This window comes from Mobula birostris, chromosome 6 (assembly GCF_030028105.1).
Source record: "Mobula birostris isolate sMobBir1 chromosome 6, sMobBir1.hap1, whole genome shotgun sequence".
Lineage (NCBI taxonomy): Eukaryota > Metazoa > Chordata > Chondrichthyes > Myliobatiformes > Myliobatidae > Mobula > Mobula birostris.
In genome coordinates, this window is record NC_092375.1 from 187,264,398 (window position 1) to 187,477,608 (window position 213,211).

Here is a 213,211-nt window from a genome sequence, read left to right on the forward strand (position 1 = left end):
GATGATTTCACAGTAGCCATCGTACAAAGGATTGCTTAGTGAAAGAGGACATCACAGTGCATTTGTAACGCGCCCACTGTAATAGATAAATAACAATATTTTACACTAATCACCACTTTGATATTACTGTAATTTTATGTCTAGGCACTGCATTTCTTGGCTAATTTAGAGTTCTAATTACGATTGTCACATTGAGAAGTTCCTTAAGGTTGTCATAGCCAAGGCTGGTACTGGAGTTTCCACTACCTATTAAATGCTCCCAATAGCATACACCTCAAATAGCCTCTGACAACCCATTCCAGCTTCTGGCCTTCACGTGTGACTTAGTCACTAAGCCTGGTGGAACTATTGCTACTGACAGGAGGAGGGTCAGAGGTGGATTACTGGCACCTTATAATGTTTAATTTTAATATCAAAGCAAATCAAGTTTAATTATCATTCAGCCCATACATGGATACCATCGATTGAGATGGCATTCCTTTGGGGCCAAGGTGCACAACATATATTGAAAATATCGAGAAAAAAAACACATTGTTATGTCCAAGTCCCAGAGCGACATGCAAATTGGTGGTATAGATCCCAGCAATCCAGCCTGTCATTCCTGCATTCGGACACTGGAGAGCAGCACCAACGGGAGAGGCCAACTCAAAACCAAGCTCGGCCTTCACGCAACACCGCCTCCAGCGGCATTCATCTGGACTGCAGCCGCAGGCAAGCCCGCGACTTGAGGCCCAGTTCTTGCTACAGTTGAGGCCACGCTGCCTGTCTCACCACCAAACAAGAAAAACAGGCCTGAAGCATCTTACATTATCGATGTTGCCAGAGAGATGTCCAAGACAACCACTCAAGGTTACACTACACGCTGCTTTCACACACGCACAAACACTGATGCCCTTAGCAGGTCTGCACCCAGGTCAGTTCCTCTGAAACCCCTCTGGCCTATGCATCGATTTCTCCTCCAAACCAAGCACCGGCTTCCCCTTCTCTGACTCCTTTTCTGACTCGTCTGCTGGCTGCTTCAACTCCCTGGCCGGCTGCTCCGAACAACAAGCAGATCACTGATGCGGTAGACCTGCTCTAGCCGTTGTTCTTGGAGTCCAGTATAGCCTTATGATCGTAAAAAAACACATTTTAAAAAGAAATATGCATCTTTGGTTGAACCCAGAGAGACTGCTGCAATTGAACACGCCAACATCTTACCAGAATTTCACTGGCATATGTTTTGAAATTTGCTGTTATGTGGCACCATTGCATTGCAATAAAGTAAAGGCATCCGTTAGTCTTGCGAGACCATGGATCTGCGCCTGGAAAGTCTTCACTCTCCAGGGCACAGGCCTGGGCAAGGTTGTATGGAAGACCAGCAGTTGCCCATGCTGCAAGTCTCCCCTCTCCACGACACCGATGTTGTTCAAGGGAAGGGCATTAGGACCCATACAGCTTGGCACCAGTGTCGTCGCAGAGCATTGTGATTAAGTGCCTTGCTCAAGGACACAACACGTTCCCTTGGCTGGGGCTCGAACTCACGACCTTCAGGTCGCTAGTCCAATGCCTTAACCACTTGGCCACGTGTCCACATTGCAATACATAATAGTAAAGCTGTGAATTACAGGAGGAAGTATTTACAAATAGTACAAAAAGAGAGAAAAATACTAGTGAGGTAGTGTTCATTATTCAATGTCCATTCAGAGATCTGATGGCAGAGGGGAAGAAGCTGTTCCTGAACTGTTGAGTGTTTCTCTTTCCACAGATGCTGCCTGCGCTATCTGTATTTATTTCAGGTTGCTAAGATCTGCTGTTGTTTGATTTATGACGTTCAATGTTTTGAAATTAGCACAACTATGATGCACCCTTCAGTCCCATCTTCAACAAAGCAGTTGAAATACTGTTTCTTATTACCACACTGCTGGCTTTATAGTCGCCATCTTGTCTTTTGACTGTATCACTACACCATATTGTGAGCTGTTAACTGTAGGTTCAATCCCTTATCAGTTCTTCTGACTCTCTAAAAGTGGCTCCAAAAATAATGCTGGGAATTCACTAGTTGATAAGCATCATGAGTTGTTTTCATTAGCCAGTGAGCCAGTGTTAGTCACAGCAAAATATGGCCTTGTTCTTTGGCACTTGACCTGACCTTGATATGACTTGGTATGTCACCAGAGAAACTCTCAGATTTCTGTAGATGTATCGTGGACAGCAATCTAACTGGCTGCATCACTGTCTGGTGAGGGGTGGGGGGGAACAGGGTGTGGACTGCACAGGACTGAAATAAGCTGCAGAAGGTTGTGATCTCAGTCAGCTCCATCATGGGCACTAGCCGCCGTAGCATCCAGAACACCTTCAAGGAGTGATGCTTCAAAAAGGCAGCATCCGTCATTAAAGACCCCCATCACCCGGGACATGCCCTCTTCTCATGGTTACCATCTGAAGGAGGTACCGAAGCCTGAAGGCACACACTCAATGATTCAGGAACAGCTTCCTCCCCACATTGAACCCATCATTACAAATGTTGTTATTATGTATTGCATTGTACTGCTGCCGCGAAAGCGACAGATTTCACGGTGTACGCACCCTCTCACACCCGCACACTGAGCCTGCTCCGGCTGCTGCAGGATCCGGGTCTGTGAACTCAATTTGGCTCGGAATGCTGTTGCTTGCTTTTACTGTTTGCATAATTTGTGTTTTTATTCCTCTTTGCGGATTGTGCGATAGTCTTTTATTAAGCGGGTTCTTCCGGGTTTCTTGCTTTCTGGCTGCCTGTGAGCAGACAAATCTCAAGGTTGTATAATGTATATATTCATTGATAATACACATACTTTAAATCTTTTGTTCCTGATTCTGATTCCACTCTTTTGCCCCCATTACCATGAGCTAAAGCATACACCAAGTACAGAGCCAATGTGGAAGATATTTATCTGTCCAGATGGTAAATTGCTTACAGCAGAAGTGTCAAAGAACAAGGCTCACTGGCTAATGAAAACAACTCATGATGCTTATCAACTAGTGAATTCCCAGCATTATTTTTGGAGCCACTTTTAGAGAGTCAGAGGAACAGATAAGGCAGGGATTGAGCCACAGTTAACAACTCACAATATGGTCACAAACAAGAGAAAGTCTGAAGATGCTGGAAATCCGAGCAACACACACAAAATGCTGGAGGAACTCAGCAGGCCAGGCAGCATCTGTGGAAAAGAATACTGTTGATGATTTGGGCCAAGACCCTTCAGCAGGACAGCATCACAATGTGGTGTGCTGATACAGACAAGAGACGAGATGACGCCTATAAACCAGTAGTTTAGTAATAAATAATAGTATTTCAACTGTAATAATGCTTTGCTAATTATGGGACTTAAGGGTGCATCATAGATGTGCAACAGTCACTTAAGCTTTCTAATTCAAAAACTGCTTAAGAAGCATTGTGCAAATGTCCAGAGAAATGAGGTTAAAATACATCCAACCTGCTCCTCGTACAGACAGCGATTCTGTGTGTGACTTGTGCTTAAACCTGGGTATGTGAGCCTGAGGCTTCACTACGTGCTGAGGTTTCTTCAGGTGATAATTGCTGTGGAATGTTCCATTCATTTAGCCTGTTCCACTCCTCTTGTCCCTTGGAAAAAAAGTTTGTGCAGTGATGAACTTTGACTCAGGTAAAACAGGCATTCGTTTACACAGAATATCCTCATGGGTCTGAGGGAAAATGGGTCATTTCACTGAGTAAGCTTTCAAAGTCATTTCTCAGAAAGCTGTATAAACAGAGCTTTCAAACTATCAACCACACTTGGTTGGTGTAGAGATTTCTTTGGTACTTTAAGTGCCTTGTGCTGGTTGTCCATGCCTCGAAAATGGGAGAAGTTTGCTGCTGTTTTGAGGTCTAGGTCTTCAAACACTTTTCACACAATTGAAAAATATGCTTGCACAGTAGAAGCAATCAGGATTTTGCCATCAATGTCCAGCCTTGCTGAGTGGTGGCTCATTAGAAATTGGAAAAGATCAAGTCAAGTCAAGTCACTTTTTATTGTCATTTTGACCATAACTGCTGGTACGGTACACAGTAAAAACAAGACGTTTTTCAGGACAATGGTGCTACATGAAACAATACAAAAACTACACTGAACTATGTAAAACAACACAAAAACTACACTAGACTATAGACCTACCCAGGACTGCATAAAGTGCCCAAAACAGTGCAGGCATTACAATAAATAATAAACGAGACAATAGGCACAGTAGAGGGCAGTAATTTGATGTCAGTCCAGGCTCTGGGTATTGAGAGTCTGAAGGTCGGGGGAAGAAACTGTTACATAGTCTGGTCGTGACAGCCTGAATGCTTCGGTGCCTTTTGCTAGATGGCAGGAGGGAGAAGAGTTTGTATGAGGGGTGCGTGGGGTCCTTCATAATACTGTTTGCTTTACGGATGCAGCGTGTGGTGTAAATGTCTGTAATGGTGGGAAGAGAGACCCCGATGATCTTCTCAGCTGACCTCACGATTCGCTGCAGGGTCTCGCGATCTGTGATGGTGCAATTTCCGAACCAGGCAGTGATGCAGCTGCTCAAGATGCTCTCAATACAACCTCTGTAGAATGTGGTGAGGATGGAGGGTGGGAGATGGACTTTTCTCTGCCTTCGCAGAAAGTAGAGAGGCTGCTGGGCTTTCTTTGTTATGGAGCTGGTGTTGAGGGACTAGGTGAGATTCTCCACCAGGTGAACACCAAGAAATTTGGTACTCTTAATGATCTCTACGGCTGAGTCGTCGATGTTCAGCGGAGAGTGGTCGCTGTGTGTCCTCCTGAAGTCAACAACCGTCTCTTTTGTTTTGTTCACATTCAGAGACAGATTGTTAGCTCTGCACCGGTCGGTTAGCCGCTGCACCTCCTCTCTGTATGCTGACTCATCGTTCTTGCTGATGAGACCCACCATGGTCGTGTCATCAGCGAACTTGATGATGTGGTTTGAGCTGTATGTTGCAGCACAGTCGTGGATCAGCAGAGTGAACAGCAGTGGACTGAGCACACAGCCCTGGGGGGCCCCCGTGCTCAGTGTGATGGTGTTGGAGATGCTGCTCCCGATCCGGACTGACTGAGGTCTCCCAGTCAGGAAGTCTAGGATCCAGTTGCAGAGGGAGGTGTTCAGGCCCAGTAGATCTGTGTTAATCTGGGTTTTATCATGGATTTTGATTGTCCAAAAAGTGGCAGTGTTGTGCAGAAGTCTGTGGAATTCTGCATTGCTATCTCTTTCTCCACAGCTTCAAAGATTCAAAGTACATTTATTATCAAAGTATGTATACAGTATACAACCCTGAGATCTGTCTTCCCACAGACAGCCACAAAACGTCCTGTGATCATTCTTCTAGCTTTTTGCCTCTAGCTAACAGTCAGATCATTAACTATCACCCTGAAGTACAAAATTGTATTGTATTTAATATTTCAGAATTATTTGAGTAATCTTGTAAATATATTGTTTGATGAAGCATTTGTTGTTTGTTTACATAATTCATTTCGGGTGATATGTAAGAAGTATGTGAATGGCCTATGTCGTTATGCCTCCATGTCATACGTGAGTGCCTCACTAAAGAGAAACGAAGCATACATGGGTTTTCGTGTGCTCCTGTGTTTTTCTTTCAATTAGTTTCTGGAGTTACAAAACATTACAGAAATGTCCAATTGCATGTAACAAAATTAAAACCCTGTCTGCAGGGAATAGATTATTTGAAAAGAGAACTAACAGTGAATTTGTGAAGAGTAACTGAACATTAGCACTGTTGAAATGCATCACCGTAATTACTTCTGAAATGCATAAGATTCAAAAACACTGTCCAGCGAATAGTAATCCTAATGACCTGGAGCGTCACTTGAGGTCTGGAAAATCCCTTGTGAATCTTGTGATTTAAGCTAAAAATCTTAAGTGTCCAATTGACAACAGGCCCCGTTTCCAGCTTGGGCAAACTTACATGCTTCTTGAATTCTGAAGCCACCCTTAGCTCGATGAGGTGAAAGCATTTTCATATTTTTTTTTATCAGCCACAAAGGTTTTTGCGGTTCAGCAAGCCACAATAGTTAATTTTGCAAGACATGCCATCTGTTAATACTGCAGTGTCCCCTTGTCTCTCTGCTTCTTTTCCCAACAGGAATGGATTAAAATGTCTCCTCTAATAGGTCAGGCTTCTGTCATCTGCACTGTTATGTTTTCTAACTTCAAAACATTAAATGAATTCAAAGGAAGACACAGGAGTCTAAAATGTGGGTAGAACTTCATGTTTACTTTAAGTGAGACGCACATATCATGTGGCAGTGTGATGATGTATGCAATTCACATATTTATACATATAACCCTTAATGAATTATTGAATCAAATAAGAATGCTTAAACAAAACTATATATATATTTATTTATTGATTTATTGACTGACTGAGACATGTCACCCAGCAATCCCTTGATTTACTCTTAGCCTGATCATGGGACAATGTATAATGACCAATTAACCTATCAACTGGTATGTCTTTGGACTGTGGGAGGAAACTGGAGCACCCAGAGGAAACCCATGCAGTCACGGTGAGAACGTACAAACTCCTTACAGACAGCGGCGGGAATTGAACCCAGGTCTCTGGTACTGTAGAGCGTTGTGCTAACCACTACACTACCATGGCACCCCAAGGTTACAAGATTAGTGAAATATTAAATACATAACGTTGGCATGTTGGCGCATGGCCAAGTGGTTTAGGCATTGGTCTAGTGATTTGAAGGTCGCTAGTTCGAGCCTTAGCTGAAGCAGTGTGTGTGTCCTTGAGCAAGGCACTTAACCACACATTGCTCTGCAATGACACCCATGCCAAGCTGTATGGGTCATTATGCCCTTCCCTTGGACAACATCGGTGGCGTGGAGAGGGGAGACTTGCAGCATGGGCAACTGCTGGTCTTCCATACAACCTTGCCAAGGCCTGTGCCCTGGAAACCTTCCAAGGCGCAAATCCATGGTCTCATGAGACTAATGGATGCCTATATAAAAATACAAACGTACATAATGTGCACCTGTTCACATCCAGCAGATGTCACTGAAGAGAAGTATGAAAGATTAAACAATCCAGCGGTTGTGGCCAACATTTTCTCTAATTTGTTTTGCAGCTGTGTGGACCAACCATTGCTTTGAGCAGGAAATTATATAAAGGAAAATTCCAGCTGCACATCAATAAAGGCTATGTATGCGGGAGCGTTTCAGTTACTGTGTGGCTGCGCACACATGCAGCTCAGAGGGAAGAGTGGCAGTGGCATCTCTGAAACAGGCAGACTAGTTTTTGTTCTGAAGTCTAGTCTGTTGTTGATGCCTAACGTGTGGAATTCTTGGAGATGGCCTTCTTCAAAAGACAAGTGTAAGGTGAATTGTAACTGTACCTTAAACACGAAAGATTCTGCAGATGCTGAAAATTCAGATCAACACACATAAAATGCTGGAAGATCTCAGCAGGTCAGGCAGCATCTATGGAGATGAATAAACAGTAGATATTTTGGGCTGAGACCCTTCAAGGACTGCTTATTAATTTCAATAGGTGCTGCCTGACTTGCTGAATTCCTCCAGCATTTTGTGTATGTAACTGCACCAGCCATTTTTGTCTTCACAGAATGTAGCTCATATCTTCAGATCTAGGCCTGTCTTTGTAAAATCTAAAGAAATTCTAGCATTGAAGAAACTGCTTATTGCAAACACAATGAAGATTGTCACCAAAAGCTGTTTTGATGGCTGAATCACGGAAACAGTGGTGCAATGTAAGGAAGAGTTGTACTGCTGCCAATTGGCAGCAGAATCGATACGAGAACAGTGGAGATACAGATTTCCAAAATGCCTTTAGCCAGTAGAAATTGGCATACAGTAATAAACAAATGTTTAAAAGGGAACCAAAATGTCAATGACAAGTTAAAACAGTTCTGTTTATTTTCCTTTCTTGGTGAACAGAACTAATAGAATAACTAGTTGCAAAAACAGTAACTTCAACGTGGAACATATTGAATTTTTTGAAATTAACAGAATGAGATTCTCGCAACAAGTATAGCTGTATGCAAAATTTGGGAAATATTGTTTCACTGATTTTAAATCATTTTGGCTTTCAGACCAAATTTAGTGAGCCATATCATTCATTCATTCTTTAATCAGGCCCTTCGCTCCTCAGTAGAGCACAGGCCATTGGTGACCTGCTCTGAAGTCAGTGTTAGAGCTCATCAATGTTTCTATAGTCTGTTGCATCCACTGTACAGGGGATTGGTCTATACAGCTTCACCAGAGCCTGTTGGCCAGCCTTCCCCATTTCCAACTCTCACAATGGGACTTGGAGAGGTAGTAAGCCATATGCCAGAATGCATAAATAGTCCTACACAGCACCCATTTGCCATATCATTCTGGTATTCATGTATGTCAGTAAAACTCTGAATGTTTTTCCTTCTACTTAAGCAGGCATAATGATCAACCAGATATTTTTGATGTTCCCTTCACATTTGGTATTCCCTTCTCACATCCACTACAAAAAGTAGTGGATCTGGCCCGGTCCATCACGAGTAAACCCCGTCCCACCATTGAACACATCCGCCGAAACGCTGTTGCAGGAAAGCAGCATCCATCATCAGGGACCCCTACCACCCAGTGCATGCTCTCTGCTCACTGCTGCCATTAGGAAGAAAATACAGGATCCTCAGGACTCACACCACTAGGTTCAGCAACAGTTATTACACCTCTATCATCAGGCTCTTGAACCAGCGTGGATAACTTCACTCGCACCATCACTGAACTGTTCCCACAACCTGTGGACGCTCTTTCAAGGACTCGTCATCTCATTTTCTTGATACGCGTTGCTTATTTATTTATTATTTTTATTATTACTATTTCTTGCACAGTTCATTATTTTCTTTACTCTGATTGAATGCCCAAGTTGGAGCGGTCTTTCATTGATTCTGTTATTGTTATTATTCTATGGATATATTGAGTATGCCTACAAGAAAATGAATCTCAGGGTTGTATATGGTGACATATATGTACTTTGATAATAAAATTTACCTTGAACTTTGAAGTTATTAATTCAAGACATGATATGTACTGATGCATTTCTAGTAGATTGCCTTAATTATTCTTGTGTGTACTGCCTTAGACTTGGTAATTCCTTTCACAAATGAATGGATAATAACTAAATCTGACATTGCCCTACGTGGAAGTTGAGAAAGGGTCAGTTGCTGACAGGAAGGATGGGAACCTCTGGTTCTGAAACTAATTTTATTGCACCTGCTACAACTTCGTAGAGATCTCCTGAGAGTCTGGACTCTGTTTTCTTTCTTCTAGTGTGCGTTAACCAGAGCCATGGGGAAGGGTCGACATTTATCTGAACAAAAGCAGGTGTGCATTGGGAGAAGGGTAGCTAAACTGGTTAGCTAAAAGTCTAATCACATTTACCCATGGAATAAGCTCAAAACACTTGGCTTATTTTTATCTTTCTGGTTTGCATTATCAGATGTCCTCAAATATTATATAATTAATATGTTTAAATTAATGAAAAGTCAATTTAAAAGATTAAATAGCAATAAACATCTGAATTGATTTGATAGACAGGATGTTCAAAACAAAATTCAGTATATTTAATATACTGGGGAAATGGACAGATCAAATAGGTTTCTCATGATTTAACTATTCATATGAAAATATAAGAAAACATTATAAAATATTATTTTGACTGTCTCAGGTTTTGGCTATTGTCCTATTTTGCAAAAATAATTAAATCCATCAAACCAAAACTCTGAAGAACAGTTGGGCATAAAGCTGCTTTTGACTATGTAGATTTTTTTTTAAGTTCTGATCCATAACTTCCTGGCTCCTAAACGATACAAATTAAACTGAAGCAAAATACCACTTAAACCTTTGAACTTACTCCTTTGTTTGAATGAAGCACAGCTGCAGCCTTGCCTGCTGAGGTCATAATTATAGCTGTATGAGGAAGGACAGGAGCTGTTAGACTATATACACTGGCATAATTGATGGTTTGTATGATTGTAACTGGTGCAAGTTCTGATGTGTCTATGTAGAATGTTAGTGTCTGCAATGTTCATGGGACATGAACCATGTTGCTGACTTAGTATTTGCAATTACGTAAAGTACACCAGTTTAACAAAATTAGAAACAGTCAAATATACAAGGAGGTTTAATTCTTCTTTTAAAATTTTCTTAATAAAAGATAGATACAATATGATATCTTTCAACGTTTTAAACACTACAATGGTTTTACTTGCCTTGTTTAAAATTTTCAGCCTACTTAAAATACATTTTAATTTTCCACATAGCCATATCACATTTTCTTTTATATTTATTACTCTTTTCAAAGTGCTGTTAATGAGTCTCCGACACACTTTGTACCCTTCTCTCCGTATATCAGTTTCACTCTCGCACCTTGCTCAGTTCCTGAACGTTGTATAGTTAATTTCACAGTTCACTTATAGAATTTAAGCCTCGATACATAAAACCACCATCTTAGATTTTGATACGTCCATAATGTTGTGTCATTTTTTGAAGTGAAATTAAGTTCCATTTAATTCACATTTGTGTTAGCAACCATGCAGTTCAATGTTTCAATGGTTCCATTTATTATCAGAGGATGTATACAGTGTACAACCTAAAATTCTTACACTACACAGACATCCACAAAACAAGAGAACCCCACCCAAAGAATGAATGACAGAAAACCATTAAAACCCCCAAACCCCCTCCCTGCTACAATGTACAAGCAACAGCAAAAGGATCAAGCCTTTCCCACCTCACTTCCCTCACATGTTCCAGCAGGAAGTACCAATGCCCACCACCCACCAGGCAAGCAATAGCAAAGTCACCAAAGAGAGGCCATGATCTGCAGCCTCCCAACAATTCAACATGCCACAGGCTCTTCCTCACTAACAAGGGACAGAAAGGTGTCACCCACTCTTCCATAGTATGCTGTTGAGGTTTTATTTGGTGGGGAAAATATCCTGCTCTTGCTGATAATTTGAATGGTTAAAATAGAATTTTAAGATGTTCCAAAGGCTTCTGATTACATTGCTTATTTTTCACTTCCTCTGTACGTCTGTGAGATTTACAGCCTTTGTATTCCTGACCAGAGCTGTTGGGGAGGGGGGATTGGAACCGGAGTGGTAGGGCTTGTTTACAAGCAGAGGTAGTAGCACAGGAGAGCCATAACAAAGGACAGGCAGGTTAACGGAGGAGCAGGTGTAGCTCTGCTGGTAAAAAATCAAATCAAATCTTTAGAAAGAGGTGACATAGGACTGGAAGATGTACAATCCTTGTAAGCAGAGTGAAGAAACTGCAAGGGTCAGAAGACCTTGATAGCAGTTATTTACAAACCTCTAAACAGTAGCCAGAATGTGGGTTACAAATTACAACAGGAAATAGGAAAGGCTTGTCAAAGGGGAATTTTTACAATAGTCAAGAGGAATTTCAATATGCCGATAGATTGGGAAAATCTGTTGCCTGCTCTGCCATTCAATAAGATCATGGCTGATCTCGCCATGGACTCATCTCCACCTACCTGTCTTTTCCCCATAACCCTTAATTCCCTTACTATGCAAAAATCTATTGAACCTTATCTTAAATATATTTACTGAGGTAGCCTCCACTGCTTCATAGGCAGAGAATTGCTCAGATTGACCTCTCTCTGGGAAAAGCAGTTCCTCCTCATCTCCGTCCTAAATTTACTCCTCCAAATCTTGAGACTTACATCCCCTAGTTCTGGTCTCACCTATCAGTGGAAACAACTTTCTTGCCTCAATCTTATCTATCCCTTTCATAATTTTATGTTTCCAGAAGATCTCCTCTTATTCTTCTGAATTCCAGCGAATACGGTCCCAGGCGACTCAATCTTTGCTCATAGTCTAACCCCCTCATCTCTGGAATCAACCTAGTGAACCTCCTCTGCACCGCCTCCAAAGCCAGTATATCCTTCCTCAGGTAAGGAGACCTGAACTGCACACAGTACTCCAGGTGTGGCCTCACCAGTACCCTGTACAGTTGCAGCACATGATAAAATAGGCCTTAGTTGGCATGGTTTCCTCAAGGGAAAATCTTGCCTGACAAATCTGTTGGAATTCTTTGAATAACAAGTAGGACAGACAAAGGTCCACGGCATAAAAAAGTTGGGAACTCCTGATATAAAGGATTATAGGATAAGTTAAGAGATTCCAATGATGACAGAAATTTGTCTTCTTCTCAGACGTGAATGGCCAGCTCCTTGTTCTGGTTTCCTAGTTGCACGCCTTCTTGCTGATTGTGCTATCTGTGTTCACTCTTTTATATTAATTCTTCGGTGGGAGAAGTTGACTCTGATATTCTTCACAAAAACATTATCCATCTTGTAACCAGATATGCAGGCAGGAGAATTACTCTGAGTTCCTACACTCACACGTTAGCCCTTAAGAATTTGGCAGGGGGATGGGAACCAGAGTGATAGGGCTGAGGATGGGGCAGTTGGTTTACAAACAGAAGCAGTGAGACTGCTAGTAAGACGGGCTAATGATAGGGCAAAATTACAGTAAACAAGATGAGTTGTAATGTAAAAGGGGGACAACATCAAAAAGGTTGATAGTACAGGACTGAGGTGTTATATTTGAATGGACGCAGTATACAGAATGAAGTAGATGAACTTGTAGTACAGTTACGATTGGCAGGTATGATGTTGTAGGCATCACTAAAACATGGCTGGAAGATTATAGCTGGGAGCTTAGTATCCAAGGATACACATTGTATTGAAAGGACAGGCAAATAGCCGGAAGGGATGGGGTGATTCTGTCGGTAAAAAAAGAAATCAAATCCTTAAAAAGAGTTGACATAGGATGGAAGGTTTAGAATCATAGTGGGAAGAGCTAAGAAACTGCAAGGATAGGAAGACCCTGATGGGAGTTATATAATATATATAATATAGGCATCTGTTAGTCTCATGAAACCATGGATTTCTGCCTTGGGAGGTTTCCAGGGCGCAGGCCTGGGCAAGGTTGTATGGAAGACCAGCAGTTGCCTGTGCTGCAAGTCTCCCCTCTCCATGCCACCGATGTCCAGGGGAAGGGCATTACGACCCATACAGCTTGGCACCAGTGTTGTCTCAGAGTAATGTGTGGTTAAGTGCCTTGCTCAAGGACACACACACTGCCTCAGCCAAGGCTCGAACTAGCGACCTTCAGCTCACTAGACGAATGCCTTAACCACTTGGCCACGCGCAACACGCGGGAGTTATATACAGACCCCCAAAACAGTACAGTAAAGATGTGGTCTACAAATTATAACCGGAGATAGAAAAGGCATTTTGAAGGAGCAATGTTATGATGGGAATGGAGGATTCCAATATACAGGTAGAATGGGAAAATCAGGTCGGTGCTGGATCTCAAGAGAGATAACTTGTAGAATGCCTACAAGATGGCTTTTTAGAGTAGCTCGTGGTTGAGCCCAATAAGGCATCAGCTATTCTGGATTGGGTGTTGTGCAATGAACTGGAAATGATGAGAGAGCTTAAGACAAAGGAACCCTTGGGGGACTGTGATCATAATCTGATAGAATTCACCCTGCATTTTGAAAAGGAGAAGCTAAAGTCAGATGTAACAGTACTATAGTGGAGGAAAGGGAATTTCAGAGGCATGAGAGAGGAACTGATCAAAGCTGATTGGAAGCGGACATTAGCAGGGATGACAGCAGAGCAGCAATGGTTGGAGATTCTGGGGGGAGTTTCAGAGGTACAGGATAGATACATCCCAAAGAAGAAGTATTCTAAAGGCAGGATGACACAACTCTGGTTGACAAGGGAAGTCAAAGTCAAAGAAAGGGCAAAAGTTAGTGGGAAGTTAAAGGAATGGGAAGCTTTTAAAAACCAACAGAATGCAACTAAAAAAGTCCTAAAGAGCAGAAAGATGGAAGATGTAAGCTTGCCGATAATATTAGAGGATAGCAAAAGTTTCTTTAGATATATGAGGGGTAAATGAGAAGTGAGAGTAGATCTCAGACTGCTGGAAAATGACGCTGGAGAGGTAGTAATGGGGGACAAGGAAACAGTGGATGAACTGGTAAGTATTTTGCTCCACTCTTCATCGTGGAATACAATAACAGTATGTCAGACGTTTAAGAGTGTCGGGGGGTAGAAGTGAGTGAAGTTGCCATTACTCGGGAGATCGTGCTTATGAAACTTAAAGGTCTGAAGTAGATAAGTCACCTGGACCAGATGATGTACACCCCAGGGTCCTGAAGGAGTTTGCTGAAGAGATTGTGGAGGCATTAGTAATGATCTTTCAAGAATCAATAGATTGTGGAATGATTCCAGATGGCTGAAAAATTGCAAATATCACTCCAGTCTTCAAGAAGGGAGAGAGACAGAGAAAGGAAACTAGAAGCCTGTTAGCCTGACTTCAGTGGTTGGGAAGATGTTGGAGTCAATTGTTAAGGATGTGGTTTCAGGCTACTTGGGGGTACATGATAAAATAAGCTGTAATCAGCATGGCTTCCTTAAGGGAAAATCTTGCCTGACAGATTCGTTGGAATTCTTTGAAGGCATTCTTTGCCCGCTGCGGTGGTGCACGCCTCACTGAAACTGATCATATGTTGAAAGGCCTAGTTAGAATGGATGTGAAGAGGATGATTCCCTTTGTTGACTCCTCTCTTTGGTGGGGGGAGTCTAGGACCAGAGAGCACAGCCTCAGAAAAGAGGGACGTTCATTTAGAACAGTGATGAGGAGGGATTTCTTTAGCCAGAGGTTGGTGGATCTGTGTAATTTGTTGCCACAGGCGACTGTGAAGGCCAGGCCACTGAGTGTATTTAAGGCAGAGGTTGACAGGTTCTTGATTAGTCAGGGCATGAAAGGTTATGAGGAGAAGGTAGGAGACTGGGGTTGAGAGGGAAATGAATCAGCCATGATGAAATGGCGACATAGACTCAATGGGCCAAGTGGCCTAATTTTGCTCCTTATGTCTTATGGCCTTCTGGCTTTTGCTCTTCATTCTTGATCCAGCTGTGCAATTAACCCTTTAATAGAATAGATTGATATTGTAGAAACAGGGCTGGTTTATAAGTAGATAAATCATTACTCACTCATGGCTCTGTCTGTCTAAGTAGACAATGGGTGCGCCCGGTTATTCCGGGGGGCAGACTTGGTTGATGAATATGGAGATCTTGGGCTGCCCAGACTTCAAGATCCCCCTCTTGGCCTCGCGGATGTGGTCCAAAGGAATGCGAAGCAGTACATTTGGCATCAGCTTGGCTGCAGGAGCTGCTGGGAGGCAACGTAATACTTCATCCAACCACCTTAGGGGCTCCACTCCGGATTTGTATAGGGTTTACTCCTTAACCTTCTCTTCTCCTGAAGATACCCACAAGGCAGTGGAATCCATAACCCTGGATAGGGGCCCATACCGGGTACTGTCAGCCAGAGCCTGCTGAGCCCAGGAGTCATGTAAGGCAGGGTCGTCACGCCCTGTAGTAGTGACATATGGAGCCACTACCCACTACCCAAATCATTAACTACACAAATAAAACCCTGTGAGCTCTGGACAATATGGGCGTAGACAGAATATTTTCCATTGTGGAAGAATCCAGGCTTAGAGACTACTGTTTGAAGATAAGGCCACCCATTGAAGAGCAAGACAATGTGATTTTTTTTTTGTTCTCTGATGGTTATAAGTCTTTGGAATGCAATTCCATACAATGCACTGGAAACATAATTTTTGAATATTTTAAGGCAAAGGTAGATAGATACTTGTTTAAACAATAAGACAATATTTAGGTTTCCATTTGCAATTTACATGGAAATTGTCATCGCAAGATCCTCTAACCAATTAACCAGATGGGGGGAGGGGAGGTTCTCCTGGGTTCATGGCCTCTTATATTTATCTTGGGGCCATGCAGGATAGGTATTCCATTTCAGTGATGAAAGGCTAGAAGCTGAACTGAAAGTAAAATTGAACAGAGCAGAAGCAACCAAAACAGGGATTTCGGATGAGAAGGTGATTTGTTGTGCTAGCCATGGTCTACTGCTATTCAAACTTACGTGACGTTATTAAAGTAGTCACCTACAGCAAGTCCAGCGAGGTGATTGCTATTGCAAATGTCAATGGTTTTTGTTTTCAGTGACTGTGTCCAATATAAGTACATAATGTTGCAGCTCTATGAAATTTTGGTTAAGGTGCATTAGGATTGCATTTCCAGTTTCTCCATTACAAGAAGGATGTAGAGGCCCTTAAGAGGGTGCAGAATTTGTTCCCCAGGATTGTTTGTTCATTATGCATGTGTCGTATTATGTTGGTGATCACGTTCTTTCCATGACCATGATTATCCTTGGTAATTTTTTTTCCACAGAAGTCATTTGCCATTGCCTTCTTCTGGGCAGTGTCTTTATAAGATGGGTGACCCCAGCTGTTATCAGTGCCCTTCAGAGATCGTTTGCCTGGTATCAGTGGACACATAACCAGGACTTGTGATACGCACCAGCTGCTCATACGACCATCCACCACCCACCTGATGGCTTCTCATGACCCTGTTTGTGGGTTGCTAAGCAGGTGCTACACCTTGTCCAAAGGTGACGTGTATTAAAGCTGAAACTTTTAAGCGTAAACTTGAATACAATAACTTATGACAGCTGCAGAAATAGGACAAGTTACGGTGCAGTGATGATTTGCCCTATGTGGCTGCCAGTGAATCTTCACAATGTCATGTTGTCTCCCCCAGTGCTTGGTCACGGGTGTTTCAAAGCAGGGAGAACATTACGGTGACTTGGAGGGATCTGCCAATGAGACCATGGATACATCTTAGAAAAAAGAAAGGGGCAAGCACTTTGATAATATTATACTCTGGGCTTCCCCATAGTCAGCAGCAAATAAAACAGATGTGCAGGAAAATCATGGTCAGGTGCAAAAACAACAAGGTTGTAATGTGTTTTAATTTCTCAGTATTGACTGAGATTGCCTTGTGTAAGGAGATAGATAGGGTGGAATTCATAAAATGCTTTCAGTAAGTTTTTTCAAAGCAATATGTAGCGAGCCCAATTAGGGAAAGGGCTGTAATTGACCTTGGGAAATGAGGTGGGCCAATGGTGGAAGTGTGTGTGGAGAAGCCCTTCAGAAACTGTGATCATTGTCTGGTAAGTTTCATGGCAAAAAATAATGTTGGTCCCAGACTTAAATCCTTAAGTAGTGGGAGGGATGAATTCAACAGTATTTAAGTAGGGCCTGCCAAAAGTAGATCGGGAGTATCTGCTAAAGGGAAAGACAAGTGGGAGGCTTTTAGAAACAAGAGCTCAGAGTCAGTGTGTACCTGTAAGGAAAGAAGCAAAGGTTGTAACATTGGAAAATGTTGGTTAACAAAAGAAGATGAAGGTTTGATCAGAAATAAGAAACATAGAAACATAGAAAATAGGTGCAGGAGTAGGCTATTCGGCCCTTCAAGCCTGCACCGCCATTTATTATGATCATGGCTGATCATCCAACTCAGAACCCTGCACCAGCCTTCCCTCCATACCCCCTGATCCCCGTAGACACAAGGGCCATATCTAACTCCCTCTTAAATATAGCCAATGAATTGGCCTCAACTGTTTCCTGTGGCAGAGAGTTCCACAGATTCACCACTCTCTGTGTGAAGAAGTTTTTCCTAATCTCGGTCCTAAAAGGCTTCCCCTTTATCCTCAAACTGTGACCCCTTGTTCTGGACTTCCCCAACATCGGGAACAATCTTCCTGCATCTAGCCTGTCCAATCTCTTTAGGATCTTATACGTTTCAATCAGATCCCCCCTCAATCTTCTAAATTCCAACGGGTACAAGCCCAGTTCATCCAGTCTTTCTTCATATGAAAGTCCTGCCATCCCAGGAATCAATCTGGTGAACCTTCTTTGTACTCCCTCTATGGCAAGGATGTCTTTCCTCAGATTAGGGGACCAAAACTGCACACAATACTCCAGGTGTGGTCTCACCAAGGCCTTGTACAACTGCAGTAGTACCTCCCTGCTCCTGTACTCGAATCCTCTCGCTATAAATGCCAGCATACCATTCGCCTTTTTCACCGCCTGCTGTACCTGCATGCCCACTTTCAATGACTGGTGTATAATGACACTCAGGTCTCGTTGCACCTCCCCTTTTCCTAATTGGCCACCATTCAGATAATAATCTGTTTTCCTATTTTTGCCACCAAAGTGGATAACTTCACATTTATCCACATTAAATTGCATCTGCCATGAATTTGCCCACTCACCCAACCTATCCAAGTCACCCTGCATCCTCTTAGCATCCTCCTCACAGCTAACACTGCCACCCAGCTTCGTGTCATCCGCAAACTTGGAGATACTGCATTTAATTCCCTCATCCAAGTCATTAATATATATTGTAAACAACTGGGGTCCCAGCACTGAGCCTTGCGGTACCCCACTAGTCACTGCCTGCCATTCTGAAAAGGTCCCGTTTATTCCCACTCTTTGCTTCTTGTCTGCTAACCAATTCTCTATCCACATCAATACCTTACCCCCAATACCGTGTGCTTTAAGTTTGCGCACTAATCTCCTGTATGGGACCTTGTCAAAAGCCTTTTGAAAATCCAAATATACCACATCCACTGGTTCTCCCCTATCCACTCTACTAGTTACATCCTCAAAAAATTCTATGAGATTCGTCAGACATAATTTTCCTTTCACAAATCCATGCTGACTTTGTCCGATGATTTCACCGCTTTCCAAATGTGCTGCTATCACATCTTTGATAACTGACTCCAGCAGTTTCCCCACCACCGACGTTAGGCTAACCGGTCTATAATTCCCCGGTTTCTCTCTCCCTCCTTTTTTAAAAAGTGGGGTTACATTAGCCACCCTCCAATCCTCAGGAGCTAGTCCAGAACCTAACGAGTTTTGAAAAATTATCACTAATGCATCCACTATTTCTTGGGCTACTTCCTTAAGCACTCTGGGATGCAGACCATCTGGCTGTGGGGATTTATCTGCCTTTAATCCCTTCAATTTACCCAACACCACTTCCCTACTAACATGTATTTCGCTCAGTTCCTCCATCTCACTGGACCCTCTGTCCCCTACTATTTCTGGAAGGTTATTTATGTCCTCCTTAGTGAAGACAGAACCAAAGTAATTATTCAATTGGTCTACCATGTCCTTGCTCCCCATAATCAATTCACCTGTTTCTGTCTGTAGGGGACCTACATTTGTCTTTACCAGTCTCTTCCTTTTTACATATCTATAAAAGCTTTTACAGTCAGTTTTTATGTTCCCTGCCAGTTTTCTCTCATAATCTTTTTTCCCCTTCCTAATTAAGCCCTTTGCCCTCCTCTGCTGAACTCTGAATTTCTCCCAGTCCTCAGGTGAGCCACTTTTTCTGGCTAATTTGTATGCTTCTTCTTTGGAATTGATACTATCCCTAATTTCTCTTGTCAGCCACGGGTGCACTACCTTCCTTGATTTATTCTTTTGCCAAACTGGGATGAACAATTGTTGTAGTTCATCCATGCAATCCTTAAATGCTTGCCATTGCATATCCACCGTCAATCCTTTAAGTGTCATTTGCCAGCCTATCTTAGATAATTCACGTCTCATACCTTCAAAGTTACCCCTCTTTAAGTTCAGAACCTTTGAAGGATTTTTATTTCTTATAGGTAGAAGCATTTATTATTGTGTGAGTTCATTGAGGTTTATATGGAATGTAGGAGAGAAGAAAGAAATTAGGAGGGGAATAATAGGAAATGAAATGGCTTTGGCCATTTCAGGAGAATCCCAAAATTCCTTTTGGAATTAAATCAGAAGCTTGGGAAGGAGTACATAGAACATAGAACAATTCAACACAGTACAGGGTCTTTGGTCCACAATGTTATTCTGACTTTTAACCTACACCAAAATCAATCTAACCGGTCCCTTCCACATAGCCCTCCATTTTTCTTTCATCCACGTGCTTGCTTACCTAAGAGTCTGTTAAATGTCCCTGATGTATTTATTTCTACCACCACAGTGTGTTCAATACACTCCGTGTAAAAAAATATATATATCCTGGAAAAAAGGCACTCGCTGTTCACTGTGGCTATACCCTTCAAGTTCAGTAAATTTATTATCAAAGTACATATATATCACTTTCTTGTGGCTTACTCAATAAATCCATAATGGAATAATAACCATAACAGAATCAGTGAGAAACCATACCAACTTGGGCAACTTAACGTCTTATAGACCTTCAGCAAGTGACTTCTCATCCTCCTTTGCTCCAAAGAAAAAAGTCCTAGCTTGCCCACTCAGAATGCTTCCGAATGTTATCCATCAGGAAATGATAGGGGGAAATGATCCTGATAGTCTGGAATATGCTTGTGTCAGGAAGGACAAAGTGTTAGTGGTACTCACATTTCAGAAGAGTACATTCAGTATATGCCTGTGACAGGGATTTGTGACTCACAGCTAGGAATTATTCCTCACAGTAAGGAAAATAATTACATCTCTACCTTGATTGCCAAATGCTCAGATCAGTTGATTTGTCTGCTTGCCACAAGGTGGCTGACTTGATGACCATTTTCTGCGGATGCTTGGTATAACCTCCAAAAGTAATGGTTCCAGGCAAGACTCGGCAACCGAGCTGTGCCTGACCTTTAAGTGGATTCGAGGTGTGGATGCAGTCTCATCCATCTCCTTGCTGAACAATATTTCTTCTTGTCAGTTTAACTGTGCCACAGCCTGTAGATAGAGGCATTGCAGTGACTCCTTTCTGAATAACTAAGTTGTCAATCCACTTGCTCTGTCTTTTCTGTGTGTTTCCAGCACCTGCAGATTTTCTCGCGTTGAGTTAAGGAAGCATTTCAGTTAGCAATTTACATCATTTCTAGCCAGGCTAAGATTTAGTCCAAGGATAGGCAAAGAGAAGAGGCAATTTGCTTTATGAGGGTTGAACAAAATTGGATTCCTGTCGGAAATGATGCATCATGGTAATCACATTGAGTTAACACAGGCAGCAAGTAACAAAGGGTTTCATGGATAAGCCTGGCATACCTGACCACCTTGTTTCCCATTCATCAGCCAAAATGCTGAATGAATGCTTGAGTAAGATGTTGAGTCATGAGAATATTTTGCCGTGAAGCATTTAACAGCTGCTGTAATCATGCCAGCTGAGTTCCACCGCTGAAACGATGACATGTTCCAGAGAAATACATACTGTTTTGCTGAAGAGAAAGTCATTTTGGGATAGCTGAACATTAATCATGAATTAGTCCAGAATGCTACTGTGAACATTATGACCTACAGTATGTAAATATATTTATTTATTTTCAGAATTGTTTTTATACATGAATGGTAGGTTTTTGGCTTTGTTTCCTGAATGTAATAATGGATGTGTGAAAATTGATTCAGACTTCATGCTTGGCTACAGGGCCATGGGCACTACAATCCTGTTATTACGTTGCACAAATGACCCTTCTTCACCAATGAATCTAAAATTCAGCGTTGGCAAGTTATGCATTCTGACAAAACTCAGCTGGCGACTTCTGCTGGAATTTTTCTTAGATGAGTGGAGGATTAAGATGCATTTCCGAGATTCATTTGAGGGAAAGCCAAATTTGAATGCATTTAGAGGTTGGTCAATCCTAAAAGCTCAAAGCTACAACAGCGGATCATTTGTGAGGACAAGACTTAGTTAAAGAAGCATTTCAGTTAGCAATTCACTTCATCTCCAGCCCGTCTAAGATTTAATCCAAGGATAGGCAAAGAGAAGAGGCAATTTGCTTTATGAATGTTGAACACAATTGGATTCCTGTTGGGAATGATGCATCATGGGAATCACATTGAGTTAACACGGGCAGCAAATGGCAAAGGGTTTCATGGATAAGCCTGGCATACCTGACCACTTTGTTTCCCATTCGTCGGCCAAAATGCTGAGCGGTTGCATGACTAACATGTTGAGTCATCAGAATGTTGTGCCGTGAAGCATTTAACAGCTGCTGTAATCATACCAACTGTGACTGAGTACCGCCACTGAAATGATGACATTTTCCTGAGAAACACAGACGGTTGTGCTGAAGAGGCAGTAATTCTAGAAGAGCAGAATCTCTGCCATCTACGGGCAGACCTTACCACTTTATATATTGAAAATGGAGACTAATCCTCCATTTCTACAAAGAACATAACAAGAACAGCATTTGCCTATTTCAAACTGGGGCAAAGTCACACTTTGTAAGGAATAATTTCTTACACTTTGTCGAACACCTTCGGTTTGTACATCGCAAAATGCAGGCATGTCTAGTCTGGCATGTCTGTCTATGGCCTCCTCTACTGCCATGATGAAGCCATACTCGGGTTGGAGGAGCAGCCCTTATATATTGAGCAACACACAAAATGCTCAACAGTTCAGGCAGCAGCTATGAAGGAGAATAAACAGTTCAGACTGAGAACCTTCATCAGGATTGGAAAGGGGGAAGAAGCCTGAGTAAGAGATAGGGGGAGGGGAGGGAGTATAAGCTAACATGTGACAGGTGATCCTGGGAAGGGAGAAGGTAGATGGGTGAAGTAAGAAGCTGGGTGGTGTGGAGCACCTTCAATAACTCCAAAAGACTGTGGTTGGGTAAAATACTGAAAGACTTTTATTCGCTGTACAATACGACCTCCACAGTGAGTGTCTGCCCCCGGACTGAGGGGGAGGGGCAAGGCAAAGTACCTTTATACAGATACTGTGGGAGGAGCCACGGGGCAGTCAGCAGAGGGGCGTGTCCAGACAGTTAACCCAGTTACAACATATATATGGTTTAACACATTCACCCCTCCATTTTTTAAAAAAGAGTCCCACGGGGTGAAGTGACTGACAATATTTACAACAAGTATATTTACAGGTCAAGTCTATCAGGCGGTCGAGTCCGTCACTGTGATCTACGTAGCACCAGTGGTAATTGCATCGGCGACGGTAGTTGTGCTGGCTCCGGCCTGACTTGAGGAGCCAGCACGTTAGGCGTTGTTAATCCCTCGTGCATGTGCATCGCGCCTGGTACGGGAGTGTCGTGTGGTGTCTGGGTAGGGTTTGGAGTGGGCGGTGTCTCGTAGGTACATATATCGGTGGGTACGGGGTCAATAGTCACCACGGAGTGTTCAGGGTAGGGGCCCAGTGCTCCTGCAGGGGCCAGGTCGCGGATGGAGATCGTGTCCTCCCGCCCATCAGGTAAAACCAAGTAGGCATACTGGGGGTTCGCATGAAATAAGTGAACCCTCTCGACCATCGGAGAGTATTTATTGCTCCTCGCATGTTTCCGGAGCAGCACTGGCCCCGGGGACGTCAGCCAAGATGGTAGGGTGGTTCCAGTGGTCGATTTTCTGGGAAAAGAAAAGAGCCGCTCATGAGGGGTGGCATTGGTGGACGTGCATAACGGAGCGGGTGGAGTGGAGTGCCTCGGGAAGGACCTCCTGCCAGCGGGAGACCGGCAGTCCCTTTGACCTGAGGGTTAAAAGTGTGGCTTTCCACACCGTGCCATTCTCCTTCTCCACCTGTCCATTACCCTGGGGATTATAGCTCGTGGTCCTACTAGTTGCAATTCCCCTAGCCAGCAGGTATTGGCGCAGCTCGTCACTCATAAACGAGGATCCTCTGTCACTGTGGATTTAGCATGGGTATCCGAACAGAGTGAAGAGCTTGCGCAGGGCTTTTATAACTGACGTGGTAGTGGTGTCAGGGCAGGGGATGGCGAAGGGGAACCACGAGTACTCGTCGATAACGGTAAGAAAGTACACATTGCAGTCGGTGAAGAGAAGGGGGCCCTTAAAGTCAACACTCAGTCGCTCAAAAGGGCGGGTGGCCTTGATGAGTGGTGCCTTTTCGGGTCGGTAGAAGTGCGGTTTGCACTCTGCGCAGACTTGGCAGTCCCTGGTCATCGTCCTGATCTCCTCAAGGGAGTAAGGCAGGTTCCGGGCTTTCACGAAGTGGTAAAGCCGGGTGGCAAAGATCTATATGTAGGGCGTATAGCCGGTCGATCTGCGCGCTGGCGCACGTTCCCCGGGATAGGGCATCGGAGGGCTCGTTGAGCTTCCCAGGCCTGTACATGATGTCATAGTTGTAGGTGGAGAGTTCGATTCTCCACCTCAGAATTTTATCATTTTTGATTTTGCCCCGCTGTTGGTTACTAAACATGAATGCGACTGAGCACTGGTCAGTTAGCAGGGTGAACCTTTTGTCAGTGAGATAGTGCCTCCAGTGCCTTATAGCTTCCACTATGGCCTGGGCCTCTTTCTGTACCGCAGAGTGCCGAATTTCAGGGCCTTGAAGAGTACGGGAGAAGAACGCCACCGGTCTTCCCACCTGGTTGAGCGTAGCAGCCAGCGCAAAGTCGGAGGCTTCACTCTCTACTTGGAAGGGAATGGCCTTATCCACCGCATGCATTGCTGCTTTGGCAATGTCCCCTTTTATGCGGTTGAAGGCCACGCGGGCTTCGGCAGAGAGGGGGAATGTGGTGGACTTGACCGGGGTCGGGCCTTGTCTGTGTAGTTAGAGACCCATTGGGCGTAATATGAAAAGAAGCCCAGGCACCTTTTGAGGGCTCTGAGGGTGTTGGGAAGAGGGAGTTCCAACAGGGGGCGCATACGGTCGGGGTCAGGGCCAATGACTCCGTTCTCCACGACACACCCAAGGATAGCAAATCAGGTGGTCCCGAGTACACACTTGTCCTTGTTATAGGTGAGATTGAAAACTTTGGCTGCTTGGAGAAATTTTTGGAGGTTGTTGTCATGATCCTGCCGGTCGTGACCACAGATGGTGATGTTATCCAGATATGGGAACGTGGCCTTCAGTTGGCACTGGTCCACCATCCGGTCCATTGCCCTCTGGAAGACAGATACACCATTCGTGACACCGAAGGGGACGTGCAGGATTGATAAAGCCCGCCGTCCGCCTCGAAGGCGGTGTAAGGGCGGTCCTCCCGGCGGATGGGGAGCTGATGGTAAGCAGATTTTAGGTCTATGGTCGAGTACACCTTGTACTGTGCTATCTGATTGACCATATCCGCGATGCGGGATAGAGGGTATGCGTCGAGCTGCGTGAACCTATTGATGGTCTGGCTATAGTCCACGACCATCCTATTCTTCTCCCCGTTCCGAACAACGACCACCTGCGCCCTCCAAGGACTTGTGCTTGCCTCAATGACCCCCTCCCTGAGCAGCCGCTGCACCTCCGATGAAAGCTCTGTCCCCCACGCTGTACCTCCTGCTTTTAGTTGCCACGGGTTTACAGTCAGGGGTCAGGTTGGTGAACAGCGGTGGGGGAGGGATCCTGAGGGTGGAGAGGCCGCAAGTGGTGTCGGTAGTGTGGCAGTTGGCATGGTGTTGGGTGGGATGAGCGGGTCTGTGTGTGTGTGTGGTCAGTAGCGGGGTACATGACATATCTACAAAACTAGGGATTTACGACAGTAATTGGTGGGAGGGGCCAACTCCAAAAGACTGAGGTTTGGTAAAATACTGAAAGGCTTTTATTCGCTGTAGAATACGACCTCCATGGTGAGTGTCTGCCCCTGGACTGAGGGGGAGGGGCAAGGCGAAACACCTTTATACAGGAAACTGTGGGAGGAGCCGCAGGGGCAGACAGCAGAAGGGTGTGTCCAGACAGTTAACCCAGTTACACACATATATATGGTTTACCACATGGTGGAAGACAGAGAGTACTAACGAAGAAGGAGAGGACAGTATACCATGGGAGAAAGGGAAGCAAGAGAAGCCTCAGAGGGAGATGACAGGCAGGTCAGGTATGAGTGGAGCCAAAATGGAGAATGAATAAGAGAGAAGGGTAAGGGAGGAGAAATTACTGGAAGTTAGAGAAATATGGCTCCATGTTCCATCTGGGTAGCCTCCTACGTGATGGTGTTAACATTGATTTCTCAGTAATATCTTACCCATCCCCTCTTCTCTTTTTCTATTCCTCATTCTGGTCACTCTCTCACCACTTCTCCTCTTCTCACTTGCCCAACTTCCCTCTGGATCCCCCCTCCCTTGCTTCCATTGTCCACGGTCCTCTCCAATTAGATTCCCTCTTCAGCCTCTTATCTCATCTACCTACCACTTCCCAGTGTCTAACTTCACTTCACCCCTCCCCCAACCACTCACATCCCCCCTTACCGGATCTGGTCTGCCAGCTTGTACCCCACCTTCTAATTCTGGCTTCAGCCCCTTCCTCCCAGTTCTCTGACGGGTCTCGGCCTGAAAGGTCGACTTGCTTATTCCTTTCCATAGTTGCTGCCTGACTTGCTGAGTTCCTCTAGCATTTTGTGTGTGTTACTCAAGATTTTCAGCCAAAAACCTGGATGCTCCCATCAGTCTGATGCAAGGGACTACCCAGAGCAGAAGTGAGGCCTACTGGAGTTCTGTTCAGGAGCTATCAACGTCTATACAACTAGAATCAGGAACCTGGCAGAGTGGAGTAATTGAACTGCAGGCTTCTTGTGGTAGCATTCTATGGTCCAAAGTGCATTTAATCTTTTCTTTTCTCCTGGTTGTGAATATATATGGAATGTGTTCATTCAAGTTTCAGTAATATTGCTAAACCTGACATTAATAGACCAAATTTACCTTGAACTCTTTGGTAGGTTTCATTTGCTGAGGGATAGTTAAGTTACTGTGTTCTGCTAACAGATCTTGGGGCGAACAACGCAGAGGTCATAGAAAAAGATAACACCTGTTGAAAGTGAGTGCTTGAGAGATTGGACTCTACCTTATAATGACGACATGTTATATTGGAACGTTGTTTCTGTAATCTTTTGGATTTATTATTATTATATTCTTTGCCGCTCAATTTCAATACAACTCATTGCCTTCATCCTTCTAACTCAGGGGCTCCCAACCTTTTTAATGCCATGGACCCCAGGCTGAGAACCCCTGTAATCTAACTAGTAAATAACCCTAACCCTAACCCTAAATAAAGTGCACACTCGGCAACGGATTAATGATGGGATATCAGAATTGGCATACGTTGTGAAATTTGTCGACTTTGTGGCAGCAGTAAAATGCAGTACATGATAATACAGAAAAAGCTGAATTACTGTGTACATATAATTAAATAAGTAGTGCAAATTCAATGTCCTTTCAGAAATATAATGAGAGAGGGGAGGAAGCTGTTCCTGAATCGTTCCCTCCTTCCTGATGGTGACAATGAGAAGAGGGCATGTCTTGGGTGATGAGGGAGGGGGCGGGTTCCTTAATTATGGTCGCTGCCTTTTTGAGGCATCGCTCCTTGAAGATGTCATGAATACTATGGAGTCTAGTGCCGATGATGGAGCTGACTGAGTTTACAGCTCTTTGCAGCTTATTTCGATCCTGTGCAGTTCCCCCCCACCCCATAGCAGAAGGTGATTCAACCAATTAGGATGCTCTCCATGGTACATCTGTAGAAATTTGCGAGCACCTTTGGTGACCAACCAAATCTTCTCAAATGCCTAATGAAATATAACCACTGTCAGGCCTCCTTTGAAGCTGCATCGATATGTTGGCACCTGGTTAGGTCCTTAGAGATATTGACATCAGGAACTTGAAATTGCTCACTCTCTCCACTTCTTCTGATCCCCCTCTGAGGACTGGTGTATGTTCCCTCTTCATACCCTTTCAAACTGTGTCAAGGATGCTTTGGGATAAAGACGTATTATTGCTGGTAAGAAACTAAAATGATGGAATATTTCACTTTAACGACGTTTTACTTGGCCCATATCAGCAATCTGGTTTGCAGTAGAGTATTACCCCGGTGGTGCAGGAACTCGGTGTCTAAAATAGAAGTATATTATACAAACAAATATAAATTAAAATGGATAAAAAGTGGTTATTGTTATAGTGTGGGCACCATTGAAGAATGAAATACTGTATCTAATATTCCAATCAGTTAGTTCATTAGAAAACTGGAGAATAAGATGGGAATTGTTTTACCTGTTATTAATTGTTCTTAACCATTAAATTTCTTTGTGATCCTTCCCCAACAAGTAAATGATAAATTAATACCCCACATTCTTTCAGGGAACCTTGAAGGCAAAAAATACCTCAAATGCCAAGCAACACACATCAAAGTTGTTGGTGAACGCAGCAGGCCAGGCAGCATCTCTAGGAAGAGGTACAGTCGACGTTTCAGGCCGAGACCCTTCGTCAGGACTAAATGCCAACATGGCTTTTCTGGCAGATTGGCAAATCCCTTTAGGAACAGCACAAATAAGTAAAACGATTTTTAAACTGTTTGACTAGATTTCACACCAAAATTTTTGTTGGAGAGTCTCAAAAAATGCATGGAGGTTCTGGCCATTGAGTTTAAAAGGAAAAGTTTCCCATTTCCATGATGTCTCTAACAGCTTGAGGAACAGGAACTCTTGAACTTGACCATCAGTTGTACAGAATCTGCTAAGTTCAAACTTGATCAACAGCGAAATTCCAAATGTGCCTTTCGGACATTAAAAAATTCCTTGAATTAGCTTAGAATTCACAAAGCTGATTTCGATTCAAGAAAGATTAGGAATGGGAGTAAATAGAGTACATATAAATATCATCTTAAGACTGCAAACTTTTATTGTATTTTTCTAAACAACCAAAAGGATCTTAGCAGGAAATATTTATCCTGTAACTGATATTTATTAATAAGTTTGTCTATTTGTTAAATTAATTTACTTAATAATTTAACTATGAAACAAAGCATGAAATTGCAATGACCTGCTTCAAGTTGGGCACAGGACAGATATCTTGCAGACAATGCCAATGACCTAAAATAATTTATTTCACACCTTGCTGAATCTCATCACACAGCCAATTAATTAACATTAGTTATCATCATACTCTAGTAAGAGCAACAACCAATTTACACTCTGTTAAGTCCCAGAAACAGGAATGCAATAATAATTGAACTGATGAAGATGTCTCGGCCTGAAATGTTGGCTGTTTATTCATTTCCATAGATGCTTCCTGACCTCCTGAGTTCCTCCAACATTTTGTGTGTGTTGCTTTGGATTTCCAGCATCTGCAGAATCTTTTCTGTTAATAATTAAATGATCTGCTTTGCTAGGATACTAATCAGGTACAAATTCTATCAAGTGCATGATATTTTGCACTTCACAAGAAATATGTAGAAAATATCCTACCCACTTTTCAACATCTTCTATTTGTTTCTTTGTTTTTCTCTGCTAGATCATAAATATCAATGACTCTGTAGGGAATTTTCACATTTATCTACCCATAATGAGAATCACACACTTACATAGAACTCTTAGAAGGTTCCCAGGTATTCATTTCCAGATAACCTTCAGAAAATGGATATATTGAATTAATTTCATTCATATTTTCTAGACACTATTTTGACTCAGGTTCCTAAAAAGAATTGTATTGAAAGCTCTTGCCATGTTGACAGTACCTAAGTTTCAAGACTACTTCATTGGTTGTTGTACTTTGGGGTGGCCTGGCTCCCTGTGTTCCAGCATGTCTTGAATCGGTAGTAGAGATACTAATTCTAACTAAGATCTAAATTCAACATTTTTTGGAAGACTGGAACATTGCATATGTCACTCTACTCTTCAAGAAGGGAAACAGGCAGAAGAAAGGAAATCATAGGTCAGTTAGCCCGACGTTAGTGGATGGGAAGATGTTGGAGTCAATTATTAAGGATGAAGTCTCAGGCACATGATAAAATAGGCTATAATTCAGCATAGTTTCCTCAAGGGAAAATCTTGCCTGACAAATCTGTTGGAATTCTGTGAAGAAATTAAAAACAGGATAAACAAAGGAGAATCGGGGATGTTGTGTACTTGGATTTTCAGAAGGCCTTTGACAAGGTGCCACACATGAAGTGGCTTAACAAGTTCAGAGTCCATGGTATGTAATGTTGAAATTGTACAAGGCATTGGTAGGGCCAAATTTGGAGTATTGTGTACAGTTCTGGTCACCAAATTATAGGAAAGATGTCAACAAAATTGAGAGAGTACAGAAAAGATTTACTAGAATGTTACCTGGGTTTCATCTCCTAAGTTATTAGAGAAAGGTTGAACAAGTTGGATCTTTATTCTTTGGAGCGTAGAAGGTTGAAGGGGGACTTGATAGAGGGATTTAAAATTATGAGGGGGATAGATAGAGTTGACATGGATAGGCCTTTTTCCATTGAGAGTGGGGGAGATTCAAACAAGAGGACGTGAGTTGAGAGTTAAAGGGCAAAAGTTTAGGGGTAACATGAGGGGGAACTTCTTTACTCAGAGTGTGGTAGCTGTGTGGAATGAGCTTCCAGCAGAAGTGGTTGAGGCAGGTTCGATGTTGTCATTTAAAGTTAAATTGGACAGCTATATGGACAGGAAAGGAATGGAGGGTTATGGGCTGAGTGCAGGTCGGTGGGACTAGGTGAGAGTAAGAGTTCGGCATGGACTAGAAGGGCCAAGATGACCTGTTTCCATGCTGTAATTGTTATATGGTATTACAGGAAGGATTCTAGCACGGACAAAGCAGTGGCTGATTGGCAGGAAGAAAGAGTGGAAATAAAGGGAGCCTTTTCTGGTTGGCTGCCAGAACACCAGTGGTGTTCCACAGGATCTGTGTTGGGACCACATCTTTTTAACATTATGTCTATGACTTGGAGACAGAATTGATGGCTTTGTTGCAACGTTTGCAGATGATATGAAGATAGGTGCTGGGGGTAGATAGTTTTGAGGAAGTAGAGAGGCTGCAGAAGAAATTATGCAGATTAGAAGAAATGGGGAAAGAAGTGGCAGATGGAATACAGTGTCAGGAAGTGTATGGTCAAGCACTTTGGGTAGAAGAAATAAAAGAGTAGACTATTTTCTAAATGGAGATAAAATTCAAAAATCTGAGGCGATAAGGGACTTGGGAGTCCTTGTGCAGGATTCCCTAAATATTAGTGTGCGGGTTGAGTCTGTGGGGAGGAAGGCAAATGCAATGTTGGCATTCATTTCAAGAGGACTAGAATATAAAAGCAAGGATGTAATGTTGAGGTTTTATAAAGCACTGGTGAGAACTCACTTGGAGTATTGTGAGTAGTTTTGGGTCCCTTAACTAAGAAAGGATATGCTGACACTGGAGAGGATTCTTAGAAGGTTCACAAAAATTATTCTAGGATTAAACGGCTTGTCATATGAAGAGCGTTTGATGGCTCTGTGCCTGTGTTTACTAGAAGTCAGAAAAATGAGGGGTGATGTCATTGAAACCTATCGAATGGTGGAAGGTCTTCATAGAATGGAGAGGATGTTTCCTCTGGTGGGAGAGTCTAAGATCAGCCCCACAATAAAGGGTCGACCATAAGATATAGGAGCAGAGGTAGGCCATTCAGCCCATTGAGTCTGCTCCACCATTCAATCATGGGCTGATCCAATTCTTCCAGTCATCCTCACTCCCCTGCCTTCTCCCCATACCTTTTGATGCCCTGTCTAATCAAGAACATAGCTGTCTCTGCCTTAAATGCACCCAATGACTAGGCCTCTGACTTAAGTAATTTCTCTGCATCTCTGCTCTAAATGGACGTCCTTCAATCCGGAAGTTGTGTCCTTTTGTCCTGGACTCTCCTACCATGGGAAATAACTTTGCCATATTTAATCTGTTCAGGCCTCTTAGAAATTGAGGGGATGAGGAGGAATTCCTGAAGCCAGATGCTGGTGAATCTGTGGAATTCTTTGCCATAGGCAGCTGTGGAAGCCAAGTCTTTATGTATATTTAAGGCAGAGGTTGATAGGTTCTTAATTGGTAAGGGCATGAAGGGATACATGGAGAAGGCAGGGGATTGGGCCTAAGAGGAAAAAGGGATCAGCCATGATGAAATGGCGGAGCAGATTTGAAGGGCCAAATGGCCTAATTCTGCTCCTATATCTTAAGATCAGTCCTAGCCTGTAGCTAATTAATTTTGTAGATCAATTTTAGTGATCTCAGTAACAAACTTTCTGACTCATGAAGACCGAGGGGAAGCTACAGGCATGATGAAGAAAGCCCTGAACACTGCCAAAGATGGAGGACCTTCATCGCTACCCTAAACGCCAATGGTGTAACAGGCAGCTGGGATATGTGTAACAGTAATTAAACCTGCCTTCCAGAAGAGGCAAGAGAAAGGATTAATGAAATTTAATGAACAAAAATGTTAATTTTAAATTGTAAAAGTACTGAAAGTCACAGAGAAAATTCTTTACATGGACTTCTTTTTATTGCATAACTTCCAAAAGCAGTTTTGATTATTGTAAACATTTTCAGTAACTCTTATACTGCATGAAAGAGCTGTAAAGCAGATTTGACTGTAATTTCTAAAGAGAAAATAAAATAGATGTGCGAGGGGGAAGAATCTATATACCAAAGGGAAGCTATCACACTTTTTTCAAAGAACCAATACACAGTTAGTAAATGTCCTTCTCCCATACAAGGTAATTTCAACATCTTTTAAAACTTAAGAGTTTTAATTGAAGATAAAAGGACAATCTGTATAATTTTTTTTATCAGAATTTCTTCAAAGGAGCAAAAGTGGTATGACAGCTGAGGAGTTGAAAGTGGAAAAAAATACCCACTTTATAAATGAATATGGATTCTTCCAGCACTATTTCTAGTCGTATACACTCTGCATAACTATAAGAGCCTCAACCTCTCTTTGTTATTGTCCAGGGAAAGTACGTTTCCTTTACTAATCTTAAACCCTGAATGTCCATCAGATTTCTTATCCTTCCAACGTAAATAAAACGAGTAGCACCTTATTGGTGGTGAAGTTTCAGGAGATCTCTTCCAAAGTTTATTTTCCTTTCCTCACCCAATATCCTAAAGTTGTCAATTTTTTTCTGAATATAAGACATCAACATCAGGATTTTGGGGTGGGCCTAGATCTACTCTGTCATTGCTTAAGACAAAAAATATAGAAATGGAGCTCAAAGCGCAGGGCAGAGGATTGGGGCTGATTGTGCATCTCTCATTGGTGATACTAATCCCTCTCAAAATCCATTTTTTACTTAAGATTCATTTGCATTCTTTTAAATTCCTCTGAGCACAGGTCCAATTGATTCATTCTGTCCTGATAGATTATATCCGTAATCTCAAGAATTGATGCTGCATACCTCCTACAAAAAGTGCATCCCTATTTATGTAAAGCCCCAAGCTGCATGCATGTTGAGTGTAATAAGCTCAGTAACACAAAATGGGGAGCAAGCTCGAGAACATTGCGAACCAGTGCACTCGCTCTTTGCTATTCCACTGCCGAGTACGCCTGCCCTGCATGCGAAGGATCTACTCATGCTAAGAAGGTGGATGCCGTTCTGAATGCAAGCTGCCAATTTATCACAGGTTGTTTAAAACCAACAAACACCAACAGCCTATATATCCTGGCGGGTATCGCTCCCCATGATACAAGAAGAATGGTAGCCAGCAAGAAAGAATGACTCCGTCAAACATCAGATGAGAGGCACCCTCTACATGGTCATACACCTACACCCATCCGCCTAAAGTCAAGGAAGAGCTTCATGAACAGCGTTGTTCCATTACAATCAACCCTATCTGAAGCCCGCATCGCCTTGTGGAAAGACCGGCTTGCCAGTCTCAAACAACCCCCAATGATGGAGATTCCACCACAGGAAAGCATTCCCCCAGGAGCTAATTGCAACTGGGCAACCTGAAAGTGCCTTAACAGACTTAGGACTGGTGTAGGTCGTTCAAAGGGGTCACTAAGCAAATGGGGATATACAACCAGCCCGACAACTTGTAAATGTGGAAGTGAGCCACAAACTATGCAACATCTCCTGCAATGTCCTTCACTAGAGGAACCCTGTACTGTTGCAGATCTTGCCAAATTCAACAAGGCGCAAAAATGTGTCCAGTTCTGGCTGGTCTTCTTATCGTGTCCACGGACAGTACAGACTGTCTGTGGACACGATAAGAAGAAGACCAATCTTTATAAGTTATCCTCCATTTGCTATATTTTTGCTCTTTGCCTCTTTAAGAAAACTTTGCAAGCTCTTCACAATTCACTTTCCTACATATTTTGTATTGACAAAGTTTACATTCCTCTCTATCAGTTCATTTAAGTCATTATTTATGTACTTATTTGAGATACAGCACAGAACAGGCCCTTCTGGCCCTTTGAGCCACGCTGCCCAGCAATCACCCAACTTAACCCAAGCCAAATCATGGGACAATTTACAATGACCAATTAACCCACCAACTGGTAGGTCTTTGGACTGTGGGAGGAAACCGGATCAACTGGCGGAAACCCACATGGTCACAGGGAGAATGTACAATACCTCCTTACAGGCAGTGGTGGAATTTAAACTCTGGTCACTGGTACTGTAAACAAATGTAATTGGATAAGCCCCAAATATTAATTCCAGGAGCTTCTCCATAGTAAAACCTACCAGAAAGTGATCTTTTAATGTCTATCCATGCCAATATATTACCCTCAACCCCAGCCTTTGATGAGTGTTAGCTTATCAACTTCCTTTTAGAAGTACAGGTATAACATCTACTAATTCCCCCCCTTACCTACACTCATAGTTATATCCTTTAAAAACAATTAAGACCAACTTTCTTTTCATACAGTAAATACAGAAAATTCTGGGGATACTCCATGCAGTGGCAGCGTGGAGAAGCATCTCTAACAAAGGAGGTGTAAAGTGCTCCTTCTCTCCACTAGCCTGAGGTCACCCTTGGGCAAGGTGTAGCACCTGCTTAACCCCTCGATCAGGGTCATGTAAAACCATGGGAGCAGTTGGTGGATGGTCGTATGAGCAGCTGGTGCATATCACAAGTCCCGGTTATGTGACCATTTGACACCAGGCAGACAATCTCTGAAGAGTATTGATGATGGCTGGGGCCACCTGTCTAATAAAGACACTGCCCAGAAAAAGGCAATGGCAAACCACTTAAGTAGAAAAATTTGCCAAGAACAATCATGGTCATGGAAAGACCCTGATCACCCATATCATACAACACAGCACGTACGAGTGAAAATTCTCTGTGCAGAATACGCAGCAACTGGGAAAAAAAAGAGCTAATGGTTCTGATTGAGGGAAAATTATTTGAAACATAACTATTTCTCTCTTCACACCTGTTGCCCGACAATGACTATCCACATTGTTTTCTTTAATTTCAAATTTACAGCACCCAAGTTTTTAGTTTAATGAAAAGTAAAACAATAATGTCTAATATCTTTATAGTTGCCATGTTACCATGTTATTATTAATCAATTTCAACATTTTCATAACCGCTTGTGTTCCTCTCACTCCCTTACTAAATAAAATTCCTAAGATATATGTAGGTTAGCTTTTCCCCTTTGCTTTTATAATTTTAATTAGCTGTTCAAGTCTTCACAACTGCCTAAATATGTTAGAAAACATATTTTCTTAAGATAAGGATTAGCTAAAGATATTAATTCTATCCTCAGGCATTATCAGCCAAGTCTGGCCTTACAACTTTAAAACTTTATTTTCCTTAAAAATAAATCTGCTGATTCCTGCCATCCCAAAATTCTATTATACTTGTACCAGCACTTATACTCCAACCAATAAATAGCATCAGGTTATAAAAGAAACACTTTGAGAGATAATGTGTGTTATCACAAAAGAGTCAAACCTCCACATTAGTTGATTAACTGCAGTACTTTTGAAAGTGCAATTCTTGTGCTACAATGGCTTTACAAATACAAAATGCTCCATAACTATATTGGAAAAATGGTTCAGAAAGTCCAAGGCAGTTCACGTCAAGAAAATAGAACCTCTTCCAGGCTTCTATTTATATATATATTTTTTTTACTTCGCATGTGAAAGCTAAGTAACATTATCAAAATTATCATCTTTTGGGTTCAAATCTGCAACTTCCCAAAAATATTTATAGTTCAGTCTGTAGCAAGTACAAATGTTATATGGTATAAAACTGCATGTTGGTAATAACTTGAGTGCATTCTGAATGTGAAAGGGTCATTACATCAGCCGATCAGGCCCATCAAAATGAAAGGGAAAAGACGAGCACATGCAGACATCCCACTAGCAACAAACACTGCAATTTTAGTGTTCGGATTTGCCCCAATCCACAAGGTAGTTAGTTACTTAAAGTGAAAAATTGAGGCAAAAATTGGTGTTGTGGGGGGGGGGAGTGGGCTGTGGGGAAGTTAGGTTGATCAGAAGTAAGGTTGCAATAGCAGTGACTTGGGTCATTTTGCAGAGTATTAAAATAGCCTTTTCTCTTAGGCAGGCAACTGTGTCCATCCAAAGTGGAGGCAAAACACACTGGAAATAATCCAGGGATGCTAAACATCCCAATTCCATAGAGGTTTACTTCACAGTTTTTGTTTTCCTGCACCCAATGCCACCAAAGATCTGCCAATATTTCTTCAATATCAAATTTTCATTTGATCTACATCGTTCAGACAATATTTTACATTATCTTTAGACACTTCCCAGAAGGTGGCAATGGCAAACCACTTCTGCAGAAAATTTGCCCAGAACATTCATGGTCATGGACTGAGACAGATGAAAGACCATGATTGCCTACGTCACATGGTGATGATCTTTAAAAATGATTACAGTATAGGTTGGCTAAAATACCTGAACACCTGTTCAATTCTGGGGTAATATGCGAGCATTAATTACTTCTTTGTTATACTAAAAAATATTTATCATAGGATTAATGTAGCCCACTATCCTAAGAACCTCCCATAATGCACTCAAATTTATCAACTCTTGACAAAGCATATACTTTCATTTGAAAAAGTTATCCCCCCTGAATAAAGTTGCAACTTGAATCTTCAGCAACACATAACTAAACATCAAGTCCAATGAATTTGTTTCTTCATGAACATTAGTCCATAGTTCTAAATAAGAACTTGTGCATCATTTTCTCTGAGTTGTGGGCATTGTCATAATTCGAAGTGTATGACCTGGAGACGGGCTGCCCACCCATGATCGACTCCATTTCTCGCTGATTAAAACATTGAGGAAGATTGAAATCAACGAGGATGAGAGCAGAAGGTGAGCCTACGTTTGACTGGTCTCTCTCTCTCTCCCTCACATTTGCTGCTCCTGGAGGAAGGTGCCTGCCTTTGGCTGGAGTCTTGGATCTTGGTCAAGGTTTAATCAATTCGGTTTGTGGATCGGACTCCGTAGTTCACGTTATGATGTGTTTCTGGTTATTCCTTTTTTGTAGCTATTTTGTGCGATTTTGATCAGGACGGGTAGGCTCTGCAGCCTGAGGTCAGTGTACAATACAGTGCTAATTGGACTAAACTGAACTTTGCAATGCCTTGTGGTTTGATCTTTTACATTATGTGTTTTTCACTGTTTGTGCAATTTGTTCTTTTTTTGCACGTTGGGTGTTTGATGTTTTCTTTGAACAGGTTCCATGGTATTTTTGTGTTTTGTGTCAGTCAATGGGAGGACTAATCTCAGAGTTGTATACTGCATACATACTTCGATAATAAATGTACTTTGAATCTTATCCAAATTTAATTTCTGTATAGAATGGGGTTCCCAACCTGGGGTCCACAAACCCCTTGATGAATGGTATTGGTCCATGGCATAAAAAAAGGTTGGGAACTCCTGGTGTAGATGGTCATAATTTCAGTCACGTTCCTAGATGTTAGTCTGCCCGAGGAAGAATGGCAGTTTCCAGTTGCTAGATTCAATGATGCAATCCCAGTCAGGTACTAATTCATGGCACAGATACCAATGTATTCTTGCTCACAACTCAGTCAATTATTCCATTGTAAGATTTGTTATGCATTGTTGGAAGAATTTCCACAGAATGAGTGGTGATGGGTTGCCTGTACAGCGGGTTGGTTGCCTGCAAGGAAAGGGAAGATTTTAAAATGGGATAGTAAATTTTATTGCAGCAGTTTTTTTTTCTCCCCCACCAATACTGCTGCATCCATTAATAAAACCATTCTTGTTCAGTAGCATTTAGTCTACCTTCAGCAGCTCAGCATTCTATTCTACTCTTTTCTCCCTTGTTCTAACTACATTCATGCTATTTTGTCAAACTTTACTTAGGGTTGAGTATTCCCTGTACTTTCAGTCCTTGTGCCAATAAGACCTCTTGAATTTCCTAATAAATTCAATAGTGTCTTTCTTGTTCTTTTTGCTACCTGCTTGACCTCTATCAGGACAGCATCCAGATTGATCTCAAAATGCACATGGTCCAGCTTGTTCAGTCTTTCCTGATAGTTATAACCAGGTTTTGTCTTTGTGATTTTTTTTATTTTGCAACTACTTTAATGCCTTAAGGTAGTCATAGCTGGGGGGTGGGGGGTTAATGGGGACAAGTTCTCACTACCTATTAAATGCTCCAAATAGCCTCTGATAATCAAGTCCACCTCCTGGCCTTCACATGTGGCTACTAACCCTAGTGGAACTGTTTCTACTGACAGGAGAAAGGAGAAGGGACAAAGGCAGCTGACTGGTGCCTTAAAACCAGTCACCTTAGGCAGATGGGGCTCATCAGCCATGGGTGGCAGATCAGCTAGAAAAAGGAAAACCCCCATCTCAATTCTCTGCTGCCTTGTGGCTATACCCACTTAAGGGGAAGGCTTAGGGAGTAAACCTCAAGGAAAAATCCAAAGCTGGAGTCCCTAAGGCAGTCCTGCATTGAGTTCAACATTGACTGGCAACTCCTGTGATGCTGCAAACTGTACCAGTATCTGCCATCCCTTTGGATTCGTCTTCTGCGCGGAGAGAGGGAGCCTGCTGTACGGGCAACAGCTTGCTCCCCATATTGTACTGCCCAGACTTGACTGTCACGTAGCCATGACTGTCAACACCCATGGTCAACCCTGACCATGACTTGACTGTCACGTAGCCATGACTGTCAACACCCATGGTCGACCCTGACCAACAGGAGGGCCTCAGTTCCCCAGTATTTTATTGCAACTTTTCTGTACTAAATATTCCCCCTACCCCGCATTAACAACTTGATTTATGTCTGAAGCTGGCGTCAAACTTGTTAGGGTGTTTTTCGAGTTAGGACATATAGCAAATAACTTCAGCCACCAATCTTCAGATCTGAATACCGTCTGTAGATTAAATTTAAAACGCAGCTCTGGACAATGGGATACTAGAGCTGTAAAAACAGCAGTCAATTGAAAACAGACAATGTCGTTGAACATTGTCTGAAGTGTGGGTGTGAAGAGGTGGTGTGAGAGTTATGTGTAGTTCAACGAAAGCATTGTAAATATTGAATTGTCCTTTGATATTATGTAATGTTGGGTCGAGCAGGCCTCTTCTCCGAAAGGGCCTCAATGTTGTGCCTGTTGCATCTCATTTTGTCGAATAAAGAGTAGAGAGAGTACTTCGTATCTATCAGCTACCTCTCTCCAGTGACGCAAAAACAAAATTATTTAGCCCTAATTGTGATAACTAGTGGTCAAGACAAACAAACTTGCAGAGCTTCATTTCCCATTTGCCTTACTATCTTGGTAATTTCACCCTAATGTCTTGTTCATAACCAAAGAATGGAAGCAGTTCACAGAAGTGAAGAAAATAGAGAAGCAAGCATCCAATAAACAATGAGTTTTTTTTTAAAGAGTACACACTAATCGTAGGTGGCAGGACAGAGATACATCTCTACCAAAGGAGGTGTAAGGCTCTCTTTCCCTCCGCTAGCCCCATTCTCCTGATCAGGGTCTCGTGAAGCCACGGGAGCAGGTGGTGCATAATGCAAGTTCTTGTTCTGTGACCACTGACACCAGGCAGAAAATCTCTGAAGAGTATTGAGAATGGTTGGGGTCACCCAGGGGAAGGCAATGGCAGACCACTTATGTAGAAAAACTTGCCTGGCACAATCATGGTCATGAGACCATGATCGTCCACATCACACAACACAGCACATGATGACGATGATAATGATGACACAACTAATTAAAAGTCACTATCATAGAAACACTATCATAGACCCTATCGTATCCGTCTCCACCACCATTGCCGGCAGCCCATTCCACGCACTCACCACCCTCTGCGTAAAGAACTTACCCTTAACATCCCCTCTGTGCCTACTTCCAAGCACCTTAAAACTGTGCCCTCTTGTGATAGCCATTTCAGCCCTGGAAAAAACCTCTGACTATCCACATGATCAATGCCTCTGATCTTCTTATACACCTCTATAAGGTCACTTCTCATCCTCCATTGATCCAAAGATAAAAGGCCAAGTTCACTGAACCTATTCTCGTAAGGCATGCTCCTCAATCCAGACAACATCCTTGTAAATCTCCTCTGCACTCTTTCTATAGTTTCCACATCCTTCCTGTAGTGAGGTGACCAGAACTGAGCACAGTACTCCAAGTGGGGTCTGACCAGGGTCTTATACAGCTGTAACATTACCTCTTGGCTCTTAAACTCAATCCCACGATTGATGAAGGCTAATTGCACCATATGCCTTTTTAACCACAGAGTCAACCTGCGCAGACCCCAAGATCCCTCTGATCCTCCACACTACTAAGAATTGTAATACGTATTACACCAGAGCATAGTTTAAGTATAACGGACCAATGAACAAAGAAGTGTGATTAAAGGCACAACACCAATTAGAACTCCTTCATTGTAGGCATTGATTAGTATTTTAACCTCTGCTGGTAGAGTACTGGAGATGAAAATCAGTCTCACTCAGGCTTTGCTGATACTGAATGGAATCGGGATAAATTAGACAAAATAACGTCTTCATTACCAGCTTGAGTTACCACCCCCTTTACCACCACCTGTCTTCGTCTAGCTGTTTCTTTCACCTTACACAGACTTGGTAAATATTCATGATTTCATTTTCAGTGACGTAAGTTACATACCGAGGGAAATGAAAAAGATGAGCTGAATCAAGAAAAAGATGATGTTGAACGCAAAGGTGAGGGAGCTGTTACTAACTAATCCACGACAATGTTGCAATAATAAATTGCACGACACTTACATATCATACGGTAGACATCAATCATAGGTAACAAATAAACATAGTGACCAATTGTTACAGAGAGTGCTTGATAAACGCACTCCGTAGACATGCGCACGCACACACACACACACACACAAACATTGCCTTGCCATTCAGTCGTCATGCTGAGTGTGCACACTTCAATGTCTTCTCCCAGGTATATTCTTATAATGCGTTGGCTTTATGGTGCCTTTACCACCACACACAGTGGAATATTTAAATTGCTGGTGAACGCAGCAGGCCAGGCAGCATCTCTAGGAAGAGGTACAGTCGATGTTTCAGGCCGAGACTCTTCGTCAGGACTAACTGAAGGAAGAGTTAGTAAGAGATTTGAAAGTGGGAGGGGGAGGGGGAAATCCAAAATGATAGGAGAAGACAGGAGGAGGAGGGATGGAGCCAAGAGCTGGACAGGTGATTGGCAAAGGGGATATGAGAGGATCATGGGACAGGAGGTCCGGGGAGAAAGTCAAGGGGGGGGAACCAGAGGATGGGCAAGGGGTATAGTCAGAGGGACAGAGGGAGAAGAAGGAGAGTGAGAGAAAGAATGTGTGTATCAAAATAAATAACGGATGGGGTACGAGGGGGAGGTGGGGCATTAGCGGAAGTTAGAGAAGTCGATGTTCATGCCATCAGGTTGGAGGCTACCCAGACAGAATATAAGATGTTGTTCCTCCAACCTGAGTGTGGCTTCATCTTTACAGTAGAGGAGGCCGTGGATAGACATGTCAGAACGGGAATGGGATGTGGAATTAAAATGTGTGGCCACTGGGAGATCCTGCTTTCTCTGGCGGACAGAGCGTAGGTGTTCAGCAAAGCGGTCTCCCAGTCTGCGTCGGGTCTCGCCAATATATAGAAGGCCACATCGGGAGCACCGGACACAATATTATCACCCCAGCCGACTCACAGGTGAAGTGTCGCCTCACCTGGAAGGACTGTTTGGGGCCCTGAATGGTGGTAAGGGAGGAAGTGTAAGGGCATGTGTAGCACTTGTTCCGCTTACACGGATAAGTGCCAGGAGGGAGATCAGTGGGGAGGGATGGGGGGGACGAATGGACAAGGGAGGGGGACGGGGGGGGAGGGAAAGATGTGCCTCCGGGTCCAACATATTATTCTCCGTAACTCCCGCCACCTCCAACGGGATCCCACCACTAAGCACATCTTTCCCTCCCCACCTCTCTGCTTTCCGCAGGGATCGCTCTCTACGCGACTCCCTGGTCCATTAACAAGCCTTTAACAAGTTGCCGCACATGTGGCTGCTTCAGAAGCTAAGAGCCCATGGTATTACAGGAAAGATACTCGTGTGGATAAAACAGTGGTTGATTGGCAAGAGGGAAATAGTGGGAATAATGCCAGCTTTTTTCCGGTTGGCTGCCAGTGACCAGTGGTGTATAACTGGAGCATGTGTTGGGACAGCTTCTTTTTTATGTTATATATCTATGACTTGTATGACAGAATTGATGGCTTTGTGGCCAGGTTTGCAGATGATACATAGATACATTGAGGGGCAGCCTCCATGTCACCCTGCCCTCAAGAGAGGGCAGCTTATCCACTGATGTCTACTATAAGCCTACTGACTCTCACAGCTATCTGGACTACTCCTCTTCTCACCCTGTCTCTTGCAAAAACGCCAACCCCTTCTCGCAATTCCTCCGTCTCCGCCGCATCTGCTCTCAGGATGAGGCTTTTCATTCCAGGATGAGGGAGATGTCCTCCTTTTTTAAAGAAAGGGGCTTCCCTTCCTCCACTATCAACTCTGCTGTCAAACGCATCTCCCCCATTTCACGTACATCTGCTCTCACTCCATCCTCCCGCCACCCCACTAGGAATAGGGTTCCCCTGGTCCTCACTACCACCCCACCAGCCTCTGGGTCCAACATATTATTCTCCGTAACTTCCGCCACCTCCAACGGGATCCCACAACTAAGCACATCTTTCCCTGCCCCCCCCCTCTGCTTTCCGCAGGGATTGCTCCCTACACGACTCCCTTGTCCATTTGTCCCCCCCATCCCTCCCCACTGATCTCCCTCCTGGCACTTATCCGTGTAAGCGGAACAAGTGCTACACATGCCCTTACACTTCCTCCCTTACCACCATTCAGGGCCCCAAACAGTCCTTCCAGGTGAGGCGACACTTCACCTGTGAGTCGGCTAGGGTGATATACTGTGTCCGGTGCTCCCGATGTGGCCTTCTATATATTGGCGAGACCCAACGCAGACTGGGAGACCGCTTTGCTGAACACCTACACTCTGTCCGCCAAAGAAAGCAGGATCTCCCAGTGGCCACATATTTTAATTCCACATCCCATTCCCATTCTGACATGTCTATCCACGGCCTCGTCTACTGTAAAGATGAAGCCACACTCAGGTTGGAGGAACAACACCTTATATTCCGTCTGGGTAGCCTCCAACCTGATGGCATGAACATCGACTTCTCTAACTTCTGCTAATGCCCCACCTCCCCCTCGAACCCCATCCGTTATTTATTTTTATACACACATTCTTTCTCTCACTCTCCTTTTTCTCCCTCTGTCCCTCTGACTATACCCCTTGCCCATCCTCTGGTTCCCCCCCCCTTGTCTTTCTCCCCGGACCTCCTGTCCCATGATCCTCTCATATCCCCTTTGCCAATCACCTGTCCAGCTCTTGGCTCCATCCCTCCCCCTCCTGTCTTCTCCTATCATTTTGGATTTCCCCCTCCCCCTCCCACTTTCAAATCTCTTACTAACTCTTCCTTCAGTTAGTCCTGACGAAGGGTCTCGGCCTGAAACGTCGACTGTACCTCCTCCTAGAGATGCTGCCTGGCCTGCTGCGTTCACCAGCAACTTTGAAGTGTGTTGCTTGAATTTCCAGCATCTGCAGAATTCCTGTGGTTCAGTGGAATATTTAATTTATTTAGTAATGGAGATGTGTAAATGTGTATATATTGTTTGTATACTGTATTTAAGGTGGGTACTTCTGTTTATCTTGTAATATGATTGTAACTACATTGTGGGGTACATCACATTCTAATTCATGTGCTAATTCATGTGTTCATAAGTTAACTTTGTAGGTAATTAAAGATGGCATGTCCTGGTGCCTAAAGAAACAGGGCAGATCACTCTCAGTGCTAGAAGAGAGAGATTAAGCTGCCTGAAGTTCATACGGGAGAAAGTTTGGAGCTGTTAATGTGTTTTCTGGTAGATATCTTTTTGTAAATATTGGCAGCTTTTCCCCCACTATTTTCACTGGTTTTTGTAAGTTGATTTTTCTGACGCACTGAATAAACTCCCTTGCACAGAAGTACAAAGCGACTCCAGCCATTTTGCTTTCCTTTGCTCAAAGCCCACATATCGTAACACTAGTTGTATTGTTACATGTAGCACATGAGTCACATGCTAGGAGAAATGCCCACCTCACTACCACTGAAAGGATAATCATTGCTTTTCAATATTCATTCAAAAAAGCACAGCAAATTTCTGATTATCTACTATTTGGCTATTTGGAAATGATCCTGATGGATCACAAAGTAATGTATCTCATGTTCCCCTAAGACTTGCCTTTTCCGTGCATTACTTGGTGTTTAAAATTAAAATAATATTCAGCTTATTTGCCCTCATTGTACCAAAATATTAGGCAGATATATCTTATTTCAAATTCACTATTTCGGTCCTATCTGAATTCAACATTGGGCTCCAATTACAATCACTAAACTTGAGGATTAAATCTTAAAGTCAACCTCTACCAACAACCTTATTTTAAGGACTGAGTTAATTAGTCATATTTTAATGGTTCAAACACACACAATTCTGTTTACATAAAAACATTCCTGCATACACTATTCAGTACTGAACGAACTGGTAACTGGGGACTCTCCATGGCCTCCTGTTTTACTCTCAGGGTGGAGGAGCACCACCTCATATTCTGTCAGGGTAGCCTCCAACCTGATGGCATGAACATTGATTTCTCCTCCCCCCTTTCCTCTTCTTCTATTCCCCTTTCTGGTCTCTTATCTCTTCTCACCTGCCTATTACCTCCCTCCGTGTCCGCTCCTCCTTCCCTTTCCCCTAGGTCCACTCCCCTCTCCTATCCGGTTCCTTCCTCTCCAGCTCTTGCCCTTTGCCACCCACCCGACTTCATCAATCACCTTCCAGCCAGCCTTCTTCTCCTCCCCCCACTTTTCAGTCTGCCCTCTTTCCCCTTCCTTTCCAGTCCTGACGAAGGGTCTCATCTCGAAATGTTGGCTGTTCATTCATTTCCTTAGATGCTTCCTGACCTGCTGAGATCCTCCAGTATTTTGTGCATTGTTTTGGTTACTGGGGAGTTATCTACATCACAGACAGGCAGGTACAATACATCAGTTCCTTGATATCTACATGGATAATATGGGGATTACCATTACGTGGTAGAAATTCATCCAGAGTCTCCCTTTAATGTCTGTTTTAAAAATACTTTAAGGACAGACAGTAATTAAACTCATCAGCACCTTTCCCTGACCTGGTGATATACCTGAAACTGTTATGCGTCATGTTTGCTTTCATTTGGCCTCTAGTGTTTTGCCGGGATAAGATCCGGCTGCACAAATGGTACTAGAGCTACAAAGGCTTTCCCCTCTGGTTCTGGTCCCTAATACCATTTGCATCAATAATAGACAAGGTCCTTAACCAGGATATCTGAAGATGTTCAGCTACAAAAAAAAGTCAGTGGTTTTCAGGTAGACATAAACTAGAATTATGACAGAATTTTGTTTTGGGCTGTGCTGTGTATGTCATTTATGAGACACTAGACCCTTATCAAGGGAAGAAATGCTTTAGTTATACACACAATCTATTTTAAGTTGCACTAGGTATCTGAATGGACGTTGAAGCTCTTCATAGCATGGTACGAGTCTCTTTTGCTACAAGGATTTAAAACCTGATACATCTAATACAAAGCACCACGAATCAAAATGAAATGTGAATCAATTAGATACATATAGATTTTAGGTTCTGTGCTCAAAGCATATTAAGAACCTGCCAATGTTTCGTTTGTTCAGTTACTTTGGTAGCAATTATTTATTTGTTAATTATTTTAATGAGGCACAACAAAAAAAACTTACCATTTCATATCTTGCTCTCGATCGTTCATTTTGAAATTTGGCAAATTCTCTTCTGTCATGAATAGTCACAATCAGTTTCCAAATGGCAAGCAAAGCAATGCCCACTGCCAAAATACTACCAACCACTGCTATCAGTACTGTCACTGGATCGGTTTTACTTGCACAGTCTGTAAGAAGAGAGCAAGTCAGTAAATAAGATATTGGATGAAGAAGTGAATCTTATTCTGCAAATGCATATAATAAATTCGAGTATCATGTGAATAGTACCTTTTAATCTGCTAGTAACCTTTGCTGTGAAATATTATCATTAATATATAAAGTAGTTGTCGAGTAATAATGAAAGTAGTTGTCAAGATTAGTATAGAGAATGGATAGTAAATTATGGCAATGAGAGATGACAAGTACACAGTGCCAAACGGGTTAAATTTCCAGAAATTATTTTGTCGAAGGATAGAAGCCATTCTTAAATATGTTGAAATTAGAAAATTGTAAGTAAGAAGCTCAGATGGGCAGCCTAATGGAAGAAAATCAATAGAAGAATATTGTGAATTGCCATAGGAGATAGTGATAAAGAAAAGGCAGGATAATATAGTCACAGATGTCTATGGTGAATTTGATCTCAGCAATGTAAGCCTTTTATAAAATATGACAAATTTAGAGTTGATGAGGGAAAAGTTTTGAACATCATATTGGCAATAAGAGCAGTAAAAACATGTTGGAGATGGCACAGAAATGAAGAATGATAGAAATTGCTATATAAACTGCAAAGTTTAGGAGACGGGTAATGACAGGGACAGATAAAATATTTACAAACATAGGGATGAGAAAACACAATTGCTTGGTTAATCATTGACAAAGAAGACAAGGGAACAAAACGTGGATTTAATGATGAGTGAGTGAGTTAATGCACAACCAATAGCTGGCTCACGTTTCAGCAACTTAATTAGTACCTGTAGAAATCAATTATAATTCTACACAAAAGGAAACTGAACTCACACAGCTAACATTATGGATTGGGAATTTCAAACTAATTTGTTTTCGAGTGCTTATACAGGGATTTTTAGTTTCTTTTCACATGATAGACTAGGATGTCCATTAGCTGGGAAAGGCTGAGAACCTGCACTTAAATTTTATAACTTGTAACAGTAGTCAAAAAGTTCAAAAGCTAGATATACCGTAGGGTGACACGGTAGCGTTGTGTAGTACAATGCTTTACAGTGCCAGTAACCACGGTTCAATTCCCGCCACTGCCTATAAGGAGTTTGTACGTTCTGCCCGTGACCACAAGGGTTTCCTCTGGGTGCTACAGTTTCCTCCCTCAGTTTAAAGACATACCGGTTGATTGGTTAACTGGTAAATTGTCTTGTAATTAAGCTAGGATTAATAAATTGTCCCGTAATTAAGCTAGGATTAAATCAGGGGATTGCTGGGTGGTTTGGCTCAAAAGACCGATTCCGCGCTGTATCTCAATAAATAAATAAAATTTATTTAACCTTGCAAGGGCCCTGTATCTAAGAATGGATGTGCTGGTAATTGAGAAGGCCCAGAGGTAGTTTAAAGAATGATCCTGGAGTAAAAGGAGAAGTGTTTGAATTGTGGAGCAGACTTGGTGGGCTGAATTCTGATCTTAAGTCTTAAATGAACAAGTTAGGGAAAACAACTTGTAAAGCAGAACAATGAGAAGTGGAGAAATAAAATGAAGGAGCCCTGCACTGTGCTGCTGTCAGAGTCGAAGGAGCCGTACAGTCTAATAGTGAACAACTGTCTTGGTCACTTTTCTTGTGATTGCAAGGCCTCGTATCTGCATTGCCTGCTGGTGCTGTGATTTGCACCTCAGCCCTGAAGTAACACTGTTTCATTTGGCTGTATTCATGTACGATTCAATGACAATTAAACTTGAATTGAATTTTATTGAATCACTGCACAGTTACTGAATTCATGAATTTATTTCCACTTACTTCAGTTTTTATTCTACACGTATTTCAAAAATGTCTGCTATTATGTTAGCATAATTCAATTATACAAGAGATAAAAGTCAGTCAGAGAACGAGTGCGTGCATTAAAATATTAATGACCCGAGAGCAACTCACCTGGTTCCTTCAGAGCAGTAAGGACAGATTTTCCACTAATATGTTCCGAGTAGGTAAACCTCATGACACAATCATTTTCTGTTCTATACAGGCACAGAACTGCATCCTTATCATCAGTGTCTAGAGGACAAGAATGGAACATTATGTTCAGTCCTGTGAACGTATCACGGAGTAGATCGAGTAGGTTGAGGTAGAAGATCCGGCAAATAAAGAGTTACATAGTGGAGAAGGTTCAAGAGACCAGATGGCCTACTGCTGTGTTAGAATATATAAACAGTCAGTTCAAATGGCATATCATCAAGCAAACTAAATGTTGCCATTGTTTTCCCAAAAAGAATACTGCCTAAAGGCTGCAGTCATATCATAATATCTCAAAGAATGTTATTTTTAAAATTTTTTTTACATGCTGTTGGTACAATTACAGTTTCTTGCACAGTTTTGTCAATTTCACATGAAGCATACCTTCTAGACAAACATTTGTAATTTATTCGAATTTCACAACATTATTTTGAAATATCAAAGACTAACATTCAGAAACAAAGTCAACAATCGTCATCGATGCCATAAGTTAAGAGGATTTAAAAACAAAAATGCCAAATTTTAAATGCCTTAATCTTCAACCCAATTAAATGCTTTCAGCAAATAAACCAAAATCTAATACTCAGAAATGTAGACTTGGCCCAATTAAGATTAAATTTCAGTTTCTGAGCACAAAGTATTGTGATTCATTGTTACGTACCAACTAAATGATTTGAATTGAGTTACATTCATGACCTTGATGACGAGGACAGTGTTTACATCCGATACCACACCGATGGCAGCCTGTTCAACCTGAGGCGACTACAGTCCCACACCAAGACATTGGAGCAACTCATCCAAGAGCTACTCTTCGCCAATGATGCTGCCCTTGTTGCCCACACAGAGACAGCGTTGCAGTGTACAACATCCTGCTTCGCAGAGGCTGCCGAGCACTTTGGACTGGAAGCCAGCTTGAAGAAGACAGAAGTTCTTCATCAGCCCGTACCTCAGGAAGATTACCACCCTCCCCGCATCGCCATTGGTGAGGTAGAGCTGAAGACAATCCACCAGTTCAGCTACCTGGGGTGCACCATCTCGTCAGATGCCAAGATCGACAAAGAGATTGACAACAGACTGGCAAAGGCAAACAGCGCATTCAGCAGGCTGTACAAAAGAGCCTGGAACGACAAGCATTTGAAGAAAGGCACAAAGATCAGCATGTACTGAGCCGTTGTACTGACCACCCTCCTGTATGGCTCCGAGTCGTGGCTCACCTACCGTCAACCACCTACGACTCCTTGAGCGTTTCCACCAGCGCTGCCTCCGCACCATCCTCAACATCCACTGGAGTGACTTCGTCACCAACATCGAAGTCCTCGAACAGGCGGAGGTCACCAGCACCGAGGCCGTGCTGTTGAAGACGCAGCTGCGCTGGGCAGGGCACGTCTCCAGGATGGAAGATCATCGTCTGCCCAAGATTGTGCTGTATGGCAAACTCTCCACTGGCCACCGTGACAGAGGGGCACCGAAGAAGAGGTACAAGGACTCTCTGAAGAAATCCCTTGGTGCCTGTCACGTTGACCATCGCCAGTGGCCTAAACTAGCCTCCGATCGCAAGGACTGGCGACACACCATTCACCAGTCTGTCTCTTCCTTCGAGAACACACGCAGGGCTGGCATTGAGGACAAAGGGAGAAGGAGGAAGAACCGTGACACAGCAGCACCAAACCCAGAACAGAATTTCCCTTGCAGCCGCTGTGGCCGAACCTGCCTGTCCCGTATTGGCCTCGTCAGCCACCAGCGAGCCTGCAGCAGACGTGGGCAGCCCCCTTCCTAAATCTTCGTTCGCAAAGCCAAGCCATGAGACATTAGTACTTGTCTGCATTTACAAAGGAAGGCCAGTATCGTTGAGCTGATCATGAGAAATATTTTAATTCCCATTCCCATTCCAAAATGTTGGTCCATGGCCCCCTCCTGTGCCAAGATGAGGCCACACTCAGGATGGAGGAGCAACACCTTATAATATTCCGTCTGGGTTGCCTTCAACCTGATGCCGTGAAAAGCGATTTCTCCTTCTGGTTAAAAAAAGTTTCCTCCCCCCACACCTCTTCTTCTCCAATTCCCCACTCTGGCCTCTTACCCCTTCTCACCTGCCTGTCATCTCGACCAGGGTCCCTTCCTCCTTCCCTTTCTCCTGCGGCCCACTCTCCACTCCTATCAGATTCCTTACTATCCAGCCCTTTATCTTTCCCACACACCTGGTTTCACCTATTACCTTCCAGCAATCCTCCTTCCCCTTACCCCACCTTTTTATTCTATCATCTTTCCCCTTCATTTCCAGTCCTGAAGAAGGGTCTCTACCTGTCACCTCCCACTGGAGGTCCAATTTCAATAATAAGAGAACAGCTATACTCCAGATAAGCTGGAACCACCCCCTGCCAAGCAAAACTGAAATTGAACAATTTTGGAGGATCTGCAGTCCCACACAGTAACATGTGTGGAGAACAAAGGTAAAGAAATTAATACTCGGAGCTGGCTGGATGACCAGGAATAGTGAGAGTAAAACACAATACATGGCACAGTACAGGTGAAAACCATGTTGATTACAAAATATTCAAAGGGGCAGCAAAAAGAGTGCAAAGCAACGAGAGAGCATGATTGAAATCTGGCAGCGTAGAATGGAATTCCAACAAATGTAGCCCTGTGACAAGAAAAGGGCTATGAAGAGAAGTGTGAATGATCAAAGACCAAAAAGAAAATGTTCTCAAGGAGGAAAAGACTAGCTATTTTACATCAAGTTCTAATTGTGTACTTTACATCAATTGTTCTGTATTTATTATTTCAATAATATATCATTTAATTAATTATGGGTTATATGTAAAAATACGTTAATTGCATATGTTATCACATTACCACGTGACGCATCCGTGCCTCAGTTAAAAGTAAATTCGGAGTTAGACTTACATTTCTGACTCCCGTGTCCTCACTTGAATTCGTTTACTGTTTTGAAGTTACAAAACAGAACATCAATGTTTACTGAAGATGATGATGCTCCTGGAGACCCAGGAAAGGAAGCTACAGTTGTACTTAAGAAAGGATTAAGAGAATACTACAGTAAAGCTAGTCAAGTGTTAAGTGGACATACCGGCTGTCCGAGATGGGATGTATCCTAACTAAGGGGGCAAGTTGCAGAGCCCCTGGGGGTGGCACGGTAGTGCAGTGGTCAGCACAACGCTTTACGGCACAGGCGACCCGGGTACAATTCCTGCTGCTGTCCGTAAGGAGTTTGTACGTTCTCCCTGTGATCGCATGGGTGCTTCGATTTCCTGCCACAGCCCAAAGATGTACCGGTTGGTAGGGTAATTGGTCATTGTAAATTGTACCGTGATTAGACTGGGGTTAAATTGGGGGACTGCTGTGTGGCGTGGCTCGAAGGGCCTGTTTCGTGCTGTATCTCAATAATTTTTTTTAAATCTTTCAATTAGATCAGGGAGAGGTGCGAGAGGAGTGGAAGATTTCAAATGTTATGCCACTTGTCCAAAATAAAAGTACGTAGACTTGCCAGTGTGATTGCAGCGTACTGCTGGAACGGTCGCACAAAAAACTGATTCACCCTAGGTTGCTTGTGCTCAAGCTGTTATAGATCTGTGGCTGTGTACTGAACTTCCTTTTAAAAGCTCTGAATTGTAGAAGCTGGTTTGAACATTCAAAAGTTTGTGTAATGTTGAGGTATGGACTATAAACAGTGGATTTGGGTTTCATTATTTCCAAATGACTTTTATTTTTAGAAACAAGGATTCACTTACTGAGGACGTCGACTGTCAGGATCTCATCCTTGCAGAGTTTTTGACAAGTCTGATTGTCAGCCAGTCTTCCGGAGTTAAACAACCTGCACTCAATACACTCCCTGCAACAAACAGAGTAACAAAGAAATATTTGTTATGCTTTTCACAAGATTTGAAATACAGAATCCACCTTCATGAAATACTCGTATATTCGTTCGTTTGTTATGTGCTGTGCCATATGATGTGGGCAACCATGATCTATCCATGACCGTGATTATTTTTGGCAAATTTTTCTACAGAAGTAGTTTGCCATTACCTTCCTCTGGGCAGTGTCTTTACAGGACAGGTGACTCCAGCCATTGTCAATACTCTTCAGAGATTGTCTGCCTGGTGTCAGTGGTCACATAACCAGGACTTGTGATATGCACCAGCTGTTCATACGACCATCCACCACCAGCTCCCATGGCTTCATGTGACCCTGATCGGGGGCAGGGGGGAAGGTGGTGGGGGGGCTAAGCAAGCACTAAACTTTGCTCAAGGGTGACCTGCAGGAGGGCGGAGGGAAGGAGCACCTTACACCTCTTCAGCAGAGATGTATCTCTACCCACCACCCCAATGAAAGATGACTTTCTACCTTATAGTTTAAAATGAAAACAAGAGTAATTTTTGATTCCTTAGATTCCCTGTTTCATCTCCTTTGCTGCTGGAGCTCCTGTCTATCTCACTCTTGTTTCTAAACCATTACTCCAATACTTGCCATTCACCCTCATTCTGTGATCTATTAACGTGAAGCTTTTTTTTTACTTGGTAATAATATTTACAGTGCCTTGAAAAAGTCCCCACAACTATTTTTACATTTTACTGCAACACACATCAAAGTTGCTGGTGAACACAGCAGGCCAGGCAGCATCTCTAGGAAGAGGTACAGTCGACGTTTCAGGCTGAGACCCTTCGTCAGGACTAACTGAAGGAAGAGTGAGTAAGGGATTTGAAAGTTGGAGGGGGAGGGGGAGATCCAAAATGATAGGAGAAGACAGGAGGGGGAGGGATGGAGCCAAGAGCTGGACAGGTGATTGGCAAAAGGGATACGAGAGGATCATGGGACAGGAGGTCCGGGAAGAAAGACAAGGGGGGGGGACCCAGAGGATGGGCAAGAGGTATATTCAGAGGGACAGTGGGAGAAAAAGGAGAGTGAGAGAAAGAATGTGTGTATAAAAATAAGTAACAGATGGGGTACGAGGGGGAGGTGGGGCATTAGCTGAAGTTAGAGAAGTCGATTTTCATGCCATCAGGTTGGAGGCTACCCAGACGGAATATAAGGTGTTGTTCCTCCAACCTGAGTGTGGCTTCATCTTTACAGAGAGGAGGCCGTGGATAGACATGTCAGAATGGGAATGGGATGTGGAATTAAAATGTGCGGCCACTGGGAGATCCTGCTTTCTCTGGCAGACAGAGCATAGATGTTCAGCAAAGCGGTCTCCCAGTCTGCGTCGGGTCTCGCCAATATATAGAAGGCCACATCGGGAGCACCGGACGCAGTATATCACCCCAGCCGACTCACAGGTGAAGTGTCGCCTCACCTGGAAGGACTGTTTGGGGCCCTGAATGGTGGTAAGGGAGGAAGTGTAAGGGCATGTGTAGCACTTGTTCCGCTTACACGGATAAGTGCCAGGAGGGAGATCAGTGGGGAGGGATGGGGGGACGAATGGACAAGGGAGTTGCGTAGGGAGCGATCCCTGCGGAATGCAGAGAGATGGGGTGGAGGGAAAGATGTGCTTAGTGGTGGGATCCCGTTGGAGGTGGCTCTGCCAGAAAGCTTAAACTGGGAGTAAGTTTGTATTTCAGGAGGACAACAACCCAAAGCACACTGTCAGAGCAACCATAGAGTGGCTCCAGGTGAGGAAAATTGATGTCCGTGAGTGACCCAGTCAAGTCCTGACCATAACCCATTAGAACATCTCTGGCAAGACCTCAAGATTGCTGTCCACTGCCGCTCCTCAACTCACCTGTTATAGCTTGAGCAATTTTGCAAGTGGGAGTGGGCAAATCTTGCTCTGTCACATTGTGCAAAGCTAATAGAGACTTAGTAAAAAAGACGACTGCCTGAAATAGCTGCGAGAGGTCGTTCAACTAAATACTGAGCAAACAGGAATAGATACTTTTGAACTGCTGACATTTCAGTTTTTCAGGCTTGACAATTTTCCCTGTTTTTTGGGCTCTACTGTGAAAAAACGGAGCATGTGATTCACAACTAAAAATTCTCAGTTAAATCGATCAAGATATCTGGCTGTGATACTCATTTCTGCCGACCGGTGCTGTTGTGACATCTGCACCGGACTTCGAGGCGAGTGGCCCTGGGTTCGAATCTGGCCAGCTCCGTACAAGCTTTCCATCCATGCTGGCTTGCTCGTTGAGCTAGCAGCTCAACCTCATAAAAAACAAGACCAGATGCTAAAGAAAAGGCAAGGTTGCTGTCCGATTCGCCGTGAGGTGCGGAGAGGAACAACAACAAAACTCATTTATCTGAACAAAGGGTTGGGGGCTGAACACTTCCACAAGGCACTGTAAACGTATCCATGTATATCAAAATTTTAACGCATAACATTCAAGTAATGTGCTGTATGTACGCGTGGAATCTCAAATCAACCCCCTCCTTTCTGAAATGCCACTTAATTCACACCTTTTTGTGCCGCAGGCATCAGGGCACGTTGGGCACTTTTCGCAGGTGTCTCCAAAAGCTCCAGGTTCAGTGCACGAACACTGACCACATGCACAGTTGCCTCTCCCGCTGCAAATCTGCCCATCGTCGGACAGGCAGGACTCTAATTCTGTGGAGCAGTTACAGTTGTCTCCGATCCAGCCTGCATGACACTTGCACTCACCACAGTGACATTCTCCATGACCTGTGAACAGACGTAGTCTTGGGTAAGGTATTCCGTCAAAAAATATTAGAAGAAACACATGAAGTGAACTTCTGATAAAATTTGATGGATCTCATTGCAACTGGTGCAATCCATGGGTAATGGGTGTGTAAATACTCAAGGAGCATAAATTAATGATATTTCATACACAAACATGTTTATAGTTGAATCTTTGCAAGATGTACTTGAAAAGGATTGACAGGGATCCTGCTTAATTGAAGAAATTAATGAAAACATATATTAAAACATATTTATAATTAACCATTTGAAATCATCCTTCACATTTGGAACAATTTTTTTACATGATCACTGTATTGCTGATATTTCAGCAGCAATATATATCCTACATGAAGCAGCACAAATGGTTCCCATGAGGTAATCTTTGTCCATTACGTTTGGGATTCAGTCTTGTTGACGAGGACAAGAATGGAGGAGGGGCAGGTGTCTGCCTGCATTTGACCAATAATCCTCTCCCTCTAGCTAATGCTGCCAGAGGAAGGGTAGCTAAAAGGTGATAGGTGAAGCCAGGTGGGTGGGAAAGGTAAAGAGCTGGAGAAGAAGGAATCTGATAGAAGAGGTGAGTGGACCATAGGAGAAAGGGAAGGAGGAGGGGGCCCAGGGGGAGGTGATAGGCAGGTGAGAAGAACTGAAAGGTCAGTGTTGGGTATGGAGGAAGTGGGGTGGGGGGAAATTTGTTCACTGGAAGGAGAAATCGATATTCATACCATCAGATTGGAGGTTACCCATACGGTATAGAAGGTATTGCTCCTCCACCCTGATATTACTAAAGCAATGTCAATGATACTTTGTATACCAGTTGGTGTCACTGCATGTCCATGCACGAGAACATTACACACACACAGAGAGGGACTGACACCGCAGGGGGGGGAAGATGCCAGAATTAAAAGGTGGGGAGAGGGAAGGAGGATAGCTAGAAGGTGATAGGTGAAGCCAAGTAGGTGGGATAGGTAAAGCACTGGAAAGAAAAGAAATTCTAGTGCATCTTCAAAGTGCACTGGTGAGCTACATTGTACTATTCTGATTTTCAAACGAGGAAGGATATATTTGCTCTGGAGGCAGTACAGAGAAAGCTCATTAGATTGACACATCAGATGAAAGAGCTGACAAACAAAGAGAGATTGAGACAATATTCATTGAAGCTTTGAAGGACTGAACAAGACAAATGGCCTTTCATTCATTCTGTTATGGTTATTATTTTATTATGGATTTATTGAGTGTGCCCTGAAGAAAATGAATCTCAGGTTGTATGTGGTGACTTTACTTTGAACATTGAATGTTGACACCCTTGATCCGGGTTTTTACATGGGAAGATAACATGCAAAGATGGACTGCAGCAGAAGCTGTGATAACATGAAAATATTTTCTTCCCTGATCACCTGGAAACAATAAAGCTAATACACATTTTAGAGATTTTAGTCCTGTAGACTATTGTATCTACGCAGATTTCCCATGTGCCCTTAATCAAACAGTCGTGAATAGTTTGCGCTGTGGTGCGAATAAAACCTTACAACAAAAATTAGTTCAGAATCATTGGTGTCCTTACAAATTCAATTATATTTCAGATAGATTTTGACTACAAATTAAACAATGGGGAAACAAGCCATCGACAAATTTGACTTTTGGAGACCAATTCATAATGCTGAATTTTGAGGTTACACAGATAACATTCCTTCCTAAATAGACAATTTTACATACACAGCCAAGCCTTCAATTGATGTTCACCATCACATTAGTGACATTAAAAGAACTGCGAATTTGTACGATTACGACATTACCAATGGAAATCAGAACTGGAGATCAGTTTTAACCCCATCATTATTGACACAGTTTGTTATCTTCTGCACTGATTGAACAAAAGACAAATGGTCTTTCCTTGATTCTATTTAGTTAGTTATTGAGATACAACATGGAATGGGCCCGGTGAGCCACATTGCCCAACAATCCCCTCATTTAATCTGAACCTAATCAGGGGACCATTTACCAGACATCTCACCTCTCCCAGAAGTTCCAGGAGTCTCCCGCATATTAATAGTGGCTTCCCGATGCCCGCAAATTATATACAATATCATGGAAATCAGTTTTTTTTGAGAGCGAGCCAGAGAACGCAAGAGAGAGTGCGAGAGCGACCACGAGAGAGAGAGCGCGCGCGGAGAGCGAGCGAGCGAGAGCAAAAGCAAGCGACAGAAAGCGAGCGAGAGCGCGCCATGGCAGAGTGTTCCAAAAAATATATAAAACGTACGTCACCCCAGACTAGACTAAAGTGTATCCCTGCCTAACAGGGGTCAAAATAATGACAATGTTGCTCGTACTGCACTGTTTACAACAGTGACTTTTCTATTGCCCATGGTGGGTTAAGACTGTGAAAGACATGTTGAGGTGAGTTTAACAGGTGTCATTCGTTCATTAGCATACCTAACGTTATTTAAACTAGCTGGCCAGCTGCTAAGGAGCTACTCTATTGCAGACATCCCACCTCTCCCGGAAGTCTCCCGCAAATTGATGGTGCTACCTCCCTGAAATGAGTTTTTGCAGGTGGGATGTCTGATTTACAATCACCTACCAACCAATACATCTTTGGACTGTGGGAGTAAACTGGAGCACCTGGAAGAAAATCATGCAGTCGGGGAGAACGTAGAAATTCCTTACTGGCAGCAGTGGGAATTGAACCCTGGTCACCTGTATTGTAGAGCATTATGCTAGCCACTAAATGGTAGATGGACTTGCAAAATCACTGCTCCACAAGTTTAACTATGATATAGCAAGCTTTCCTATTGTGCTCTGCTCAGTATAAAAGATGAGAATTCATTGTGCACAGATGATAAGCAGACTGCATTGGCAGGCTGAAATTCTGAATACTTCTTGCCACTGATACAAGGAAAACAATACACAACACCATTCTGATTCATCTGCTGCTTCTCATAAGCTACAATCAATGTTTATGTTTTCAAATAGTCACTGAATATTTTCTTGGCCTCTCTTTCCAGAACACTTCTAATTGTACACTTGATAATTTTTGTTGATTATTGGAATTTACTTTTTACTACTTTAGTATTCTTATTATGAATTGCTGAACTTCTTAAACAAGAAAGCATTAGCTACAATAGAGAAAAAAAAGCAAAAAAATCACTTTCATTGGTCTACGTAATTCAATCTCAGCTAGAAATAATTAAAATGCTCATCTATTAATGGATTCTTTTACAAATTTGAACAAAATTGAGACAACTTTGACAGTTTTGATAATACCAACTGATAGAACGCTGATGAATGATAATGGTCACTAAGACACTCACATTCAGTAATATTTTAATCATTACTGATCTATACTTTTTCTCCTTTTTATTTCTCACTTTTAATCCAATCTGTCTCTTCCATTACATTTTCTGAAATTTATTTTGCAATAGATATTTATACTTGTTTAGACTTTATTCTTCAGTCTGAAAAAGAGATCTAGGTGCTTTATCAAGGCCATCATGCAAGAAAATATAATTTAAAATGTGCAAGATTTAACAAACTTTCCACTCTAACTTGGAGCTTGATCCAGGTGCAGAACTGTTTAAGGTGAGTATCCTCACCCAACTGAAAATGACAAACATTGCCCCACTTGTCCATCATATAGCAACATGATTACTGCCATTACCCCCCTCAATTTACCCTGACTACCAAGCCTATCAACACACACAAAATACTGGAGGAACTCAGCAGGCCAGGCAGCATCTATGGAAAAGAGTAAACAGTTGACATTTCTCCCAGCTACAAGCAAGTCTCTTCTCATCATTAAAATTGACACCCCTCCCCCCCCCATCAAGGCTATCACTGGACCAACATACATTCTTATCCACCCACTTTCCTCTTACCTTTACTGATCCACCACCCTGTCTCCACCAGTGATCCACGAGAAGATGGCTCCTATGCTTGTCTTAGCCCCCAACATTTGTTCCTGATCTCTGCATCTCACAACAACAGACATTCAAAATGAAAGCTTACAGGGTATGTGTCCTGTTCCTTAACAAGAACAATTTTCCAGTGGCAGGTCTATCCGAAACTGATTGAGTAATTGCCTTGAGACGCCAAATAATTTTAGATCAGCCTGGATCTGAATACTACTTCCAGCAGTTTTTTTGTTTTTATTTTTATCAAGTTTTGCTTTGAGCCAAACAAAATCAGTTCAGAAAATGTCAGCAGCAGAGCTCCAGCAACTTTACAGTCCACACTGAAATGTCAGAAAAAAAGCAGTACAAAAAAAACAGTGAAACCACCAACAGCAGAACAAAATATCAAACCTGCCCATTTCAGAGCAACTACGACAGCCTCTATTCTTGTAGCTGCAGCTGACTCATCATGAGGACAGGAGGCTAAACACAGTCACTGTTTCCGTAATTACCTAAAATTCCGTAAAGTTACTTGCTTCTAATTCCGGCTGTGGGTTTACTCATCCTCCAAGATATAAACATCCAACACTATCTGTATTTATCTTTGAGGCCCTCTGTAGGTCATGCATGTTGCAACCCAGCTCTCTCCATGATACACAAGACAGGACAGTACGATATGGTGAGTAAGCTGTTGCCCATGTAGCCGGCTCCCTCTCTTCATGCAGCTGATGAATCCAAAGGAACGGCAGAGACCGATACAGTTTGGCACCAGCGGCATCGCAGGAGTTACCAGTCAGCGTTGAACTTAACGTGGGACTGGCTTGGGAACTTCAGCTCCAGACTTTTCTTTGGGTTTACCCCTGAAGCCTGACCCATGAGTGGGTTTGGCCCCAAGGCAGCGGAGGTTAGAGAACCGAGTTTTCCCAGTAGATGGGCTACCAAACACGGCTAAAAAGCCCCATCTACCCAAAGCAACTGGTTTTAAGGTGCCAGTAACTCACCTTTGCCCCTTCTCCTGTCAATAGAAGCTGTTGCACTGGGTTTAGTAGCTAATCCACATGTGAAGGCCGGGAGCTAGACTTAGATGTCAGAGGCTATTTGAGATGCATGCCATTGGGAGCATTTAATAGGTAGTGGGAGCTTATCCCCACTACTCTCCTGGCTAAACAACCTTAAGGAACCTGTATTTTTGTAAATGTTAATAAGTTAAATATACTGAACATTGACCCAAACGTGAAGTACATCATGCTATAGAGGATTAAATATAATCCATGTGATTTACTTATCTTTTCAACTACACATTTAGGCATCATAAATAGTAATGGCCTTCTGTCTTTCTGGTGGACGTTTTCCCTTTTCATGGATCATATATTGATGTGGAAATTTTCCAACAGGAAAAGGCCCAACTTGATTCTCCAAATGATAGTCCATCACAATGAGCGTCCAGTTCAGAAAGTTATACAGTACTGCTCTGAGGAAGCAGATAAGCTCCTGTGTGACAGCTTTGAATCTGGTCCATGTTCAGAGACTCAGCCATCAGCTTAGATCAATATGTCACCACCATCACAAAGTTCACCAGCAAAACTAGGTGTTGCCAACTGGATAGCATGGATGATCTGGGAGATCCACTCCCAAATGAAGTTGAGGTCTGCAGCATTCAAACCAGGTGACCCTGACCTTCACATGGGACCTCACTGACACCAAAGTCAATGTTGCAGACTATCAGTGTCATTCTCTGATAGGATACCTTCACTTGGGTGTCAGGGTGGAGATACGTCTCTACCAAAGGAGGTGTAAGGAGCTCCTTCCCTCCGCTAGCCTGCAGGTCACCCTTAGGCAAGGTGTATCCCTGCTTAGCACCCTGATCAGGGTCATGTGAAGCCACGGGAACAGGTGGTGCACATCACAAGTCCTGGTTATGTGATCACAGATGCCAGGCAGACAATCTCTGAAGAATATTGATAATGGCTGGGGTCACCCATCTTGTACCTTCACTTCTAGTAGGTCCGTCCTTTCGCAAGACCATACTCGGAGGTGGTGATGGGTGATGAGTGCTCTAACCAGTTTTGTATGTTTATAGTAGGCTTGATTCTTTTTAGTATTAAGTCGATGGTTAACCAACTAAGAGTGTGGATCACAAAGAGGTCAGATTGGGGTGGAAAACTGATTTTTAGTCAACCACATAACCTTTTAAGGATTCTGGCAGGGTCAGTCATTGTTACTGATACTAGTGATTTAATTCCACATTTATTTAATGAACTGAATTTAAATTCCCCATTTTCTAACAGCCAGAATGTTATTATTTATGTCCAACAGTATTTCACAGTAAGGATTCAGTAATTCTGAGAATTGGGAAAACTAATGCTAAAGAAAAAACAAAAAGATTAAATGCTCAGAATACAAACATACACAGAGGTAGTATGTGTGAATCTGTCTCATTGTCTAAGCTTTCAGTTACAGATATTTTCAGAAACCATTAAGGTATGTAAGACTTAAATTACTTTGAAAATATACAAAATAGCTTTTGAAATAAAGAGAATTATATAATTACCTTATGGAAGCAATGGCTATTTTAGAGAATTGGCATTTCAAATTTATCTGAGACAAACTAGCGGATTTTCAACGTTCATTATGGCACTCTGAAGGGGTAAAAACAAATGCCTTGATAACCTAGTTTTGTTACCAAAATTTGATACCGAATGAACTTACAGCTGCTGTTTTTAAGAAACAATTAAGTCAGACTGAGTATAGGAAGTGGATGAGAACTTTCCCATATCAACAGCTCAAAGAAAGGAATTTTTGTTTCCTTCTGCATTCGACAACTTCAACTGAAACTTCAAGCAAAAGCAAGTTTTTAATTCACCGGAGACCTGGTCGTCACTCCTCATTGCCACAGTGTCAGCATTGTGTCTGATCTTAACATACACATTATTGTAAGAGTCAGCAGTAGTCTGCCTTTTTCTGAAAAATATTTGAATCCAAGTTTTATTTAATGCTTAAGAATTCCACAGGTCTTATTTTGACTATTAATTTAATTTTGTATAACATCTTCCAAGTAGTTTATAGAAAGTAAGTTTTCACAATGGTCTAGGAAACTTACTGATTTGACCTCCCAAAAACTATAAACAAGTAAAAATATATAAAACTGCAGTATGTGAAATTCATTTTCATTCCTATGAATTTCAGCAAATACAGGCCCAGAGCCATCAAACACTCTTCATATGACAAGCCATTTAATCCTAGAATAACCTTTGTGAACCTCCTATGAATACTCTCCAGTTTCAGCACATCTTTTCTTAAATAAGAGGCCCAAAACTGCTCACAATACTCCAAGTGAAGCCTTACCAGTGCTTCGTAAAATCTCAACATTACATCCTTGCTTTTATATTCTAGTCTTCTTGAAATGAATGCTAACATTGCATTTGCCTTCCTCACCACAGACTCAACCTGCAAATGAACCTTTAGGGAATCCTATACAAGGATGATAAAACTTATTCCAATCTGGGTCTCTATTGTGGACTGAGGGTGGGAAGGAGGAAGGGAGAGGGAGATCATGGTTGGGAGCACAAACACAAAATAATTTGTAGATGCTGGGGTCAAAGCAACACTCACAACAAGCCGGAGGAACTCAGCAGGTCGGGCAGCATCCCGGTTGGGAGAACTGGAAGGGAGAGGGGTGGGAGTGGGAAGCACCAGAGAAACATTCTGTAATGATCAATAAACCAATTACTTGGAGTCAAATGACCTTGCCTGGTGTCTCAGGGCTGGGTGTGTTTGCACCCATGTCAACCCCTCACCACTGGCACTCCTTCTCTAGTCACCTGTCCCAGACCCCTCCCTCAGCACACCACCCACACCATTCCCAACATCCTTTCTTCCTGCCAGACTTACAAGCTCACTCTCCGCTCCACGTTGACAAATATAATACTGTGCAAAAGTCTTAGGCCCCCTAGCTATATACGTATATGTGTCTAAGACTTTTGCACAGGACTGTAAATGCTTTGAACTGTTCGATAAAGTAACTTAGATGGAATCACTGAATCACTATAGAACAGATGTGCAACATTCATGGAACTGATTATTAATCTGCATTACATTACAAAGACACAATTGAAATTAATCAGACATACATCAAACTTTATGTAATTCCTGGTCCTCAATTGAGAGAATATATTTAGAAGGTAAATAATTTTGTAAACCATTTTTACTGTAATATAACTTGCTGGTACTGGCAATAGAATAGAAGTTCATTTCAGAAAGCAATAATTAAATGATATTCCACATGGATAGGACATAGCACATCGAGTTATAATTTCAGATTCTTAAAATATTAACCAATCTTCCAAAACAAGTCAGCAGCACAGGTAACACACACAAAATGCTGGTGGAACGCAGCAGGCCATCGAGTCTGCTCTGCCATTCCATCACAACTGATCCAGGATTCCACTCAACCCCATACGTCTGCCTCCCCACCATACCCTTTGATGCCGACTGATGAGGAAACTATCAATTTCTACCTTAAGTGTACCCATGGACCGCAGTCTGTGGCTGAGCATTCTATAGATTCACTACTCTCCGGTTAAAAAAAAAATTCCTCCTTACCTCTGATCTAAAAGGTTGCCCCTAAATTTTGATCTGTGTCCTCTAGTTCTGGACACCCACATCACAGGAAACATCTTCTGCAGATCCACCCTATCTAGTCCTTTCAACATTCAGTAGGTTTCAATGAGACCCCCCTACATTCTTCTGAATTTCAGTGAGTACAGCTGCCAAATGTTCCTTATATCTTAACCCCTTCATTCCCGGAATCATTCTCGTGAACCTCCTCTGGACTCTCTCCAATGACAAAACATCCTTTTCGAGATGTGGGGCCAAAATTGTTGACAACTCTCCAAATGCGGCCTGGCTAATGTCTTATAAAGGCTCAACATTATCTCCTTGCTTTTTATATTCTATTCCCCTTGAAGTAAATGCCAAAATTGCATTTGCCTTCTTTACTACAGACTCAACTTCTAAGTTAACCATCTTGGAATCTTGCATGAGGACCCCTGATGTTCAAACCTCCTCCCCATTTAGATAATAGTCTGCACTATTGTTCCTTTTACCAAAAATGCATCAGACATTTCCCAACACTGTATTCGATCTGCCACTTTTTTGCCCATTCTTCAAATTTGTCTAAGTCCTGCAGTAATCACATTGCTTCCGTAGCACTATCTACCCATCCACCTACCTTTGTATCATCTGCAAATTTTGTCACAAAGCCACTAATTCCATTATCTAAATCATTGGCAAACAATGTGAAAAGCAGCAGTCCCAACATTGACTCTTGAGGAACACCACTAGTCACTGGCAGCCAACCAGAAAAGGCCACCTTTACTCCCACTCGCTGCCTCCTGCCTGTCATAATACCATAGGATTTTGTTTTGTTAAGCAGCCTCATGTGTGGCACTTTATCAAAAGCTTTCTGAAATTCCAAGTAAATGACACCCACTGCCTCTCCTTTGTCCACACTGCTTGTTACTTCCTTAGTAAACTGCAACAAATTTGTCAGCCAAGATTTCCCTTGACAGAAACCATGCTGACTTTGACTTATTTTATCATTAGTATCCAAGTACCCTGCAACCTCATCCTTAATAATAGACTCCAACACTTTCCCAACCACTGAGGTTAGGTTAATTGGATTATACTTTCCTTTACCTTGCCTCCCTCTCTTCTTAAAGACATTTGCAATTTTCCAGTCCTCCGGGACCATGCCAGAATCCAGTGATTCTTGAATGATCATGACCAATGCATCCGTTATCTCTTCAGCAACTTCTCTCAGGACTCTGGGGTATAGTCCGTTTGACCCAGGTGACTTAGCCACCTAAAGACCCTTGAGTTTGCCCAACACTTTTTCCTTTGTAATAGCAATGGCACTCACTCCTGCTTTCCTGATACTCACTGACCTCTGGCACACTGCTAGTGTCTTCCACAGTGAAGACTAATACAAAGTACCCATTAAGTTCATCTGCCATTTCTTTGTCCCACATTACCACCTCACCAGCATTATCTTCCAGTGGTCTAATATCAACTCCTACCTTCCTTCTACTCTTTATATAACCGAAAAATCTTTTGGTATCCTGCTTTATATTACTGGCTCGTCTGCCGTCATATTTCAGCTTTTCCCTTCTTATAGCTTTTTTCATTGTCTTTTGTTGGATTTTATAAATCTTCCAAATCATCCAACTTCCCACATACTTTTGCTACCTTATACACCCTTTCCTTGGCTTTTATGCAGTCCTTTACCTCCCTTGTCAACCACGGTTGCCTACCCCTGCCATTTGAAAGCAAGTATACTTGCTCTCCATAGAATCATCGAGGAAGTCAGAAGAACAACCTACCAGCTGTGCTTACTTGCATCGATTTTCGCAAAGCTTTTCACTCCATTCACTGAGGTGAAATGCTGAAGATCCTGAAAGCTTACGGAATGCCAGACCATCTACTGAGAGCAATAGAGTCCAGCTATACCAAAACCATGGCAAAAGTTGTATCACCAGACGGAGAAACAGCAGTGTTCGAGCTCCTAGCTGGTGTGCTGCAAGGAGACACTCTGGCACCCGACATCTTTATAATCGTCCTTGATTATGCTCTGCGTCAAGCTACCAAAGATCATGACGAGCTTGGTTTTACCATAAAACCAGGAGAAACAAAAGGGTCAGACCAGTTACGCTCACAGATCTCGACTTTGCAGATGACATAGTCCTGCTCTCTGACCAGATAGAGGAAGCACAGCAGCTACTGACAAAAGTGTAAATTAAGTGCACCTAAATGCTAAAAAGACAGAGTACATGGCATTTAACTGCAACGAAGGTACTCTCAAGACCGTAAAGAATGATACCATTAAGAAAGTTTTTGACTTCAAGTACCTCTGGTCAAGAATGATGAGTTCAACGAAGAACATAAAGATACGGAAGGCGCTGGTGTGGAGGGCTATGAACGACATGAAGGAAATCTGGAAGTCGAACCTGACCAGAGGGCTTAAAAAGAGGATCTTCATAGCAGTCATTGAGTCCATTCTCACGTACGGATGTGAGACGTGGACACTCACCAAGACAATGCGAAAGTCTCTAGATGGTTGCTATACACGAATGCTCTGGATGGCTTTTGACATGAGTTGGTAAAAGCACATGACAAACGTTGAGCTCTATGACAACCTACCGATGCTCTCCACTAAAATCGAGGCGAGAAGACTGCAACTAGCGGGGCACTGTCTACACCACCCCGAGCTACTTGCCAGCCTAGTCATCATATGGGAGCCCAAGCATGGGCGCCCTCGCAAGACTATGGTCAAAATGCTCCTAGAAGACAGCGGCACGGCTAATGTAGCTGAACTTAACACATTGATGAGGGAGAGGGAGAAGTGGAGAGTCTGTCATCGTGCCTGATGCTGGCCCCCTCTGCCTGAGTCGATGTAGTAGTAGTAGTAGTAGTAGTAGTAGTAGCCGTAGCCATTTGAGAGCAACTTCTTCTGTGGGACATATCTCATGACATAGCCTCATGAACTATTCCCAGAAACTTCAGCCACCTCTGCTCTGCTGTCATCCCTGCCAGTATCGTCCTTCAATCCACCTGGGCAAGCTCCTCTCTCATGCCTCTGTAATTCTCTTTACTCTGTTACGATGCTGATACATGTGACTTACTGCTTCTCCTTCTCAAATCACTGTATGAATTCAATCCTATTATGATCACTGCCTCCTAAGGGTTCCTTTTCATTAAACTCACTAATAAGATCTGGGTTATTACTCAACACCCAATCTAAGATAGCTTTTCACCTAGTAGGCTCAAGCACAAGCTGCACTAAAAAGCCATCTCGTAGGCATTCAACAAATTCCCTCTCTTGCAATCCAACACCAACCTGATTTCCCCAATCCCCTTGCATATTGATGTTCCCCATTACAATTGTGTCATTACCCTTATTACATGCCTTTTCTAGCTCCCTTTGCAACCTCAACCCCACATCATGGCTACTATTTCCATAATGGTTTTTCTACCCTTGCAGTTTCTTAACTCCACCCACAAAATTCTACCTTCTCTGACCCTATGTCAGCTCTTACTAAAGATGTAATTCCATCTCTTACCAATAGAGCCACATCACCGCCTATGCCTTCCTGCCTGTCTTTTCAATACAACATCCTTTGATGTTAAACTCCCAATTACGGCCTTCTTTCACCCATGACTCAGTGATGCCCACAATGCCATACCGGCCAATCTCTAATTGCACCACGAGTTCGTTCACCTTATTCCAAATGACAGACAGGAGTTTCTGTGAGCCTGATAGAGATACCCGCATGGTGTGCTGCCTCCCAGGTGCCAGGGTACAGGATGTCTCGGATCGGGTCCAGAATGTTCTGAAGGGAGAGGGCAAGCAGCCAGTTGTCTTGGTACATGTTGGTACCAATGACATAGATAGGACAAAGGAGGAGGTCCTGAAGAGAGATTTCCAGGAGTTAGGAAGAAAGCTGAGAAACAGGACCTCCAGGGTAGTAATCTCGGGATTGCTACCTGTGCCACGTGCTAGCGAGGGCAAGAGTAGTCGGATCAGGCAGATGAATGCCTGGCTGAGAGACTGGTGCAGGGGGCAGGTCTTCAGATTCTTGGATAACTGGGATCTCTTCTGGGGAAAGTATGACCTGTTCAAAAAGGACAGGTTACACCTGAACCCTAAGGGGACCAATATCCTGGCGGGAAAGTTTAATAGAGCTGTTAGGGAAGGTTTAAATTAATTTGGCCAGGGGATGGGAACCGGAATGATAGAGCAGAGGAGGGGGAAAACAGAAATGAATCTACGATAGTGAGCAGTAAAGATGTCAGGAAGAACAGGCAGGTAATGGGGCAAATTTGCAGCCATTGGGATGAGTTGCAGTGCAATAAAGTTACAGTGAAATCAAAGCGAAAAGTACCAAATACTGGTCTTAAGGTGTTATACTTAAATGCACGCAGCATAAGGAATAAGGTGGATGATCTTGTCGTACAGCTACAGATTGGCAGGTATGATATTGTGGCCATCACTGAGACGTGGCTAAAGGATGCATGTCTCTGGGAGCTGAACGTCCAAGGATACACGGTGTATCGGAAGGATAGGAAGGTAGGCAGAGGGGGTGGCATGGCTTTATTGGTAAGAAATGATATTAAATCATTAGAAAGAGGTGACATAGGATTGGAAGATGCAGAATCTTTATGGGTTGAGCTCAGAAATCACAGGGGTAAAAGGACCCTGATGGCAGTTATATACAGGCCTCCTAACAGCTGCAGTGATGTGGACTACAAATCACAACAGGAAATAGAAAAGGCTTGTCAGAAGGGCAGTGTTATGATAATTGTGGGGGATTTTAACATGCGAGTAGATTGGAAAAATCAGGTCAGCACTGGATCTCAAGAGAGAGAATTTGTAGAATGTCTACGAGATGGCTTTTTAGAACAGCTTGTTGTTGAGCCCACTAGGGGATCGGCTGTACTGGATTGGGTATTGTGTAATGAACTGGAGGTGATTAGAGAGATTGGGGTGAAGGAACCCTTAGGAGGCAGTGATCATAACATGATTGAGTTCACTGTGAAATTTGAGAAAGAGAAGCCGAAATCCGATGTGTCAGTATTTCAGTGGAGTACAGGAAATTACAGTGACGTGAGAGAGGAACTGGCCAAAGTTGACTGGAAAGGGACACTAGCAGGACGGCGGCAGAGCAGCAGTGGCTGGAGTTTATGCGAGAAGTGAGGAAGGTGCAAGACAGATATATTCCAAAAAAGAAGAAATTTTCGAGTGGAAAAAGGATGCAACCGTGGCTGACAAGAGAAGTCAAAGCCAAAGTTAAAGCAAAGGAGAGGGCATACAAGGAAGCAAAAATTAGTGGGAAGACAGAGGACTGGGAAGTTTTTAAAAGCTTACAAAAGGAAACTAAGAAGGTCATTAAGAGGGAAAAGATTAACTATGAAAGGAAGCTAGCAAATAATATCAAAGAGGATACTAAAAGCTTTTTCAAGTATATAAAGAGTAAAAGACAGGTGAGAGTAGATATAGGACCGATAGAAAACGATGCTGGTGAAATTGTAATGGGAGATGGCGGAGGAACTGAACGAGTATTTTGCATCAGTCTTCACTGAGGAAGACATCAGCAGTATACCGGACACTCAAGGGTAGCAGGGAAGAGAAGTGTGCACAGTCACAATTACGACAGAGAAAGTACTCAGGAAGCTGAATAGTCTAAGGGTAGATAAATCTCCCGGACCCGATGGAATGCACCCTCGTTTTCTGAAGGAAGTAGCTGTGGAGATTGCGGAGGCATTAGCGATGATCTTTGAAAAGTCAATAGATTCTGGCATGGTTCCGGAGGACTGTAAGATTGCAAATGTCACTCTGCTATTTAAGAAGGGGGCAAGGAAGCAAAAAGGAAATTATAGACCTGTTAGCTTGACATCGGTGGTTGGGAAGTTGTTGGAGTCAATTGTCAAGGATGAGGTTACGGAGTACCTGGAGGCATATGACAAGATAGGCAGAACTCAGCATGGTTTCCTTAAAGGAAAATCCTGCTTGACAAACCTATTACAATTTTTTGAGGAAATTACAAGTAGGCTAGACAAGGGAGATGCAGTGGATGTTGTGTATTTGGATTTTCAGAAGGCCTCTGACAAGGTGCCGCACATGAGGCTGCTTAACAAGATAAGAGCCCACGGAATTATGGGAAAGTTACATACGTGGATAGAGCAACACACAGGCAGCATCTGTAGGAAGAAGTTCAGTCGACATTTCAGGCTGAGACCCTTCGTCAGGACCAACTGAAAGAAGAGCTAGTAAGAGATTTGAAAGTGGGAGGGGGAGGGGGAGATCAGAAATGATAGGAGAAGACAGGAGGGGGAGGGATGGAGCCAAGGGCTGGACAGTTGATTGGCAAAAGGGATATGAGAGAATCATGGGACAGGAGGCCTAGGGAGAAAGAAAAGGGGGAGGGGGGAAAACCAGAGGATGGGCAAGGGGTATAGTGAGGGGGACAGAGGAAAAAAAAGGAGAGAGAGAAAAAGAATGTGTATATAAATAAATAACAGATAGGGTACGAGGGGGAGGTGGGGCATTAGCGGAAGTTTGAGAAGTCAATACGTGGATAGAGCATTGGCTGATTGGCAGGAAACAGAGTGGGAATAAAAGGATCCCATTCTGGTTGGCTGCCGGTTACCAGTGGTGTTCCACAGGGGTCCGTGTTGGGGCTGCTTCTTTTTACATTGTACATCAACAATTTGGATTATGGAATAGATGGCTTTATGGCTAAGTTTGCTGATGATACAAAGATAGGTGGAAGGGCCAGTAGTGCTGAGGAAACAGAGAGTCTGCAGAGAGACTTGGATAGATTGGGAGAATGGGCAAAGAAGTGGCAAATGAAATACAATGTTGGAAGGTATATGGTTATGCACTTTGGTAGAAGAAATAAACGGGCAGACTATTATTTAAATGGGGAAAGAATTCAAAGTTCTGAGATGCAACGGGACTTGGGAGTCCTCGTACAGGATACCCTGAAGGTTAACGTCCAGGTTGAGTCGGTGGTGAAAAAGGCGAATGCAATGTTGGCATTCATTTCAAGAGGAATAATGTATAAGAGTAAGGAAGTGTTGATGAGGCTCTATGGGGCATTAGTGAGACCTCATTTGGAATACTGTGTGCAGTTTTGGGCCCCCATCTTAGAAAGGATGTACTGATGTTGGAGAGAGTTCAGAGAAGACTTACGAGGATGATTCCTGGAATGCAGGGGCTAACATATGAGGAGCGTTTGTCAGCTCTTGGATTGTATTCATTAGAGTATAGAAGAATGAGAGGGGATCTCATAGAAACATTTCGAATGTTGAAAGGGTTGGACAGAGTAGATGTGGAAAGGTTGTTTCCCTTGGTGGGTGAGTCCAGGACAAGAGGCCATAGTCTTAGAATTAGAGGGTACCCAGTTAAAACAGAGATGAGGAGAAATTTTTTTAGCCAGAGAGTCGTGGATTTGTGGAATTCGTTGCCACATACAGCTGTGGAGGCCCGATCATTAAGGGTGTTTAAGGAGGAGATTGACAGGTATCTAATTAGTCAGGGTATCAAGGGATATGGGGAAAAAGCAGGAAATTGGAACTAGATGGGTGAATAGTTTAGCTCATGGGGGAGCTGCAGAGCAGACTTGATGGGCTGAATGGCCTACTTCTGCTCCTTTGTCTTGTGATCTTGTGAATGTTGGCATTCATTTCTAGAGGAATAGAGTATAGGAGCCGGGATGTGATGTTGAGGCTCTATAAGGCACTGGTAAGACCTCACTTGGAGTAGTTTGTGCAGTTTTGGGCTCCTTATTTAAGAAAGGATGTGCTGACGTTGGAGAGGGTTTAGAGAAGATTCACTAGAATGATTCCGGGAATGAGAGGGTTAACATATGAAGAACATTTGACCGCTCTTGGACTGTATTCCTTGGAGTTTAGAAGAATTGGGGGGGTGGGGGGGTCCTCATAGAAACATTTTGAATGTTGAAAGGCATGGACAGAGTGGATGTGGCAAAGTTGTTTTTCATGGTGGGGGAGTCTAGTACAAGAGGGCATGTCTTAAGGATTGAATGACGCCCAGTCAGAACAGAGATGCGAAGAATTTTTTTTAGTCAGAGGGTGGTAAATCTGTGGAATCTGTTGCCATGAGCGGCAGTGAAGGTCAAGTCATTGGGTGTATTTAAGGCAGAGACTGATAGTTATCTGAGTAGCCAGGGCATCAAAGGTTATGGTGAAAAGGTGGGGGAGCGGGACTAAATGGGAGAATGGATCAGCTCATGATAAAATGTCGAAGCAGACTCGATGGGCCAAATGGCCAGCTTCTGCTCCTTTGTCTTATGGTCTTATGGAATGCAGTGTGCATTTGAATACAGCCTCTTCAGTCCTTTTGAATCTTGCTACTGTGGTACAATTCAACTCTTCACTCAGTCTGCACTTGTACCCAGTCATTGGCTTGTCCTTCCTTACATTCATACTACATATTACATCATCTACTTGTAAACCTGCTGGCTCATCCTCAGCTCTATCATATTGGTTCCCAACTTCCTACCATATTTAAAGTACTGCCAGCAGCTCTCATAACCCTACCCGCACAAATATTTGTCCCCCTCGGATTCAAGTGCAACACATCCCTTTTGTACATGTCCCACCTGCCTAGAAAAGGTCCCAATTATCCAGAAATCTGAATCCCTGCCCCCCCCTCCAATTCTTTAGCCACACATTTATCTGCAACCTCATTCTATCCTATCCTCACTGTCACCCGGCACAGGCAGCAATCCAGAGATTACTACCCTTGAGGTCCTGCTTCTCTGTTTATTAAGTTCAAAGGTATGGTTCTGATGAAAGGTGAACAGTTGACTCTGTTCATCTCTTAACCAATGCTGCCTCACCTTCGAAATATCTCCAACACTTTCTGGATTCTTTAGAACTATGTATCATGAATAGGTTTGCATTAGAAATTCAGAGGTGTAGAAGACAAACGTATTGGCTAGAAAGTAATTGACATTTGTTGCAAAAGGGTATCCTGAAGTATATTGACGTCCATGGATTTAGCAATGAGCCCACTGTTGTATTAATCTATATTAGCCACTTGAATTCAGGATCTCATTACAAACAGGTAAAGAAGGCATGAGCTAGATGAATGGGATAAGTGAAACACAATGAATGCAAATATTAAATATTGCATAGAGTTAAGAACTTTGAGCAACAACTGGAAGGCCATGAAACTGATTCAGAAGCTTAACTAAGCAGACACAGGCAACAGCACTGTATGCAGAATGCCATGGATTTAATACCTTGCAATATTGAGAATCTTATGACCTTAATTACACAAATAGAAACTGAGAGACAAGAGGCCTTCCCCCTTTTCCCTAAATATTAGTATATCGTAGTCTCCCATTTTAATTCTACTTCTCATTCTGTTATGTCCATGATCACCTCTACGGTCACAATGAGGTCATTCTCATGTTGGAGGAGCAACAGTTCATATCCTGTCTGGGTAGCCTCCAACCTGATGACACAAGTGTTAAACAACCCCCTCTCCACTGTCCATTTCCCAATATAGCTCTTATCCATTCTCTTCTCCTCACCTAACATCCCCTCTCTCAGGTGCCCCTTTCTCCAATCGTACATGTTTCTCTCCCATTAGGTTCCTCCTTCTTCAGCCCTTTACCTCTTCTATCACCTCTCACCTCCTCCCTCATTCACCCACCTTCACATTTCGATTTCCAACAATCGCTCTCCTTCACACGACACTTTTCTATATAACTGCGAGAGATTGAACATGTACCCTTTTAACTCCTCCCACATCATTCTCTACATAGCTAACCATTCCTTCCAGTAACGGATTACTTTTACTTCTTGGTAGTTATTGAACTACATCTGGTGCTTACTCACGTTGGAGAAAACAAGCAGTTTTGGTGGCCACTGTGCAGAACACCTCTATTCAATAACACAGGTGACTTTAAATTTCTAAACAAAAGTTACCTTAATCTTCCATCCACTCCCACTCTAACACCACTACTTCCTGCTCCAAGGACATCCAATGTAACCTTGAGAAACTATCCAGCCATGTAGAGTCAGAGGAAATAATAGCACAAAACAGACGCATCAGCTCATCCAGTCTGTGCCGAACCATTTAAGCGGCTTTGTCAATCCCAACCCACTGAACCCTAAACTGAAATAGACAATTAATAAGCAGCCATTTTTTGTGTGCATTTAAAAATAAAAAAGTTTCATTTTTTTCCCCTCTTCTATCTTCAACAGCTGGTATTTTCAATGCAAATGCTACCATGACAATTGTGGTCTAAACCTAGAGACATTATCTGTGTTATTTTCATCCCTGCCCCTCTCTGAAACATTACACATGCTTGCCTTTTCACATTTCCAATAAGGAAGAAGGGTCGTTGACTTGCAGTATCGACTTTGGTCCTCTCCCCATGATGCCTGACCTGCTAGGGGTTCCCAACCTGGGCTCCACGAACTCCTTGCTTAAAGGTATCGGTCCATGGCATAAAAAAAGTTGCAAACCCCAAGTACTTCCAACATTTACAGATTTCCAGCAACTACAGTTTTTGTTTTCTCTCCAATTTCTACAGTACTTGATAATTCTACTATCTCCACCCAGTTGAAGAATGATTCATAGTCCTCTGCATCCTTACAAATTGCATTTTAAAGTATCGTTACCACATGGATTGCAGGGGTTCAACCATAATTGAGGATAATTGGAAACTACTAATCTTTACAATAATGTCGCAATCCTTCCAACGAATCAGGAAGCATCCTGCTGTGTAGCTCTGGAAACTCACTCCAACTCTCAGAGGAACATAGCAGGTAGGAGGAACGGTAGGCCACTCAAGCCTGCTTCACATGATCATGGCTTACCATCCGCATCAGTACTCTGTTTCCCATCTTCTCACTGCACTCCTTGAACCTTTTCTCATTAAGAAATGCATTCACCTTCTTGATTAAATTAAATATTTTGTGTTTCACTGTCTTTTGTGGAGGAGATTTCTGCAGGTTTATCACCACAGAAGAGATTTATCCTAAACTGAGTTCTAAATGACATGTCCAATATTCGTTTAGGCCAGGGGTTCCCAAACCCATGGTCCATGCATAAAAAAGTTTGGGAACCCCTGAGATAGCCTGTGATTTCTACCTCGGCATTATCCAAACTCTGGGCCCATCTTTCCTGGATTTAGTCTGTGTAGTTTTATTTATAGGTTTCTATGAGATCATATCCTATTCTTCTAAACCACGGTAAATATAGGTCTAACTAATCCATTCTCTCAACCATGGTGCTCCATTCACACCTTTTGCACTCCCTCCACAGCAAAATCATCCTTCCTCAGATAACAAGACCAAAACAGCTTACAAAACCAGATGGGATCTCACCAAGGTCTCATATTTAACCTTTTAAGTCTATGTAGTTATAAATTCATAGAGCACAACAGCACAACAGAACCAGGCCCTTTGGTCATTCTATTCCATGAAAAACTATTATGCTGCCTTGTCCTATTGACCTGCACCTGGAGCAAGCCCTCCATATCCCTTCTACTCATGTTCTTATCCAAACTTATCTTAAGTGCTGAAATTGAACCCGCATCCACCACTTCCGCTGGCAGCTCATTCCACACTCTCACTAAACCTGAGTGAGGAAGCTCTCCCTTATTTTCTCCTTAGACATTTCACCTTTCACCCTTAACCCATGACCTCAAGTAACTGCCATTATGAAGAAAGCATGGTAGCACCTCTATTTTTTTCTGAAGTTTGCAAAGATTCGGCATGCCATCTAAAACTTCGACAAACTTCTATAGATGTGTGGTTTAGGGTATATTGACTGACTGCCTCACAGCCTGGTATGGAAGCACCAGTGCTCTTGAACAGAAAAATCTTACGAAAGGTAGGAGATACAGCCCAGTCCATCATTGGTAAAGCTCTCCCAAACATTGGGCACACCTACATGAAGCCTGTCAGAGGAAAGCAGCATCCATCATCATGGACCATCAGGTTTTTGGCCTATCTAGTCTGTACCAAACTAGATAAGCTGCATACTCCCACTGACCTACACCAGGAGCATAGCCCTCTCATCCATGTACCTATCCAAACCTCTCTTAAACATTGAAATTGAGCTTGCATGGACCACTTGTGCTGGCAGCTCGTTCCACACTCTCACCACCCTCTGAGTGAAGAGGTTTTTCCTCATGTTCCCCTGAAACTTTTCACCTTTCACCCTTAACCCATGACCTCTAGCTGTAGTCACATCCAACCTCAGTGGAAAAAGCCTGCTTGCATTTACCCTATCTACACCCTTCATAATTTTATTTACCTCTATCCAATCTCCTCTCAATCTTCTATGTTCCAAGGAGTAAAGTCCTATTCATTTATGAATTTAATACATAATCTATAAATTAATAATAAATTTACTTTAAACTTAATTTGAAGCAGTTGAAGAGTTAAATTCTCTTTCTTCAAAGCATTACTTAAACTGTTAACAAAAGGCACTGTCATAAAAAGAATCAGAACTGAAGAATGAACAAAGTGCTGCATTTACTGTACAAGTAACTGTGTTTTAATAGTTTAAATGAATTTGATTTCTGCTGGCGGCAATAAAAGAGACAGAACATAAAGCCACTTCTTTTTCCCTTCACAGCCTCTGTAACCCCACTTCCTGTTAGGATCAGTTCAATCTAGAGGTCAACATGCAGACGCTTAGGGTAGCCATTGTATGTCATACGAACTCAGAGATCAGCTGTATGGATCATTTTGCTGCAAGCACTAATGAAGCAGTAGAACCACATCTATTTTATCATTCATGTATCCAATAACCAGTCAAAATGAGTTCCGGTCAAAGCTTACAGATTAGAACTAACTTGGAGAGACAAGAGGCTGCAGATGCCAGAATTAGGTTTATTATCATTGGCATATGCCATGAAATGTATTGTTTTGCAGCAGCAGTACACTGAAAAACATAGTAATGAAAACTGTAAATTATAATATTATAAATATATAGTAAAAAGTTAAATTTAAATAAATAAAATTAGTTCATTAAACAAATGAAATGATATATGGGAACATTATGTGCCCACAACCAATGAGCTCACTTCCAAGGACTCTTCATAGAAACATAGAAAACCTACAGCACAATACAGGCCCTTCGGCTCACACTGCCGTGCCGAACATGTCCTTAATTCAGAAATTACCTAGGGTTATGCATAGCCCTCTGTTTTTCTAAGCCCCATGTACCATCTCATTTTCTTGATATTTGTTATTACTATTCATTTTATTTAACTTTTTAATATATTGTATTTGGTTATTATTATTATTTCTTTCTTCTTGTATTTTCACACTTTGTTGTCTTCTGCAGTCTGGCTGAAAGCCCAAATTGGTGCGGTCTATCACTGATTCTGTTATGGTTATTATTCTATAGATTTATTAAGTATGCCCACAAGAAAATGAATCTCAGGGTTGTATATGGTGACAAATATGCACTTTGATAATAGATTTACTTTGAACTTTATTTATTTCTAGATATAGTGCTGAACAGGTTCATCAGGCCCAATGAGCCACACCACCCAGCAATCCACCTGTTTAATCCTCGCCTAATCATGGGACAATTCACAGTAACCAATTAATCTACTAACCAGTAAGACTTTGGACTGTAGGAAGAAAGCGATGCAGTCATGGGGACAATGTACAAACTCCTTAAAGATGACTTTGTAATTCAACTCCGAACTCCAGAATGCCGTGTCACACAAACAGCTACGTTACTATGGCACTAGTGTACAATTGCAAAAAGAGAGAGAAAAAATAATAGATGTTTTGTTTATGGGTTCAATCTCCATTCAGAAATCAAATGGCAGAGGGGAAGAAGCTGTTCTTCAGGTTCCTGTACCTCCTCCTTGATGGTAGCAATGAGAAGAAGGTATGACCAGGGTGATGGATTTGTGGCCAATTTTCAAGACCTTACTAAAATAAATGGGGGGGGGAGCAAGTAGTATTGAGGAAGCAGGGAGTCTATGAAAGGACTTAGACAGATTAGCCCAGCGCGTCTGTAGTTGTGAGCTCCCCACTATTCAGGACATTTACAAAGACGGGTGTGTAAAAAGGGCCCATAGGATCACTGGGGACGAGAGCCACCCCAACCACAATCTATTCCAGCAGCTGCCATCCGGGAAGTTGTACTGCAGCATAAAAGCCAGGACCAACAGGCTCCAGGACAGCTTCTTCCACCAGGCCATCAGACTGATTAACTTACATTGATTTGAGTGTACTCTATGTTACATTGACTGTTCTATTCATTATAAATTACTATATTGCAGATTGTACATTTAGACGGAGATGTAATGTAAAGATTTTTATACCTTATGTATGTGAAGGATGTGAGAAATAAAGTCAGTTCAATCCAGTTCAATGCTTTGAGAGGTTGCTCATGACTAGACTGAACTCCTGCCTCAGCAAGGACCTGAACCCATTGCAATTTGTCTATTGCCACAATAGGTCAATGGCAGATGCAGTCTCAATGGTTGTCCATGAGGAGGCTTTTGACCGCTTGGACAATACAAACATCTATGTCAGGATGCTGTTCATCGACCATCATTCCCACAATCCTGATTGAGAAGTTGCAGAACCTGGGCCTCTGTACCTTCCTCGGCAATTGGATCCTCAATTTCCTAACTGGAAGACCACAATCTGTGCAGATTGGTGATAACATCTCCTCCTTTCTGATGATCAACACTGTGCACCTCAGGGGTGTGTGCTTAGCCCACTGCTCTACTCTCTACATACATACCCATGACCATGGCTAGGCATACTCAAATACCATCCATAAATTTGTTGACGATACAATGATTGTTGGTAGAATCTCAGATGGTGATGAGAGGGCGTACAGGAGTGAGATATGCCAACTAGTGGAGTGGTGCCACAGCAACAACCTGGCACTCAACGTCAGTAAGACGAAAGAGTTGATTGTGGACTTCCAGAAGGGTAAGACGAAGGAACACATACCTCCAGAGTGTCCAGTTTGACTCCTATAACAGAACCAGCCTTTCTAATCAGTTTATTGAACCTGTTGGCATCACCAGTATCGCCCCAGCACACCACTGCACAGAAGATTTTACGGGTGACAACAGACTGGTAGAACATATGAAAGAGAGGCCTGCATACTCCAAAGGACCCCAGTCTCCTCAAGAAGTAGAGGTGACACTGGCCCTTCTTGTACACAGCCTCTGTGTTGGTGCTCCACTCAAGTCTGTCATCCAGGTACACCCCAGGTACTTGTAGGTCCTCACCATCAATAGTCACAGGGAGCAGTGCAGGCTTAGCCTTCCAAAAGTTCATCACCATCTCCTTTGTCTTACTGAGCTACAGATGATTCACCTTGCACCATTTGACAAATCCTCCACCAGGGCCCTGTTTTCATCCTCCCATCCTCCCTTTATGCTCCCAACTATTGCTGAGTCATCAGAGAATTTCTGCAATTGACATGATCAGTGTTGCATCTGAAGTCCGAGGTATGCAGGGTAAATGGGAAGGGAATCAATACCGTCCCCTGTGGAGCCCTGGTGCTGCTTATAGGTATGTCTGACACACAGCTCTGAAGCCGCACAAACTGTGGTCTGCCAGGTAGTCCATTATCCAGGATACAGTGGAAGTGCATACCTGTATTGAATGGACCTTTTCCCCCAGCAATGAGGGCTGTATGGTATTGAAGGCACTCGAGATCAAAAAACATGATCCTCACAGTGCTGCCCTGCTTATCCAAATGGGAGTAGGCTCTGTTCAGCAGGTAGATGAAAGCATCTTCCCAATCACTGAAGTCAGGCTAACTAACCTAAAATTTACTTTTTTCTGCCTTCTTAAAGAATGGAATGAGATCCTCTGGAACCATTACAGAATCTAGTCATTCTTGAAAGATGACCACTGTTCTTCCATCATCCCTGCTGTTGTCATCTTCTACTCAACTTTGGCCAGCTCCTCTCTCATGCTTCTGTAATTCCCTTTACTTCACTAGAATACTGATACATCTGACTTTATCTTCTCCCTCTGAAATTGCAGGGTGAATTCTATCGTGTCATTGTCACTGACTCCTAAGGGTTCCTTTACCTTATGCTCCCTAATCATGACACAACACCCAATCCAGAACTGTCTTTTCTCTTGTGGGCTCAAGCAGAACCTGCTCTAATAAGCCATCTCGTTGGCATTTGACAAATTCCGTCTCTTGAGATCAGGCACCAACCATATTTTCACGATCCACCTGTATATTGAAATCCCCCCCTGACTATTATAACATTGCCCTTTTTATATGCTTTTTCTATTTCCCAATATCCGGTAAGATGGTGACCTGCACGTACGCAGTGGCCTCTCTGGGTCCAACCAAAGGTGTAATTGTTCATCTTTTACATCTTTTTCATGATGGAAAAACAATGTTATCAAGAACATCAAGTATGGCATGTCGGCCTCACTATCAAGCTTCTCGATAGTGATTGAGCTGGACTTGTGCGCTGTATTGCAGCCTGCTTCAGCCATCCAGGGAAGGAGGAGCCAGAAGCAGTGTGTGGTCTAATGTACGGTATGGGTGATTGTCTTAGATGCTATTGCTGTGATCGACAGACCCTATTAGACATAGGTACTGTAGGATACTGGGAGTCTGATTCACTGGTTCATTAGTAGGACCAATGTCAGGGGGCTGCATGGCATCATCAACCAACGAAGGGTCTCACTCATGGCAAAACAAGATTCAAACTGCTTCTCTGGACTGCATAAATCTAATGGGACAAACCCCTTTGCATGCATTTCTGTCACATGGGGGCTCACAGAGGAATCAAAAGAGGAAGAGAGAGAGATGAAGTGACAAATCTAAAAATAAGTGAGGATAAATATTACATCATGTCTGAAAAATTAAAATGACCGTCAAGTGCAAGTCAATTCAAAGTGAGCAGAAATTCTGAAATTAAAACCAATAGTTAAAACATTAGGAAAATCTCTAATAGAATCAGGAAGGTGGTAACTGATAGATTTTGTAAAGGAATTGAAATGAAATAGCCTTCTGATGGTAAAACTAAATGATCTGGAGAATGAAGCAGAGTTTAAAGATTTGAAAATAGATATTGAGGTCCAAGGAAATTCCCCTCTATCACAAAATATTGTGAATCTCCAGAAGGAACAATCAGCACACTGCTTCTAAAGTTTATATAGCAAATATTTGGAGCAACATTCTGGACTGGATACATTGCCAGACTTGTTACTAAACTGTGAAGCAGCTAGGCATAAATCTGAGTAAACTTTATCTGGGAAAGAAAAGAAGATTGAGAATGAATAGCATTTGAGTGAGTGAAAGACATATTTCAGAAATTACAGAATACTTGGCAGACAAAACAGTGTCTATGGAAGAAAAGCTTTGACTGTTACCAGACAGAGCTAGAAGCTTTCCAAAGGCAAGCAGCTGATCTCAGGGAACTGCAGGAGCATTCACCAGCTGTTTCAAATGAAAGGTTCCAAAAATGTGGTTTGGAACAGGAACAAGACATAACTTTGGAGCAGGAATTTAAAGAGAAATTTCAAAATTTTGGAAACATTGTGATTGAGATGGTCGTGTTTAAGACGACGATTCAACAGCTAACTTGAAGAAAACTGATGAAGAAGTACCCGGTGAAGAACTACACACACAGCCCATCTGAAATTTCCTCTTTTTTCCTCAGGAGACATGGCTTCCCCTCTATTATGACAGATGGAGCTCTCATTTGCATTTTTTCCCCATTTCCTATGCTTCTGCTCTCAAAATGCTCCCCACGCACAGTACAGAGATACAGAAAACTTAGTCCCTACCTGTCTATGGGCCTCCACATCCAACATCCTTTGTCATTTCTCCCAACCGCAATGGAATCCTACCACCAGTCACACCTTCCACTCCACACCCTTTTCTGCTCCCTTCACGGATCACTCCTTCCGTAACTCCCTAGCTAACCCAACCCGTGCCCTGGCACTTCCCTTTGCAACATTTGTACCCACACCAGCATCCAGAGCCCTAAAGAACCCTTCCGGGTAAGGCAGAGGTCGACATGCTGCTACGCTGACCTTGTCACTGCACTCTGCAATGATGGACATGGCCTCTGCTTCATCAGTGAGACTGAATGCAGACTAAGTGACCGGTTTGCAGAGCCCCTGCACTCTGTCTACGAGACCGCCCATCCCATGCTTCCAGCTGTAGGCCATTTCAGCTCCCCTTCACATTCCCACATTGACCTGTCCATCCTGCCAGAGGAAACTAGAATAACAACAGCTCATATTTCTGTCTGGCGATTCTACACCCCAATTAATGTCTGTCTGTCTAGGTACCAAATCCGATGCGGACTTTGGTGACCATGGCTTTCCATATAGATCTATCCTTCGTTTTTTGGATGACTTCCATTTCCTCGATGTGTAGCCACCCGGCTATGCTTTTGATGTACATAAGCCGAGGTCTTCCTCTAGGTTTGCTCCCCTCAATCTTTCCAGAGAGTATGAGTTTTTCTAGTTCATCTTTCCGCATGATGTGTCCTAGGAACCTGAGTTGTCTTTCTCTTATTGTTGGTATGAGTGATCGAACTGCTTGGGTTCTTCTGAGAACTTCTTCATTTGATGGGTCCATGATATTTTTAACATTCTCCTGTAGAACCATAATTCAGCTGCTTCTAGTCTCTTTTCCATTGCTGGAGAAATGGTCCAGTATTCACTTCCATAAGTCAGGATAGAATAAATGTAGCACTGCAGTGTTCTGTTTTTAGTGTACGTGCTCATCTTTCTGTCTGTTAATATGGTCTTCATTTTTTGGAAAACTTCTTTCGCCATTGCTATTCTGTATTTGATATCTGTGTCGCACCTGCCATTACTTGTTACTAAATTTCTAATTTCAAGAAACCCTGTGCATTTCCCCTAGACCACCCCCTTCTAACCCTATAACCCAGTTTTGTTACCCTCCCCTGCCTGATTCCATCTACTTATTACCCATGTGCTACACCTACTGGGTCTCCTATCTCTTCCCTCGAATGCCCATCATCCCCACCTTCAGCTGGTTTTACTTACTACCTTCGTACATGGGATTCCTGCATCTCCAGCAGAGGTTCCCAACCTGGGGTCCAAGGATGCCTTGCTTAATGGTATTGGTCCATGGCATAAAAAAGGTTGGGAAGCCCTGATCTACAACATCTCTTGTTGTCATTTATTACCTTCCAGCTTTTATCTCAAATTCCACCCTCCCCTTTTCTATCCTCTCACATTATCTCTCTCTGCCCATCACCCACCAGCCAGTGTCTCCCAACTTTGCCTCTCCCCCCTGCCCATTTGGCACTATCTGCCCATCAACTCCCTCCTCACTTGATTCCACCCATCGTCTGCCAGCCCCCACTACGCCCCTCCCTCTCATCATTTTCTAACAACTCTCTCTCCTTTACACTCTCAGTCCTGATGCAGGGCCTCAACCTAAAACACCTACTCTCCCTTTTCTCCCACAGAAGCAGCTTGCCCTGTTGAGTTTCCACATAAGTTGGTGTTGTTTTTAACCCCACCACATAATGTATCCTTGATGCTCAACGTCTAGCAAGTAACGCAATGTACCTCAGTTTGGAAATCCAAGTTCATAGCTCCTTGAAGGTGGATACACAGGTTGATAAGGTGGCTTTATGGAATGCTTGCATTTATTAGTCGAAGCATTGAGTTCAAAAGTCAGGAGGTTATGTTTCAGCTTTATAACGCTCCGGTTAGGCCACATCTGGAGTATTGTGTATAGTTCTGGTCATCCCTCTATAGGAAGGATGTTGAGGCTTTGGAGTGGGTGCAGAAGAGGTTTACCAGGATGATGCCTGGTTTAAAAGGCATGAGCTATCACGAGATTGGATAAACTTAGTTTATTTTCTCTGGAGCAACGGAGGCTGAGGGGAGATCTGATAGAGGTTTATAGGAGTATGAGAGGCATGGAAAAGTGGACAGAGATGATCTGTTTCCCAGCGTTGAAGTGTCTAATGCCCTCTGAATATGCCAAGCACACGGCCTAGAAGACTAGCACACTTTCAGGGTGCTGGATTGCTGTGGTTCTGGAAGTGGGTGGATTCAAGGCTGGTGCCGCTACTGCCACTGACTGATGTGTTGCAGGAGAACAAGGAAGATCGGAAGCAGCAGACACAGAGCTCAGAAAAGGCAACGCAACAGACTTTTAACACCATAAATCAGTGAGTTGTTTTGTTATGTCCTTCCTCTCGCTGTGAAATGGGGACACCCCTTTTTCCCTTATTAGGGAGAGGGAGCGCCCGTGGTATGTCGAACGAGTAGTCTTTGGGCTACTGCAAGTCTGTGTCTTTACTGATGCTTTGCTGCACGCTTGAATACTCGGTGGGGGGGGGGGAGTGCTGATGCTTTTTCACTGGTAGGGGGGTTGTTGCCTTACTGCTGCATGTACCTGAGAGGGGGGAGTTAGGGGAGGGCTTTGAATGACAATGAAATGTTAGAACCCCATTCTTTGGGGCATTCCTCTGTTTTCACGGATGCTTGCGCAGTAAAAGAATTTCAGGATGTATATCGTACACATTTCTCTGACATTAAACATACCTATTGAAACATTGCAGGTATCCACCACTCTCTGAATAAAAACCTTACCCCTAACGTCCCCTTTGAACCGACCCCCTCTCACCTTCACTGCATGCCCTCTGCTGTTAGACATTTCAACCCTGGGAAACAGATACTCCCTGACTACTCTGTCTATGCTTCTTATAACCTTTTAAGCCTCTATCAGATCTCCCCTCACCTCCACTGCCCTAAAGAAAATATCCTACCTTTGTCCAGCCTCTCGTGATAGTACATGTGCTCTAAACCAGGAAGCATTCTGGTAAACCTGCCTTGCACCCTCTCCAAAGCCTCAACATCCTTCTGCTATTGGGGCAACCGGAACTGTACATTAAAAACAGAAAATATTGTAAATACTTCATATGACTTTATAACAGCCATTGCTAGCACAGTAAGGTCTCACAGGCCAACAAAATAAACTCTCAGTTGATCCAGAACTCCAGTCTCAAATGCAGCTGCACTGATAGGCCAACTATCTTTCACTCCATTATCGCACATAGTAACATTTGAAATTTGTTTTTCACTCACTTTTACTTAAATTTTCATCTCAAAATTCGAAAGTTCAGAGTAAATTTCATTACCAAAGTACATACATGTCACCATATAAAACCCTGAGATTCATTTACTTGTGGGCATTCTCAGCAAATCTATAGAATAGTAACCATAACAGGATCAATGAAAGATCAACCAGAGTGCAGAAGACAGCAAACTGTGCAAATGCAAATATAAATAAATAGCAATAAATAATGAGAACATGAGATAATGAGATAAAGAATCCTTAAAGTGAGATGATTGGTCGTGGGAACATTTCAAACTTGACTGATTTTTTGAAAGTTAAAGAAAGCTAATTCAAACTTCCTGCCTGTTTCCTCCCCTCCTTAATATGTCTTTATTGAGCAATTATACAATTCTTTTTTAATACAACATAATCAAGAAAATTTTCCTAGGTCAAAAAGGCAGGCAAGAGGGCATAACTGAGGGAGGGGGGAAGGAACCATACTGATTTCATTCAAAGCCTCTGGGCAGCAACATTCTGCCATGCATAGTCACAAAGCATTGTGTACAACAGAATCAACCTTGTAAACAAATGCACTTACAGGTCCTAGACCATCAATGTGGACCCAGCAAAGGAAATAAGGCAGAATTCCGCCATTGCAGGATGAATATGGAGGAGGGAGAGATGGGCAGAAGAACCAGATAATATTGAAATACAGAACATTGTGGCATCAGATTATGGTCAGAAGGAGGTATGTTATGTGAGGACAACAGCCCTAAAACAATGTCAAAAAATGCAGTGAAAGTGACAATAAGTGAACAATAGCTGTGGGATTTGTGTGTCTTGGTGTCAACAGCTAGCGGATCATCTTTATCATCATCATCGTAGGCGATCATGGTCTTTCCAGGACCACGATTGCGCGTGGCAAATTTCTCTACATTAGTGGTTTGCCATTGCCTTCTTCTGGGCAGTGGCTTTAAAAGATGGGTGACCCCAGCCATTATCAACCTTGCTCAAGGGTGACTTCCAGGCTGTTAGAGGGAAGGGGCTCCTTACACCTCCCTTGGAAGAGACGTGTCTCCACCCCACCACCTGAAACCGCTAGAGACTAGGTCCTTTAATTGATAACAAAGCAGATCTCAAATATTCAACTAACATCTGCTTCTATGTGGCAGGCTCTCTATATATATGTTAAATATACACACAAATTTTGCACTGGTGGCATTATTGCACCTGTACGCATGTTGCAGTTGTTCCTCTCCACGGCTTGTGGTGCATCAGGCGGCATTTTTTGTCATTTCATTAGCATTTGTTCTTTTTTTTTGAGGCAGAGCTCAGCACTCAACCAGTACAGGTGGAAAGTCGGCCGGATTTGAACCAGGGACCACTCGCGTCGAGGCTCGGTGCTGATGCCACTACACCACTGGCTCGCTACCTGTACACGAGGCATGGAAAATCCAGAACAAATCTTTTTGAAAATATCTACATGAAATGTTGCTGTAGAAAGGCAGCATCCATCATCAAAGATCTTCACACCCAGACCATGCTCTTTTCTCGCTGCTGCCATCAGGTAGAAGGTACAGGTGCCTCAGGACTCGCACCACCAGGTTTAAGAACAGTTACAGCCCTCAAGCATCAGCCTCTTGAACAAAAGAGGACAACTACACTCATTTTATTTCTGATGTTCTGAAGGTTGCACTTCAGAACCAATGGCTTCACTTTAAGGACTGTTTATCTTGTTATGTCATACTCATTATTTATTGCTGTTTATTTACATTTGCATTTGCACAATTTGTTGTTCATTGATCCTGTTCACAGTTACTATTCTATAGATTTGCAAAGTATGCCTTCAGGAAAATGAATCTCAGTGTTGTATGTGGTGACATGTATGTACTCTGATAATAAATTTGACCTTGAACCTTGGTTAGAAGACCGGAAAAGTTTTCGAACCAAGAAACACCAGCGAAAAGAAAACAGAAGTGAAAAAAAGTTATGGGATTACGAAATGAAAAATTAAGCAAAAACTGCAGACGCTGGAAATCTAAAATTAAAACAGCAAATGCTGAAAATACTCAGCAGATTGGTCTCATCTGTCAGAATTATTTCCAGCATTTTCTGTTTGCATCATGAAATTATTAGCAATAAACAAAATTTTTAAAAAATCAAGACAGTAGGAGAACCAGAAATATATAAGACAAAACATTCAAAGAAGATTCCTTCTTCCTCAGCCCTTTCTCTTCCATCTATCAGCTCCCAGCTTCTCACTTCATTCCTCCCTTCCCCCACTCATCCACCCTTAGCTGGTCTCATCCATCACCTGCCAGCTTTATTTCTTCCCCTTCCTCCCACCTTCTTAATTGGGCTTCTACCCCCTTCCTTTCCAGTCCTGAAGAAGGGTCTCAGCCCAAAACATCGACCATCTATTCTGCTCTATAGATGCCACCTGACCTGCTGGGTTCCTCCAGCATTTTGCGTCCATTGCTTTGAACAGATTGTGTGTATTTGCCTTCATAGTGGATGAACTTGCACGACACACTCTTTCAAAATCCCATTTGGCAATTGAGAAGTAAAATAGTGAGTGCTAGAAACAGTCAACAATTAAGCATATTCTGCGAGAGGGAAGCAGGCTTAATATGTTTGGTCAACACCAGCCATCTGACCAGCTGAATACTTCAGCCATCTTCTGTTTTAATTTTGAATTACCAGTCTCTGCAATACCTTGTTTATGATTTTGCAGAAAGTGGACAGTAATTTGGTGTTCTTTTTCAATGAATATTTCTGTGGATTCAAATATTTTGCCCCTTCTGGGATTTCAACAGTCTAGCCAGCACATTTTTCTTAAATTACTTTTTAGCTGGGTGATGTTTCAACATTGTATTTAATGTTAATGCTTGTCAGACTGCCTTCGTATCTGCAATATCTCTTATCTCAGTTGTAGAGCCAAAGAAAAGGACAGCACAGAAAGGACAGCCCTTCGGCCCATCTAGTCCATGCCAAAGCTATTTAAACTTACTGCTCCCATTGACCCGCATCAGAACCATAGGCTTCCATACCCTGCCATCCATATGCCTATCCAAAATGTTGAAATCAAGCTCGCATGCTCTGCTTGTGCTGGTAACTCATTCCACACTCTCATGACTCTGAGTGAATAAATTTCCCCTCATGTTCCCCTTAAACTTTTCCCCTTTCACTCTTAACCCATGACCTCTGGTTATAGTCCCGAGCCAGCCTCAGTGGAAAAAGCCTGCTTGCATTTATCCTATCTATACCCATCATAATTCTGTATACCTCTATACCTCTCCCCATACCCTTTGATGCCCTGGCTAATCAAGAACCTATCTATCTCTATTTTGCATTACTCAAGACATTCAGCCAGGAGCAAGTCATATGACATACGATGCGATTTACAGAGTACGTTAGCATCGGATGATGTCATTCCGAGGGTAAGGCTGAGTTTGGAAAACTTGGATCAGTTGAGTCACAGTGTCTATTGTAGAAGTCTCCCAAAACAACCCAATTTGCGAGCACTGCACTGAACTGGAACCTAATTCACACAAGTCAATCGCCCATCTTTCTTTCAGAACCCTCACCCACCCTTCCACCCAGGTTGTAACAGTGTTGTCTCACATTTCTCCCCGTCATCTCAGTGGTTTCTCATTTCTATTCCAAGAGTGAACTCTCCATGATTTCACCTCTCCTCAAAAGTAGTCATTAGGGTTTGATGTGACCTAATTGCCAATCCCCTTCCTAACTTGGTTCAAGCTGCCTATAAAGCATATCACACCTACAGATTTCCGACTATCCAAAGACCCTTTCCCCAGCAAATCAGTGGAATCTTCCCACCCAACACAGTAGAGGCCTCATCAGGCTTGTGCCCACTACCCTGCCCAGGGAAGACAGAGGTGGGTTCAGGGGTGGCACGGTAGTGTAGTGGTTAGCACAACGCTTTACAGTACAGGTGACCCGGGTTCAATTCCCACTGCTGCCTGTAAGGAGTTTGTACATTCGCTCCATAACCAAGTGGGTTTCCTCCGGGTGCTCCGGTTTCGTCCCACAGTCCGAAGACGTACCGGTTGGTAGCTTAATTGGTCATTGTAAATTGTCCTATGAACAGTCTAGGGTTAAATCTGTTCAGCAGACAAGAGGGATAGAGGGGCTTCCATTTAAAACAGATGTGGTGAATTTGTGGAACTTGTTACCGCAGGCAGCTGTGGAGGCCATTTCATTGGGTGTATTTAAGGCAGAGATTGATAGGTTCTTGATTGGACACAGCATCTAAGGTTACAGGGAGAAGGCCGGGGAATGGGATTGAGGAGGGGAAAAAGGATCAGCCATGATTGAATGTGGAGCAGAGTCGAGGGGCCAAATGGCCTAATTCTGCTCCTATGTCTTCTGGTCTGGGATCGCAATCGGGGGATTGCTGGGCAGTGTGGCTTGCAGGGCCAGAAGGGCCTATTCTGAGCTGTATCTCAAAAAAATAAATAAACAAACATGCAGTGCCTGGTCCCTTGTCAGGGATAGAGATTCGTCTTATCCTTTAGGATGCCCAACTCTCTTCAATATTCCACCAATCACCATTTGAAGTATATCATTTAGTTATGCTTCATATACTGCAATCTTGGCAAAGCAAGAAGAATACATGTGATTCATCACACAGTCCGTCATAAAATAAAGGAGTAATAGATGAAAATCAGAAAACAAACAAAAACATTTAGCAATCACAACACAGCCAATTCAAGTTATTTGCTCCCATCTTGGGTGCCACGGTAGCATCGTGGTTAGCACAACGCTTATTACAGTTTGGGGTTCAATCCCAGCGTCTTCTGTTAAGGCATTTGTACATTCTCCTTGTGGAGTGCATGAGTTCCTCTCACAATCCAAAGATGTACCAGTTGGTAAGTTAATTGGTAGTTGTAAATTGTACCGTGATTAGGTTAGGGTTAAATAGGGGGTTGCTGGGCAGCGTGACAGCGAAGTGCTGGAAGGGCCTATTCCACACTCTATCTATAATAGAACATTTAAAAATACACCAACCTAGCATTTTATTTCTATTGGATGAGTTGTATCAGTATTTGTGGCTTTCATTCAGTCAGAATTAAATCTACTAGAGTCTTGGATTTCAAAACTTGGTGACTGAGATGTCACCAGGCATGGGAACTGCCAATTATGGACAAAACACTGTTGATGATGGAAGGCTAAAAATACATCTCACTAAAATCAGCAGATTGTTGACAAAAAATGCAAGCCTTGATAGCAAAGACATGTAAGGATATTGAAGGCTATATTGTCAAATGGATTTAGGATACCTTATACTTAAAAGTGAGAACTATGATTCTTGAATTCCCTTGTACAAATGGAAAATCCCACAAACAAATATCAACTTTCTTTCTTTAAAAGAGTGGCTTCACAATATCAGTTCTTCAGCTGGAAACTGCACATTCTCAAACTTCAAAAGCAAAATTGCAATTGATGTCCCCACGCAAGACTCCTAAGAAAACCATGCAGAAATTGGACAGTTTACCACAACATTGCTCGCAAGTCTGGGTGTGAATGTAGTTGACACACACCATGCTGACCCTGAACTCCTGGTGCACCACAAATTCAGACATAAAGCGTGGTACTTCATCCAGTTTATTTAAATAGACCTTAAATTGTGAAATGGCAAATCTAAATGTCCAGCGGGTATTTCCGGTCGCAAAGACCTCCTGGCATTATGACATGCTGTGCCCAAAATTTTTTTACAATTTAGAAGGTTTAACATTAAAATTACTAAATGATCAGTGTTCCACCCTTACTAGCTTTAAATTTGAAAAGTGCGGCATTAAAAACAAAATTTCCTGTCTGTACTCCTCTTGTTTATCCAGGACAGTAGGAAGAAAATAGATCAGCTGGTTGAGTGGTGTTGCTGCAATAACCTTGCACTCAATGTCAGTGAGACCAAGGAATTGATTGTGGACTTCAGAAAGGGGAAGTCGAGGGAACACACTCTAGTCCTCATCGAGGGATCAGCAGCAGAGAGGGTGAGCAGTTTCAAATTCCTCGGTATCAACATCTCTGCAATTACAAAGAAGGAAAGATAGTGGCCACATCTCATTAGGAGTCTGAGGCAAATTAGTACGTCACCATCCAAAACTCTTGCAATTTCTACAAATGTACCATGGAGGACAATCTAACTGGTTGCATAACAGACCGGTATGGAGGATCACAAAGGATCAGAAAAAGCTGCAGAAAGTTGTAAACTCACTCAGCTCCATCATGGGCATTAGTCTCCCCAGCGTCCAGGATACTTTCCTCAAAAAGGTGTCGTCCATCATTAAGGACCCTCATCACCCAGGACATGCCCTCTTCTCATTGCTACCATCACGGTGGAGGTACAGGAGCCTGAAGGCACAGACTCAATGATTGAGAAAATAAAGCTTAGGGTTTTATATAGTGAGTTACACTGTATATATTTTGATAATAAATTTACTTTGAACGTTTCAGGAACAGCTTCCTCTCCTCCATCAGATTTCTGAATGGCCAATGAACCCATGAGCACTTCCTCAGTACTTTCTCCGTCTCTTTTTGCACTATTTCATTTATTTTTTATATAATATTAATAATATTATTAGTATAATATTTATACTAATTCATAGCATTGATTGCTATGGACTGCAGTGTACTGCTGCCACAAAACAACACATTTCATAATATATACTTAAAAGTTGCTGGTGAACGCAGCAGGCCAGGCAGCATCTCTAGGAAGAGGTACAGTCGAAGTTTCAGGCCGAGACCCTTCGTCAGGACTAACTGAAGGAAGAGTGAGTAAGGGATTTGAAAGTTGGAGGGGGAGGGGGAGATCCAAAATGATAGGAGAAGACAGGAGGGGGAGGGATGGAGCCAAGAGCTGGACAGGTGATAGGCAAAAGGGATACGAGAGGATCATGGGACAGGAGGTCCGGGAAGAAAGACAAGGAGGGGGCAGGGGGACCCAGAGGATGGGCAAGGGGTATATTCAGAGGGACAGAGGGAGAAAAAGGAGAGTGAGAGGAAGAATGTGTGTATAAAAATAAGTAACAGATGGGGTACGAGGGGGAGGTGGGGCATTAGCAGAAGTTAGAGAAGTCGATGTTCATGCCATCAGGTTGGAGGCTACCCAGATGGAATATAAGGTGTTGTTCCTCCAACCTAAGTGTGGCTTCATCTTTGCAGTAGAGGAGGCCGTGGATAGACATGTCAGAATGGGAATGGGATGTGGAATTAAAATTTGTGGCCACTGGGAGATCCTGCTTTCTCTGGTGGACAGAGCGTAGATGTTCAGCAAAGTGGTCTCCCAGTCTGCGTTGGGTTCAGCAAAGCGGTCTTCACCTGTGAGTCGGCTGGGGTGATATACTGCCACTTCCTCCCTTACCACCATTCAGGGCCCCAGACAGTCCTTCCAGGTGAGGCAACACTTCACCTGTGAGTCGGCTGGGGTGATATACTGTGTCCGCTGCTCCCGATGTGGCCTTTTATATATTGGCGAGACCCGACGCAGACTGGGAGACCGCTTTGCTGAACATCTACGCTCTGTCCGCCAGAGAAAGCAGGATCTCCCAGTGGCCACACATTTTAATTCCACATCCCATTCCCATTCTGACATGTCTATCCACGGCCTCCTCTACTGTAAAGATGAAGCCACACTCAGGTTGGAGGAACAACACCTTATATTCCATCTGGGTAGCCTCCAACCTGATGGCATGAACATCGACTTCTCTAACTTCTGCTAATGCCCCACCTCCCCCTCGTACCCCATCTGTTACTTATTTTTATACACACATTCTTTCTCTCACTCTCCTTTTTCTCACTCTGTCCCTCTGAATATACCCCTTGCCCATCCTCTGGGTCCCCCCGACCCCTCCTTGTCTTTCTTCCCGGACCTCCTGTCCCATGATCCTCTCGTATCCCTTTTGCCTATCACCTGTCCAGCTCTTGGCTCCATCCCTCCCCTTCCTGTCTTCTCCTATCATTTTGGATCTTCCCCCTCCCCCTCCCCCTCCAACTTTCAAATCCCTTACTCACTCTTCCTTCAGTTAGTCCTGACGAAGGGTCTCGGCCTGAAACGTCGACTGCACCTCTTCCTAGAGATGCTGCCTGGCCTGCTGCATTCACCAGCAACTTTTATGTGTGTTGCTTGAATTTCCAGCATCTGCAGAATTCCTGTTGTTTGCTCATAATATATACTGGTGACTTTCAATCTGATTTTGATTCTGATCCTGGCAAAGTCAATTGCCGTGTGGTCTGGCTGAGTCAGTTGTTCTGGCCAGCCTAACATCCTCCTTCCCCATCAGCAATTCCACAGTCTACCAAATACCACTGAGACTAGTGATGACTCAGTCCATCTCCATCCCCAAAGAGGCTGCAGATGACTCATGTCTAAAAAGACGGTCTCAGAAAGTTTCACGCCACCACTGACCTAACAAATTTTTAATACATTCCTTTAAAATCACACGCATTAACAGCAGTGTGAATTACTTCATCACTGTGGCCTAACATAGTCATTCTGTCAGAAATCTCAAAGAAGGTGGTTGGGTCATAGTAGAACAGACAGTGCCTTGGAAAGACTGGATTGAGGTGGCGTTCGAGCGTGACAAAGCCAAACACCAGGAGCTGGTAGCGCAGTGCCAGAGACGGGAGGAGGGCCAATGCGAGCCTGTATGAGTCAGGGTGTAGAGGTTTTGCTGGCTGCTCAGTCTGCACAAGCTACTCTCTCCTTAGCATTACGGGAGCTACAAAGAAAAGAACCACCAGGACCATCACAGAGGCTGCTGCATGACCCTCCCGATGGCTATGGATCAAAAGGTGTGACCCATGGACCAATAAACCCAGGCCTGATCAACTCTGGCCAAGGGTGTCTGATGGTGAAAGACCTGAAACACCCAGTGACCCCAGTTTACATCACTTCTACAATGTCCCAGCTCATCCTGGGATGTATATCAGCACCATGTCACAGTTCTGTTGGATTGAATGAACAATCTAGACCATGGACTTGACCACCTATCACAATGAAGAACAGTACAAAGTATTCTGAAAGGAATAAAATGCATAAATAATATTAGGATTACCATTATACCCAACTATTATGCTATTAAAATGACTTTTCTATCATCTTCTTTAACCTCAATTGCCTGGAAAGTTATTCTTTTTCATTAGCACTTGTGAAATATGGATCTATTGACCTAAATGGGTCAAATTTCAGAAACAGAGCAAAACTGCTATAATATGGTACGTTTAACACAACTAACTGGATGTGAATTCTATAGCAAATATCTCCAATATTCAGAAAGCTGCACTAGTACTTTTACTCACACATTATCTTAGCATGTCAAAACATGTTGTCCATTCCTTGTGAGTGCCCTGTTCACTGACTTATATTCTTAACTTATCCCTGCTGCCTCTATTTTTAAAATTCTTGTCCTGACCTATGAAACTCAATCTCCTTTTCCATTTTACTCTGTCTGTACAGGTTATTCAGCCCTGGGTCCAACTTATACCATCTAGTTCACTAACTGCAGACTGATTTTGCTAAATAACTTTACTGTCCCTCTTTTAAGAGTGCCTTCAAGCTTCTTGATGGCAGCAATGTGAAGAGGGCATGCTCTGGGTGACTGGGGTCTTTAATGATGGATGCCACCTTTCTGAGGCATTGACTTTCCATTGCTGGGGAGGCTAGCACTCGTGATGGAGCAGACAGAGTTTACAATGTTCTGCAGCTTTTGCCAATCCTGTACAGTGGCCTCTCCATACCAGACAGTGATGCAACCAGTCAGAATACTCTCCATGTACATCAGTAAAAAATCATGAGTGCTGTGGCGACGTTCCAATTCTCCTCAAACTCCTAATGAAATATAGCCGCTGTCATGCGCTCTTTGTAATTGCAACAAGATGCTGTGTCCAGAATAGATCTTCAGAGATACTGACACCTCAGGAACTTGAAATGGCTCACCCTTTATATTGCCGATCTCTTGACAAGGCCTGGTGTGTGTTTCCCCAACTTCCCTTCCTGAAATCTACAATTAATTCCTTGGTCTTGCTGAAACTGAGTGCAAAGGTTGTTGTTGTGACACCACTCAACCAGCTGATCTATCTACCTCCCCAGCACCATCTGAAACTTTGACAACATTACTTTGAGTTATTGGCTACTTTACAGCTGGTGCTTGAGTTATGCTTAGCCGCAGTTGTGGGTGTACAGAGAGTAGAGGGCAGCGGCCTAAGCAGAGTATGAGCTCAATATTCAGCACTGTCTTATCTCCCCTCGTCATCCTTTACTCTTTGATCTTTTTGACTCTTTTGGGAGCATCCTTGAGGTGCGGCCAATGTTGATTGTTAGCACTGACTTCTCTGAATTCTACATGGACCATTTCTCACCCCTTACAAACAAAACTTTTTCCACTTTCGAGAACTGAATGAACCTCCAACAAATGCTTCTTATAGAGTAAAAAAAAGGTCAAAGAGTAAAAAAAAACAAAGAATAAAGGATGACGAGGGGAGATTGAAGCAGTGCTGAATATTAAACTCACATTTCTGAGACTCAATAAAGCAAAATGGAGAATAGCTTCCAATAAAATCTTATGCCATCAGTGCATAGGTGATATACAGAAAATGCGACAAGCCAATAGTAATGACAGTGTTGTTTCAGAGCCAAACCTCTTATATTTTAAACTCCCAAATACAGTAAAAACCTTGAGTCAGCATGAAAATCATTGTAAAAACAAGGACATATTGCCACTGAATCAGAAATGCTGGCAATGTGCCATCCAGTCATAAAGTGTACACCTAACACAAAATGAAAACATCTCTCACTGTTTCAAATGGGCTGTTTACCCATGGCCAAATTCTTCACCTCCCAACTCCACCCAAACCACCATTTAGCTTCTCACCAGATTAATCCTGCTGATTTGCATAAACAAAGATTCTAACTGAAGTAGAACTTCTCTAAAAGTTCAGGAATTTGCCAAGGCTTTGTGATGGCCTGTTGTTAATGCAAATACACATTGTGCCTGTAGATACACTTTGCTGAATTGAGATTCCCTTAAAGTAATCATATTAATCCTTTACGTCTTGACTTAGAAAACTCCCACTTACTAAGAGTTTGCCTTCACCAAAACGATCATCTTTCTTAATAAACAAAAAGCTTAAGCAATGCAAAGTGGAGCTAAACAAGGAAAATCCAAACTTACCTGAACATAGTATGCCCTTGTGCCTTGCACATGAGAAGTCATCACATTCACAGAATGTCCCATAAATCCTTCCAAACTCACTTTCATAGCAGACACATTGGTTGCAAATGCATTCACCTCTGCCACTGCAGACTGGCTTTTCCTCTGCTTCACGACAGAACATCTGGAATACATTACTTGTTTCTCCATCTTGACATTCACAGTTGGCTCCCAAAAAGCCTGGGTCGCATGTACAGATTCCACACTCATAACTTCCATTACCACTGCACTTGAAACTGTTGGCTTGCATCTCACTTGTACACTCACAGTTACAAATATAACCAACAGTTACACTGAGTAAATCTTTGAAACCAACTGGTTTAATTGTAAAAGTATTTCTGGTCCTGGATTCTGGGCAGCTCTTGGCTTCCAGAGAGACATCAAAGGATACCTGAATAGAAATAAGAACACAAGAACATGAGAGATCGGAACAGAGCAGCCCAGTGAGTTTACAGAGCTACTCATAACAGAACAGGGGACCTCCTGGATCCATCTTCCTGCTATACTAAATTACTCTCTATACCAAGTGTCAACCTAGAGTCCACAGATCCCATGCTTAATGGTATTGATCCATGGCATTAAAAAGGTTGGGAAACCCTGCTCCTAAAGGATTCTAGGATAAGTTAACAAATTCCACTGATCAAAGATATGTGCCTTCTTCTCAGGCATAAATTGCCAGCTCCTTATTCTGTTTTTTTTGTTAGATTATGAAGACACGTAGTCTCCTTTTATTGTCATTTAGTAATGCATGCATTAAGAAATGATACATTATTTTCTCCGGTGTGATATCACAAAACACAGGACAAACCAAGACTGAAAAAACTGACAAAACCACATAATTACAACATATAGTTACAAACAGTGTAACAATACCATAACTTGATGAAGAAAGTCTGTGAGCACAGTAAAGTTCAAAGTTTCTCAAATGTCCCACATCTCACGCAGACGGGAGAAGGAAGAAAAACTCTCCTTGCCATGCCGACCACAGTCCGACTCTGAGTCATCCGAAAACTTCGAGCTCTGATCAGCTCTCCGACAGCTAGTATTGAGTGGCATCTCTGCCGAACAATTCCACCTCCTTCTCGGTCACCAAAAGCAGGCAAGGCCGGGGATTTTGAGGCCTACCCTCCGAAAGATTCCCAACCACACAGTAACGACAGCAGTGAATGAGCGTTTCAGAAATTTCTCCAGATGTTCCTCTGTGCTTTCACATCTGTCTCCATCAAATCAGAATTGTCCACCGCCCCTATTTAACAGATATGATATCATTTTTCACCGGGGGACTGCGCATGTGCGGCGTGCTGCCATAGTTGCACACCTTTTTTGCTAATTGTGCTATCTATGCTCACTTTCTTTCATATTCATCCTTCTGTGTTGGGAGAAGTTGGCTCTGATGTGTGCTTTTTGAGCACTGTGTGTTTGATGTTTTCTTCGAAGAGATTCCATGGTGTTTCCTTGTTCCGTGGCTGTCCATGGGAAGACCAGTCTCAGGGTTGTTTACTTCTATATATACGTACATTGATAATAAATGTACTTTGAACTTTGATTTTCTTCACAAACATTGTTCCACCTTGTAACTAGATGTTGCAGGCAGCTAAACTATGTTCCTACACCCACATATTAGCTGTGAAGAAATTCATTTTTTAAAAAAAAAGGATTACCTATTATTCCTCTAGAATTCAGACACAGCATCCTGACTTTGAAAAAATAGTCACTGTTCCATCGCTGTCATTAGGTCTATAGCTTGGAACTCTCTACCATTTCACATTTTGAGTGTACCTTCACCACAAGGACTGCATGGCTTCAGGATAATATAACACCAAGACCATAAGACGTAGGAATTAGGCCTTTTGGCACAGTGTCTGCCCTGCGATTTAATCATGGCTGATGTAGATAGAACATAGCACATTAAAACAGGTCCTTTAGTCCACAAAGTTGTGCTGAACCAATTAAATTAGTAATCAAATAGTCAACTAAACTAACCTCTTTTGCCTACACAATGTCCACATCCTTTCATTTTCTACACATTCTATGTTTCTTTAAAGTCTATGTTTCTGGCTCTACCACCACCCCAGACAGTGCATTCCAGGCATCCACAACTCTATCAAAAGCCTGCCCCTCATATCTCCTTTGAAATTAACCCCGCTCACCTCAAATGCATGCCCTCTGATATTATACATTTCAACCCTTGGCAAAAAAACATTATCTATCTACTCTATCTCTGCCTCTCATCATCTTAAACCTCAGCCACTGCCGCTAGAGAGGACGTGAAGGTATTGGCCAAGGCCCTAGCAATCTCTTCTCTTACTACTCTCACTAACCTGGGGTATATCCCATCAGACCCTGGGGATGTACCCACCTTAATGCCTCTTTAAAAGACCCAACACAGCCTCCTCCTTTGCTTTAAAATGCCCTGGTATAGCAATACGCTCTACACTCATCTCCCTATCCCCCATATCCTTCTCTTTGGTAAATACTGATGTAAAGTACTCATTAAGGACATCATCCATATCCTCCACATCGAAACAAATGTTTCCTCGTTATCCATTAGAGGTCCTTCCCTCTCTCTAATGATCATCTTGCACTTGATATATGTATAGAATGCCTTAAGATTCTCTTTAATCCTACTTGCCAAGGACTTTTCATGGATTTATTTTCACTGCCTTCTCCCTGTAACCTTTGATGCCCTTACTAACCAAGAGCCTCTGCTTTAAATATACCCAATAACTTGGCCTGGACAATGATTTTCACAGATTAACCACCCCCAGTTTAGAGAAACTCTGTTTTAAGGGAACATTCTAATATTCCGAGGCTGACCCTCTGATCCTAGCCTCTCCCACTATTGGAAACATCCTCTTCATGTTCACTCAGTCTAAGCTTTCAATAGTTGTTTCAGTGAAATCCGTCCCCTCCCCCACCCCTCATTTTACTAAACAGTTCCGGAGCCATCAAACACTCCTCATACGTTAACCATTTCATTCCCAGGATCATCCACATAAACCTCCTCTGTTCCACTTCCGAAGCCAGCACATCTTTTAAGACAGGGGGCTCAAATCTGCTCATAATACTGCAAATTAACGTCTTATAAAGCCTCAGCATTACATCCTTGCTTTAATATTCTAGTCCTCTGGAAATGAATGTTAACATTGCATCTGTCTTCCTTACTACCGCTCAAACTGCAAGGTAACCTTTCAAGTCCCTTTGCAACTCAGATTTCTGAATTTGCTCCCCATTCCACCTGCCATGTCTTTGGTTGTTCTGCTCATCTGTCCAAGTATTTCTACAGACTTACTGCTTCTACAACATTACCTGCTCCTCCTTTATATCATCCGCAAACATGGCTACAAAGCCATTAATTCTATCATCCATATAATGTGAAAAGTAGTGGACCCAATACTGACCCCTGTGGGACACCACTAGTCACTGGCAGCTGACGAGAAAAGACCGTTTTATTCTCAATCCTTGCCTTCTGCCAGTTGGCCAATGTCCTGATCATGCTACCACCATTCCTGTAATATCACAGGTTCTTATCTTGTTAAGCAGCCTCATGTGCGACACCTTGTCAAAATCTTTCTGAAAATACAAGTAAACAACATCCGGTGATTCCCCATTGTCTATCCTGGCTGTCATTTTCTCAAAAAACTCCAACAGATTTTTCAGGCAAGATTTCCCTTTAAGGAAACAATGCTGACTTCATGCTATTTTATCAAATGCCTCCAAGTACCCCAAAACCTCATTCTTTGCAATAGCATTCAGAAATGAGCAATTATGTTTGCTACACACACACATTGCTGGAGGAACTCAGCAGGCCAGGCAGCATCTATGGAAATGAGTACAGTCAACGTTTCGGGCCGAGGTCCTTCAGCGAGATTCAAGAGTGTATAATGTCATTTTCAGTACATAAGTGTAAAGGAGAAAGAAATTGTTACTCCCGATCCTATATAGTACAAAATACTAAGAATTCAATAATAAAACCCAATCAATATAAATACATGAGACAGTTTACATACATAGATCGCTTGAATGTCCATAAAGTGACACTAGACACAGGAGTGTCTGTACATAAAGTGACTGGCAGGAAATGATAAAGTAGTGGTGGTTGGGCTGTGGGGGAGGGGGTGGTTTAGTGGGTGGAGGTGTTGGTCAGCCTTACTGCTTGGGGAAAGTTAAGGTTTTTTAAGTCTGGTGCTCCAGGTGTGGCTGCTATGTAATTTCCTCCCTAATGGGAGTGGAACAAACAGTCCATGGGCAGGGAACAAACCTTCATGACATCGCTGCCCTTTTTCCGGCACCCTTCTGTATACATGTCTTTGATGGTAGGTAGTCTGGTGCTGGTGATGCATTGGGCAGTTCTGATTACCTGTTGTAGAGTCTTGCTGTTCACTGCAGTGCAATTTCCACACTGGGTAGTGATACAGCTTGTTAGGATGCTCTCTACTGCACACCAGTAGAATGATGCAAGTATAGATGTGCATAGTCCTATTTTCATCAGATAGACTGGCAGCTAAATTCTCCTGCTTACCCATCCTTGGGTCAACCAGATCCTCCTGAATATATTTTTTATTCAGTGCCTGTAACCAGGGTGCTAAGCTGGTCACTAAAAATGGCAGGGTCACTAAGTATGTTAGTCAAGATTGAATGATATTATTGGACTCCAATCATAAACTTCATTCTGAGCAGAGAAGTCTTCTAACGATCCAGTAAATGAAGATGGATAAAGTTAGACGTTAAGAAATACTAAGGGTTAATAGTATTAAAATAACTGAAATATTATCATCCTTTATTTTACATTTCAATATTGATTAGGTTAGCATCCAACTTTTTAAAATATTTATATTAGCAAATAGTATACATTCATTCATAACCAAGATTAGTTTTACTAAATGTTTTAAGCTTAGGATTTTCAGATGCGTTTCCAAATATATTTTAGCATGACCGTCCTGCCTTCAGATCCATTATTTTTAACCAAGCTCTGTTCATTTGGATAGCAACCAATCAATTTATTGTACAGCCTTAAGCATCATTGCACTAAATCCTTTCTGACATTAATGCTGAATATGTAGCCAACCGAGAAAGAATTTTGATCTGTAGCAAGACTACATGCTCCAGTTACTGAATGCCTTTGTTAGTTTACTAACTAGCTGGAGGGTGAACTAAGAAAGGTCAACATTTCTAGCACACAACTTCTTTACTGTTTGATAGATTTGCTGAGTATACCCACAGGAAAATGAATCTCAGGGTTGTGTATGGTGACATTTAAGTACTTTGACAATAAATTTGCTTTGAACTTTGAAGACCATGAAATTTCTATTTTGCGAAATCCATCTGTCCATATAACGTGCCACTATTTCTCTCTGAAGTCCTCACACAAGTTACTTTCCTGTCAACGTCTTAGGCATCTGACTCTGCCAGAGAAATAGCGGGCAGACCCAGTCATAAATAAGTCCTTTGTAACTGTGACTGGGGGCTGCCTACCTCCACCAACAGCAGAACTCATCCTATTCTGCTCTAATAATTCTGTCCCATGGTCCAGTTCAGTAGGAATGGAATCACTTGTTTAACTCTTATTTATCCCTAACTTTTTAGGTAAACCCTGAAAACTGAGGGTGACTTTCTTCCACTCTGGTTTTGTGGGCTGACGTGGCTAATGCAACAGATGTGCAAATAACAGATGTTTTCACACATGGAGCATGTGATAACCACTGATACAGATAAATGGATGGCCTAGGAGATGTTCCACTCTTTCCCATCTCTTTTGCAGGGACTCCGCCTTCTCCTGTTTGGTTGTTTGTTTGTTATGAGCCGTGTTGTATGACGTGGGCAATCATGGTCTTTGCATGTTCTCGGTAAATTCTTTCCTCAGAAGCAGTTTGCAATTGCCTTCTTCTGGGCAGTGTCTCAACACTACTCCAAGTGCTCCTTCTCCATTTAAAGCTTGTCAATTTAATAAGGACCTAAGGATTTCCATTACTGAACACTACTCCCATCTACACTGTTGCATCACCTCCATTTCAGAGTTTATCTACTTGGAAAACCCTAAAGTTTGATGTAAAGTTCTACTCCCAACACAATATATATTTTGGACAAAGCAAGCAAAATAAATTCCAGCCCATCTTGTTTCAAGTTCCTCCCACATCCAGATTTTACAGAAAAGGACGGAGTGGGATACCAACCCACTCTCAGGATGCAATTTCCTCATTTACAAATTTAATGAGGCTGCATATCTCGAATTTTTTCGCTTTTCTAGACTTCATGGCAGATGGCCAAGATACTTTGGCTTTTGGGATACTAGCATCAAAAGGGAGGCTGCCATAAAGAAAATCTGCACTTCTGCAGTACTGACAGTGAGCTCGTAACTCAGGATTGCTCCCTAATGGCTCACAATCAACCTTGTTATTCTGACAGCGTTTGTAACCCCACTTACACTTCTTCCACTCCATTATTTTACAAGTTAATGGTTGAAAGCTATTCATGACAGGACACATCGTGTCATGTTTTGTCCTACTCATGGTATACAGGACTCACTTAACTACTACAAGGTCATAAGGTAGTACAGCATGGAAGTCCCTATAAAGGACTGCAAGAACAGCTGAGAGGATCATAGGGGTCTCCCTACCATCCATCAGGGATACTTATCAGGAGCGCTGCATACCCAGTGCCCTTAGTATTATGAAAGATCCCACTCATCCATCCAGCATCCTCTTCCTTTTCTACCATCAGGCAGGAGACTCCGATGCATACAGACAAGAAGGGTCAGGATGGGAATTGTCTTCTTCCCCCAGGCTATTAGGCTTCTGAATTCCCTGCCGCATCACATTTGAAGTGTCACGGGTTCATCTGTTTGGGACCTGACAATATTTAACTAATGCACTTTACTTTGTTTATCTATGTGTAATTCATTTGAAGATTTCACTCACAACACGCTGGAGGAACTCAGCAGGTCGGGCAGCATCAGCGGAAAAGATCGGTCGACGTTTTGGGCCGGAACCCTTCATCACCTCACAACAAGCTGGAGGAAGTCAGCAGATCGGGCAGCATCCGTGGAAAAGATCGGTCAACGTTTCGGGCCGGAGCCCTTCGTCGGGACTGACGAAGGGTTCCGGCCCGAAACGTCGACCAATCTTTTCCACAGATGCTGCCTGACCTGCTGAGTTCCTCCAACGTGTTGTGAGTGTTGCTTTGACCCCAGCATCTGCAGATTATTTTGTGTCATTTGAAGATTTAATTCTTACTTTCCTAAGTTATTGTTATGTCTACCACTGTGTTTTACACTCTGGTCCAGAGAACCATTGTCTTATTTGCCAGTATACATGTATATAGTTAAATGACAATAAACCTGACGACTGGATTTATCAGGATCAGAATCAGGTTTATATCACAGACATATGTCATGAGATTTGCTAATTTGGCAGCAGCAGTACAATGCAATACATAATAATAGAGAAAAATTATATATAAAGGTCCAACTCTGGTTTGACTTCACACTCACACAACACCTCACACTTATCTAGATTAATTGCCATTTTGCCTTGCCTTGGCCCAGTTACCAAGTTGATCAAATCCCTTTTAACTTTTGATTACCCTCTTCACTGTGTATGAATTTATTGATCTACAAACTTACTGATCGTGCCTTCAAATTTCTCATATGTAAATGACAAAATCAGTCATATAGTATGTTGCATATATAGCTTGTTCAAAGTGCAGCAGCAAGAATCTTAACCAAAAAAGAAAATCTGAACATTTATCAGCAGTTCTGGTGACATTACACGGGCTGCCTGTGTCCTTTAGGATCAATTTTAAAATGCTCTTAATTGTATTTAAGCCTCTGAATAATCTAGCCTTCTGTATATTTCGGAGAATCTCTGCCTTTACATCCCTAATCGTAATCTTAGATCTGTGAACACTGGTTTGCTTTGACCCAGACGTATAAGAACTGGTGATGTGACTCTTTGCTCTTATGCACCAAAACTCTGGAATACTCTCCTGACTGAGATTTGCCAGGCTAAATCTGTGAATTGTTTCAAAACATTTCTAAAAACCTACTTTGTTAATTTGGCCTACATATAGGATTACTTAATACCTGTTGAAGTTGATTACATTTGTATAATTTGGTATATTCGATTACATTTTATTCTGTATAATGTTTGTCTTTACTTACAGTATCAAGCAAAAGTCTTAGGCACATGTAAAAAAAATCTGTAAAGCAAAGATGCTTTCAAAAATAATGAAGTGTTTATAAACATCAAAAAAATGACTGTAAAGAGCAGAAAGCAATAAAAAAAAACTAGATAAAGTCAATATTTGGTGTGACCACCTTTTGCCATTAAAACCACATCAATTCTCTTAGGTTTTTTATAAGAAGATCGGCTGGTAAATAGTTCCAAGCGTCTTGGAGAACTTGCCACAGTTCTGCAGAATATGACTGTCTCACTTGCTTCTGCCTCTCTAGGTAATCCCAGACAGCCTCAATGATGTTAAGATGAGGGCTCATGGAGGCCATACCGTCTGAAACCATATATAAAAAAATCTAAGGTGCCCAAGACTATTGCACAGAACTGTATGATTTTTAATTTTGTCTCATTCTTATGACTATTGATTTATTCTTACAATCTATGCACTTCAAGCCTGCATCTTAATGTATAAAAGGTGTTATATAAATGTAGTTATTATTATACGTACGTTGAACTTTTGAACCAACAATGGGCCCAGCACAAATCGCTGTCACGGGCCTCCAGTCCATAAAATAACCTTTCGTCATCACCCTCTGCTTCCTACCATCACGTCAATCGTGTGGGCATTTAGCTGGCTGTCCTTGGGTTCCATGTGACCTACCGATCTAGACTAGCTTTCCATGTGGGAACTTGTCAAGGGCCTTGCTAAAGTCCATATACACAATGTCTACCATCCTGCCCTCATCAATCCTCTTGAGGAGTTCTTCAAAAAGTTTTCCAACAGATCTGTGAGACATAATGTTAGTGTTGTAGCTCTAGTGAAAATGTTTATCGAAAACAGCTAATTTGGAAGAACTCTTCAGGATTATAGCCATGATAGTGTCGTGGTGTACAGATTGTTCTGCATCCAGTGAACTCATTTCTGAACATAACTGCAAAAGGCCAATGTCTGTGATGATAGGGATCTTAGATGGAGGATATGACAGATCCTTGGCACTTGAGGGTGAAGATCTATATGAACCAAAGCCTTGTTTGATCCTACTTTCATTGAAGCCTACTAACCCAGATGGCTGTGGGATGCCTATACTTTAAGTTTCCAGTGTCTGCAGTTTTTTTAAAAAAAAGCACTTACGGTAATATTCTGACTAATTATACCTTCCAGTCATTCACATGCTCATGGATACACTCACGGCCACGTTATTAGGCATATCTGTACAACTGCACATTAATACAGATATCCAATCAGCCAATTATATGGCAGCAACTCAATGCATAAAAGCATGCAGTCATGGCCAACAGGTTCAGTTGCTGTTCAGAACAAATGTCAGAACAAGGAAGAAATGTGATCTGACTTTGACTGTGGAATGATTGTTGGTGCCAGACAGGGTGGTTTGAGTATTTCAGAAACTGCTGATCTCCTGGGATTTTCAAGCACAACAGTCTCTAGCATTTACAAAGAATGGTGTGCAAAAACAAAACAAAAATCCATTGAACAGTAGTTCTAAGAGTAAAAATGCCTTGTTAATGATAGGGGTCGAAAGAGAATGGCTGAAATGGCTCAAGCTGACAGGAAAGAAACAGTAACTCAAATAACCACGTGTTACAACAGTGAAGCATTTCTGAACGCACAACACATTGAACCTTAAAGTGGATGGTTTACAGCAGTAGAAGACCACGAATATAAATTCAGTGGCCACTTTAATAGGTACAGGAGTTATCTAATAAAAGTGACTACTGAGTGTATGTGCCCTGATGAGTTTGTCTCCAGGAACGGCAATAATGAACATAAATAACTATAGTCCTTGCCAGCTGGACAAAGATGAAAGGCCAATAAAGGAGAATTGTATGTCAAAAGGCAACAGACAGGTAGAGGATACTTATTAATTCTGTCTCAAAACACAGGAGATCATAAGTGGCTCTTAGTAACACAATCACCAAAAATCTTAGTAACACTATGCATAAACCATTAAAAAAAAACAACTAAGACTTGTAAACTAATGCAGATGCTTGGTTCTTGCTTTAAGTAGTTAGTTTCACTGACCAGAAACATGTTGAGATCAACTGAATTCACAATTTAAGAAAATAGTTTTAAAAATGCATAATGGATAACTCCTTATATCAACAGGAACAGTTCATCAACAAACAAAATGAAGACTAGCAAGTGACAGGTAATATTTCAAGATTTATCACAATATTTTTCATTTGAATAAATATTAAAAAGAGTTATTTCTGGCAACTTCAGTGCACTATGAAGCATGTCTGGAGTCAGCTGATGCAAATCTGGGAAGAGTCAGTTCACATTCGTTAGGATTTGTAAATATGGAAGTCACCTAAATTTTCAATTCCATTTCAATGCAACCTATTCTTAATTTACATCCATTTAATGAACTGAAAATGAGGAAATATTTCTGCTATATCAGTTACTGGAGTTTAATCTGACCTATGAGTTTAAATTATTATGAGCAACATTATGAATTGAAAGTCAGAAACTGGTGCACACTAAGGCTTGCAATGATTCTGTTGAAAGCACAGCTCCATTTTACAACACAAAACTGAAATAGCCTTTATTTCTCTTACTGCAACATGATCTTCTGGAGGGACAATCTCGACAACACATGCTATTGTGAGGCAAAAAAAAAGGCAGTGCAAATTCACTGCACATTTTAAAATTGACTTAAAAGATAAAGCAATGCAAATTGTCTTTCATCCAAATGTAACTAAATCCTGGCCACTTACTGTATCGCCAATTTTGAGCTCACCACATTTTCGAACTCCAGGACGTGAAACACCATCTTGACAGATAGCTGTGAGGGACAGGTCAAGGTCCTCTGGCTTATCCCATACCGTCAGCTCAACCTTTGATCGGATACTCTGGATTAAGAAAACACATTCTTTAATATCAATGCAACAAAAAGTACTCAAAGCCATAGGGTCAACAATTTCAGTTTAACATAGCAGTAACTGTAAATTAAAATCCAGTGCAGTCTTTCAGGCTTTCCTTGCTCCCTGTTTTGCTCTATCTCTGTTTCTGCCTTTTACCTGACCAGTACTGCAATACACCTCATAAATGACATTCCCCAACCCTTCAGTCCTATGCATCACTAAGAGGAATACACAGTCCTTGATCTCTCCCTGTCTCACTTTTAAAATCCTCCAATTTGGCAGACATCTCCTTACCTGCAAGCGGCCCCTCCCAATCAAAAACACAAGAGATTCTGCAGATGCTGGAAAACTAGAGTCACACAAGATGTCGGAGGAACTCAGCAGGTCAGGCAGCATCCAGGGAGAGAAATAAAGGGTCGATGTGTCGGGCTGAAGCCCCAATCAACCTCTGCCTGTCAAAACTTCCAAAACTTTAATTCATAGATCAGTCCTAACATTTTTCAGATCAGAGCTATTTCAGAACTAAAAGGATTATAGCCAGCAGTCCCAAGCTGACATGCTGTAGCTTGCCCTGCCTTATTTCCAACCGAGAGCTGAGTGTAGACATCTCTCTAATAGAACAACCTACATGCGGCTTGAGAAATCTCCATCTTATCCAATACTGCCCCACCTCAAAACAGGAATCTTTATATCATGAACGGTGATTCCAATTCTAGACAAGTCTGGCTGCTACCAGTTGCAGAGGTGGTAACACTGCCAAATCCCGGCTTGTCTCGGGTCCACTGGACTCCATGTGATTGCAACAATAGAGTGGATTGACAAATATGCTATAGATGTGTTGAAATTAGAAATAAAACACATTATAAGTATTCAGCAGGTCAGGCAGCATCTGTGGAGAGAAACAGAGCCCACATTTTTCATTCATGACCTTTCATCAGCACACAGAATATATTTAGGAAAACAAATATGACTGCAGATGACGGAATCTGAAACAAAATGGAAAATCTGGAATAATAGATGAGCTGATTGGAACCAGGGAATTGGAAACAGTCTACATGGAGAAGGGCATCAGGGATAATTTTCCAGTAACATCCGTAGATTCCTTTGGAAACACTGGCCAAACCTAACTCAATTTGGTTTATGATTAAAATAAAACTTGTTGAAACAAACTAAAAAATTAAAAGACTAGGTAGTATTTTGTGGCGTCCACCAGCTTGGTTAAAATTGTAAAGCTAGCTTCTGCTGCTCAGCCCCAAACAGAGAAGGCTTTAATTGTCTGGAAACTATCGCCTGGTAGCACTCACATCTACAGTGATGAAATGTTTTGAGAGATTGATTATGACATGACTGAATTCCTGCTTCAGCAAGGACACGGAGCCATTGCAATTTGCCTATCACCACAATAGGTCAACAGCAGACACAATCTCAATGGCTCTCCACACGGCTTCAGACCAGCTGAACAACACAAACACATACGTCAGGATGCTGTTCATCGACTATAGCTCAGCATTTAATACCATCATTCCCACAATCCTGATTGAGAAGTTGCAGAACCTGGGCCTCTGTACCTCCCTCTGCAATTGGATCCTCGGCTTCCTAACCGGAAGACCACATTCTGTGTGAATTGGTTATAACATTTCCTCCTCACTGACGATCAACACTGGCACACCTTGGAGGTGTGTGCTTAGCCTACTCTATAGTTACTCTCTACTCTTTAGTTCTACTGTATATGTGTGTGTGTATATATATATATATATATATATATATATATATACACACACACACAACTGTGTAGCTAGGCATAGCTCAAATACCATCTATAAATTTGTTGTTGATACAACCATTGTTGGTAGAATCTCAGGAGGTGACGAGAGGGCGTACAGGAGTGAGATATGCCAACTAGTGGAGTGGTGCTGCAGCAACAACCTGGCACTCAATATCAGTAATACGAAGGAGTTGATTGTAGACTTCAGGAAGGGTAAGACGAAGGGACACATACCAATCCTCATAGAGGGATTAGAAGTGGAGAGAGTGAGCAGCTTCAAGTTCCTGGGTGTCAAGATCTTTTAGGATCTAATCTGGTCCCAACAAATTGATGTAATTATTAAGAAGGCAAGACAGTGGCTATACTTTATTAGGAGTTTGAAGAGATTTGGCATGTCAACAAATACACTCAAAAACTTCTATAGTTGTACCCTGGAGAACATTCTGATAGGCTACATCACTGTCTGGTATGGAGGGGCTACTGCACAGGACCGAAGGAAGCTGCAGAAGGTTGTAAATCTAGTCAGCTCCATCTTGGGCACTAGCCTACAAAGTACCCAGGACATCTTTAGGGAGCGATGTCTCAGAAAGGCATCGTCCATTATTAACGACCTCCAGCACCCAGGGCATGCCCTTTTCTCACTGTTACCATCAGGCAGGAGATACAGAAGCCTGAAGGCACACACTCAGCGATTCAGAAACAGCTTCTTCTCCTCTGCCGTCCCTTTTCTAAATGGACATTGAAGTTTTGGACACTACCTCACTTTTTAAAAAAATAAACAGTATTTCTGTTTTTGCACGTTTTAAAAATCTATTCAATATACATAATTAATTTGATCGATTTAAGTGCCAGACCGAATTGGAAATGTCAGGTATGGGTGAATTGAGGTGCTGGGGACGGGCCTGGGCCTGAAAGCATATCGAAGAGGTATGGCCACAGCTTCAAAAGTTAATTAATATCAGGCTACCACTCAAATATTCATCCTGAATGTTTGCTCAGTTTGTTAGTATAGTCACAAATGCCAAACCCAAAAGTATAAAATTCATACAAGACATATCAAACTCCTGATGCAAAAACATCCTTGTGTTTCTAAGTGGGCCTCTTGTTCAAATGAATTCCCATGGTTAGTCTGAAATACTTAAAGGAACACAAGTAATCTGGATAAGCATTTTTCAGCCATGAATATTTCACATGGCTTGATTTCTTACACTTACAATTCCATCCTCAGGAGATGGAATTCTAGCTGATTAAAGCAGGTAGGGTTAGAATTCCATGGCAGAGTTAAAACTGAGGATGGAATCCAGATATATTGAGGTTCAACCCCAGTTTACGTGCACTGGAAATCCTGAACTTGAGATAAACATGTCTTAAAGCTCTCCTCAACTTGCCAAAATCTCACATCAACAACACATAACATCTGGGAACACTCCTTGAAATATCCGGCAATCCTGCCAAATATAATACTGGACAACCAACACTTAAAAATTCACTCCCAGGTCAGCTAGCATCTTGAATTGGCATATTGCTATTGCTTCATAATTGGCAAATCAAAATTCTGAAAATCAGTACCAAAGGGACCAAAAGGCTCCTTGGAAATACCATCTCAACAAGGACTGATCAGTTCATGCAAGCCCTCAGCTTACCAAGGGCAATTAGGTAGCATTAAAATCTAGCCAAGCAATAACATGGAAACATTAAAAACAATAATATCACTAGCATTGAACAAATTCCCAAGCATTACTAAGACAATCCTAGGTTTAGCTCTGAACCAAGTGAGAGACAGTGCAAAACAAAACTGATTACTTTTACACATTAGGTAGCTAGACTGGATATTGAACTTTTCACTGTTGGACTTTGGCCACATTCCACCGTGATACAACAGTTGGCGGCACGGGAGGTCGTTCCTGCCTGTGGCCATTGAACGTGCAGCTCCTCCCGTGGAGGGTCAGACACCCTGAGTCAATAGACTGGTCCTGGACTTATTTTCCATCTGGCATAGTTTGCATTTTGTTGTTTGATTGTTGGGTTTTTTTGTATTGCTATACTTACACTCTATTCTTGGTTGGTGCGGCTGTAACAAAACTAAATTTCCCTCGGGATTAATAAAGTATATCTATCTATCTACACACATCAAAGTTGCTGGTGAACGCAGCAGGCCAGGCAGCATCTGTGGGAAGAGGTGCAGTCGACGTTTCAGGCCGAGACCACAGTCCTGACGAAGGGTCTCGGCCTGAAACGTCGACTGCACCTCTTCCCACAGATGCTGCCTGGCCTGCTGCGTTCACCAGCAACTTTGATGTGTGTTGCTTGAATTTCCAGCATCTGCAGAATTCCTGCTGTTTGCGTTTAAATATCTATCTATCTATCGTTTTAAATAATAACATTTAAGTGAAACGCTACTTAATACAAAGCCACACTTCTAACAGTCTTTCGACTGGACATGAAGCCAGGGGAGGTAGTGAAGATAAGCTCACATTACCTATTAAATGCTCTGAAAGTCTCAAGTAGCATCTGACAACCAAGTCCAGCTTCTGACCTTTATGTGTGACTTAGCTACCAAGTCCGGTGGAACAACTTCTACAAAGGCGGGTTACCGGCACCTTAAAGCGAGTCACTTCAAGAAAATGGGGCTTGTCAGTCATGATTAGCAGCTCATCCAGAAGAAGGAAAGCTCTGATTTCAAACCTCTGCTGCCTTGCAGCTATACCCACTCATGGGGAAGGCCTTGGGAGTAAACCCTGAGTATATATCGGGAGCTGGGATCCCTAAGGCGGTCCTACTTTGAGTCCAATTCCGGCTAGCAACTCCTGTAATGCCACTGGTGCCAAACTGTATAGGTTTCTGCCATTCCTTTGGATTTATCAACTGGGTGGTGAGGGGGAGCCTGTTGCATGGGCAACAGATTGCTCTCCATATTATACTGCTTGTACATCACATAGACAGCTAGGACACATGGTAGAATCCAACCAACAGAGGGGCCTCATAGTGACAAGACATGGAAGATCAATATCAAACAGCTGGGGATAATAAATTCTTTCATTCTGTTTTAAATTTAATTCTCATTATCAAAGAACAAGGAGAGTACAGCGATGGTAATATATTGAGTCTACTCAATATTTATTCAACTATGAGAATGATTACATTTTAAACCACTTATAAACTACAAGTAGCTTAATCTGCCCTCAGTTTGGAATGGAAGAATTAAGATTGAAAACTGCAGCTATTTCATAACTGCTAAGTTTCTCAGCATTTTAAGTCATCTGACAGAAAATCATAAAGCTTTGGCACAATGATATAGGAAGGAATTGTAAGCAACCAAATGCCTTCTGATGAGATTAGTAGAACATCAGGTATTGGACCTTGAAGCTGAGTGCTGTCTGGATAAAGAATGCCTGTGTTTTACTGTGCTTAAAATTTCAAGCAAAAGATATAAAACACATTATTCTGTCCCTGATAACAATGCTAGTTCTTCATCGCTCTCAGCAGAACTGTATTTTATTTGTGATATTTGCTCTTCTGCGATGCTAATCAGAGGGCTACTCTGGTAAGATTCTGGTTAGGCCACACTTGGAGTATTGTGTCCAGTTCTGGTCACCTCACTATAGGAAGGATGTGGAAGCATTGGAAAGGGTACAGAGGAGACTTACCAGGATGCTGCCTGGTTTAGAAAGTATGCATTATGATCGGAGATTAAGGGAGCTAGGGCTTTACTCTTTGGAGAGAAGGAGGATGAGAGGAGACACGATAGAGGTGTACAAGATAATAAGAGGAATAGATAGAGTGGATAGCCAGCGCCTCTTCCCCAGGGCACCACTGCTCAATACAAGAGGACATGGCTTTAAGGTAAGGGGTGGGAAGTTCAAGGGGGATATTGGAGGAAGGTTTTTTACTCAGAGAGTGGTTGGTGCGTGGAATGCACTGTCTGAGTCAGTGGTGGAGGCAGATACACTAGTGAAGTTTAAGAGACAACTAGACAGGTATATGGAGGAATTTAAGGTGGGGGCTTATATGGGAGGCAGGGTTTGAGGGTCGGCACAACATTGTGGGCCGAAGGGCCTGTACTGTGCTGTACTGTTCTATGTTCTATGTTCTATAAGATGGAGGTGTTTTCAGAAGTAGAGGCTTCAACAGGGCCAACCAAAGGCGCTATTGTCTTTTTCAAGCCTTTTTTTTTATCATTGTAAGACCCTGTTGGACATCAAGAACTTAAAAGTACTGCAGCTCTACCCCATTACGGAGTTGCCCATTGGCGGAGAAGAAGCTGATTTCGGTGCAGATCATGCTGCTGCCTGCATGAGAAGGGTATCGTGGAGTCAGTGCATGAAGGCGGTGTGCTGCCTAACAGTGAGTAATTTGTCTTAGTCGCTTTTCTTGTGTTCGCAAGACTCTGCTGGATTTCGATCATGTAGAATGCTGTGGATTTACGTCACACATACCATGTAGTGTTGAGGCCAAAAAGTCTCACTTTAGTCTATCCGACCACAAGACCTTTTTCCACATCTTTACAGCATCTTACAGGAAAGAGGCCAGAGAGGGGAAAAGAAGGTTTTAAAAAAAACAGGAAGGAGAAATCAATATTTATGCCATCAGGTTGGAGGCCACCCAGAGGAAATACCAAGTCTTGGCAAAAGAAAAGTTATATTTAAATCTGGTTACTGGCAGTTCCTGGATTTGTCTGTAGAAACCGGGAGCTAGACAAGATGAATTTGCATTAATTTATATGTTTCTGTATGCAGTCTCAGTGCATGTCAAAGCAGTTTACAGACAATGCAATCACACATGTAGTTTCTGAGGTTTTAAATTTTCAAACACTTAGATCCCACAGGGAAATACTTTGTAAGTAACCTGTAGTAGTGTCTTCAACACAATAACATCTTCATATTATGTTACAAAACCACATTTAATATATTGATTACTCAAAAAGGAAATGGCAAATGGAGTTATACTTATTAACTGGGTGATGGGGTGGAGGTACACCTCTACCAAAGGAGGTGTAAGGCGCTCTTTCCCTCCGCTAGCCTACAGGTCACCCCTGGGCAAGGTGTAGCATCTGCTGAACCACCCCACCCCACACCCAGTCCAATTAGAGGCACATAAAACCATGGGAGCAGCTGGTGGATGGTGGTATGAGCAGCTGGTGCACATCACAAGTCCTGATTATGCAACCAATGACGCCAGGCAGACAATCTCTGAAGAGTACTCATAATGGCTGGGGTCAACCATCTTGTAAAGACACTGCCCAGAAGAAGGCAATGGCAAACCACTTCTGCAGAAACATGGTTATAGGATGTTGATAGCCCATGGCATACGATGCAGCACATGATGGTGATGATGATGATATAAGGTGCAATACTTCCCTACAGCTAGACCTTTTCACTTAGCACCAAGGCTGAGGGTAGCCAAACGAGCACAAGACACTGGAGCAGAATTAGGCCAGTTGGCCCATCAAGTCTGCTCCGCCCTTCCATCATGGATGGTTTATTACCCCTCTCAAACCCGTTCTCCTGCCTTCTGCCTGTAATTTTTGACACTCTTACTATTCCAGAATCTATCAACCTCCGATTTAAATATACCCAATGACTTGGCCTCCACAGCCACCTACAATGAATTCCACATATTCACCACCTTCTAGCTAAAGATATTCCTTCTCATCTGTGTTCTCAAGGAACATCCTTATATTCTGATGTTGTGCTCTCAGTTCCTAGACTCTCCCACTATAGCAAACATCTTCTGCACATCTGCTCCTTTCAATACTCAGTGGTTTCAATTAGATTCCCCCCACCCTCATTCTTCTGAACGCCAGCAAGTACAGGCCCAGAGCCATCAAATGCTCTTCATACCCTAACCCTTTCATTCTTGGGATCATTGCCAGGAAATTCCTCCAGACTCTCTCCAATGTCAGCACATTCTTTCTTAGAAAAAGGACTCAAAACTGCACACAATACTCCAAGTGAAGTCTGACCAATGCCTTATGAAGCCTCAGCGTTACATCCTTGCTCTTATATTCTACTCCTCTCAAAAGGAAAGCTAACATTACATTTGCCTTCCTCACCACCAACTCAACCTACAAACTAACCTTTAGGAAATCCTGCACAAAGACTCCAAAGTCCCCTTGCACCTCTGATTTTTGAATTTTCTCCTCAGTTGGAACATTGTACTCTTAAAAAGTCAACAGCTACAACTTCAAGCTTGGTTAAAATAAGGCAAATGATTGACACTGATCAGGCATTAGTCCAATGATGAAAATTCAAACCAGAATCGTTAAGCTAGGAGACCAAAATAATATTGAAGAAAAACTTTCATAAAGACCTAAAGCGTGAGGAAACATTTTATCGATAACAAATAAATCATGCAACCTGACCCCAGAACTGCCAAAGTAAACGCATCTACACTTGGAGATTTGGGGCTGCGTGGTAGTGTAGTGGTTAGCACAATGCTTTACGGTACAGGCGACCCAGGTTCAATTTCTGCCACTATCTGTAAGGAATTTGTACATTCTCCCCATGGCCACATGGGTTTCCTTCGGGCGCTACAGTTTCCTCCCCCAGTCCAAAGACCTACCAGTAATTGATCATTGTAAATTTTTCTGTAATTAGGCTACTACAAGTCAGGGGATTGGTGGGCTGCACGGCTTGAAGGGCCACAAGGGCCTATTCAGTGCTGTATCTCGATAAATTGAATATAAAAACAAGGAGATAATGCTGAAGCTTTACAAGACCCTACTCAGACTGCACTTGGAGTATTGTCGACAGTGTTGTCATTGGAGAGAGTCCAGAGGATGTTCATGAAGACTATTCTGGGAATGCAAAGGTTAACACATTTGGAGCATTTGGCAGCGTTGGACCTGTACTCACTGGAATTTAGAAGAATGCATGGGGATCTCATTGAAACCTACCAAATACTGAAAGGACTCATTTGCGTGGATGTGGAGAGAATGTTTCCTCTGGTGCAGGTATCCAGAACTAAAGGGCACAGCCTCAAAATTGAGGGTGTCCTTTTAGAAGTAAGGAAGAATTTTTTTAGCCAGAGAGTGGTGAATCTGTGGAATGCTCTGCCACGGACTGCGGTGGAGGCCGAGTCCGTGAGTATACTTAAGGCAGAAGTTGATAGATTCCTGATCGGCTGAGGCATCAAGCAATATGGTGAGAGGGCAGGTATGTGGTTGAATGGGTCTGGGACTAGTCATGATGGAATACAATGTTGGGAAGTATATGCACATTAGCTAGTAGGCCAGATTTGGGAACTGCTTCTTTCCAACTGCGATAAGACTGCTGAACGGATCCTGACCCGGACCTGCCTCTCGGTTTTTTTGCACTACCTTACTTTCCATTTTTCTATTTTCTATTTATGATTTCTAACTTAAATTTTTAATATTTACCATCGATTTGTAATCCAGGGAGTAGGAAGCGCAGAATCGAATATCGCTGTGATGATTGTACATTCTAGTATCAACTGTTTGGTGACAATAAAATATTAAGTATAAAGAATATGCACTTTGGTGGAATAAATGAACAGACAGAGTAGTACTTTGATGGGGAGAGAATTCAAAATGTGGATATACAAAGGGACTTGGGAGTCTTTGTGCAAGATACTCTAAAGGTTAACATCCAGGTTGAGTCAGTGGTGAAGAAGGCGAATGCAATGTTGGCCTTCATTTCTAGAGGAATATAAGAGTAGGGATGTGATGTTAAGGCTCTATAAGGTACTCGTGAGATCACACTTGGAGTATTGTGTGCAGTTTTGGGCTCCTTATTTTAGAAGGGATATACTGATGTTGGGGAGGGTTCAGAGAAGATTCACAAGAATGATTCCAGGAATGAAAGGGTTACTGTATGAGGAATGTCTGGCAGCTCGTGGGCTGTATTCCCTGGAGTTCAGGAGAATGAAGGGGGACCTCATAGAAATATTCCAAATGTTAAAAGGCTTGAACAAATTAGATATGGCAAAGTTATTTCCCATGGTAGGGGAATCTAGGGCAAGAGGGCACAACTTCAGAATTGAAGGACGTCCATTTAGAACAGAGACTCGGAAAAATTACTTTAGTCAGAGGGTGGTAAATCTGTGGAATTTGTTGCCATGAGCGGCTGTGGAGGCCAAGTCACTGGATGCATTTGAGGCATTGGTATATAAGCTCTTGATTAGGCAGGGCATCAAAGGGTATGGGAAGAAGGCAGGGGAGTGGGGATGACTGGAAGAACTGGATCAGCCCATGACTGAATGGTGGAGCAGACTTGATGGGCCGAATGGTCTAGTTTTGCTCCTATATTTTATGGTCTTATGGAATGGTGGAATGGACTCGATGGGCTGAATAGCCTAATTCTGCTCCTATGTCTTATGGTCTAAATAAATAAGTAAATAAATACACAGATAAATAAACTTGGTGATCCCACAGCTCATCACAGAAATTCACTGGTGATGTTGCAAAAGAATATATTCACAAAATTCCAATAGCTTTCTGTTGTTCTTCACATAAAAATTTGTGCATCTCATTACCCCACCATAAGATATCAATAATAAACAAAAACCAACTTACACTGTAAGCATTGACAATCAGTTGGATGATATTCTTTGAATCCCTGTCAAGGATTTCTACAGTTGTCCCAGGAATCAGTTTGGTAAAATTCTTCAGAGATAGAAACACATATAAGCATATTGGCATAGAGAGTTACAAACACATTTGGATCGAGGAGGGAGCAGAATACATCCAATACCTTGTAAAGTATATAGTGGGACTGGGTCACAGCAAATATCAAATGAATGTTGTTTTCTGCCAGCTTTTCTCCCAGAAGTGCAAGTGATGGATAGTCCTACAACCAAGAGAATAAGAGAAAAGTGAAGCACATCCTTCATCTGTAAGCAGAATACCACCTCACAGTTTCAAACAGCATTATACATTTGTGATTACACATCCCTAGATATTAGAGGATTGGTAAATGTTACTATCCAAAACACACTGAGTGCCACTTGTTCAAAATGCTTGGGGCCAGAAGTGCTTCAGGTTGTGGAATTTTTCCAAAAAATAGCTTTAACATTTTTTTTTAATTATTATTATCATTGATATAATGTTTAGCTTGGTTGATAGTTTAACTCTTATTATACATATTGATATGTTGATTATTTTAATGTATTTTTTGTTGTTGATTTTCAATAATAATTAATAAAAAGATTTTAAAATGAAATAAAATGGAATTTTTCAGATTTTAGAATAAGACAGACCATAAGATATAGGAGCAGAATTTGGCCACTTGGCCTATCAGCTCTGCTCCACCGTTTTATCATGGCTAATCCATTTGCCTCCCATCCCCAATCTCCTGCTTTCTCCCCATATCTTTCATGTCCTGACTAATCAAGAATCCATCAACCTCTGCCTTACATATACTCAATGACTTGGCCTCTGCAGCAGCCTGTGGCAATAAATTCCACAGAGTCACCACTCCATAATGAGATAGCTTGGGATGACTATCATTACCGACTCTGAATGTATGTGCTACTGGCAAGCAGCCTTTGCCTTACACTTGTCCATCACACATATGTACTGATTAAGCGTATTAGATTTTCACAAGCGACGATCTTGGCAAACTAAATGAATGTCTCTTCTGCTTCACGATCAGCAGTTGTTTGATCATCACAAATATGTAAAAATTTTATGCCATGCCTTTTCTTAAATTTCTGCAAGCAGCCTGCTGAATATTCACAACTACCTTCGATTTTCAGTTTGTCGTGATAGATCTTTGCTTGTTTCATTGTCAGCATTCCGTTAAGCGGCATATATTCACTCCAACGCTGATGAATCCACTCTTTCGATGCACGAACAAAATCTTCGTTTTTCACTTTGCGCAATGTTTTTCTACTTTTCATTAATTTCTGTTCATTACAATGCGAAGTCATATCCCAGAACTGTCTGTGGTGTGCATCGCCTGGGAACCTTCTCAGCGCCCTGTGTAGTTTTCCATTTGTGACGTCATGTCAGCGCTTTAAAAATTTTGGATTTCAGAGGCTTTTGGATTTTAGAATTTCAAATAAGGGGTACTCAACCCGTACTGCTAAAATGGCACCTTTTTTCAAGAAGGGGCACAAGAACATTTCAAATAGCTGTGTGGTACAAACATCAGTAGCAGGTAAAACATAGAACACTACAGCACCAAAACTAATTAAATGCCTAACTAAACTAATTCCTTCTGCCTGCATAATATCCATATCTCTTCATTCTCCACACATTTATGTGCTTAAAAGCCTCTCACAAATTTAGCCTCCACTAACACCCCTGGCATTGCCTCCAAGCACCCACCACTCTGTGATTATCCAAGATGGTGGAGCGGACAGTCACAGTGGCTTACAGCTCCTCAGTCCAACCGAACTTCTCCTCAATTAAATGGTACAGCGGACAGGGGCTCTTTAGAATGTGTACCAGGAGTGTGCAGCTTACCGATTTTGAACGCTTCGAACATCTGCTGTTTGAGATCGCGAGAACACTAGCGATCAAGATTGTTATAATTCCACTGTGAGGTTGGACATCAGCAGAAGGACGCAAATGACGATGAAGGCAGAAGTACTCTTACTGTTTTAAGTATTTAAAAAAAATTAAGCCATACTATATGCTTTGTAAATATCTGTTTTGCTCAGACTGGTGGAGCACTGCAATCTCATTGTCTTCAGCAATGACAATAAAGTTCTATTCCATTGTATTTCTAAATTATCCCCATCAGCAGCCAGTTCTGCACCTGCTCATTCACCTCCTCCCTCATCTCCTTTCAGGGCCCCAAACAGTCCTTCCAGGTGCGACAAAACTTCACCCGTGAATCTGCTGGGGCCGTCTATTGTGTCTGGCACTCCCGATTCGGCCCCCTCTACACTGGTGAGACCCATTGTAAACTGGGGGACTATTTTGTTGAGCACCTCTGCTCCACCTGCCAAAAGTGGAACTTCCCGGTGATCAAACATTTTAATTCTGATTCCCTTTCCCATTCAAACATGTCGATATATGGCCTCTTCTTCCGGCAAGATGAGGCCACCCTCAGGGTGAATGAACAATACCTTATATTCCACTTGGATAGCCTCCAACCTGATGGCATGAATATTGATTTCTCTTGATGAAGTTTAAGGGTGTTAGGGAAACAAGAAATGATTCTCTGATTCTGGTAAATAGCAGGTTAAAATTAGGTGCCAGCTTGTGTATGCTCTGTTCTGTGAAGCGTTGGAGAGACTGTCCTTGACTGAAAAAAAAAGTGCCTTCAGTTTTTTTTAAAACGACTCACAGCTGTCCCTCTGAGAACGATCTGTGGGCTGTATTCACACATGCTGCATACATCAAAGGTTATGGGGATAAGGCAGGAACTGGATACTGATTGTGGATGATCAGCCATGATCACAGTGAATGGCGGTTCTGGCTCAAAGGGCCGAATGGCCTACTCCTGCACCTATTGTCTATTATCATGTCTTATGAGTTCACATATTGATCTATGTTCCCAACTCTGTCAATTCAACTTTTACTGATAAGGCAAGAATTTGTCTGTAATTAAAACTCATGATTTAGTGTACTCTCTCATCTAAGTAATTAAGTTTAGCTGTAACTGATTTGGTGGGAATATCCATGAAACTGACTGTTCTTTGCTTTGCCAGTTCTATAAAATGTCATGCTCCCGAGTGTTAGATAGAAAGCTCGTTTCGAGCCACCAGAGAGACAGAAATCCTGTCTCTCTCATGTTCAGGCTCCGAGTTTTTCTCGCCGGCTGAGTTCAAACAAATGAACAGGTGAAAAGTTGAAGTAAGGACATGTGCGTGGTGTGACGACTTGGTCCAGCAAATTTAAGTTTACACTCTTTCCAGTTAAAAAAAACCCTCCTCCTCCTATTTTCTTCTATTCCCCACTCTGGCCTCTTACCTCTTCTCACCTGCCTATCAGCTCCTTCAGAATCCCCTCCACCTTCCTTTTCTCCTATGGTCCACTCTCCTCTCCCATCAGATTCCTTTCTCTCCAGCCCTTTATTTTCCTAATCATCTGGGTTCACCTATCCTTCCAGCTACCCTCTTTCTCCTTTCCCCAGCTTTTTATTCTGGCATCGTTCCTCTTCTTTTCTAGTCTCAGCCAGAAACATTGACTGCTTATTCATTTCCATAGACGGTACCTAAACTGCATCTACCCTTTGAACTTAGAGCCAAAGGTAAGGTCCCACCCATGCCAGGCAGAGTAGAGTGGCCCACCGGTCCTCCAGGTTTGGGGTTCAGCTCAGGGCTAACAACCCTGACTGGTAAAACAAAACTGTTATGGAAACAGCAATGAAGAATCGTTCTACATGTGATTGCGATGATATTCCTGAGTCTCCATCCGAGACTTGCATGGCTGTCAGTAGAGAAAACTGAAAAGAAACTTGGAAGGAAAACTGAATACTGCCAGAAATGGAGGACCTTCATTACTACCCTAAGTGGCGACGGTCATAACAGGCAGCGAGTTATTAATTTTATGGAAGTATTGAACAACGATTGAAAACCATTAACATCTGCTATTTTCTCTGCTGGAAATACGCATCACTTTAAATCATGCAACCTTAGCATTTATCTGACATACTGTCCCTCTCTTTTTTAAGACAGTTTCTTATAGCCTGTGGGTTAGATGCAATTCATTTCACTTGTCCAGTGTTTAGCTTTTACACTCTTCCTTTTCTGCATTTGTCTGTCTGTTCTTATAGAAAGCCACTGTTCTTGTATCTCTTTACTCTTTACCATAATTCCACCTGTCAGAGCTCTTCAATATGAAACAAAATGCCTAGCTGCTCATTACACTGACCTTGAATAATCTACATCTACACTGAGCCACTAAACTATCTCAATTGATGCTGTACTGAGGATCATTGAGACATCTTACAAAAGGACCATTGTTGTAAAGAACAAAAATCGCTGAAGGAATTCAATAGGGCAAGCAGCATCTGTGGGTGGGAAGGAATTATATCAGAACAGAGTGAAGAGGGAAGGCAGCAGAATAAAGTGGAAAGAGGCAGGGGAAAGGCAGGGTAAAGTAAGTGATACATAGACCGAGAAGGTGTAAAGGATGATGGGTAGGTGGGACTGGAGGCTCGACAGCTACTGTTATACAACCCTGGGTAATGACACCACTAATGAACAGGATTCACTAATATCTGGGATAGTGGGGTGGGGGGGGAGAAGCTGGAGAAAATGGGAGGACGAGGGGTGGACTGGAACAGAAGGGAGAATAGTTCCCAAGAGAAAAGAACTACTTTAAATTGGAAATGTGAATATTCTTACCATTGGTTGTAGATTACCCTTGTGGAATAAGAAGTGTGTGTGTGTGTGTGTGTTTTTTTTTAAGTTTGTGCTTGCCTTACCCTGTAGGCGGAGAAGGTTGGGGAGGGAATAGGAAAGGGAATGGAAATGGCATTCATGCAGGAGCTCTGGGTGATCACTCTGGACAGAGTTCACAGACTCTGCAAATGGAGCGCTTCAGTCTGTGGAGAGCAAGCCATTGGGTACATTTAAGGGGCACAAATTCCACCGAAATGCAGAGAACAGCACCAGTGCAGTCGCTGATGTACAGTACTTTGCAAAAGCCTTAGGCACATAAATATAGCTAGAGTATTTAAGACTATTGCACAGTACTGTAATTTTAGGTATTGCACTGCACAGCTGCCGTTAAAAAAAAAGAAATTTCATTATATATGTGAGTGATGATAAAGCTGATTCTGATATGGGCCCTCTATTGTAGACTGAAAGTGGGAAGGGGGCAGGGAGGGGGAAATCATGGTTGGGAAAATGGGGAGAGAGAGAGGAGGGAGTGGGAAGAGAGAGGAGAGTGAGTGGGAAGGACCAAAGAGATATTCTGTAATGATCAATAAACCTTGCCTGGTGCCTCAGGGCTGGGTGTGTCTGCATCCACCTCACCAATTCCCCCCCCCCCCCCACCCCTGGGCACTCCTTCTCTGCCACCTGTCCCACATCCCTCCCGCAGCGTTCCATCCTCACCATTTCCAACATCCTTTGCTCCCGCCAGATTTACAAACTCGCTCTTTGCTCCACATTGACATATAATACCATGCAAAAGTCTGAGACAACCTTGCTATACATCCACTTGCATAATGAAGAAAGAGCTACGAAGAGGTGCCAGAGTAGGTTTGGAACAAGGACTGCTCCACACAGCCAAAAAAGTCACAAACATAGGTACAACTATGATTTGCAGGAAACGACAGGGATTAAGAAAAGTTGTTCAAGTAAAAACAAGTCCGCCAGGTGGCTGAAAGTATTAGAGCAGGGCAATTGGTTAGGTGCTTGATGCAGATGGAAGCTGAGCACAACGAGAATTCCTATGGGGTATGGGGGAGGGGGTGGAGATGGATGAAGACTGGACATGCATAATTGAAATGGAGCAGTGGTGGCTGGATCTCAAACTAGTGGAGAGAAAGTCGGGCATCACAAATGTATTTAGGAAAGGACTAGACAAGGGGAGGCACAGAACGTCAGTTATAAGGAGATATGTTCAACTAGGCAAGAGCAAGCAGAAACAATGCATTTCTCTGGACAGAGGTGAGAAACAGAAGCGAGTCACACAGGGTTGGGAGAATTCCCTTGCAATTAGCATCCTTATTCTCCACGGGTGCTGGATAGCTGCGAGTATACTGTATGCCATTCTTGTGCATAATAATTTCAAAACATACATCTACCATTGCACATTTTAACATGAACTCAAGCAAATACAAACAGAAAGAGTTCTGTGTGAAATCTGCATAATAACAAAACACTATATAACAACCATTATTGATTCACAATTGAATCCAAAGTAATCCCAGAGAAACCCAACATCTCATTTGTGTACCATTAGTTTTTCTTCTCCTCGAAAAGAGAAAGAGTGAATTCTAATTAATACCAAATCAAAACACAGTCAGATGCATCACAGAAGACAGAAAATTAACTTGATATCTTATATATAAATTTTGGATAGCAGGGTGAAGGTATTCTCTACCTACGGAGGTGTAAGACACTCCTTCCCTCCGCCAGACTGCAGTCACCTTTGGACAAGGTGTAGCACCTGTTTAGAACCCCCCCCCCCGCCCCGCAATCAGGGTCACATGAAGCCGTGGGAGCAGGTGGTGTATATCACAAATCACTGACGCCAGGTAGACAACCTCTGAAGAATATTGATAATGACTGGATTTACCCGTCTTGTAAAGACACTGCCCAGATTAAGGCAATGGCAAATCATTTCTGCAGAAAAATTTGCCAAGAACAATCATGGTCAAAGACCATAATCACCACATAATGATGATGACTTATAAATTTACAGACTTCACTGTGCAAATATATTGATGTGCAGGACAGAAAATAATGCATGAAGGTTAACAGGGCCCCTTATAATATTAAGATTACTGTATTATAACTGTGAAATATTTAGAAGTATTTGTAGCTTCACATTGGATGAAGAAAAAAAGTCAAAACAAAAATAGTGTTGAATATAGTACAGAATATAAAACATTTGCTTTATTTACCACTTGTACAATACAAATACACTGCTACAGGATGCTGTAATCTGAACATCTTTTTACCTACAACATCTATCGCCTACAGCAAGGGTTCCCAACCTTTTTTACGCCATGTTTCCCCTACCACTAACCCAGGGTTCCATGGACCCCAGCTTGGGAACCCCTGACCTAGAGGAACAAGGGCAGAAAATGCACAGGAACATCAAAGAGCATGTGTAACATTATACAACCTTGTGATTTGTCTCCTTATCAGCAGCCACAAAACAAAGAAACCCGAAAGAATCCATCAAACAAAAGAGACTATTAAATATCCAATGTGCAGAGGAATAAAAAACAAGTAATGCAAACGACAAAAGTAAGCAAAAAGCAGCATTTAGGCTCAAAGCCAGACATCACTGCAGCCCCAAGCAGGCCACAGTATCAGTTCAGCGCAGAGCTGAGTAAACACTATGGAGCAGTGAGCGGAAGCAGCCCCTCCCTTGCTTCCAGTCCTGACATCGCCAATCTGGCCCTGTGCTTAAATCGCCCAAACATGGGTCATTTCTCACTCTGGGGCCTGGACCCCGATGCTACAATTTGGTCTGTACCCAACCTTTCAGCTCGGTGCTTAAATCATTACATTCAAGCCACAAACAACTGGGAATTTGGAAATATATTTTTAGGCCCTTGACAGTATCCTCCTCAAGATTTACTGCATGTTGGGCCTAATACCAATGCCTGCACAATATGTGAACACACATCACCACTCTTTTGGTAGTCAGACCACAAAGGTTTTTATCTTACTTACACAGATATATTGCCATGTAAATATATACTCAGCATGGGAGTGGTAAAACACAAGGAAAGCAATGTTCTTACTAAACACGTAAACATGAGTAATTCTGCAGATGCTGGAAATTCAAGCAACACACATCAAAGTTGCTGGTGAACGCAGCAGCAGGCCAGGCAGCATCTCTAGGAAGAGGTACAGTCGACGTTTCGGGCCGAGACCCTTTGTCAGGACTAACTGAAGGAAGAGCTAGTAAGAGATTTGCAAGTGGGAGGGGGAGGAGGAAATCCAAAATGATAGGAGAAGACAGGAGGGGGAGGGATGGAGCCAAGAGCTGGACAGGTGTCCCATAATCCTCTCATATCCCTTTTGCCAATCACCTGTCCAGCTCTTGGCTCCATCCCTCCCCCTCCTGTCTTCTCCTTTTGGATCTCCCCCTCCCCCTCCCACTTTCAAATCTCTTACTAGCTCTTTCTTCAGTTAGTCCTGACGAAGGGTCTCAGCCCGAAACGTCGACTGTACCTCTTCCTAGAGATGCTGCCTAGCCTGCTGCATTCACCAGCAACTTTGATGTGTGTTTCTTACTAAACAATCTAAATTCTCCTCCATTACTTTAGAAGGAAGAAAAAGGTTAAGCTCACCATTTGTGTAGAAAAGCCATACTCATTGTGTTCATCCAGGTGACACTGACCATCATTGGGTTGTACCAGTCCACCAAGCTTGCCATCCAGTGCAATGTGGGGCACATCATCAGTGGTAAACACCAGTAAGTGCGAAGCCTCCTTCCGCCAGCCTATTTCTTCCTTTGGAAAAAATGTAACATATATAAATTCTACTTTAAAATTATGCCTTTTCATAATCAAGAGACATTTTCTTTTTGTTATTTAGAGATAGGAAAGGCATTTTCCAAACCAGAAAAGCTACCTACTTAACCCTGGACTAATCATTGGACAATTTACAAAAACCAACTAATCTACTAACAGGTACGCCTTTGGACCATGGGAAGCGCCTGGAGGAAACACATGCGGTTCACGGGGAGAATGCACAAAATCCTTACCGACAGCTCTGGAATGAATTCCCAACTCAGCCCAAGCTGTGATAGCGTCATGTTAACTGCCACGCTACCACAATCATGCTGCAACTACAGAACTTCTCGAATCATTGCAGGGATTGCCGCAGTATTCCACTGGTTCATGTGCAGAACTGCCAAGCTCTGCACTAATCAATATAATAACTGGAAAGGAATTGGTCAAGCCTTGGTGTGATAAGGTGGGTGGTCTCAGGAGTCAGGTAAGCACTTTATTTACTGCAGTGCACTGAGAGATGAGAATTGTGAAAATAAATAATAGATATAAAGTAATAGCACTCCACAATCATGATTTAACAGCACACTTTGAAACATTTAAATAAAAACTGTTTATGTCGTTTAACTTTCCCATCTCCTCACGAGAAAGGAATATGCTACAGGAGTTTGCAAATTACTGTAGTTAATAAAAGTAGAGCAGAGTAACAGACCATCTAGAGTATAATCGTCCATCAACTTCACGTTTATCCGAATGATCCTCCAACCCTGCACTAATCCCATTTCATTCTCCCCCATTCCCATCATCTCCTCCAGAATCACTCAAGGGACAGCCTACAGCGGCTGAAAAGGTTACAAACTTGCGCATCTTTGGAATGTGGAAGGAAACTGGAACACCGAAATGGAACAATTCTTCATGTACAATTTGCAAACTCCACACAGCAAACTCTGGAGATTAACACTCCCTTTAAGTTTTTTTTAACAGTTGCATAGACCAACCAGCAGGACTTCTTTTTAAAAAAACACAGCCTGAAACTGTGCGGCATTTTAAATGTTTTTTTTGTAATTATGTATACTCCGAATATTTAGAATGAAAATTGAAATATCACATACTTTTGACTTATTAAGAGTCTAATGAAATACAGTACAACAAAGAACATCTTTCACATTCGTAAACTTTCAAACTGTTTGTAAACCCTTCCCCGCCTGTCTTTTTCCCCCCAGCCGCGTGGCAACAAAGCCAATGTGTACAGGAACATTTCAGTTACTGTGCAGCTGAGAGGGAACATTGCCAGGGACTGAATCTGACTCACGCTCTGCAGCAGCTCTACCAGCTGCTACTTTTCTGCAACTTTACCTGATTCGCCAACAACTCAGCAGCGATTTCTTTGATGTTTATCCTACATTTCGGAAGAGCCCCATTGAAAGGTGACCCTTTATCCTATCACAGGAAAAAGCTCACAACTTAGAAATCCCCACCTTATCCCTGAGGTCTTACTCCACTGATTTACTAGCTCAAAGCTATTTCTCAATAAATGCACTCATATAGTTTGTTAAGCAACAAAAAAGAAAGGCAATGATTGAAAAAAGTAACCAACAATTATTTTAAACAGCTTGAACAATGAAGAAAGTATTTATGAAGAACAACAGTATATTGGAATAAATGTTCAGACAAAGCTACCATTATTTATATCAGGCCATAAGATAAAGGAGCAGAATGAGGCTATTCAGCCCATCGAGTCTGCTCTGCCATTCTATAATGGCTAATTTATTATCCCTCTCAGCCCTATTCTCCTGCCCTTTCCCTGTAACCTTTGGTGCCTATCAATCTCTACTTCAATATACCCAATGAATCAGCTTCCACAGCCGCCGGTGACACCTCCGTTCTAAAGGGACGTCCTTCTCTCCTGAGGCGGTCCCCTTTGGTCCTAGGCTCCAACACCACAGGAAACATCCTCCCCACATCCGCTCTATTAATATTTGATAAGTTTCAATGAGGACCCCTCATTCTTATAAAATCCAGCGAGTACAAGCCCAGAGCCATCAAACATTCCGGCAACATGCTGGATGCCAGTTCTGCTATCTATTATTCACTGCATTAGAGGAAGAATTCACATGTTCTCACCTTGCAAACTACTGCTTGCAGTATTGCATCGAAACCACCCTCTGGTGCATCACGATTTCGGGACACCATTTGTTTCTGAACTTCAGCATTGAATTTGTCAGATTTGTCCGTCAATGACAATAGGTGTCGGAATCCAAACGACGGGACACATTGTGGAAACAGCTTATATCTACATGAGAAAAACATGGCATCCACACTGGTGAGATACTCCAGTCAATGGACAATTATTTCTCATAAGGGTGCATGCAGTTAGGTTCATATTAGAAGTCATAATAAACACCACATTGTTTTTAAGTGGCTTGAACCACACACTACAACATATACAGTATTTCCAATAGTGGACTTACAATATTTATAAAGGTACCTGCTTTTGGGTCTATATTAGTTCCAAGGTTATCAAGCCGAGAAGTGGGAGTGGGGACAAGCTCCCACTACCTAAAAGTAGGCATGAGCCTCAAATAGCCTCTGACAACCAAGTCCAACTCCTGGCCTTCTCGTGTGGCTTAGCCTCTAAGCCCGGCAGAACTGTTTCTACTGCAGGAGAAGGGGTGAAGACAGGTCCTGGCACCTTAAAACCGGTGCTTCGGGTAGATGGAGCTCGTCAGCCTGGGAAGGCAGTTCATCCAAGAGAGGGAAAACTCTGATTTCAAACCTCCGCTGCCTTGCGGCCATACCCACTCATGGGAAAGGCTTCGGGAGTAAACCCTGAGGACAAATCCGGAGCTGGAGTTTCTAAGGCAGTCTGACATTGCCTTCAACCTCGTTCTGGCAACTCCTGCGATGACACTGGTGCCAAGCTGTATCGACCCTTGCCCTTCCCTTGGACAACATGGGTGTCGTGGAGAGGGGAGACTTGCTGCATGTGCAACTGTCGGTCTTCCATACAACCTTGCCCAGGCCTGCACCCTGGAGAATCCAGGTGCAGATCCATGGTCTCGCGAGACAAACGGATGCCACCAGTACACCATTGTTAATAAGTATTCGTTCATTATGTGCCGTGCTGTAAGACATGGGCAATCATGGTCTTTCCATGACCATGATTATCCTTGGCCTTCTTCTGGGCAGTGTCTTTACAAGACAGGAGACCCCAGCCATTATTAATACTCTTCAGAGATTGTCTGCCTGGTGTCAATGGTTGCATAACCAGGACTTCTGATATGTACCTGCCACCATTTGCTCACATGACCCTGATCAGGGGGCTAAGTAGGTGCTACAAGGGAGACCTGCAGGCTAGCGGAGCGAAGGAGCACCTTACACCTCCTTTGGTAGGGACATATCTCCACCCCGCCACCCAATTAATAGGTGCAAGTGATCATAAAGGTTATGTCAAGCAGGACAAAATACATAATCATAAAAAAATCTATTTATCTATATTATTCCTTATGCATTGGCTCTTGGTAGGGTCACCCATGCCAAACAGGTCAAAGGCTAGAGGCCAGACTGGTCCACTGGTCCTCCAGGTTTGGAGGTTCAGCTTAGGATTTATAACCATGACTGGTTAAACAGAACTGTCACGGAGACAGCAAGAAGAATCCTTCTACATCAGAGTGCGATGATATTCCTGAGTCTCCATCCTGGACTTGAGTGCCTGACAGTAGTGAAAACCGAGAGAAAACTACTGGCATGATGAAAGAAGCCCTGAACACTACCAATGGTATAACGGGCAATAAGTATATTATTCCTTCGTTATTCTGTTTTCCTTGGAGATATCCAACCATTGAACTCATCCACATGAAACGCAGTCACAGGAAAGCAGTGTCTATTATCAGAAACCACCCAGGACATGCTCCCTTCTTACTGCTGCCATCAGGAATGTGGTATTGGGGACTCAGGACTCACACCACCAGTTTCAGGAACAGTTCGTTCCGCTCAACCATCAGACTCTTGAACCAAAGGGATAACTTCTCTTGCTCCATCCTTGAGATGTTCCCACAACCCGTGAACTCACTTTCAAGAATGCTTCTTCTCATGTTCTCAACATTTATTGCTCGTTTATTTATTTATTGTTATTATTTCTTTCTTTTTGTATTTTCACAATGGGTTGTCTTCTGCACTTCAGTTAAACACCCAAGTTGGGTGGTCTGTCATTAATTCTGTTATAGTTATTATTCTATAGATTTATTGAACACGCCCACAAGAAAATGAATAACTTTTGATTTTCACTCAGTAAAACTCCACTTGAAACAGATGCCTTAACAAACATGAGAAAATGCTGAAAATATTTAGATTCTCCCTCTATATTAATGCACTTTAGTTTGTCATATATGTGTGATTCACCTGTAGATTCTCATTACTACCATCAGGGAGGAGGTATCTGAAGAAAATGAAGATAGGTGGAGGGGTAGGTAGGAAGCAAAGAAGCAATGCAATTGCAGCAGGATTTAGACAAATTGGAATAATGGGAAAAACACTGGCAGTGGAGTACAGTGTTGGAAAATGTATGATAATTCATTTTGGTAAAAGGAACAATAGTATGAACTATTATATAAATGGGAAGGTTCAAACTTCAGAGGTGCAGAGGGACTTCGGAGTCCTCGTGCAAGACTCCCACTAGGTTAATTCACAGGTTGTGTCTGTGGTAAAGATGATAAATGCAATGTTGGTATTTATTTCAAGGGGAATAGCATATAAAAGCAAGGGGATAATGCTGAGACTTTATAAGATACTAGTCAGGTTGCACTTGAAGTATTACTGTTTTGAGCCCAATATCTCAAAAAGGATGCATTGTCATTGGAGTGAGTCCACAGCAGGCTCACAAGGATGATTCTCGGAATAAAGAGGTTAACATACAAGGATCATTTGGCAGCCTTGGGCCTGTACTCACTGGAATTTAGAAGAATGCTGGGGGCTCTCATTGAAACCTAGTGAACGCTGAAAGGACTAGATAGGATGGATGAGGATAGGATGCTTCCTATGGTGATGGTATCCAGAACTAGAGGGCACAGTCTCAAAATTCAGGGGCAACCTTTTAGAACAGAGGTAAGGAAGAATCTTTTTTTTTATCCAGAGTGATGAACCTGTTGAATGCTCTGCCACGGACTATGGTGGAGGATAAGTCTATGGGTATATTTAAGGTGAAAGTTGATAGGTCCCTGTTTAGTCAGAGCACCAAAGGATATGGTGAGAAGCAGGTGTATGGGGTTGAGTGGGATCCAGGATCAACCATGATAGAAAAGTGAAGTAGACTCAGCTATTATTATATATTCAGTTAATATTTCAAGTTGATTTATTTTAATTAGTTTTGATTCTCCTTCCATAAATGGTCCTGAATATAACTATATATTCAATTTTTATTATGTATTGCAATGTATAGCTACCACATTACAACAGATTTCATGATACATGCCAATGATATTAAATCAGATTCTGACATCATCCAATTTTTCACCATACCATCTCTCCTGGTCTTTTTCCTGGTTCGCTCATTGACATTCACCCCCCCCCCCAACTATTTCCTGTCTCTAACACTGCATTACCCTTGTCCAGTGATGCACTGTGATGAGTACTTTGTCCAAATTTACTCCACTGAGCACCCCTGGGAAAACAATGACTTAGCATTGCTTCAGTAGAACTATGCCAGGGTCTGACCCCTCTCCCCATCCCAGGCACCACACAGACTACATTGGGACAGTAACCACCAACCCATGACTCCTGAAAAAGTAGCACATAGTTAATTCAGAAGAAAAAAAAAATCACATTCTATCACAAGTAAAGTTTTCAGTAGAGAACTGCTGATCAAAGCACTGTTGTACCCATCTACTGCAGCCTTAGGGCACAGAGAAATTTCTAGGCAACAGATGTTTACTGGATATAATCTAATCTGAAAACCTCATTTGTTTGGTTTTAAAACTGAACAAAACCAATAAAAAAAAGGGTGTGGGGAAATCACATACAAATTCCAAACTAAATGATCTGAAGGAAACATTTTGAAGTTAAATAATCGTCTTTTATTAAAACAATGGCGGTTCAAAAATCTTGTTCTTTTTCACTAATAAAACACAACACATGATTTGTAACTCAAAAATCTCTGAAGCTAAGGCTGCTGGTAACAGAAGCATTAACAATTCAAGAATGTCAATGAATACGTTCAGAATTCTTATGCAGATGTCTATTTATTATAATTATAAATAAATTATTTAAGCTAATTTGTACCCTTTCTTCTAACGCCAAAGCAAAAACAAAATATTGCAGACTTTTGAAAATTGAAATGAGCCAGAAACAGCCAGGTAAGGGACCATTTATGGAAGGAGAATCAAAACTGATTAAAATAAATCAACTTGAAATATTAACTTCAATTCTTACTCTCTGCAGAGATGTTGTCCAAACTGCTCAATTTTTATAGCATTTTCTATAATTGATGACCTAACGACACAGGAACAGAACTAGACCATTCGGCCCATCAAGTCTCAACACAGGAGCCCCTCAGGGCTGCATACTGCGTCCCCTCCTTTACTCCCTGTATACCCATGACTGTGTCGCCACCCACAGCTCCAATCTAATTAAATTTGCTGACGACACTTCATTGATTGGCCTCATCTCAAACAATAACGAGGTGGCCTACAGGGAAGAAATCATCTCTCTGACACAGTGGTGTCAAGAAAACAACCTCTCCTTCAATGTCACGAAAACAAAAGAGCTGGTTGTGGATTACAGGAGGAATGGACACGAGCTAACCCCTATTGACATCAATGAGGCCAGGGTTACTGTGGTGATAAGCTGCTGGTGAAGCTATCTGATTGAACTAATATGATAGATAAAGGAAGATTAACCCACAAAAGGAATTTCAAATAATGGAGCAGACTAACATTTAAATATATATCATCTGCATAGTGAAGTAATATCATTATGAAATTCTGAACTGGTGGACATTAAACAGTTTATAAAATAATGTTTATATATTCTAGCCTCATCAGTTCAGTCCCATTGAAGTCAATGCTGCCAGATTTCCGGAGCAGAGAGCAAAGCACTGCTGCTACCACACAGAACTAATCAGAAATTGCTGGGCAGTTTTCTGCCATCTATACTTGGAGACAAATCCCAAGTAGTTTTTCGAAAAGACATGCAATGTGATAGTGGATAGATTTATAGCTAAGGGATTTAGCTTTAAACAGGTAAAGTCGTACAGAATACTGAAATGCAACAGTACAACATGGACTGAACTATGTTTTCAATTGATCATTTTATCTTCAACAAAGCAATAGCATCATCTGGCCACACCCATTTTTGGGTGATACTGAGCCCTGTGTTTACAATAAAGCACATGAAGTGACATGGATATCAATGATGTGTTGAATTATTCTATTTCAGAGGAATTTCACATCAGTCAGGTAACACCATCCCTACTGAAATGTATGCTGGAGGTAGCATCATGCTAAGGGGATGCTTTTCAGCAGCAGGGACTGGAAATCTGATCAGATTTGAGGGGAAGATGAATGCTGTTAAATACCATAAGACCAAAAGATATAGGACTAGAATTAGGTCATTTGGCCTATCAAGTCTGTTCCACTATTTCATCATGTCCGATCTATTTTATCTCTCAGCCCCTTCTCCCCCATACCCCTTCGTGCCCTGATCAATTAAGAATTTATCAACTTGGCCTCCACAGATGCCTGTGGCAATGAATTCCACAGATTCACCATTCTCTGGCTGAAGAAATTCCTCATCTCCATTCTAAAAGGATGTCCCTCTATTCTGAGCCTGTGCCCTCTGGCCCTGGACTCTCTCACCATAGTAAACATCCTCTCCATATGCAGTCCATCAAGGCCTTTCGCCAATCCATAGGTTTCAATGAGGTCACCCCTCATTCTTTTAAATTCTAGTGATTACAGGTCCAGAGTGTATTTCGTTTCTTCAACCAATGTATATAGTCATGCACTTTGGTAGAAGAAAAAAAAAGATTGACTGTTTTGTAAATGGAGAGAAAGTACAAAAAACTGAGGTGTAAAGGGATGTGGCAGTCCTTGTGCAGGATTCCCTAAAGGTTAATTTGAAAGTTGAGTCTGCAGCGAGGAAGACAAAGCAATGGTAGCATTCATTTCAAGAGGACTAAGATATAAAAGTAAGGATGTAATGTTGAAACTTTATAAAGCACTGGTGACACCTCACTTGGAGTTTTGTGAGTAGTTTGGGTCCCCTTACCTTGGAAAGGAGGTGCTAAAACTGGAGAGGGTTCAAAGGAGGTTCAGTAAAATGATTCCAGGACTGAGTGGCTTGTCATGTGTAGAGCGTTTGATGACTCTGGGCTGATAGTCACTACTTCCTATGGGCCAAATGGCCTAATTCTGTTCCTATATCTTATGGTCAAGGAAAGAGGCAAGATTGTCATAGATAGAAAGACAGTCAGTGCCTTTCTTCAGACCTTCTCACCACTTCGTAAACCTTCTCAGTTGCCATCAGAGCCATCAAACAAACTTCACATGACAAGCCTTTTAATCCCGGAATCATTTTCCTGAACCTCCTTTGAACCCTCTCCAGTATCAGCACATCCTTTCTAAGATAACAGGCCCAAATCTGCTCACGATACTTCAAGTGACACCTTATAAACACAGAGAGATCCTGAGTAAAAATCTGTTAGCTTCTGTGCAAAAGCTTAACTGGGGAGGTAGTTTGCCTTTCAGCAGTACAATGACCCAAAGCACACTGCTAGAGCAACCATGGAGTGGCTTCAAAAGAAGAAATCTGATGCCCTTGTGTAGCCCAGTCAGAGTCCTGACCTTAAAGTGATTGAACATTTCTGGTTAGCCATCAAGATTACTGTCGACCGCTGCTCCCCAACTAACCTGAACATATACTTGAAATATATAAAGAGTAAAAGTGTGGCAAGACTGGCTATCAGACTGCTGGAAAATAACTCTGAAGAGGTAGTAATGGAAGACAAAGAAATGGTGGATGAATTCAGTAAGTATTTTGTGTCCATCTTCATTGTAGAAGACACCAGCAGTATGCCAAAAATTTGAGATTGTCGGGGGCTGAAGTAAGTGTAGTTATTACTACTGCGGAGAAAGTACTTGGGAAGCTGAAAGGTCTGAAGGTAGATATGTCACCTGGATCAATGAACTACACTACAGCATCCTAAAAAGAGGAAGCTGAAGAGATTGTGGAAGCATTAGTAATCTTCCAAGAATCGTTAGAATCATTAAAGTCAGCGATCACAAATCTCACTCCACTCTTTAAGAAAGGAGGGAGGCAAAAGACAGAAAATTGAAGGCCAACATGAGGAAATCTGCAGATGCTGGAATTTCAAGCAACACACATAAAAGTTGCTGTGCCAGGCAGCATCTCTAGGAAGAGGTACAGTTGATGTTTCGGGCCGAGACTCTTCGTCAGGACTCAAAGGGTCTCGGCCCGAAACGTCGACTGTACCTCTTCCTAGAAATAGAAGGCCAATTAGTTGGACTTCAGTTGTTGGTAAGATTCTGAAGTCCATTAAGGATAAGATTTCAGGTACTTGGAAGCATATACAGTACCGTAGCAATTTATGTATTGCACTGTACTGTTTCCACAAAAGAAAATTAATGACATCTGTGAGTGATGATAAACTGGATTCTGGCTAAGGGGGAGGGGAGAGGGCAGGAAGCACCAGAGAAACATTCTGTCATGATCAATGAACAAATTGTTTGGAACCAAATGACCTTACCTAGTGTCTCTGAGTTGGGTGTGTCTGCATTTGCAATATGTCTCACCCCAGGCACTCCTTCTCTATTATCTGTCCCACACCCCTCCTGCGGTACCCCACCCTTGTCATTCCCAACATCCTTTACTTCTGCCACATTTACAAAGTCACTCTCCGCTCCACATTGAGAAACTGTACTGTGCAAAAGTCTTGGACTCCCTCGCTATACATGTGCCTGAGATTTTTGCATAGTACTAAATAGATAAATATTTGGTGGAGCAAAGGATGGTATATACTCAAAGGAATTAGACTTCAGGCCTTACAAAATTGTTTCTTGTGGCTTTTATCAACTTACTAGGCATACAAAAGACAAACAAAAGTAAACCTATCATTGAAATTCTTGGATGCCTGCACAATCAACTTTCACACTGGGAAAGAATTTTGAAATTAAATGGTGGAAGGGGGATAAATAGGTATTTTGGTAATATAAATGGTTACTTCAGTAAAGTTAAAAACTTAGACAATTTTTTTTGACATTTAAAACATTAGGAGGAGGTAAAATAAATAATGCCTTTTCAGCAGAGCAATGAGATTGAGCAATATGTATATTTCATATTGAAAGATTAGATCAATTTCTATGCATTAGCACAGATTTGGTTTCCTTTTTAAGAAGAAGAATTGGAAGAATTAGTCCAAAAGAGATTAACTAGGTCATTGGGATGAGAGGGTTGTCAATATTACAAATGGTTCAAGAAATTAGATTATGTTCTTTGAAGTATAAAAGAATGAGTAGTGATCTTACTGATAAGTGCAAGATCCAAATCGGGCATGATTGGTGGGGGTGGTGGGGGGGAGAATAACAAGGTGTCTCACAAGCAGGAGAAATTCAAATGAAGATCCATTATTTACAACATTAGAAGCAGTCATTCAGAATTTCTCAGAGGGTGGTGAATGACTGGAATTCTCCAACCTAAAGCTTTGTGATGCCGCAGTCAATGAAGAGACAGATAATATTTTGAAAACTCAGGGAATGGAGAGCTGTGAAGAATAGGCACAAAAGAGAAAGCCTGCAGCAGGTCAGGCATGGAGGACTGAAGAGCCCACTCCTCATTGTATTTCCTTATGCTCTTATGTGATGTATTTGTGCACCAACAGCTTTTATCAAATCAGGAGTTTTGGAAACAATTGCCATGATTTTTTACTATTCAGTACTTGGAATATTACTAATCCTAGCAAATAAGAATAGAGACAGTGACATTAAAAGATCAGCTATAATTTACTATCGCATCTATACACCTCTACTGTCCCATGCTGACCATCAAAATTCAGATCAGTAATAGTTAAATGGAGTTGTTAAATTGTATTTCACAAGGTATGACATTATGTCAATAGCTGTGTCAATAAATTCTGTATTCCTGATGTAAAATCAGGAGTGAAAATTCTACTGTCACTGTATAAGAGTTCAAGATCACTATTTCAATTTTGTTAGTCTGGGATAAACATGCACTGATCACATTGCATATCAAAGACTAAATGTCAGCGGATAACAAAGCTGGTTGGGTTTCCTTGTATATGAATTACAATTAAATGCCATTTCTAGTCTTAGATCAGAAGACCTAGGGGCAGAGTTATACCATTCAGCCCATCTAAGTCTGCTCTGCCATTTCATCATACCTGATTCACTTCCTTCTCAATCACATTCTCCGGCCTTCTCCCCACAACCTTTCATGTCCTGACCAATCAAGAACCTACCAACCTCCAACTTAAATGCACCCAAAGACTTGGTCTCCACAGCCGCCTATGGCAATGAAGTCCAAAGATTCACCATTTCCTGCCTAAAGAAATTACTCATCTCCATTCTAAACAGAAGTCCCTCTGTTTTAACCTTCTGTCATCTTGTTAGCTAGATCCATCTGCAATCTACCTAGCTAATCAATTTTATTAGAAGTAAGAATATTAACAACTTAAACTCTTCTTTATCAATCTACTCTCATGTTTATGTTAATTTACTAAATGTAAAATGCTGGCGATCAAGGAAATCATCGTATTGTAGTTGTAAGAATACAGACCCAGTGCCATCCAACACTCTTCATATGAAAAGGCCATTCAATCCTGGAATCATTTTTGTGAACCTCCTTTGAATCCTCTCCAGTTTCAGCACATCTTTTCTGAGATAAGGGCCCCAAAACTACTTGAAGTACTCTTGAAATGAATGCTATCACCGCATTTGCCTTCCTCACCACAGACTCAACCTGCAAGTTAACGTTTAGAGAATCCTGCACAAGGACTCCCATCCATTTGTGCCTCAGTTTTTTGTATTTTCTCTCCATTTAAACAATAATCAACCCTTTCATTTGTTCTACCAGAGTGCATGACCATACAGTTTACAACATTGTATTCCACCTGCCATTTCTTTACCCATTTTCCAAAGCTAAGTCCTTCTGTAGCCTTTCTACCTCTTCAAAACTACCTGCTCCTCCGCCTTTCTTTGTATCATCCAAATCATTGACATATAACATAAGAGTCAGTTCTAATACAAACTCCTGTGGAACACCACGAATCACTGGCAGACAACCAGAAAAGGCTCCCTTTATTTCCATTTTTCCTCCTACCAATCAGCCACTACTTTATTCATGCTAGAATCCTTCCTGTAATACCATGGGCTCATAGCTTGTTAAGCACCCTCTTGTGTGGCACCTTTTCAAAGGCTTTCTGAAAATCCAAGTACACAACGTCAACCTTTGTCCATCCTGCTTGTTATTTCTTCAAAGAATTCCAACAGATTTGTCAATTTGTCAGGCAAGATTTTCCCTTGAGAAAACCATGCTGACCATGGTTTAGTAACCATGCCTATTTTATCATGTGCCTCCAAGTGCCCTGATATCTCATCCTGAATAATCAACTCCAACATCTTCCCAACCACTGAAGTCAGACTACCTGGCCTATAGTTTCCTTTCTTCTGCCTCTCTCCCTTCTTGAAGAGTGAAGGGACATTTGCAATCTTCCAGTCTTTTGGAACTATTCCAGAACCTAGTGGACTCTTGAAAGATCTTTACTAGCTCCCCACGATCTCTTCAGCCATCTCTTTCTGAACCCTGGGACACAACTCAACTGGGCACCACAAAGGTGAAACCTCCCCAGATTACACTCTAGATTTGACAATTGCAACATATTACAACTAGTTTCTATCAATCTACCATCAGAAGGCATGAGAAATGTCATTGCCCTTGTCTTAACTTGTCAAATTGTATTCATTCCTCATCCTAGTTTAAATATCTCTGCTTGATTCCTCCACATCTTCATAACCTACTCCAGGTATACAGCATCCATCCTTTACCAGCACACTTAACTATAGACCTTCAGCTTGCCAATTAAAAAAAAAATTCCTAACTTGAATTTCTCTGCAAACTGGACACTATTTTTGTTTTTTTTTTTAAAATGGTGTTGCATTAAATTTAACAGTGCTGCTGGATAAAATCTTAGTATTGATTTCATATATTAATCTGAAATTTTATTCCATAATCCTCTTGTAATGACCTTGGATTATTTTGTAATGCAAAAAGTATTTTTGTAACTAGATATCGGTTGTCTTTTCCAACGTGACATCACATCTTCTGTCCTGTTATAGCTTGCTTATTGCTTGTTTGTCGGTCTTTGTGTGCTGCTTTCCATTGATTCTCCTATATTTCTTTGTTCTACCATGAATGCCTGCAAGAAAATGAAATGAAGATACTGGAGCCTCAGGACCCTCAGCACCAGGTTCACGAATAGTTTATTTATTGAGATACAGTGCAGAATAGGCCCTTCTGGCCCTTTGAGCCACACTGCCAGCGACCCCTGTTTTGACCCTGTTTTGGCGCTCTGTCTATGGCTCGGGCCACAGCTGCAGAACCAGTTCTGTGCCAAAGCTCCTCAATCGAAACATACCAACAGCAAAAACAAAGTAACCAGAAACTCTCGGAACATGAACTGAAGAGTGCTCCAGAACTGAGTCCGCGGAGCGTGTCCAGCAACTCATTCAGATGTCAGCAAGGCATTTGATAAGGTACCCCATGCAAGGCTTATTGAGAAAGTAAGGAGGCATGGGATACAAGGGGACCTTGTTTTGTGGATCCAGGATTGGCTTGCCCACAGAAGGCAAAGAGTGGTTGTAGATGGGTCATATTCTGCATGGAGGTTGATGACCAGTGGTGTGCCTCAGGGATCTGCTCTGGGACCCCTACTCTTTATGATTTTTATAAACTACCTGGTTGAGGAAGTGGAGGGATGAGTTAATAAATTTGCTGATGACACAAAGGTAGGGTGTGTTGTGGATAGTGTGGAGGGCTGTCAGAATTTACAACAGGTCATTAATAGGATGCAAAACTGGGCTGAGAAGTGGCATATGGAGTTCAACCCAGTTAAGTGTGAGGTGGTTCATTTTGGTAGGTCAAATATGATGGCAGAATATAGTATTGATAGTAAGACTCTTGGCAGTGTGGAAGATCAGAGGGATCTTGGGGTCCAAGTCCATAGGACACTCAAAGCAGCTGCACAGGTTGACTCTGTGGTTAAGAAGGCATACGGTGCATTGGCCTTCATCAATCATGAGATTGAGTTTAAGAGCCAAGAGGTGATGTTGCAGCTGTATGGGACTCTGGTCAGACCCCACTTGGAGTACTGTGCTCAATTCTGGTCGCCTCACTACAGGAAGGACGTGGAAACCATAGAAAGGGTACAGAGGAGATTTAGAAGGATGTTGCCTGGATTGGGGAGCATGCCTTATGAGAATAGGTTGAGTGAACTCGGCCTTTACTCCTTGTAGTGAAGGAGGATGAGAGGTAACCTGGTAGAGTTGTACAAGATAATGAAAGGTACTGATCATGTGGATAGTCAGAGGCTTTTTCCCAGGGCTGAAATGAAATAAGCGTAGTTTTAAGGTGCTTGGAAGTAAGTACAGAGGAGATGTCAGGGATAAGTTTTTCTTTTATGCAGAGAGTGGTGAGTGTGTGGAATGGGCTGCCGCTGGTGGTGGTGGAGGCAGATACGATAGGGTCTTTTGAGAGACTCCTGGATGGATACATGGAGCTTAGAAAAATAGAAGGCTACGGGTAAGCCTAGGTAGTTCTAAGGTAAGGACATGTCCGGCAAGGCTTTATGGGCCGAAGGGCTTGTATTGTGCTATAGGTTTTCTATGTTTCATCAGGTATTAATCATCATTATCATTATGTGCTGTATTATATGATGTGGCCAATCATGGTCTAATGGCAATGATTGTTCTTGGCCAATTGTTCTATCGAAGTGGTTTGCCATTGCCTTCTTCTGGCAAGTGTCTTTACAAGACGGATGACCCCAGCCACAATCAATACACTTCAGAGTTTATAAACACATGAAAACCTGCAGATGTTGGAATTCCAAAGCACCACACACTTTTGGAGGAGCTCAGCAGGTCTGGCAGTATCCGTGGAAATGAATAAACAGTTGACGTTTTGGGTTGAGACCCTTCTCAGAGATCACCTGCTGCCACCACGGGTCACATCATCAGGACCTATGATAGGCAACACCTGCTCCCATGGCTGCACGTGACCCTGATCCGGGGGGGGGGGGGGCAAGGGAGGGGCTGAGCAGCTGCCACACCTTCCCCAAGGGTGACCCGCAGGCTAGCGGAGGGAAGGTGCACCTTACTCCTCCTTTGGTAGAGACGTATCTCTACCCCACCATCCAGTTCATCAGGTACATGATTAAATAAGTCGTACGACTGATCATGTCACTCATTAATCATGTCATTTTGAAACAAAAAGTGCTGCATAGTAGAACTTCAAACTAAACAGTACTAATAACTCACTAATCTGGTGCAGAAACTCAGCCAGTTCAGTGGCACCTGTTGGACAAAGGAACCGTCAACTCAGAAGATCAAAACCTTGCACCTGGACACAATTCCTGCTGAAGGGTCTCAACCCAAAACATCCACTGTACATCTTTTCATAGATGCTGCCTGGCCAGCTGAGTTCCTCCTGCATTTTGTGTGTGTTGATCTGAACACGTTGTTCGTTGCTCCAGAATCCAGAATCTGCAGTCTCTTTTGTTTCCAATGTTCTGACAGCTTCTTGGAACTGGACTTGAATAAAAAATACCTCATTGAGCAGAAAAAGAACTTATTATTATTTGTGGAATTCCTGTTTACCACAATCTCTGATTAAATAATGGTTGTTGGATTTGTGAATTGCTAAGCTGGCTACCCAACAGATTTGTTTGATAAACCACAACAAACAAAAAACAGAAACATTTCAGAAACTTAAGCCAAAAAGGGTCTAATTGAAACCGTTTACTTGAGGTCACACAAGGTTAAAATTGATTCTAAAATTTTAATAATTCCCGCCGTTACCTTAAGGAATTTGTACGTTCTCCTGTGACCACGTGGGTCTCCTATGGGTGCTCTGGTTTCCTCCCACAGTCCAAAGACATACCAGTTGGTAGGTTAATTGATCATTGTGAATTTTCCCATGATTAGGCTAGGATTAAAGTGGGGGAATGCTGGATAGCATGGCTCAAAGGGCCAGAAAGGTCTACTCTGCACTGTATCTCAATAAAAGAAAATGATTTTTTGATAGGATATAATCTATATAGTTCATCCAGTGAAGGGTCTTACACTTTACAGCAGCACTTTATTTCCACTAATCCAATAATGTTGTAATAAACAGATCAGATGTCTTTGCAACAATTTAAATAAAAGTCTGTCATAACTATATTTGCTTCCTTTGACCAAATTATTCGTAGTTACATTAAAATGAAAAACATTGCCTCTTAGCAACAGGCGAGGTACAGGAGGATTGGAGGATAGCTAATGTTGTTCTGCTGTTTAAGAAAATAAACCAGGAAATTATAAACAGGTTAGCCTGACATCAATAGTGGGAAAGTTACTGGAAGGTATTCCACAGGACAGGATACATGAGTATTTGGATAGACAGGGATTGATTCAGGACAGTCAGCATGGTTTTGTGCAGGATAGGTCATGTCTAAGTAATCTTACAGAGTTTTTCAAGGAAGTTACCAGGAAAGTGGATGAAGGCAAGGCAGTGGATGCTGTCTACATGGACCTTAGCAAAACATTTGACAAACTCCCTCCTGGGAGGTTGGTCAAGAAGGTTCAGTCGCTTGGCATTCAAGATGAGGTAGTAAATTGGGTTAAACATTGGCTTTGTGGGAGAACCAAGAGAGTGGTATTAGATGGTTGCCTCTCTAACTGGAGGCCTGTGACTAGTGGCGTGGTGTGCCGCAGGGCCATTTTTGTTTGCCATCTATATCAATGATCTTTGTGATAATGTGATTAACTGAATCAACAAACTTACATGTGATGCCAAGATTAGGGGGTTTAGTGGATAGTGAGGAAGACCATCAGAACTTACAAAGGGATGTGGGCCAGCTGGAGAAATAGGCTGAAAAGAGGATGCTATCCAAGTTGCATGCCATCTTGGACAATGTCTCCCATCCACTACATAATGTACTGGGTGGGCACAGGAGTACATTCAGCCAGAGACTCATTCCACCAAGATGCAGCACAGAGCGTCATAGGAAGTCATTCCTGCCTGTGGCCATCAAACTTTACAACTCCTCCCTTGGAGGGTCAGACACCCTGAGCCCATAGGCTGGTCCTGGACTTACTTTCTGGCATAATTTACATATTACTATTTAACTATTTATGGTTTTATTACTATTCAACTATTTATGGTGCAACTTTAATAAAAACCAATTTCCCCCGGGATCAATAAAGCACGACTATGACTATGACTAAAAGTGGCAGATGGAATTTAATGCAGACAAATGCGAGGTGTTGCACTTCGGTCGTACCAACCAGGGGCAGTCTTACATTGTGAACAGTAGGGCACTGAGGCGTGTGGTAGAACAAAGGGATGTGCGAATACAGGTCCAGTATTCATTGAAAGAGGTGTCAAAGGTAGACAGGGTCATAAAGAAAGCTTTTGGCACTTTGGCCTTCATTAATCAACGTATTGAGCACAGGAGATGAGGTATTATATTGAAATTGTATAAGACATTGGTGAGGTCTATCTTGCAGTTTTGGTCACCGACCTACAGGATAGATGTAAATAAGGTTGAAGGAGTACAGAGAAAATTCACAAGGATGATGCTGGGACTGGAGGACCTGAGTTATATGAAAACTCTGAATAGGTTAGGACTTTATTCCTTGGAATGTAGAATATTGAGAAGAGATTTGATAGGGGTATACAAAATTATGAGGGGAAATGATAGGGTAAATGCAAGCAGGCATTTTTCATTGAGATAGGGTGGAACTACAACTACAGGTCATGGGTTAAGGGTGAAAGGTGAGAAGTTTAAGCAGAACATGAATGGTAGCTTCTTTACTCAAGAGAGTGGAGGAGTGTGGAACGAGCTGCTAGCTCTGGTGGTGCATACGAGCTTGATTTCAACATTTAAGTGAAATTGGATAGGTACATAGATGAGAGGGGTATGGAGGATTATGGTCCAGTGTAGGTCGATGGGAGTAGGCACTTTAAATGGTTTGGTGCTGACTAGGTGGGCCGAAATGCCTGCATCTGTGCTGCAGTTTTCTATGACCCTGACTCTATAAAATGGCAGATCAATTTAAATAAAGCAAAGTTATAAACTATTGCAATTAATTGTTGGCAATTACATATTATTTCAGGATCAGTAAGCACATGGAGACACAAGGGGTTGTAGCTGCTGGAATCTAGAGCAAGTTTTCAACCCAAAACATGGACAGTTTCTTTCCTCTCAGCCTCCATCTCCCTCCCCACCAACAGATGCTGCTTGATCTGCTGAATTCCTCCAGCAGACTGTTAGTTGCAGTAAAGCAGGGGTTCCCAGTGTGGTGTCCACACAGCCCTCGGTTAATGGTAGGGATCTACAGCATAAACAAGATTGGGAACCCCTGACTAGAATGAGCAACTGTCTGCGAATATAGTAAAAATAAAAGACATATAAAAGACATCCATCATGGGTTGAAGAAGAAAACAAGCACCAAGTTGGCAATGTAAAGTATTAATATTTATATTATTAATATAATGTTTATATTTCTTCTGACATCTTTACTATTGGTCTATCACATCAAAGGTAAACGGAAAACTAATTCCCAAGATATTTCTACAAACAAGCAACAATATCGAAACACACTGGTGTCACGTTCTCAAATAAAGATAATAACAGAATCACATTTACCAATTTAAACCATGTATAAAATTAACTTTTATATTTACCCTTTTATTTAGACTTTTCAGGAGGTGGGATGGAGATACATCTCTACCCAAGGAGGTGTAAGGCACTCCTTCCCTTTTTCCCTCCACTAGCCTGAGGCCACTCTTGGGCAAGGTGTAGTATCTGCTTAACCCACCTTCTCCCCCATCCCCCCCCCAAAAAAAGGCCATGTGAAGCCCTGGGAGCAGGTGGTGGATGGTCATATGAACAGCTGGTACATATCACAACCTCTGGTTATGTGACCACTGATGCCAGGCAGATAATCTCTGTAGAGTAATGATAATGGCTGGGGTCACCCATCTTATAAAGACACTGCCTAGAAGGCGGCAATGGGAAAGCACTTCTGTAGAAAAATTTGCCATGAATGAAGACCATGATCACCCACATCATAGGCATGTCAATAATGAACGAGCGAAGGGACTCCAGTACTAGAGGGGATATGTTTAAAGGGAAAGAAGATAGATTTAAAGGGGACATTATGGGCAGGTCTATGACATGGCACATAGTGGGTATATGGAATGACATTCAAGATTCAAGATTGTTTAACGTCTAGGGGGTTATCCATTTTGTAAATACAATGCCCAGAAGACAATTGCAAAACACTTCTGTAGAAAGATTTGCCAAGAACAATCGTGGTCATGGATTGCCCAGATCATATGGCACGGCACATAATAATGATGATGATGTTGGGCCGAGACCCTTCATCGAGACCGGAAAGGAAGGGGGTAATGAAGAGGAGGGGTGAGGGGAAGAGTACAAGCTGGCAGACTGCCGCCTACTAAATGAATGACTAAAACTTGAGAAATATCAGCTGTAAAATAGTTTTCTTCTTTAAGGCATCGAGCATGAAATCAAGAACTTCTGTGAAAATGCTTGATTTAACAATGTACATCAGACAAGAACAAAGTATAGAATATTACAACCTTTTACTAATCTAGAGATTTTTTTATTACTTCAAGATAAATATATTAATAACAGAAACTAAGTACTTCTCACCCAACACAAGGATTGTTCTGGTATTTGGGTCCTGTGTATGAGAATGGAGATGTTGGTTTGTCAACAAATGTCCCAAAACCCAGTCGAAAGTTGCTGGTGAGTTTTGCCATCTCTCGTGATAATGTTGTTCCGAGCACTCGGATGTTGTCCAAATCATCTTTCATGGAGAGGGAAAGGTCCATAAGATAGTATAAATCCACCGGATAGTCATCCACCTGCCGAACTTGTATGCGAAATGTGGTCTTGTGGTCTATATACCATGAAAACAACGTTTGTAAATTTATTCTTTTGGTAGAATCCACAACATCAAGCAAAATTTACTCAAGTTATCAAAATTCTTTTAAGTGACAGGGAATGTCAGAGCTTGGAACAGAGCAACGAAATTTCATACAAAGAAATTCTATCTTTTTCAAAATATATTTCTGCTCAGAAGCAAAAGAATAACTAATTCCTATTAAGCTGCCTATTGAAAGAACAACCAAAGCTGGAAAAAAAAACTAAGTATTACCAAAACTTGTTTTATTGGATAACCTAATTGAAGTCAATGGAATAAATTTTCAGAGGTTTGGTAAAGGCGATGGCCAAGCCTTATGCTTCGCCAGCCAACATTTTTTATATACACAATAGTCTCCACTCAAACAAAATCAGGTCTTAAAAATATTTAAAGCAGAGAGATGTCATAGTCAATGAGGGCCTGAATTCAGACTGTAATTACACACCACACTTGGGGAAATAAATGCTTCCAACTCTGAAGACTTTTCCTTCCTTTTCCTCCCTAAGGAGATTATTATGATCCAAGGGCAGCAAAAAAAAAACAACTTTATTTTAATATGCTTCCTATTCTCAGTTAATATTTTTTAAAATGTATTTATGTAACAAAAATAATCATAAGATGAATGGCACAGTTTTGGGGCTAGTTGATGCCCCTATACCAGGGGTACCCAAACTTATTAATGTCATGAACCAATACCATTAAGCAAGGGGTCTGTGGGCTTTACCCTAAGCACATGATATTAAACTGAATTATTTTCTCCCATTACGATGTTAACATCATCCGGTCAGTGAATCAGACCTAGCACTTCCTCATTTTCTGCATATCCACTGATATCAAAAGCCACAAATATCAGGAAACAAACTTTTGAAAGCCTGACCAAGTTGAAAATAAAGTGCAGCTTCAAAAATAGAAGTAACCCTCACCATTGAGTAGAATCCAGTGCTTACCAGGTCTTAGATTGAGAGCAATCTTTTGAGGAGTCAGTTGAATGACATCAGATTGAGAATATCCAGATCCCTTACTGCTCAACGGAATGTTTCTTTCTATCCGTGTAGTGCTTTGAGGACTCTCGATAAACTGTTCTTGGCATCCTCTTTTAATCAAGCTTTCTCTAAAGTCACACCTTGATGGGATGCTTCCTCTGCTGCCAAATTCCTGACAGATAAAAGATGGAATGATGATAAAACTGCAATAAACTATATTAAACATAAATTGTTCAAGATGTAAATTCCTCTCTCAAGTAAATGTGACGGATAGAAAACAAACACATTCCCTGTTCTTGTTAAACCATCTCTGGACTACGATTTTGCTAATATTAGATTTCCTTTTAGCCTTACCCCTCTCACACACATTCGACTAAATGCACTTAACTCTTTGAAGAACAGTTTAGTCATTCCAGAAAAAGCTATTCAACTTTCTGAACAGATATAGCTTTCACAAACATGAGAAAGTCAACAGATGAAGGAAATCCAAAGAAAAAAAAACACTGGAAAAACTCAACAGGTCAGGCAGCATCTTTGGAGAGAAATAAACAGTTGATGTTTCGGGCCAAGACCCTTCTTCGGGACCAAGAAGGAAGGGGGAGGATGCCAGAATAAAAAGGTGGGGCTAAGAGGATAGAGGGTAGCTGGATAGTGATAGGTGAAGCCAGGTAGGTGGGAAAGATCAAGGGCTAGAGAAGAAAGAATCCGATAGGAGAGTGGACCATAGGAGAAAGGGGAGGAGGAGGGGACCCGGGGGGGGGGGGGGGGGAGAGGAGAAGTAATAGGCAGGTGAGAAGAAATACAAGGTCAAAGTGCAGAATAGAGGAGGGGAGGAATTGTTTAATGGAAGGAGAAATCCATATTCATGCTATCAGGTTGGAGGGCACCCGGACGGAACATAAGGTGCTGCTCCTCATCTTGGAACAAGAGCAGGCCATGGATCAATACATTGGAACTGGAATGGGAATGGGAATTAAAATATTTGGACACCTTGAAGTCCCACTTGTGCGGATAGTTTCAGTAGTTTTCAGAAGAGGGAGACAAAAACACTCATTAAACAGAGATGCTTATCAACTCCAAGTGCAATTAGGAGCTAGAGATTCACTTTGATACAGCTCAAGTTTATTGTCAGCCAAAATATAACACATAGTCTGATGCTACAGATCTCTAAAAAGTAATTTAAAATAAACCAAGGTGACAGCCACTATTCATTTTCTGCTTGTGACCCTCTCAATCTTTCATGTCTGTTTCAGTGTGTTTAAATGCTCACCTCCCATGTTGCCAGACCCTATTGTTTGTTTTGCTAACAAAACAAACTGATTTTATCTATAAAGATCTTAACATGTCTTCCTCTTTTCCATCACTGTTCGCCCACACAACTTTTTTTTGTGCCTGTCAGAAAAGAGCAGACCTGCTTAAACCTTAATCTCCAGTGACTCAGACATGGTGACAAATGTGGCTTGACCCAAACCCTCACAGTCCTGCTCAGACTCGGTACAGAAATCAAGGAATTAACTGTTAACTTGCTTCCGGGTGGAACAAGTGGGGGAGAGGAAGGGTAGATGCTTTGCTGCTGCTTGTTTGTGGGGTGGAGGGGACTTCAGTGTTCTAGAATTTTTCTGTCATTCATTCTTTGGGGTTTTCTTTTGTTCATGGATGTTTGTGAAGAGTAAGAATTTCATGTTGTATATTGTGTATTCTCCGATATTAAATTGAACCATTGAACGTCTTAGCATGTTTTCCAGAAAAATTAAATCTATATCAATAAAAAATGGGCAGGTACTGAATGCAGTTTAAAAACTTTTATGATTTTATTTCTTCTGAGGTGCTGTTCCTGAGCTCTCAGTTTGTGAAATGTGGACTACTTAGAAATCCTACACAGAAGGGGCAGAATGAAGAGCGAAATCACAATCAAGTCAATCCAACTGGCAGCAATGTGATGCACACATTTATAAAAGCCTGATTTTTTAAAAAAATTAAATCTTTACATAGATAGCAACCATTCCAAATTCAATTAATTATGTATCAAATTCTCACAATGACATTTAACGCTTAAATCATCAAAAGCTGTTATGTACGCAGACAACTCAGATTAAATGAAAAACTGAGCTTAGCTTTCCTTCAGAAGCTACAGTATCTTGTACAGCTGTCACGGAACAGCAAAAATAAACCTTTAACTCAATAATTTAAGCAAACACAAATAATGTACAAAGGGATAAAATGCTAGCCAATAATGTTGGCTAGGTTTCAAATTTTAAGTTCTCTTTCAAGTCACAATCAAAAAGCAGTTCTCCGGTGATTTGCAGGATCCTCGGACATTTGTATTGAAATATGGCCTTTAAATCACGACTTGCTATAACAATCCTCGCTCTACCGTCAAAGTTTTAAACATTAATCAGCTCTTTGATTCTGAAGTGCCTTAAAGTCTCGTGTCTGCCAAACAGCCGGAGCTAAGGCCTATTCCATCCATCAAGTGTAAACTGGAAAAATAAATTCCTTGTGTTAGCTTAATTTCTTATTTTGGGAATTAAAAAAACCACACAGTACGTTTTTTTTAAATCTTATAAAGCGATGACTCAGAGCTATTTTCAATTCAATGCTGTTTTGAAAGGATCTCATCCAGAGAAATATTGTGGAACATTAAAAAGATCAGAATAATTCATTGACTTTTTCTCCAAATAAGATCTGGAGTTCAATCGATTAAAATTACCAAGTGTCTCCTAGTGACCTTCCAAAATAAGTCAGACTGCTCGGTGCAGATTTCGGAATTAATTTATAGAAAATCAATTCTTTCCCCACTACAATTGCTTCATAAAGCAAGGACATCCAAGTAACGAACATGACATGACTGCATTTGCTGTTAGGTTCCAAAAGTAGAATAGAGAATTAGAAAGTAAAGATTTTAAACAAACAGACCTACAAGTAAGGGCAAACTGCGAAGAGAGGCTCGAATTAAAATGCTTATTTTAAATAGGCCTAAATTGTGAACTAATGAATCTATGGAGAAATTCAGGGAAGTATTTAAAGTGACAAATAACCCCTAAAAAAGCAAAAGGCTCAGTTAGCATAGTTAAACTGCACAGTCATAAATGAGAGACTGTAAGACCATAAAACAAAGGAGCAGAAGTTGGCCATTCGGCCCATCGAGTCTGCTCCGCCAGTTTATCATGAGCTGATCCATTCTCCTATTTAGTCCCACTCCCCTGCCTTCTCACCATAACCTTTGATACCCTGGCTACTCAGATACCTATCAATCTCTGCCTTAAATACAGGAAGTAACTTCTAAAGCAGAATATGGACCATTACAGCGGCAGACAACCACAACAGATAATATGTAGCAGACTGGCTAAAGGAACACTTTTCACAGCCACGAAAGAGGGAAAACTATCATTAAGAGAATGGAATGTATGAATATGTCAAAGTGAGTTATTTATTTTAAAACATACAAAAATGGGGAACACGATGGGCCTTGAGAGCCAAACCTTTAGGATGATGGAACTATAAGAAAGTCAATTAAAATTAAGATATATTTGTCATAATTCGTTATAATTTTCTAGTCCTTAGATTGAAAATTCTGAAGGGAGGCAGGAAGAAGCCAGATGCCAGCAGTCAATTTACAAATATATGAACTGAAATCTGGGTGGCAAGATGGAGATACGTCTCTACCAAAGGAGGTGTGTGGCACTCCTTCCCTCCACTAGCCTGCAGGTCACCCTTGGGCAAGGTGTAGCACCTGCTTAGCTCCCCCAATCAGGGTCACGTGAAGCTGTGGGAGCAGGTGGTGGATGGTCGTATGAGCAGTTAGTGCATATCACAAGCCCTGGTTATGTGACAACTGACACCAGGAGGTCAATCTCTGAAGAGTGTTGATAAAACCATAAGATCATAAGACACAGGAGAGGAATTAGGCCATTTGGCCCATCGAGCCTGCTCTGCCATTCAATCATGGCTGATCCTTTTCTCCCCCTCTTCAGCCCCTCTCCCCAACCTTCTCCCCTTAATCTTTGATGCCTTGTCCAGTCAAGAACCTATCACGCTCTTCCTTAAATACATCCAATGACCCGGCCTTCATAGCTGCCAGGGGTAATAAATTTCACAAATTCACCACCCTCTGGCTAAAGAGATTTCTCTGCAGCTCTGCTTTAAATGGACGCCCCTCTATCTTCAGCCTGTGCCCTCTTGTCCTAGACTCCCCCACCATGGGAAACATCCTTTCCTCATTTACTCTGTCTAGGTATTTCAACATTCAAAAGGTTTCAATGAGATTCCCCCATGCTGGGAGGCATGAAGTGTATGAAGTTACCATAACCAGAGAGAAGGTTCTTGGGAAACTGAAAGGTGTGCAGGTAGATAAGTCACCTGCACCAGATGATGTATACCCCGGAGGTTTGAAAATGGTTACTGAAGGCATTGGTAATGATCTTTCAAGAATCACTAGATTCTGGAATGGTTCCGGAAGACTGGTACTTTGCAAATGTCACTCCACTTTTCAAGAAGAGACAGAGGCAGAAGAAAGGAAACCATAGGTCTGTTAGTCTGACCTTAGTGGTTAGGAAATGTTGGAGTCAAGTATTAAGGATGAGGTCTCAGGGTACTTGAAGGCATATGATAAAATAGGCTATAGTCAGCATGGTTTCCTCAAGGGAAGATCTTGCCTAACAAATCCATTGAAATTCTTTGAAAACTAACAAGCAGGATAGACAAAGGAGAATAAGCTGATGTTGTGTACTTTGATTTTCAGAAGGCCTTTGACAAGGTGCCACACATGAGGCTTCTTAACAAGCTATGAGCCCATGGCATTACAGGAAAGATTCTAGCATGATAAAGTAGTGGCTGATTGGCAGAAGGCAAAGAATGGGAATAAAGGGAATCTTTTCTGGCTGGCTGCCGGTAACAAGTGGTGTTCTACAGTGAGTCTGTGTTGGGAATGATTCTTTTTACCTTATATGAATGATGGAATTGACGGCTTTGTTGCAAGGTTTGCAGACGATATGAAGATAGGTGGAGGGGCAGGTAGTTTTGAGGAAGCAGAGACACTACAGAAGGACTTAGACAGATTAGGAGAATGGACAAAGAAAAGGCGGATGTAATACAGTGTCGGGAAGTGTATGGTCAAGCATTTTGGTAGAAGAAGTGAAAGGATTGACTATTTTCTAAATGGAGAGAAAATACAAAAAACAGAGGCGCAAAGAGACTTGGGAGTCCTTGTGCAGGATTCTCGAAATGTTAATTTGCAGATTGAGTCTGTGGTAAAGGCGGCAAATGCAGTATTATCATTCATTTCAAGAGGACTAGGATATAAAAACAAGGAAGTAATCTTGAGACTTTATAAAGCACTGGTGAGGCCTCACTTGGAGCAGTTTGGGCCCGTTATCTTAGAAATAATGTGCTGAAACTGGAGAGGATTCAAGGAGGTTCATGAAAATGATTCCAGGATTGAATGGCTTGTCATATGAAGAGCATTCGATGGCTGTGGGCCTGTATTCACCAGAATTCAGTAGAATGAGGGAAGTCCTCATTGAAACCTATTGCATGGTGAAAGGGGGTGTGGAGAGGATATTTCCTATGGTGAGAGAGACTAAACCAGAGGACACAGCCTCAGAATAGAGGGGTGTCCTTTTAGAACAGAAATGAGAACGGATTTCTTCAGTCAAAGAGTGGCGAGTCTGTGGAATTCTTTGCCACAGCCTGTGTGGAAGCTAAGTCTTTCTGTATAATTAAGGCAGGGAAATATACATTCTTGATTGGTCAGAGCACGAATGGATATGGGGAGAAGTCAGGAGGTTGGGGCTAAGAAGAAAATCGTATCAGCCATGATGAAATGGCAGAGAAGAGTCAATGGGCCAAATGGCCTAATTCTACTCCCATATCTTATGGAACAGATGCCAGGAGGAAGCTTCTTACCTTCTTGATCACATTCTTCCACTGACCAAGACAAATCTGATTCTAACCTCAGATCCATATTCCCTCCCACAATTTATTTAACAAGAATCAATTTAACTCTGCCTTAAAAGTAATCAAAGTTTCTGCTTCTACTGCTCTTTGAGAAATTCCAAAAAACTTATTGTCTCAAAATTGCATCAAAAAGGCAGAATCCATCATTAAAGACCCTCCTCACCCAGGATATGCCCTTTCTCACTGCCACCATCAGGGAGGAGGTACAGGAGCCTGAAGGCACACACTTATTCTCCTCTGCCATCCAATTTCTAAATGGACATTGAACCCACGAACACCACCTCGCTACTTTATCTTTTTTTCCTTTTTCTACTATTTACTTAATTTAACTATTTTTAGTATTTATACTTCTTACTGTAATTCAGTTTTTATGATGTATTGCACTGTACTGCTGCTGCATAATAAATTTCACAATATATGCCACTGATATTAAACCTGACTGTGATTCTCAGAAAAATTCACGCTTCTCATCTTCTTCAATGGATGAACCTTTAGTCTGAAACAAAAATCTCTAGTTTTAGATTCTCCCATAAAAGAAGCATCCTTTCTATACACTGTCCAGATCTTGTAAAACATTATGTATTTCAATCAAATCCCCTTGAACTCCTATAAACTCCAACAAAATAAGTCAAGCCTATCCAAACTCTATATAAGTCAACCCCCACCCCATTCCAGGTATCCAGTTACCAGACCCATAACTTTCATTGAGCTGGGTTCCCTGAATAAGACCAATATTCTGGATGTGGTCTCAGAGTCCTCTGTAACTGAAGCACAACATGCAACAGAGACTAGTACTGCACAAGAACAGATGCTTTGGCCCACCATTTCTGCATAATGCTAATCTAACTAATCACTTCCACCAGCATGTGATCTGTGTCCCTCTCTTCCCGGTCTGTTCACGTGTCCGCTTAAATACCTCTTAAACATTATGATTATACCACCTCCCTTGGCAACTTATTCAAGGTACCCATCACATTCTGTACAAAACAGTTGTCTCATAAATCTTCTTAAGCTTTCCCTTCTTATCTTAAACCTATGCCCTCAAACACTTGATATTACCATCCTGGGTAAAGACTATCTGTTCTATCTATGCTTATATATTTCTATCATGTCACCCTTTCTACTGGAAACAATCTCTCTGCAACTTCAAGCAAACCCTCTTCTGCATTCTCTCCAAAAACTCCTAATTCTTTCTCATAATGTGGCAACACATTGCTCCAAATCTGGCCTAACTGAAGTTGTATACAGCTACTCAATTTACAATGCCCCAACCTATGAAGGCAGTCTTGCCAAAAACCTTTACCACTCTGTCCATGAGTATTATCACTCTCAGGGAACAGGTTATCCATGATTGGCAATTTGAAGAACTTCTACTGGGACCAGAGAAAATCACGTGGAAGGTATTCAAGGATGTTGAGAATTTTATTAGCAACTACAGAACACCAAATTAAGTGCAGCTGGCTGACAAGATGCTTCAAGAATACAAAACCATGAAGTGCAACTTGTCATGAAAGATTCATTTTCTGCATTCCCAATTAGACTTCTTCCCTGCATATCTTGACACTGTCAGTGATGAGCATGGTGGAAGGTTTCACCAGGACATTGTGGTCATGGAGAAATGGTATCAGGGCAACTGGAATCCACCAATACTGGCTGTGGACTTGCATCCCACGATCCCTCAGTACATCAGTGCTCATAAGGGCCTGCCATTTACTGTGTATTTTTCTCTAGCATTTGACCCCTTTACATTTCTATTTAATTCCACTTGAAATAAACAAAAGCATTCTGCAAAGATTTCCTAATTACTTGCTTTATAAGCATTTTAACTTCTTGTAAGCCGTGTGCTGGGACACACAGATTGCTTGGTATCTCAAATATCTGTAATCTCACCACAATGCTTCTATTATTGTGGGCTGAACATACTGTTCTATGTTCTATCAAGATCAACTATTTCACATTTTTCCCTCCTTTTATTACTTCTCCCGGGTCCCCTCCTTCCTCCCTTTCTCTAATGGTCCACTCTCCTCTCCCATCGATTCTTTCTCTACCCCTTGACCACTCCCACCCACCTAGCTTCACCTATCACTTTCCTGCTAGCCACTCACCCCTCCCCATCTTTTTATTCTGACACCTTCCCCCTTACTTCCCAGTTCTGAAGAAGGGTCTCAGCCCAAAGCATCAACTGTATATTCCTCTCCATAGATGCAGCCTGACCTGCTGAGTTCCTCCAGCAATTTGCATGCATTACTCTGGATTTCCAGCATCGATGGACTTCTGTCATGTTTGTGATTAGACTCCACTTACCAATCGTTGCCTGACTCACGTAATGTATCAATATCCCTGTGTAACTATGATATCCTCATTGTTACTTACTTTCCTACCTATCTTAGTATCATCAGTAAATTCAACAACCATTGATCATCTAATCAAAGGCAGCTATATTTTAAAGGTGGATATGCCAGTCCCGATTGCTAGGGCACACTTCTTGTTACATCTTGTCAACATGTATCAATGTGTGTTACATTGTATGCCAAAAGTTTTCATTTTCCAGAATAAACTTTGATGCTGGCATATTATCAACTGCATTCTGAACATCCTCCTGTAGACACAATTCCCGTCAATCCAAAGTACTTGCTTAACACTAATTCAGGAAATAGAGACAGAGTATAACGGCGCATTTGGACAAGCATCAATCAATGAATGAGGAGGAGGGTGGATTCTGGCCAAGCAAATCCAAACAAGTACTTTGAAGAGACTGCTAACAAGACAAAAGAAGAAACCTCCATACAGAATTTTGCCTAAATGAACTCAAGGCATTTTTATAATCAAATTCCATATTGATATGGAAGAAGATGGCACCAGCGACTACCAGTGATATCCTGCAGACAGTTCACAGAGCTACCTCCTTGACTTCCATGTACTTTCAAAGATAAATCTACTACTCAGCTGCCTTCGACTGGAACCTGGGAGTTATGTTTTGATAGTTTGTTTTTGGGCTGATTGAGCAATCTGGCACTTCGCTGACTCCAAGAGAGTTCAGTGAGGTTTGGAGCGGAGTGCGTGGCCAGGAGGCCAGGAAACCGGCCCCTTATCGACTCTATTTCTCACCAATCTCGCTGATTAAAGCGTCGAGTAAGATTGAAATCAATGAGCATGAGAGCAGAAAGCGAATGTTCAGTGCTCTCTCTCCCTTATCCTAGATTGCTGTTGCTGGAGTCTTGGGTTTAATCAGCATGGTTTGAGGACTATGTAGTTCATGTAATATGTGTTCCTGGCTTCTGGTTATTCCTTTTTCAATGATATTTTGAGCGACTTTGATCAGTGCAGTCAGTCTCTGCAGCCTGTAGTAACTGAGCTAAACTGAACACTCCTGGACTATTTCAAAGACTCTGTGGTTTTATGATTTATATTCTGTGTATTTTTCACCTTTTTTTGCCATTTGCATGATTGTTTTTTTTGAGAATTGGGTGCTTGATGTTTTCTTTGAACGGGTTCCATGGGGTTTCTCTGTTTTGTAGTTGCCTGTGGGCACGTGGCCAAGTGGTTAAGGCATTGGACTAGCGACCTGACGGTCGTGAGTTCGAGCCCCAGCCGAGGCAACGTGTTGTGTCCTTGAGCAAGGCACTTAATCACGCATTGTTCTGTGATGACACTGTATGGGTCCTAATGCCCTTCCCTTGGACAACATTGGTGTCATGGAGAGGGGAGACTTGCTGCATGGGCAACTGCTGGTCTTCCACACAACCTTGCCCAGGCCTGCGCCCTGGAGAGTGAAGACTTTCCAGGTGCAGTTCCATGGTCCCGCAAGACTAACGGATGCCTGTACTTTACTAGCTGCCTGTAGGAAGACGAATCTCAGGATACAAACTTGTACTGCATACAAACTTTGACAGTAAGTATACTTCCAATCTTTAAAAGAAACATAAGAGATACAGCACTGCACTTTACAGTACATAATCAAATGATGCAAGTGGATAACTGGTTAATCAGATTGTTGGCTTAGAAGCGAGCAATCAAAAGTCATTACAAGGAATTCTTGAGTTCCATCTGGACATGTGGATGGAACAAAGGCAGTCCCACTCAACCCAAGCGGTTAAGGAAGATCCTGTACTGAACCATGTCACACACTGCAGGCATGTTTAGAATGATGAAAGACTGTTCATTGCAATTCCATTCACAAAGAATGTTACAAAATCTTGGAAATGGGAATAAACTCAAAGACATTCAATGAATTTGGAAACTAAGTTCAGAGCAGGGGAAGTGGTTTATAAGAACAATGGATATAAAAAGATGAAATGACAAGGATTGAGGAAGCAGGTGCTGTGGGAAGAGAAATTAGTCAACATTTCAGGTCAAATATCTTCATCAGAACTGGCAAAGCATCTTCAGACTGAAACATCCTCACCCTTCCCAGAGATGCAGCCTGACCTGCTGAGTTTTTTGCAACATTTTCTATTTTTGTTCCACTTTTCCAACATTGGCATTTTATTAATTGTCACTCATCGACAGGATGCCATCACAGAGAGTATGGTGGGAGATATCAGAGAAACTGGAAATAGTTTCTCTAAGGTTTCTGACATTGGTACTGACATTGGAGAGGGCTCAAAGGAGGCTCAAAATAATGATTCCAGGATTGAAAGCTTGTCATATCAGGTGTGTTTGATGGCTCTGGGCCTCTGCTCACTGGATTTCAGAAGAATGAGGGCTGACTTCATCGAAACCTGTCAAATGTTGAAAGGCCTCGATAGAGTGGATGTGGAGAGGATGTTTCCTATGGTGGGGGAGTCTAAGACCACAGGACACAGCTTCAGAATAGAGGGACATCCTTTTAGAACAGAGATGAGAATGAATTTCTTTAGCCAGAGAGTGGTGAATCTGTGGAATTCGTTGCCACAAGTGGCTGTGGAGGCCAAGTCTTCGGGTATACTTAAACCTGAGGATGATGGATCCTTGATTAGCCAGGGCATGAAAGGATATGGGGAAGAGACAGGAGATTGTGGCTGAGGGGGAAAATTGATCAGCCATGATGGGTTAATTCCACTTTATATTATGGTCTTTAAGTCACAGTCTGAACTTGGACTACAACAGGTACAAAATTTTATGGGAGGGAGTGGAGGTGGGAGCAAGGGTGGCAAGAGGGAGCTGTGGGCAAATTTTGCCAATGACAAGAATCCAGGAATAAAAGTACAGAAAATAAAACACAGAAGTTGGAAAGCATTAAGCAGAGAGAATATATTTGCCTCTGCTTGATGTTAAGTCCACACTGTCTGCTGACATATTATCCACAGTTCTACACACTCATAAGGTCAGCCTTGTATCACTGGGAGTGTTGATAAAAATAACATCTTCTTCTGGAGCCCTCTCCTGTGGTGTCTGGTCAACCCTGTTTGCCAATGAGAGAACTTCACTTGTTGAGCTGGCAAGTGGTGCAATATCAAAAGCTGATGTGCAGCAAAAGCAGACGTTGGGGTTCAGACTGGGAACACCTGGAATCCAGAGTATGTGTTCGGAATGTGGGTTGCTATGCAGCGAGAGTGCTCGTATGCTTCAGCTTGCTTTGACGGGAGGGCGCGATTGACTGTTTTACATTATAACCTCAGTACCATTCAGCAGCCTTAATAGTATCCATACTGTTCCAAAGTGTGGGAAATAGAAGAGGGGAGGGGGAGGGATTTTCTTTTTTAACCTGAATAAGCAATCAATATTTATGCCATCAGGTTAGAAGCTACCCAGACAGAATATAAGGTCTTGCTCCTCCACCCTAAGGTGGCCTCATCATGGCACAAGAGGAAGCCATGGGCACATATGTCACAACAGGAATGGGATTCCAATATCGTCCAACAGTGAAAAGAGGAACTGTGGAAAAACAAAAGGATTTAGACATTCATGTATCGAAAAAAGTTATTAAATTGTTTAATGAAATATTGTCTTTATCTCAAAGTGATTGCAAAAAAAAATGTTTGATTTGTCAGAACAAATCAAATCCCACCTGGAGCATTGTGTGGAGCTCTACTGTCATAACTAGGAAGCATAATCTTACAATTATTGCTTAGTCACTGAAAACAGGGAGCAGCTTTTCACACAAGGGAGGGAGAACTCTGGAACCCATTTGCACAAGTGGCAGCGGATGGAAGCTTTAAAGAATTTGTCAAAGATTGATAGAATGTGGAGAGGATGTTTCCTGTGGTAAGGGAGTCTAAGACCAGAGGACACTGCCTCAAAATAGAAGAGCGTCCTTTTAGAATGGAGATGAGGAGGAATTTCTTTAGCCCGAGAGTGGTGAATCTCTGGAATTCATTGCCACAGGTGGCTGTGGAGGTGAAGTTTAGATGAATATTTAAACCAGAGGATAACGGATTCTTGATTAGTCAGGGCATGAAAGGATACGGGAAGAAGGCAAGAGATTGGGGCTGAAAGGGAAAATGGATCAGCCACACAAAAACAGCAAAGCAGACCTGATAGGCCAAATGATTTAACTCTGCTCCTGTATCTTATGGTCTAATGTTGATAGACAAATATTTTAAGGGCTAGACAACAGCTATGTGGAAATCAAATACAAAATATCCTTAATCGAGTTTTAAAGAATTCCCTCCTTCTCGTCTTCCTCCAAGAGGAACACAACCTCGTTGTGGTTTGGATGCTTGTGTGCTTCAATGACCCAAGAGCTACATTAGCTAGAGTCAGGGCTATATGCTTTGGCTCTTAATAGGGTCACCTATGCCAAACAGGTCAAAGGGCAGAGGCCAGACTAAGAGTGGTCTACCAGTCCACCAGGTTTGAGGGTTCAGCTCAGGGCTACCAACCCTGACTGGTAAAACAACAATGTTACAGAAACAACAATGAAGAATCCTTCTACATCTGAGTGTGACAGTATTCCCAAGACTCCACCCAGGACTTGCATGACTGACAGTGGTGAAAATAAAAACAATAAAGGAAACCCTGAACACTGCCAGAGATGGAGGACCTTCATTGTTGACCTAACCACCAGCAGTGTAACAGGCAATGATTCTTTACTTCTCTTGCATTACCACAAAGGGCCAAGTAACTTACTGGTGGTCTCAAAGTTCAAAGTGTGTATACTATATACAGAACCTCAAAATTCATCTCCTTAGAGGCAGCCACTTAGAAATCAAAAAGATCCCATTAAAAAAAAGACCAAATACCCAATGTGCAGAGAGAAAAAAACAAATGGTGCAAACAATAAAAGCGAGCAAACGACTGAAGTTCTGCTGACTAGTGGGGACTTAACTACCCGAGAACAATCCATTGACTGAATCATCAGCATTTTAAACCAGGGTGGCAAACATCTACAAGCTTGTACTAACAAATTTGAAACTCCTTGCCGTCAGATCTGGAATTTGTGCACACAAGTTGAATTCATTGGTAGCTTCATCAGCAGGTTTCAAGTTGAGACCCGATTGCTTCCTCACAGGTAGTTGATAATACAGTACAGTACATCAGTATAAAATATGGCGGACCTTAACATCATATTTCCTCATCCTCACTTTATGTTATCACTTAAACCATACATATTTGAATTTACAGTTTAAGCAGATCTTAGAAAATAGATAGATCATAGAGTGGATGTGTTGGTATTATAATACAGCGTCAAGAAAATATAGTTAGATGAAATTGGGCTATTTCAACCACAACATTGGGGATGCAATAAAAGTCTTACATTTTCTACTCTCATCTTAAAGTCTTTGCTTTTCCCCCACAATGCAAAGTGGCTGTGAACTCTTCCTTTGCAACCAAACCTTCCTAACTAATGGCGTTAATGTAGTGTCTTTATCGCGAAGAAGCGGCAAATGTGCACCGTCAGGTCCCAGGGTAAAATGGACACATAGATATGAAGTGTCCAGAGATTCGTTCTTGTTTTCAGTCACACATTCAACTTCCTTAGCCAGACAGTGCATTACATACCAACGGAGTCGACTCTAAATACTGAACTGTATGCCAATGTTCTTGTTTCTTTTTTTTCTTTCCCCAACCCCTCTTCCCCACAAGCACAGGACAAGTGATAAAACATCAGAATTAACCATAAAAGGCACAAATGAACTACTTTAATCTGAAGTCAATCTGAACTTTCCAACAAGTAGCTCAACTGAATGATAAATATTTTTCGATAATTGCGAGTTTAAGTCTGCCGAGTACCCTACCTCTTTAACACACCAGCCACAGGCAGGATGAATAAGCAAACACTCTTTGCAGGAGGTAGCACGTCCACTTGTACAAATATTGAGCCCTTCGATTTAAATAGAGAAAGTTGTTATTTTCCAGGCGTAAACATCGAATCGCGCTTCACCTACCAAGCACTGGAGGTTCGACAAAGTAAAGGCGACATAGTTAACCTCACCAACAATGTACAAGCCAGGCTCTTGACATAACTAGGATTTACTAAGTACACCAACAGGAAACTTTGCTCAAGGACAACTTACCGCAAACATCTTGCATGAACAGACAAAAGCCAGGATAGAACAAAAACAAATAATTTAAAATTTTCCTCTTGAGCATGGCTTTTCGCATTTCTGCCAATCGTGAGTATTCAGAACATGTCCTTTCCACTTGCTCCCCCGATCTGATCAGCTCCGAAGCCGAGAATCAACAACACTAGGAAGTTTGACTGCAATAATCACGGTTGCGCCGTGGACTCGAACATTTGGAGACCGCCGCTTTCCCTACAATCCCTGGCACAGACGCAGTCTCGAAAACCCATCCTGCGGTCGGGCCGAGCTGGGCTGGAGAGCGCCGACCAGTGCCCGATGTCCGGCTCCCGCAAGCAGCCTTCACACGAAACCACCAAGTTCACACCAGCTCCTGCCTTCTTTCTCTTCGCTTCACTGCTCTCCAGGGATCGAGCTTTGCATGGCTCGAAGTCAACTCGGAGCAACAACTTTGCTTATCCAGTTTCCACACATATTTACAACCACAGCCGGTTCCCCAGCGACCGCCTCCACAGATGCCACCAGAGCCACTCCGTTTACGCCAACGCGAGCCCCACGCACCAGCCCGATAGCTCCGGCCTTTGCCCCGCCTCCTATACCTTGCCGACCAATCGAATCCTGTCTCTGACACTTCGAGCCAATCAGCGTGACAACAACAAATTAACCCTTTCAGTTCATCGGCCCCCTTCCCTCAAGGTGCGCCTTGGCAAACTATACCTTGGAACAAAAAGTGATCGATAAATGCAAGTTTACGCTAACATGGTTCTTAAGCTAATGACTGTTGCGTGGATTTAAAACTTAATACAGGCAGTATTGTTACACACAAAACGCTGGAGGAACTCAACAGGTCAGGCAGCACAGATGGAAATGCATACACCGTCGACGTTTCGTTCCGAGACTATTCATTTAGAACATTTTTTAAAAAGTGTCTTGCAAACCTAATACTAGACGTAATAATTCTTACCCAAGCTCTCCTTCAACCCGATCCCACAATATTAGTTATAATCTAAAGAAGATCGAAGGGCCTCAAAAAGGAAGATCTTATCGGTGACAGACTGACACTCCCAACCAACAGTGTCCACAGTGTATGCTGTTCAGATATCCACCATAACTAACAGCTGTGGTCGGCGTCTTGACCAAGACGTGTACCGAACCTACCACTCCTCTTCTCCATGTTGTTTTGATTAAGAAGCGGGACTGGTTTGGTGGGAATAAGAAGGAAACCAAGGAACTAATGGACAGTAAAAGTAAATCAATCCTGGATTGGAACCGAAGAACATAAGAGATAGGAGTAGGAGTGGACTATTTGTCAAGTCTATTGTCATTTAACTATATAAGTGTATATAATAGATATAATCATGTAATATATGTAGAAACGAGACAACCAGGGTGTAAAGCATAGCAGTGCACACGTACCACACGATAACTTATGAAGACAAGGGAAAAAATCTACAGATTAGTCACACCTAAGTAACAAAGTGCATTAGTATTAAATATTGTGAAGTAATGAACAGATTAACCAGTGACATGTCGACTAAGATGTGGCTGGGAGTTCAGAAGCCTAATGGTCTGGGGAAGAATTGTTTCTCATCTTGACCGTTCTTGTCTTTATGCATCAGAGACTCCTGATTGATGGTAGAAAGTCAAAGAGGATGCTGGATGGATGGGAGGGATCCTTGATAATACTAAGGGCCCTATGATCCTCTCAGCTGTTCTCACAGCCCTTTGTAGGGACTTCTGGCCCGATGCTCGACTGTTCCCAAACCAGATGGAGATGCGTTGGTGCTCCTGTAAAATGTGGCTAAGATGGGGCTGGGGGTGTGGGGGGTGGTGGTGGTGGATAGCCTTGCTTGCCTCAGTCTTGTTAGGAAATGGAGGTGCTGCTGTGCCTTCTTGTTCAGGGAGGTGATATTTTTGGACCAGGTGAGGTCATTCGTGATGAGAACTCCTAGGAATGTGCCTGATGACTCGGTGGTGGGTGTGTTTGCACCCATGCCTCCTTTCCCCCCCCCCCCAGCACTCCTTCTCTGCCACCTGTCCCACAACCCTCCCACGGTGCCCTCCCCTCATTATTCCCAAAAATCCTTTGCTCATGTCAGATATACAGACTCATTCTCCAACCCATGTTGACAAATACAGTACTGTGCAAAAGTCTTAGGCATCCTAGCTATTTATATGTGAGTAAGACTTTTACACAGCACTGCATAATCTCCATCATACCTTGTTTTCTTCATTTCAGTTGTCAATGGCTAATCACCCATTCTGAAACCATGACTCATGATTCTAAATAGCTCAGCCAGGGAAACATTCCCTCCTGCATCCAGCTTGTTAAGTCATCAAGTATTCTGTAAGTTTTACTATTCTTCAGAAGAAACGTAGCAGTTCAGTGGACATCTGAAGGAAGAGATCCCGCTGAAAAGACATGGTCTAAAAGACAGATGATGGATAGAAAGAGCACACGGACCCAGAAACTCACTAACGGCCTTAACATGCGCAGTTTCTGCAGTGCCATAAAGACCACTGAAGGCACAAAACCTAAGGCCACACCCTAATGAATACCTGACATTGGAGAGGGTTCAAAGGAGGTTCACGAAAATGGGATTGAAAGGCTCATCATATGAGGAGTGCTTGAAGGCTCAGGGCCTCTACTGACAGGAATTCAGAAGAATAATGGGGGATCTCCTTGAAGCCTAATTGAATGTGAAAGGCCTTGATAGGATGAATGTAGAGAGGATGTTCTCTGTGGTAGGGGATTCTAAAACCAGAGGGCACAGCCTCAGAATAGAGAGACAACCATCTAGAACTGAGATGAGGAGAAATTTCTTAAGCCAGAGAGTGGGGAATCAGTGGAGTTCATTGCCACAGGCGGCTGTGGAGGCTAAGTCTTTATGTATATTTAAGGAAGAGGTGGATAGATTCTTGATTGGTCAGGGCATGAAGGGTTATAGAGAGAAGGCAGGAGATTGAGGCTGAGAGAGAAATAAGAATCAGGTTTATTATCACTGGCATGTGTCATGAATATGTTAACTAAGCAGCAGCAGTTCAATGCAATACATAACATAGAAGAAAATAAATAATAAAAATAAATAAGTAAATGGGTCATGGGTCAGCTATGATGAAATGGTGGAGTAGACTCGATGGGCCAAATGGCCTAATTCTGCTCCTATATTTTATGGGCTTCTGGTTAAGGAGAGAGGTAATATTTTCATAGATGGAGAGACCGTCAGTACCTTTCTTCAGTCCTTCTCACCACTTAGTAAACCTCCTCATTTGTGATTCCCTTCTTGATGCAACTACCATTGTGTCCAGCGTACTCCATCATCCTTGCCATCACTTATGACCAATTAGAAGCTGAAATGGCTACACACCATTTAAGGAATAATAACCTCTTATGTATCCCTGAGAAATTCTAAAACCCAGCAGTGAAGAGGTTTGCTTACAAAATGAGAATAGATCAGGGGAATTCATAAATGCCATAATTGTGTTTGACCTCACTCAAGAAACCTCCAAGAGGACCACAGTCTTGTCGTGGTGTGGAGGTTTGTGTGCCTCAGTGACCCAGAGAGCTATGTTAGCTGGAGTCAAGGCTTTATGCTTTGGATCTTGGTAGGACCATCCATGCCAATCAGGTCAAAGGGTAGAGGCCAGACTGAGTGGTCCACCAGTCCTCCAGATTCAGGGGTTCAGCTCAGGGCCAACAACCCTGACTGGTCAAACAGAACTGTTATGGAAATAGCAATGAAGAACCCTTCTACACCTGAGTGGCCAAGGATAGAGAGAGATGGAGAGACCTTGACTGCTGCCCTAAATGCCACAGACGTAATGGGAAAAAGGTAAAGTAAGCCCCTCAACAAAGACGTTATGTTTGATTGTGACAAATACAAAAACATCATGATGTTGTCTACCACAGAGAAAGTCATCATAAATTTTCTGCATCTTGCATTTGTTTCATCATGGATGAAGAGTAGGTTGGATAAAGGACTCCACCATATTAACAGACAGTCCCTTTGTTTTATTCACACTGCCTATCCCCTACAACTCAAAATAGGTGTTTCCATGTGATTAAGGATCATCAACTTGAAAGATCAAGCACAATCTGAATCAATGCACGAATATCAAAGCCAATCTCAATGAAGATATTGCAGTGCAGCAGTTACAAACATAGAAAACCTACAGCACAATACAGGCCCTTCAGCCCACAAAGTTGTGCCGAACATGTCCCTACCTTAGAAATTACTAGGCTTACCCATAGCCCTCTATTTTCCTAAGCTCCATGTACCTATCAAAAAGTCTTTGAAAATTCCACGCACTCACCACTCTCTGAGTAAAAAACTTACCCCTGACATCTCCTCTGTACCTACTCCCCAGCACCTTAAACCTGTGCCCTCCTGTGGCAGCCATTTCAGTCCCAGGGAAATGCCCCTGATATCCACACGATCAACAGCCTCTCATCATCTTATACACCTCTGTCAGGTCAGCTCTCATCCTCCGTCGCTTCAAGGAGAAAAAGCCAAGTTCACTCAACCTATTCTCGTAAGGCATGCTCCCCAATCCAGGCAACATCCTTGTAAATCTCCTCCGCACCCTTTCTATGGTTTCCACATCCTTCCTGTAGTGAGGTGACCGGATGCTCTGGTTTCCTCCCACAGACCAAAAAGTACTGGGTAGGTTAATTGCTCCTATGGTTAGGTTGGGGTTAACAGGGGTTGTGGAGTTAATTGGTCTTATGATTAGGTTGGGGTTAACAGGGGTTGTGGAGTTAATTGGTCTTATGATTAGGTTGGGGTTAACAGGGGTTTGCCGTTGCTTTCTTCTGGGTAGTGTCTTTACAAGACAGGTGACCCCAGCCATTATCAATACTCTTCAGAGATTGTCTGCCTGACTTCAGTGGTCGCATTAGCAGTACTTGTGATATGCATCAGCTGCTCATACGACCATCCACCACCTGCTCCCATGGCTTCACGTGAACCTGATCGTTGGGGCGGGTGGTCTAGGCAGGTGCGACACCTTGCCCAAGGGTGACCTGCAGGCTGGTGGACGGAAGGAGCAGCTTAAACCTACTTTGTTAGAGACGTATCTTCAACGCACCACTCATAATTCTGCACCACCTCCATTAAATTTCATGTGGGATGAAAGATAATATTTTGAACTGAAAAGGAACTGTCAAACTTGTGGTGACTACATTCCAAACCTAGGTCACTTTACACAGTCAAACTGCAATATTGCAAAGCTCCACGCAATTAGCCTCTTACAGTCTGCATCTGCAGGAAAAATACCCTCTACCTTCTAATCAAGAGAAACAAAGCTAGCATTTCAGGTCAAAGACCATTCATTAGAACTGCTCTGATTTCACCGAAAGTGCTGATGAGGTCAGAACAGAAAAGCATCATCTGCCTGATCTGCTGACATGACTTTAATGTTCTGATGAGGTGTTCCAGGACTGAAATGTTAACTCTTTTTTACTTTCCACAGATGTTGTCTGGCCTGTTAAGTATTTCCAACATTTTCTGTTTTTATTTTAATTCCTGTGATCTGCATGACCTGTGATTATTTAAGTAGATTCCTGATTAGTGCTGATTAGTGAATCCTGCAGATTTTTTTTCCATTCCCATCAGATTACAAAAGGGAAAAAAGGAGCTAATATTCTAGGTGAATGAACTGGACCAGTTTGAAGATAAAGCATGCTTTAGTTGCAGAGAGGTCACCGAACAGCAAAAAAAAAAGGAGTTATCTGCGTAAAGGCGGATAAAGATTTCCACTTTATTAACAGGCTTTCTGTCTTGGTATGCACCGACAGAGACAGATCCAAGTGTGGAGGGAAGACAGATTTCCATGTGCAGACAGGAACCAGGATTTATTCATAAGAGTGTCAACAGAACTTCTGTGTTTCAGCAGCATGACACCAAGAGACATAACATAGAAAACCTACAGCACAATACAGGCCCTTCGGCCCACAAAGTTGTGCCGAACATGTCCCTATCTTAGGAATTACTAGGCTTACCTATAGCCCTCTATTTTTCTAAGCTCCATGTACCTATCCAAAAGTCTCTTAAAAGACCCTATCGTTTCCGCCTCCACTACCACTGCCAGCAGTCTACTGTGAGTAAAAAACTTACCTGACATCTCCTCTGTACCTACTCCCCAGCACCTTAAACCTGTGTCCTCTTGTGGCAACTATTTCAGCCCTGGCAAAAAGCCTCTGACTATCCACACGATCAATGCCTCTCATCATCTTATACACCTCCATCAGGTCACCTCTCATCCTCCGTTGCTCCAAGGAGAAAATGCCAAGTTAACTCAACCTGTTTTCATAAGGCATGCTCCCCAATCCAGGCAACATCCTTGTAAATCTCCTCTGCACCCTTTCTATGGCTTCCACATCCTTCCGGTAGTGAGGCGACCAGAACTGAGCACAGTACTCCAAGGGCCCTGTATAGCTGCAACATTACCTCTCGGTTCCTAAATTCAATTCCACAATTAATGAAGGCCAAAACACTGTACGCCTTCTTAACCACAGAGTCAACCTGCGCAGCAGCTTTGAGCATCCTATGGACTTGGACCCCAAGATCCCTCTGATCCTCCACACTGCCAAGAGTCTTACCATTAATACTGTATTCTGCCATCATATTTGACCTACCAAAATGAACCACTTCACACTTATCTGCGTTGAACTCCATCTCCCACTTCTTAGCCCAGTTTTGCATCCTATTAGTGTCCCGCTGTAACCTCTGACAGCCCTCCACACTATCCACAATGACACCTCCAACCTTTGTGTCATCACAAATCTCAATCTAGGATTCAGCAATCAGCACTAATCAAGAGTCAGCTTAAATAATCACAGAACGTGGGCAACCCATACCAGTCAAAATAAACTTCATAAGGTTAAACAGAAAGCACCAGGGCTTAATGACTCCAGATAAAACAATTAACAAATACAGGTGCTCTGGAAACTTTCGAGCCCAATACCTTTGTCTATCCATTTCACCCATCACTGCAAACTTAAAATATGATTTTTTCTTCAATTCCGGCCAGACCTTCTGATCTCTACATCCCAGTATTTTCTGTTTCTTTATTATTATTATTTCAGATCTGCCGCATCTGCAGTTTTGTGTTTTTCCATCACAACTATGTTTTCACCCACTAAAATACCTATCAATTACTGGCCTCCTTTTCTGCGACAGAGAGACTTTTAGATCCAACTTGAATGTTTCCAATGCATCCTGTAGTTTTAATATTTTGTATAAATATATCCTGTTAGTTCTGGCCAGAAACTTGCCAACATCAATGTAAACTGTGTCAGATTAGCTGAAAAATAAAAGTCAAGGTCAAAGTACACTATTATTATCATCAAAGGATGTTTACAGCATACAAACCTGAGATTCATCTTCTCATAGGCGGACATAAAACAAAGAAAACATCAAACATCCAATAGGCAAAACAAAGAATAAATTGTGCCAACAGCAAAAATCATCAGTACTGTTCAATTTAGCGTTATGTTGTTTGTTAAGGCAGTCCGTCCTGTTTAAAATTGTGGTAAACAGCAATAAAAAAGGAGTAACTAGAAACCAGGAACTCATATAACATGATCTGCGGAACCTCTAAAAAGGAGTCTAATCCACTAATGGTGGCAATCAAACCTTGCCCAGGACCCAAGACCCAAGACCCCTACACCTTCCTTTGGCAGCAGTGAGTGTGAGAGAGAGAGGGAGACCAATCAAGTGCAGACAGACGGTGCTGATCACCTGCTTGCCTTCCACTCTCGTCCTTGTTGATTTCAATCATGCTCGACTCTTTACAGCGAGTTGGTCGATCATGGAACAGATCATGGTTTGTTTTACGTCATTAGGCCACATACTCCATTCTCAACCATGCCGAATCCTCTTGGAGACAGCAAAAGCACCAGATCACTCAGATGGTCCAAAAACATATGACTCCTAGCAGAGCAACCTCATCATTCCCATTCCTCTTCCTGTTTTTTTTGTGACAGATGCAGATGATTTGGTCAATCATGTACGTGCCAACTTCCAGCAAAGTAATCCCATCAACCCTATTTCTCATTTCATTATTCCCTCTGATTCTCCTCCCAATATATCAATGCAGCTGCAAAGGTGGCATGGCAGCTGTTTTGTTTCATGAGGAGTTTGAGGGGATTTGGTGTATCACCAAAGACACTCGCAAATTTCTACAGAGAGCATTCAAACTGACTCCATCACCATCTCATATGGTGGAGATCTCCTCACAGGATCGAAAAAAGCGTCAGAGAGCTGTAAACACAGTCATGCCTTGTTCTCATTGCTACCATCAGGAAGGAGGTGCAGAAGCCTTAAGGCACACACTCAATGATTCATGAACAGCTTTTCCCCCTCTGCCATCCATTTCCTGAATGGACATAGAATCCATGTACACTATCCCACTGATTTTTTATTTCTATTTTTGCACTACTTAATTAATTTAACTACAAGACCATAATACCACAAGATATAGGAGCAGAATTAGGCCATTCAGCCCATCGAGTCTGCTTCGCCATTCCATCATGGCTGATCCCAGATCCCACTCAACCCCATCTGCCTTCTCTCCATATCCTTTGATGCCCTGACTGATCAGGAAACGATCAACTTCCGGCTTAAATATACCCACAGACTTAGCCTCTGCCGTAGTCTGTGGCAGAGCATTCCACAGATTCACTGCTCTCTGGCTAAAAAATTTCTCCGTTCTAAAATACATCCCCTCAATTTTGAGGCTGTGCCCTCTAGTTCTGAATACACCTACTAGAGGAAACATCCTCTTCACATCCACCCTATCTAGTCCTTTCAACATTTGGTAGGTTGCAATGAGATCCCCACGCATTCTTCTAAATTCCAGTGAGTACAGGCCCAAAGCTGCCAAACACCCCTCACATGTTAACCCCTTCATTCCCAGAATCATCCTAGTGAATCTCAGCTGAACTCTCTCCAATGACAATACATCCTTTCTGAGATATGGGGCCCAAAGCTGTTGACAATACTCTAAGTGTGGTCTTAGTAGTGTCTTATCTCCTTGCTTTTATATTCTATTCCCCTTGAAATAAATGCCAGCATTGCATTTGCCTTCTTTACCACAGAGTCAACCTGAAATTAAACTTCTGGGAGTCTTGCATGAGGACTCCTGTGTCCCTCTGCACCTCTGATGTTTGAAACTTCTCCCCATTTAAGTAATAGTCTGCACTATTGTTCCTTTTACCAAAAGGCATTAGCATACATTCCCCAACACTGTATTCCATCTGCCACTTTTTTGTCCATTCTTCCAATTGGTCTAAGTCCTGCTGCAATCACATTGCTTCCTCAGCACTACCTACACCTCCACCTATCTTCGTATCATCCGCAAACTTTGCCACAAAGCTATCAATTCCATTATCCAAATTATTGACAAACAATGTGAAAAGTAGCGGTCCCAATACTGACCCAACAGACAATAGACAATAGGTGCAGGAGTAGGCCATTCAGCCCTTCGAGCCAGCACCGCCATTCACTGTGATCGTGGCTGATCATCCACAATCAGTATCCAGTTCCTGCCTTATCCCCATAACCTTTGATTCCGCTATCTTTAAGAGCTCTATCCATCTCTTTTTTGAAAGCATCCAGAGACTTGGCCTCCACAGCCTTCTGGGGCAGAGCATTCTACATATCCACCACTCTCTGGGTGAAAAAGTTCAGACCCCTGAGGAATACACCACTAATACTTGCAACCAACTGGGAAAAGCTCATTTTATTCCCACTTGCTGTCTCCTGCCTGTCAGCCATTCCCCTCTCCATGCCTGTGTCAGGTACCCCGTGACAGGTTAAAGAACCAGCAGAAATGAAAAACACCTTGGAGTCCAGTATTGCTATTAACTAATAGTATTTATTATTAACTATGCAATACAGTAATATAAATGCAGATATATCAAACAGGTTAGTAATGATAATATATATGTGTCGAAATATAGAAACCAAGCTTCTTCAAGCCTAGGGGTAAATAGATACAGTCTTACGGTGATGAGCAGTTCAGTTCGTGGTATTGAGTTGAGTACTGATGGAGAGAGAGAGGTGTTTTGTTCTTCAGGTGAGCTGATGCTGTCAATCTTCCCGTTGTCCTCTGAAACTTCCAAGTTAGCCAAACTTGACCAACTTAAGAGCATCGTCTTCGAGTGATAGTCTACCAACCCAGGCGAGGATTAGACACTTTAGTAGACTCCATAAGGTTGCTCTTTCACGCACTAATAATCACAGATCAATCCCTCAGAATCGATCCTCAGTCCCACACTCATTGTCACCTGAACAGGATAGTAGTAACTTCACCACACCCTTGTGTGTCTGCGTGTCCTTCCATGAAACAAGCAATTACGTTGGTTTAAATAATGTTGCGTTGAACACCAGCTGTCCATCAAGTAGCTCCCCTTTCTCTCTCTCTGTAAGAACTTAGAAGCTGCCAGTGTCCTTGCAGACATATAAACATGCTGCAGAGAAACCATAACACCATCTTCAAGCAGTCTTCACCTCTCTCTCTCTTAATAACAAGGTGTCTGTGTTGGGCACCTCTCTCTCTCTTTTAAAACACAGTTCATGGGGATAATTCAGGATCCCGTCACACCAGTATCTTTCCAGTAATGCCATAGGATTTTATCTTGTTAAGCAGCCTCATGTGTGGCACCTTATCAAATTCCTTCTGAAAATGCAAGTAAATGACATTCACTGCCTCTGCTTTGTCCATGCAGCTTGTTGCTTCCTCAAAGAACTCTAACAGATTTGTCAGGCTTGATTTCCCTTGACAGAAACCATGCTGACTTTGATTTATTTCATTATTAGTCTCCAAGAACCCCGAAACCTCATCCTTAATATTCCAACACTTTCCTAGCCACTGAGGTTAGCCTAACTGGCCTATAGTTTCCTTTCTTTAGCATTCATCCCTTTTTAAGGAGTGGAGTGACATTTGCAATCTTTCAGTCCTCCGGGACCATGCCAGAATCAAGTGATTCTTGAAAGATCATGACCAATGCATCTACTACCTCTTCAGCAAACTCTCCCAGGACTCTGGAATGTAGTCCAACTGGTCCAGATGACTTATCCACCTTAAGACCTTAGAGTTTGCTTAGCATTTTTTCCGCTGTAATAGCAATGACACTCACTCCTGCTCCATAACACTAACAGACCTCTGGCACACTGCTAGTGTCTTCTACAGTGAGGATAGATGTAAAGTACTCATCAGGTTTATCTGCCATTTCTTTGTCCCCCATTACTACCTTAACAGCAGCATTTTCCGGTGGTCCAATATCAACTCTCACCTCCATTGTACTCTTTATATAACTGAAAAATTTTCTGGTATCCTACTTTATATTATTGGCTAGTTTGCCCTCATATTGCATTTTTCACTTTCTTATACCTTTTTGTTGACTTTTGTTGGATTTTAAAAGCTTTCCAATGGTTCAACTTCCCACTCACTTTTGCTAATTTACTTGCCCTTTTCTTGGCTTTTATGCAGTCCTTAACTTCCTTTATCAGCCACAGTTGCGTACTCTTTGTCTACTTCTGTGAACTGTTCCCAGAAACTTCAGCCACCTCTCCTCTGCTGTCATCCTTTGCCAGTATCCTTCTTGAATTCACCTGGGCAAGCCCCTCTCTCATGCCTCTGTAGTTCTCTTTATTCCATTGTGATACTGATACATGCCACTTATTGCTTCTCCTTCTCAAATTGCAGTATGAATTCAATCATATTATGATCACTGTCTCCTAAGGGTTCCTTTGCATTAAGTTCCCTAATAAGATCTGGGTTATTACACAACACCCAATCTAAGATAGCCTTTCCCACGAGTAGGCTCAAACACAAGCTACTCTAAAAAGCCAACTCATCGGCATTCAGCAAATTCCCTCTCTTGCAATCTGAATCCAACCTGATCTTCCCAATCCCCTTTCATATTGAAGACCCCCATTACAATTGTGTCATTTCCTTTGTTACATGCCTTTTCCGGTTCTCTTTGCAATCTCAACCCGACATCTTGGCTACTATTTGGAGGCTTATATATGATTTCCATAATGGTTTTTCTACACTTGCAGATTCTTAACCCCACCCACAAAGACTCAACATTCTCTGACCCTATGTCACCTCTTTCTAAAGATGTAATTCCATCTCTTACCAACAGAGCCACATCACCACCTATGCCTTCCTGCCCGTCCTTTCGATACAAAGTACATCCTAAGATGTAAGCTCCCAGTCGTGTCTTCTTCAGCCATGACTCAGTGATGCCCACATCGTCGTAATGACTAATCTCTAATTGCGTCACGAGTTTGTCCACCTTATTCCGAATGCTACGTGTGCTTAAATACAGCACCTTCAGTCCTGCATTCTTTGCCCTTTTGATACAATTTTGCCTCTGTGATACAATTTAACTCTTTGCTCTGTCTGCATTTGTACCCAATCATTGGCTTGTCCTTCCTTACATTCATGTTACACCCATCATTTACTTGCAACCCTGCTGGCTCATCCTCAGCTCCATCATATTGGTTCCCATCCCCTGCCATATTAGTTTGAACCACTCCCAACAGTTCTAGTAAACCTGGCCGTAAGATTATTCGTTCCCCTCGTACTCAAGTTCAACCCGTCCCTTTTGTACAGGTCCCACCTGTCTCAAATGAGGTCCCAATTATCCAGAAATCTGAATCCTTGCTCCCTGCTCCAAATCTTCAGCCACACATTTAGCTGCCACCTCATTCTATCCTATCCTCACTATCACATGGAACATGCAGCAATCCCGAGACTACCACCCTTGAGATCCTGCTTCTCAGTTTCCTTCCTAACTCCCTGCCTTCCGTTAGGAAACTTTGTCACATGGTGTGAGCAGAATTATCTGCAGCTTAATGTGAAAAAGACTAAGGAGCTGGTGGTAGGCCTGAGGAAAGCTAAGGTACCGGTGACCCCTGTTTCCATCCAGGGGGTCAGTGTGGACATGGTGGAGGATTACAAATATCTGGGGATACAAATTGACAATAAACTGGACTGGTCAAAGAACACTGGGGCTGTCTACAAGAAGGGTCAGAGCCGTCTCTATTTCCTGAGGAGACTGAGGTCCTTTAACATCTGCCGGACAATGCTGAGGATGTTCTACAAGTCTGTGGTGGCCAGTGCTATCATGTTTGCTGTTGCGTGCTGGGGCAGCAGGCTGAGGGTGGCAGACACCAACAGAATCAACAAACTCATTCGTAAGGCCAGTGATGTTGTGGGGATGGAACTGGGCTCTCTCATGGTGGTGTCTGAAAAGATGATGCTGTCTAAGTTGCATGCCATCTTGGTCAATGTGTCCCATCCGTTACATAATGTACTGGGTGGGCACAGGAGTACATTCAGCCAGAGACTCATTCCACCAAGATGCAGCACAGAGCGTCATAGGAAGTCATTCCTGCCTGCGGCCATCAAACTTTACAACTCCTCCCTTGGAGGGTCAGACACCCTTAGCCAATAGGCTGGTCCTGGACTTACTTCATAATTTACTGGCATAATTTACATATTACTATTTAACTATTTATGGTTCTATTACTATTTATTATTTATGGTGCAACTGTAACGAAAACTAATTTCCCCCGGGATCAATAAAGTATGACTATGACTATGCTTTCAGGACCTCCTCCCTTTTTCTACCTATGTCGTTGGTACCAAAATGTATCATGACTTCTGGGTGGTCACCCTTCTTTTTCAGGATATTGTGGACGGGTCCAGAAATTTTGCGGACCCTGGCACCTGGGAAGCAAACTACCAACTGTGTTTCCTTTGTGCGTCCACAGAATCACCTATCTGTCCCCCTGGCGATGGAGTCCCATTTTACTGCTGCCATCCCCTTCAGTTCCCTACCCTTCTGAGCTATAGGGCCAGACTCTGTCCCAGAGGTGTGGCTGCTGTCGTTTCCCCCAAGTTGATTCTCTCCCCCCACCCCACCAGCAGTACTCAAAACGGAGAACTTGTTGTTGACGGGGGCAGCCACAGGGGTGCTCTCCACTATCTGACATCCTCCCTACCATCTCCTGACAGTCACCCATTTATCAGTCTCCTGTAGCCTTGGGGTGATGATCTCTCTGTAGCTCCTGTCTACACTGCTTCACTTTCCTGAACAAGCTGAAGGTCATCAAGCTGCAGCTCCAGTTCCCTAACACAGTCTCAAAGGAGCTGCATCTCGATGCACCTGGTACAGATGTGGCTATCGGGGAAGCTGGATGTCTCCTGAAAATCCCACAGAAAAGAACACTGGCTCTGTAGACATACCCCCTATTCTCTCAAGATTTAAATAAGCAAAAAGGAATGAACTCACCTACTTACCTTGCCTCCGCCTGTTCTCGCTGAAGCCTTGTTGAGCCGAAGCCTTACTACTCTGCCTCAGACTATCCCATGATGACCGAGCCATTCAAGTCTGCTCTGTCATTTCATCATGGCTGATCCATTTTCCCCCAGCCCCAATCTCCTGCCTTCTCCCGGTATCCTTTCATGCCCTGACCAATCAGGAAACTATCAACCTCTGCCTTAAGTATACCTGGAGATTTGGCTTCCACAACTGCCTGAGGCAACAAATTCCACAGACTCACTGCTCTCTGGCTAAAGAAATTTCTCCCCATCTCCATTCTAAAAGGATTCCCCTCTACACTGAGGCTGTGTCCTCTGGTCTTAGACTTTCTGACCTTAGGAAACATTCTTTCAACATCCACTCTGTCAAGGCTTTTCATCATTTGATAGGTTTCAATTAGATCACCCCTCATTCATCTGAATTCTCGTGAATACAAGCCCAGAGCCATCAAACACTCTTCATATGACAAGCCGTTTAATCCTGGAATCATTTTCATGAACCTCCTCTGAACCCTCTCCAGTTTCAGCACAACCTTTCTAAGATAAGGGGCCCAAAACTGCTCAAAATACTTCAAGTGAAGCTTCACCAGTGCTATATAAAATCTCAAACATTACATCCTTCATTTTTCCTTCTAGTCCTCTTAAAATGAATGTTAACAGCACATTTGCCTTCCTCACCACACTCCACCTGCACAAGGACTCCCAAATCACTTTACACCTCAGCTTTTTGTATTTTCTCTTCATTTAGAAAATAGTCAATCCTTTCATTTCTTCTACCAAAGTGCATGACCACACACTTCCTGACACTATTCCATCTGCCACTTCTTTGCCCATTCTCCTAATCTGCCTAGGTCCTTCTGTAGCCCCCTTATTTCCTCAAAACTACCTGCCCCTTCATCTATCTTTGTATCACCTGCAAACTTTGCAACAAAACCATCAATTCCATCATCCAAATCATTGGCATAAAATGTAAAAATTAGTTCCAACACAGACCCCTGTGGAACACCACTAGTCTCTGACAGCCAACCAGGAAAGGTTCCCCTTATTCCCACTCTTTGTCTTCTGCCAATCTGTCACTGCGTTATCCATGCCGGAATCTTTTCTGTAATACCATGGTCTTATAGCTTGTTAAGCAGCCTCATGCATGGCACCTTCTCAAAGGCCTTCTGAAAATCCAAGTACACAACATCAACTGATTCTCCTTTGTCTATCCTGCTTGTTAGTTTTCAAAGAATTTCAACAGATTTGTTAGGCAAGAATCTCCCTTGAGGAAACCATGCTGACTATGGCCTATGTTATCATGTGCATCCAAGTACCTCGAAACCACATCCTTAAAAGTCAACTCCAATATCTTCCTAACCCCTGAGGTCAGACTAACTGGCCTTTACTTTCCTTTCTTCTGCTTCTTCCTTCCTTGGAGTAAAATGAGATTTTCAATTTTCCAGTCTCCCGAAACTATTTGTGAATTTAGTGATACTGGAAAGATCATTACTAATGCCTCCACAATCTCTTCAGCCACATCTTTCAGAAACCTAGGTGTAGTCCATCTGGTCCAGGTGATTTATCTACCTTCAGAGCTTTCAGTTTTCTAAGAACCTTCTCTCTAGAAATGGTAACTTCATACACTTCATAACACCTGACACCTGGAACTTCCACCATATTGCTAGTGACTTCCACAGTGGACTCTGACACAAAATACTTATGCGGTTCATCTGCCATTTCCTTATCTCTCATTACTACCTCTCCAGCATCATTTTCCAGTGGTCCAATAACCACTCTTGTTTCTCTTTTACTCTTCACACATCTGAAGAAACCTTCGATATCCTCTTTAATATTATTGGTTAGCTTACTTTTGCATTCCATCTTTACCTTCTTAATGACTTCTTAGTTGTCTTCTGTTGGTTTTGAAAAGCTTCCCGGTCATTAAACATCCCACTAACTTATGCTATCCCTTTGCCCTCTTTTTGGCTATCATGTTGGTTTTGATCTCTCTTGTTTGCCATAGTTGTGTCATCTTGCCTTTAGAATACTTCCTCCTCTTTGGGATGTATATAACCTGGGTCTTTCAAATTGCTTCCAGAAATTTCAACTGTTGCTGCCATCCCTGCCAGCAATTTTTTCTGGCCAATTCCTCTCTCATGTCTCAGTAGTTCCCTTTACTCCACTGTCATACTGATACATCTGACTTCAGCTTTCCTTCTCAAATTTCAGGGTGAATTATCATATTATGATCACTAACTCCCAAGGGTTCTTTTACCTTAAGCTCTCTAATCAATTCTATTTCATGGCACAACACTCAATCCGGAATAGCTGATCCCCTAGCAGGTTCAACCACAAACTGCTCTAAAAAGCCATCTGGTCAGCATTCTAGAAATTCCCCTCTTAGAATCACGTACCAACCTAATTTTCCCAACCTACCTGCATATTGAAATCCCCCATGACTATTGTAACATTGTCCTTTCGGTATGCATTTTCTATCTCCCGCTGTAACTTGCAGACCACAGCCTTACTACTGCTTTGGGGTCTGTATATAACTCCCAGCAGGATATTTTTCCATTGCAGTTCCTTAGTTATATCTACATTGATTCAACACCTTCTGACCCTAGCTCACCTCTTTCTAATGATTTAATTTCATTTTTTACCCATCGATCCATGCCATCCACCCCTCTGCCTTCCTGCCTGTATTTTTGATTCAATGATGCCTAGAGCATCATACTTGCCACTCTGTAACTGTGCTACAGTTCATCGACCTTATTCTGTATACTGCGTGCATTCAAATATAACAGCTTTAGTCTTGTATTCACCTTTTCCTATTTCATCCTCCTTTTATGTTGTAACTCATTCAGTTGATTGCAATTTTGCCCTCCCATCTGTCTCTCTTTGCTCAGAGTTTCACTACACAATGCCTCAGTTTGTAAACCAGCTACCTCATCTTCAGCACTATCACTCCAGTTCCCATCGCCCTGCCAAGTTAGTTTAAACCCACCCGAGCAGTTCCAGGCAACCTTGCTGCAAGGATATTGGATCCCACGGGTTCAGGTGTAACCCACCCCTTTTGTTTAGATTATACGTTCCCCAGAAGAGATCCTAATGATCCATAAATCTGAACCCTGTCCCCTGCACCAATTTCTCAGCCACACATTCACCTGCCAAATCATCCTATTCTTACCCTCACTGGCATGTGGCACAGGCAGCGATCCAGAGATTGTACCCTGGAGGTCCTGTTTCTCAGCTCTCTTCAGGACCTTCTCACCTTGTCTACCTATGTCATTGGTGCCAATATGTACCAAGACCTCTGGCTGCTTATCCTCGCCCTTGAGAGTGCCATGGACACGAACTGAGACATCCCTGATCTTTACACCAGAGAGGCAACATACCATCTGGGTGTCTCTATCATGCCCCCAGAACCTCATCTCTGTTCCTCTGATGAAGAAATCCCCCACTGCAATCCTCTTTACCTCTCTGGCACCAGACTCAGTGCTAGAGACCAGGTCACTGTGGCTCCCCCGGGTAGGTCATCCCCCTCAATAGTATCTAAAGTTATATACTTACTGTTGAGGAGAGCAGCCATGGGTGTACTCTGCACTGTCTGTGCATTTCCCCTCATTCTCCTGACAGATATCCAGCTATGGGTAACTACCTCCCTGTAGCTCCTGTCTATCTCCTCCTTATTCTCCCATATGAGTTAAGGTGATCGAGCTACAGCTCCAGTTCCTTAACATGTTCTCTCTGGAGCTGCAGCTCAGTGCACCTGGTGCAGATGTGTTTATCTGGGAGACCTCCAGTCTCCCAGACTTCCCACATCCCACACAGAGTAGGAAACACTGCCTTTGGAGCTATCCTCACTAATCCATCATGCCTTAACATTTGAGGAATGAACAAGTAAGGACAGAAAGAAAGTACACTTACAATATACTTTACTTCACACAAGTCTGATCTCGCTTAAGCCTGCTGAGCCAACCCACTCTAAAGACTGGCACACTCCAAAAAAACAGCTGCCCCATTTGTTCTTGGATTATTCTTACTGGACCTTTCTAATGAATTCCTCTTGCTGATTGGTCACTCCTCAACTCAGAATACCTGCCACGAAACTCTGCCTTCAAAATCTTGATTGCCACCCTGATTAAAAAGTAGCTCTTTTCACGCACCTGGTGCGTGATTCCCCAGCTGAGGTTGTATATATATGCTTACTCTAATTCACAGTATTTGTTTCTATTATTATGTATTGCATTATACTGCTGCCACAAAGACAGCAAATTTCACGACATATGCTGGAGATATTAAACCTGATTCTGAATTCACTGTTGATCCATCTGCTACTGACCTACTACCATGCCTTTGGGACATGAGAGAAAGCCAGAGAAACTAATCACTGTGAATGTGGTCACACTGAAAATATGCATACTGATTAAAAATGTTAAACATCTTAATAATTCCTGCTTCTCTCTATTTATCCAGTATTTCAAGAGCCTCTTCCCTTCACAAAATCTAAATGATCTCTATTTCAAAAGCAGCTGCAAAATACTCATTATGTATATTCATTTTAAACCATATAAGACCATAAGACCATAAGGCATAGGAGCAGAATTAGGCCATTTGGCCTATCAAGTCAGCTCCACCTTTTCATCATGGCTGATTGATTTCCCTTTCAACCCCATTTTACTGCCCTTTCACCTATTCAAGAACCTATCAGCTTCCACCTTAAATACATCAAATGACCTGGGCGTCACAGCCACCTGTGGCAAAGCTGTCAGGCTAAAGAAATTCCACTTTATCTCCATTCTAAAGTGACATACTTCTATACTGAGGCTGTGTCTTCTGGAGACTCCCCACCATAGGAACCAACCTCCCCACATCCACCCTATCTAGGCCTTTCAACATTCAATAGGATTTCAATAGGATCAACCTCTCATTCCACCAAATTCCTGTGAGTAAAAGCCCAGAGCCATCAAGTGGTCCTCATACGATAAGCCTTTCAGTCCCAGTGGTTGTTACTTCTTCAGTTTTTCAATAGACCCCATTCTTGTGTTCATTCATTTGCCACGTGCAATGTCGTATGACATTGGAGATCACGGTCTTTCCATGACCGTGATTGTTCTTGGCAGATTTTTCTATAGAAGTGGCTTGCTATTGCCTTCTTCAAGGCAGTGTTTTTACAAGAAGGGTGACGCCAGCCATTATCAATACTTTTCAGATTGTCTGCCTGGTGTCAGTGGTCGCATAACTAGGACTTGTGATATGCACCAGCTGCTCATACAACCATCTAACCCCTCATGGCTTCTCGTGACCCTGAATCAGGGGGCTAAGCAGGTGCTACACCTTGTCCAAGGGTGACCTTTAGGCTAGAACAGGGAAGGAGTGCTTTACACTTCCTTTGGTAGAGACATATCTCCGCTCCGCCACCCAAGACTTCATCACAGCTTTGGTCCGAATGTTTACTAAAGAGCTGGATTCCAGAGGTGACTGACCCTAACACTGCAGGATTTTTGATCCAGTGTGGTATCAAGCCACCCTTCTAAAACTGAAATCAATGACTATCAAGAGGGGGAAAATCTGCAGTGATAGGGTTCTTATGTCACGGTGCTTGCTGACAACAACTGAGCCCAGGTGCAGAGGAAAGTCCGACTCCCATGTGGGGAGAGAAACGAGAGATTATACATAGGAATACCAACTGTGCTTTGATGGCACAACCAAATGACACCCTGAGACAAATCATTCTTCACACAAGGACTCTGACACCACTATCGAGAGTCCGAATTAAATGATCGTGGAAAGTGGAAAACCCGTGCCAGTCACAATTAATTTTACACTATTTTAACTCGCACCACCAGATTCAGTAACAGTTATTACGCCTCAACCATGAGGCTCTTGAGTCAAAGGGGATAACTTTGTGTGGAGGAGCAGAGGGATCTGGGGGTACATGTCCACTGATCCCTAAAAGTTGCCTCACAGGAAGATAGGGTAGTTAAGAAAGCTTATGGGGTGTTAGCTTTCATAAGTCGAGGGACAGAGTTTAAGAGTCGCGATGTAATGATGCAGCTCTATAAAACTCTGGTTAGGCCACAATTGGAGTACTCTGTCCAGTTCTGGTCGCCTCACTATAGGAAGGATGTGGAAGCATTGGAAAGGGTACAGAGGAGATTTAGCAGGATGCTGCCTGGTTTAGAAAGTATGCATTATGATCAGAGATTAAGGGAGCTAGGGCTTTACTCTTTGGAGAGAAGGAGGATGAGAGGAGACATGATAGAGGTGTACAAGATAATAAGAGGAATAGATAGAGTGGATAGCCAGCGCCTCTTCCCCAGGGCACCACTGCTCAATACAAGAGGACATGGCTTTAAAGTAAGGGGTGGGAAGTTCAAGGGGGATATTAGAGGAAGGTTTTTTACTCAGAGAGTGGTTGGTGCGTGGAATGCACTGCCTGAGTCAATGGTGGAGGCAGATACACTCGTGAAGTTTAAGAGAATACTACACAGGTATATGGAGGAATTTAAGGTGGGGGCTTATATGGGAGGCAGGTTTTGAGGGTCGGCACAACATTGTGGGCCGAAGGGCCTGTACTGTGCTGTACTATTCTATGTTCTATATGTTCTATGTTAACTTCCTCAACTTCACTTGCCCCGTCATTGAAATACTTCCACAACCAATGAACTCACTTTCAAGGATTCTTCATCACACATTCTCAATATTTATTGCATTTTTATTATTACTATTTCTTCTTTTTCTATTTGAACAGTTTGTTGTCTTCTGCACTCTGGCTGAGCGGCCTAGTTGGTTGTTCTTCCATTGATTCTGTTATAGTTATTTTTCTATTATGGATTTATTGACTATGAATCTCAGGGTTGTAAATGGTGACGTGTGTACTTTGGTGATAAATTTACTTTGTACTTTGTGCTTTTAAATGTAGCTTAAACATCCTGTAAGAAAGTTAAGATCATCCATGACAAAGCAACCTGCTTTACTGACATCCCATTTATCACCTTAGACACAAGTTTTCTCCACCAGAAGCAAATGGTGATTGCAGTCTGCAACCCCTTCCAAAATCAGCCACCCTGACAGCAATTCCCCAAATTACAATTTCTGTCACTAGGGAGGACAAGAGCACCAGGTGCATGGGGTCACCAAACACTTGCAGGGTCTTCTCCCAGTTCCATATTATCTTGATTTCAAATCATTGAGTGTGAACAGAAGAGTTTACAAAATTATTTATTTATTTATCGAGAAACAACGTGGAATAGGCCCTCCCGGTCCTTTGAGTCATGCTGCCCAGCCATCCCCTGATTTAATCCTAGCCTAATCGCAGGACGATTTACAATGACCAACCAGTATAACTTTGAACAGTGGGAGCACTCAGAAGAAACCCATGCATTCACGGGGAGAACGTACAAACTCCTGATGGGCAGTGTTTGGAAATGAACCCACATCACTGATACTGTAAAGCATTGTGCTAACCACTATGCTACCCTACCTCCCCATTGTCATAGCTGAGTTAAGCTTCCACTACCTAGTAAATACTCCCAATGGTGTGCATCTCAAATAGCCTCTTAAAACTCCAGCTCCAGGCCTTCACGTGTGGCTTAGCTACTAAAACTGACAGAGCTGTTTCTAATGACAGGAGGAGGGGCAAAGGTAGGTTACTGGCACCTTTAAAACAGACACTTCGGGAAAATGGGGCTCGTCAGCTGTGTGGATGGTAGCTCATGTAGGAGAAAGAAACCTCCGCAGCCTGCGGCTATACCCACTCACGGGGAAGGCTTCAGGTGTAAACCCTGAGGGAAAAATCTGGAGTCCCTAAGGTAGTCCTGCATTGAGTTCAACGCTGTCTGGCATCTCCTATGACGCCACTGGTACCAAACTGTATCAGTCTCTGCCCTTTCTTTCGATTCATCAGCTGCAAAGAGAGGGAGAGCCTGCTACATGCACAACAGCTTGCTCTCCATATTGTATTGCCCTTGTTACAGTGAATCACCCCTTTTTAATAATGATCAGGGAGGCACAGAGAGATCTGAATTTACTAACAAGTGCCTTTATTGTCTAAGAAACACACACAAAATGCTGGAGGAACTCAGCAGGCCAGGCAGCGTCTAGGAAAAGAGTACAGTCAATATTCCGGGCCAAAACTCTTCAGCAGGACTGGAGAAAAACTGCTGAGGAGTAGATTTAAAAGGTGGAGGGAGGGGAGAGAGTAATAAGTACATGAATTCATACACTAAATATCTTGTGTATACATCCACTGTTTCCCTGACCTTCCATGATCAGTCAAAGAACAGAAAATATGATACCAGTTTAAAATGAGTTTCTGCTGCTGGCTACATGTTACCCTCATCCCACTTAGAATCTCCACTTGTCCGAGGGTCACCTCATAGTTACTCTCCTATGGAGTTACGGCTGCCAGCACATCAGAAGCATTTGCTTTTATATTAATTTCTGACCAGTTCAAATATTGCATTCCAGTGTCATTGGTGGTAGATCATGTGTCTGACCTTTCACACCTTTTTATTGGCTCTACGCCAAGCCAGCATCCATGTATTGCCCTCTTCCCAGCAAGTGACAATCGGTAGTTTATGGCCCTTTGTTCTCAATCAGCAACAAGCTTGATTCTCGCAGAACAGATACTGACTCCAAAATTCACAAACCTGCAAGTTATATCCAACCAAAAAAATCTCACAAATAACTTCTTATTTAGAAATGATCTCTCGTCAGCAGATTACCTGAGGCATCACTGAGTCTACTTTAAAGCACTGATCAAGCCAAGCGACTTTAGCTCAAAATGGAGAACCCTTCATAAAATGGAAACCACCATCTCCTCCCTCACAGCAAGAACAAAGGCAAATGGTCTGCCTCCTTCCACTGTCCTTCACTCACTTGAATTTACTGATTTGCAGACTGTAGGTCTTTCTGGCCAACTCCCTGGTTTGTGTACCAGTTTGCATATCATATAGACAGCTGAACTGCAACATCCATGGTCAGTCCTGACCAAGGAGGCCTCAAAATTAGGCACACAGACCAGTTTCTGCTCATGATAAGTGATTTTTTTTTATTAACTCAGGTGTATGGAGACGAGGAGTTCAGTGGGTAATAAAATGGATGAGTTGATGGCACTAGCCAGGAGTCAGAGAATATTTCGGGAGAGCAGTGTCATGTGTTTTACTGAAACGTGGCTGCACAAGGACATACTCGCCCAAAACCTTTCCATGGAGGGCTTCCAGACCACTCGGGCTGACCAGAAGTGCACTGAGAGTGGTAAGCGTAAAGGAGTTGGGTGCTTACTGTTCTGGTTAACAACAGATGGTGCAATCCGGGTGATATTATGATCGAGGAACGTGTTTGTAGCCTGGATATTGAACTTTCTGCTGTTGGACTTCGGCCATATTCCACCGAGATGCAACACTGGGCGGCGTGGGAGGTTGTTCCTGCCTGTGGCCATCGAACTTTGCAGCTCCTCCCATGGAGGGTCAGACACCCTGAGCCAATAGACTGGTCCTGGACTTATTTTCCATCTGGCATAGTTTGCATTTTGTTGTTTGATTGTTTGTGGTTTTTGTATTGCTATATTTATGCTCTATTCGTGGTTGGTGTGGCTGTAACGAAACCCAATTTCCCTCAGGATCAATAAAGTATATCTATCTATCTATCTATCTATAATCAGAGTACTCTTCGGATCACATTAATGCTTCCCTTATCTGTTTTACTGGAAGTGGGTTCACAGCCATAACAATCCAAGGCTTAATATGTATTCAAAGGCCATTTATCCAGGACCTCTACAGTTAAAAAACACTTCCCTGTTAAATTAAATTAATAAAAGCTTGTTAATACTAAACAAAGCTTTTAAACTGAAGGTGGGGTCTTAATTAAGGGCCTTGGCCTGAAACGTCGATTGTTTGTTCATTTCCATAGACGCTGCCTGACCTGCTGAGTTCGGCATTTTGTGTGGGTTGCTCTGGATTTCCAACATCAGCAGAAACGCTTGTGTTTATTAATATTAAACAGTTCAACTCAGACATGAATAATTATAATATGAAATGGTATTGCAACATAACCAGTTAACGATGCGGGGGAAGGTTACAAAAACAAATTGGCTTTGATGCTGGAGGTTTGGAATAAAAACAGGAAATACTGGAAATAGTCGGCAATATGGCAAGTCTGATGCAAGGTCATTGACCTGATATATTATATCTATTGATCTCGGCACAGAAGCTCTCGGACCAACTGGGTACTTTCAGCACATTTTGTTTTCATTTCAGGAGGCTAGCAATAAAGAATGAACTCCGACAAGAAAAAGAAAAATGACGAATAATGAAGCTGTGGGCTGATCTGGGCAGTTGGAATGTTGTTTTAAACATCTTTCCTTTTGATCTGCTGGCACCTTCTTTTACACTTCAGATGTGGGAACAGGGAACTATTATTAACTGTGAAGGCTTTTGAGAAGTGTAAAGAATTGTTAGAGTCATAAAGTAATTGAAAAATACAGCACAGAGACAGGCCCTTTGGCCCATCTAGTCCATGCTGAACCATTTAAACTACTGACTCCCATTGACCTGCACCAGGACCAAAGCCATACATACCTCTACCATCCATGTGCCTATCCAAACTTCTCGTAAACAATGAAATCGAGCTCGCATGCACCACTTGCACTGGCAGCTTGTATCACACTCTCACGACTCTCTGAGCGAAGAAGATTCCCCTCACGGTTCATTTAAACTTTTTACCTTCCACCTTTAACCCATGACCTTTAGTTGTAGTTCCACCCAACTTCAGTGGAAAAAGCCTGGGCTTGCCTTTACCCTATTTATACCCCTCATAATTTTGTATACCTCTATCAAATCTCTCTTCATCTTCTATGTTCCAAGGAATAAAGTCCTAACCTATCCAGTCTTTCCTTATAACGCAGGCCCTGCAGTCCTGGAAACATACTTGTAAATTTTCTCTGTACTTTTTCAACCTTAGTTACATCCTGTAGGTAGGTGACCAAAACGGCACACAAATCTCCAAATTAGGCCTCACCAATGTCTTACTTAAATATCCATGCTTATTATCGATGTTATAGAAAATGCCCTATAAATAAAATATTTTGAATTGACTTTATTTCTTACATCCTTCACATACATGAGTAAAAATCTTTACGTTACATCTCCATCCAAATGTGCAATGTGCAATCATAGTAATTTATAATAAACAGAACAGTCAATGTAACATAGAAATATACTCAAACCAGTGTGAATTAATCAGTCTGATGGCCTGGTGGAAGAAGCTGTCCTGGAGCCTGTTGGTCCTGGCTTTTATACTGCGGTACCGTTTCCCGGATGGTAGCAGCTGGAATAGATTGTGGTTGGGTGACTTGAGTACCCAATGATCCTTCAGGCCCTTTTTACACATCTGTCTTCATAAATGTCCTGAATCACGGGAAGTTGGGCTGTCCGCACCACTCTCTGCAGAGACCTGCGATTAAGGGAAGTACAGCTCCCATACCAGGCAGTGATGCAGCCAGTCAGGATGCTCTCAATTGTGCCCCTGTAGAAAGTTCTTAGGATTTGGGGGCCCATACCAAACTTCCTCAACCGTCTGATGTGAAAGAGGTGCTGTTGTGCCTTTTTCACCACACTGCTGGTGTGTACAGACCACGTGAGGTCTTCAGTGATGTGCATGCCAAGGAGGGGGGTCCAGTTTGGGTGGTAGCATGCTGCAGGTGTAGCCTCTCAAAGCTGTTTACCCTCCCAACCCCAGATCCATTAATGTCAATAGGAGTTAGCCCGTCTCCATTCCTCCTATAATCCGCAACCAGCTCCTTTGTTTTTGCGACATTGAGGGAGAGGTTGTTTTCTTGATGCCACTGTGTCAGAGCGATGACTTCTTCCCTGTAGGCCACCTCATCATTATTTGAGATAAAGCCATTCAATGTAGTCATTAGCAAATTCAATTAGCAGATTAGAGCTGTGGGTGGCAACACAGTCATGGGTATACAGGGAGTAAAGGAGGGGACTTAGTACACAACCCTGAGGGGCTCCTGTATTGAGTGTCAGAGGTGTGGAGGTGAGGAAGCCCACTCTTACCACCTGCTAGCGATCTGACAGGAAGTCTAGGATTCAGCCGCTCGAGGCAGGGTCAAGGCCGAGGTCTCTGAGCTTCTTGTTGAGCCTGGATGGAAATATCATGTTGAATGCTGAGCTGTAGTCCAAGAACAGCATTCTCACATAAGCATTCATCTTCTCCAGATGTGCAAGGACAGTATGTAGAGCAGTGGCTATTGCGTCATCTGTTGATTGGTTGTGTCGGTAGGTGAATTGTAGGGGATCCTGTGTGGGTGTTAGCAAGCTGCAGATGTGGTCCTTGACCAGCCTCTCAAGTCATTTGATTATTATTGAGGTGAGTGCAACAGGATACCAGTCGTTCAGGCATGTTACCTTGGTCTTTTTTGGTACAGGTACAATGGTGGATAATTTGAAGCAGGAGGGTACTCTCCGCTGGGAGAGGGAGAGATTAAAAATGTCAGTAAACACACCTGCCAGTTGTGCTGCGCACACCCTGAGTACTGGCCCTGGGATGCCGTCTGGTCCCGCAGCATTGCGACTGTCCACTTGTTGGAAACATCTGCGTACTCAGCCTCAGAGATGACCAGGTTGCAGGCTGTAGCCATGGCTTTCCTCGGAGGCTCAGAGTTAGTGACACCGATCCTAGCGTAAAAGTGATTGAGCTCATCTGGGAGAGAGGGCGCGATGTTGGCAGCACAAAGCCACTCAGGCTTTGAAGTCTGCGATGTTATGCAACCCTCGCTGCAAGTCACATCTGCTATTCGTTGTGAATCTTGACTTAATCTTGTCCCTGCATTGTTGTTTCGCAGCCTTGATAGCTTTGCACAGATCTTAGCTGCTTTTCTTGAGCTCCTGCTGATTGCCGGCAGCGTAAGCTCTGTGTTGCGTGGTAAGCACTGCTCACACAGAACTATTGATCCAGGGTTTCTGTTTCGGGAAGATGCTGACCGACATCTGGGAGACAACTTCGTCGATGCAATTCCAGATGAAGCAAGTGACTCCAGCCGTCAACTCGGATGGAGCTTTCATAATTCCAATTATAAATGACAGGGCTGACCCTGTAATTGCTTCTGAATCCTCCTTCCCATTTTTGCCTGTCCCCAGCTCCACTGGATATTTGGATGTGATGGTACAATGGGATGGTCAGTCAGTTTCCTAGCCCTGGAAATTTTATACGGTTCTCACAGTCAACACAAAGATCTCTATCAGACACTGTGTAATTACCCTTCCACTCAGACAACATAATGAATTCTATTACAAATTCAAAAAAGATATAAAATTATGTCTTCTGCTAATATTTATTGGCCACTTGATTTTATTTTATTGTATTTTATTGAGATAACCTGTGGAATAGGTCCTTTCAGTCCTTTGAGACATGCCGCTCAGCAATCACCCAATTTAACCCTAGCCTAATCACAGGACGCTATACAATGACTAATTAACCTACAAACCGGCACATCTTGTTGGGGGAGTCCAGAACCAGAGGCCACAGTTTAAGAATACAGGGTAGGCCATTTAGAACGGAATTGAGGAAAAGTTTTTTCACACAGAGAGTTGTGGATCTGTGGAATGCTCTGCCTCAGAAGGCAGTGGAGGCCAATTCTCTGGATTCTTTCAAGAAAGAGTTAGATAGAGCTCTTAAAAATAGCGGAGTCAAGTGATATGGGGAGAAGGCAGGAACGGGGTACTGATTGTGGATGATCAGCCACGGTCACAGTGAATGGTGGTGCTGGCTCGAAGGGCCGAATGGCCTACTCCTGCACCTATTGTCTATTGTCTATCTTTGGAAAGTGTGAGGAAACCGGAGCGCCTGAAGGAACACGCAGTCCCAGGGGAACGTGCAGACTCCTTACAGACAGCAACGGGAATCGAACCTGTGTCGCCTGCACTGTAAACTGTGTGCTAACCACTATGTTACCGAGTCAACCCCAGTGTCAATTCTTTAAAAACTCCCAAATAGAAATTCCGATTCCTAACTGAAAGAATTTCAGCCAATTTGTGATCTCACACACCTGTTGATATACTTATGTTTATTTTTAGCTTTTCCAACAGATCTACAATATTCTTTAAATTGAACGTAGACCTCAAAGTCTGCACTAATATAAAACAGAAGCTACTCCAGCACAATATCTGACTTCAAGCAGTCTTCCCTCTGATTTTTTTTTATAGCTGTGCAGACCAACCTTTGCTCTGCGCAGGAAATTTTTACACGGCCTGAAAACTGCGTGGCATTTTAATAAAACATTCCATGAAAGAAAATTCCATCTGCGTGGCAACGAAGGTTATATGCGCAGGAGCACCTTAGTTACTGTGTGGCCATACACCCGTGGAGCTTAGAGGGAATGGTGATTTCAAGCTGCCATTGCATCTAATGGCCAAACCAATGTTTCACGCAGCTAAGTAAATATTAAAGTTGAATTCCAATTCACAAAAACTTGGCACAAAAGTGAATTTTTGCAAAAACGTGCCAATGTCACATATGTGTCCAACCATGTGGATGAAGTTTAGGAATTCCACAGATAAACTTTATGTTTATTGAGCAAACAGTTTGCAGCGTGGCCTTTTGTTGGAACTGTGCTGTTGCCTGTCCTCTTCCGTACACTGCAAAAAGCAGTGAAATTAAAAAAAACCCTCATCTAATAGGATAGATATTGTACAGATAAGAACAGAATGTGAACAACTGAAGCAATATCACAGACTTTCACCAGAGATCGTTCCGACACTGACAAGGAAAGCAGTTACCCAAACTTTGAGTCTGCAGTGTTGCAAAGTGCCCAGTAAGGTGATGAGGTAGCGTCCAGCTTATCTGTGCTGTTGGCTAAGTCTTCCTCTGTCTATTAATACAGTTTGACCTGCTGGACATTTTTTTTACAACCTGGCCATTAGCAACACATTATGTTTCAAACTGTGCTATCATAATTTACCCATCCCTTAAATCCATTTGACCATATAACCATTGTAACTATCCTGCATGGCAATCCTGTTCTCAATTTAACACAGAGATCTCCTTAATATTTGCCATCCCTTTTGTCACCTTCTCTAAAACTTCAAACTACCCTTTTTTTAAAATAAACTCTTTCCCAGTTCTGACAAGGGGTCTTCCATCAGGAACTCTGTTTCTCTGCAGAAGGGTTGCTAATTTGCTAAGTGTTTTCTGTCCATAAAGTGCAAGGCTGAGTAGATCCCTTGAAGCTTGAAATGAACCTTTCTGGAACAAGTATGGCATATCATCCAGACTAATTATGAAGGGCCAGATTCTCTTTGGTGAAGGACAATACTGAACCGATTAAGCATTTAATACAATTTGATTGATTTGATCATCAGTTCCTTGGTGCTTGCCTATAAATTAGCAGTTACGTTTATTGGGGTGGCACGGTGGCGTAGTGGTTAGCAAAATGATTTCCAGTACAGGTGACCCAGGTTCAATTTCTGCTGCTGCCGGAAAGGGGTTTGAACATTCTCCCTTTGACCACGTGGGTTTCCTCCGGGTGCTCCGGTTTCCTCCCACGGTCCAAAGACGTACAGGTTGATAGGTTAATTGGTCATTGTAAGTTGTCCTGTGGTTAAATCAGGAGTTGCTGAGTGGTGTGGCTGAAGGGCCAGAAGGGCCTATTTCGTGCCGTATCTTGGTTCCAAAATGCTTTCCAGGAAACACAGAATTCCTGATGGACGCTAGTGCATTATTTCACAATATTTCTAGACTCTGTACAATTTTTGGCAACTAAGAGTTAACTTCTCATTTAAGTCACTGTCTTGCAGATTTTTTAAGAGCTGCGTAAATCAGTAGAAATAGTGCCTCTTGAACAAGTGTCAAGAGGAAGTTGTGGGTATAGTGGACAGTGAGGAACACTATCAATGGTTGCAGAGGGATCTGAACCAGCTGGAAAAATGACAGGTGGAATTTAATGCTGTGAAGTGTTGCACTTTGGGACGACCAGTCAGGGTAGGACTTACACAGTGAACGAACGGTAGGGCATCGTGGAGTGCGGTAGAGCACAAGGTTCTGTGAATACAAATCCATAATTCCTTGCAAGTATCGTCGCAAGTAGATAGGATCGTAAAGAGAGTTTAGGTATATCGGCCTTCATAAATTAGAGTACTGAGTACAGGAGTTAGTATGATATATTGAAGTTACATAAGATGTTGATTAGGCCCAACTTGGAGTATTGTATGCATTTCTGATCACCTACCCACAGAACAGATGTAAATAAGATTGAAAGAGTACAGAGAAAATTTACAAACACGTTGCCAGGACTTGAGGGCCTGAGATATAGGGAGAGAGTAGGACATTATTTCCTGGAGTACGTATAGGAAAAATGAGGGAGCTTTGATAGAGGTATACAAAATTATGAGGGGTATAGATAGGGTAAATGCAAACTGGCTTTTTCCACTGAGGTTGGGTGAGACTAGAAATATGGTCATGAGTTAAGGGTGAAAGGTAAAATGTTTAATGGGAATATGAGGAGGGTGGTAAGAGTGTGGAATGAGCTGCCAGAACAAGCTGCATGTGAGCCCGATTTCAACATTTAAGAGAAATTTGAATTGGTACCTGGTTGGGAAGGGTATGAAAGGCTATCGTCCAGGTGCAGGTCAATGGGACTGGTCCAATTAATAGCTCAGCATGGACTATATAGGCCAAAGAGCCTGGTTCTGTACTGTAGTGTTTATGATTCTAGGAGCTTAGAGCAGGTTATAAATGATAAATTATTTCAATGTAGTGAGGTTCAGCAAGCACAACTGGATCGAAACACACTGGTTTTAACAGATCTGGAATGAATTAATGCATTCTCATCCTTTCCAAGACTGCACATTGAAATGGTGAAACACCACCATCTGCTGAGTACAAGTGGCCTAGGAATTCTTTTGAGTTTCACACTGTCAATGTACGAAATGTGAGCAACAACTTTGAGAAGATCATGAAATCCTTTCTGGTCTTCCGTATGTAAATCTTGCCTCAGCTAGTGACTTAATATAGGGGATGATAGACACCTGCCTGGCCAAACTTAAGAAATCTCGTTTGGGTGGATGCTGCGCAATGTGTCCCCTGTTACAAATCAGTACCATGAAGTAACAAACAGTACACAATATGTGATTAAATGATTGAGCTTTATAATTCTTAATTTCACTATATGGTTAGTAAAGAAAACAACTAAGAAAAAGGGCCCATTCCCATGAAACACATCTGTTGCGCAAGGTTGGAGCTCACTGATGAGGCCGCTCGTCCACCATTGACCTCCTCCGATCGTTGCTGACCTTCGGACCCTCGCTCCAAGTCCACTCCGTCCCGTGGTCTACCAACTCTCTCCATTCGCGTCTTCTCTCCTCATCTCTCCCCGGCAAAAGACCCGCAAATTCCCCGCTCCCAGACACACAAGAAAGAACAACATCCTGCTCATTGGCTAGCACGCCCTGTTATCTCCAATCATAACCCAAGCATTGCCGCCATTACCTCAGCAGTGGAACATTACAGAGAAGCCATTACATTTGCAGTGAAACCTTACAGCATGTTACACATACAACATGCTCACATAGAGAGAGGCTCTTACATTTTAAATGGTGTGAAACACAGATTTAGATACTTGGAGAAAATTTGAAAATTAATAAAAATGCAGATGCTGAAAATCTGAAAACTCTCAGCAGATGAGGCAGCTGCTCTGGAAAGCTAAAGACAGTGCCTCAGGATCTGAACTCTTCAAAATTTGATTGATCATGTGCGGGTGTTTCTGGAGTAGTTTTAGAAGGCACAGGAAAGATACACCCCAAAGATGAACATGAAAAAGTTTGCAGATGCTGGAAATCTAGAGCAACATGCACAAAATGCAAGAGGAACCCAGCAGCTATGGAAATGAGTAAGTAGTTGACGTTTTGCGCTGAGACCCTTCTTCCGGACTGGAAAAGAAGGGGAAAGACACCAGTGTAAAAAGGTGGGGGTAGAGCAAGGATACTAGCTGGAAGAAGTATTCTAAAGGGAAGGTGAGACAACCATGGCTGACAAAAGAAGCCAAAGACTGCGTAAAAACAAAAGAAGGCAAAATTTAGTGGAAAGGTAGAGGATTGGGAAGCTTTTAAAAACCAAGAGAAGAGCAATTTAAAAAGCCATAAAGAGAGAATAGATGAAATCTGAAGGTAAGTTAACCAATAGTATAAAAGAGGATACAAAATGTTATTCCCGATAGTTAAGGAGTAAAAGAGAGACGATGATGGATATCAGGCCACTGGAAATTGGTGTTGGACAGGTAGTAACGGGGGACAAAGAAATAGTGGAGGAACTTAATAAATATTCTGCATCAGTCTTCATGGTGGAAGTCATTAGCGGTATAGCAGAAATCTGAGAGAGTTAGGGTGCACAAGTGAGTGTCGTTGCTATTACTAAGGAGAAGGTGCTTGGGAAGCTGAAAATCCTGAAGGTAGATAAGTCCCCCGGACCAGATGGACTATATGCCAGGGTTCTGAAAGAGGTAGCTGAAGAGATTTTGGAGGCATTAGTAATGATCTAGAAAGAATCTTTACATTCTGGAATTGTTCCTGAGGACTGGAAAATTGCAAATGTCACTCCACACTTTAAGAGGAGAGGGAGACAGAGGAAAGGTTAGTTAGCCTGACTTGAGTGGTTGGAAAGTACTATGTTTTGTGATGTCAAAACATTAAATTGTGCGTGCAGCTCTCCGGTGAAATGATATTGTATTTGTTAAATAGGGTACTGTGCACAGTTCTGATTTGATGGAGACAGCTGTGAGAAGCATGAAGGAACATCTGGAGAAACTTCTGAAATGCCCGGTTCACTGCCACTGCTACTGTGCGATCAAGAATCTCCGGCGGGAAGGCCCCCAAATCCTCAGCTTTGCCTGCTGCTGGTGGCCGGGGATGGGGTCGAAGTGCTTGGCAGAGATGGTGCTCGGTGCTCAGTGTCGGAGGGCTGGTTGGAGGCTCGAAGTTTTCGGACAACTCAGAGTTAGACTGTGGTCGGGCATAGCAGGGAGAGTTTTCTTCCTTCTCTCATCTGCGTGAGATGTGGGACTTTCGAGAGACTTCGAACTTTTTTTACCGTGCCCATTGCCTGTTCTTCATCAAGTTGTGGTATTGCTTGCACTGTTGTAACTGTATGTTATAATTATGTGGTTTTTGTCAGTTTTTCAGTCTTGGTCTGTCCTGTGTTTCTGTGATATCACACTGGAGGAATATTGTATTATTTCTTAAGACATGCATTACTAAATGACAATAAAAGAGGACTGCGTGTCCTCATAATCTAATTATTTCAAAGGAAGACACGGGGAGTCCAAAATATAGGTGCAGTTCGAGTTTAGTTTAAGTGAGGTGTCCAGTTATTAGTTTGCAGCATAATAATTTAGGCAATTAACTTATTTTTACATATAACCCATAATTAATTATCTAAACAATCAAGAATGCTTAAGCAACAACATATTTACAAGATTACTCAAATATTATTAAAATATCAAATACACAACAGAAAGGTGTTGGAGTCTATTATTAAGGATGAAGTTTCAGGGTACTTGGAGGCACATGATAAAATAGGCTAAAGTTAGCATGGGTTTCTAAAACTATTCTAGGTCAGCATTTAATACCATCAGTCCCACAATCCTGATTGAGAAGTTACAGAACCTGGGCCTTTGCACCTCCCTCTGCAATTGGATCCTCAACTTCCTCACCAGAAGACCACAGTCTGAGCGGATTGGTGATAACATATCCTTCTCACTGACGATCAACACTGGCGCACCTCAGGGGTGTGTGCTTAGCCCACTGCTCTACTCTCTCTATACCCATGACTGTGTACCATCTTTAAATTTACTGATGATACAACCATTGTCAGTTGAATCTCAGGTGGTGACAAGAGGGCATACAGGAGTGAGATATGCCAACTAGTGGAGTGGTGTTGCAGCAACAACCTGGCACTCAGCGTCAGTAAGATGAGAGAGCTGATTGTGGACTTCAGGAAGGGTAAGACAAAGGAACACATAGCAATCGTTATAGAGGGATCAAAAGTGGAGAGAGAGAGCATTTTCAAGTTCCTGGGTGTCAAGATCTCTGAGGATCTAACCTAGTCCCAACATACCGACACAGTTATAAAGAAGGCAAGACAGCGGCTATACTTCATTAGTTTGAAGAGACTTGGTATGTTAACAAATACACTCAAAAACTTCTATAATTGTGGAGAGCATTCTGACAGGCTGCATCACTGTCTGGTATGGAGGGGCTACTGTACAGGACCGGAAGAAGCTGCAGAGGATTGTAAATTTAGTCAGCTCCACCTTGGGTACTAGCCTACAAAGTACCTGGAACATCTTCAAGGAGCGGTGTCTCAGAAAGGTAGCATACATTATTAAGGACCTCCAGGACCTCCAGCACCCTTTTCTCACTGTTACCATCAAGTAGGAGGTACAGAAGCCAGAAGGCACACACTCAACGATTCAGGAACATCTTCTTCCCTTTGCCATCCGATTCCTAAATGGACATTGAACCCTTGAGTACTACCTCATTTTTAAAATATATATTATTTATGTTTTTGCACCATTTTTAATCTATTCAATATATGTATTACTGTAATTTATTTATTTATTCTTTTCTTTTCTATTATGTATTGCATTGAACTGCTGCTGTTAAGTTAACAAATTTCACGACACATGCTGGTGATAATAAACCTGATTCTGATTCTAAAAGGGAAATCTTGCCTGACAAATCTGTTGGAATTCTTTGAGGAAATAACAGGCAGGATAGAGAAAGGGGAGTTAGTGGATATTGTTTATCTGGATTTTCAGAAGGCCTTTGACAAGGTGCTGCACATGAGGCCGCCTAACAAGATAAATGCCCATGTTATTATGGAAAGGTAAAGAATGGATAGAGGTTTGGCTGTTTGGCAGGAGGTAAAGAGTGGGAATCAAGGGGGCCTTTTCTGGTGGCTGCAGTGACCAGTGGCGTGCTGCAGGGGTCAGTGCTGAGACTGCTTCTTTTCACATTGTCAATGATCTGGATGAAGGAATTGATGGTTTGTGGCCAGGTTTGCAGACAATACGAACATGGGGGGGGGGGGCAGGTAGCAGGGAGTCTGCCGAAGGTCTTAGATTGGGGGAATAGGTAAAGAGGTGATAGATGAAATATACTGTAAGAAATTGCATGGCCATGGTTTTGGCAGAAGGAATAAAGGCATGGACTATTTTGTAAATTGGGAGTGAATTCAAATATCAGAGGTGCAGGAACACTTGGGAGTTCTCGTACAGAATTCACTCAATGCCAGCTGGCAGCTTGAGTCAGTGGTAAGGAAGGCAATTGCAATGTTAGCATTCATTTCAAGAGGAGTAGAATATAAGAGCAAGGATGCAATACTGAAGCTTTATAAGGCATTGGTCAGACCACACTTGAAGTATTGTGAGCCGTTTTGGCCCCTTATCTAAGAAAGGGTGTGCTGGCATTGGAGAGAGTCCAGAGGACGTTTACGAGAGTGATCCCAGGACTTACTGCTTGTTACATCGCTGGTGTTTAGGGCAGCATTGAAGATCCTCCATCTCTGTGTAATATTGATACGACTCGGACACCACTGTAGATTGATCAACCACATTTATTCACCAGACTTCCATTTTTTACTTCTCATCCCCCTTCTCAAGATTTTTTTTTCTTTTTACAACACTGTGAATTACCAAAACAATGCCTCTAGGTTTGCCCTTCTTACAGTGTAACAACCATGACATAAACTAAAAAAAAATCTTAACTTCTTGTACTGTACTCTGCATTGTATCTTACAATACTAAAAGCAGTGTATTTTCTTTTACTAACATAGACTAATAAACCTTTTATTTCACACCTTGGAACTTATAACATGTGTTACATGCTCAAGGAGATCTGTTTTTTTGTGAGAATGATGTAATGGTCTTTTGGAGGACACCTGATGTGATTTTCCTGCCAATGTGAGGTCACGTGATGACATGTGCCCCCCCCCCCGTGACTATATAAGGGTCGAGCCAGGTGACGCAGTTAGTTTTTGAGTTTGTAGATTTCCAGGTAGAACATGTTGTGTCTCCGTTTCTGTTGCGTGTTTGTTTTTGTGACGCAGTTTCATTTTTAAAAAAAAGGTGCGTTCTCTTACAAGATTTGTATTATTGGACTGGGAATTTGTGGCTGGAAGTGCCAATTTACTCAATTCCGACAGTTTTGAAGGGAGAGTGAAGAATTCATCGAAGTGAAGGTTCAAGAGAAGTCAGCATCGTTTGGCAGTTTAATAAAGAATCGACCTTATTGAGTCTTCGTTGGAGAGAACCTGCATTGAGATAACTCTTGCAATAGGGCAATGAGTTCATGCAAAAAGGTGCTCTCTCTCTAAAGGAACTTAAGATCAGTTGATTTAAACTGTTTATTTTCGGCATCGGGAATCCTGTGGACAGAACCAGCAGTAAAGGTGGGTTGGTGAAGAAATCTTTCTCCAGAGAAGTCTCTCCCAATTGAATGTGTAAAACTGTTGGACTTCCGAAGTTATTGCTTTAAGAACTGTTTTCGCATTTAACGCTTTAAGAACCAGAGTCAAGTGGAGCTGGTCAACGACTGCGTACCTGTTAACCTCCAGTTAAAGTTTTCCTTTGGTTTTTTTTTCCTTATCGTTTATACGTGTTTAATAAATGTTTGGTTGTTTTTATACAACCTGTCTCGATTAATATTCATTGTTGCCAGTTACGTAACACGTGTGACTTTGCATCAAACTGTGTGAGACTGTATGTTTGTCTAGTCTCTGTATCTAGCTGGAAGTTTGACTTGTCTCCCAGATTGTGTGTGATACAACTGTGACTGTGCTTGTCCTTCATCAATGTCAGTCTCTCGAGTGATCTCTGTGTCTTTGGGGTCTGCATCACTCTTGGTGTCATTTGTTTCCATGTCTGTATATATGGAAATGTTCTGTGCATCTGTACGTGGAAACTCCCTCTCGCCTGTCTTCAGCAGATGCTTCCTGTTCCTCCTGCAGACTCTTCCATCCGGTGTGCGAACTATGAAGGATCTTTGTTGCTGATGTCTGTTCACAACCACAGCGGGTTGCCAAGTGTCTCCTCTCTGTATTCTGACGTTTTCACCTGTATGCAGATCTGGCAACTGTATATCTGGCATAGTAGCTCTTTTGCTTTATTTGCTTGTACTTTTGCTTGTCATGTACTTGAGCATTACCTTCAGGAGTCAGTAGAGTTGTGGATGTTGGCAATTTGGACTTCAGACGACGGAGGAGAGAACCCCACACCCTCAATCGGTGTGTTGCGGTATTCAAGCAGAGCAATGTAAGGGTCACCGTTGCTGCTTTGTGCTTTCTTGGGCACGTTCTTGACAGCTTGTACAGTTCGCTCTGCTTGTCCATTAGACTGAGCGTGCCCTGGACTGGAAGTAACATGTTGAAATTCCCAGCTTTCTGAGAACCCCCTGAACTCACCACTGGCATATTGTGGAGCATTGTCACTAATGACAATATCTGGAATACCATGTCTTGCGAATGTCGACTTCATTGCGGTAGTGACACCTCGGCTGGACGTGTCACTTAACTTGGTGATCTCCGGATATTTTGAATAGTAGTCCAGCGGTCCCCAACCACTGGGCCATGGACCGGTACCGGGCCGCGAGGAACCGATATGATTTGGTGATATGAGTCAGCTGCACCTTTCCTCATTCCCTGTCACATCCACTGTTGAACTTGAACACACGCGAGGTCATTACCCGCGCGTCGTCCATGTCAGCGCGGGAAGGAGATCAACTCCTCGAGTTTGCAAATGACGGCGGGCCGAAAATTATGTTTGACATAACATCTCTGCAAGCATTCCGGATCAAAGTCAAGGCTAAATATCCTGAGATAGTCACGAAAGCGCTGAAAACGTTGCTTCCATTTCCAACATATCTCTGCAATGAATGCAACGAAAACTAAATTGCGGAGTAGACTGGACATAAGGAACCCCGTTCGAATATCGCTGTCCCCCATCACCCCTCGATAGGATCATCTTGTTGCAGGAAAACAAGCCCAGGGCTCCCACTGATTCAGTGATATTGGTGCATTGCAATGAGTCCTACGGGGAAAATATGTGCTGTGTGTTTAATATCCAAACGTTACTTAAAATGTTCTGATGCTATTGACTTGCTTACATAACCATATAACAATTACAGCACGGAAACAGGCCATCTCTGCCCTTCTAGTCCGTGCCGAACGCTACTCTCACCTCGTCCCACCGACCTGCACTCAGCCCATAACCCCCCATTCCTTTCCTGTCTATATACCTATCCAATTTAACTTTAAATTATAATATCAAACCTGCTTCTGCCACTTCTACTGGGAGTTCGTTCAACACGTATTTCAAGCCACCCTGTCCTCCCCTGATAATTGACTTATCGCTATATGCATGTGAGGAAAATATGCAATGTGTGTTTAATATTAAATCCGTTAGATAAACCCTTTTAGAAACGAAATTTTGAGTGTATTAGCCACTTATCACCGATATTCTGGTCGTGATTAACAGCGCCCCCCTCCCGAACAAAATCGCCAAAAACGATTTGTTGCAAAGAACGGCATGTGCACGCATACGCAAGTCACACATGCGCACTGGTGCCCGCGCAAGGCTTCATGGTCATTGTAGTCTGGGTAAACAACGTATTTGACTGCTAATGTACTCTTGTCCGTTGGCGACCATCACCCCCCCCCCACCCCCCGGTCGGCCGGTCCGCAAGAATATTGTCAATATGAAACCAGTCCGCACTGCAAAAAAGGTTGGGGACCCCTGTAGTAGTCCACACAAAGCAGATATTTTGCCCCATTGTAGTGAAAGAGATCTGTGCCAATCTTCTCCCATGGTCTTCCTGGTAGTGGGTGGGGAAGCAGAGGTTCTCTTGGATTGCTGTTTTTGTTTTCATTACAGACAGCACACTGAGACACAATGCCCTCTATCTGAGTTGACATGCCTGGCCAATAGAGAATGTCCCTTGCTCTTTCTTTACATTTCACTAACCCCAGGTGTGACTCATGAATTCTGTTGAGCATTTCCTGTCTCATTTGGTTTGGTACGTTGAGTTTTGCCATTTTGAACATTAGTCTTGATGCATAGCTGCTTTCCTCTTTAAATATCTAGTATCTCTGCATTTCCTTTGGAACATCTTTCTGTTGGCCATCCATTCATTGTAATGTCTCTTAGCATTTGCACTTCAGGATCATCTGCAGTCGCTTTCCTGAACATGTTCAACTTCTCCTCAGAGATGGGTAGCTGAGGTGTAACCCAGTTGACCTCCAGCTCTCTTCCTAGCAACTCTTCCTTTTGCTCTTTGAAGTAAGCACGGCTCAAAGCATCAGCGATGTACAGTTCTTTTCCTGGCTTATGGGTGACTGTGAGAGTCTACCTCTGTAGCCTGAGAAGCATCCTTTGCAGCCTCATTGGAGCTTGGTGGAGTGGCTTTTTGAAGATGCTCTCAAGTGGTTTGTGATCACTCTCAACCTGGATTTCTTTTCCATATACATATTCGTGGAACTTCTCACACCCATAAACTATGACGAGCAATTCCTTCTCGATTTGAGCATATTGGCGTTGACAGTCTGTAAGTGCTCATGATCCATACACCACAGAGGCCTCCCATCCTGCAGTATAACAGCTCCTATTCCCTCCGAACTGGCACCCACAGACATCGTCACTGGTTTATTGACATCATAGAACTTGAGTGCTGGTGCATTGGTAACCAACTGCTTCAATGTGTCAAAACTTTTCTTTTGTTCGTCTTCCCAATGCCATCCAGTGTTGCTCTCTCGTAGCTTTCGGAGTGGAGCGCTGACTCTGATAAGTTGGGAATGAATTTGGCAAGATACTGTATCATGCCCATGAACCTCGATAGTTCTTGCTTGTCTTTGGGTGGTGGTAGCTGTACCACAGCTCTGACCTTTTCATCATCTGGTTTTAGCCCATCAGCGCTGAGTACATGACCTATGTATTTGATCTCTGTAATTCTGATCTTACATTTACTTTTGTTCAGTTTTAGGTTGTACTCACGTGCTCTCTTCAGGAGCTTCCTCAGTCTCTGATCATGTTCCTCAATTGTGTCACCCCATATCAGCAAATCATCAATGATGTTGACCACCCCGTCCAGGTCTTCAATCATTTGCGCCACGGATCTCTGGAATACCTCTGATGCGGAAGAAATCCCAAAGGGTAGACGCAGGAAACGGCATCTCCCTATGGGTGTGTTGAAAGGGCATAATTTGGAACTTTCAGCTTGATCTGCCAGAAACTTTTTTTTGCTTCTAATACTGAAAAGTATTTTGCATTAGGCACGTGGGAGACAACCTCTTCAACCATGAGCAGCAGATAGTGTTCTCCTTTGACGGCTTGGTTGAGATCTTGTGGATCCATGCAAACCCTTGTCTTTTTTTCTGTGACCACTGTCACCATACTATTCACCCAGTTGGTCGGTTCTATTTGTCTTGTTATGACTCCCATCTGTTCCATTCTGTGTAGCTCCTCCACTACTCGATCCCTGAGAGCTACTGGAATGTTTCTGGGGGTGTGCATGACTGGTGCAATAGTTGGATCAATCTTGATATGGTGTTTCCCTGGTAAACATCCTAATCCAGAAAACAAGTCACCAAAGTCTTTGAGAATGTCATTTTCTTTTTCAACACCATAGATTCACTTCATCAGGCCCAGCTTTGTGCATGTTGCTTTGCCCAGTATTGCGGAAACATGTTGCTGTACTATTTCAAACTCTATCTTGTATTGTTGACCTTTGTACACACAAGTGAGTGCTTTTTTGCCCAGTGGCCCCGTCTTGTGGCCGAAATATGCAACGAGCTTGCAGGTGGATTTTTTCAGTCTTCCTCTGATGTCCAGTGAGTTGAATGGTCTGCTGACATTACACTGCACTTTGCCCCAGTGTCAAGCTTAAATGTCACATTCCTCCTGTTTATTATCAGATCTTGAGTCCAATCATCTTCATCCTCCATCTCTGCATTGTCAATATTCTTGATGCATACCTCCTGTTCCACTTCAACTGTGCCAATGAACATGTCACTGTTGCCCTCATTCTGTTCCACAGCATGTATTTTCCTTGCGTGCTCCTTCGATTTGCACATCTTTGCAAAGCGATTTCTTTTCTGGCATAACTTGCATGTCTGACCAAAGGCTGGACATTTTATGTATCCATGTTTATAACCACATCTGTTGCAGTTAACTTTTTGATCATCCTGTGGAGCTGGCTTTGTCCTACTCTTGTCAGTTTTCACGGTTTTTATTTGTGCACTTCAATCTCTTCATTGATCCCTTTAACCTGACTTGACGTGATCTCACTGGCACGGCAAACATCAATTGCCTTTTCTAATATAAGATTCGCCTCTCTCAATAGCTTGCCTCTCACTTGAACATCTCATATGCCGCATACAATCCTGTCACGTATTAAAGAGTCATGGAGTTGTCCGAACTCAGTCTTTTGCTTTGCTCTTCAAATCTGTTACATAGGTGTCTATGGTCTCTATTGGTCCTTGAGCCCTCGTGAAAAACCAGTGTCGGATGTATGTAGGTTTTTTCTCAGTTCGCAGTAATCTTGAAACTTTTTCTTCAACACTTCAATTTTATCTTGCTCATCATCTTGGAAGACAAAAGTGTTGCAAACCTTTATTGCCTCTTCTCCCGCTACGTGCAGAAACGTAGCACATTGCACTTTCTCCATCTTTTCAGCTAGGCCGCTAGCGGTGCAGAACAGCTCAAACTTCTGGATCCATATTTTCCATTTCTCAGCAAGATTACCTTGTAGGCCTAAACTTGACCGTGGCTGTAACTGTGACATCTTTTACGTGTCTTCTCTTCTTATTTTTTGCGATTTCTTCTGACACCATGTAGTATTGATGTGACTCAGACACCGCTGTAGATTCAACAGACGTCTATTTTTTTACCTCTCTGCGTCCTGATGTCATACACACTCTGATGTTACGAATACTCACACAATACATTACACTCTGACTGTATGGAAGGGTTGTTCATTTGTTTTTGACCAGTCAGGGTTGTTAGCCCTGAGTTGAATCCCCAAACCTGGAGGACTGAAGGACCACTCTTAGACTGGCCTCTACCCTTTGATCTGTTTGGTATGGGTGCTCCTACCAAGAGTCAAAGCAATATAAGACCTTGGTCAGGCCCCACTTGGAGTACTGTGTTCAGTTCTGGTCACCTCACTACAGTAAGGATGTGGAAACTATAGAGAGAGTGCAGAGGAAATTTACAAGGATGTTGCCTGGACTGGAGGGCGTACCTTATGGGAATATGTTGAGCGATCTTGGCCTTTTCTCCATGGAGTGACGGAGGATGAGAGGTGACCTGATAAAGTTGTATAAGATGATGAAGGGCGTTGTTTGTGTGGATAGTCAGAGGCTTTTTCCCCAAGGCTGAAATAGCTAACACAAGAGGGCATATTTTAAGATGCTTGGAAGTAGATACAGAGGAGATGTCAGGGGTAAATTTTTTATGCAGAGAGTGGTGGGTGTGTGGAATGCATTGCCGATTGCGGTGGCGGAAGCGGATACAATGGGATCTTTTTAGAGCCTCTTAGATAGGTACATAGAGCTTAGAAAAATAGAGGGCTATGTGCTAGGGAAATTCTAGGCAGTTTCTAGAGTAGGTTACACGGTCGGCACAACATTGTGGGCCGAAGGGCCTGTGATGTGCTGTAGATTTCTATGTTCTATGTAAAGCTCTGATTCCAACCAACATAGCTCTCCTGGTCATTGAGGCACACAAGCCCCCAAATCCTACAAAAGATTGTGGTCCTTTTGGAAGTATGATCCCAGGGATGAAGGGATTAACATATGAGGATCGTTTGATGGCTGAGCCTGTACTTGCTGGAATTCAGAAGAATGGGGTGGGGCAGGATCTTATTGAAACCTATCGAATATTGAAAAATCATAAGACCATAAGATTTAGGAGGGGAAGTAGGCCATTCGGCCCATTGAGTATGCTCTGCCATTCAATCATGGGCTGATCCACTTCATCCAGTCACCCCCACTCTCCTGCTTTCACCCCATACCCTTGATGCCCTGACTAATCAAAAACCTATCTATCTCTGCCTTAAATACACCCGATGACTTGGCCTCCATAGTCACTTGTGGCAACAAATTCCACAGATTTACCACCCTCTGACTAAAGTAATTTCTAAAAGGACACCCTTCAATCCTGAAGTCGTGCCCTCCTGTCCTAGTATTCCCTACCATGGGAAATAACTTTGCCATGTCTAATCTGTTCAGGCGTTTTAACATTCGGAATGTTTCTATGAGATCCCCCCTCATTCTCCTGAACTCCAGGGAATACAGTCCAAGAGCTGCCAGACGTTTCTCATACGGTAACCCTTTCATTCCTGGAATCATTCTCGTCAATCTTCTCTGAACCCCCTCCAATGTCAGTATATCCTTTCAAAAATAAGGAGCCCAAAACTGCACACAATACTCCAAGTGTAGAATCACAAGTGCCTTATAGAGCCTTAACATCACATCCCTACTCTTATATTCCTCTAGAAATGAATGCCAACATTGCATTCGCCTTCTTTACAACCGACTCAACCTGCAGGTTAACCTTTAGGGTATCTTGCACAAGGACTCCCAAGTCCCTTTGCATCTCTGCATTTTGAATTCTCTCCCCATCTAACTAATAGTCTGTCCGTTTATTTCTTCCACCGAAGTGCATGACCATACACTTTCCAACATTGTATTTCATTTGCCACTTCTTTGCCCATTCCACTAAACTATCTAAGTCTCTCTGCAGGCTCTCTGTTTCTTCAACACTACCCACTCCCCTGCCTATCTTTGTATCATTGGCAAACTTAGCCACAAATCCATTAATTCCACAGTGCAAATTATTGACATGCATCGTAAAAAGCAGCGGTCCCAACACCAACCCCTGTGGAACTCCACTGGTAACCGGCAGCCAGCCAGAATACGATCCCTTTATTCTCACTCTCTGTTTTCTGCTGACCAGCCAATGCTCCACCCATGCTAGTAACTTCCCTGTAATTCCATGGGCTCTTATCTTGCTAAGCAGCCTCATGTGCGGCACCTTGTCAAAGGTCTGGATAGTGTGGATGTGGAGAGGGTGATTCTATGGTGGGGGAGTCTAGGACCAGAGAGCATGGTCTCAGAATTTATGGATGCCTATTTAGAACAGAAATGAGGAGAATTTTCTTTAGCCAGAGGTTGGTTGGTGAATCTGTGGAATTTTTTGCCTTAGATGGCTGTGCAGGCCAAGTAATTGGGTATATTTAAGGTGGCAGTTGATAGGTTCTTGATTGATCAGGGTGTCAAAGGCTACAGAGAGATGGTAGGAGAATGGGATTGAAAGGGATAATAAATCAGGCATGATGGAACGGCGGAGCAGGCCAAATGGCCTAATTTGCTCCTAAGTTTTATGGTCTTATGTTCTACTTCGATATAGCTTAAAAGAGATCTTGTCTGATGTTTAGAGTCACTTCATAGGCTGGTTCCCATTAAAGTCCTACTAACGTCTTGGTATGAATATACTTTCAACTCCATCCACTGAGCCCTGAGTCATTTACAATCCTTCTGCAAAAAATTTAATTGACTTTCCCTATGTCAGTCTCTCTCTAATTTTAAACACAAGAGACTATAGTTGTTGGAAATCCAGAGTAACACACACAAACTTCTTATTGCACCTTCTTATTCTGGCTTCTTCCCTCTTCCTTTCCAGTCAGATGAAGGGTTTTGGCCTGAAACACTGACCGTTTATTCCTCCCCATTGGTACTCCCTGACCTGAAGTTCCTCCAGCATTTTGTATGTGTTTCTCTCTTGGTCACAGCTCTCCTGCCCCCTAGTGGTAAACAAGTAAAGACAGGCCTTGTGGTTTAAAGAAGATCGTAGCTGAGTACTTAGCAAGAAGTGACTTAGGATCAGAAGATGTAGAATCCTTTTGGGTAGAGTTAAGAAACTACAAGGGTTTAACGTCCAGCCTTCTGAATGTAGCCAGGATGTGGGATACAAAATACAACAGGAGATTGAAACATGATGTAAAAAAGGAAATGTTGAGTGGTTGTGGAAGCTTCAATATGCAGGTAGATTGGCACTAAATCCCAAGAGAAAAGATTTGCAGAATGCTTATGAGATGGCTTTTTAGAGCAGCTTGTGTTTGAGCCCACTAAGGAAAAGCAATTCTAGATTCGATGTTGTGTAATGAACCATATTTGATTAAGGTAAAGGAACCCTTAGAAGGCAGTGATCATAATATCACAGGATTCACTCTACAGTTTGAGAGGGGAGCTGAAATCAGATGCTTCTGTAATACAGTCGAGTACAGGGAACTACAGAGGTATGAGAAAGAGCAGGCTAAAGTTGATTTCAGAATCAGAATCAGGTTTAATATCACTGGCACATGTTGTGAAATTTGTTAACTTTGCAGCAGTGGTACAATACAATACATGATAATAGAAAAAATAAACTGAATTACAATAAGTATGTATGTGTGTGTGTGTATATAAATATGTATATTAAATAATTAAATTAAGGTAAGTAGTGCAAAAACAAATTTTAAAAGTAGTGAGGTGGTGTTCATGGGTCCAATGTCCATTTAGAAATTGGATTGCAGAGGATTCCTGTATCGTTGAGTGTGTGCCTTCAGACTCCTGTACCTCCTAATTATTTATTGAGACACAGCGCGGAATAGGCCCTCCCAGCCCTTCGAGCTGCGCAGCCCAGCAATACCCCAATTTGACCCTGGCCTAATCATGGGGCAATTTACAATGACTGATTTGTACACCTTTGGACTGTGGGAGGAAACCGGAATACCCGGAGGAAATCCGTGCGGACATGTGGAGAACGTACAAGTAGTGGTGGGAATTGAACCCAGGTCGCTGGGGCTTTAAAGCAGTGTGCTAACCACTATGCTACTGTGTTGATTGAAGGGAACCCTAGCAGGGATAACAGAAAAGCAGGAGTTTCTGAGAATAATTCAGAAGGTGCAGTATTAGTTCATCCCTAAGAAGAACAAGCATTCTTAAGGTAGGATAAGGTAACCATAGTGACAAGGAAGTTAAAGACAGCATAAAAACAAAAGTGAGGGCATACCATAGGTAGGGGACTGGAAAGCTTTTAAAAACCAACTGAAGGCAACTAAAAACAATAGCGGGAGAAAAAAATAAAATATAAAGGTAAATTGGCTAATAATATAAAATAGCTTTTCTTCAAAGCACTGTTGAGGATTACCGACCACCCACCCCACAATCCCTTTGACTCACTACTGTCAGGAAGGAGGCACAGAGGGATCAGGACTGGGACTGCGGAAATGAGTAACAGCTTCTTCCCTCAGACTGTGAGACTAATGAATAGGCTGCCACCACCGAGGTCTTGTCACTAAGTCAGTAAGCTCTTTACTACTTACCTGTGCTGTGCCTTACTACCTGCATTTTGAATTGTATTTTATTAATTTATTTATGGTATAATATTTTGGTTTATGTGCTGTGTATGATATATGTTGTGAGGATGCACCATGGCCCAGAGGAATGTTGTTTAATTTGGTTGTATAAGTGCACAGTCAGACAACAATAAAATTGAACTGGAACTTGAAATATATAAGGGATAAAGGTGTGACAAAACAGGCTGGAAAATAATGCTGAAGTGGTAGTAATGGAGGACGAAGAAATGGCGAATGAATTCAGTAAGTATTTTGTGTCAGTCTTCACTGTAGAAGACACCAGCAGTATGCCGTATGAGCAGTATGAGGGAGTTAGATATGGCTCTTGTGGCTAAAGGGATCGGGGGGTATGGGGGGAAGGCTGGTACAGGGTTCTGAGTTGGATGATCAGCCATGATCATACTGAAGGGCAGTGCAGGCTCGAAGGGCAGAATGGCCTACTCCTGCACCTATTTTCTATGTTTCTATGCCAAAAATTTGAAAATGGCAGGGGCAGAAGTGAGTGCAGTCACTATTACTAAGGAGAAGGTGCTTGGGGAGCTGAACAGTCTCAAGGTAAATAAGTCAACTGGATCAATGGACCCCACTCTTGGGTTCCAAAGGAAGTAGTTGAAGGGATTGTGGAGGCATTAGTTATAATCTTTCAATAATCATTAGAGTCAGGAATGGTTCCAGAAGATGGGAAAATGATAAACCTCACTCCATGCTTTAAGAAAGAAGGGAGGCAAAAGACAGGATATTATAGGTTGGCTTGCCTGACTTCAGTTGTACAGACATGACACTGATACTACAGAGATCACTCATGATCCAAGAGGTGATGACAATGATGAGAGAACAGGATTGGCAGCCACTACTCCAATCGAGACAAAGCAAATGAAGCTGCACAAGAATAGCGATGGAACTTATGAAAGGGAAATTATGTTTCCTTACTAACCTGAAAAAACTGATAAAATTTTTTGGTACAATGGGACAGGATATACAGGCCAGTGATGTTGTAGGGATGGAACTGGACTCTCTGACGGTGGTGTCTGAAAGGAGGATGCTGTCCAAGTTGCATGCCATCTTGGACAATGTCTCCCATCCACTACATAATGTACTGGGTGGGCACAGGAGTACATTCAGCCAGAGGCTCATTCCACCGAGATGCAACACAGAGCGTCATAGGAAGTCATTCCTGCCTGTGGCCATCAAACTTTATAGCTCCTCCCTTGGAGGGTCAGACACCCTGAGCCAATAGGCTGGTCCTGGACTTATTTCCTGGCATAATTTACATATTATTATTTAATGATTTATGGTTTTATTACTATTTAATTATTTATGGTGCAACTGTAACCAAAACCAATTTCCCCCGGGATCAATAAAGTATGACTATGACTATAAGTATTTAGGTAGACAATGTCTGATTATGGATACATTAATTTATGCATGATAGGTGATGTCCAACCAATTGTAAAGAATGCTTCAAGGAGGGTACCGACAAGGAAAGCCAGTGGATGTTGTCTACATGGACTTTGGCAAATTCTCACATGGGAGACTGTTCTAGAAAGTTAAGGATGAAGTAGTCAATTGGATTCATCAGTGACAGTGGTAGGTGCCAGAGAGTAGTATCAGATGTTGTGTATAAAATATGTGAGAGAAATTTTACGTGCTTAACAAAAGCGTAGACCTTTACTTCCATTACGAACAAAACAAAAGCTGTCACCTTATTATGTCAGAGACTTTCTCTTAAAGTGAACACAACAACTCAATGATGGTGTTTGTGAATTATGTAGAACAGTTTCTATTCTGAACATTGTGTCATCTGTCACCCACAACATTAACCCTGCCCCTGCACCCCCTGCCACCCAGAGTTCACCAAAACTGGACCCTTGGTTGGAGTAACAGCAGGTTCTTCTGGTTTGCCCAGGGTGTGCTGACACACACGTGGTCATGTTGTGATGCAGGAGGTATGGTAGTGGAGCCATCCAGTTCTTGGTGGGCCGGTTTACTTTATACTTTATTGTCGTTAAACAATTGATACTAGAGCGTACGATCATCACAGCGATATTTGATTCTGCTCTTCATGCTCCCTGGAGTACAAATCGACAGTAAATGTTAAAAATTTAAATTATAAATCCTAAATAGGAAATAGAAAAGGGAAAGTAAGGTAGAGCAAAAAAACTGAAAGGCAGGTCCGGATATTTGGAGGGTACGGCCCAGATCCAGGTCAGGATCCGTTCAGCAGTCTTATCACAGTTGGAAAGAAGCTGTTCCCAAATCTGGCCGTACGAGTCTTCAAGCTCCTGAGCCTTCTCCCGGAGGGAAGAGGGACGAAAGGTACATAAATATATTCAGGTCTACCCTTCCTGTCAACATTAAAAGCATTTTTGCCCATTTCAAAATGCTGAACAGGCCAATCATAGGGGAGTTTACGGGGGTGTTGATGTGCATCATGGTGGACAAATATGAACGAGGTAGAACGTAGGTCAACAGGAACCCAAAGGTGCTGTATGCCATGATGGGAGGTAGGAGTAAGTGATAAACAATTGAGTTTACTGAGGGTGGTGGAACGCTGCTGAAATGCCAATCAGGTGGTCAGGAATAAAATCACACGGCGCCTGTAGTGACCGCCCGTCCACCAACTCAGCTGTGGAGGACCGCAGGTCCTCTTTAAGAGCCATTCCGAGCCCCAGCAGGAACCACGGGAGATCATCATGGCAGCACTCATCCGCCAGGGAGGCCCTGAGAGCAGCCTTTAGGTTAAGTGAAATGGCTCACACAGGCCGTTGGACTGCGGGTGATACGCCATGGTATAATTACGGCTGCAATGCATCTGGTTTGCAGGCATGATGGGGCAAGGGCAATCGGTTGAGATATTGCATAGGAGAGAAACTCCTGCTTCCTGGACTTGACATCAGCCAACCGCAGGCCTGTGATTGCTATCCTGTAAGCCTTGACCTCTAAGTCGGTAGCTTGGTTGGCTGCCATGTCAGCATAGTCAATCACAATGTGAATGGCATTGACAGCAGGTCATAAGAGGCAATCAGCCACAGCATTAATTTCCCTTCTGTCATCAATCGTGAGTTCTGAAATGTAGGCCAAGTGGTGGTGCTACTGTGCAGACCAAGGGTCTGATGCTTTGGCCGTTGCATGCACGAGGGGTTTGTGGTCAACGAGCACGATGAAATGCCGACCTTCCAGCAGAAAATGAAAGTGGCGGATAACCAGATAGAGACCAAGGAGCTTGTGGTCAAGCGTGCCGTATTACTTCCTCTCAGGGTGGGGTGCTGTATGTACTTCCTCTCGGTGTGGCGTGGGGGCTGGAGCTGCTGGCTATAGAAACATAGAAAACTTACAGCACAATACAGGCCCTTCGGCCCACAAAGCTTCGGCGGGAAGATGGTGGCGCGATGCAGCTCGCAGCGGTCACTCCGGTGGTGATGTCTGTTATTTGTCAGGTAGGGTGCCGTGCACAATCCTGATTTGATGGAGACGGACGCGAGTGCACGGAGGAACATCTGGTGAAACTTCTGAAATGCCTGCTTCACTGCTGCTGTTACTGTGTGATCCAGAATCTCCGGAGGGGAAGGCCCCGAGTCGTAGGCTTTGCTTGTTGTTCGGCGGCCGGGGCGGGGTCAAAGCGCTCGGCAGAGGATGGTGCTCGGTGTCGGAGAGCTGGTCGGAGGCTCGAAGTTTTCGGACGAACTCAGAGTCCGCTGCGGTCGGGTGCTTCCAATGGTGCTTTATCGGCAAGTTGGTGGCGCTTGGAGGTTCATGGCAGGGAGAGTTTCTCCCTTCTGCCGTCTGCGTGAGATGTTGAGGCTATTGGGACTTTGAGACTTTTTTTTCACCGTGCCCATAGTCTGATCTTTATCAAATTATGGTATTGCTTTGCACTGTTGTAACTATATGTTGTAATTATGTGGTTTTGTCAGTTTTAGTCTTGGTTTGTCTTGTGATATCATTCTGGAGGAACGTTGTATCATTTTTTTAATGCATGCATTTCTAAATGACAATAAACGAAAACTGAACTGAACATATCCCTACCACACACCTCCAACCAACTGTTCATGCCTCTAGGCAACTGTTCAGGACCTGCAGCATAGTCTGCGGCATTAGTACCAATAGCTACAGGTGCGTTGGAAAGTGGGTTCACCAGTAGAGTTGTATTCGAAAGAGCTCGTTTGGTGTCATCAAATTCCCTTGTTGTATCCACTGACCACTCAAGCGAGCGACTAGGGGCACTGCCTTTCAGGGCACTATACAAGGGGAGAATGAGTTCAGCAGTTCACAGAATGAAATGGTGATAGAAATTCACCACAGCTAAATACTCCTGCAGTGCTTTGGTCGTGCGGGAAGTCCATGATAGCAGCGATTTTTGATGACAGGGTGTGGAGATGCAGTGGCCCAGAAAGTCAATATTTGAAAAGTCAAAACTGGCAGTTAACAGGGTTAATAATTATCCCATGTTGGCTTAAGTGCTTGAAAAGCGTGTAGAGACGTGATAAGTGTTCGGTTTTCGGGAGTGCTGGTGCAAATATGTTCTCCAGGTAAACAAATGAGAATCTTAAGTCTTTTATCACAGAGTCCACTAGTTGCTGGAAAGCCTGTGCTGCATTTATCAGCCTAACTAGCATATGCAGAAACTCAAATAGGCAAAGCAGGATGATGACAGCAGTTCTGGGAATGTCCACAGTGCACACAAGCACCTGATGGTAGCCCCTAACTAAGTTCACTTTAGACAAAAATTATCTTTCTGGCTAAACATGCTGTGAGTCTTAACTATGTGGGACTGGGTAACAATTGGGGTTGGTGGCCTCATTAAGGTGGTTGTAATTGCTGCATAGATGGCAACCACCATGGGGCTTAGGGACCACGTGGAGGGGTGGAGTCCAAGGCTATTCAACGTAGAGGTCACGAGTTAAGGGCGAAAGGTGAAAAGTTTAAGGGGAACCTGAGGGGGAATTACTTCACTCAGAGGGCTGTGAGTGTGGAATGAGCTGCGAGCTCAAGTGGTGCGAGCTTGATTTCAAAGTTTAAGCAAAATTTAGATGGGGACGTGGATGGTAGGGGTATGGAGAGCTATGGTTCTGGTGCAAACTGATGGGATTAGGCAGTTTAAAAAGTTTCAGGATGGGCCAAAGGCCTGTTCCTGTTCTGCCCTTTTGTATGACTTGTGGAGAATGTCAAACATTTCCTTGTTACCAAACTCAACCTTCATGCTGGCCTGCTTTTCTGAGCCCGGTCTACGTGCATGGGCGTGGACCAGCAAGCCAGTTGTGGAAATGTGATTATGCTACAGTCCTTATACTTAATGACTTTAGTAGAAAATATGGGCTTGGTGAGTTTTGCGAGTTCACCCAGCAGACGAGTGAATTCACATGTGGTGGCACATTCTCCAGACAGAGTTGTTGTAGGGAACTTACTGGGAGTACTGGGTAATGACACAAAGTCCTTTGCACCCACAAACCGGCAGTTC

General features: G+C 42.6%; 1 protein-coding gene across 1 annotated transcript; it reads right to left on the reverse strand.

Annotated features, from left to right (window-relative positions):
* Positions 1-32,097: 32,097 nt before the first annotated feature.
* Positions 32,098-161,533, reverse strand: itgb5 (integrin, beta 5). The gene is made up of 15 exons (XM_072262082.1): positions 160,973-161,533; positions 160,694-160,779; positions 146,544-146,751; positions 145,323-145,572; positions 127,484-127,652; positions 125,198-125,359; positions 117,014-117,109; positions 116,836-116,925; positions 106,391-106,525; positions 95,445-95,874; positions 54,495-54,717; positions 51,836-51,936; positions 48,012-48,131; positions 45,922-46,088; positions 32,098-37,722 (listed from the first exon to the last, which is right to left on the reverse strand). Exons 1-15 carry the CDS (start codon positions 161,058-161,060, stop codon positions 37,627-37,629), a joined length of 2,421 nt encoding a protein of 806 aa, XP_072118183.1. The 5' UTR covers positions 161,061-161,533; the 3' UTR covers positions 32,098-37,626.
* Between the last annotated feature and the right edge of the window lie 51,678 nt (positions 161,534-213,211).

Excerpts from the sequence above, each read along its gene's own strand:
- itgb5 (XM_072262082.1), bottom strand. The coding sequence starts at position 161,060 with ATGCGAAAAGCCATGCTCAAGAGGAAAATTTTAAATTATTTGTTTTTG. Across the intron at positions 146,752-160,693 it reads GTGGCTGGTGTGTTAAAGAG|GAATTTGGCAGCAGAGGAAG; the intron begins GTAGGGTACTCG and ends TTTATCTGTCAG. Across the intron at positions 145,573-146,543 it reads TGCTCTCAATCTAAGACCTG|ACCACAAGACCACATTTCGC; the intron begins GTAAGCACTGGA and ends CATGGTATATAG.